Source organism: Scyliorhinus torazame, chromosome 6 (genome assembly GCF_047496885.1).
Source record: "Scyliorhinus torazame isolate Kashiwa2021f chromosome 6, sScyTor2.1, whole genome shotgun sequence".
In the NCBI taxonomy this organism is placed as follows: domain Eukaryota; kingdom Metazoa; phylum Chordata; class Chondrichthyes; order Carcharhiniformes; family Scyliorhinidae; genus Scyliorhinus; species Scyliorhinus torazame.
Window position 1 is genome coordinate 162,298,974 of NC_092712.1, and position 286,538 is coordinate 162,585,511.

At 49.0% G+C, this 286,538-nt stretch overlaps 1 protein-coding gene across 2 annotated transcripts; it reads left to right on the forward strand.

Moving 5' to 3' along the window:
• The first annotated feature begins 23,281 nt into the window (after positions 1-23,281).
• Positions 23,282-224,665, forward strand: LOC140425113 (papilin-like). Of its 2 annotated transcripts, none has more exons than XM_072509027.1 (11): positions 23,282-23,395; positions 46,799-46,972; positions 57,753-57,947; positions 61,405-61,578; positions 109,129-109,314; positions 116,076-116,189; positions 121,583-121,756; positions 140,138-140,311; positions 158,386-158,559; positions 184,704-184,736; positions 224,578-224,665. In XM_072509027.1, exons 1-10 carry the CDS (start codon positions 23,323-23,325, stop codon positions 184,709-184,711), a joined length of 1,446 nt encoding a protein of 481 aa, XP_072365128.1. In that variant the 5' UTR covers positions 23,282-23,322; the 3' UTR covers positions 184,712-184,736; positions 224,578-224,665. The 2 variants fall into 2 exon arrangements, with proteins under 2 accessions (XP_072365128.1, XP_072365126.1); XM_072509025.1 differs by lacking the exon at positions 224,578-224,665 and adding an exon at positions 212,693-214,186.
• The last annotated feature ends 61,873 nt before the right edge of the window (positions 224,666-286,538 follow it).

Sequence of the window (286,538 nt, forward strand, 5' to 3'; positions counted from 1 at the left end):
AGATACACTCCACCCTATACACTTCAGTACTTCAGATACACTTCACCCTACACACTCCAGTACTCCAGACACACTCCACTCTATACACTCCAGTACTCCAGACACACTCCACTCTATACACTCCAGTACTCCAGATACACTCCACCCTATACACTCCAGTACTCCAGACACACTTCACTCTATACACCCCAGTACTCCAGATACACTCCACCCTATACACTCCAGTACTTCAGATAAACTTCACCCTACACACTCCAGTACTCCGGATGCACTCCACCCTGTACACTCCAGTACTCCAGATACACTCCGCCCTATACACATCAGTACTCCAGATACATTTCACCCCACACACTCCAATACTCCAGATACACTCCACCCCACACACTCCGATACTCCAGATACACTCCACCCTATGCACTCCAGTACTCCAGATAGAATCCACCCTATAAATTCCAGTACTCCAGATACACTCCACCCTATGCACGCCAGTACACCAGATACAATCCACCCTATACATTCCAGTACTCCAGATACACTCCACCCTATACACTGCAGTACTCCAGATACACTCCACCCTATACACACCATTACTCCAGATACACTCCACCCTATACACTCCAGTACACCAGACACACTCCACTCTATACACTCCAGTACTCCAGATACACTCCACCCTATACACTCCAATACTCCAGATACACTCCACCCCACACACTCAAATACTCAAGATACACTCCACCCTATACACTCCAGTACTTCAGATAAACTTCACACTACACACTCCAGTACTCCGGATGCACTCCACCCTGTACACTCCAGTACTCCAGATACACTCTACCCTATACACTTCAGTACTCCAGATACATTTCACCCCACACACTCCAATACTCCAGATACACTCCACCCCGCACACTCCAATACTCCAGATACACTCCACCCTATGCACTCCAGTACTCCAGATAGAATCCACCCTATAAATTCCAGTGATCCAGATACACTCCACCCTATGCACTCCAGTACTCCAGATACAATCCACCCTATACACTGCAGTACTCCAGATACACTCCACCCTATACACACCAGTACTCCAGATACAATCCACCCTATACATTCCAGTACTCCAGATACACTCCACCCTATGCACTCCAGTACTCCAGATACAATCCACCCTATACATTCCAGTACTCCAGATACACTCCACCCTATACACTCCAATACTCCAGATACACTCCACCCTATACACTCCAATACTCCAAATACACTCCACCCCACACACTCCTATACTCCAGATACACTCCACCCTATACACTCCAGTACTTCAGATAAACTTCACCCTACACACTCCAGTACTCCGGATGCACTCCACCCTGTACACTCCAGTACTCCAGATACACTCCACACTATACACTTCAGTACTCCAGATACATTTCACCCCACACACTCCAATACTCCAGATACACTCCACCCCACACACTCCAATACTCCAGATACACTCCACCCTATGCACTCCAGTACTCCAGATAGAATCCACCCTATAAATTCCAGTACTCCAGATACACTCCACCCTATACATTCCAGTACTCCAGATACACTCCACCCTATACACTGCAATACTCCAGATACACTCCACCCTATACACACCAGTACTCCAGATACAATCCACCCTATACATTCCAGTACTCCAGATACACTCCACCCTATGCACTCCAGTACTCCAGATACACTCCACCCTATACACACCAGTGCTCCAGATACACTCCACCCTATACATTCCAGTACTCCAGATACACTCCACCTTATACATTCCAGTACTCCAGATACACTCCACCCTATACACACCAGTACTCCTGATACACTCCACCCTATACATTCCAGTAATCCAGATACACGCCACCCTATACATTCCAGTACTCCAGATACATGCCACCCTATACATTCCAGTACTCCAGATACACGCCACCCTATACATTCCAGTACTCCAGATACACTCCACCCTATGCACTCCGGTACTCCAGATACAATCCACCCTATACATTCCAGTACTCCAGATACACACCATCCTATACACTGCAGTACTCCAGATACACTCCACCCTATACACTCCAGTTCTCCAGATACACTCCACCCTATACATTCCAGTACTCCAGATACACTCCACACTATACACTGCAGTACTCCAGATACACTCCACCCTATACACACCAGTGCTCCAGATACACTCCACCCCATGCATTCCAGCACTCCAGATACACTCCACCCTATACATTCCAGTACTCCAGATACACTCCACCCTATACACACCAGTACTCCTGATACACTCCACCCTATACATTCCAGTAATCCAGATACACGCCACCCTATACATTCCAGTACTCCAGATACATGCCACCCTATACATTCCAGTACTCCAGATACATGCCACCCTATACATTCCAGTACTCCAGATACACTCCACTCTCTACACTTGCAACAACACCTTTCTACTTTTACTAATCTACTTTTCATAATCGGCATGCGAGGAAGAAGATTGGAGGGAGACCGCTGGACCTGTGGCCCCTCACCGCAGTGAAAAGAGGGCACTGGACATGGTCAGTACGCTCGGAGAGATCGCAGTCGCCAAGGCAAAGTTCAGTATTAGGTGAGGAACTGAGACCCCACTATGCTGCGGTTCCCATGGCACGTCCCACCTTCCCAACACCAGACACGCACCTCACCCCACACACCCTCTCCACCACCACCATCTCCCCACACCCCCCCCCCCCTCCATCTGCCTCCCCTTCAACCACCCCACCTCTTCCAAGTCCTCCCTAGCTCACAAAGCCATCATGTGTCCTGTCTTGTGTCTTGTAGGAGCTCCTGCCGATGGCACGGGGCCTTCTGGTGGATGACAGTCGTTTGGGGGAGGGGGTTGTTATGGCAGAGGATGGGATGCGGGGACAGTGGGGTGGGGGGTAGGGCTGGGTTGCGGGGGGTGGTGGGGTGCCGGCACCATACGGCCAGTGACAATCTGCAGAACCACGGGCCAAGGTGGGTGGTCAGTGGGGTGCGCAGCAAGATGGTGGTTTATCGGCCGTACAAATGGCGGTCTTCTTTTTAAATAAATTTAGAGTACCCAATTCATTTTTTCTAATTAAGGGCAATTTAGCGTGTTCAATCCACCTACCCTGCACATCTTTGTGTTGTGGGGGCAAAACCCACGCAAACACGGGGAGAATGTGCAAACTCCACACGTAGAGTGATCCAGAGCTGGGATCGAACCTGGGACCTCAGGGCCGTGGGCCAGCAGTGCTAACCACTGCGCCACCGTGCTGCCCCAGAAATGACAGTCTTGACTGGACATCCCGGTCCTGTGGGGGGTCACCCCAACCCACGGCCCATCTCCTGGTCAACCCGTCACCCTCGCTGCCCCTCTCTCTCCGCTAACCCTCACAGGAGCCACCCCAAGCCAGCCCGGCCAGTGTCAGGTCCGGCAGCCCACGGTCGCAACTCTGCATCTCCTCCCTCCTCGCTCTCCATCATCAGCTACGGTGCCTGTTTCCTGATTTTTAAAAGCACAAGTGAACTTCGCGGTCACAAATTCACAAGGGGAGGATCATGGAGGCCCCGGAGAATACCAGGTCAAGCCCACTAATGATATGCAAATGGTGTTTACTGAACGTACAGAGTAGAATGCATTGACGCGACTGTCGAGGCAACAGAAAATTGTGATTTGGCGTGAATGCGGCCATAATTTCAGCGTCAAGGCCGATTCTCTGCCCAATCGCCTTTCCCGAATTTGGCGTCGGCCGTCGGAGAATCCCACCCCTGGGGCGGGATTCTCCGCCCTGCCGCGCCACATTTCTGCACCGACCCGCCGGCGGGATTCTCTGTTACGCCGGCCGTTCAATGGGGTTTCCCATTGTGGGACAGCCCCACACCGTCGGGAAACCCCCGGGCGCCGGCATAATGGAGCATACCGCCGGCGGAGAATCCCGTCCCTGGTCTCTGAGAGTGACTGAGGATATGAGTTATGACAATGTCCTGGGATGTGAGCACACAGCTGAAGGATTCATTTGTGGTGATCACAGAGCAGCAGCGCATTGAGACAGCAATAGTGTTGTTGGAAAATGAAAGCTGAATAATCCCAGGCGGTTTATAGCCCCAATGTGTGCAGTCAATTGCCTTTCTATCAGAATAATTCTCACAATGGCAGCAAATCTCACAGACCTGGTTGCCTGGCTCTCAGTGTCTGTGGAGAATCGCACAAATGCATTGGCTCTTGCGAACAGGACATTGCTGAATTCCATTATGCACTTGTGAGTGTCTGCCTTTGAGATACCAGACATGCCCACTGGAGAGCCCTGGAATATCCCACAGGTGTAGAAATTAAATGTCACAGTAACGTTTAAAATTATCGGCACTGGTCTGTCTCCCAAACCACAAGGAAATCAATTTTCTTGAAAGAGCTACATTAGTATATAATGGAAGATCATGGCATCCGCACCAGACTGTGACATCCCTGATATTTGTAGGTTGTTAAACCACCAGCCGTATAGTTGATAATGCATAAATGCTCGACATTGCATTAGCCCCTGGCTGCTAGTCTCCTGGCTCTGCTAGTGCCACTTGTTGGTATTCTGGCCATTGCTGTGTCTGGTACTGGGACACCCTTGTCTTGTTCCTCTGCAGCTGTGCAAGAGCAAGTGTGAACGTAAGTCATGCAATGATCTGGTCAACACAGTCTTTACGGCCCTTACTTGTGAACTGAGCAGTTTCGAGTAAAGGGAAGCTCTAGGCTTTGCATCAGCAATACCTTGGCCTCACTGTTGTCAACTCCATCCTTGAGGTTCATTCATCCATGAATGTTGAAGTTTGCACAATGACCCTGGAAATGGATACCATCACCCTGCAATTTCCCTCAATCATTATTTACTTAGAAGGAAAACAATAATAAAAACGGCATGAAAGAATATTGGTCCAAACTTTTTTTTAAATTGGATCTGCTTCTTTATTACCCTCCATCCTCACTCATTTACCCTTCCCTTGCCTTTGGGAACTTATGATCCAACCCTCTTTACTTTGACCAGTTGAAACAGATACTCGGTTTCCCCTGGCACAGTGGAACTGTCCTCCATTATCCTCAATCAGCCATTCATCACTGCAACACTCTGTCTACCATCAATGACTTTCTCTCTGTTACCCTAATTATGTTGAATTTGTCTTTTAATGCATATGCATGACAGACAAAGGTATTGAAAAGGAGTTCATAACATTTGTAACCAAGAAACTGAACTCACAATCAATCTACCAACAATTTATTCTGTAGATTTGTTCCGTTGTTGGGAAGCTGACCTACAGGCCCCCGCACAGTGAATTACCTGTGCCCGCCTCACTTCCTATTCCCAGCAGCCTCGCACCTTTCTGCCCCATGTGTGGTCTCACCAAATCCCTGTACAGTTGTAACAAATATTATCAACATTCCTACTCCATCTCTCTTGCAATGAAGGCCAAAATTCCATTTGCCGTCCTTATTACTTGCTGTCCCAGTACGTTCACATTTTGTGATTCATGCACAAGGACACCCAGGCGCCTCTGCAGCATTCTGCAGTCTCTCTCCAGTTAATTAATACTCTGCTGTTACATTCTTCCAGCCAAAGTGGACAACCTTACCTTTTCCCATATTGTACTCCATCTGGCAATTTTGTTGCTGATGCACATAACCTATCTATGTCACTTTGTCTATGTTCCTGCTCACTTTCCCGTCATCAGCAAATCTGTCTGCGAGAAATGTGGTCTCTTTATCAAAGTCATTGTTATAGGTCATAAATATTTGAAGCCCCAGGACTGAGCAATGTGCAACTCTGTTGGTGACATTTGCCAACCTGATAATGACCATTTATCTCAACTCTCTGCTTCCTGTAGTTAACTCGTCCTAAATCCATATAAACATCCCCAACTTGGTATTCTCTTTTCTTACATAATAATTCTTTATGTGGAATCTTATCAAATGTCTTTTGGAAATGTGAATACAATACTAGCTTACCCTTTATCCAATTCGTTTGTCACAACTGTCATGATATTCGAACACACACATCATGATAGACAAACCAACAGACCAATTAGCACACATAACACGACAGCCAATCACAGACAAGGACAGAGACAGTATAAGACAAGAAACACGACACCTGGTGGACAGTCGAACTGGAGACAGGACAAGGACAGGACCTGATTAAAAAGACACTCACTCAGTCACCACGTGCTGAGTACCAAGACAGATCTGTAAATAACAAGTTGGAATAAAACTGCGTTGTACCAATCGCAACCGTGTTGGTTCATCTGTACCTCAGAGCACCCAACACCACATGATACCAGTGAGTGGATCGATACCTGCCACCATACCTCAGTGACAGAGACAACCAGCAATACCCAGGCAAGCTGTATGAGCTCCCGGTTTCGCAGCCGCTCCAGTGCCACGGCGATCTCCGCGAAAACTGGCAGCGATTCCGGCAAACGTTTGAATTCTTCCTGGTGGCAGCCGAACTTAAAGACCTGGCCGATGATGAAAAAATAGAGTTTCTCCTCACCATCGCCAGTGCAAGAGCATAAGAAATCTTTAAAAAATTCAAGTTCTCCAAGGGGCAAAATAGGTACGATTTCCAGGCGGTCCTGGACAAATTCGCCAAATACTGTGAGGAAAACACACTCTAATCGGCAAGGAAAGGTAAGAAAAGCGGCAGTACTCACCTCGAGGCCGAAATCCCGGACCAGAGAGCGATTTGTTGGGTCGAGGTCGGCGGCCATCTTGCTAAAGGGATTACACTAGCGCAGTTGCGCGAGAAGTGCGCAGAACCGGAAGGTTCGTTTGCGCATGCGCGAGACGCCGTGCATGCGCAATCAAGTAAACGGCCATCGGTACAGGAACAGCGATCTGCGCATGTGCAATCGCTTCCTACGTGCTACATCACGCGCGTCATAACGTCAGAGGCCCCAGACCGCACCAATTTAAAGGGGAAACGTCCCAAATCCAATTTAAAGGGGAAACGTCCCAAATCAAAGAAAAAATCTTTTAAAGCTGTAAAACAACCTTCCTTCACCTGGAATGACAGCACAATGCCTCAAATTGAACCAGGAAATGAATTTAACCTCCGAAGAACCCTGCAACAAGCAGTTACCTACGCACAAACCGATGATTCCGACCTCGAATACTTCGATACCGATCTTTACATTTTTTCCGGACCTCGCGAGCCCAATGACAGCTCTGTGGTCCTAGATGGCTACGACCCGGACGAACCTTTCAGGTTGCACATTGGCGACCCCCGCATTGAATCCGACGCAGATGCGGATTCACTTTTCGGATCTGAGGATCTTCAACCCAGCAAAGAACAAAGAACAAAGAAATGTACTGCACAGGAACAGGCCCTTCGGCCCTCCAAGCCCGTGCCGACCATGCTGCCCGACTAAACTACAACCTTCTACACTTCCTGGGTCCGTATCCTTCTATTCCCATCCTATTCATATATTTGTCAAGATGCCCCTTAAATGTCCCTATCGTCCCTGCTTCCACTACCTCCTCCGGTAGCGAGTTCCAGGCACCCACTACCCTCTGCGTAAAAACCTTGCCTCGTACATCTACTCTAAACCTTGCCCCTCTCAGCAGATACGACGTCCCAACTCATCAGTGCAGGATGATGCTGCAGCCTGAAATTAAGAGACAGAAAGCGGTACAAGCCCACAGAGAGCGGCCTGCTGCCACACAGAGCGTGGTCCATGCCCCGCTCAGGGTTCCCGACCCTACGAGGGAAGCAACGCAAGACTCCAATGCGCTGTCCTTGCAGGAACAAGACCATGAGGGTCTAGCAACCTCCTCTGACCAAATAGCGGCAGATGATGCAAGTCTGCCATGCTCACGTAAACAGCAAGAAGGCTATAACAGTCCACCACGCTCCAGTGCACAGCAGGATGACCATGACGGTCTATCATGCTACAATGAAGGGCACAGCGCTGATGACTGTTCAAGCCCAAATGAAGACAAGCCAAAGGAATCGCCTCTTCCAAGCCCGAAGAAAAAAGGATTATGCGCTGACCTTCAGGATCATTATAGCCGAAGAGATATTAATAATGCTGCACAGTCACAGAAGGATGCTGAGGATTTGCTAAAGAAATTACTTGTATGTCTAACTTGCAAGGAGCAGACTGAAAATTGCCATTGTTTTAGTACGGATCGAAAAAATGGACAAGACATTGATCGTCATTTAATGGAAATAACACAACCTGAATCATATCTACAGCAGGGACAACTGTCTCCCTTCAACACAAAACCGCAAAGTCCCAACTTCAGAGACCAGCAGTTAGTCAGTAATGACTCTTCAAACCCTGATGAGAATATTAATCGCATTGAACCTATGCACACTCCACTGATAAATGAGCAGAACATTGGAGCAAGAATCCTGAGGACACCAAGATCGAGTAGCCAGATAAAGCACTTAAAACCCGCAGCAGTTTCAAGTGAACTAATTGTGCTTTCCAGTGATGGTGAAGATGCAGATAAGGTCGACCCGATTATCCATTGTACCACATTAACTCCAGAGATTAAGCATTTATGTCTGGGGAGTAGAATGTGGGCAATTGAGAACAGTAAAAGAGAGACTGTGACTATGCCAGTCCCAGCAAAATCAGATCCAGAGACTATGAAGGCATGTACATTAGAAAAGGATACATATGAAGTAACTGAGAAGAAAATTGAAACGGACTGTTCTTTGGAAACTAGTACAATGACGAAAGAAACATTGGATCCAACATTTGATGCCCTACATACGGGAGAAATTGAGGGAAATGAACAAGGTTCTGTAATGTCTGGGGGAAGATTTAAAATTCCAAAGAAGAAAAGCCCAAATGAAGGACAACGGCAAGACAATGACAGTCCACCCACATGGTTTGCACCACCAGTTGAAAACTCTGACAATTTACCCAACCCTAGTGAACAGCAAGCAGCTACTGAGGATCTACCCACGGTATGTGAAACGAGTGACGACAGCATCCCACTTCCCATGCAAAAGGTGCAAAGTGACAGACCTCAGCTAGTGCGTACAGAGGCACTCGACGATCACGGTGAGACCACTGTTGACTACGGTGACACCACACTACTTCCACCCTCAATTGCGAGAACCTCTCCACTAGTCAATGCATTCCTGCATGTTCCGACTCCAGAAGTGCAGCTTCAAGAAATCTCAGCTGACTCCAGTGATCTGCTAAGACTCCGGACGGGGAGCATCAACAAAAAACAGACCAGACTCCAGAGGGGGAGCAACCAAACGCCGACTCTGATTCACGTAACCCAGACTTTACTCCAGACAGGCAGTGTCGCAACATCAGTGATGGCACGCTCAGGGTGACAGCAGATGCCACAACGACAAGAGATGGATCACGTGACAATCACACTGGGTCAGCAATAACAAGCAGCAACTACAGTCCAAGAGGAATACATTAATTTTCACCACAGCTATGTCCACACATTTGTTCCACACTAACAGTGCGGCCAATGACAGCTCATGCTGGACAAACCCAGTATTCAAGCCTGCAGCAGCCAGCAGTCTATGCAGCATATTCTCAAACAGGCCAGCACTACGGATTGCCCACTAATGGAATCAAGACCGAAGGAGGACTACCGCCAGCGCAATCTGCACTACAGACTGGATGCCTTAGTTACTGCCCAGGATTTGCTGCACCACAGCCTGGCCAGATAGCATATTCCTATCAGATGCAAGGTTCTAGTTTCACACCATCACCAGATATTGATGCGAGCATCAATTCTGTCTCCAAAGCGACATGCTTCAACGCTTCTCAGCAGAATCACCCTTCCAGCGCAGCATGTGGCCAGAACCAGTATGCACAGTCTCATCCGACTTCAACATCTGGCACATCCATGACCTTGAATGATATTGTTGATGGTACCTCTTCAATGTCAACGTCCCATCAGCTACAAGATGCCATCCGACAGCACCACCACAAACATAAAAAGAAAAAGACTCCACCTCGGTCCTGGTACGCATGACGGATGGATCGGTGCGTAGGTGCAATCGGTGAGCCTTTCGCCTACTTCCACGTTCGCAACGGAACCACACACAGGCGCCGTGTCCTCCAATGGTTCCTGATAGTGACTTCGTGGAGCTGCCATATACCATGCCACTTCTGTCGCCACCCGTGGACAGGCTCGCACCTCAGCCGGTGGTTCTCGACCCACCCTTGAGGCAGTCAACCCAAATTCGTCGCCCACCTACTATACTGGACTTATGAGACTGTTCACACGTCCAAGTTTAGCAACTATTGTATTGTAACATGTTACTGTTTTATCGTTCCAGAACTCGTTTGACCGGACCTCACTTCAAAGTTTTTCTTCTTTTGTTATGGTACAACCTCGTTAGCATGCCACACCTGACATCGCCCCATGTATATAGTTACGCCACATGTACATGCTATAAATATCACGCACACACACCTTTAGCTGCACTCAGGACACATTCATATTTATAACCACGTAGGCACATAATCTTGTAAAAAAGGGGGATGTCATGATATTCAAACACACACATCATGATAGACAGACCAACAGACCAATTAGCACACATAACACGACAGCCAATCACAGACAAGGGCAGACACAGTATAAGACAAGAAACACGACACCTGGTGGACAGTCGAGCTGGAGACAGGACAAGGACAGGACCTGATTAAAAAGACACTCACACAGTCACCACGTGCTGAGTACCAAGACAGATCTGTAAATAACAAGTTGGAATAAAACTGCGTTGTACCAATCGCAACCGTGTTGGTTCATCTGTACCTCAGAGCACCCAACACCACAACAACCTCAAGTTAATCTGATAAGTTTGTCAAACAATTTACCTTTCAAAAAATCATGTTGTCTCTGCTTAACTGTAATGTGATTGTTTTGTGTGCCTCAACACTACCTCTTTAAAAATGGTTTCTAGCATCTGCCCAAGGACAGATGTTTGGCTTTCTATCTCCTTCCTTCCTTGAACAGAAGTGTTATATTTGAATATTACTCTCATGCATTAATTCTACCAATGATTTACTCCTTTCACCAATTTACTATGTCCTAAATTTTCCAATACTATTCATCTCCACTGTGTCCTTGGCAACCTGTTCCAATCTTTCACCACTTTCTATATAAAGTAGTTAAATGAAGTTTGATACTCTGTAGTATGAAAGACATGTCTCCTGGTTTCCACAGCTCTTCATGTGAAAAGTGCTTTCTTATTATTCTCCTCATGGCACAAATTATCTAACTCTAGTATTAAATGCATAGCTAATTGTGGTATTATCATAAATATAAGAACTGCAAGGGTTAATGAAATGTCTAGATCAGCCACTGGAGGGAGCTAGAGACACACGTATCCTGGACATTAATGCTCAGCCTTGTGGGATGGGAAGTAAAGGAGTTTGCTAGAGTACAGACCGAAGGAAAGATAGTGTGAGTGAGAGCAGATCCTAGTTTATAATAGTATATGGATTAGTTGTAGGTGAGTGTAGATAATATGTTAATTATCAATTGTGTATTATTTAGGAGTATGTGTCGAATGCAAATTAGTAGTGTTAATAAATTTATAGCTTTGTTCATGTTAAAGCTATTTTGTTGCCTTTGTGAACACTACGCCAACCATCTTGAATTTAGCAACACAAAGAACACCACATGGAACCAGGAGTTTATTTCTACAAGTAAGAAGCAGTTTGATTAGACAAGTTAGCTCTAAGAAGATTGAAGAAAACAATCACGCCACTACACGGATCAGAAAATCCACACAGAAGACAAATCATAAGATGCAGAGACTCAAGAAGCCTGACTACTTCAGGACTTTAGATTTTACTTCAGGTAAACTATGTCAAAATTGAGCATTCTTTAAACAGCTGCTGATGTTTTCCTATCTGCCTCCGTACTAGGAAATGCTTCCGATCAGAGAAAAATAGCACTTATTCTAAATTCGGCTGGAACGCAAGCATTGGAGCTTTATAATTCCTTTGAATTTACTGATGATGAGGATAAAACAAAATATAACAGAGTGCTACAGAAGTTCGACGCACAGAGCAAGAAGCAGGTGAATGAGACCTATGAGCGCTACATGTTCAGGAAAAAGCTGCAGCTAAAAGGGGAGTCGGTAGATTCTTAAATAATAGCGTTAAAGTTAAGAACGCAATTGTGTAACTTTTCCTCCGCTGCCGATTCAATGCTGCGTGCTCACATTGTATTTGGGACAAATGACAAACGTTTGCGTGAGAAAATGCTAAGATGACCGATTTTTCTGCTGGAAGACGCGATTGATATGTGCAAAGCGAATAAACAAGCATCCTCTGAATATGTGGCGTTTGTGGCAAACGAAAAGAGCGCAAAATCGGAAAATGTGGCTGATGCCATTAAGGCTGTGTCGCAGCACAAAAAACTGCGTACAATGGCTGGCAGCCATTTTGATTGTGACGTCACGAGCGAGATGACATGTGCACGCTGTGGCCACGCCCACAGTAAAAAAAAAATTGTCCGGCAAGAGACAAACAATGTTCCAATGCTGCAAGTTCAACCACTTTGCAGCACAATGTCGTTTTGCAACAGCTTCCCTAGTAACCAAATTTTAAAAATCCTACCATGATGAAAGAAGGATCCAAGGTGTTCAGAGTGAAGATAAAAAATCAAGTACCTGTAAGTTTTTCGGGCAACTCAGGCTTTTCTCTGAGCTGGGAGAGGATTGAAATCAAGGAACTGTGAAAGTTGGCCACGTTTGGCTGCAAAACCTGAGGGAATTTATTTGTGTTTATGGGGGTCTGTCAAGGCATGTCCACAAGGGGCATCGATCACTTTTGTAAGGTGGTGGCAGAACCCAGGGAACGGGATGAATTGGGACCGCAGTGGGAAGGGATGTGTAACTCCCAGGGAAGGGATGACTGTAAAAGCTACCGAACTGCTGGTTCAGGTAAAGAGACCCCTGCCCACAGCCCAACCAATCGACCCTCACAACTGTCCGATCACCACCAGGGGGCCTGAGAATGGTTTAGTGTTTGTCCCCACAAAGAAAATGTTGTACCAGGGGGTACATTATGCTGTCGCCTCAGTTGTACTGAATCTAACGGAAGTAAGGTTACCAACTTGGTGCCCTCGTGGGACAGAACTGTTGTATCAGGCGTTGTTGAAGGACATGTTCCAGAAATTCCACAATTTGGATTTTGGGGACATTGATGTGGAGGAATTGTATCGTGGGGAAGGGGAATTTAATGTGGATTCCAGCCGGCAGCGTAGAGGGCTGGTCAATGATGGTTTCACTGCTTTTAATACGGGGACATCTATTGTTAACAGTATGGATACTGTAGAACTGGCCTTGCAAATCAATCAGTTAAAAGGCCAGCTGAGGAAAGTACTGGGTGACGAAAATTCAGTAGTTGGGTGTGGGTTGCACGAAGAAGTGGCAATGACTCTCCATCTAAAAGAAATAATTGCGCAATTGGAAGATCACACGAAAACAATTAATGTGCTGATTAGAGAAGATAGGAACGCATCCGATCAGGCTGCCCAGAATGAAGTGTGTGGGTTGTATGGTGCGTGGTTGGTAGGGGAGGGGAGGAATAACCTGGAGGACCTGAGACAGGGTCAGGTCCCTTCATGGATTAGTAACCAGCACTTAGCAGCGCTGCACCCATTAAACAGCATTTTGAGTCCTTGCCAGCTCCGTGCAGCTTCAGAGGCTTATCCAGTGCCAGTAGATTGTGGAAAATCGAACCACACAATCTTGGGGGTAGTTGTGAGGATCCCAGTCATGGGGAGTTCGGCACAACCAGTACCCTTGTACCGAGTGGAGAATGTGGGGGTCATTTGCGGGGGGGGTGCATATTCGCTATGGGAAGGTCCTGCCTTATGTCATAGTGCGGGAGCAAGCTGTGGCAGGCATTGACCTCTCGGGTTGTCGGAGCCGGGGAGCGCAGGTGATCCTGTGTCCCCAGCACATGGGCACTGAGGCGCGGCCTCAGTGCGGGTTCAGGACTGCTGGGGCAGAACCTATAAATTGCACCACGGAGGCGATGGCAGCGAGCCATGTCCAGCCTCAGGTGGCATATATAGGAAGTGGGACATGCTGTGTAACCACTGGAGCCCAGCAGTATCGACATGGAACACAGCAGTGGTGTCCGATACTGCACAGCAGCTTCTGTTTTAAACCGAAGGCAGAGGTCCATGTGGCACAGCAGCGGATATTACCCATCCCAGAACCCTCCTCAGTCCACCTCTCGGTACACAAAATTGATATTGATTTACAAAAGTATGTGGCCCGGTTTGGATACGATATTCCCCCAGCGAAAGAAGATTTAAAAGTCCTATTGGAAGCAGTAGAATTGTCCCAAAAGCACTTCTTCTCCCTGGAACAAAAGACCCAGGAGATTGATAGTGAGATAGCTAACATCAAAGGTCCCGACTGGTGGAAGCTGGGCTCATGGATTGTAATTCTGGCCTGGATCCGGATAGCTTCCCATTTGTTAGTTGTATGTCAAGTGTTTGTGGTTTTGTATTTGTGTTGCTTCAGTTGCAGGTTCCGAAGAGCGGCAAAACTCCGAAGGGCTTTGAAGAGGACCAGGAACTACACTTAAGACAGAAGAACCGTGGTGTAGTGACAGTAAATCAGTCACGATAGTAATAAAGGGATTCGTTCCCCAATGTGTTTTCCCCAATGCTGTACAGTTAGAATCTGTTTTACATAATGTATATATTTTGGTAATCCCTACGTTTGGGAACCATGGTTGTGATATGTTACGGATGCGGTAACTCTTACGTTTGGGGGGCCGTTGGTTGCACTGATGTTTAATTGTCCTTTTAATGTATCGTTGTTTATCGCTAGAGTTAGGATAAGGGGTAAGTTTAGATTAAGGGAACCCTCTCGGGACATATAGCTTCACGAGTTGTTGAAGGGAGTGCCCACAGTCACCAAGGATGAGAAGTGTTGCCCTCAACGTTTATGTCGATACGGTCCAAGCAAGGTTGGATGTATCGAAGGGGCATCTGTAAGTTTTTCGGGCAACTCAGGCTTTTCTCTGAGCTGGGAGAGGATTGAAATCAAGGAACTGTGAAAGTTGGCCACGTTTGGCTGCAAAACCTGACCAAATCTCCCAGTAGGCTCAGCATGCACTGCGGTGGGTGTGTGTGTGTGTGTGAGAAACCCCAGCCTTTGAATTGGCAAACTGCAAGATGCCAGACAACCACTGATTAGTTCAACCAACAGAACAATGGAGTGAATGATGTCACCAGACTCAACCAGCAGGAGGTCAGAGCACAGAAACTGGACTTCAATACAGGTGCTAACGGCCTTATCTCAGGGTAAGGAGATACTCATTACCATGATGGGGAAGTAAGTTCAGACTCTCCGGAGAAACAAGGAACGGCTGTTAAGAAGTCCTTTTATCTTGCAGATAAAGAGATAGTGGCTTTTGTCATAGGAACTTTGCCTGTTGGAGAGTGGGCGGAGACTGCGGGAGCTTTGAAATCATATTATAAAGTAAGGGGCCAGGACAGCCATTTTTCAGTTCCATCAAGTGGTTCCAGTGACTCAAGTTCAGCAGTTCAGCTAAGTAACTCAAGTTCAGTTGAGCTAACAGTTCAGTTCTAAATGCTCCTGATTCTACGCTCCTGCCGTTTTTGTGTCGACAGTCTGCTGAGAAATCGGACCTTTTAAACTGTGCGTACCTCAAGCAGTTTGCGAAGTTTCCCGAGAGATTCATAGGTGTTGAGAATCTGGGGAAAGGGGGTTTGACTTGTTTATTAATTGTTTTGAAACATTGCTAAACATTTACGTTGTGTCCGTTATAGCAATTTCTTGATAGACATAGTTTTGTTAGAGCTTAAGGTTTTTATTGTATTTTCTTCTGTTTTGGTAATTTTGACCTGGGTTTTGCAATAAACCTCGATTTGCTTGTAATTGGAGTCCGTTTAAATTCTTCAATCTCTCACCAACAATCTCTGACCAAGTCACTTTTAAAATACTCCTCACCCTAATTCTGGGGTTGAAAATCTGGGGTTATCTTGGAACGATTCAAACCCGTTCACTCAGGACAGGCTGCTGGTTAGGTGATAAACAGCAGTGTCCTATTCTCTCTCTTGGGAAAGCTACTCCAGCGAAGTAGGAACCGGGTGGGTGTTTTACCACCGGCAAGAGAGAGAATCACCTGGGCATTGGTGGGGGTCTGGATATCTGTGCGATATAAGCCTCAGGCTTCCGGTTAGGGATAAACGGCAGGCTTGATTCAGTGCTCTCTCCCGCGGAGGTGTCCCAGTGCGGCATCCCCTGGTCTCTGAAGTTTCAGTGCCAGCTGGAGAGAGACACACACAGATATACAAACCCCAGATATCGGCCCAGTAGTGGAGTAAAGCAAGAATGGAACCCACTACATACCTGAACTGAAAATGAAGATTTCTCGCCATACACGCTAAAGGATACTTTCATGATTGAAGCAGTCACGAGGATTAAGTTTCTGGATTGTAAAGACAAACCAATGCAACAGTTCTCAACGATAATTAAACAGTGGACTGTATAATTCAAAATAAATGGCTCAGATATACCATTTAAAATTGATACAGGAGCGGATGCAAATATTCACAGAAACAAATTTAAAACAAGCATATAGGACACCGCGAATACAGAAATCTACTTGTTCGCTGACTGATTACAATGGTAACACTAAAGCCACAAGAGGATACTGCTATCATATTGTTAGAAATGGCGACATCGAAATGCCAATCGACTTTGAGATAGAGGAAGATGATAAGTCATCGCTAATTGGGTGGATGTTTGCAAAACATTAAACCTAGTTGAAAGGGTTCACACAACCAAGACTCCAACTGACCAGCATGAAGAGCCAAGGGAAGACTTAGTTGTTGCAGATACCTTATCCAGAGCTACCACTGATACTGACACATCAGATACAGATATAGTACACATAGTGGAAGCACAAGCCTCATTTATTGCCGAGATGCTACCAGCGGTTGACCGAAAACTATGAATCATCAATGAAGAAACAGCAAAGAATTTGACGCTCCAGAGGGTAATCAAAAACTCAGAGAAGGATGGCCCAACGGATGTTGCTCCGCCTTTTGAAATATCAAAGATGACCTCACAGTAATAGATTGTTTCCTATTCAAAGGAGATAGGATAGTTATTTCTGCGTGCTTCCGACAAGGAATTCTGCAACAGATTCACAAGGGTCATCAGGGTATAGAAAAATGTTTTAGATGGGCAAGGCAATCTGTGTACTGACCTGGAATCAACAGGGGTGTTGATTAACGTGTACAGGAATGCACAATCTGCCAAATCCATCAACCTTTGCAGTGCAAAGAAAGCATGGAAGAAAATAAATCCATGGAGCAAAATTGGTATGGACTTGTTCTACTTTAAAGGTTGTGACAAACTAGTCATCATCAACTATCAACTATCCCGAGGTGATGACGCTGAATGATTTGACAGCAAGATCTGTCATACGTGCAGCAAAATCCATTTTTGTATGCCAGGGGATACCATTAAACGTTGTCTCTGAGAATGGCCCATGTTTCACAAGCTGGGAGTGGACACAGTTTGCAGAAAAGTACAACTTTAATTACATCACATCAAGCTCACTGTATCCTCAATCAAGTGGCAAAGCAGAGAAGGGCGGAGGAATAATCAAAATATTGTTCCATAAAGCAATCGATAACAACAAAGATTTATCTTTGGCATTGTTGATGTAGAGCAACACCACTGTCATCTGGATTAGCACCAGCTCAGATGCTAATGGTGAGAATAATTTGCACCACGTTACCTGAGATAACTATTCCAGATTAGGATAATCAAGAGATACACAATTTATCAGATTAAGAAAACAGAAACAGAAAGAGAACTATGACAGGCAAACAAAACCTCTATCAAAATTGAAAGAAGGAGACTATGTATGTATACAAAATCCTGATGGTGGATGGCAACACATAGCTAAAGTTCTAAGACAAGTTATACCCAGAACGTACTTCGTTCAGACTGAACAAGGTTCTAATTGCAGATGAAACAGAAGAGCCCTGTTGCGGATAAAACATCATGTTATGTCTGAACCTCAAAATGTTATTGATCAAGATAACATCTTCAAGGACATTGACTTTCCTAATCCTTACTTGTCACCTGTACAGCAAGGCAATATGGAAAATCAATTGTATACTTTGAAGACACCACTGAGAAGATCAAAGAATGAAGAAACCACCGAACAGATTAATATTTGTAATGACTGTATAATTATACATTTATCATCAACAAAGTGATCAGCAAACTTCTTTGCAACTGAATGTAAAAAGTGGTAACAAGTTCATGATTAATACTAGCTCATGCAACGTTCAAAGAAAATATCACAAACAAAGTTTACAATAATTTTTCTTTTCCATAGAAAGGGGACGTGGTATGATCATAATTGTAAGAACTGCAAGGGTTAGCGAAATGTCTAGATCAGCCACTATAGGGAGCTAGCATTTCAAGTTGAAAGGCCTTGTGGGGAGAGAAGTGAAGTAGTTAGCTAGAGTACAGACTGAAGAAAAGATAGTGTGAGTGAGAGCAGATCATAGTTTATAATAGTTTAGAGATTAGTTGTAGGTGAGTGTAGATTATATGCAAATGATCAACTGTATTATTTAGGAGTATGTGTCAAATCCAAATTAGTAGTATTAATAAATTTACAACTTTGCTCAAATGAAAGCTATTTTGTGGTCTTTGTGAACACTATGCCAACCAACCTGAATTTAGCAACACAAAGAATACCACATTAACCTTTGAAGATAATATAAGATCAGTAACGGTTAATACATTATCACCTCCACCTCATTGGTGTCAACACTTGCCACTGACCATGTTGTAAGACAAGTGACATCAGATCAGTTATCATACACTTGGCCTGATTTTCAATTCCGCAGACTGCAATGAAAATTAATACTGGACACTAAGTATCACAATTAGCTGATTCATAGAGCCACAGGACTCCTACAGTACAGGTGCGGCTATTCAGCTCAAAGGATCTGCACCGACCTTCCAAAAGAGCACACAACCTAGGCCCACGCCCCCGTCCTCTCCCTGGAATCTACCCTGTACATTCCTGGACACAAAGGGGCAGTTTGGCATGGCCAATCCACCTAACCTGCAATCTTTGCACTGTGGGAGGAAACAGGAGCACCCGGATGAAATCCATGCAGACACAGGAGAAAGTGCAAACTCCACATGGACAGTCAACCAAGGCCAGAATTGAACCCAGGTCCCTGAACTGTGAGACAGCAGTGCTAACCACCATTCTAACATCACTCATTTTGCTGCTCAGCCCCATCTGAGACCAATTTCTATCCCCTTGGATTTAAAGCTATGGAATATAGGGCGGGATTTTCTGACCCCGCACCGGGTCGGAGAATCGCCGGAGGGCCGCGCGAAGCGCGCCACGCTGCCCCGATGCCGGCACGCGATTCTGCACAGAGCGGAGAATCGGCGCCATTGATGCCAGCGAAGTTGGCGCGGCGCCGGTCGTGGGTGGCTCTACGCGGCCGGCGCCACCAATTCTCTGGCCCGTATGGGCTGAGCGGCCGTAAGAAAAGAGCCGAGTCCCACCGGCGCCGTTCTAACCTGCTCTGGGCCGGCGAGACCTCGGCGTGGAAGAGTCAGGTGGCGGCCTTTGGGGGGGATGGGAGGGTCTGACCTCGGTGGGGGGCCTCCGATGTGACCTGGTCCGTGATCGGGGCCCGCCAATCGGCGGGCCAGCCTCTGTGGCTGGGAGCCTCCTTTCCTACGTGCTGGCCCCAGTATTCCTGCGCCATGTTGCGTCGGGGCCGGCGCGTTGAAGGAGGCCACTGCAGGAGGACCTTTAATGAGGCAAGAGAGGAGGGGACCCTGCCCCCGACAATGTCGGAAGCGACAATTTCTTTGATCCTAAAGCGGGACAAGGACCCACTGCAATGTGGATCATACAGGCCGATCTCGCTCCTCAATGTGGATGCAAAGTTGCTGGCAAAAGTGCTGGCCACGAGGATCGAGGACTGTGTCCCAGGGGTAATCCACGAGGACCAGACGGGATTTGTAAAGGGCAGGCAACTAAACAGCAATGTGCGGCGGCTCTTAAACGTGATAATGATGCCATCGGAGGAGGGAGACGCGGAGATAGTGGCAGCTATGGACGCGGAGAAGGCCTTTGACCGAGTAGAGTGGGAGTACCTCTGGGAGGTGCTGCGTAGGTTTGGGTTCGGGGTAGGGTTTATCAATTGGGTTAAGCTCCTTTACAGAGCCCCGGTGGCGAGTGTAGTGACGAACCGGCGGAGGTGGAAGTACTTTCGACTGTACCGAGGGACGAGGCAGGGGTGCCCCCTGTCCCCCCTGTTGTTCGCATTGGCGATCAAACCATTGGCCATGTCATTGAGGGAGTCTAATAAATGGAGGGGGGTGGTCCGAGGGGGAGAAGAGCATCGGGTGTCGCTATATGCGGATGACCTGTTGCTGTACGTGGTGGATCCAATGGAGGAGATGGTGGAGGTCATGCAGACTCTAAGGGAGTTTGGGGAGTTTTCTGGCTATAAGCTCAATGTAGGGAAGAGTGAGCTCTTTGTATTACAGGCGGGGGACCAAGAAAGAGGGATAGGGGACCTACCGCTGAGGAGGGCAGAGGGGAGCTTTCGGTATCTGGGGATCCAGATAGCCAGGAGTTGGGGGACCCTACATAAACTGAATCTGATGAGGTTGGTGGAGCAAATGGAGGAGGATTTCAAAAGATGGGACATGTTACTGCTCTCGCTGGCGGGTAGAGTGCAGTCGGTCAAAATGATGGTCCTTCCGAGGTTTCTGTTTGTGTTTCAGTGCCTTCCCATCGTGATCACTAAGGCCTTTTTTAAGAGAGTAGGCAGGAGTATTATGGGGTTCGTGTGGGCGAATAAGACCCCGAGAGTAAGGCGAGGGTTCCTGGAACGCAGTAGGGACCGAGGAGGGTTGGCGCTGCCAAACCTGGGGAGCTACTACTGGGCAGCAAATGTGGCGATGATCCGCAAGTGGGTTATGGAGGGAGAGGGGGCAGCATGGAAGAGGATGGAGATGGCGTCCTGTAAAGGAACGAGCCTGGGGGCGTTGGTGACGGCACTGCTGCCGCTCTCGCCGACAAAGTATACCACGAGCCCGGTGGTGGCGGCAATGCTAAAGATCTGGGGCCAGTGGAGATGGCACCGGGGTGCAATGGGAGCATCGGTGTGGTCCCCGATCAGGGGTAACCACCGGTTTGTCCCGGGGAAGATGGGCGGGGGTTCCAGAGCTGGCATCGGGCGAGGACTGGAAGAATGGGGGACCTGTTCATCGACGGGACGTTTGCGAGCCTAGGGGCACTGGAGGAGAAGTTCGAGTTACCCCCGAGAAATGCCTTTAGATAAATGCAGGTGAGGGCTTTTGTGAGGCGACAGGTGAGGGAATTCCCATTGCTCCCGGCACAAGAAGTTCAAGATAGGGTGATCTCGGGTGTATGGGTCGGGGAGGGCAAGGTGTCGGAAATACACCAGGAGTTGAAAGAAGAGGGGGAAGCGCTGGTAAAAGAGTTGAAGGGTAAATGGGAGGAGGAGCTGGGGGAGGAGATCAAGGAAGGTCTGTGGACTGATGCCCTAGGTAGGGTTAATTCCTCCTACTCGTGTGCCAGGCTCAGCCTGATACAATTTAAGGTGGTCCACAGAGCGCACTTGATGGGGGCGAGGTTGAGTAGGGTCTTTGGGGTAGAGGACAGATGTGGAAGGTGCTCAGGGAGCCCGGCGAACCATGTCCATATGTTTTGGTCATGCCCGGCACTGGAGGGGTTCTGGAGAGGAGTGGCAGGAGCAATATCTCAGGTGGTGAAAGTCCGGGTCAAACCAAGCTGGGGGATATATTTGGAGTAGTGGACGAACCGGGAGTGCAGGAGGCGAAAGAGGCTGGCATTCTGGCCTTTGCGTTCCTAGTAGCCCGGCGAAGGATCTTGCTAATGTGGAAGGAGGCAAAGCCCCCTAGCCTGGAGGCCTGGATAAATGATATGGCTGGAGAATAAAGTTGGAGAGGATTAAGTTCGCCTTGAGAGGGTCTGCGCAGGGGTTCTACAGGCGGTGGCAACCGTTCCTAGACTATCTCGCGGAGCGTTAGAGGAAGGTCGGTCAGCAGCAGCAACCTTGGGGGGGGGGGACATCCTGGGAGGGGGGGGGCGGGAAAGGGGAGACTGCCTGGGAGGGTGGATGAGCAAGAGATAACATGAAGGGTTGGGGAAACTGGCACGTACGGGTGAGGGCCAGTGTACAAAGCTGTGTAAATATATCATTTTGCCATGTATATATCTTGCTCTGCGTGATTTCTCGGTTTTTTTGTTACGAGGGGGGGGTTATTGTTTGTAAGCGAGAAAAATTGTGTTAAAAAATTTTAATAAATATATTTTTTTTTAAAAGAAGGAGGCCACTGCACATGCGCGCGTTGGCACCTGTGCCACTGCGCATGTCCTCATTGGCGCCGGCGCCACTGCGCATGCCTGGATCCCGCGGCGCACAGTTCGCACCGGGATCGGCAGCTGGAGCGGCGCGGACCACTTCAGCGCCGTGCTGGCCCCCTGTAGGGGCCAGAATTAGTCGTGAGAGCGGCACGTTCACGGCGTCGTAAAACACAACGGCATTTACGGTGGCGTGGACACTCTGCCGCGGGATGGGATAACCCCACCCGTATTTTCTTCCATTACAAAATACTCAAGAACCCATTTGGAGGTCAGCTCTACCAGTGGGTACCCTTTTAGGGTTAGATGCCTTTCTCTTCATAAACCAATACAAACACAGGAACGTTGTGTATTTCTGCAGCCTAATTCACACAACCAATGCAACTGCTTTTCACATGTCCACACTGTTTTTGGTTTGTCCAGCTGTCAAATTATGTGGCAGGGATATTCAAAAATTACTTCAACTTCTAACTGAAATGAATAGACATACTTACGGAGGGTTACATAATAGTACAGAGCAAAAATATCTATTTTGGGCAAATTATTTTACAGTGATATAAAACATGCAACAGGGATATTAAACATTTTGTAAGTTATATGCATCACTGACTGCACTTTATTTTGGTTTGAGAAACTGATAACATAGTTAAGATTGACGCCTTTAGTTTTCCAGTTGGAGTCACATTGGCGCATCTCCGAGTCAGACTAAGCGCAGTGGTTGGAACACCCGCTCTATAAATGTACCAGCTGATTCCGCTGATCCGGAATAGACTGAACTCACGAGTCACAGCGAGAACTCAACAGTGAAACAACTCAACCCACTCTGTCCAAATCATGAAGTTTCAGCTTCTCACTGTGATCTGCAGCATCTTACTGCTGGCTCTGCAGTTTGACATTGTGCAGACAGGTAATAGTTTCAGAATATTCTAACATGTGGAATTTGAGATTATTTTCATTTGTTTTAAATAGCAATGATTGAAACATTTGTCATCCACAGAAAAATACTTCTGAATGGCCTTTGAGGGACAAAGCCAGGACTCAAAGTGACAAGTCTTGGAATTGAATCTCAGCTGGGTTCAACTTTACCACAACCTCCTGTTTAAACAACAGAGATCAGAGGCACAATCGAATGGCCTCGTCACGCCTGACTCGCTGATGCGACGAGGCCGTTAATTCTCACGAGAGGCCTCTCGCGCGATTTGCGACACTCGAGAAGTCACAGTCTGGGTCGCACTCTCACTGGGAGAGATCCATATTTACACAATTAAGTGAGCCTAGGTTCATTTAAATAAATTGGTGCCCAGTTCTCCGAGGCCCGGAACGAACACCCGTGCTTAGGAAGCCTCTCCATGGTGCCGTTTACCACTGGTCCATACAAACGTGGACCAGAAGTAATGGCAGTCGGGGGAGTCTACCAGGCCATTGGAGGCCTCGGTGGTCAGGCTCTGGGCAGGGTGACACCCTGGCACTTCTGGCACCCAGGCACATTGGCACTGCTAGCCTGGCACTTTGGCATTGCCACCTAGAACTGGCAGGGTGTCATGGTGGCACTGCCAGGGATTGGGCTTGGGATGCCCTGTCCTTAAGAGTTGGGGTAAAGGGTGCTCAAGGACCCTCTAAGAGGTCAATTGGAGGGGTCAGGAGGCTGCAGTGGTGAGTCCGAGGGGTTTGAGAGATCGGAGCATCATTTAGAAATGGCGTCCCGGTCTCTTCCTGCACTGATGAGCTGAGCTTGTCAGTGCAGGATGTGAGGTAACTGTGACCTTGTCGGGGGGTTCCTGACTGAGGCCAAAAAAGAAAAGAATGATTTCTGGCTCATTCCTGGCATTGCAGGCACCGAGAAATACTCCACTATACATGCCCAAAGCAGGACTTCGATTTTTTGGTCGTTAAATCATACCTCTGCTGTTTGAGAGCTAGAATTTACTGTCTGATTTGCTGGTAAAGCAACAGAAATGAAAAATGGACAAAAATGTGTTTAAATCATTCCTAGATATGGGTATTGCTGGCAAGCCACAGGATTAATGGCAAGTTGCTACAGCGCATCTTGTATCTAGAACATTGTGCTACCACTGTGCGCTAGTGACCGAGATGGTGGCCTCACATGTGCAAAGGAGAGGTTGTGTGTACAGCAATTAATTAGGAAGACAAATAGAGCATTTGGCTTTATTGCAGAAGGGATTGAGTATGTTGAGTAAACAAGTCTTGCTACAACTCCACAGTCCATTGATGAGCATATACTGAGAGTGGAGTGTGCAGTTTAGCCTTCTTACTTAAGGAGGGATATACTTGCAATGGAAAGAAGCCAGAGAAGGTTCACTCGGTTTATTCCTGGGATGAAATTGTGTTCTCATGAGGAAATGTTGAGAAAGTTGGGCCTACACCAACTGGAGTTTTGAAAAATGAGACCTGGTCTTCTAGAAACACTTAAGATTCTGAGGTGACTTGCCAAGGGAGATGCAGAGTGGATGCCTTTCCTTCTGGGGGAATCGAGCATTGTGGGCACAGTTTAAAAATTAAGGGTTTTCTTTAAAAGATGGAGTTGAGGAGAAATTCCTTTCCTCAGAGGGTCATTAGTCTTTGGAATACTCGTCTACAGACATCAAGTAAGTCATTAAATCTATTCAAGGTTACGTTGGATAGACTTTGATCAACAAGGAGTTAAGGGTGATGTTAAGGGAGGGGTGGGGGCATGGAGGGTTAAGTGAAGGCAGTCAGAAAAGTGGAGTTAAAGCCACAGTCCGATCAGCCATGATCGTATTGAATTTCGGAGCAGGCCCAAGGAGTCGCATGGCCAACTCATGCGTTTATTACTTATGATGTTCTGACAGTACTATAAAGGGTTAATTCTATCAGATCCTGTGTACAGCTTCACAGGAGGTGAGCAGCATCACATGATCTTGCTCTCCTGCTTGTATAACCTCATTGTAAGATATAGCCAGAGTAAAATGTGCTCTAATAAAGTTAGTGTCTTACTTATCTCTGTATTGTCAGTAAATATGCTGTATTAGTCAACAGCCAATACTAAGAGTATTATATGGCGGCAGTGAGTGAAAGAATAATAATGAGCAAGTCTCTGCTATTGCTGGAAATCTTTGAGCAGGTCACAGGCTTCAACCAGGAAGAGTGTTTCTGAATTTCCACTGGGGATTTGCCAGATTACACACTGCATCAGGCCTCGCTGCAAAGGTGAGCAGTGATCTGTCAGTATATTGTTATATGCCATGAGTGACTGTGCAGAATATATCTAGTCAGGATATTGATGATGAAAATTCCATGTCTGAGGAAGTAATCAATGCACTGAAAACCTACTTCATCCTGAGAAAGAGTATAATTTCTGAGCAGGCATTTTTCAATACACCATACCCACGCCAAGGGGAAAGCGTTGATGTATTTATCAACAATTAGTATAGCCTTGCAGAAAACTGTGGATATGGCAACTTGAATGATGAACAAATCAGAGACAGATTTGTCTTTGGAGCGTTGGATGAAGCCTTGGCTGACCACCTGCAATCTTGAAATCTAAACTTAACAAAGACAATCCAACTGATCAGTCAAGCTGAGGTTAGGAAGCAAAACTGATCCATGATTCAAGATGACAGGGAGAACCCGATCTCAAAGGCAATTGACTCAGTAGAGAATGTTAAATTAAGGAACAACTCAACAATCGTAAAATGGCAAAAGAAATAGGAAAAGTGCCTGTGGTGTTCTTTGTGTTGCTTATTTAGGATGGTTGGCATAGTGTTCCACAAAGACCACAGTATAGCTTTTACTTAAACAAAGTTATGATTTTATTTACACTACTAAACTAGTTTCGACACTTAGTCCATTTGGAATGCAGAATTAATCAATAACATCTAACTACACACATCTGCTGACAATCTCACTACTGGTATAAACTATAATCTAATCTTCTCACACTAACTGCTCTTATGACCTTCACTAGCTTTCTCCTGCATACACTCCTCTCCTAAGGTCTAAGGTCTAGCATCACTGCTTTATATAGTAGTACCACATTCCCCTCTAGTGGCTATTCATGGTACTACATTAACCCTTGTAATGCTGATAGTTATGATAATACCATCCCCCCTTCTTTCTAAAAGAAAATCTTATTACAGTGGTAGTGATATTTTCTTTAACCCTGCCATTAAGGGCGTACTGCTGTCTAAATAACTAGTAACTATCACTATCTTATTATCATACAATACCATATTTATGTAATGACAGTTACATCACATAGATGAGTATAGGTTAAGATTACAATCACAAGCTCAGTCTCTCTAGAGGTCATCTTCTTCTGGTCGAACGTCTTAGTGGAATGTTCAAGGCGTTGGATTTCTGTGCCACATCTGCGAGCTGTGTCGGTGCTAAACATGGATCTGGAAAGGCAATGTCCTTGAATATATCATCACGTGGTACAACCTTTTCACGTTGAGCTTGACCCTTGTGCTTGACACGTAGTAATGCTCGTCTGTTTCTCCTCAACAGCGATCCTTGTTCTGTTTGTATTAAGTAGGAACTAGGTGCTACCTGTTTCAGAACTTTCGCAAGATTTTGCTAGCTTCCTTCTGGATTCTGAATTCTCACAAAGTGACCTTCATGGGTTTCCACTTCAGCTATAGGCTTGGTATGTCTATTGTAGACCTCTTGTTGCCTCTTTTTGTGATCGTAATTCTTTCATGTAACTTCTGATTATCAGTTTCTGGACTGATGATTTGTGGTAAAGTGGTCTTTTCCCCATCAACATTTGAGCAGGTGAGCGACCCATCGATAACGGTGTTGCTCGGTATGCTAACAACGCCAATGACAAGTCTTGACCATCTTCACTCGCTTTGCGGAATAACCTCTCAATTATCCCTACTCCTTCCTCTGCTTTCCCGTTCGACTGTGGATAATGTGGACTAGATGTCACATGGTTGAAATTATATTGCTCTGCGAACTGTGTTCACTCCCAGCTCGGGAAACATGGACCATTGTCAGAGACGGTGTTAAGTAGAAAACTATGGTGTGCAAAAATCAATTTTGTTGCCTTTATCACTGATCTGGCAGTCGAAGCTTTCAGCATCATCACCTCAGGAAAGTTGGAGTAATAGTCTGTGACTATCAAGTAATCATGACCCTGGAAATGAAATAGATCCATGCCCACTTTTCTCCATGGACTGGTCACAATTTCCATCTGTTGCATGATTTCTTTGCTCTGTGCAAGCTAATGCACCTGACAAATTGGATATGCTTGAACATACTGATCGATCTCTCTGTTTATTCCTGGGAAATACACCGATTGTCTGGCTTGCCTGTGACACTTTTCAATGCCTTGATGCCCCTCGTGAATCTGCTGCAGAACTCCTAAACGTAATCTGGCAGGTATCACTGTCCTGTCTCCCATTAGCAGGACACCATCAATTGTAATCAGATCATCTCTTATATCTTGAAAAGGTGATTTGCATCTAGCAGGCCATCCTTCTCTGAGGTATTGTTTTACCTTCTGAAGCGTCAAGTCCTTTTCAGTGTCGGCTTTTATGGCCTGTAGTTTGAGATCAGTTACTGGTAGTATCTCAGAAATTAAACAAGCTTGTGATTCCACGATTCGGACTAATTCGGGTTCTGATGTTTCAGCATCAGTAGTTGCCCTGGATAGCGTATTCGCCACAACTAGTTCTTTACCAAGTGTATACACCAGGTTAAAAGTCAAAATCATGCCTCCTGAGCTTCATCACCATGCGTTATAACCGCGGGGACATGTCGTTCAGGTCCTTTCTGATGATGTTCACCATTGGCCTGTAGTCCGCCTCAACAGTAAAATGCATAGGCCATAGACATAGTTGTGGAATTTCGTAATGCCAATGATGAGGCCAATGCAATCTTTCCCAATCTGCGCGTATCTCTGCTCCACCGGAGTCATGGACTGCACCGCATATGCAATTGGTTGCCAGCTCTTGTGGTCGTCCTTTTGTAGGAGAACTGTGCCAATGCCCTGCTCGCTGGTGTCAGTAGGGATCTTTATCTCTCTGTTGGGATCATAGAATGCCAACAGCAGAGCAGTGGTCAGGACTTCCTTCATGTCCTGCCACTCTGCCGCATGAACAGACGTCCATTCGAATGCAACATTCTTCTTGATGAGGTTCCTAAGAGCCTGCATTCGGCTTGAGACTTTAGGAATGAACTTTCCCATGAAGTTCATCACTCCAAGCATTTGCATAATCGCCTTTTTGCCTTCCGGTTTTGGCATATCCCCAATGGCCTTTATTTTGTCTGGGTCTGGTTGTACACCTTCTCGTGAGATAATGTCACCCAATAACTTCACTCTGTGTATACCAAACTGGCATTTAACCCTGTCAAACACCTGTCTGAGCCTGTTAATATGCTGTTCTGGGGTGCTGGACCAGGTGATGATATCATCCACGTAGTCTCTCACCCCTGGAATACCCTCTATGACAGTCTCCATGGCTCGGTGGAATATCTTTGATCCAATACGATGCCAAACGGAAGGCGATTAAAACAGTATCGCCTTAAAGGAGTGTTAAATGTACAGAGCTTGCTGACTGGACCATTCAGTTTGAGCTGCCAAAAGCCTTTGGATGTGTCCAGCTTCGTGAATAGCGAGCATCCCACATTTTGGCCATAACCTCTTCCCTCTTGGGGATCTGGTACTGCTCTCTCATTATGTTGGCATTAAGGTCATTTGGATCAAGCATATCCGAAGGTCTCCGTTGGTCTTTTGTACACAGACCATTGATCTGAGCCAGTCCGCCGGCTGCATGAACTTGGAGATTACATTTTGTTTCTGCATGCGCTCAAGCTCAGCTTTAAGCCTCTCCCGTAACAGAGCCAGCACTCGTCGTGGCGCATGTATTACTGGCTTGACATCCTTCTTCAACTTAATCGACCAGGTGAATGCTAAGGTGTCCATTCCCAAAAAGACATGATCATACTCGTCCAAGAGTTGTGCTATGTCACCCTGGAATGCCTCTGGCACATTGTCAGCCGTATGAATGTGCTTCACCAGATCTAGCTTCTCACAAGCATCAACTCCAATCAATGAATATTTCTCACCCTCTATCACCTCAGAGTCGATGGGTATCTCAATTTTCCCAGTCTTCACGGTGAGACATCATGACCCCTTTGTAGCTATTGTGTTACCAAGTAATCTGTGAGCCTGCAGGTGGACTGTTTTATCAGAGATGTTCTCATTGCTTGCTTTAAAGATCGGTATGTGATAATACTTGTGTGCGCCCCTGTGTCACTCTTAAATGGGATCAATTCTCCATTTATTTCTAATGAGACAGTCCACTCCTCTATTATCTTTGAGAGTTCAATCCAGTAAATCAATCCTAGTGATAGCTTCTATCATGAAAGTATCCGAAAGTGAATATGGTGAGCAATCCTCTCCACCCGCTGTGATTTGGGATTTTTTCTCAGTCAGCACTCTGCACACTTGGGATCCTTCTGCAATCCCTATTGGGATACCGTGGTCAGCACGGTAGCATAGTGGTTAGCACAATTACTTCACAGCTCCAGGGTCCCAGGTTTGATTCCTGACTTGGGACACTGGCTGTGCGGAGTCCTCACGTTCTCCCCGTGTGTGCGTCGGTTCCCTCCGTGTGCACCGGTTTCCTCCCATGGTCCAAAGATGTGCAGGGTAGGTGGATTGGCCATGATAAATGTCCCTTAGTGTCCAAAATTTCCCTTAGTGTTGGGTGGAGTTACTGGGTTATAGGGATAGGGTAAATGTGTGGGCTTGGATAGGGTGTTCTTTTGAAGTGCCGGTGCAGACTCGATGGGACGAATGGTCTCCTTCTGCACTGCAAATTCTATGATTCTATAATGCTGTTTATATTTGGTTACTGGAACAGTTGGTGCTCAACGACACTGTGCAGTGAAATGGTTCAGTCTACCACAATTGGAAAAATGTTTTCCTCTCGCAACACAATTTTTTTTTACTATAGGTGTGTCCACAGCGGTGCACGTAATCACGCTCGTAATGTCACAATCAAAATGGCCACCGGCCGTTGGATGCAGTTTTCTTTACTGCATTAATAGCGTCAGCCACATTTATCGATTTCACACTCTTTTCCTTAGCCATGAATTTGGCATATTAGCTCAATGCCTGTTCGCTGACCATACACATATTTATAGCGTCTTCAATCAACAACACCGATCTTCTTAACATTTTCTCGTGTACCTGTTCACCATTTATTACGAGCAAAACTTTATCTTGCAGCATAGATTCGGAACCTGAGGAAACATTATCGGACTGTGCTCGGAGCTCAAGATCTGTGATGTCTGAATCTACAGACTCTCCTCTGAACTGCAGTCGTTTATTTAACATGTGGCGCTCCTAGATGTTTTGCACAAGTTCTCTAGCACCATGCTGTATTTACTTTTGTCCTCATCTGTACTGAATTCAAATGAATTGAATAACTCCAATGCTTGCGGTCCACCCAAATTCAGCAGTAGAGGTATTTTACGTTGGTCTGATGCATTTCCTGGCACGGAGGCCGAAATAAAGACTGCAAACTGTTGCAGATCTTCTATGAGCTATCTTCATGGCTGCATAGAACATAGAACATACAGTGCAGAAGAAGGCCATTTGGCCCATCGAGTCTGCACCCGACCCACTTAAGCCCTCACTTCCACCCTATCCCTGTAACACAATAACCCCTCCTAACCTTTTTGGACACTAAAGGCAATTTAACATGGCCAATCCACCTAATCTCCCCTTTTTTGGACTGTGGGAGGAAACCGGATCACCCGGAGGAAATCCATGCAGACACGCGGAGAACGTGCAGACTCCGCAGAGCCAGTGAGTGTGTGGTCAGTGGAGTGCTTAAAAACAGCTCCAGCTGGCAGGCTGTTTCACACTAACTCCGACCCCGGCACTTACAGCACCCTCTAGGCCAGGAATTGCTCTCAGAATGCTGGGTTTCTGGTCCATTTGTATATCCTCACTCGCTTCCCAAAAAACATCCCCAACAGAAATGCAAATCACATGCTATTCAGTCCCGGCGGCAAAACGTAAGGACAGGGGGCTGGATTCTCTGCAGCCCCGCGCGCAATCACATTCGGCGTGGGGTCTGCAGAGAATCCAATTTCACGCCAAAATCAGCGGGTTATGCAAAGTGACAACGACTGTATGGATTCCTCCTTCACACCAACTACCGCACCCCAGCCCCTTCCCTCCACCCCACTGACACCGCACAGCGCGCCGGTCCGGCGATTTTCCGGGACCCGAGACTCTAAATTTATATTTTAAAAATAAAACCGTGTCAGAATAAAGGCGTCGTGTACACTGCCTCAGTATCGGGCACAGACGTGCATGATGTGCATCTCATGGTCACACACCAGCTGCACGTTCATCAAGTTGAACCCCTTTCAGTTTGTGCAGAGTAGCCTGTCATTTGGAGATGCTCGGAGTGTGACCTGCATTCTGTCGATCACCTCAGGACCCGGGGCATCTCGCCGATGTCTGCGAACCCCGCTGCCCAGGCATCCTGATCGGCTCTATTATCCACATTGAATTTGATTTGATGCATTGTGCTGAGCGGGCATATAGGGCCTCCATGACGGTGTGGATGCACTTGTGCACCGAGTTCTGCGAGATCCCTGACAGTTCCCCACTCGGTGCCCGGAAGAATCCCATAGTGTAAATGTTCAGAGTGACCGACACCTTGATGGCCACCGGGAGCGAGTGTCCTCCTCACATTCTCCCGCAGTGCCAGGAGCGCATTGATCCGGCAGATATGCTGTATGGTCCCCCTGCTCAGCCGAAGCCTTCAACGTCATGCCCACTCCGGCAGGTCCTCAAATGACAGACACTGTTGGTACACATTGTGGTAATACCAGGTATTGCGGTACCAGAGAGAGGAATAACCATTGGCTAGACCGCGGGGTCTACCATTGGGCAATGTACATAGCCCCGCCCTGAGAGGCGGGGTATAAGAACCAATGCCGTCCCAGCAGCCTTCAAGTCTGTAACTTCGCTGCTGGGTACATTTCTATCTGATTAAAGCTGAATCGATATGACTCCACGTGGACTCAAGCGTATTGATTGCGTATCATACATGAGACCTGATGCGGTGCCTCCTTCCCAACTCCTCTTCGGCCTGTTGGGTGGCCAGCTCTCCATCCTGACCGGCTGCTTCTTGTTCCTCTGGGGCAAGATCCACCGCTGCAGCTTCCTCCCCAAACCGCTCCAGCTTGTAGAACTTCAGTGCATCCCCTGGGGCTATGGCAGCCAGGATGAAGCCATCATTCCTGGGTGGATTCCAATAGCCATTATCTGCAGGGGGTGAATGTCAGATATGTCAGCATGGTGCGTAACCCCGTGCTCAACCAGGTCCATTGGGCTACACGGTGGCTCCGTTCTCCACTTCAGACTTTACCCCCACAAGTCCCTCTCACCACCCCCTCCTTCCCCATCCTCACACCCACCCCTAGTCATTCCCCCTGGCACTCTGCAGCCCTGGCCCCTTTGGTGCCATGCACTGTGGGGGCCTCTGGCCCTGGTGCCCGACCCTGCTGCCAGGGGTACAATTGGCTGGCTATACACATGCCAACGCTATGCTCCAGCACCTCCATCTGGCGCCATCCAGAAGGGATTCCAGTGAGCTATTACTGTGGGTTTGCACTTGAGTGGGCAGCTTGCTGACCTGCCTGTGGGTGGCGGCCAGTTGTGGGGGGGGGGGGGATTCGTTCGGTAGAGGATGGGGTTTGTGTGCGGGGTTGGTGGGGTAGAGGGTGGGGCTGGTGTACGGTGTCAGTGGGGTGGAGGGAAGGGGCTGGGGTGCGGTAGTTGGTGTGAAGGAGGAAGTCGTTGTCACTTTGCATAACCACGGGCCTCACAGGGCAGTCAATGGGCTGCACGGCAAGATGGCTGTCTTGCAGTCTGCAGCAATGGCGGTCCATTCAGGACACCCAGGGCCCGGGGCAGGGCCGGAGAATGGCCGCGACTGGCACGAATCGCGCCACGCCGCCCTGGCTCCGAGACGCAATTCTCAGAGGAGCGGAGAATCGGCACCTTTGGCGCTGGCACGGTCAGCGCGGTGTTGGTCGGGGGCCGTTCTACGGGCCCCCCCGGTAATTCTCCGCCCAGGAATACAAAAAAACCTGAGGCCCCCCCCCCCGCCGCCCCCCCCCCCCCCCCCCCCCCCCCCCCGCGCGGTCCACACCTGGTCTTACTTCCTCATCACGTCAGGACCTCGGCGTGGGAAGATCCGGGGGTGGCCTGTGGGGGGGAAAGGGGGGTTCCGACCCGGGGGAGGCCTCCGCTGTGGCCTGGCCCGCGATCGGGACCCACCGATCGGCGGGCCAGCCTCTCGGGCTGGGGGCCTCCTTTGTTTCGCACTGGCCCTGTAGACATACACCATGTTGCGTCGGGTCCAGCGCGGGGAAGGGAGATACGGCGGATGCACAGAAGTCCCTCTGGTCCCGCTGCACATGCGTGGACCGCGTCGCCCATCTGACGCTGGGATCGGCAGCTGGTGTGGCATGGGTCACTCCAGTGCCATGCTGGCCCCCTGTAGGGGTCAACACTTAGCCTCAGGATCAGAGAATCCCACCACCTGTCCCGGGGATGTCACCCCGACCCCACGACCCATCCCCTGGTCACCCCTCATCTCACCGGGGCGGGCTGATGCCCCACACGCACAGTCAGGAACAGCAGCCCACGGTCGTGGCTCTGCATGTCTTACCTCCTCTCTCACATTCATCAGCCCTGGCACCTGATTCCCGATTTTTAAAGCCACAAGTGAGACTCGCCATCAGTATTTCATCCCGGCAGAGGCGGAGCATCACAGAGGCTGCGGAGAATACCATCTGGCTCACTAATGATATACCAACGGTGTTCACTGTACGTGTGGAGTTGATTGATGATGCAGTCGAGGCACCTGAGCATGACATTCTGTAAGACGCCTGTCACCTGCCACATGCACGGTTCTCCAGCCAATCGCCTTTCCCGATTCTGCCGTCAGCTGATGGAGAAACCCATACTTCGCTTGTGTTGTGAAATTACGTTGCATCTTCCTGTGTGGCTGGCTACAAGGAAACCCCCCAGAAGAGCTGTAGGCCTATCTTGTAGAGTAGTAAGGGCTCAGTGAGGAGCATGGTATCCTCCTGTGGGGAGGTCACGTGGTCATCTCGCGGCCGGGTCAGTGCACCATCTTATAAGATTTGCAGAGTGGACACCTGGGTGTTTCTAAAATGAAAATTCTCGTGAAGAGCTACGTGTGGTGCCAGGTCCCGACAGCGACATCGAGCGAATGGTGCAACACAACAATGTGTGGATTACCAGGAACATCAAAAGATCCATCATCAGCCACTCTCCACCTTTGGGAATTGCCTAAGACACCCCTGGGTGCGCTTGCATGGCAAATCTGCTGGGTCCTTTACGGGGGTCAGTATTTTTGCTCCTTACAGATGCCCACTTAAAGTGGACGGACGTTCACCGAGTATCTTCCACCTCCCCACGAATCATCATGGGCCAAATGCGCCAATCATTCAGCACTGGTGGGATTCCAGAGCACAGCTGGCGGCGAGGTTTCTGCATGTCCACAGGACCAGGGAGGCACTTATCCTCACCCGCTTCTCATAGTACGGGGCTTTGTCCATCATCTCATCCCTTCCCACCCATTCTCCCCCTCAGCAATTCTCTCCCCCCCCCCCCCCCCACCCATTTATCCCTCTTCCACGCCAGTCACCCTGTTCTATGCTCTCAGGGTCTGTGTACCTCCATTCCAGGGTGCTGGCCCTGAGTTGGCACTGTCACTTTGCATAACCGGAGTGAGAGAGATACAGACAGTGAGAATTTGCTAGTTTGGTGCAGTAAGGTAACCAGGAAAGATTGTGCTGTTTATCAGTTAAAAGTGCAGGGTAGTGTCTGGTTGGCTGAAGTTGCCCCTACCATAAACTTAAATTCAACTAATTAATTAATTAGTGATGGCTGGTCAGGTGATGTGCTTGAGCTGCTTGATGTGGGAGCTGGCAGATCCCATTGCGAGCTGCAGCGACCACATCTGCAGTAAGTGTTGGCTGCTCGAAGAGCTCCGGCTCAGAGTTGATGAGCTGGAGTCTGAGCTTCAAACACGGAGGCACATCCGGGAGGGGGAGACTTACCTGGACACTGTGTTTCAGGAGGCAGTCACACCTGTCAGAGTAAGTAGTTTAAATCCTGCTAGTGGCCAGGAACAGCAGGGTGTGACTGCAAGTCAGGCAGGTAAAGGAAACCAGCAGTCAGGAACTCAGGAGCCTCAGCCCTTGACTCTGTCCAACAGGTATGAGGCACGTGCTCCCTGTGTGGATGGCGAACAGGGTTGCAGGAAGGATGAGTCAGCTGACCAAGGCACCATGGTTCAGCAGGCCATTCAAGGGGAGGGAGTAAATAGGCAAGTTGTAGTTGTAGGGGATTCTATTATCAGAGGGATAGATAGTATCCTTTGTGAGCAGGATAAAGAATCCCGCATGGTATGTTGCCTGCCCGGTGCTAGGGTGCGGGACATCTCTGACCGGCTTGAAAGGATACTGGAGAGGGAGGGGGAGGATCCAGTTGTTGTGGTCCATGTCGGTATCAACAACATAGGCAAGTCTAGGAAAGAGACCTGTTTAGAGATTATAAAGAGCTAGGATTCAAATTTAAAAAACAGGTCCTCAAGGGTCATAATCTCCGGATTACTGCCCAAGCCACGTGTAAATTGGCATAGGGAGGCAAGAATAAGGGAAGTTAACACGTGGCTGAAAGAGTGGTGTGGGAATGAGGGGTTCCTTTTCATGGGACACTGGCATCAGTTTTGGGACAGGGGGGACCTATACCGTTGTGATGGTCTCCACCTGAACCGAGCTGGGACCAGTGTTCTGGCGAAAAGAGTAAATAGGGTGGTCAATAGGACTTTAAACTAAAGAGTGAGGGGGAAGGGAAAGTCAGGGAACCAAGAGGTGAAGTAATCAGTGGGAAGCGTAGCTGCTTAGGAATACAAAAAAGCATGAAAAGACAGAACTCAGGAGAGGTTACAATAGTCCCCATCCCACAAAATATGACACAGTGTATGGAAAGGCTCAGTAAACCAAGGTCCACCACACTAAGAAAACAAAAAGGGACAGTCAATAGAGAATTAAAGGTGCTATATTTAAATGCGCGCAGTGTACGGAACAAGGTAGATGAGCTTGTGGCCCAGATTGTGACTGGCAGGTATGATGTGGTAGGCATCACAGAGACATGGTTGCAGGGGGTTCAGGACTGGCATTTAAACATCCAGGGATTCACAACCTATCGAAAAGACAGAGAGGTGGGCAGAGGGGGCAGGGCTGCCTTGTAAATTAGGAATGAAATTAAATCAATAGCACGAAACGATATGGGGTCGGATGATGTGGAGTCTGTGTGGGTAGAGTTGAGGAACCAGAAAGGCAAAAAAACCATAATGGGAGTTATGTACAGGCCTCCTAACAGTGGTCAGGACCAGGGGCACAAGATGCACCACGAAATAGAAAGTGCATGTCAGAAAGGCAAGGTCACAGTGATCATGGGGGACTTTAATATGCAGGTGGACTGGGTAAATAATACTGCCAGTGGACCCAAGGAAAGGGAATTCATTGAATGTTTACAGGAGGGCTTTTTGGAACAGCTTGTGATGGAGCCCACGAGGGAACAGGCCATTCTGGACTTAGTGTTGTAATGAGCCAGACTTGATTAAAGATCTTAAAGTAAGGGAACACTTAGGAGGCAGTGATCACAATATGGTCGAATTCAATCTGCAATTTGAAAGAAAGAAGGTAGAATCAGATGTAAAGGTGTTACAGTTAAATAAAGGTAACTACAGGGGCATGAGGGAGGAACTGAAGATAATCGACTGGGAACAGACCCAAGCCGAATGGCCTCGTCACGCCTGACTCGCTGATGCGACGAGGCCGTTAATTCTCACGAGAGGCCTCTCGCGCGATTTGCGACACTCGAGAAGTCACAGTCTGGGTCGCACTCTCACTGGGAGAGATCCATATTTACACAATTAAGTGAGCCTAGGTTCATTTAAATAAATTGGTGCCCAGTTCTCCGAGGCCCGGAACGAACACCCGTGCTTAGGAAGCCTCTCCATGGTGCCGTTTACCACTGGTCCATACAAACGTGGACCAGAAGTAATGGCAGTCGGGGGAGTCTACCAGGCCATTGGAGGCCTCGGTGGTCAGGCTCTGGGCAGGGTGACACCCTGGCACTTCTGGCACCCAGGCACATTGGCACTGCTAGCCTGGCACTTTGGCATTGCCACCTAGAACTGGCAGGGTGTCATGGTGGCACTGCCAGGGATTGGGCTTGGGATGCCCTGTCCTTAAGAGTTGGGGTAAAGGGTGCTCAAGGACCCTCTAAGAGGTCAATTGGAGGGGTCAGGAGGCTGCAGTGGTGAGTCCGAGGGGTTTGAGAGATCGGAGCATCATTTAGAAATGGCGTCCCGGTCTCTTCCTGCACTGATGAGCTGAGCTTGTCAGTGCAGGATGTGAGGTAACTGTGACCTTGTCGGGGGGTTCCTGACTGAGGCCAAAAAAGAAAAGAATGATTTCTGGCTCATTCCTGGCATTGCAGGCACCGAGAAATACTCCACTATACATGCCCAAAGCAGGACTTCGATTTTTTGGTCGTTAAATCATACCTCTGCTGTTTGAGAGCTAGAATTTACTGTCTGATTTGCTGGTAAAGCAACAGAAATGAAAAATGGACAAAAATGTGTTTAAAGTCCGACCCTAGTGGGAAAGACAGTAGAATAGCAATGGCAGGAGTTTCTGGGAGTAATTGAGGACACAGTACAGAGGTTCATCCCAAAGAAAAGAAAGGTTATCAGAGGGGGGATTAGGCAGCCATGGCTGACAAAGGAAGTTAGGGAATGCATCAAAGCAAAAGAGAAAGCCTATAATGTGGCAAAGAGTAGTGGGAAGTCAGAAGATTGGGAAGGCTACAAAAACAAAAAGAGGATAACAAAGAGAGAGATAAGGAAAAAGAGGATCAAATTTGAAGGTAGGCTAGCCAGTAACATTAGGAATGATACATTAAAAACAAACGGGAGGCAAAAGTTGACATTGGGCCCCTCCAAAATGACGCTGGTCATTTTGTGATGGGAGACAAGGAAATAGCTGAGGAACTGAATAACTAAACTAGAAAGAGTGCAGAAAAGATTTACTAGGATGTTGCCGGGACTTGATGGTTTGAGTTATAAGGAGAGGCTGGATAGACTGGGACTTTTTTCCCTGGAGCGTAGGAGGCTTAGGGGTGATCTTATAGAGGTCTATAAAATAATGAGGGGCATAGATAAGGTAGATAGTCAACATCTTTTCCCAAAGGTCGGGGAGTCTAAAACTAGAGGGCATAGGTTTAAGGTGAGAGGGGAGAGATTCAGAAGGGCCCAGAGGGGCAATTTCTTCACTCAGAGGGTAGTGAGTGTCTGGAATGGGCTGCCAGAGGTAGTAGTAGAGGCGGGTACAATTGTGTCTTTCAAAAAGCATTTAGATGGTTACATGGGTAAGATGGGTATAGAGGGTTATGGGCCAAGTGCGGGCAACTGGGACTAGCTTAATGGTAAAAACTGGGCGGCATGGACTGGTTGGGCCGAAGGACCTGTTTCCATGCTGTAAACTTCTATGATTCTATGATTCTAAGTACTTTGCGTCAGTCTTCACAGTAGAAGACATGAGTAATATCCCAACAATTCCGGAGAGTCAGGGGACAGAGTTGAATATGGTAGCCATCACAAAGGAGAAAGTGCTAGCGAAACTAAGAGGTCTAAAAATTGACAAATCTCCCGGCCCAGATGGGCTACATCCTAGAGTTCTAAAGGAGATAGCTGAAGAAATAGTGGAGGCGTTGGTGATGATGTTTCAACAGTCACTGGAGTCAGGGAAAGTACCAGAGGATTGGAAAATCGCTATTGTAACCCCCCTGTTCAAGAAGGGAACAAGGAAAAAGATGGAAAATTATAGGCCAATTAGCCTAACCTCGGTTGTTGGCAAGATTCTAGAATCCATTGTTAAGGATGAGATTTCTAAATTCTTGGAAGTGCAGGGTCGGATTAGGACAAGTCAGCATGGATTTAGTAAGGGGAGGTCGTGCCTGACAAACCTGTTAGAGTTCTTTGAAGAGATAACAAATAGGTTAGACCAAGGAGAGCCAATGGATGTTATCTATCTTGACTTCCAAAAGGCCTTTGATAAGGTGCCTCACGGGAGACTGCTGAGTAAAATAAGGACCCATGGTATTCGAGGCAAGGTACTAACATGGATTGACGATTGGCTGTCAGGCAGAAGACAGAGAGTTGGGATAAAAGGTTCTTTTTCGGAATGGCAACCGGTGACGAGTGGTGTCCCACAGGGTTCAGTGTTGGGGCCACAGCTGTTCTCTTTATATATTAACGATCTAGATGACGGGACTGAGGGCATTCTGGCTAAGTTGCCGATGATACGAAGATAGGTGGAGGGGCAGGTAGTATGGAGGAGGTGGGGAGGTGTCAGAAAGGTTTAGACAGTTTAGGAGAGTGGTCCAAGAAATGGCTGATGAAATTCAATGTGGGCAAGTGCGAGGTCTTGCACTTTGGAAAAAAGAATAGAGGCGTGGACTATTTTCTAAACGGTGACAAAATTCATAATGCTGAAGTGCAAAGGGACTTGGGAGTACTAGTCCAGGATTCTCTAAAGGTAAACTTGCAGGTTGCGTCCATAATTAAGAAAGCAAATGCAATGTTGTCATTCATCTCAAGAGGCTTGGAATATAAAAGCAGGGATGTACTTCTGAAGCTTTATAAAGCATTAGTTAGGCCCCATTTAGAATACTGTGAGCAATTTTGGGCCCCACACCTCAGGAAGGACATACTGGCACTGGAGCGGGTCCAGCGGAGATTCACACGGATGATCCCAGGAATGGTAGGCCTAACATACGATGAACGTTTGAGGATCCTGGGATTTTATTCATTGGAGTTTAGGAGGTTGAGGGGAGATCTAATAGAAACTTACAAGATAATGAATGGCTTAGATAGGGTGGATGTAGGGAAGTTGTTTCCATTAGCAGGGGAGACTAGGACCCGGGGGCACAGCCTTAGAATAAAAGGGAGTCACTTTAGAACAGAGATGAGGAGAAATTTCTTCAGCCAGAGAGTGGTGGGTCTGTGGAATTCATTGCCACAGAGGGCGGTGGAGGCCGGGACATTGAGTGTCTTTAAGACAGAAGTTGATAAATTCTTGATTTCTCGAGGAATTAAGGGCTATAGAGAGAGAGCGGGTAAATGGAGTTGAAATCAGCCATGATTGAATGGTGGAGTGGACTCGATGAGCCGAATGGCCTTACTTCCACTCCTATGTATTATGGTCTTATGGTCTTATGGTCAGTGGGTCATTATACAAAGCAGGATGGTGATGATAACTCACTGCGAAGTAAGCTCTGCTGTTGCTCTATCTGTGCCATAGTCTGACTTCTGTCTTTTTGCTGACAACTGGCCCTCACCCATAACTTGCCCATGGTATGCCACTGTGGTCGGGGGGCAGGGCTGGGGAAGAGCAGAGGGCAACATAGGGCGGAGGTGCAAGCCGGCCCAAAATGCAGAATAACGTGAAAGAGGTTTCACATGTCTCAGCTGTAACATGTTTAATAGTGACCAATTGAAACCATATCTGTCGGTAGCTACTGATGGTGCCCCCCCCTCCCCCCCACCCTACCCCCCATTGTCCACTCAGTGATCCTTAATCTTCTTAGTCCTCCATGCTCTGCGCAAAGTGAAAGTGTTTCCATTGTGATCGCCACCTGAGCAGTGTTAGCCTGGGTGCCACGCATTGCTAGCACGATCACCTGAGCCTGAAGGCTTTGGGACTCCTCCAATTGGCCTTACAGTCGCTGGAATGTTGCTGACACCCTCTTCTCACTCTCATAGCTCTGGCCTATCATCTGTATCAGCTCGGGGAGTACCTTGGCTGGGCATCTGGTTGTGACCCAGCTGTGTGCTGGGATTCAGTAGACCTCCGACAGCTGTTTCCCTCGGATGTTCCTTCCTCCACCTGATGTGCATCAGCAGCTGTGTGATGCTCACCAGATTGTGCTCCTGTAGCCTATAAACCCTCCAAGATGTGTGAATCTGCACTGCTGGAGGGTGCAGGTGATAACTGTGACACATTGACCATGTTCTTCTCGGAGCTCTCCTCCTAGGTGGTCTCTTGGGTGACAGCGCGGTGGAACGGCTCCGGAATGGCTGGCCGAATCAGATGGTGATCTTGCAAGACAATGGACATGTGCTGAGTGAAATAGGAGGTTGGTTTGGTGGAACAAAGAATACAAGGAACAAAGAACAATACAGCACAGTAACAGGCCTTTCAGTGTGATGTTGTCCGAATTAAGTAATGGCATGCTGGGAAACTGGTCAACTATTCGGTACAATGTAAGAAAAGCTGACCTAGCCATTTCAATGTAACAGACTCCTTTGTAAGAAAAGTTGACCTAGCCATTCCAATATGCCAGACCCCTGTAAGACCAATAAGGCTGACTCCGCTTAGCCTAAAGCATGAATAAGATCAGAGAAGATCAAACTATTCCAAAATGCCTGACCTCTGTAATTTCTGATAAGGCTAACTCATCATGACCCAGGGCGGTATGAATAAGACAAGATAAGGAATGGATGAGTCTCCTCCGACCTTTTAATATTCTATCAAAGGACAGGATAATGGTATGAGGGATGAGGAAAAGAGTCCGAGAAGATCAACAGATCATGCCGGTTTCATGACATTGCTTACATTTCTACTTCCGATCGAATTCCTGACTAAGCTGTAGTCACGCAATCTTGATAATGATAATGTATAAATACTGAAAGTATTTTCTGTAAAAGCGCGGACTTGAGGAGGAATCAGCAGTGGTAGTAACTGCTCTCCGACCTCAAGTTTCAGCCAAAACTACATGCGGTCTTATCGTAAATAAAGACTTGTTATTTTACCATAACAATCTATTGTTGAGTCTTCCTATCACCGTCAAAGAAGCAGGAAAATATTGACTTCTACACGGCCCTCCAAACCTGTACCGGTCATGATATCAACCTTTGCCAAAACGCTCAACACTTCCTTGAGACGTATCCCTCTATACCCATCCTATCCATGTGTTTGTCAAGATGCCTCTTGGACGCCGCTAATTTATCTGCTTCCACAACCTCCCCTGGCAACGCGTTCCTGGCATTCACCACCCTCTGCGTAGAAAAACAAACTTGCACGTCTCCGCTAAACTTTGCCCCACAGACCTTAAATGAATGGCCCCTGGTGACTGACTCCTCCACCCTGGGTAAAGTGCCTGCCCATCCACTCTATCGATGCCCCTCATAATTGTGTAGCCCTCCATCAGGTCACCCCTCGACCTCCGTCTTTCTAACGAAAACAGTCCGAATCTATTCAGCTTCTCCGCATAGCTAACACCCTCCAGACCAGGCAACATTCTGGTAAACCTCTTCTGCACCCTCTAAAAAGCCTCCACGTCCTTCTGGTAGTGTGGCGACCAGAATTGTGCTCAATATTCCAAGTGCGGCCTTACCAAGTTTCTATACAACTATAACATGTCTTGCCAGTTTTTATACTCGATACCCCGTCCAATGAAGGCAAGCATTCCGTGTGCTTTCTTGACTACCTTGTCCACTTGTGTTACCACTGATGCGACCATCAATTCACACGAGACGAAGAGTTGAAGTGAACAGTGGGGTCTGCGGGCCTGTGAGTCTGTGAGTTGGGCCTGCGATTTAGGAGCTTTGGGTCGGGCCAAGCAGACTTTGGCAAAGTGTTCTTTCTTGCCGCAGTCGCGACAGGTTGCGTTCCGAGCCGGGCAACGCTGCCTGAGGTGCTGGTCTGGCTGCAGAAATAGCAGGACAGCTCCCCGGGTTGGGCAGGCAGCCAGGCGGCACAGGCCTGGGGCACCCTCGGGTCGGGTGACCGCGAGGGAATCACGGGGTCAGAGGGGAAAGCATTGAGGCTCTGGAAAGCTACTTCTAAGGAGGTGGCTAGTTTTGCCGTCTCTTCTAGGTCGAGGGTGCCATTTTCGAGCAGGCACTGTCTGACATAGTTGGACCGGACTCCAGCCACATAGGTGTCCCGGATGGTGAGTTCCATATGCTGCGAGGCCGTGACGTCCTTGTAATTGTAGTTTCGAGCAAGTACCCTCAGGTCGCGCAGGTATTCCTCCAGAGATTCCCCGGGACGTTGACGATGAGTGGGGAGGAGATGCCGTGCGAACACTTTGTTCACCGGCCTCATGTAATGTCTTTTCAGGATCGCGACCGCGTCTGCTTACGTTGTCGCTTCCTCGATTAGTACGGAGATTCTGTGACTCACACGGGCGTGGAGGAGACTCAGGTTCTGTGCCTCGGTGATGGCGGGCGAGGAGGAGGAGGCGGCGAGGTAGGCCTCAAAGCAGCGGAGCCAGTGCAAAAAGATTCCCTTGGCTTCAGCTGCCTGTGGGTCGAGTTCCAGTCGATCAGGTTTGAGGGCGGCTTCCATTGCAATATCTTAGCGTATTAAATTAATGCGACCATCGATTCACACAAGACGAAGAGTTGAAGTGAACAGTGGTTTTAATCAGCTAGACCTGTGCCTGCCTGCGACTGCTCTGTGCTGAGTGCCGCCTACAGGCTTACAGGTTTATATACCACCCCCGAGGGGGCGGAGCCCACAAGGGCATCAACATAATACAACACAGTACAGTGGTGAATAGTAACAGCATACGTTCACCACACCCACCTTCTAAGATCTATGGACCTGCGCGCCGAGATCTCTCCAACTTTCAATATTCTTAATATGATATATTTCCCCTCTATGTTAGATCTCCCAAAATGCATTACCTCACATTTGTCCGGATTAAACTCCATTTGCCATTTCTCTGCCCAAGTCTCTCCAACCTATCTATGTTCTGTTGTATCCTCTGACAATCCTCAACACTATCCGCCACTCCACCAACCTTGGTGTCATCCACAAATTTACTAATCAGACCAGCTACATTTTCCTCCAAATCGTTTATGTATACTACAAACAACAGAGGCCCCAGCACCGATCACTGTGGAACTCAACTAGTCACAACCTTCCATTCAGAAAAACACCCTTCTATTGCTACCCTTGGCCTTCTGTGACCGAACCATTTCTGTATCCATTTTATCACCCCACATTTGATCATGTGTGACTTCACCTTTTGTACCAGTCTGCCATGAAGCACCTTGTCAAAGGCTTTACTGAAATCCATGTAAACAACATCAATCATCTTTGTCACCTCCTCAAAAAAATCAATCAAGTTAATGAGGCATGACCCCCCCCGTCACAAAACCATGCTGTCTATCGCTAACGAGTCCATTTGTTTCCAAATGGGTATAAATCCTGTCTCTGAGAATTCTCTCCAATAATTTACCTATTACCGATGAGAGGCTCACCGGCCTTTAGCTTCCAGGATTATCCCTGCTATCTTTCTTAAACAGCGGCACCACATTACCTATTCTCCAGAACTCTGGGATCTCACCTGTAGCCAATGGGATACAAAGATGTCAGTCAAGGCCCCAGCAATATTCTCCCTTGCTTCCCTCAGAATTCTGGGATAAATCCCATCTGGCCCAGGAGACTTATCTAGCTTAATATCTGTTAAAACAGCCAATACCTCCTCCTTTTCGATCTTAACATGATCCAGACTGTCCACACACCCTACCCAAGAATCATCTTCCATCAAGTCCCTTTCTTTGGGACATGAACACTCACTTGAGACAGGTCATCTCGGTGAAGGGGCAGTGGATCCTCACCTCTCTGGCGCAGGCCAATCTTGCTTAGGGTCACTGCTCTCTCCTTGGACAGCCCCGTGATCTCCAGGATCCATTCCTCATAGGAGGTGAGGACTCAGATCTCTGGGACTCCACAATCCCCATCCTTGCCCTTTCTCTCTTATTATGGATTAGGTTATCCTGAGAGGACATTGTGAGCTGCACGATTGATGGGTCAGGGAGGTCCATAGCAGGTGGCATGCATGGGCACTGCACATGGACATGAAAAAGCTTTGCTGGTGGGTGCCAGAGGGTTCTGAGTGACAAGGTTGAAGATCGGATTTTGGGGGTTACGAGGTGTCAGCCAATGGATTGAATGGGGGGGGGGGGGTTTGGGGAAATTAAGGGGTGGCAGGCGGTACTGAAGCCAGGCGGGAGGTGGTAACTTACCTTTGCAGCTTGTTGGAGGTTAATTGTCTTCTTCCTACATTGGACGGCGGTCCTCCTAGTCACACTGCGCACATCCATTGCAGCTGCCACTGCTTCCCATGACGAGGCATTGCTGACTCTGCGGCTGGTTTTACAACCACTTCAGGGGAACAGGAATCCCCGTCTCTCATCGAAGGCATCAAGAAGCCTGATCAGGTCAGCATCGCCACAGAGAAGATTCCATCCTGACCAGAGGGCAACCATCTGGGGGCCTCCGATTTCCTAGATAGTATATCGTGCCCGCAATGGGCGGGATTTAGACCCCGATGTCTCACACGATCCTGTTATATCTCGCGAGACGTGGCAAACTGGGTAGATCCCAGAAGTGGGATCTTCCGGCTTCTAGCGGCCACGCCTTTCCATCTTGCAGGCGCAACACGGCCAATAGATCATGTCCCTCATGCTAATAATTTTGTAGTAACCAGGGCCGGGATTCTCCTCTACCCGGCAGGGCGGGGAGTCCCGGCGGGATGGAGTGGCGTGAACCACTCCGGCGTCAGGCCTCCCCAAAGGTGCGGATCTCCGCACCTTTAGGGGCTAGGCCCGCGCTGGAGTGGTTGCCGTCCCACCGGCTGGCGTGGAAAGCCTTTGGCGCCACGCCAGCCGGGGCCGAAGGGACTCCGTCAGCCGGCGGAAGTCCACGCGCGTCAGGGTCGGCCATCGCGGAGACCTACACGGCCGACGCGTAGTAAAAGAGTGCCCCAACAGCACAGGCCTGCCCACGGATCGGTGGGACCCGATCGTGGGCCAGGCCACCGTGGGGGCACCCCCTGGGGCCAGATCACCCCTCGCCCCCCCCAGGACCCTGGAGCCTGCTCGCGCCACCTGGTCCCACCGGTAAGGGAGGTGGTTTAATTCATGCCGGTGGGACCGGCATTACGGCAGTGGGGCTTCGGCCCATTGCAGGCCGGAGAATTGCCGGGGGGGGGGGCGCCTACTGGCGCGGCGCGATTCCCGCCCCTGCCGAATCTCCGGTGCCAGAGAATTTGGTGGCCGGCGGGGGCGGGGGGGGGGACGCCGAGAATCCCGCCCCAGGTTCTCTGTTCATTAAATCAATTATTATGTTATTCTACAGATATTATATGCAACAATTTGTATTTTCCCAGACAATCCAGCCTGCTCTCTGCCGCGTCAAGTGGGAAGATGTCGGGGAAGTATGATCCGTTTTTATTACAATCAAGACACCCAGGCCTGTCAGCAATTTACATACGGAGGCTGTGGGGGGAATGCAAACAACTTTGAAACTATGTCTGCGTGCCAAACGAATTGCCCACCTGCAGGTCCGTTTCTGTTCCAACATTATTTCCTAGTGAATAATGTACAACTTTTTCGACAGAGCATGTTCATTTGAGAAAAAGAACTTGTGACATGAAGGGTAACTGTTCCTGCTAAGAGAACAAATTATACAATTGCATTTATTCTCGTGCTAAATGGATTTCTGTCAATATGATCTTTCCAGCTTTTAGAAAGACATCTTCAAAACATTTTACAGGTCATTCTGTCGACAAGTTTATATCCAACGACACTGCTTTAATGTTTTGTAAAAGCTGACTTTACATTTTTATTTCTGAATTCACATACCCACGAGGTTTTAAATTTGTAAAATTCCACCCTTTCATTAGGATTTATTCTAAATGGGAACCTGCTTCCAGCCTGTATTGATGTGTCCTCTGATTTTAAAGAGAGAATATTACATTTGCACAATGTGTGAATGATGTTCTATTACTGCCATACAATCAGGCCTGGCAACATTGAGACAGTCTCCAATGTCATCACACCCAACTCAAATATTACAAAAGAGGAGCTGGGCTAAAAGTAGCAGGTCTGTCAGCCTTTCAGCATAGGCCCATCATGTGTTGCTTGAAGAGACTTTACAACATTATGAAATAATTGTGGCAATTTAATTGCCAATTCCCCGTGATTTCTCACTGCCTGTATGATTTGTGGTCACACAGTCTTCACAGGTAGGAGACGATCACGACTGGATCATTGAACGAGCATAATGGTGGTTTAAATGACAGTATCTGAGCAGCACAATGAGGGGTTGGAGGCTGCAGCTGAGACTGCATGAGGAGTGAAGAAATTGTTTCCTCAGCACTCTGAGCAGATCTCTGACATTGAGCCACTGAAGGGTTCAGCTTCAGGAAGGCATTTGGAAGTGAGGCTTCACGCAAGGAGGTTCCAGCACAGGGAAGGCTGAAACAAAAAGAGGTACAGAGACTGTGGGAATAGTGCACTCTGGAGGAGGTTCCTCAAGTGAAGGTGAGGGAAGGAGAATGAGGGAATGGAGAACAGCTGATCAGAGGTAGCAGCAACCAGCTTGCCAACCGCATCCACAGCTGGCGATGCTGAAGGACGAGGAGGCCTCAGTGAGGAGTGTAAACAAGCTGCCCAGGGAGGCAGTTACCCTGAAGGAAGGTTGTACAAGCAGAGCTCAAATTACCTTCAGATGGCAGAGGGCCAGCGTGTAACCTGTGGCACTGAACATCATGGTGTTCTTATACTTCTATCCCTCAGGATCCTTCTAAGGATCAACAGGAGATCTGTGTGTCATATCATGATTATCAGCCTAATATCGTACTGAGATAGTCACAGATCATTGTTCAGTTGTTTGTATAACTTGATAAACTCTACCACTGATGATGACAGCCTGGTCGAGAGATCAAAAGACTTTGGGACCATCATGGATCGCTACGCCATATACCTGGTTTTAACTCGGTATAAGTGGCAGGGTGACCTGGGATTTGTCCACCCTGCCATTCTCCTAGCGGGCAGAGGTTCACCCTCGGCAGCCCAGAAATTGTTGTGGCTGGTGATGACCCACCAAAGAGGTGAACCCTCTGCCCCCAAGTACAGCAACAAGAACTTGGAGAGAATCCTCCAGGTAATGGAAGACTGGTGTGAGGTCCTCTACCCCTACGATGGGAACCAGAGGCCTATCAACCTCACATCGCAGGTTTGAAAGGAGGGCACAACGACCGTGGACCTGTCTGTTCTCCAGTGCAGAAAGAGAATGAGTGTACTCATCTGCTCCAACACCTTCTCTTACACTTACATAGATCTGCCCAACACTCACAGCAGACATCATGCTTAATATCTGCTTTGGCTTAAGTCCTGCTCACAGACCATTCATTTTTCTTTATGCAGGAAAAGATTGTCCACAACAAGAGACAACTCGGACCAAAGGGGGGCGGGGGAGGGAGTGGGGGTTGGGGGGGTGGGGGTGGGGGGGGGGGGGGTGGGGGGGTTGCTGGTGTTCAGACCACTCACCAACTCTGAGGACCAGGCGGTGGAGCAGGCCGGCAAGGACAGAGACCACTTCTGTGCCAAAGGCTCTCAACAAGCCACTGAATCATGTCCCACCCCCGACTCTGTGAGTGCTTTTTAATGTTGGTGCTTTTCCAGCCAGTCTCTAAGTATCTCTTCATTCCATTACAGCCACTAGCAAGGAAAGGCCATAAGAAACCAGCCCATCAGGACCAGCCTTTGGTTCATCTTGGATGATGGGGTCGAGGATGCCCATGAAGAAGACCCATCACTGCATTCGTCTGCACGCTCCCCCAACACAGCGGCACACACCTCAGCAGGACCCAGATTTAGAACCTGCTCGGGGGTTGCCATCTGGTGAACCCATCACAGAAATGGGTCTACAGTAGGTGGAGGAAGGGACAGTCATAGTTTCTGACAGTCTGAGGACTGCTGGAGGCCAATCTCCTGATCAGTGCGAGTCAGATGTGGAGACCTTGAAATCGGTCCTCAGAGATGTTGGCGCACCAAAGGCAATGAGGGTACAGCAGGCAGGGTTATCAGAGGCCATCAGCAGATTAGAACAGAGGATGGAGGAGTCCGTCCACATTCCGTCTGATGTCATGACTGCGGCATGTGAGCTCATTGAGTGACCATTGAAAGGGAGGCAACAGCTGTGGAGACCTTTATCCAAATGTGCTCTCGGGCCTGTACAATATTGTTCTATCCATGAGTGGGATCTATTACGGGCTAGGCAATAGGGTGATGGGGCACCTCAACCTCTCTCCAGGATGCCTTTCTCCTCTAGAAATCATGGAGTGCCGCAGAGGAACAGGAGCCAACTGATCAGGATGGAGAACTGGCTGCCCAACAGGCTGAGGAAGAGGTGCAAGGGAAGCGGCACATGAGGCCTCATGTCTACTGGCTGCGTCTGCCATTTGAGGACCTGTTGGACCGGACATGCCGACAAAGACTCCAGCTGAGCAGGGAGACAGTGGAACTTATCTGCCAGATCATGGTGCACCTGGCACCATGGGGGTATGGGGAGAACACCTGCTTCTGCTGGCCAGCAAGGTGACGGTCGCCCTGAATTTTTACATCACAGGGTCCTTCCACTTGCCGAGCGGTGACTTGTCTGGAACAGGATGTGGAGATGCCATCGTTGGACTGGAGTGGGCACAGTAAGAAGTCTTACAACACCAGGATAAAGTCGAACAGGTTTGTTTTGAATCACTAGCTTTCGGAGCGCAGCTCTTTCCTCAGGTGTCCGGAACATCATACAGCTCGGTGCACAGGTGCATCCATGTCATCACGGAGAAAAGGCATCTCGGCGATGACAGTGAATCCCGCTGCCTGGCCAGCCTGGTGTCATCGGTCCACATTGATTTTGATATATTGTGGTGACCAATACGCCCAGTCACCTCAATATTCAAAATCAATGTGGACCAATGTCACCAGGATGCCAAGGCTGCGGGATTCACTGTCATCGCCGAGATGCCCCAGGTCCAGATCGAAGGGATGCAGGCTGCTCCTCGCTCTCCATCCCCACCGGCTGCCTCTTGTTCATCTGGGGCAGGCTTCCTCTCCAAGCCGCTCCAGATTGTAGAACCTCAGTGCATCCCCTGGGGCTGCGGCAGCCAGGATGAAGGCCACCATTCCTGGATGGATTCCAATAGCCATTGTCTGCAGGGTGTGAATGTCAGACATATTAGCATGGTGTGTACCCCGTGTTCAACCAAGTCCATTGGGCTACACGGTTGCCCCTGTCTGCACTTCAGACCATGTCCCAATCACCCCTCCCCTCCTACCCCATCCCCTCCCCCCCCACTCCCGTCCATTCCCCCTGGCACTCTGCACCACCGGCCCCATTGGTGCCTTACACTGTGGGGAACTCTGACTCTGATGCCCGTCCCTGCTGCCAGAGATACCATTGGCTGGAGCTACCCATGCCAGCAGTATTCTGAATGACCCCCGTCTGGTGCGCTCCTGTCAAGGCTACTGTGGGCTTTGTCCTTGTATGGGCAGCGTGCTGCCCTGCCGGTGGGAGGCAGCCAGTTGTGGGGGGATGTTGGTAGAGTGGGGTGGGGCTGGCGTGCGGTGTTGATAGGGTGGTGGTTAGGAGCTGGGGTGTGGGGGATGGAGTGGTGGGGGAACCCATACGGCCAGTGGCACTCTGCGCAACCACGGGCCTCGGAGAGCGGTAAGAGGGGTGCACAGTAAGATGACAGTCGAGGAGCAGGGGCTGGGGAAGAGCAGAGGGCAACATGGTGTGGGGGTGTAGAACATAGAACATAGAACATAGAAAATACAGCACAGAACAGGCCCTTCGGCCCACGATGTTGTGCCGAACCTTTGTCCCAGATTAATCATAGATTATCATTGAATCTACAGTGCAGAAGGAGGCCATTCGGCCCCCTGAGTCTGCACCAGCTCTTGGAAAGAGCACCCTACCCAAACTCAACACCTCCTCCCAACACCAAGGGCAATTTGGACATTAAGGGCAATTTATCATTGGCCAATTCACCTAACCCGCACATCTTTGGACTGTGGGAGGAAACCGGAGCACCCGGAGGAAACCCACGCAGACACGGGGAGAACGTGCAGACTCCGCACAGACAATGACCCAGGCCGAAATCGAACCTGGGACCATGGATCTGTGAAGCAATTGTGCTATCCACAATGCTACCGTGCTGCCCTTAAGAACAAATAAATCTACACTATATCATTTTCCCGTAATCCATGTACCTATCCAACAGCTGCTTGAAGGTCACTAATGTTTCCGACTCAACTACTTCCACAGGCAGTGCATTCCATGCCCCCACTACTCTCTGGGTAAAGAACCTACCTCTGATATCCCTCCTATATCTTCCACCTTTCACCTTAAATTTATGTCCCCTTGTAATGGTGTGTTCCACCTGGGGAAAAAGTCTCTGACTGTCTACTCTATCTATTCCCCTGATCATCTTATAAACCTCTATCAAGTCGCCCCTCATCCTTCTCCGCTCTAATGAGAAAAGGCCTAGCACCCTCAACCTTTCCTCGTAAGACCTACTCTCCATTCCAGGCAACATCCTGGTAAATCTTCTTTGCACCTTTTCCAGAGCTTCCACATCCTTCCTAAAATGAGGCGACCAGAACTGTACACAGTACTCCAAATGTGGCCTTACCAAAGTTTTGTACAGCTGCATCATCACCTCACGGCTCTTAAATTCAATCCCTCTGTTAATGAACGCGAGCACACCATAGGCCTTCTTCACAGCTCTATCCACTTGAGTGGCAACTTTCAAAGATGTATGAACATAGACCCCAAGGTCTCTCTGCTCCTCCACAATGCCAAGAACTCTACCGTTAACCCTGTATTCCGCATTCATATTTGTCCTTCCAAAATGGACAACCTCACACTTTTCAGGGTTAAACTCCATCTGCCACTTCTCAGCCCAGCTCTGCATCCTATCTATGTCTCTTTGCAGCCGACAACAGCCCTCCTTACTATCCACAACTCCACCAATCTTCGTATCGTCTGCAAATTTACTGACCCACCCTTCAACTCCCTCATCCAAGTCATTAATGAAAATCACAAACAGCAGAGGACCCAGAACTGATCCCTGCGGTACACCACTGGTAACTGGGATCCAGGCTGAATATTTGCCATCCACCACCACTCTCTGACTTCTATCGGTTAGCCAGTTCGTTATCCAACTGGCCAAATTTCCCACTATCCCATGCCTCCTTACTTTGTGCAGAAGCCTACCATGGGGAACTTTCTCAAATGCCTTACTAAAATCCATGTACACTACATCCACTGCTTTACCTTCATCCACATGCTTGGTCACCTCCTCAAAGAATTCAATAAGATTTGTAAGGCAAGACCTACCCCTCACAAATCCGTGCTGACTATCCCTAATCAAGCAGTGTCTTTCCAGATGCTCAGAAATCCTATCCTTCAGTACCCTTTCCATTACTTTGCCTACCACCGAAGTAAGACTAACTGGCCTGTAATTCCCAGGGTTATCCCTAGTTCCTTTTTTGAACAGGGGCACGACATTCGCCACTCTCCAATCCCCTGGTACCACCCCTGTTGACAGTGAGGACGAAAAGATAATTGCCAACGGCTCTGCAATTTCATCTCTTGCTTCCCATAGAATCCTTGGATATATCCCGTCAGGCCCGGGGGACTTGTCTATCCTCAAGTTTTTCAAAATGCCCAACACATCTTCCTTCCTAACAAGTATTTCCTCGAGCTTACCAATCTGTTTCACACTGTCCTCTCCAACAATATCGCCCCTCTCATTTGTAAATACAGAAGAAAAGTACTCATTCAAGACCTCGCCTATCTCTTCAGACTCAATACACAATCTCCCGCTACTGTCCTTGATCGGACCTACCCTCGCTCTAGTCATTCTCATATTTCTCACATATGTGTAAAAGGCCTTGGGGTTTTCCTTGATCCTACCCGCCAAAGATTGTTCATGCCCTCTCTTAGCTCTCCTAATCCCTTTCTTCAGTTCCCTCCTGGCTATCTTGTATCCCTCCAATGCCCTGTCTGAACCTTGTAGGCCGGCCCGAAATGCAGAATAATGTGACAGAGACCTCACATGTCTCAGGTGTAACATGTTTTGTAGTGAACAATTGAAACCCTAACTGTCGCTACTACCGATGGTGCCACACCCCACCCCACCCTACCTCCCAGTGCCCACTCAGTGATCCTTAATCTTCTTAGTCCTCGGTGCTCTGCACAAAGTCTAAGTTTTTTTCCAGGATGCACATCGCAGGTGGAGACAGCCTAATGTTTCCCGCACTCTGTGGCCATTGATGTTGTTGCCGAACATCCTTTGGAGAGCCTGGAGCCGGAGGGTCCCAGCCGAGTTACTGGTGTCACAGGCATCGCCTGCCACCCTGTTCTGCCCTCTAACCTTGACATGCACCGGTGTTAGGAGGGGACAAATCAGAAGAACTGAAGACTGCCATAGGTTCCTTCGAGGCAGGCCTTGGATTGGCCTCCAGCACTTCCTCCTACAAGTGGGTGCCCATAGGGCTTTGTGGGACACAATGGGAGAGAGCTGGAGTAAGCTTCAGAGGCCTCTGAGTCATCTGGCTCTATCAGACCTGGAGGCTCTCCATTTTCTGCACTATTTTCTGACACCCTCAGCGACGGTCCTCAGTAACTGTGTCTGGGGCAAGCCCTCATCGACTGGAATATGATGTTGAGGCCCTCAGCCAAGGTTGTTGCAGACTGAGCCATGACTTGGACACGACAACTCAAGACCTGCATGCCGGAGCGGCATGTGGCGCAGTGGTACCATTGGGACTGCGGCGCTGAGGACACGGGTTCGAAACCCGGCTCTGGGTCACTGTCCATTTGGAGTTTGCACATTCTCCCCATGTCTGCGTGGGTTTCACCCCCACGACCCAAAAATGTGCTGGTTAGGTGGATTGGCCGGTTTAAATTGCCCCTTAATTGGAAAATAAAAATAATTGGCTACTCTACATTTATATTTAAAAAAAGACCTGGATGCCACGCTCCAGGTTTCCCATTGTGATCGCCACCCGAGCAGTGTTAGCCTGGGTGCCACGCATTGCCGGCACCATCCCCTGAGCCTGAAGTCATTGGGACTCCTCCAATCGGCCTTACAGTCGCTGGAATGTCGCTGACACCCCCTTCTCAATCTCATAGCTCTGGCCTATCATCTGTATTACCTCGGGAAGTACCTTGTCCAAAGTCTGGGCATCTGGTTGTGACCCAGCTGTGTGCTGGGATTCAGCAGACCTCCAACAACTGTCTTCCTTGGGTGTTGGATGTTCCTTCCTCCACCTGATGTGCATCAGCAGCTGTGTGATGTTAGACGTTTAGCTGCTGTTGTATAAAGAGTCAAAGGTTCTGCTCCTTTTCTACAAACACCTTTAATTTACTTCAACAGACTCTGTATAAAACTCTATCATCACATCACCTGACACAATGGCCACCTGAAGCCTCTTTAGATATCAGTGTCAATTATTGGATACTAAACATAAATGAGACAACTAATTGGAGTGTCTCTTAACCCATTACTTAACATGTGATGCTCACCAGAATTTTTCCCCGAAGCCCATAACCCTCCAAAATGTGTGAATCTGCACTGCTGAGGGTGCAGTTGATAGCTGTGACACATCGCCGATGTTCTTCTCGGAGCTCTCCTCCGAGGTGGTTTCTTGGTTGGCAGCGCGGTGGAACGACGCCGGAAGCCCTGGCCTCATCAGATGGTGATCCTGCAAGACAATGGACACGTGCTGATTGAAATGGAAAGATTGTTTGGTGGGACATCAACAACTCACTTGAGATAGGTCATCTGGGTGAAGGGGCAGTGGATGCTCACCTCTTTGATGCAGGCCAATCTTGCTGTTGGTCACTGCTCTCTCCTTGGACAACCCCGTGATCTCCAGGAACCATTCCTCATAGGAGGTGAGCCTCAGATTTCTGGGACTCCACGCACCCCACACCCCCAACTTCGCCCTTTCCCTCTTATAATGGAATAGGTTCCCCCGCATGGGGACAAAGAGAGGATATTGTGAGCTGCACGTTTGATGTGCCAGGGAGATCTATAGTAGGTGGCTTATGTGAGCACTACACCTGGACTTGAAAGGACTGTTCTAGTGGGTGCCAGAAAGTTGAAGATATGATGTTGGGGGTTACGAGGTGTCAGTCAGTGGATTGGGGGTGACTGGGAAATTAAGGGGTGGCAGGCGGAACAGATGCCAGGGGGGAAGTGGTAACTTACCTTTGCAGCTTGTTGGAGGTTAATTATCTTCTTCCTACATTGGACGGCCGTCCTCCTGGTCACACTGCAGCTGCCACTGCCTGACTCTGCTGGCTGGTTTTACAATACCCTCAGGGGAACAGGGTTCCCCATCTCTCATTGACGGCATCGAGAAGCCTGATCAGATCGGTATCACCAAAGAGAGAAGCAGATCTGCACACTGTCATGTTTGTGTGTAGACTGGGAGTGAGTGGTGAAGGAGTGTTTATAAATAGCTCCCCTTTGTTTGCAATGAACAACTGAGATGCAAGTTGGGCGAATCAGACAGCGAGGGAGCCAGGAATGGCAAGATTCATTTTTTAATAAGGACACAAGCAGTCCACACTGAGTAAAATACGGAAACATTGTTTTATTTACAAACAATATTTATACTTCCTGGTAGATCCCCCCGGGCTCGTACTCCGTAAAGACCACGGGAAACATAACCATTCCCACCCTGTAGTCTCGTGCAGAATATTACACACGTGGGAGCTCATTTTTGGTACTAACTGCAATCTAACCAAATTGGAATCCCTTGATGAGTGCGTTTATCCAGCCTTTTTCCTGGAGCTCCCAGCACCAAGGAACACCCCGTTATCTCCTTCGAGGCTGCACATATTCCCGTTTCCTGCACTGAGGAGCTCCGCTCGCCAGAACTCCTCAGTGCAGGAAGAGATTGGGAAGCTATTTTTAGATGGCAACCCTAACACTCAACCCACAACCTCCCAAAGCCCCAATTCACCTATAAGGGGGTCCAAAGCCTACCCCCTGCCACCTGCACCCCACACAGGCCCAATCCCCATCATGGGAAAAGTGTCAGCCAGGCACCACCAGCCTTGCAGTGCTCCTGCCAGTGCCACCTGGGCACCTTGTCAGTGCTTGGCTGGCACCCAGGTGGCATTAGCAGGTGCCAAGCTGGCAGTGCAAAGATTCCAAGGTGGCACCTGCAGTTCGAGGATGCAACTCTGCCCAGAGGGCAACCATCTGGGGGCCTGCGATACATAGGGAGACGCCACCAAGTACCATCCATCTGCTCTGCATTTGTGGGGACCAGCACTGAACCGTGCTCGCCCGAGGTCTCCGAGGCAAAGGGGTGAGATTCCAGGCCCTCAGTCGATCCGGCAAATTCATAACAGAGTGAGACTAGTGTCATGTGAGATTACCTTTAAGAAATGGGTGTTTATAAATGGATGTGCATATAAATATCTGCAGTGAGAGTAACTTTAAGAAATGGGTGTTTATTACTGCAGTGATGTCAGAGAGTGGGTGGAGCTGGGCTGTCTGTCAGCTTTTTACTTTTATTTTCGGCTGTTTGCTGCAGGGTGTATTTTAGTTTCGTTTTCAAAGCTGGATAGCTGCAGTCACAGCCAGAAGGTGTATGAATCTCTCTCTGTAATTTAAAGACTGTAAATCGATCCTGGTGATTTAAAACTAATAACAGTAGTGACTTTAACCTGAAGTGCTTCTAGTAAAAGGTGTTTTAAGTCGTATGGATGTTAAAAGGAAAGCTTAAAGGATTACTTAGCGTTGTAGTCTTTGGGGGTTGTATTTGAATTGATGGTTGCTAAGTTGTTCACTGTATGTTTTAAAAAGGTTAACTTGAGTTCATAGAATAAACATAGTTTTGTTTTAAAAAATACTTTTCCATTTCTGCTGTACCACACCTGTAGAGTGGGCCGTGTGCTCCCCATACCACAATCTATTAAAAGTTGTGGGTCAGGTGAACTCCATGATACACTTTGGGGTTCTCTAAACCCTGGCCCATGACACTAATTGTCTCACTCTAATGTGCAGATTTGGCAGATAGTGATCCCGCCTGCAATGGGCGGGATTTAGATCGCGATGTCTCACAAAATCCTGTTATATCTCACGAGATGTTACGAACTGGGTAGATCCCAGAAGAGTGATCTCCCGGATTCTACCGGCCATGCCTTGCCATCTTGCAGGCGTAACACGGCCAATAGATCATGTCCCTCATGTTGATATTTTTGTTATAACCAAGATCTCTGTTCATTAATTCAATTATTATGGAATTCGACAGATGTTACATGCATTTTTCTGGACAATCAAATCTGCTCTCCACCACGTGATGCAGGAAGATGTAGGGCAAGTATTATCCGTTTTTATTACAATCAAACCACCCAGACCTGTCAGCAATTTACATACGGAGGCTGTGGGGGGAATGCAAACAACTTTGAATCTATGTCGGAGTGCCAAAGGAATTGTCCACCTGCATGTAAGTTTCTGTTTCAACATTATTTCTTGGTCAGTAATGTGCACCTTTTGCAACAGGGCATGATAATATGCGAAAAAGAACTTGTGACAGGAATCGTGCAAGTTCCGACTGTGAGAAGAAAATATAAAATTGCCTTTATTCTCGTGCTAAATGGATTTCTGTCAATATGATCTTTCTAGCTTTTAAAAAAAATCTTCAAAATACTTTGCCAGATATTTTCTGTCGACAAGTTTATATCTAACGAGACTGCTTTAATATTTTGTAAAAGCTGACTTTACATTTTTATTTCTGAATTCACAAATCCAAGAGATTTTAAATTTGTAAAATTCCATCCTTTCATTGGGATTTATTCTAAATGGGAACCTGCTTCCAGCTAGCTCCACCTGTATTGATGATGTCCAGATTTTAAAGAGAGAATATTACACTTGCACAATGGGTGAATGACGTTCTATTGCTGCCATACAATCAGGCCTGGCAACATTGAGACAGTCTCCAATGTCATCACACCCAACTCAAATATTACAAAAGAGGAGCTGGATAAATGTAGGAGGTCTGTGTGTCTTTCAGTATAGGCCTATCATGTGTTGTGCTTTTATAATGATATAATACCTTGGGCTTAATTACTGTACAAGGCACAAGGCACCAATCGCTCATAAGGGATATGGTAAACATGTTATGGATTCATTTCTTGAGACTCGGCAATCATGCAGCTAGCTCTTAAAGGGACTTTACAACATTATGAAATAATTGTGGCAATTTCATTGCCAATTCCGTGATTTCTCCTGCCTGTATGACTTGTCGTCAAGTCTCAGTTTCCTGTAGTTAACTCGTCCTATATCCGTACAAACACCCCCAACGCTGTATTCACTCAGGCACAAGTAGGCTTACATTAACACTGCAATGAAGTTACTGTGAAAATTCCCTAGCCGCCACACTCTGGCGCCGGTTCGGGTATATTGAGGGAGAATTCAGAATGTCCAATTCACCTAACAATGTATACCTGTGTCTGGGGCATGCCCCTCATCGACTTGAATATGATGTTGAGGCTCTCAGCCATGGTTGTCGTAGACTGAGCCACGACTTGGTGAACAACACTCAAGAAGCGGAAGCCGTGCTCCAGGTTTTCCATTGTGATCGCCACCCGAGCAGTGGTAGCCTGGGTGCCACGCATTGCCGACACCATCCCCTGAGCCTGAAGGCTTCGGGACTCCTCCAATCGGCCTTACAGTCATTGGAATGTTGCTGACACCCCATTCTGAAACCCACAGCTCTGGCCGGTTATCTGTATCAGCTCGGGAAGTCCCTTGTCCAAAGGCTGGGCATTTGGTTGTGACCCAGCTGTGTGCTGGGATTCAGCAGACCTCCGACAGCTGTCTCCCTCGGATATTCCTGCCTCCACCTGATGTGCATCAGCAGCTGTGTCATACAGCTCACCAGATTCTGCCCCCTGAAGATAAAAGCCCACCAAGATGTGTGAATCTGCACTGCTGGGGGGTGCAGGTGATAGCTGTGACACATCGCCGATGTTCTTCTCGGAGCTCTCCTCCGAGGTGGCCTCTTGGGTGGCTGCGCGGTGGAACGACTCCAGAAGGCCTGATCTCATCAGATGGTGATCCTGCAAGACAATGGACACGTGCTCAGTCAAATGGAAGGATAGTTAGGTGGGACATCAACAACTCACTTGAGACAGGTCATCTGGGTGAAGGGGCAGTGGATCCTCACCTCTCTGGCGCAGGCTAATCTTGCTGTTGGTCACTGCTCTCTCCTTGGACAGCCGCGTGATTTCCAGGACCCATTCCTCATAGGAGGTCAGGACTCGGTTCTCTGGGACTCCACACTCCCCCGCCTTCGCCCTTTCTCTCTTATAATGGACCACATTCTCCTGCGGGGACAAAGAGAGGACATTGTGAGCTGCACGTTTGATGAGTCAGGGAGGTCTATAGCAGTTGACATGTGTGGGCACGGCTCCTGGACATGAAAGGGCTGTGCTGATGGGTGCCAGAGGGTTCTGAGGAACATGCTTGAAGATCTGATGTAAGGGGTTGCGAGGTGTCAGCCAGTGGATTGGGGGGGAGTTGGCGGCTTGGCAAATTGAGGGGTGGAAAGACGGAACTGATGCCAGGGGGGAAGTGGCAACTTACCTTTGCAGCTTGTTGGAGGTTAATTGTCTTCTTCCTACATTGGACGGCCGTCCTCCTGGTCACACTGCCCACACTCATTGCAGCTGCCACTGCTTCCCAGGAGGCATTGCTGACCCTGCGGCTGGTTTTACAACCCCTTCAGGGGAACAGGGTTCCCCATCCCTCATCGACGGCATCGGGAAGCCTGATCAGGTCGGTATCGTCAAAGAGAGAAACAGGTCTGCACGCTGTCATGTTTGTGTGTAGACTTGGAGTGAGTGGTGAGGGAGTGTTTATAAATAGCTGCCCTTTGTTAGCGACGAGCAGCTGAGATGCAATTTGGACGAATCAGACAGCGAGGGAACCAGGGATGGCAATATTCATTTTTTAATAAGGACACGGGGAGTCCACACTAAGTAAAATAAGGAAACATTGTTTTATTTACAAACAATAGGCCAAGGAACACCACGCTTGGGACTGTGTTGCAATTCGCGGCCTCAACGGGGAACTCTCCTTCGAGGCCGCACTTATTTCCGTTTCCTGCACTGAGGAGCTCCGCTCGCCAGAACTCCTCAGTACAGGAAGAGATTGGGACGCTATTTTTAGATAACAACCCTATCTTTCAATCCCCAACCTCCCAAAACTCCAACTCACCTAGAAGGGGGTCCACAGCTTCCCCCCAATCTGCAACCTGCACACTTAGGATACCCCCGGGCTCAATCCCCACCATTATTAAAATGTCAACTAGGCATCACCAGGCTGGCAATGCCCCTGCCAGTGCCAGCTGGACACCTCAACACTGCTTGGCTGGCACACAAGTATCATTAGCAGGGTGCCAGGCGGGCAGTGCCAAGATTCCAAGATGGTACCTGCTGTTCCAGTGTGCCACTCTTCCCAGAGGGCAACCATCTGGGGGTTTCCGATACCTTGGGAGACCCCAACAAGTGCCGTTCCATCTGCTCTGCATTTGTGGGGACCAGCACTGAACGGCACTCGCCCGAGGTCTCAGAGGAAAAGGGATTAGATTTAAGGGACTAGTTGTCTCACTCTAATGTGCAGATTTGGCAAATAGTGATCCCGCCCATATTGGGCGGGGTTTACATTGCGATACTTCACGAGATTCTGTTCTATCTCCCGAGACGTGGCAAACTGGATAGGTCCCAGAATAGGGATCTCCCGGCTTCTACCAGCCATGCCTTGCCAGCTTGTAGGCACAACACGGCCACAAGATCATGCCATTCATGTTATTATTTTTGTAGTAACCAAGATCTCTGTTTATTAAATCAATTATTATGTAAATCTGCAGATGTTACATGCAACGATTTGTATTTTTCTAGGCAATCAAGTCTGCTCTCTGCCACCTGAAGTGGGACAATGTAGGGCAAGTCTCAAGCGTTTTTATTACAATAATGTCACAAAGGTATGTGAGGAATTTACATACGGAGGTTGCAGGGGGAATGAAAACAATTTTATAACTATGTCGGCATGCCAAAGGAATTGCCCATATGTAGGTAAGTTTTTGTTCCAATATTATTTGCTGGTCAATCATATACACCTTTTTCAACAGGGCATGTGAGAATAAGAACCTTTGACAGGAAGGGTGAGAGTTCCTGCTAAGAGAACAAAATATACAATTGCATTTATTCTCGGGCTGAATGGATTTCTATCAATATGATCTTTCCAGCTTTTAGAAAAAATCTTCAAAATATTTTACAGATCATTCTGTCGACAAGTTTATATCCAACGACACTGCTTTAATATTTTGTAAAAGCTGACTTTACATTTTTATTTCTGAATTCACAAAGCCAAGAGACTGTAAATTTGTAAAATTCCATCCTTTCATTGGGGTTTATTCTAAATGGGAACCTGCTTCCTGCTCCATCTGTATTGATGATGTCCAGATTTTAAAGAGAGAATATTACATTTGCACAATGAGTGAATGGCTTTCTACTGCTGCCTTACAATCAGGCCTGGCAACATTGCGACAATTGTCATGGGAGTGTCCCTTTAAGAAATGTTTTTGTCTTATCACATGGCTTCAGTGATACCATTGTGTGGGTGGAGCTGGGCTGTGGCTCTGTGAGTTTTTCTTTTCACTTTGAGTTGGGAGCTGGCTGTGGCTCTGAGTTTTCCTTTCACTTTGAATTTGTACTGGTTTGTGCTGCACAGGTTGAAAGAAGGGTTTCTCTATCTTCATTTTTAAAGCTTTTTCCAGACTGCTTGATAATTTAAAAGAGATAATTGCTTTCTGGAAGGAATTCAAACCTGCTGTTTGGAAAGGAAACAAGAGTATCAATACCAAGTTATATACCAGTAAGATGCCGTGTGCTGGGCCACACCTTTGGAAAGGGGGTTATGGTTTTTACTTGGATCTTGTTATTAAATTGGAACAGTAAAGGAAGGATTCATTCACGGTTATACATAGATTACTGTAGCCGTGTGGGGTATTTATGTTGGTAGTGATAAAAATTCTTGCATGTGTGTGTTTTCAACAAATGTGAACTAAATTTGTAGAATAAAGCTTGTTTTTTTGATTAAAAGCACCTAAAAACTCTGTTGAATAACACCTGAAGGGCAGGCTCTTGTCCTCATCCAAGCCACGTTCAACAAACAATTGTAGGTCAGGTGAACTCCATGATATACTTTCTAAACCTTGGCCTATAACAAATTTGGGGCTCATCCATGATAAAACTCTTTAAAAGTCTTTTGTGATTGGGTTGGCTTCGACAATGGAAAGATAGTGAGGGATGAGCATATTTGTGTTTGTTTTTTAAGTGTTGCTTTCCAGTTTAAATAGTGAGTGTATTTTGGACAATAGCTCTTTCAGAGGCTCAGAGGTTTTGGGGATTGCAGAAGATCACACACAGTAACTTGCAAACAGAGACTAAAAAAGACTTTTAGATTTGGCAAAAACATTACAGTTAAAATTGCCTGACAAAATACGGAAAGAAGAGGTAATTGTGGTGGTAGCTGGGCATTTAAAATTGCCTGAGACACAGTCAGAATCATTGGTAATGGCAAGAATTCAAGTACAGATCAAGCAACTTGAACATAAAAAGAATTAAAGCAGCTTGAAAACAAATTGATGGAAAAAGGAAAGGAGAGAGAAGAAAGGGAAAAAGTAAGAATAGCCCGAGCAGAACAAAAAGAACAAGAGTGAGAGGAAAGGGAAAAAGAACAAATAGCTCTAGCAGAACAAAAAGCAAGAGAAAAGGAGGTGCAGATCAGGGAAAAAGAAATAGAAAGAGACTTTGAACTTCAGAAACTGGCCATGAAACGTGAAAGCCAGTTGAAATTGGAGGATGTAAAGAGAAACGTATAGTTTGAGGATAGTGATGAGGATAATGAGAAAGAGCTTCATAGTCAAAGGCTTGGTGGGGATCTATATAAATATGTCCACGCATTGTCAAGGTTTGACGAGAAGGATGTAGAAGCCTTTTTCATTTCATTTGAGAAGATAGCTAAACAAATGAAATGGCCACAGGACATGTGGGTATTACTGATTCAAACAAAGCTGGTAGGTGGAGCGAGTTAAGTGTTTTCATCACTATCAGAGGAGGTATCTGGGACGTAGGAGAAGGTGAAAAAATCGATCTTAGGTGCATATGAACTAGTGTCTGAAGCCTACAGACAAAGGTTCAGAAATTTAAGGAGAGAACCTGGTCAAACATACATGGGGTTTGAACGGATCAAACAGTAATTTTGATAGGTGGATAAGGGCTAATACCAAATGTATGAAGCTCTTAGAGAAATTATCATTTTGGAGGAGTTTAAAACTTCAGTTCCTGATGTAGTGAGATCTCATGTGGAAGTGCACAGGGTTAAAACTACGAGATTAGCAGCAGAAATGGCAGATGATTATAAATTAGTTCATAAATCAAAGTTTGGTTTCCGACATCAGTTTCAGCCTGTGAGGGATAGAAACTGGGGAAAACAGAAATACTCATGTGGTAAAGGTAAAGGGGATCTGATGGGAGATAATAAGGATAGTGTACCTCAGATTTAAAAAGAAATCATAATTGTAATACAATTTACAGTGCAGAAGGAGGTCAATCAGTCCATCAAGTCTACACCGGCCCTTGGAAAGAGCACCCTACTTAAGCCCCACACCTGCACCCTATTCCCCTTTATGCCCGTAACCCCATGTAACCTTTTTGGATACGAAGGGCAATTTAGAATAGCTAATCCACCTAACCTGAACATCTTTGGACTGTGAGAGGAAAACGGAGAACCCAGAGGAAACTCACGCACACAGAGAGTGACCCAAGCTGGGAATCGAACCGGGGACCCTGGAGCAGTGATGCAACTGTGATAACCACTATGCTGCCATGCTGCCCCACTATGCTACCATGCTGCCCAGGAGGGTGGAAGAGAAATTAAAAATTTCAGATGTTTTTGCTGTGATAAACTAGGCCATGTAAAGTCTCAGTGTTGGGGGTTACAGAAAAGCACTGGGAGGGCTGATATAGTACAACAGGATAAGCCAGTGGGGTTTGTTAAGGTGGTAAAGGAAAGCCCAGTTGAAGTGAAGGAAGTGCAAAAGAATGTGCAGACTGATCAAGAGGTGATTGAGAAGAAGGTGCCAGATCTCTTTAAAGAATTTACTTGTGTGGGTAAAATTTACTCATGTCCACCAGGAGGAGTATGTAAAGAAGTCAGACTTTTAAGAGATATGGGAGCTAGTCAATCTTTGATGGTAAGAGATTAGGAGTTATGTAGTTTAGGAGGAATATTGCCAGAAAAGGTGGAATTCAGGATGAGAAGAATAGTGTTCCATTATATAAGGTGAGGTTGGAAAGTCCAGTGAAGAGTGGTGAAATGGTAATAGGAGCAACAGAGAAACTATCTTGATTTCCGACATCAGTTTAAGCCTGTGAGGGATAGAAATTGGGGAAAACAGAAATACTCATGTGGTAAAGATAAAGGAATATAGTTTATTTTGGGTAATCATATAGCTGGATAGCAGTGGGAGTGATGCCTCCTGTGGTTGATAAGCCAGTGGAAAATCAAACAACTGACTTGTTGAAGGATGAATATCCTGGGATTTTCCCTGATTCTGTAGTAACAAGGTCGCAAAGTCACAGGTTAGGACAAGAGGAGAAATCAAAGAGTGAAGATAAAGTTGAAGCTCAATTATTTTTGATTAGATGGTTGGAAAGAACAAGAACAGGTGGAGGATGAGGCGGATATTTTTAGTTCAGGAAAATTGGCGGAGTTACAACAGAAAGATATAGAAATAAAATGGATGTATCAGAAAGCATACACGGAAGAAGAATCTGAGTGTATACCAGAATGTTATTACCTTACAAATGATGTCTCAATGAGAAGATGGAGACCTTTCTATATGGAGGTAGATGAAAAGTGGGCAGAAGTTCACAAGTGGTATTGCCGGAAGGGCATAGAAAGGAGGTGCTACAAATAGCACATGAGATACCAGCAGGAGATCATTTAGGAGTAAGGAAAACTCAAGCGAAAATACAAAAACATTTTTATTGGCCAGGACTACACATGTAGTTGAATTTTGTTGATCATAGATATCATAGAATTTACAGTGCAGAAGGAGGCCATTCGGCCCATCGAGTCTGCACCGGCTCTTGGAAAGAGCACCCTACCCATGGTCAACACCCCCACCCTATCCCCATAACCCAGTAACCCCACCCAACACTGAGGGCAATTTTGGACACGAAGGGCAATTTATCATGGCCAATCCACCTAACCTGCACATCTTTGGACTGTGGGAGGAAACCGGAGCACCCGGAGGAAACCCACGCTCACATGGGGAGGATATGCAGACTCCACACAGACAGTGACCCAAGCCGGAATCGAACCTGGGACCCTGGAGCTGTGAAGCAATTGTGCTATCCACAAGGCTACCGTGCTCGTCACACATGTCAAGTGTAACGGGCGAGGTGTTTTCAGAACCCCAAAATGTATCATGGAGTTCAACCAACCTCTCCCTTTAATGGATTTGTTGCTTTTCTTAGCACACGGCTTGTTCCCTAGGTGTGGGATTACAATTATGGACACGTGGGTTTTTAAACACAAAACACTGTTTATTCCACAAACTCAACTTAACATCTTAAATAAACATTGGATCTCTTAAAGCCCCTTACTTCAAAGATAACTCAGAAAATATTGCAACAGTAAATAATTCCTCAAAATGTTCCTTTAAACTTCCAAGACACTTAACACCTTTAAACAGAATCACATAGGGTTACAGGCTTTACTATTATGTGTTTAAATCACCCAAATGATATAGAGATAGTCTTTCATGGCAGAGATCCAGCTCACTGCAAACACAGACACTCCCCAAGCTCTTTTCAAACTTGCAGCTCTCTGGAAACACACAGACCCACACAAGCTGCTTTTTAAACTGACCTCAGCTCCACCCACTCATTGACATCACTGTTCTCGTAAAGGTACATTGCTTAAACGTCCATGTCTTAAAGGTACTCTCACATGACACCTCCCCCCAAGAAAAAAAAATAAACCATCAACTTCAAGACAGTTTTATTTTTCACTTTTGCACCATCCACTAAGACATGTACACAGTAAATATACCTTTTTGTTGTAAACAAAAAAGCAGCATGCAAACAGGAATAATAATATAGTCCATTTTCTTTGTTCTTCTTTCTCCAACTGTAATCCTTCTCGATTGACAATCTCTTTGAACAAAGTCTCTGCACGATCCATCCATTCCTCCACTCCTCGGCATTTCTCTTTAGAATCAGATACTTTAGTTCAATCTGACCACAGAGCCACTTGCAATTCTCCATTGGGTACCACAGTTTTCAGGCAGTCAAATGCCTGTTGACAGTCCGCTGTCCATTGAGTTTTTTTACGTTTCTTCAGCAATTCCATGAGTAATCATGCCACAAAACGTATGCACAACTGTTTGATCAAATCCACTCATGCTAAGAAATCGCATTATTTCCGTTTAGCTTGAGGGTATCGGAAACTCCTCAAGGAAAGTGATTTGGGCTTCTCCAAATTCACTTTCAGCTAGGTTCATCATCAAACCCGCCTCCTGAAGTCGATCGAAGAACTTCATACGATGTTTTAAATGTTCTTTCCATGCCTGGAAGTTGTAAATAAAAGCAGATTGTCCCAAATTCTCAATGCAATCCTTCAAACGCGGGATAGGATAAGAGTCGTTTGTGTAACTGCATTAAACTTTTGATAGTCCACACACAACCGTTGGGTACCATCTGGTTTAGGTACCATCACTATGGGTGAGCTCCATTGGCTGCAAACCACTTCAATTATGCCATTTTTAAGCATACTTTCAATCGCTTTGTTAACCTGTGCCAATTTTAAAAGGTTAAGTCTATATGGATGTTGTTTGATAGGAACAGCATTTCCCACATTTACATCAGATATAGCCATTTTAGTACTTCCCAATTTATCTCTACAAACTTGCCCATGTGATATCAATAACTCTTTCAGGTCAATTCGTTTTTCCTCTGGAAGGTAACTTAACAATTCATCCCAATTTTTAAGAACATGCTCATTGTCCAATTTAATTTGAGGTATGTCTGCATTTGGTTCGTCATTTTGAGTTAGAATCATTAAAACCTCAATTTGCTCTCCTTCCCTTTCAAAGTACCTTTTAAGCATATTCACATGACACACTCGGTGAGTCTTCCTTCTATCTGGTGTTTACACCACATAATTCAGCTCACTTAATTTCCTTTCAATCTGATACGGTCTACGAAGCCTAGCTTTTAAAGGCTCCCCTACCACTGGTAACAACACTAAAACTTTATCCGCACTGGCAAAACTACGAACTTTGGATTTCTTGCCCGCAACCCGTTTCATCACGATTTGTGCAACTTTCAAATGTTGTCTAGCCAATTCGCCTGCTTTATTCAATTGTTCCCTAAAATTTGACATGTAATCCAATAGTGTAATTTCTGATTTCTCACCCACCAATTTTTCCTCAATCAATTTAAGTGGTCCTCTTACCTCATGACCAAAAATTAGTTCAAAAGGACTAAATTTGGTAGACTCATTAGGTGCATCCCTAATTGCAAACAATACGAATGGGATTCCTTTATCTCAATCCTCTGGATAATCTTGACAATACGCCCTCAACATTGTCTTTAATGTCTGATGCCACCTTTCTAACGCTACCTGCGATTTTGGATGGTACGCAGTTGATTTAAATTGTTTTATTCCCTAAGGTATCCATAACTTCTTTGAATAACTTAGAAGTAAAATGTGATCCTTGATCCGATTGAATTCCTGTGGGTAGTCCATATCTAGTAAAGAATTTAAGTAACTCCTCCACAATCATTTTAGCTGTAATATTACGTACTGGAATGGCCTCATGAAACCTCGTAGACTCATCCATCATAGTCAAAAGATATTGATTCCCACTTTTTGTTTTAGGAAGCGGTCCTACACAATCAATTAGGACCCTTGTAAAAGGTTCCTCAAATGCTGGAATGGGTATTAAGGGCACTGGTTTTATCACTGCTTGAGGCTTCCGTATCACTTGACATGTATGACATGATTGGCAAAATTTAACTACATCTTTATGTAGTCCAGGCCAATAAAAATGTTTCTGGATTTTAGCTTGAGTTTTCCTTATTCCCAAATGACCTCCCACTGGTACCTCATGTGCAGCTCGCAACACCTCCTTTCTATACCCTACCGGCAATACTACTTGATGAACTTCTGCCCACTTTTCATCTGCCTGCATATGTAGAGGTTTCCATTTTCTCATCAAAACATCACTTTTACGGTAATAACACTCTGGTATACTCTCAGATTCCTCTTACATATATACTGTCTGATATATCCGTTTTATTTCTACATCTTTCTGTTGTAACTCCGCCAATTTTCCTGAACTAAAAATATCCGCCTCATCCTCCACCTGTTCTTGTTCTTTTTCAACCATCTGATCAAAAATCGTTTCTGATAATTGCACTTCAACTTCATCTTCACTCTTTGATTTCTCCTCTTGTCTTAACCTGTGACTTTGCGACCTTGTTACTACACAATCCGGAAAAATCCCAGGATATTTGTCCTTCAACACTTCAGTTGACTGATTTTCCACTGGCTTATCAACCACAGTAGGCATCACTCCCACCTGCTATATCCAGCTATATCATTACCCAAGATAAACTGTATTCCTGGACAAGATAGTTTATCTATTACTCCTACTACCACTTCACCACTCTTCACTGGACATTCCTGCCTTACCTTATATAATTGAATGCTACGCCTCTCACTCTGAATTCCACATATCACCACCTTTTCTGGCAAAATTCTTCCCAAGCTACATAATTCCTCATCTCTTACTATTAAAGATTGACTAGCCCCTGTATCTCTTAAAATTGGGACTTCTTTACCTGCTCCTCCTGATACACATGAGTAAACTTTACCCAGACAAGTAAATTTTTTAAAGACATCTGGCACCTTCTTAACAATTACTTCTTGAACAGGCTGTACAATCGTTTGCACCTCCTTCGCTTCCCTTGGGCTTTCCTTTACCTCTCTAACAAACCTCACTGTCTTATCCCGTTTTATCATATCAGCCTTCCCAGTGCGTTTCTTCAACCACCAACACTGTGACTTTACATGGCCTAGTTTATTACAGTGAAAACATCTGAAACTTTTCATTTCTTTTCCACCCTCCTGGATTTCTTTTTTAATCTGAGGTACACTCTCTTTACTTTCTCCCATCAGATCACCTTTACCTTTACCACTTGAGTATTTCTCATGTCCCCAGTTTCTATCCCTCACCGGCTGAAACTGATGTCGGCAACCAATCTTTGATTTATGAACTAATGCATAATCATCTGCCATTTCCGCTGCTAATCTTGCAGTTTTAACCCTCTGTTATTCCACATGAGTTCTCACTACATCAGAAATTGAATTTTTAAACTCCTCCAAAAGTATAATTTCTCTGAGAGCTTCATACGTTTGGTCTATTTTCAAAGCCCTTATCCACCTATCAAAATTACTCTGTTTGAGCCTTTCAAACTCCCCATGTATGTTTGACCAAATTCTTTCCTTAAATTTCTAATCCTTTGTCTGTAAGCTTCAGGCACTAGCTCATATGCACTTAAGATGGATGTCTTCACCTCCTCATACGTTTCAGATACCTCCCCCGGTAGCGATGCAAACACTTCACTAGCTCTACCTACCAGCTTTGTTTAAATCAGTAATACCCACGTGTCCTGTGGCCATTGCATTTGTTTAGCTACCTTCTCAAATGAAATGAAAAAAGCTTCTACCACCTTCTCGTCAAACCTTGGCAATGCTTAGACATATTTAAATAGATTTTCACCAAGCCTTCAACTATGACGCTCTTTCTCACTATCATCATCACTATCATCCAACTGTACGTTTCCCTGTACGTCTGCAATTTTAACTGATTGTCATGTTTCATGGCCATTTTCTGAAGTTCAAAGTCCCTCTCTTTATTTTTTTCCCTGATCTGTATCTCCCTTTCTTTTTCTTTTTGTTCTGCTAGGGCTATTCTTTCTTTTCTCCTTTCTTCTATCTCCTTTTCTTTTTCCTCTCTCTCTCTTTCTTTTTCCTCGCTCTCACTTGTATTCAAGCCGCTTTAATTCTTTCTGATGTTCCATTTGTTTAATTTGCAACTGGATTTTTGCCATTTCCAATGAGTCAAACTCTATCTCAGGCAACTTTAAATGCTTAAACACCGCCATAATTACCTCATCTTTTTGCATTTTGTCAGGTAATGTTAACTGTAATGTTCTTGCCAAATCTAACAGTCCGTTTTTCGTTTCTGTCCGTAAAGTACTACGTGTGACATTCTCCACCCCCAAAAACATCTGAGCCTCTGAAAGAGCCATTGTTCACAACACTCTCCCCACTTAAACTAAAATACAACACCGGGAAAGCAACAATCCTTCACAGTCTTTAAGTTCACAAAAGCCAATCCAATAGGTAGACTTTTATCCCCCTCGAGCCCCCAATTGTTATGGGCGAGGCATTTTCAGAACCCCAAAATGTATCATGGAGTTCAACCAACCTCTCCCTTTAATAGATTTTTTGCTTTTCTTAGCACACGGCTTGTTCCCTAGGTGTGGGATTACAATTATGGACACGTGGGTTTTTAAACACAAAACACTGTTTATTCCACGAACTCAACTTAACATCTTAAATAAACATTGGATCTCTTAACACCCCTTACTTCAAAGATAACTCAGAAAATATTGCAACAGTAAATAATTCCTCAAAATGTTCCTTCAAACTTCCAAGACACTTAACACCTTTAAACAGAATCACATAGGGTTACAGGCTTTACTATTATGTGTTTAAATCACCCAAATGATATAGAGATAGTCTTTCATGGCAGAGATCCAGCTCACCGCAAACACAGACACTCCCCAAGCTCTTTTCAAACTTGCAGCTCTCTGGAAACACACAGACCCACACAAGCTGCTTTTTAAACTGCAAAACTAAACTGCAAAACAAAACTGCAAAATGGCTGACCTGACCTCAGCTCCATCCACTCTCTGACATCACTGTTTTCTTAAAGGTACATTGCTTAAACATCCATGTCTTAAAGGTACTCTCACATGACACAAGTGATAGAGAAACCTGAAGCGGTGATAGAACCAGCACCCTTAATACCCATTTCAGCATTTGAGGAACCTTTTACAAGGGTCTTAATTGATTGCTTAGGATCGCTTCCTCAAACAAAAAGTGGGAATCAATATCTTTTGACTATAATGGATGTGTCTACTGGAGGCCATTCCAGGGCGCAATATTACAGCTAAAAAGATTGTGGATTAGTTAATTTCTTAACTAGATATGGACTACCCACAGAAATACAATCGGATCCAGGATCAAACTTTACCTCGAGGTTCTTCAAGGAGGTTATGGATAGCTTAGGAGTAAAACAATTTAAATCAACTGCGCACCATCCAGAATCGCAGGGAGCATTCGAAAGGTCGCATCGGACATTAAACACAATGTTGAGTGCTTATTGTCACGATTATCCAGAGGATTCGGATAAAGGAATTCCATTTGTACTGTTTGCAATTAGGGATGCACCTAATGAGTCAACCAAGTTCAGTCCTTTTGAACTAATTTTTGGTCATGAGCTAAGAGGACCACTTAAATTGATTAAGGAGAAATGGTGAGTGAGCAGTCTGAAATTACATTACCGGATTACGTGTCAAATTTTAGAAAATGATTAAACAGAGCAGGTGAACAGAGCAGACAACATTTAAAGGTTCCACAGCATGAGTTGCAACAGGTAGCGGACAAGAAAGCAAAAGTTTGTAGTTTTGCCAGTGTAGATAACGTTTTAGTGTTGTTACCAATGGTAGGTGAACCTTTAAAAGCACAGCTTTGTGGACCTTATCAGATTGAAAGGAAATTAAGTGAGGTGAATTATTTGGTAAGAACGCCAAACCCGAAGGAAAACACACCGAGTGCGTTATGTGAATTTGCTTAAAAGGTATTTTGAAAGGGAAGGAGATCAAAAGGAGGAGGTTTTCGTGATTCTTACTCAAAGTGAAGAACTGAATCCAGATGACTCTGAATTTGACATTCCTCAAATTAAATTGGAAAATGAGGATATTCTTTAAAATCGGGATAAATTATTGAGTTATCTTCCAGAGGAAATACAAACTGACCTGAAAGAGTTATTAATATCACAAGGGCAAGTTTCTGGAAATATGTTGGGAAGTGCTAAAATGGCTATACATGATGTAGATGTGGGAAATGCTGTTCCAATTAAACAACATCCATATAGACTTAACCCTTTAAAATTGGCACAGGTTCAAAAAGAAATTGAAGCTATGCTTCAAAATGGCATAATTGAAGTGGGTTTCAGCCAATGGAGCTCACCCATAGTGGACGGTACCCAACGATTGTGTGTGGACGATAGAAAGGTTAATGCAGTTACAAGAGCAGACTCTTATCCTATCCCACGCCTGGAGGACTGCATTGAAAAAGTGGGACAATCAGCTTTTATCTCCAAATTGGATTTATTTAAAGGTTACTGGCAGGTACCTTTATCTGAAAGGGCGAAGGAGATTTCAGCTTTCGTGACTCCAGATGGTATATCCCAATTCAAAGTTATGCCATTTGGCATGAAAAACGCCCAAGCCACATTTCAATGGTTAACTTACAAAGTCGGTTCAGGATTGCCCAATTGTGCGGTATACATAGATGATCTGGTGATTTTTATTCAGACATGGAAAGAACAATTGAAGCATCTGATGGAGTTATTCGATCGACTTCAGGAAGCAGGTTTAGTGGTAAACCAAGCCAAAAGTGAGTTTGGAAAAGCTCAAGTTACGTTCCTTGGCCGTACAATTGGACATGGACAAATGGTCCCACGGGATGTGAAAACAAAAGTTATTGGGGAGTTTCCAATATCCTCGACATGAAGGGAAATAATGCGATTTCTTGGCATGAGTGGATCTACTGTAAATTTGTGCTGAATTTTAGCAGCGTGGGTGCTCCACTGATGGACTTGCTGAAGAATCGTAGCAAATTTCAGTGGACGGCGGAGTGTCAACAGGCATTTGACGGCCTGAAGGCTGTGTTAACCACTGCTCCTGTGTTGGCCACCCCAAATTACACAAAACCTATCAATGCGAATGTTGTGGGAGTAAGTGCGGTGCTCTTGCAAGAAGATGACGAAGGAATGGAGCAGTCTATTGTGTATTTTTCCAATCACCAGAGGAAGTATTCAACAATTGAAAATGAGACTTTGAGCTTGGTGCTGGCTTTGCAATACTTTACCATTTATGTTATCAGCAATTCGTCTGGAACAATTATATATAATGATCATAATCCATTGATGTTTCTGGAGCGATTCAGGAATAAAAATGACAGACTGTTTCGATGGAGTTTATTGTTGCAGCCATTTAATTTAATAATTGTATGTGTGGCAGAACATGAAAATGTGATAGTCGATGCTTTGTCACGAATGTGATGAAGAGAAGCAGGTTCGATGGTGGAAGAAGAAGAATTAAAATGGACTGTATTATTACCAATGTTTGACTGTTTTGGTTTTGTTTAAAAAATGTATGTTTATTATCAATTGGTATTAATGGACAAATGAAAAGGAAAAAAACGAAAACCATCTTTGAAGCTGATGGTTAATTTTTTTTCTTGGGGGGGGTGCCATGGGAGAGCCCCTTTGAGAAATGTTTTTGTCTTATCACATGGCTTCAGTGATGCCATTGTGTGGGTAGAGCTGGGCTGTGGCTCTGTGAGTTTTTACTTTCACTTTGAGTTGGGAGCTGGCTGTGGCTCTGAGTTTTACTTTCGCTTTGAATTTGGAATGGTTTGTACTGCACAGCTTGAAAGAAGGGTTTCTCTATCTTCATTTTAAAAGCTTTTTTCAGACTGTTTCATAACTTAAAAGAGATAATTGCTTTCTGGAAGGAATTCAAACCTGCTGTTTAGAAAGGAAACAAGAATATTAATACCAAGTATTATACCAAGTATTATATATTAGTCAGCCGGGATCTGTGCTGCTTGCTGGGGGTGCCTCCGCGAGGGCTGAGGGGACTGGTTAAGGGTGGCCAGGGGTTGGCTAGCAGGCAGTATTTGGCAGGTCGGGTCAGTGCACGGCTGGTGCCATGTTGCACGGCGTGACCGCTGCAGGTCATCACTGTGCACATGTGTGGCCACGGACCCAGCCATTCTCCAACCATTTTTGGCGCGGGAGCCAGGAGTTTTACCCAGAGAGGCTGCTAGCCCCTCACTGGTCCAGTCCTGTATTTAGTTAAAGATTATTGGCAGAATTCTCTGTTTATGTGACTATGGGCTGGATTCTCCAGTCCCCGCATTTCTTGCCTACGCACCGTTCGCTGACAGCGGGATTCCCTCTTCCCGCTGCTTGTCAATGGGATTTCCCATTGAAGCTCTCCCACACCACCAGGAAAGTCATGGGTGGGGTGCACTGACAATTGTACCCCCTGCAGATAATGGACATCGGAATTCAACCAGCAATGTTGGACTTCATTCTAGTCATCCCAGCCCTGGGGGGTGCACTGAGGCTGTACATGGTGGAGCTGTTCAAGGGGGAACCTGCAGCAGCTTAGCCTGCCCCAGAGGTACAAGAGCCAGCCAGTCAGGATGGAGAGCCAGCCACCCAACAAGCTGAGGAGGAGGTGCAAGGGAAGTGCCACCTGAGGACTCATGTCTACTGGCAGCGTCTGTCATTTGTGGACCTGTCGGACCGGACATGCCGACAAAGATTCCGGCTGAGCAGGAGGACAGTGGGACATATCTGCCAGATAATGGTGCACCTGGCACCGCGGGGGTATGGGGGAAGGACATCTACTACCGCTGGCCAGCAATGCTTGCCTTCATTGGCCGGAGCAGTGAGTATAAAAATTGGCAATTCATGTTGCAGCTGTATAGAACCTTAGTTAGGCCATACTTGGAGTATAGTGTTCAATTCTGGACGCCACACTACCAGAAGGATGTGGAGGCTTTAGAGAGGGTGCAGAAGAGATTTACCAGAATGTTGCATGGTATGGAGGGCATTAGCTATGACGAGAGGTTGAATAAACTCGGTTTGTTCTCACTGGAACGACAGAGGTTGAGGGGCAACCTGATAGAGGTCTACAAAATTATGAGGGGCATAGACAGAGTGGATAGTCAGAGGCTTTTTCTCAGGGTAGAGGGCTCAATTACTAGGGGGCATAGATTTAAGGTGCAAGGGGCAAGGTTTAGAGGAGAGGTACGAGGCACGTTTTTTTACACAGAGGGTAGTGGGTGCCTGGAACTCGTTGCCAGAAGAGGTGGTGGAAGCAGGGACGATAGTGACATTTAAGGGGCATCTTGACAAATACATGAATAGGATGGGAATGGAGATAAATGACCCTGGAAGTGTTGAAGGTTTTAGTGTAGATGGGCAGCATGGTCAGCGCAGGCTTGGAGGGCCGAAGGGCCTGTTCCTGTGCTGTACTTTGATTTGTTCTTTGTTCTTTATCACAGAGCTCGGTGCACAGGTACATCCATGCCATCACGGAGTCCCTATACACCCAGTCACCACAATATATAGAATTCAATGTGGATAATATAGCCCACCAGGATGCCCAGACAGCAGGATTTGCCGTCATCACCGAGAAGCCCCGTGTTCAGGGGATGATCAACAGGACGCAGGCTGCCCGGCAAGTCCCGTCCCATGACGAAGGCCGATCTTCACAAACCAAAAGGAATTCCACTCGATGAACGTGCAGCTGGTGTGTGACCATGACCTGGGTTTCATGCACCAGTTCAGCCAGAGCTCAGTGCTCTGGTGCGCCATCCCCATCCCTCTCCACCCCATACACCCCTGCCTTTCCGCCTCCCCCCCCCCGCATCCCACCGCACTGCACCATCCCCACCTCCGCTACCCCAAGGTTTCGGTGGGACCAGCTCACATGTCGGTGTCACCAGGTGGGTGGTAGACAGTGCTACCATGGGCAGGAGTCATAGGTTGTCATATGATGCAGAGCAGCAGAGCTCATCACAGAGCGGGTTGTCATCATCTTCCTTCTTGTGGACTAGATCCGTTGTTACTGCTAACCCAGGGCCCGCACCCCTTGTGCGGCAGGTATGTATCAAGGAGGGGGTTGCAAGGGGAGGGAAGCAGCACAGGCAGGGCGTTCATGGGAGGGGGTGGTTGGCCTGGAAGGGTATGGGGGTGGGATGGGGTGTTCATGTCGCTGGCCAGGCACCCTAATCAGTGAACATGGAGGCGATTAGAGCATCTTGTGTGCTTTGGCGCAGGTGCACATGTTGTGTGGCCTCCTGTGCCTGCCGGGCCCCTTGTCCTGCCCACCCTCCCCCTTCCCCACATTCTCCTTGTTTCTGAGGCCTAGCATTCATCCTCCTCCTCCAGCGTCGCCCCTCTGCTGCACATTGTGTGGAGGACACAGCAGGTCACCACAATGTGGGAGACTCCGAGTGCTATACTGAATGACATCTTCAGGATGCCAAAGAACCGCTCGATCTCTCCTTTGCTCATGGCATGGGAGTCAATGGAGCGGGTCTCCGCATCGGTCTGTTGCCTCCGGATGAGCATCATCAGTCACGACCACAGCAAATAACGCCTGTCGCCCAAAAGCCAACTCCTCAGCTGGGGGTGCGCTTCAAAATGCCAGGAATCGTTGACTGTGCCAGGATAAAGCTGTTGTGCACACTGCCCAGGTATCAGGCGCAGGCGTGCATGATGTGCATCTCATGGTCAGCTGCGTGTTCATTGAGTGGAACCCATTTCAGATTGTGCAGAGTGACCTGTCACCTGCAGGTGCTCATACTGTGACATGTATCCCATCAATCATCCCCTGGACCGAGGTTTCGCGGCGATGAAGTCGAAACCCGCTGTGCGGGAATCCTGGTGAGCTCTATCATCCACATTGAATCTGATATATTGTGCTGAGCGGGCATATAGGGCCTCCATGATGGTGTAAGCGCACTTGTGCACTGAGACCTGCGAGATCCCTGACAGGCCCCCACTCAGCGTTCAGAGCGACCGTCACCTTGACGGCCACCGGGAGCGAATGTCCTTCGATGGCGAGGCCACTCTGGCAGGTCCTCAAATGTCAGGCGCTGCCCATTCATGTAAGGCCTGATGTGGCACCTCCTTCCTACCTCCTCTTTGGCCTGTTGGGCGTCCAGCTCTCCATCCTGACTAACTGACTCTTGTTTCTCTGAGGCAGGCTCTACTGCTGCTGCTTCCTCCCCAAGCCCCTCCAGCTTGTTGAACCTCAGTGCATCCCCTGGGGATGCGGCAGCCAGGATGAAGCCACCATTCCTGGATGGATTCCAATAGCCATTGTCTGCAGGGGTTCAATGTCAGACATGTTAGCATGGTACGTAGCCCCGTGTTCTACCAGGTCCATTGGACTACACGGCGGCCGCGGTCTGCACTTCAAACCCTGCCCCCCCATGTCCCCCTCACCCCTCTCCTTTCCCATCCCCACCCCCCCACCCCCGGCCATTCCACCTGGCACTCTGCACACCTGGCCTCATTGGTGCCTTGCACTGTGGGGTCTCTGGCCCTGAGACCGTCCCTGCTGCCAGTGCTACAATTAGCTGGCATTACCTATGCCAGTGGTATGCTCCCCATCACCCGTCTGGCGCCCTCCTTTCGGGGTTCCAGTGGGTTTGCCATTGAGTGGGCAGCGTACCAACCTGTCGGTGGGTGCCAGCCGGTTGTGGGGGGTGAGTTGGTAGGGTAGGGGGTGGTGCTAGTGTGCGGTGTCGGTGAGGTGGAGGGTAGGGGCTGGGGTATGTGGCATGGTATGGTGGGGGAACCCCTATGGTCGTTGTCACTCTGTGCAATCACGGGTCTCGGAGGGAGTCAGTGGGATGCGCAGCAAGATGGCTGCCTTGCAGTCTGTGGCAATGTCGGTCAGTGATGCACACACCGTCCCGGGGGTGTCACCCCGATCTAGTCACCCTCTGTAAACCACTGCTTTTCATCCACATCCACAGTCAGCGGCAGGGACGGCAGCCCACGGTCGCGCCTCTGTATGTATTACCTTCTCTCTCTCCTTCATCAGCCATGGCACCTGATTCCTGATTTTTAAAACCACAAGTGAGCCTCGCCAATGGACTTCATCCCGGCAGAGGCGGAGCATCACAGAGGCTTTGGAGAATACCATCAGGCTCACTAATGATATACCAATGGTGTTTACTGTACGTGTGGAGTAGAATGCATTGATGCTGCTGTCGAGGGACCTGAGCATGACATTTTGTTGCTGGCACCGGCCATGATTTTCCCCTCACGCGCAGTTCTTCAGCCAATTGCCTTTCCTGATTCTGCCGTCAGCCAACAGAGAATCCCATGTTTCGCATGTGTTTGTGAAATTATGTTGCATCTTCCTGTGCGGCTGGCTACAAGGAAAACCCCCAGAAGAGCTGTAGGCCTGAGGTCCGATCAATTTGACTGGAGACGAAGTTGAATCCAAACTGAGGCATTATTAGTATCAGATGTGTGGCCTCCCACAGCAGCTGGCGAAATGGTTGCGAGCTGGAGGCCACGCATATTTATACCCAGCCTCCTGGACGGAGCTAGCATGCAGGGGCCACAGGTGAACCTGTAGTGCAGGTTCTACCGTACAACCTCTAATATCAGAACACAGTGGTTTACCACATTCACCCCTTGTTAAAATTGAGTCCGGCAGGGGTGGTGGATAACTATATACAATTAGAAATTTTAATATTTACAGAGCAGCAAAAAAAATGTCTCTTGGCATCCGGTGGGCCGGTCAGATGTTCAGCTGGTCCGGTGCCTTGATGGTCTTTGAGATCGGCGAAGTGGTGACGGCGATGTTGGCGCTGTCGTGGTCGAAGTTGACTCCGGGAACGTGCCAAAATCCTCTTCATCGACGGGCGTGGGCAGGGGGAGGACGGACGGTCCTGGGGGGGTGATGGGTGTGAAGGGGGAGGGGAGGGTGGTGCCAGGGTGACGGGTGTGGTGTGGGGGTGGAACCTGCTGGTGCCAGGTCCCTGAGGGAGACGGTATCCTGGTGGCCATTGGGGAACGCCACGTAGGCGTACTGTGGGTTTGCGTGGAGTAGATGCACCCTCTCCACCAACGGATCTGCCTTGTGGAGCCGCACATATTTACGGAGAAGCATGGTTCCCGGAGCTGTAAGCCAAGTTGGGAGCGATACCCCGGATGTGGACTTCCTGGGGAAGGCAAAAAGACGTTCATGTGGTGTACTGTTAGTGGCAGTGCAGAGTAATAAGCGAATGGAATGTAGTGCATCAGGGAGGACCTCTTGCCAGCGGGAGGCCGGGAGATTCCTGGACCTCAGGGCCAGCTGGACCATACCGTCCAATTGTCCCTTTCTACCTGTCCGTTTCCCCGGGGGTTGTAGCTAATCATTCTGCTGGAGGCGATACCCCTGCTGAGCAGGAACTGACGTAGCTCATCACTCATGAATGAGGATCCCCTGTCACCGTGGATGAAGGCGGGGAAGCCGAACAGAGTGAAGATAGAATTAAGGGCTTTAATGACGGTGGCAGACGTCATGTCGGGGCATGGGATGGCGAAGGGAAACTGGAAGTATTCATCGATCACACTGAGGAAATATGTGTGTTGATTGGAGGAGGGGAGGGGGGTCTTTGAAATCCACGCTGAGGCGTTCAAAGGGGCGGGAGGCCTTCACCAGGCGCATGCGGTCTGGCCGGTAGAAGTGCGGCTTGCACTCCGCACAGACTTGGCAGTCCCTGGTGATTGTCCTTACATCCTCGACGGAGTAGGGCACATTTTGTGCCTTAATGGAATGGTACAACCGAGTGACGCCTGGGTGACGAAGGCTGTAGTGCCGGGTCCGGTGTCGGTCTACTTGTGCGCTGGCACATGTACCTCGGGATAGGGCATCTGGGGGCTCGTTGATTTTGCCAGGGCGATACTTAATCTCGTAATTATAGGTGGAGAGCTCGATCCTCTACCACATTTTTGATCTTGCCCCACTGTGTGTTGTTGAACATGAAGGCTACTGACCGTTGGTCAGTGAGGAGAGTAAATCTCTTGCCGGCCAGGTAATGCCTCCAATGTCGCACAGCCTCAACGATAGCCTGGGCCTCTTTTTCAACGGACGAGTGCTGAATTTCAGAGGCATGGAGGGTGCGGGAAAAGAATGCCACGGGCCTGCCTGCCTGACTGAGGGTGGCGGCAAGGGCGACGTCCGATGCGTCGCTTTCTACTTGGAAGGGAAGTGTCTAATCTACAGCGTGCATTCCAGCTTTGGCAATATCAGCTCTGGTCCGGGCAAAGGCCTGTTGGGCCTCGGCCATCAGGGGGAAGTGAGTGGGCGGGCCTTGTCCGCATAGTTTGGGACCCACTGCGCGTAATATGAGAAGAATCCCAGGCAACATTTGAGGGCCTTGGGGCAGTGGGGGAGAGGGAGCTCCACGAGGGGGCGCATGCGGTCGGGATCGGGCCTCAGAACTCCGTTCGGGACTACACAGCCGAGGACGGCTAAGCGGTTTGTACGAAACACACATTTCTCCTTGTTATACGTGGGGTTGAGGAGAGTGGCAGTGCGGAGAAATTTAGCAAGGTTGGCGTCGTGGTCCTACTGGTCATGGCCACAGATGGTCAAATTGTCTAGGTACGGAAACGTGGCCCGCAAAACGTACCGGTCGACCATTCGGTCCATCTCCCTTTGGAAGTCCGAAACCCCATTGGTGACGCCGAAGAGAACACTAAGGAAGTGATATAGACGGCCGTCTGCCTCGAAGGCGGTGTATGGCCAGTCCGATTTACGGATGGCGAGCTGGTGGTAGGCGGATTTCAGGTCCACCGTTGAGAAGACCCGGTAATGTGCAATCTGGTTAACCATGTCAGATATGCGTGGGAGGGGATACGCGTCGAGCTGCCTGTACCTGTTGATGGTCTGGCTGTTGCCCACGACCATTCGGTGTTTCTCCCCAGATTTAACTACCACATGAGCTCTCCCGGGGCTGTTGCTGGCCTCGATGATGCCTTCCCGAAGCAACCGCTGTACCTTGGTTCTGACGAAGGCCTTATCCTGGGTGCTGTACCGTCTGCTCCTGGTGGCGACGGGTTTGCAATCTGGAGTTAGATTGGCAAAGAGGGAAGGAGGATCGACCTTTAGGGTCGCGAGGCCGCACACAGTGAGGGGTGGTAAGGGTCTGCCGAATTTAAGGGTCGGGCTCTGGAGGTTGCACTGGAAGTCTAGGCCGAGGATAAGTGCAGTGCAGAGGTTAGGGAGGACGTAGAGGCGAAAACCGTGGAACTCTACGCCTTGGACTGTGAGTGTGACCGTGCAGTACCCCCGGATCACTACGCGATGGGATCCGGAGGCCAGGGAGATTTTTTGTTGGTAGGGTGTACCTTAAGGGAGCAGCACCTTACCGTATTTGGGTGGACAAAGCTCTCGGTGCTCCCGGAGTCCAGTAGGCAGGAGGTCACGTGGCCATTGACTTTCACACTGGTGGATGCGTTGGACAGGTTATGTGGTCGAGACTGGTCGAGTGCCACGGAGGCGAGCCGTGGTTGATCGTCGGGCAGTGAGGCGGCCGTTGAATTGAGATCCTGGAACACTGTTGGTGTCCATGTGCTGCGGGGTGGACAAGATGGCGGCGCCCAGAGATCCTGGGGGTTACAAAATGACGGCGCCCATGGAACGCACGTTGTGGGGGTGGAGCAAGATGGCGGCACCCATGAAATGCACGTGTTGCGCGGAGGAGAAGATGGCGGCGCCCATTGGTCGCACATGGCCTGGGGAGGAGAGGAGGATAGCGGTGCCCATTGTCCGTGACCGGGGGGGTGGGGGCGACCGCGGCCGCTGAGCGCGCCTGGCACACCGCAGCGAAGTGGCCCTTCTCCCCGCAGGCCTTACAAAGGGCAGCGCGGGCCGGGCAGCGTTGGCAGGGGTGTTTTTGCTGGCCGCAAAAGTAGCATCGGGGCCCCCGGGGATCGCTGGCTGGCACGTAGCGCAGGCATATTGGGTTGGTAGTGCCCCCGCTGGGGCGGCTGCGTGTGGGGCCCATGAAGCGTAGGAGGAGTGGGCCGCGCGGTTGGGGGCATAGGACTGTACATTGCGCAGGGCGACCGTCATGGAGAGCGCTAGTGATTTAGTCTCTGCGAGGTCGAGCGTGGCCCCTTCTAGGAGCCGCTGCCTGATAACATCAGACCCAATCCCAGTCACAAAAGCGTCCTGCATAAGTAGATCTGAGTGCTCCTTAGATGTAATGGCCTGGCAGTCACAGTCCCAAACTAGTGGGATCAGGGCCCTCCAGAAGTCCTCGATTGACTCACCAGGTAGTTGAATACGCGTTGCGAGCGCGTGTCTGGCGAAGAGCATGTTCGTCTTCCGTTCATAATTTTCTTTGAGTCGAGTCATGGCATCAGCGTAATTGGGCGTATCCTGGATCAGCGGGAAGACTTTGGAGCTGAGTCTGGATTACAATATCTGGATCTTCTGAGCGTTTGGAATATCTGGATCTTCTGAGGGGTCGGCGCCGCGTTGATATACGCTTCAAAACAAGCTAGCCAGTGCTGGAAGTCCTTTCTGGCATCGCTTGCGTGTGGATCCAGCTGCAGGCGATCTGGTTTAATCCGGAGGTCCATCTTCTGAATCAGATACGAATAAATTGAGGCACGGTCAATTTGACTGGAGACGAAGTTGAATCCAAACTGAGGCTTTATCAGTATCCGATGTGTGGCCTCCACACTAGCTGGCGAAATGGTTGCGAGCTGGAGGTCACGCAAATTTATACCTGGCCTCCTGGGCGGAGCTAGCATGCAGGGGCCACAGGTGAACCTGTAGTGCAGGTTCTACCGTACAACCTCTAATATCAGAACACAGTGGTTTACCACAAGGCCTATCTTGCAGAGCAGTAGGAGCTCAGTCAGGAGCATGGTATCCTCCTGTGGGGAGGTCATGTGGTCAACTCGCGGCCGGGTCAGCTCACGATAACTCCCGGGAGCGTGGCTTCAGGAGCTTCATTCCTGTAGGTCGGCGAAGGGGGGAGGTGGTGTGGAGGCCATGTAGGGGCGGGAGCGCTGTTCGGTGTCAGTTGGGGGTCGGGGGGTAGGTTGGGGCGATGGTAGGGGATCCTGTGGGTGCCAGGTCCCGGGGGGAGACCGTATCCTGTCGGCCATCGGGGTGCTCTTCGTATGCGTACTGGGGGTTGGTGTGAAGGAGCTGGACCCTCTCGACCAGGGGGTCGGACTTCTGGCTCCTTACGTGTTTGCGGAGTAGGACGGGCCCCGGTGTCTGCAGCCAAGATGAAAGTGAGACCCCGAGACCCTAGGGAAAACAAACAGGCGGTCATGAGCGGTCTCATTCGTGGCTGTGCAAAGGAGTGACCTAATGGAGTGGAGCGCATCGGGGAGGACCTCCTGACAGTGGGAAATTGGGAGATTCCTCGACCGTAGGGCCAGGAGGACGGCCTTCCATACCGTCGGGTTCTCCCTCTCCACCTGCCCATTTCTCCGGGGGTTGTAGCTGGTAGTCCTGCTCGAGGCAATGCCCTTACCAAGCAGGTACTGACGCAGTTCGTCGCTCATAAACGAGGAGTCCCGGTCACTGTGGACGTATGTGGGGAAACCGAATAAGGTGAAAATACTATGTAGGGCCTTAATGACGGTGGCCGCGGTCATGTCGGGGCAAGGGATTGCAAAGGGGAAGCGGGAGAACTCGGCAACGACGTTGAGGAAATACGTGTTGCGGTTTGTAGAGGGGAGGGGCCCTTTGAAGTCGGTGCTGAGGCGCTCAAAGGGCTGGGATGCCTTCACCAGGTGGGCCTTATCCGGTCGATAGAAGTGCGGCTTACACTCCGCGCAGATTTGGCAGTCCCTGGTCATGGCCCTGACCTCCTTGGTGGAGTAGGGCAGGTTGCTGGCCTTGATGTAGTGGAGAAGCTGGGTGACCCTCGGGTGGCAGAGGTCGTCGTCGATGGCCCGGAGTCGGTCATCTTGCGTGCAGGCCCATGTGCCGTGGGACAGGGTATCTGGGGCTCGTTTAGCTTCCCAGGACGATACACTATATCGTAATTAAAGGTGGAGAGTTCGATCCTCCACCTCAAGATCTTATCGTTCTTGATCTTGCCCCGCTGTGTATTGTCGAACATGAAGGCTACCGACCGTTGGTCGGTGACGAGGGTAAACCTCCTATCAGCGAGGTAGTGCCTCCAGTGCCGTACAGCTATCACGATGGCTTGAGCTTCTTTTTCGACTGAGGAGTGTCGAATTTCGGAGGCGTTGAGGGTACTGGAGAAAAATGCTACTGGCCTGCCCGCCTGGTTAAGGGTAGCGGCGAGGGCGACCTCTGACGCGTCGCTCTCCACCTGGAAGGGGATGGACTTGTCCACTGCACACATCGCGGCCTTGGCAATATCTGCCTTGGTGCCATTGAAGGCCTGGCGGGCCTCAGCCGTCAGTGGGAAGAGGGTAGCTTTGATTAGTGGGCGGGCTTTGTCCGCCTAGTTGGGGACCCACTGGGCGTAATAGGAAAAGAACCCGAGGCACCTTTTCAGGGCCTTAGGGCAGTGGGGAAGGGGGAGTTGCAGGAGGGGGCGCATACTCCGTTTTCCACAACATAGCCGAGGATGGCGAGCCTGGTTGTGCAGAAAACGCATTTCTCCTTGTTATAAGTGAGGTTGAGGGCTTGGGTGGTTTGGAGAAACTTCTGGAGGTTGGCATTGTGGTCCTGCTGGTTGCGGCCACAGATGGTGACATTGTCCAGATATGGAAAAGTGGCCCGCAGCCCGTACTGGTCCACCACTCGGTCCATTGTTTCTTGGAAGACCGAGACCCCCATTGGTGATGCTGAGGGGGACCCGGAGGAAGTGGAAGAGGCGGCCGTCTGCCTCAAAGGCCGTGTAGTGGCGGTCCTCCGGACGGATTGGGAGCTGGTGGTATGCGGACTTCAGATCCACCGTGGAGAACACCCGATACTGTGCGATCTGATTAACCATGTCCGCTATCCGGCGGAGGGGGAACGCATCGAGGTGCATGTACCGGTTTATGGTTTGGCTGTAGTCTACAAACATCCGTTTCTTATCCCCGGTCTCCAGGGGTTATTACTGGCCTCCTTGACCCCTTCCCACAAGAGTCGCTGGACCTCGGACCTGATAAAAGTCCTGTCCTGGATACTGTACTGCCTGCTCCTGGTGGCGACGGGTTTACAGTCGTTGGTGAGATTTGCAAAGAGCAGGGGAAGGTTGACCTTCAGGGTTGCGAGGCTACATACGGTGAGAGGGGTAGGGGCGCGCCGAACTTCAGGGTCAGGCTCCTGAGGTTGCACTAGAAGTCCAGTCCCAACAGAAGAGGAGCGCAGAGATCGGGGAGTACATATCGCTTAAAGTTTGCGTATTCGGCGCCTTGTATCGTGAGGTTCGCGATAGTGTACCCCCGGATCTGCACTGAGTGCGATCCGGAAATGAGGGAGATTGTTTGAAGTGCGGAGGAGATTTGGAGCGAACAGCGCCTTACTGTGTCTGTGTAGATCCCCAAATTTCTTTCTCTGTCAGTCTGGCCTCAATAAAAGTTGAGATGGATTCGCATATAAAAAGAAGTTATTTATTTAGCTTGCAAGCTTAAATCATCTTACAGAAACGTAAGAGACATCCAGCCTCTTACACCCCAGAAAACGACTGAACTAAAAGACAAAGGGATCTCTGCAAAATCAATTCAAATGGTATCAAGTTTCACATACTCGATGGACATAGGTCAGCCTATGTCCCTCCTGACCTGTTTAATCTATTCTGATTGGCTCACTTCCAATCTCTTTCTCTGGCCCCTATCAATGCAGCATCACTCTCATAGACACACCTCTTCCTGCTTTTTCCATGCGGTCTCAAACCCCTTTGTCCCTAACTGCCAGAATCAAAGTGGCTTATTTCTACATTACATTAACTAGTATCTCTAAAGTAACTATTTTATATCACATTCGTCATTCCCTCCTTTTATCATTCCATGATAACCAAACTATCCAATCCATAGCTACGGTTCCTCATCTAAAAAGATCCGTCGCTGCATTTCCAATTCCTGTCTTAGCCCCCCTTCATCTGCCTCACCCTCATGGATTTTAACAGTTAAAATGTTTTTTTCGGTGATTGGGGCGGTGATCTGATCTAGTGCACCCCGCATTCTACCCATCACACATTTAAGGATGGCCAGGCCCACAAAGATGCAGCCGATAGCTACCACTAGATACATGGCCATATTTATCAACCAGTCCTTCCATCCTCCAAATCCCCAGTTACCCCAAGAGGCAGGATCCTGCATCCCGTCCAAGTGATCCCGTATGCGATCCATAAATTTAGTGATGTTAGCGGTCAAGTCCTGAACCCCCATAATACACTTGCCCTGTACTATGGCGCATACCCCACCCTCATGGGCCAGAAGATAGTCAAGAGCATACCGGTTCTGCATTGCAAACAACCGTAGCTGAGACAACTCCTTAGTTATTGCCCCGAGGGCTCCCAAGGTTTCATTTCCCAAGATGGTAAGGCCGCAAATAAAATAATTCCGATCACTAACAGCCAAGGAACCCCCCACACCTCCCAGTGTCAATATGCTCAGAATGCCCCACCCGGCTGAGTGGCCCCGGTTGGGTGCAAGATCCTGAGGTTTTTTCCAGTTCTCGCAAAATTCAGCAGAGACTGCCCGGCGTGCTAACTGATTATGCAGGTTCCACGCCGAAGGGCAGGGGACTGTGGTAGTTGACTAGAGTCCCTATAGCAATTCGGCGGGGAAATGGGGGTGACAAAACGTTGGTCGCCGTACCATTAAACAAAAAGTAGTATCCTTGTTCCGTGTGGAGACTAGCATCACAATCAGCACATCGGTTGCGTAAGGACCTCCCAGTAGCCCAGTTTATCCAACTTTGAAATGCCCATTCGGGCCGCCCAGCAATGCGAAAAGCCCTAGTCCCAACAGTGATATGAGAGACATTCGCCCAGCCACAGAGGAGCTGGAGGCCGGCGTTCAATGGAACGCAAGTGATGTTGTAACAAACGCATTGGCCAGACGCCTGGGTGATATGGCACCTCCTGTCCGTACAGGTGGGAAACAGACATGTTATATTTGTGTCCACCTCTACCAGCAAACAGCCATATCCTTCACTGCTGAAGCAATTCTCGTACGACCGGGAATCCCTATTGGGAGTGAAGTGGCTAGGTATGTACGCCCTCCACCGTCGCAGCCTATCGTACTGTGAATGGGAATTATCCCGAGGAAGGGGAAGGCAAATAGCCGGTGGTGCTGAATCCGGATCGTAAGGAAGAGTGACTTGCTCGGGCAATGGCTCGGAATGCTGACAATGAACCACCGTTTGGGGAGTGCCCCAAAGCGGTGAAACAGAAAATAACCTAGACACCGCTGCGGGGTTTGGGTAGCAGACAACCCGTCCCTGGCCATACAGACGGTGGTAAATCTGGTAGAAGAGATTCATACTACCCGGGTTTTCCTCAGTTTGGCCTTTAATTATCTTAAGTGTATCTCCCGGTAACCTACGTTCTAGCTGTACTTCCCTTCTCACACGCCCCGTCCTCTCTCTAGTCCCTTTCTCTTTCTCATGGTCTCTTCCTACACTCTTCTGACAGCCTGATGTTACCTTTATTGTACCACTTTTAACACATCCAAAATCAAATTTACATGTATTCCAAAAACAAGGCAATGTCCATATAATGTTCCCTTCCCATCGCCGGGACCGGTGCAGCTGCTTCATGACTCCCGCATTCTCCTTAACTTTGATGACCTTCCATGAGTCGATACCATGTCCTCGTATATGGGGGCAGTGAAGAACATCACCTGTGCATAGGTGATGTATCCTTGTAGATTGGTTGGGGCTACACAGATACATAATATTCCCCTTTTCCATGTCCATCGCCAATAACACGCCAAGCGAAGTGAGGCCAAATATCAGACAGACGATGCGTAGCCACTCCATCATGCTCCACACCTGTAAAATAGCACTGGAGAAGGGAGGCAGGTTAGTATCCGACCTTTTACAGTAGTGGAGGTGGACTCAATTTACAGTGATGTAGGTGGACCCAAGCACTTCGCCCCTCCACTTTAACTGCTGTGGGGGTGGTAAGGAGAACTTGGAAGGGCCCGTCCCATCGCGGCTCCGACCCCTTCCTAGCCCAATTTTTGACCATGACATAACTACCGGGCTGGACTGAAAGTGAGCTAGGTACTGGGGGCAATGGCTGGTGAGCCGCGCGGACCTGGCCATGGAGTTCCTTGAGCACTTGCGTAAGGGCTAGAACATAGGTGGTCATTTCTTCAGTCATCTGATGAAACTGAACCCGTCTGGGAACCTGCAGGCTCCAAGGAGTTCTAAGAGGCCTGCCATAAAGAATCTCGGCGGGAGAGAGCCGGGCTGGTCCCGCAGGTGTAACCCGCAGCTGGAAGAGGGCAATGGGGAGCAACTTAAGCCATGTCAGTCCCGTGTCTGCTCTTAATTTAGCCAATTTAGTTTTGAGTGTCTGATTGTGTCTCTCAACCAACCCGGCTGCCTGCGGTCTGTAAGCACAGTGTAACTGCTGGCGTATGCCCAACTGGGAGCAAAACTCCTTGTTAATTTGTCCAATAAAATGAGGCCCATTATCAGAACTTAACTGAGCTGGTATACCGTACCGGGGAATGATTTCCGTCACCAAGACTTTAACCACAGTAGCAGCTTTATTATCGATAGTCGGATACGCCTCGACCCATCTGCTGAACACATCCACAATGACCAAAACATATTTGTAACATTGACACCTTTCCAACTCAATGTAATCCATTTGGAGCGTCTCAAAGGGACCACTGGGCAACGGGGTTTGCCCCTTCCCACAAGGGATACCTTTTCCGGTGTTATATTGCTGACAAATCAAACACCGATTACTGATACTTTGGGCCAACCCCTGCATTTTAGGGTGCCACCAAGTGTCCAGCAACAAATCACTAGTCCCTCGAGCCCCACAATGAGTTGCAAAGTGTACACATTCAATGACCCATAAAGCCAGCACATCAGACATACAAGTCTGATGTGCAGGCGTGGTCCATAAAGAGGAAACAGAATCATATGTACAACCTAACCGTTTCCACATTTGTTTATCACTCTCAGGAGCGTCCTCCTGTAACCTTATGACGTTTTGGATGGTTGGCATTGGCTTGTCAGAAGCAGATATATTCCTAGTAGATCGTTTAGTCTGACTTAACATTGTAGGCACCATCACTTGCTGAATTTGTGCGGCTGTGCGCGCTGCACGATCTGCTCGTTCATTACCAACGTCAACTGGGGTTGTACCATTCGTGTGGGCAGCGCATTTAATAACGGAAATCTGCACTGGCAGAAGGAGGGCCTGCAGTAGGTCATTAACTAAACCCCGGTTGGATATTTCTGTGCCTGCCGAGGTAAGGAATCCCCTATTCTTCCAGAGTTGTCCGAAGTCATGAACTACCCAGAAAGCATATCGGGAGTCAGTGTAGATATTTACCCGGCGATCTCCCCCAACTATACATGCACGGGTGAGGGCAAAATGTTCGGCTTGTTGTGCTGAGTAAGGGGTCTGGAAAGCTGCCGCTTCTAGAATCAGACCATCCTGATCTATGATTGCATAACCGGACAATCTCCGGCCAGTGGGGCTTACTAATGCACTGCCATCAACATACATAATCATGTCAGGTTGTTCTAACGGAATATCACTCAGATCGTCCCTTATTGTTGTAGTTTCCTGAATCAAGGCTAAACAGTCGTGACCAGGCGCATCCTCATGGACAGGGGGACCGCTAAGAAAACAGGCTGGATTGATAGTGGTACAATATTTAAATGTCAGACGTGGATTGTTCAAAAGGTATATTTCATACCTATTCTGACGAGCTGCGGTAAGATGCTGAGTCTGCAGTTGCCCCAATAGTGCGATTACCGAGTGGGAGCTATACACCGTAATATCCTGTTGTAGAGTGATGTTGGCAGCAGCCTGCAAACTATTGTATATCGCTGCCAAGATCTGGGTGCAAACAGGGTGGCCCAACGCCACTGGGTCGAGTTTGGAAGAGTAATATGCTACGGGCCGGTGCTTGTCCCCATGTTGCTGGGTGAGTACCGCTGTTGAACATCCTTCCAGAACAGTACAGTATATCTGGAATGGTCGGTCGTATAGGGGCCTACCGAGGGCCGGTGCTTGTAGCAAGGCCTGCTTCAGGCAACGGAAGGCCTCGAGTGCCTCGGTGGTGAGAGTAAAGTTTCCCTCTTTACTCGTGTAAGGTGTCAGCAGCTTTGTATAGACAGCGATGTTTGGTATCCACTGCCGACAATAATTCACCATACCCAGCCAATGACGAACCTCCTTGGCTATTGTAGGGGCGGGGAATTGGTATATTGGTTCAATCCTACTGGGGTCGAGACTTCTTTCTGTGGCTGTAAGTAAAACTCCTAAGAACTTAACTTTTCTCTGAGCCACCAAGACCTTTGCTTGTGAAACAACATAACCCAACGAGGATAGGTGGTTCAATAATTGGATCACATCATCCCTATTACTGGGCTCGTCAGGACTTGCCACCAATATGTCATCTACATACTGCACTAGAGTGGAACCATGCTCCAATGTCAAGGCCTGGAGTTGGGTCTGCAAACATCTGGAGAAGAGTGTAGGTGAATTGACGAACCCCTGTGGCAGTCGGGTCCAGGTATACTGCTGGTCATTGTAAGTGAAGGCAAACAAATGTTGACTTTCAGTCGCAAGTGGGAGGGCAAAGAAGGTGTGCTGAAGGTCAATTACGGCGAAGACCCGGGCTTGTGCTGGAATTTGAGCCAGTATGTGGGCAGGGTTAGGGACGAGAGCATGTAACGGCTGTGCGATGGCATTAATTGAACGTAAATCCTGTACTAATCGGTACTGGTCTGGTTTGGCTGGTTTAGGCACAGCAAGTATGGGGGTGTTACATTCTGATTGGCAAGGGACCAAAATACCCTGTTTCAACAGCTCTTGAATTAATTTATCTATTGATGGAGCAGCTTGAGATTTCAGGGGGTATTGCCGAATGGAAGGTAGCTTTGCATGATCCTTAATCATTACCTTGATAGGTGTAACATTTGTCTTTCCGTCTTGTGATGGGTATTCCGCCCAGACCTGTGGATTGACATATTCCAACACATCATGTCCCCTGTGATGCTGCAGTCGAGTGTTAATCGTTTCAGGGACCTCAAAATATTTTATGGTAGTGCCGTCTGGCATGGCTTGAAGTGCGTAGTCTGTTGGATCTGAATGATCCACTGCCCTCCTGACCATTCGTCCCATATCTCTGGCATGGTACTGGTCATGGACCTGACGTGTAATATGAGGGCTTACCGAAGCTGACTGTGGCCATAAATGTGGTGATATTGTAACAAAATCGGCTGTACCTTCTTTTCCCGTGACTGTGGCTGTAACCTTGACTGGCCATTCGGTCTCAAGTAATGGCCGGTATTTGTCCTCCAACTCCCTGTTTCGTCCAGTTCTGTCATAGGCCAGGGTAACGTGATGCAGTGACTGTTCAACATCTAACGTCCACCACTGGGGGGTGATAAAAATATAGCACTGTTGTCTCATCCTCCATGATGTAACCGTTACCCCCTCATCTCCGCATTCTAGCTGTAGCTGGAAGATACACAGTAAATCTCGGGCCAACAAGTTACAGTCCAATCCAGTAGTCACTACAAACTGATGTTCTGCAGACGTATTCTCGTAAGTGACTGTCACAGGTTCAGAAATAGGATACTCACACACCTGTCCTTGGAACCCTGATAATTGCTGCGTGTGGTCGGATATTGGTAATTTAAGTGTTGATTGCACAGAAGACATCGCTGCCCCTGTGTCGATTACAAATGAGTGATGTTGATCTCCTATCTGCAGAGAGATAATAGGTTCCCTGTCGGATTGGAGAGTCCTTATGGCTAAATTAGCTAGTCAATCCTGTGTTGGGAAAGGGTTTTCCTGGGAGAAGTCAGTGTATCTCATCTGTCCTCCCCTTGGTGGGTACCCTCTCCTTTGGGTCGGATAATCTCCTTCTACTGTCTGTCTTTTAAAGGGGCATTCCTGTTGCCAGTGATCTACACGGCCGCAATTAAAACATGCATTGCTCCCTCTATTTCTGCCCCGGCCTCGTCTTCCAGTAGACCAATGGCCCCTCAGAGGGGGCTGCGGTTGTAGAGCTGTTGATTCGTTCGGTGGACCATAAAAATGGGGTGAGGGTCCCTTTGGGTGGGTTTGGTATCCTCCTCTTCGCTGATCCACCCACCCAAAGTCACTATATTGGGGCTCCTGCTGGTAAACTACCATTTCTGCCGCTTGTTGGGGTCACAGATCATCCTTTTTCATTACATACTCAGTCTTAACCTTTGTAACTGAGCCTCCTTCTTGGCCTACACCCTCCTTCCAGTAAAATCTGACTGCCCTTGCCATCTGGGAAGGGTCGTTCTCCGTCCAATTCATGTTATTACATTTCACAGCAGTAACCACAGAAGGTGGTAGGCAATGCATTAACATAGCACAGTATTGAGGGGAATTCTGACCATTTTGATATAGCAAATCGCCTGACTGCCCCCGGTAGATTTCATTAAAACGCTCCAGAAATTCCTCTGGCTCTTCAGTCTTCTTAGGTTTTAGGTCTAAGATAACAGAAAGATTTATGGGCCTTTGAAATGTGCTATTCAACGCATTTAAGATCTGTGTCCTTCTATCGTCGTCTAACGCATAGGCCTGCTGGAGTGCGGCATGACTAGCATAATTCAGGTGGTTAAGATAATTGCGGTACTCTGCTGGGGTTAAAATCTGCTGGACTAGGGCCCAGAGGTCTCTTGAATCAGCTTGATAAATTGAGATAGTAGTTCTCAATGAATCCACGAAGGCAGCAGGAGATTTTTTCCTATCTGGGATTGTAGTCATAATAGCCATCATCTCACTGGGTGTCCATGGGAAGTAAACGTCTATTGTGGGGTTTGCAGCCGCAGTCCCTGGATCGGGGTTTCGCATCTTCCTAATCGGTAACTGTCTCCGAATGTCACCAGGGGGCACTCTAGCTATTTCCCCTGGTTGTTCCAAGACTTCAACGTCTCTCCCTGTCACTAGGGGGAGTTCTTTCTCTTCAACCGAAGTTGTTTCAGCTTTCTTTGTTCCCAACTCTTGTGATTTCTCCTTAGTTTGGGGAGACTTAGGTGATATGCTTAATTGTTTCTGGTGAGCTTCAAGCCCCTCTCTCGCTGTCCGAGATCTTGTCCTAGAGCTAACTAGGCTTGTGGGACAAAGTTCCTTTTGCTCTTTCGGTTGTGAAGTTGGTAAATCAGGACCCACACTATCACCCAAAAGGGCTTGAGTTTCTGGCATATTAGAAATCTGGGGAGCAATGGCTGGGTATATATTATTGTACTCTGGTGGTTCTGGAATGAGCGCAGACCATACTATGGGTGCAGACGGAATTTCTACTGACTTTTCCGACTTATTGAATTTTTCTTCTTCTGACAATTCAAGGCCAGCCATTGAACTACGTAGTTCACCTCTTGTGTGACCCGGGTCCTTCCTGTCTCTATTTGCTCTTTTTTTAAATGCACATTCCTTTTTCAAGATCTGTAATGTTTTTAGGTTACCCTGTTCACTAATTGAAATCCCCATTTTAAGGGCGTTATTCTGCCAGCTGGACAACATAATCTTATCTTTTTCCTCTTGACAATATTGCCTCCATAATCCAATTAATTCTTTAGTTTTCATACCTTGATTTTTTTTCCATATCTGTCCCTGGATTTTCTTAACCATTTCTAGGTCTTTGGTTCCCCCTAGTGACACACCTCTTCCTGCTTTTTCCATGCGGTCTCAAACCCCTTTGTCCCTAACTGCCAGAATCAAAGTGGCTTATTTCTACATTACATTAACTAGTATCTCTAAAGTAACTATTTTATATCACATTCGTCATCTGGGTGAACGAAGCTCCCCGTGCTCCCGGAGTCAAACAGGTAAGGCGTTTCGTGTCCATTGACGCGGGCGGTCATCATGGAGTTCCGGAGGTGCTCTGGGTGTGACATGTCGAGGGTGACCGCGCCGAGTTGCGGGTAGCGGGCATGGTCAGAGGTGGTAGTGTGGTCCCAAGATGGCAGCCCCCATGAGTCCCACATGTCAGGCAGCGAGGAAAATGGCGTACAAGATGGCGGCCCCCATGAGTCGCACATGGCGGGCCATGTGGGAGACGGTGGCCAAGATGGCGGCCCTCGTGAGTGGCACGTGTTGTGCGGAGTCGAAGATGACAGTCCCCACAGACAACACGAGGCGGGTCACGCGTCCGGAGGGGGCGGAGCCGGCAGGCACGCAGCCACGCTGCGGGGTCTGCGGGCCTGTGAGTCTGAGAGTCGGGCCAGTGATTTGGAGGACTTTGACCTGGCCAGGCAAACTTTGGCAAAGTATCCTTCCTTGCCGCAGTCGCTGCAGTTCGCGTTCCGAGCCGGGCAGTGCTGCCTGGGGTGCTGGTGCTGGCCGCAGAAATAGCAGGGTAGCCCTCCGGGTTGGGCGGGCAGCCGCGTGGCAGAGGCCTGGGGTACTCTCTGGTCTGGTGTCCACGACGGGGTCGCGTGATCGGAAGGGAAAGATTAAAGCTTTGAAATGCTACTTCGAGGGAGGTAGCTAGTTTTACCGTCTCTTCTCGGTCAAGGTCGTCCTTCTCGAGCAGGCTCTGGCAGACGTAGTTGGACCGGACGGCGAGTTGCATGTGTTGGGAGGCCGTGACGGCCTTGTAGTTGCAGCTTCACGCGAGGACTTAGAGGTCGCGTAGGTACTCCTCCAGCGATTCCCCGGGGCATTGGCGGCGAGTGGTGAGGAGGTGCCGCGCGTACACTTCGTTCACCAGCCTCACAAATAGGCGCTTCAGCATCACGAGGGCGTCCGCGTATATCGTCGCTTCCTCGAGTTGTACGGAGATTCGATGGCTCACCCGGGCGTGGAGGAGGCTCAGCTTCTGTTCGTCGGGGATGGAGGGCGAGGAGGAGGCGGCGAGGTAGGCCTCGAAACATCGGAGCCAGTGTGAAAAAAACCCTTTGGCTTCCGTGGCCTGTGGGTCGAGTTCCAGTCGGTCAGGTTTGAGGGCTGCTTCCATCGCGATGTTGTCGTTGATTAAATGGATGCGACCATCAATTCACATGAGACGGAGACTCAACTAGAACAGTGCCTGCCTGCAACTGCTCTGCAATGAGAGCCGCCTACAAGGCAGCTGCTCTTTATACCTCCCCTCAAGGGGGTGGAGCCAAGGGCAGAGCCCACAAGGGCACCAACATGATACAATCAGTGTAGTACAGTAGAATGGTCCATAAGTGGAGCCCACATGAGCAACAGCGTGGTACAATGTAGTCCAGTGGTGCACGTCAATTGCGGCGCAGAATGGAGCCATCCGGTAGACGAACCAGGAACGAGCGGGGAGCCACCTGCCGAAGAACCACAGCAGTTGCAGACCAGCCACCCTCCGGAAGATGGATGCGGACGTTGTCATCTGGAGCCAGAGCAGGGAGATCAGCTGCACGGGAGTCATGAGCCGCCTTGTGATGTGCACGAGATAGTTGCATTCGTTGAAGGACCGGAACGTGGTTGAGGTCTGGGAGGTGAATGGACGGCATCGTCATCCTCAGAGTGCGACCCATGAGCAGCTGGGCTGGCGACAGGCCAGTGGACAGTGGGGCCGAGCAGTAGGCCAGCAGGGTGAGGTAGAAGTCGGATCCCGCACCGGCAGCCTTGCAGATGAGCCGTTTGACTATGTGGACGCCCTTCTCCGCTTTGCCGTTGGATTGGGGTATAGGTACTGGATGTCACATGCACAAAGTTGTACCTCCTGGCAAAGTTGGACCATTCCTGGCTTGCCAAGCAGGGGCCATTGTCCGACATCACAGTGAGTGGGATGCCGTGATGAGCAAAGCTTTCCTTACAGGCACGGGTGACTGCAGACGATGTGATGTCGTGCAAACGTACCACCTCCGGGTAGTTTGAAAAATAGTCTACAATCAGAACATAGTCCCTGCCCAGCGCGTGGAACAGGTCGATGCCGACCTTGGACCAAGGGGACGTGACCAACTCATGGGGCTGTAGGGTCTCACGTGGTTAGGCCGGCTGGAACCGCTGACAGGTGGGGCAGTTGAGCACTGTGGTTGCGATGTCGTCATTGATGCCGGGCCAGTACACTGCCTCTCGGGCCCGTCGGTGGCACTTCTCCACGCCAAGATGGCCCTCGTGTAGCTGTTCCAAGACAAGCTGGCGCATGCTGTGCAGGATAACAATGCGGTCCAGCTCCAGGAGGACACCATCGACTACCGCCAGATCATCTCTGATGTTGTAGAACTGCAGGCATTGGCCGTTGAGCCACCCGTCTGTTAGGTGGCGCATGACACGCTGTAGCAGGGGGTCAGCCGCAGTCTCGCAGCGAATGTGGACGAGGCGTTCATCCGTGGCCAGTAGATTGGAGGCCACGAAGGCCACATGGGCGTCAACCTGGCAGACGAATCTCGCTGGGTCACACGGGGTGTTGACTGCCCTGGACAGAGCGTCGGCTATGATCAGGTCATTGCCCGGGGTGTATACGAGCTGAAAGTCGTATCGCCGGAGTTTGAGCAGAATGCGCTGGAGGCGAGGCGTCATGTCGTTCAAGTCTTTCTGTATTATATTGACCAGCGGGCGATGGTCGGTCTCAACGGTGAATTGGGGAAGGCCGTACACATAATCATGAAACATGACGACACCGGTCTAAAGGCCCAGGCACTCCTTTTCTATCTGCGTGTAGCGCTGTTCCGTGGGGGTCATGGCGCGTGATGCATATGCAACGGGGGCCCATGATGAGGCCTCATCGCGTTGCAGGAGGACTGCCCCAATGCCAGATTGGCTAGCATCGGTCGAAATCTTTGTCTCTTTCACTGGATCAAAAAAGGCCAATACCGGGGCCGTGGTGAGTTTGGTTTTAAGTTCTCTCCATTCGCGCTTGTGGGGAGGGAGCCATTGGAAGTCTGTCGTCTTCCTGACCAGGTTCCTGAGAGCTGTGGTATGAGAGGCGAGGTTAGGGATGAACTTCCTGAGGAAGTTGACCATGCCCAGAAATCAGAGGACCGCCTTCTTGTCCTCTGGCTTTTTCAGGGCTGTGATGGCAGCCACCTTGTCCGCATCCGGCCGCACACCCAACTGGGAAATGTGGTCCCCGAGGAACTTGAGTTCCGTCTGGCCGAAGGAGCATTTGGCTCTGTTGAGACGTAGGCCCTGCTCCCGTATGCGTTTGAACACGCGCTGGAGGCGACTGATATGCTCCTGCAGGGTGGTGGACCAAATTATTATGTCGTCGACATAGACGCGAACACCTTCAATGCCTTCCATCATTTGTTCCATGATCCTGTGGAACACTTCTGACGCTGATATGATCCCAAACGGCATCCTGTTGTAACAATATCTGCCAAAAGGGGTGTTAAAGGTACACAGTTTCCTGCCGGATCTGTCTAGTTGAATTTGCCAGAATCCTTTCGAAGCGTCAAGTTTGGTGAAGAGCTTGGCGCGAGCCATCTCACATGTGATCTCTTCGCGCTTGGGGATTGGGTAATGCTCCCTCATTATGTTGCGATTCAGATCCTTTGGATCAATGCAGATTCTGAGCTCGCCGGAAGGCTTTTTTACACACACCATGGAACTGACCCAGTCGGTTGGTTCCGTAACTCTGGAGCTCACCCCTTGGTCTTGGAGGTCCTGCAGCTGCTGCTTGTGGCGGTCCTTGAGGGGTGCTGGGACTCTGCGAGGTGCATACACCACAGGCGTGGCGTTCTGTTTGAGTAGGATCTTGTAAGTATATGGGAGTGTGCCCATGCCTTCGAAGATGTCGCGGTGCTTGTCGATGATGGCGTTGAGTTGCGCCCTGAAGTCAGCATCCTGGAAGGCAGACGTGTCATCAGGAGAGAGAGAGTGAACTCTTTGAACGAGGTTTAGCAGCTTGCACGCCTGTGCGCCAAGCAGAGAGTCCTTCGAGGAGACCACGAGCTCGAAAGGAAGGATGGCTTTTCGTGACTTGTGCGTCACTTTGAGTTGGCATGAGCCGGTAGCAGGAATGATGTTGCCATTGTAGTCCAATAGCTGGCAGGCCGATGGAAGAATGGTTGGTTTGACACGAAGGCTTTGGAAAGCAGACCACGCCATGAGATTGGCGGAGGCACCAGTGTCCAGGCGGAATCGTATTTGGGAACGGTTGACCGTCAGGGTGGCACACCACTCATCGTCTGGATCGATGCTGTATACCGACAGTAGCTGGTGTCTTTGCTTCGGTAACACCCTGTTTTTCGTTACGACACCGACTCGAAAAGGCGCCTTTGTGTCCTAGGTGTCACTGCTGTGTGGGAGGTCAGAATCGGACTCGGTGAGCGTGGGTTGAATTGCCCGAACATTCCTGCGAGGCTGGCTGAAGCGATATGAATTGGAAGGCTGAGCTGCTCGACAGCAGGCAGCATAGTGGCCAAGTCTTCCACATCGTAGGCATTGTCGAGATTTTGTGGGGCATTGCCGCTTTAAATGGGCGGAGCCACAGATGCCGCACGTCGTGACATCAGCACGTTCACTGCACCACTGCGCATGCACAGTGCGGTCATGCGTGGTGCGCGCCTGCGCATTACATTCCTCCACGTCGCCGTCCCCTCGTTTGGTGCGTACAAGCGCGGGAGTCCATGAAAAGCACGCGAAATGGCCGCCCTCATCCAGGCTGAGGCCCTGGAGGTGCTCAATCACTTGGACCCGTTCCGTCTCGTGGGGACCGTTTCAGCCGCTTGTATATGGGAGTACCAACTGGTTGCATTTTCATGCAGGACACAGGTCTCGATGGCGGTCGCTAGGGTGAGTTGCTTTACTTTGAGGAGCTGCTGACGTAGGGGGTCTGACTGAACACCGAAAACGATCTGGTCGCGTATTATGGAGTCGGAGGTGAGCCCATAGCTGCAAGATTGCGCAAGGATGCGGAGGTGCGTCCTTAACCTGCAAACACTGCTGGAACACGTAGCGTTCGAAACTTTCATTCACCTCTGCAATGAGTGTCAAATTTGAGGAGAACCGTCTTGAACTTCGTCTTGTCTTCGTCATCTGCAAAGGTGAGAGAGTTGAAAATGTGGATGGCAAGGTCCCCGGCCGTGGAGAGGAGAAGAGCAATCTTTCTGGTGTCCGAGGCGCCCTCCCTGTCCGTGGCTTCAAGGAAGAGCTGGAATCGCTGTTTGAAAATTTTCCAGTTGGCCCCGAGGTTGCCGTCGATGCGGAGCGGCGGCGGCGGGCTGATGTTGTCCATGTTGCAAGATGACGCAATGCTGGCGGAAGGCAGATCACTAGCAGGTAGGTCTAAGAAGTGCTAGTATGCAACCACACCTGGTATCATGATGTATTGGGTGTTCTGGATCACATACAGGTTACCAACACTTGAAGTAGTGCAACACAGAAGTTGAACTGTGGGTAAATACGATACTTGCTTTAACTAAAGACCTGTGCCTTGTCCTAACCAGTTGATGCACTCAGCACATGGTGAATGTCTGCGTTCCCACTCGAATGAGCGGGAACTCTGATGCCCCCTATCCTTATAGTGCGTGTGCTTTCACTGGTGATTGGCTGCGGTGTTGTGTGTGTTGATTGGTCCCACTGTGTGTCCATCAGTGTGTGTCTGCACCATGATCTTCTGGTGTATATTATGACACCACCCATTTACCCCTCTCCCATGCCGGTCACCCTGTTCCATGCTCTCAGCGTCTGTGTACCTTCATTCCACGGTGCTGGCCCTGAGTTGGCACTGTCAGTGGGTCATTATACAAGGCAATGATACAAGCATGTTAATAACTCACTGTGAAGTAAGCTCTGGTATTCCTCGTTCTGCACCATAGTCTGACTCCTGTCAGTGTGCTGACAACAGGCCCTCATCCATAACTAGCACATGGTATGTGGTTGGGGAGCAGGGGCTGGGCAAGAGCAGAGGGCAACAAGGGGCATAGGTGCAGGCCCGCCTGAAATGCAGAATAACGTAACAAGAAGCTTCACATTTCTCAGGTGTAACATATAACGACTGCCTCCCAGTTCTGCCTGCTTACCTTGAGATGCACCAGTGTAAAGAGGGGGAAAATCAGAAGAACTGAAGACCGCCACAGTTTCCTCAGTGGCAGGCCTCGGATGGCCTCCAGCACTTCCTCCTACATGAGCGTGCCCATAGGGCCCTGAGGGACACCATGGGAGGGAGCAGCAGCTGGTGTAAGCTTCAGAAGCCTCTGAGTCATCTGGCTCTGTCAGACCTGGAGGCTCTCCATTGTCTGCACTATGGTGCTGACACCCTCAGCGATGGTCCTCAGTGACTGTGCCACATTCTGGAGTGCCTTGCATTCTCTACCTGTGCCTCGTTGATTGAAATATGATGTTGTGGCCCTCAGCCATGACTTGGACACCACCACTCAAGACATGGATCCGTGCTCCAGATTTTCCATTGTGATCGCCACCCGAGCAGTGTTAGCCTGGGTGCCACGCACTGCCGGCACCATCCCTGAGCCTGAAGGTTTTGGGACTCCTCCAATCAGCCTTACAGTCACTGAAATGTTGCTGAAATGTCGCTGACACTCCCTTCTCAATCTCACAGCTCTGGCCTATCATCTGTATCAGCTCGGGAAGTACCTTGTCCAAAGGCTGGGCACCTGGTTGTGACCCAGCTGTGTGCTGGGATTCAGCAGACCTCCGGCAGCTGTCTCCCTCAGATGTTCCTTCCTCCACCTGATGTGCATCAGCAGCTGTGTGGTTGTAGCGCACAATGACTTACGAGAGAGACGAGAAGTGATGAAGTCGATTCAGGCTTTATTAAGCGAGACTTGTCCCCAGCAGCTCAGCAACAGAATGAAGCTACGGGGAGAAGCTCGGGTTCTTATACTCCGCCATCAGGGCGGAGCCAGGAGTCGGCAGCCAACCAGGACCCGGGATCTGTCAGCTAATAGCATCATGGCTTCACAGTCCCACATGACCCCTAATACATACCACCACATTCACCTCTTGTTAAAAAGGAACCCGGCGGGGTGGTGGTTCGCATGGTGGTAGGGGTTTACAAGACTGGCCCTGGAAGGAAAATTTCGGACATGTTACTACAGTTTTAGCCCTACACTGGGCTATGTACAAGTTTGTGAAAACTATTTACAATATTAGCAAAACATTTTTTTGTTACAACAACATTCTTGGTGTCACGCGGATTCCATGAGTCGAGCGGGCGGTCTGGTCTTCCTCGTCGATCGCCTCAGCCCTGGTGGTGGTGCAAGTGCTTGTTCAGGCGTTGTCGTCTCCGGGAGCGTTTCGGTGTTTGTTCCTGTTTTAGTCCTGGGCGGGCACGGGAGGAGGACCGATCCCCCCGGGAAGGGGGCGGTCGCGGGGTGCGCCGGTGGCAGGGAGGGGATGATCGGTGTCGGGGGGGTGTGTGTGTTGCCGGCGGGCGCCAGGTCCCACAGGGAGACCGTGTCCTGTCGGCCGTCGGGGTACGCCACGTAGGCGTACTGCGGGTTCGCGTGGAGAAGGTGAACCCTCTCGACCAACGGGTCCGAATTGTGCGCCCGCACATGTTTCCGGAGCAAGATGGGTCCTGGGGCCGCCAGCCAGGTCGGCAGGACGTTTCGGAGGAGGACTTCCTGGGGAAGACAAGGAGGCGTTCATGAGGCGTTTGGTTAGTGGTGGTACACAGCAGCGACCGGATGGAGTGGAGAGCGTCCGGGAGGACCTCCTGCCACCGTGCCGTTCTCCCTCTCTACTTGCCCGGTCACCCGGGGGTTGTAGCTGGTCGTTCTGCTCAAGGCTATGCCCTTGCTGAGCAGGAACTGGCGCAGCTCGTCACTCATGAAGGAGGACCCCCTGTCGCTATGGATATACGCGGGGCAACCGAACAGTGTGAATATGGTGCCAAGGGCTTTAATGACTGTGGCCGCTGTCATGTCGGGGCAGGGGATGGCGAAGGGGAAACGAGAGTACTCGTCCATCACGTTCAGGAAGTATGCGTTGCGGTCAGTGGAGGGGAGGGGCCCTTTGAAATCCAAACTGAGGCGTTCAAAGGGGAGGGAAGCCTTGATCAGGTGCACTCTATCCGGCCTGAAAAAGTGCGGTTTGCACTCTGCGCAGATGTGGCAGTTCCTGGTGACTGTACGGACCTCCTCCACAGAGTAGGGGAGGTTGCGGGACTTTACGAAATGGTAGAATCGAGTGACCCCCAGGTGGCAGAGGTCCTCGTGGAGGGCTTGGAGGCGGTCTATTTGTGCATTGGCACATGTGCCGCGGGATAGGGCATCGGACGGCTCGTTCAGCTTTCCGGGACTGTACAAGATCTCATAGTTGAAGGTGGAGCGCTCGATCCTCCACCTTAAGGTCTTGTCATTTTTAATTTTGCCCCGCTGAGCATTATCGAACATGAAGGCTACCGACCGTTGGTCGGTGAGGAGAGTGAATCTCCTGCTGGCCAGGTAATGCCTCCAATGTCACACAGCTTCCACTATGGCTTGGGCTTCCTTTTCCGCTGAGGAGTGGTGGATTTCTGAGGCGTGGAGGGTCCGGGAGAAAAAGGCCACGGGTCTGCCCGCTTGGTTAAGGGTGGCCGCCAGAGCTACGTTGGATGCGTCGCTCTCGACCTGGAAGGGGAGGGACTCGTGGATGGCACGCATCGTGGCCTTTGCGATATCCGCTTTGATGCGGCTGAAGGCCAGGCGAGCCTCTGTCGACAGGGGGAAGGTAGTGGACTGTATTAGCGGGCGGGCCTTGTCTGCATACTGGGGGACCCACTGGGCGTAATATGAAAAGAACCCCAGTCAACGTTTCAGGGCTTTGGAGCAGTGGGGGAGGGGAAATTCCATAAGGGGGCGCATGCGTTCGGGGTCGGGGCCTATTATCCCATTGCGCACTACGTATCCCAGGATGGCCAACCGGTTTGTGCTAAAAACGCACTTTTCCTCGTTGTATGTGAGGTTCAGGGCGTTAGCGGTCTGGAGGAATTTTTGGAGGTTGGCGTTGTGGTCCTGCTGATCGTGGCCGCAGATGGTTACGTTGTCGAGATACGGGAACGTGGCCTGCAACCCGTGCTGGTCAACCATTCGGTCCATCTCCCGTTGGAAGACCGAGACCCCGTTTGTGACACCAAATGGGACCCTTAGGAAGGGGATAGACGCCCGTCTGCCTCGAAGGCTGTGTACTTGCGGTCACCTGGGCGGATGGGGAGCTGGTGGTAGGTGGACTTGAGGTCCACGGTGGAGAAAACCTTATACTGGGCAATCCGATTGACCATGTCGGATATGCGGGGGAGAGAGTACGCATCTAGCTGGGTGTACCTGTTGATGGTCTGACTATAGCCTACGACCATCCTTTGCTTATCCCCGGTCTTTACAACTACCACCTGGGCTCTCCAGGGACTATTGCTGGCCTGGATTATGCCTTCCTTCAGCAACCGCTGGACTTCAGACCGAATAAATATCCGGTCCTGGGCGCTGTACCGTCTGCTCCTAGTGGCGACGGGTTTGCAATCCGGGGTGAGGTTTGCAAACAAGGACGGCGGTTCAACTTTGAGAGTTGCGAGGCCGCAGATAGTGAGTGGGGGTATTGGGCCGCCGAATTGGAATGTTAGGCTCTGCAGGTTACACTGGAAATCCATTCCCAGTAATGTGGGCGCGCAGAGTTGGGGAAGGACGTAGAGCCTGTAGTTCTTAAACTCCCTCCCTTGCACCGTTAGGTTCGCGATGCAGAACCCTTTGATCTCTACGGAGTTGGATCCTGCAGCTAGGGAAATCTTTTGCGTGCTTGGATGGATGGTCAGAAAACAGCGTCTTACCGTGTCTGGGTGAATAAAACTTTCAGTGCTCCCGGAGTCGATCAGGCATGCCGTCTCGTATCCGTTGACCAGCACCGTTGTTGTCGTCGTCTGGAGCGTTGGGGCCGCGATTGATCCAGTGTCACCGAAGCCAGTCGTGGTAGTAGTGTCGCGGCGTCTTCTTCGGACCCCGTGGAGCCGTCGATGCTGGGGTCCTTTGTTGTCAATCAAGATGGTGGCGTCCATGAATCGCACGCGGCCGGGGGTGGACAAAATGGCCGCCCCCATGGATCGCACGTGGTCGGGGGTGGACAAAATGGCCGCCCCCATGAATAGCTCGTGGCTGGGGGGTCACAAGATGGCGGCGCCCATCCTCCCCTCGTGGTGCCCGGGACCCAAAATGGCGGCACCCGCGGGTCGCACATGGGGCGCTGGGGGGGGTTGGGGAGCGTTTGGGATGTGCTGGGCTTGTTCTTCTCCGGGGATTGAGGCGACCCCCCGGGACCGGCACACTGCCGCGTAATGGCCCTTCTTGCCGCAGCTTTTACAAATAGCTGCGCGGGCCGGGCAGCGCTGCCGGGGGTGTTTCGCTTGTCCGCAGAAATAGCAGCGGGCCCCCCCGGGATGGTCTGGCGCTTTAACCGCGCAAGCTTGTGAGGGGGGGGTTGTCGCGACGGGGGTCCACGGAGCCCAAGGGGCTGCCGCGCGGTCGGGGCCGTAGGCGCGGGTGTTTTGCGAGGCCACATCTAGGGAAGCTGCAAGGGCCCATGCCTCTGAGAGTCCTAGCGAGTCTCTTTCTAAAAGTCTTTGGCGGATTTGGGGAGAGTTCATACCTGCCACAAATGCATCACGAATTAGCATGTCCGTGTGTTCGATCGCATTCACCAGCGGGCAGCTGCAGCCCCGTCCCAAAATTAGCAGCGCGGCGTAGAATTCTTCTAGCGATTCTCCGGGACTTTGCCGTCTCGTCGCGAGTTGGTGTCGCGCGTAGACCTGGTTAACGGGCCGAACGTAGATGCCCTTCAGCAATGCGAGCGCCGTCGGGAAATCCTCTGCGTCTTCTATGAGAGGGTAAATTTCCGGGCTTACCCTCGAATGCAGGACCTGCATTTTGTGTTCTTCTGTGATCCGGCCGGGGGCCATTCGGAGGTAGCCTTCAAAGCATGCTTGCCAGTGTTTAAATACTGCTGCCGGGTTCGCTGCGTGGGGGCTGATCCGCAGGCATTCCGGGGCGATCCGGAGCTCCATAGTCTTTTAAGCTCGCTTAATAAATTGTAGCGCACAATGACTTACGAGAGAGACGAGAAGTGATGAAGTTGATTCAGGCTTTATTAAGCGAGACTTGTCCCCAGCAGCTCAGCAACAGAATGAAGCTGCGGGGAGAAGCTCGGGTTCTTATACTCCGTCTTCAGGGCGGAGCCAGGAGTCGGCAGCCAACCAGGACCCGGGATCTGTTAGCCAATAGCATCACGGCTTCACAGTCCCACATGACCCCTAATACATACCACCACAGTGGTGCTCACCAGATTGTGCCCCCGAGGGCTATAAGCCCACCAAGATGTGTGAATCTGCACTGCTGGAGGGTGCAGGTGATAGCTGCGACACATTGCCGATGTTCTTCTCGGAGCTCTCCTCTGAGGTGGTCACTTGGGTGGCGGTGCAGTGGAACGACTCTGGAAGCCCTGGCCTCATCAGATGGTGATCCTGCAAAACAATGGACACGTGCTGATTGAAATGGAAGGATAGTTTGGTGGGACATCAACAACTCACCTGAGACATGTCATCTGGGTGAAGGGGCAGTGGATCCTCACCTCGCTAGCACAGACCAATCTTGCTGTTAGTCACTGCTCTCTCCTTGCACAGCCCCGTGATCTTCAGGACCCATTCCTCCTCGGAGCTGAGTACTCAGATCTCTGGGACTCCACGCTTCCCTGTCTTTGCCCTTTCCCTCTTATTATGGACTAGATTTTCCTGTGGGAACAAAGAATGGACATTGTGAGCTTCATATTGCTGGGTCAGGGGGGTCCATGGCAGATGGCATTTGTGGGCACTGCAGCTGGACGTGAAAGGGCTGTTCTGGTTGATGCCGGAGGGTCCTGAGGAACAAGCTTGGAGATCGGATGTTGGGGGTTACAGCCAGTGGATTGGGGGTAGGGTTTGGGAAATTGAGGGGTGGCAGGCGGAACTGATTATCATAGAATTTACAGTGCAGAAGGAGGCCATTCGGCCCATTGAGTCTGCACCGGCTCTTGGAAAGAGCACCCTACCCACGGTCAACACCGCCACCCTATCCCCATAACCCCATCCAACACTAAGGGCAATTTTAGAAACTAAGGGCAATTTATCATGGCCAATCCACCTAACCTGCACATCTTTGGACTGTGGGAGGAAACCGGGGCACCCGGAGGAAACCCACGCACACACGGGGAGGATGTGCAGACTCCGCACAGACAGTGACCCAAGCCGGAATCGAACCTGGGACCCTGGAGCTGTGAAGCAATTGTGCTATCCACAAGGCTACCGTGCTGCCCCAACGAAGTTACTGTGAACAGCCCCGAGCCGCCACATTTTGGTGCTTGTTCGGGGAGGCCGGAATTGAACCCGTGCTGCTGGCTTGTTTTGCATTACAAGCCAGCTGTTTAGCCCACTATGCTATAGAATCAGTCCTCCTGGTCACACTTCCCACACTCATTGCAGCTGCCATTGCCTCCCAGGAGGCATTGCTGACCCTGCGGCTGGTTTTATAAAACCCCTCAGGGGATCAAGGTTCCCTATTTCTCATCGACGGCATTGAGAAGCCTGATAAGGTCAGTATCGTCAAAGAGAGAAGCAGGTCTGCACGCTGTCATGTTTGTGTGTAGACTGGGAGTGAGTGGTGAGGGAGTGTTTATAAATAGCTCCCCTTTGTTAGCGACGAGCAGCTGAGAGGTAAGTTAGGCCAATCAAGCAGCGAGGGAGCCAGGAATGGCAAGATTCATATTTTAATAAGGTCTCGGGGAGCCCAGACCGAGTAAAATACGGAAACATTGTTTTATTTACAAACAATATTTTGTCATTTGAGAGTACCTTTAAGAAATGGATGTTTAAGCAATGTACCTTTAAGAAAACAGTGATGTCAGAGAGTGGGTGGAGCTGAGCTCAGTTCAGCCATTTTGAAATTTCAGTTTGAAAAAGAGCTTGGGATGTGTGTCTGTGTTTTGCAGTGAGCTGGATCTGCTGTGATCTCTGCCATGAAAGACTATCTCTGGATCATTTGGGTGATTTAAACTCATAATAGTAAAGCCTTTAACCTGATGTGTTGCTGTTTAAAGGTGTTAAGTCTCATAGATGTTGAACGGGATAACTGAAGGATTCTTTAGTGTTGTAATATTTTCAGGGCTATCTTTGAAGTGAGGGGTGTTAAGGGATCCAATGTTTATTTAAAAGGTTAAGTTGAGTTCATAGAATAAACATTGTTTTGTGTTAAAAACCACGTGTCCATAATTGTAATATCACACCTGGGGAACAAGCCGTGTGCTTCAAAAGCAACAATCCATTAAAGGGAGAGGTTGGTTGAATTCCATGATACATTTTGGGATCCTGAAAACGCCTCACCCATAATAATTTACACTGCCTGGTAGATCCCTCCCGGGTTCCTGCTCTGGTCAGTGCCTTACTGACCAACCATTTATACAGAGGTTAATAGAGATCCCCCGCCCCTGGCTCATAGTCCGCAAGGACCGGGGGAAGTTGATCATTCCCACCCCGTAGTCCCGCACAGAATATTACACATGTGGGAGTTCATTTTTGGCACAAACTGCTGGAGGGAGTTACTCACAAGTAATGGTTCCGATTTCAATTCGGTGCGATCAAACTAAATTGGAATCCCATCACGAGCGCATTTATCTGGGTGTTTCCCGGTGCTCCTAGTGCCAAGCAACACCCCGTTATCTATCGGGACTGTGTTGCAATTCACGGCCTCAGCAGGGAACTCACCTTCGAGGCCACACTTATTCCCATTTCCTGCACTGAGGAGCTCCGATCGCCAGAACTCCTCAGTGCAGGAAGAGATTAGGATGCCATTTTTAGATGTCATCCCTATCCTCAACCCACAACCATCCAAAGCCCCAACTTACCTCTGAGGGGGTCACAGCTTCCCCCCCCCACTGCATCCCACACACGTAGGGCAACCCTGGACCCATCCCCACCACGGCACAAATGTCAGCCAGGAACCAGCAGCCTGGCAGTGCCCCTGCCAGTGCCACCTGGGCACCGTGACAATGTTTGGCTGGCACCGAGGTGGCATTACCAGGGCACCAAGCTGGCAGTGCCAAGATGCCAAGGTAGCACATGCAGTTCCAGGATGCCACCCTGCCGAAGAGGTCAACCTTCTGGGGCCTCCGATTCCTTTGGAGACCCCAACCAGTGCCGTTCCATCTGCTCTGCATTTGTGTGGACCAGCGCTGAACGGTGCTCGCCCGAGGTCTCCGAGGCAAAGGGGTGAGATTCCAGGGCCTCTGTAGATCGGGCAAGTGCATAATAGGGTGAGACCAGTTGTCTCACTCTAATGTGCAGATTTGCCAGATAGTGATCCTGCCCGCAATGGGCGGGATTAGATCGGGATGTCTCACACGATCCTGTTATATCTCGCGAGACGCGGTGAGTTGGGTAGATCCCAGAAGTGGGATCTCCCGGCTTCTACGGGCCATTCCTTGCCATCTTGCAGGCGCAACACGGTCACCAGATCATGCTCCTCATGTTATTATTTTTGTAATAATCAAGATCTCAGTTCTTTAAATCAATTATTATGTAATTCTACAGATGTTACATGCAACAATTTGTATTTATCTAGACGATCAAGCCTGCTCTCTGCCACCTGAAGTGGGAAGATGTAGGGCAAGATTTATCCGTTTTTATTACAATCAAGACACCCAGGCCTGTCAGCAATTTACATACGGAGGCTGTGAGGGGAATGCAAACAACTTTGAAACTATGTCCGCGTGCCAAACGAATTGCCCACCTGCACGTGACAGGAAGGGTGAGATTTTCTGCCAAGAGAACAAAATATAAAATTGCATTTATTCTCGTGCTGAATGGATTTCTATCAATATGATCTTTCCAGCTTTTAGAAAAAAATCGTCAAAATATTTTGCCAGATTTAACGGTACTGCTTTAATATTTTGTAAAAGTTGACTTGACATGTTTATTTCTGAATTCACACACCCAAGAGATTTTAAATTTGTAAAATTCCATCCTTTCATTGGGATTTATTCTAAATGGGAACCCGCTTCCAGCTCAACCTGTATTGATGATGTCCAGATTTTAAAGAGAGAAAATTACATTTGCACAATGGGTGAATAATGTTCCATTGCTGCCATAATATCAGGCCTGGCAACATTGAGACAGTCTCCAATGTCATCACACCCAACTCAAATATTACAAAAGAGGAGCTGGGCTAAAAGTAGCAGGTCTGTCTGTCTTTCAGTATAGGCCTATTATGTGTTGTGTTATTATGTTATAATACCTTGGGCATATTTACTGTGCAAGACACAAGGCACCAATCGCTCATAAGGGATATGGTAAACATGTTGTGAATTAATTTCTTGAGACTCGGCAATCATGCAGTTATCTCTTAAAGGGACTTTCCTTAAAGGGACAAAATTGTGGCAATTCAATTGCCAATTCCCGCGATTTATCGCTGCCTGTATGATTTGTGGTCACACAGTCTTCACAGGTAGGAGACGATCATGTCTGGAACATTGAAGGAACATAATGGTGGTTTAAATGACAGTATCTGAGCAGCACAACGAGGGGTTGGAGGCTGCAGCTGAGACTGCATGAGGAGTGAAGAAAGTGTTTCCACAGCACTCTGAGCAGATCTCTGACATTGAGCCACTGAAGGATTCAGCTTCAGGAAGGCATTTGGAAGTGAGGCTTCACGCAAGGAGGTTCCAGTGCAGGGAAGGCTGAAACAACAAGAGGTACAGAGACTGTGGGAAGGTTCCTCAAGTGAGGGTGAGGGAAGGAGACTGAGGGAGAACAGCTGATCAGAGGTAGCAGCAACCAGCTTGCCAACTGCATATACAGCTGGCAATGCTGAAGGACCAAGAGGACTCAGAGAGGAGATCATGATTATCAGCCCAATATCGTACTGAGACAGTCACATATCATTGTTCAGGTGTGTGTATAACTTGATAAACTCTACCACTGATGATGACAGCCTGGTCGAGAGATCAAAAGGCTTTGGATCCATCATGGATTGCCACGTCAAATCACCAGAGTTTTAACTCAGTATAAGTGGCAGGGTGACCTGGAATTTGTCCACCCTACCATTATCTTGGCGGGCTGAGATTCTGGGTGCCGTATTTAATGACACCCTTATAAACATTCACCCTCTGCAGCCCAGGACTTGTCGTGGCTGGTGAAGACCCCACCAGGGAGGCAAACCTTCTGCCTCCAAGTTCAGCAGCAAGATTCTAAAGAGAGTTGAGAGTGGAGAGAGTGCTACAGGTAATCGGAGACTGGTGGGAGGTCCTCTACTCCTATAATGGGGCTGGAGGTCTACAAACCTCACCACTCAGGTTTGAAAGGAGGTCACAACGACTCAGAAGAGGTCTGCTCTCAATGCAGAAAGAGAATGAGTGTTGTCATCTGCTCCAACAGAGTAAGTCAATCTTCTCCTCACTTCAAACTCGTGCTCTCAAAGGGCCATCAGGCTTTTGCAGGGTTACAGTTCGCAGAAATCTCACACTTTACCACTGGAAAGGGCATCATCATTGATTCTCTCATCACACTTTAACATCTTCATCTCTTGTGATATCCTGCACAAGTCACATTGTCAGCTCTTACACAGATCTGCCCAACACTCACAGCAGACATGCTTAATATCTGCTTTGTCTTATGTCCTGCTCACAGTGTATTTATTTTTCTTCATGCAGGACAATATTTTCTACACCAAGAGACAGTTCAGGCCAAAGCGGGGGTGGGGGGGGGGTGGGGGGGGCATGCTGGAGTTCAGACCACTCACCAACTCTGAGGACCAGGCGGTGGAGCAGGTCGGCAAGGACAGAGACTATTTCTGTGCCAAAGGCTGTCAACAAGCCACTGTGTCATGTCCCACCCCCCGACACTGTGAGTGCTCTTTAATGTTGGTGCTTCTCCAGCCAGTCACTAAGTATCTTGTCCCTACATTACAGCCACTAGCAAGGAAAGGCCATGAGAAACCAGCCCATCAGGCCCAGCCTTCGGTTCATCTTGGATGATGGGGTCGAGGATCCACATGAAGAAGTCACATCACAGCGTTTGTCTGCACGCTCCCCCAACACAGCGACACACACCTCGGCAGGACCTAGTTTTAGAACCTGCTCTGGGGTTGCCATCTGGTAAACACAGCACAGAAATGGGTCCACAGCAGATGTAGGAAGTGACAGTCATGGTCTCTGACAGTCTGAGGACTGCTGGAGGCCAATCTCCTGCTCAATGCAAGTCCGATGAGGAGACCTTGAAATCGGCCCTCAGAGATGATGCAGCACCAAAGGCAGTGAGGGGTGTAGCAGGCAGGGTTAGCAGAGGCTATCAGCAGACTAGAACAAAGGATGGAGGAATCCGTACACATTCCGTCTGATGTCATGACTCCAGCAGGCAAACTCATTGAGTGACCATTGAACGGGAGGCATCAGTTGTGGAGACTTTTATCCAGTGGTTGTGCCAGATGTGCTCTCGGGCCTGTACAACATTGCTCTATCCATGAGTAGGATCCATCATGGGCTAGGCAAGAGAGATATGGTGCACCTCAACCTCTCTACAGGAGCCTTTCCCCTCCAGGAATCAGGGAGAAGGAGCATCAGCTGGAAATCCTGGACTAATCCAAACAGGACTCTCCAACTGCTCCATGTCCCCTCTGCCCATGACCACAGCAACTCCAGCTGCTCCGGTGAAGATGGGTGCACTTTCCCCACGGCAGGAGACTCAAACGGCCAGGCATTTCTCACCTCGACCCACCACAGGGTGCCCTCCAAAGGAACCTCAGGCAACAGGGCATAGCAGTCAACTGGCTGCCTCCACCTCTGTTCCGGGTGTTAGGAATGCATCTCGATGTTCCAGTAGGGTTAGGATTATTAAGAAATGCAGAGAGCACTGATGCACGATCAATGACCACTAAAGCGAGTTGTAATCCAACTGAAGGCTTTAATAAGCTCGATGTTTCCCCCAGCAGCTCAGGTACAGAATGAAGGCTGCTGGGGCGGCACGGGCTCTTATACCCCTCCTAGCAGGGCGGAGCTACCATACATCTTGAGCAATAGCAAGCATACAGTTTCCACCAATGGTGCTCCAGCGTACCAGGTACCGTAATACCTCTACTACCACAAGCACATTGGTGATTTGGGTGTGCACTCACTGTATATAATTGGCACATCTGTAAATATATTTTACTTTTCTGAAAACCTCATCTCGTGAATGGCTCTTCCATCTGATGCAATGCACAAAGGTCATCCAAATGTAACAGATACCTGCTCATCACTCAAATTCCATTGTGTCTAATCTCTTCAGTAAGCCCTTTGCTGTGTTATCTGCCTGATGAAATTGTAATGTAAAGGAGTTTGCAGAGCAAAGGTTCATGCGGGACTGGAGAATAGCACTGCCTACTGCATGATGTACAGAGTCACATGGTAAGAGGCGACGAGGGAACAGGTGGAGGTGATTGAATATCCAATGCACATGACAGGAGCAACAGGATTCCCTCTTCCCGTCGCTTGTCAATGGAATTTCCCATCAAAGTTGCCCCACACACCACCAGGAAACTCTTATGTGGGATGCGCAGACAATTTTACCTGCTGCAGATAATGGACTTCAGTATTCAACCAGGAATGTTGGCCTTCATCCTAGTCGTCGCAGCCATTGGGAATGTACTGAGGATGGAGAGCCGGACGCATAACAGGCTGAGGATGAGGTTCAAGGGAAGTGCCACATGAGGCCTCATGTGTAACAGGCAGCATCTGTCATTCAAGGACCTGTTGGACCGGACATGCCGATGTCGACTCTGGCAGAGCTGGGGGACTGTGAGACATATCTGCCAGATCATGGTGCACTTGGCACCGCGGGGGTATGGGAGCAGACCCACTTCCGCTGGCCAGCAAGGTGATAATTGCCCTGTATATTTACATCACAGGGTCCTTCCACATGCCAAGGGAGGACCTATCTGGAACATCACAGAGCTCGTTGCACAGGTGCATCCATGCCATCATGGAGGCCCAGTACACCCAGTCACCACAATACATCAAATATCAAATCCAATGTGGATAATATAGCCCTCCAGGATGCCAGGCAGCGGGATTCGCCATCAACACCGAGATGCCCTGGGTCGAGGGGATGATCGACGGGATGAATCACCACCCGACAAGCACTGCCCCGTGACAGGCCAGTCTTCACAAAACTCGATGAACAGTGCAGCTATTGTGTGACCATGAGCTGAGCATCTTGCACCATTTCAGCCAGAGCTCACCGCCCTGGTGCATCACCCCCACCCCTCTCCACCCCAAACCCCCCTGCCTCCCCTTAATAATAATCTTTATTGTCACAAATAGGCTTACATTAACACTGCAATTAAGTTATCGTGAAAGTCCGTAGTCGGCACTTTCCGGCGCCTGTTCGGGTACATGGAGGGAGAATTCAGAATGTCCAAATTACTTAACAGCTCGTCTTTCGGGACTTGTGAGATGAAACTGGAGCACTCGGAGGAAATCCACGCAGACACAGGGAGAACGTGCAGACTCTGCACAGACAGTGATCCAGGCCCGGAATCGAACCTGAGAACTTGGTGCAGTGAAGCAACAGATTTAACCATTGTGCTGCCGTGCCACCCACTTTGGACCAGGGGCACACGTTGTGTGGCCTCTTTTCACAAGGCCTAGCATTCATCCTCCTCCTCCAGTGTCGGCGCTCTGCTGCGCAATGTTGGGAAGGACACAGCAGGCCACCACAATGTGGGAGACTCCTAGCGCTATACAGAACCGTATCTTCAGGATGCCGAAGAACCGCTTGATCTCGTCTCTACTCACGGCATGGGTGTTGTTGTAGCGGGTCTCTGCATTGGTCTGTGGCCTCCGGATCGGCATCATCAGCCACGGCCGCAGCTGATAGCCCTTGTCGCCCAGGAGACAACCCCTCAGCTTGGGGTGCACCTTGAAATGTCAGGAACCATTGACTGTGCCAGGATAAAGGCGATGTGCGCACTGCCCAGGCAGACGTGCATCATGTACATCTCATGGTCACACACCAGCTGCACGTTCATCGGGTGGAACCCCTTGCGGTTTGTGCAGAGTGGCCTGTCATCTGCAGGTGCTCGTAGTGTTATATGCATCCCGTCGATCACCCCCTGGACCCGGGCATCTCGACGATGTCGGCCTACCCTACTACCCGGCATCGTGGTGGCTCTATTATCCACATTGAATTTGATATATTGTGCTGAGCGGTCATATAGGGCCTCCATGACGGTGTGGATGCACTTGTGCACCGAGGTGTGCAAGATCGCCTTGACGGCTGGTGGGAACGAGTGTCCTTCGAATTGTCCTCTGCGTGTCTTACCGTCTCTCTCTCCTTCATCAGCCATGGGGCCTGATTCCCGTTTTTTAAAACCACAAGTGAGAGTCGCCATCAGTGATTTATCCTGGCAAAAGGCGGAGCATCACAGCCGCTTCGGAGAATACATCTGGCCCACTAATGATATACCAACAGTGTTTCCTGTACGTGTGGAGTAGAATGCATTGATGCTGCTGTCGAGGCACCTACGCATGACATTCTGTTGGGAGCTTGGCGCCGGCCACAATTTTCCCCTCATGCAGGTTCTCCAGCCAATTGCCTTTCCCGATTCTGCCGTCAGCCGACGGGGAATCCCGTTTCGCACGTGTTTGTGAAATTACGTTGCATCTTCCTGTGTGGCTGGCTACAAGGAAAACCCCCAGAAGAGCTGTAGGCCTATCTTGCAGAGCAGTAGGAGCTCAGTGAGGAGCATGGTATCCTCCTGTGGGGAGGTCACATGGTCAACTCGCGGTCGGGTCAGTGCACCATCTTACACGATTTGCATACAGGACACATGGTTTTTCTGAAATGAATATTCTCATGAAGAGCTACCTTTGGTGACCAGGTGTCAACAGCGACATTGAGCGAATGGTGCAACAATGTGTGGATTACCAGGAACCCAGAAGCTCTTGTTTTGTTTTGCTCTTGACGTAGCATAAGCTGCTTCCTTGATGTGCACTCTGACAAAGGAAGGTTCAGACTTGGAGTAAGCTTTAACACATTTATTAAACTGTTAACGATTCTCCTACTTGGATTCGACTCTCCTGTTAATCCTGCTATAGCTACTCAGACTAACTAACCAGTCTGCTACAATCCACGTGGTGGGTATGATGTGTTCAACCATCCCTGTCTGTACTCACTAAGTGTCTCCACTGGAAAGAGACTGAGCATGTGTGCTGTATCCTTTTATATGGGTTGGTGTAATGCCCCCCTGTGGTAGTGTCACGTCTGGATGTGTCTTGAATGCCCATTGGTCGTGTCCTATCTTACTGACCTATTGGTTGAATGTCTGTGTGTCATGTTGTCTCTGGTGCTCCCTCTAGTGTTTATTTAGTCTTAGTGTTTTTGCATTAACCCCTTGTATATTTACAGTGATGCATATCACCACAGCTACGTCATCAGCCTCTCTCCACCCTTGGGAATGGCCAGGACACCCCTGGGTGCGCTTGCATGTCAAATTTGCTGGGCCCTTTACAGTGTCAGTGTTTCTGCTCCTTATAGATGCCCACTCAAAATGGATGGACGTCCACCGAATATCTTCGACCTCCCCACCAATCACCACGGGAGAATTGCGGCAACCGTTCAGCACGGATGGGATTCCAGAGGAGACTGGCGGTGAGGATCCTGCATGCCCAGAGGACCAGGGAGGCACTTATCCTCACCCGTTTCTCATAGTACTGGGCTTTGTCTATCATCTCACCCCCTTCCCACTCATTCTCCCCCTCACCAATTCTCCCCCCACCCACACCGGTCACCATGTTCCATGCTCTCAGGGTCTGTGTACCTTCATTCCAGGGTGCTGGCCCTGAGTTGGCACTGTCAATGGGCCATTATACAAAGCAGGAAGGTGATGATAACTCACTGTGAAATAAGCTCTGGTGCTCCTCGATCTGTGCCATAGTCTGACTCCTGCCTTTGTGCCGACAACCGGCCCTCACCATAATTTGCACATGGTTTGCCACTGTGGTAGGGGAGCAAGGGCGGGGGACAGAGTGGACAACAAGGTGCCGGGGGGGTGGGGGGGGGGGTTAGTTGAGTGCAGACCGGCCTTAAATGCAGAATAGCATGACAGAGGCTTCACATGTCTCAGCTGTGTAACATGTTTAGTAGTGAACAATTGAAACCCTAACTGTCACCAGCTACCGATGGTGCTCCCCACCCTACCCACTAGTGCCCACTCAGTGATCCTTAATCTTCTTAGTTCTCCGTATTCTGCTACAAAGTCTAAGTGTTTCCCAGGGTGCACATTGGAGCTGGAGGCAGCCTACTGTTTCCCGCAATCTGTGGCACTTGATGCCCTTGGTGGACATTCTTTGGAGAGCCTGGAGCCAGAGGGTCCCAGCTGGGTTACCGGTGTCACAGGCATCGCCTGCCACAGTGTTCTATTGAAACCCTTGAGATGCACTGGTGTTAGGAGGGGTGAAATCAGAAAAACAGGAGACCACCGAAGTTTCCTCGCTGGCAGGCCTCGGATTGGCCTCCAACACATCCTCCCACATGACGGTGTCCGTAGGACCCTGAGGGACACCATGGGAGGGAGCAGCAGCTGGAGTAAGCTTCAGAAGCCTCTGAGTCATCTGGCTCTGTCAGACCTGGAGGCTCTCCATTGTCTGCACTATGGTGCTGACACCCTCAGCGATGGTCCTCAGTGACTGGGCCACGCTCTGGAGTGCCTCGGCAATGTCTACCTGTGTCTGGGGCATACCCCTCATCGACTGGAATATGATGTTGAGGTCCTCAGCAATGGTTGGCGCGGACTGAGCCATGACTTGGACACCACCCAAGGTGCGGATGCCGTGCTCCAGGTTTTCCATTGTGATCGCCACCCTAACAGTGTTAGCCTGGGTGCCTCGCATTGCCAGCACCATCCCCTGAGCCTGAAGGCTTTCGGACTCCTCCAATCATAGAACATAGAACATTACAGCGCAGTACAGGCCCTTCAGCCCTCGGTGTTGCGCCGACCTGTGAAACCATTCTAAAGCCCATCTACACTATTCCCTTATCGTCCATATGTCTATCCAATGACCATTTGAATGCCCTTAGTGTTGGCGAGTCCACTACTGTTGCAGGCAGGGCATTCCACGCCCTTACTACTCTCTGAGTAAAGAACCTACCTCTGACATCTGTCTTATATCTATCTCCCCTCAATTTAAAGCTATGTCCCCTCGTGCTAGACATCACCATCCGAGGAAAAAGGCTCACTGTCCACCCTATCCAATCCTCTGATCATCTTGTATGCCTCAATTAAGTCACCTCTTAACCTTTTTCTCTCTAACGAAAACAGCCTCAGGTCCCTCAGCCTTTCCTCATAAGATCTTCCCTCCATACCAGGCAACATTCTGGTAAATCTCCTCTGCACCCTTTCCAATGCTTCCACATCCTTCCTATAATGCGGCAACCAGAATTGCACACAATACTCCAAATGCGGCCGCACCAGAGTTTTGTACAGCTGCAACATGACCTCATGGCTCCGAAACTCAATTCCTCTACCAATAAAAGCTAACACACTGTACGCCTTCTTAGCAACCCTCTCAACCTGAATGGCAACTTTCAGAGATCTATGTAAATGGACACCGAGATCTCTCTGCTCATCCACACTGCCAAGAATCTTACCATTAGCCCAGTATTCTGGCTTCCTGTTATTCCTTCCAAAATGTATCACCTCACACTTTTCTGCATTAAACTCCATTTGCCACCTCTCAGCCCAGCGCTGCAGCTTATCTATGTCCCTCTGTAACTTGTAACATCCTTCCGCACTGTCCACAACTCCACCGACTTTAGTGTCATCTGCAAATTTACTCACCCATCCTTCTACGCCCTCCTCCAGGACAACAGCAGTGGCCCCAAAACAGATCCTTGTGGTACACTACTAGTAACTGGACTCCAGTCTGAACACATCCCATCAACCACCACCCTTTGTCTTCTTCCAGCTAGCCAATTTCTGATCCAAACTGCTAAATCTCCCTGAATCCCATGCTTCCGTATTTTCTGCAGTAGCCTACCTTGGGGAACCTTCTCAAATGCTTTACTGAAATCCATATACACCACATCAACTGCTTTCCCCTCATCCACCTGTTTGGTCACCTTCTCAAAGAACTCAATAAGGTTTGTGAGGCACGACCGACCCTTCACAAAACCGTGTTGACTATGTCTGATCAAATTATTCCTTTCCAGATGATTATACACCCTATCTCTTATAAACCTTTCCAAGATTTTGCCTACAACAGAAGTAAGGCTCACTGGTCTACAGTTATCAGGGTTGTCTCTACTCCCCTTCTTGAACAAGGGGACAACATTTGCTATCCTCCAGTCTTCTGGCATTATTCCTGTAGACAAAGGTGACTTAAAGATCAAAACCAAAGGCTCAGCAATCTCCTCCCTAGCTTCCCAGAGAATTCTAGGATAAATTCGATCCAGCCCAGGGGACTTATCTATTTTCACACTTTCCAGAATTGTTTACACCTCCTCCTTATGAACCACACAGCCTTACAGTCGCAGGAATGTCAATGACACACCCTTCCGAAATCCACAGCTCTGGCCTATCATCTGTATTAACTCAGGAAGTCCCTTGTCCAAAAGCTGGGCATCTGGTTGTGACCCAGATGTGTGCTGGGATTCAGCAGACCTCCGACAGCTGTCTCCCTCGGATGTTCCTGCCTCCACCTGATGTGCATCAGCAGCTGTGTGATGCTCACCAGATTGTGCTCCCGAAGCCTATAAGCCCACCAAGATGTGTGAATCTGCACTGCTGGGGGTGCAGGTGATAGCTGTGACACATCGACGATGTTCTTCTCGGAGCTCTCCTCCGAGGTGGTCTCTTGGGTGGCTGCGCGGTGGAACGACTCCAGAAGGCCTGGCCTCATCAGATGGTGATCCTGCAAGACAATGGACACGTGCTGATTGAAATGGAAGGATAGTTTGGTGGGACATCAACAACTCACTTGAGACAAATCATCTGGGTGAAGGGATAGTGGATTCTCACCTCTCTGGCACAGGCCAATCTTGCTGTTGGTCACTGTTCTCCTTGGACAACCCCGTGATCGCCAGGACCCATTCCTCATAGGAGGTGAGGACTCAGATCTCTGGGACTCCACGCTCCCCCGTCTTCGCCCTTTCCCTCTTATGATGGACTAGATTCTCCTGCAGGGCCAAAGGGGGGACATTGTGAGCTGCACGTTTGATGGATCAGGGAGGTCTATCGCAGGTGGCATGTGAGGGTACTGCACCTGGACATGAAAGGGCTGTGCTGGTGGGTGCCAGAGGGTTCTGAGAAACAAGCTTGAAGATCGGATGTTGGTGTTGCGAGGTGCCAGTCAGTGAATTGGGGGCAGGGTTTGGGAAATTGAGGGGTGGCAGGCGGAACTGAAGCCAGGAGGGAGGTGGTAACTTACCTTTGCAGCTTGTTGGAGGTTAATTGTCTGCTTCCTACATTGGATGGCGGTCCTCCTGGTCACACTGCCCACACCCAGGAGGCATTGCTGACTCTGCGGATGGTTTTACAATCCCCTCAGGGGAACCGGGTTCCCCATCCCTCATCAACGGCATCGAGAAGTCTGATCAGGTTGGCATCGCCAAAGAGAGAAGCAGGTCTGCACGCTGTCATGTTTGTGTGTAGACTGGGAGTGAGTGGTGAGGGAGTGTTTATAAATAGCTCCCCTTTGTTAGTGACGAGCAGCTGAGATGCAAGTTGGGCGAATCAGACAGCGAAGGAGCCAGGAATGGCAAGATTCATTTTTTAATAAGGACACAGGCAGTCCACACTGAGTAAGATAATGAAACATTGTTTTATTTACAAACAATATTTACATTGCCCGGTAGACCCCTCCCAGGTTCCTGCTCTGGTCAGTGCCTTACTGGCCAACCATTTATACAGAGGTTAATAGAGATCCCCCGCCCCTGGCTCGTACTCCGTAAAGACCATGGGGAAGATAATCATTCCCACCCCGTAGTCCCGTGCGGAATATTACACATGTGGGGGCATTTTTGGCACTAACTACTGGAGGGAGTCACTCACCAGTAATGGTTCCGATTTCAATTCGGTGCGATCTAACCAATTTGGAATCCTGTGCTGAGCGCGTTTATCCGGGTATTTCCCGGTGCTCCTAACGTCAAGCAACACCACGTTATCTATCCGGACTGTGTTGCAATTTGTGGCCTCAGCGGGGAACTCCCCTTTGAGGCCGCACTCATTCCCATTTCCTGCACCGAGGAGGACGCTCACCAGAACTCCTCAGTGCAGGAAGAGATTGGGATGCTATTTTTAGATGGCATCCCTAACACTCAACCCACAACCATCTAAAGACCCAATTCCCCTATGAGGGGGTCTCAGGTTTCCCCCCCCAACCTCCATCCCACACACGCAAGGCACCGCCAGACCAAACTCCATCCACAGGAAAAATGTAAGCAAGGCACCACCAGCCAGGCAGTGCCCCTGCCAGTGCCACCTGGGCATCTTGACAGTGCTTGGCTGGCACCAAGATGGCATTAGCAGGGTGCCAGGCTGGCAGTGCAAAGATGCCATGGTGGCACCTGCATTGCCAAAGAGGTCAATCTGGGGGCCTCCGATTCCTTGGGAGACCCCACCAAGTGCTGTTCCATCTGCTCTGCTTTTTTGTGGACAAGCACTGAACCGTGCTCGCACAAGGTCTCCGAGGCAAAGAGATTAGATTCAGGCCCTCAGTGGATCCGGCAAGTGCATAATAGAGTGAGTCTAGTTGTCTCACTCTGATGTGCAGATTTGCCAGATAATGATCCCACCCGCAATGGGATTTAGATTGCGATGCTTCATAAGATCCTGTTAAGTCTCACAAGATGTGGCGAACTGGTAAATCACAGAAGAGGAATCTCCCGGCTTCTACCAGCCATGCCTTGCCATCTTGCCGGCGCAACACGGCCAATATATCATGCCCCTCATGTTATTATTTTTATAGTAATCAAGATCCCTGTTTATTGAATCAATTATTATGTAATTCTACAGATGTTACATGCAACTATTTGTATTTTTCTAGACAATCTGGCCTGCTCCCTACCACGTGAAGTGGGAAGATGTAGGGCAAGATTTATTCGTTTTTATTACAATAACGCAACAAAGGCCTGTGAGGAATTTACATACGGAGGCTGTGAAGGGAATACGAACAACTTTGTATCTATGTCGGAGTGCCAAAGGAATTGCCCAACTGTAGGTAAGTTTCTGTTCCAACATTTTTTCCTGGTCAATAATGTACAGCTTTTTCAACGGGGAATTTTCATTTGAGAAAAATAACTTGTCACAGGAAAGGTCATGCTAAGAGATCAAAATATAAAATTGCCTTTATTCTCGTGCTAAATGGATTTCTGTCAATATGATCTATCCAGCTCTTAAAAAAAATTTCAAAATATTTTGCCAGATAATCCTGTCGACAAGTATATATGTAAGTTCCGGGTGCGGCGATGACCAGCTAAGTCGCACGTTTCGGCACCTCCCGTTTTAACGGACTTTTGGACTCTTATCGGGAGCCCCAACAGCAATTTTCGAAGGCTAAACCCACTGTGAGGCGACATAGAAGGGAGTCCCCCCGGATGTGAATGGATAGAAGAGATAATAGTGGCCAGATTGCGGAGGATCCTCTGGAGCAGCGGCAATGAAGGGAAGTGAGAAGCAAGATGGCGGCGGAGGAAGGCCAGTTGGTATTGGGCCTGGAGCAGCAGGAGTTCCTCCGGCGATGTGTGGAAGAGCCCAAGAAGGAGGTGCTGGTGCCGATGCTGCAGGCGATTGAGGGGTTAAAGGAGGCGCAGAAGACCCAAGAGATGGAGCTCCGTGGAGTGAAGGCAAAAGCTGCCGAAAATGAGGACGAGATACAGGGCTTGGTGGTGAAGACGGAGACGCACGAGGCACTGCATAAGAGGTGTATGGAGAGACTGGAAGCCCTGGAAAATAGCTCGAGGAGGAAGAACTTAAGAATCTTGGGTCTTCCCGAAGGGGCAGAGGGAGCGGACGTTGGGGCGTATGTGAGCACGATGCTCCATACCTTAATGGGAGCTGAGGCCCCGACGGGCCCCCTGGAAGTGGAGGGAGCGTATCGAGTCCTCGTGAGAAGACCAAAGGCAGGAGAAATACCTCGAGCAATAGTGGTGAGGTTTCACCACTACAAGGACAGGGAGATGGTCCTGAGATGGGCGAAAAAGACACGGAGCAGCAGGTGGGAGAACGCGGTGATCCGCGTGTATCAGGATTGGAGTGCGGAGGTGGCGAGAAGGAGGGCGAGTTTCAATCGGGCCAAGGCGGTGCTCCACAAGAGGAAAGTGAAGTTCGGAATGTTGCAGCCGGCAAGACTGTGGGTTACACACCAGGGTAAACACCACTACTTCGAGACGGCAGAAGAGGCGTGGGCATTTATTGAAGAGGAGAAGTTGGACTAGATTGGAGAAAGAGTGGTTGAAATTAAGTAGTGAGGTGGTGGCAAGGGACTGTGAATCAGATGGGGGAAAATTTTCTTTCCCCTCGAAGGGGGAGGACATGAAGAAATGTGGGCGACGGTGGGGAAGGGGAGGGGGCAGGAGAGAGGGAAGCGCGGGCTTTGTCCCCGCGCTATGGAAATTGTGGCGGGAAAAGGGGGCGCAGGAAGGAGGGGGCCTCACATGATGGGAGGCTAAGGATAAACGGGGGAAGCCGAGGTCAGCCAGAGCTTGCTGACTTCCGGAAGCAATATGGGGGGAGCAACTAAGCTAGAGGGATCTAGCGGGGGGGGGGGGGGGGGGGGGGGGGGGGGGTTAACTGGGTTGCTGCTGCTAAGGGGAAGGGAGAGCTGTTACGGGATGGGGTGGTCGGGACGAGAGGGCGCCGTCGGGGGGATAAGCGGGTGCGTGGGAACCGGGTGAGGAGCTGGTCTAAAAAAGGGGATGGCTAGTCGACAAGGGGGGGGGGGGGGGGGCGGTAAAGAGCCCCCCAACCCAGTTGATCACGTGGAACGTGAGAGGGTTGAATGGGCCGATTAAGAGGGCAAAGGTACTTGCGCACCTAAAGAAGCTAAAGACAGACGTGGTCATGCTTCAGAAGACGCACCTGAAACTGGCGGATCAGGTCAGATTAAGGAAAGGATGGGTGGGACAGGTATTCCACTCGGGCTTGGATGCGAAAAATAGAGGGGTGGCAATCCTGGTGGGGAAACGGGTATTGTTTGAGGCGAAGAACATAGTGTTGGACAGTGGGGGTAGATACGTGATGGTGAGTGGCAGACTGCAAGGTGAGGCGGTGGTGCTGGTGAATGTATATGCCCCGAACTGGGATGACGCAAACTTTATGAAGCGTATGTTGGGGCGCATCCCGGACCTGGAGATGGGAAAGTTGGTAATGGGGGGGGGACTTCAACACGGTGCTGGACCCAGGGCTGGACCGGTCCAGATCTAGGACCGGGAGGAGGCCGGCAGCGGCCAAGGTGCTTAAGGGCTTTATGGAGCAGATGGGAGGAGTGGATCCCTGGAGATTTACTAGGCCAAGGAGTAAAGAGTTTTCCTTCTTCTCCAATGTCCACAAAGTGTACTCCCGGATAAACTTCTTTGTCCTGGGAAGGGCGCTGATCCCGAAGGTGGCAGGAACGGAGTATTCGGCTATAGCCATTTCAGATCATGCCCCACATTGGGTAGATTTGGAAGTAGGAGAGGAAAAGGAACAGCGCCCACTCTGGAGATTAGATATGGGACTGTTGGCGGACGAGGGGGTATGTGTAAGGGTGAGGAGATGTATTGAAAGGTACCTAGAGACTAATGATGACGGAGAGGTCCAGGTGGGAGTGGTCTGGGAGGCGCTGAAGGCGGTGGTTAGAGGGGAGCTGATCTCCATAAGGGCCCATAAGTGGAAACAACAGGGTAAAGAAAGGGAGAGATTGTTGAGGGAGATTTTGAGGGTGGATAGGCAATATGCGGAGGCTCCAGATGAAGGGCTATACAGGGAAAGACAGAGATTGCACACGGACTTTGACTTGTTGACTACGGGTAAGGCGGAGGCACAATGGAGGAAGGCACAGGGAGTGCAGTATGAATATGGAGAGAAGGCGAGCCGGCAGCTGGCCCAACAACTTCGGAAGAGGGGGGCGGCGAGAGAGATCGGAGGGGTTAGAGACGAGGAGGGAAAGATGGAACGGGGAGCCAAGAGGGTGAACGGGGTGTTTAAGGTATTTTACGAGAGGCTATATAAGGCTCAACCCCCGGAAGGGAAAGAGGGAATGATGCGTTTCCTCGACCAGCTGGAGTTCCCGAAGGTTAAGGAACAGGAGATGACAGGACTGGGAGCGCAGATTGAGGTGGAGGAGGTGGTAAAAGGAATTGGGAACATGCAGGCAGGGAAGGCCCCGGGACCGGATGGGTTCCCGGTGGAGTTCTATAGGAAATACGTGGACCTGCTGGCCCCACTTCTGATGAGAACCTTTAATGAGGCTAGGGAAAGGGGGACACTACCCCCGACGATGTCGGAGGCGACGATATCGCTGATCCTGAAAAGATCCTGCAGTGCGGGTCATACAGGCCTATTTCCCTCTTGAACGTAGATGCCAAGCTTCTGGCCAAGGTGATGGCGACGAGGAAAGAGGACTGTATCCCTGGGGTGGTGCATGACGATCAAACGGGGTTTGTTAAAGGGAGGCAATTGAATGCTAATATACGGAGGCTGCTGGGGGTGATGATGATGCCCCCACCGGAGGGAGGCGGAGATAGTGGTGGCGATGGATGCAGAGAAAGCATTTGATAGAGTGGAGTGGGACTACCTGTGGGAAGTACTGAGGAGATTTGGATTTGGAGAGGGGTTCATTAGATGGGTTCAGCTCCTGTACAGGGCCCCGGTGGCAAGTGTGATCATAAATAGGCAACGATCTGACCACTTCCGACTATATAGGGGTACAAGACAGGGATGTCCCCTGTCCCCGTTACTGTTTGCGTTGGCAATTGAGCCATTGGCCATAGCGCTGAGGGGCTCTAGGAAGTGGAGGGGGGTACTTAGAGGAGGAGAAGAGCATCGGGTGTCATTATACACGGATGATTTGTTGTTGTATGTCGCGGACCTAGTGGAGGTGATGCCTGAGATAATGCAGACACTCAGGGAGTTTGGAGAATTTTCAGGATATAAATTGAATACGGGGAAGAGCGAACTGTTTGTGATGCACCCCGGGGAACAGGGCAGGGGAATAGACGATTTACCGTTGAGGAGGGTAACAAGGGATTTCCGGTATTTAGGGATCCAGGTGGCCAAGAACTGGGGAACCTTGCATAAGCTTAACTTGGCACGACTGGTAGAGCAGATGGAAGAGGACTTTAGGAGGTGGGACCACTCTGCCCGCCCCTGTCATTGGCGGGCAGAGTGCAGGCGGTTAAAATGGTGGTCCTTCCGAGGTTTCTTTTCGTGTTCCAGTGCCTCCCTGTACTGATTACAAAGGCCTTTTTTAAGAAGATGGACAAGACTATTATGAGCTTTGTGTGGGCTGGAAAGACCCCAAGAGTAAAGAGGGGGTTCCTGCAGTGCAGTAGGGACAGAGGGGGACTGGCACTGCCGAGTCTAAGTGATTATTATTGGGCCGCCAACATGTCAATGATATGTAAATGGATGAGGGAAGGGGAAGGAGTGGCGTGGAAAAGACTGGAGATGGCGTCCTGTAGGGGAACTAGCCTAAAAGCACTGGCGACGGCGCCGTTCTCCCTGAAAAAATACACCACAAACCCAGTGGTGGTGGCAACTCTGAAAATTTGGGGGCAGTGGAGACGACATAAGGGAGTGACAGGTGCCTCAGTGTGGTCCCCGATAAGGAACAATCATAGGTTCGTCCCGGGAAGGATAGATGGGGGATTTAAATCTTGGCAGCGAGCAGGAATTGGGTAACTGAAGGACTTGTTCTTAGACGGGACGTTCGCGAGTCTGGGAGCACTGACAGAAAAATATGGGCTGCCACCGGGGAATGCATTTCGCTATATGCAAGTGAGGGCATTTGTGAGGCAACAGGTGAGGGAATTTCTGCAGCTCCCGGCGCAAGAGATCCAGGACAGAGTGATTTCGGGGGCATGGGTGGGTGATGGCAGGGTGTCAGATATATATAGGGAAATGAGAGACAAGGGGGAGACGATGGTAGAGGAGCTGAAGGGAAAATGGGAGGAGGAGCTGGGGGAAGAGATTGAGGAGGGGCTGTGGGCAGATGCCCTAAGTAGGGTGAACTCTTCGTCCTCGTGTGCCAGGCTCAGCCTGATACAATTCAAGGTTCTACACAGGGCACATATGACTGGAGCAAGGCTGAGTAGATTTTTTGGAGTGGAAGATAGGTGCGGGAGATGCGCGGGAAGCCCGGCGAACCACACCCACATGTTCTGGTCATGTCCGGTATTGCATGGGTTCTGGGTGGGTGTGGCAAAAGTGATTTCAAAGGTGGTGGGGGTCCGGGTCGAATCAGGCTGGGGGTTGGCTATATTTGGGGTTGCAGATGAGCCGGGAGTGCAGGAGGCGAGAGAGGCCGATGTTTTGGCCTTTGCGTCCCTAGTAGCCCGGCGAAGGATTCTACTTATGTGGAAAGAAGCTAAACCCCAGGGCGTGGAGGCCTGGATAAACGACATGGCAGGGTTCATAAAATTGGAGCGGATAAAGTACGCACTTAGAGGTTCGGCTCAAGGGTTCACCAGGCGGTGGCAACCGTTCCTCGACTATCTCGCAGAGCGATAAGGGAAAATAGGAAAGGTAGCAGCAGCAACCCAGGGGGGAGGGAGGGGGGAGGACTCATTTGGGTCCTCAGGGGCTTTATGTGTGTGTTTATATATTAGTTATTTATATTAGATTTTACGAAGTTACTATTTTAGTTACTATTTCTGTTATTTCTTATTTTGTTGTTGGCAGTTGCCGTTAGTTAGCATATTATTTATTTAAAAACGATCAATGTATATATTATTACAAAGTTGTAAAATGGGAAATTTTTGTTTTTGTTTGATCGAAAAACTTTAATAAAATATATATATATTTTTTAAAAGTATATATGTAACGATACTGCTTTAATATTTTGTAACAGCTGACTTCACATTTTTATTTCTGAATTCACAAATCCAAGAGATTTAAAATTTGTAAAATTCCTTCCTTTCATTGGGATTTATTCTAAATGGGAACCCGCTTCCAGCTCAACCTGTATTGATGTGTCCAGATTTTAAAGAGAGAATATTACATTTGCACAATGGGTGAATGATGTTCCATTGCTGCCATAAAATCAAGCCTGGCAACATTGAGACAGTCTCCAATGTCATCACACCCAACTCAAGTATTACAAAAGAGGAGTTGGGCTAAAAGTAGCAGGTCTGTTTGCCTTTCAGTATAGGCCTATTATGTGTTGTGTTATTATAATGATATAATACCTTGGGTTTAATTACTGTACAAGAAACAAGGCACCAATCGCTCATAAGGGATATGGTTAACATGTTGTTGATTCATTTCTTGAGGCTCAGCAATCATGCAGCTAGCTCTTAAAGGGACTTTACAACATTATGAAATAATTGTGGCAATTCAATTGCCGATTCCCCGTGATTTCTCACTGTCTGTATGATTTGCGGTCACACAATCTTCACAAAGATCAAAGAGCAAAGAACAAAGAAAAATACAGCACAGGAACAGGCCCTTTGGCCCTCCAATCCTGCGTCGATCTCGTGTCTGACCTAGACCAACCGCCTGTATCCTTCTACACCCCGTCTGTTCATGTTCCTATCCAGATAAGTCTTAAAGGTCGCTAACATATCTGCCTCAACCACTTGGCAGTGCATTCCAGGCCACCACCACCCTCCGTGTCAAAAACTTTCCCTGCACATCTCCACTGAACCTGTCCCCCCTAACCTTGAACTTGTGTCCCCTTGTAATTTAAATTCCGCCCTGGGAAAAAGCCTCCAACAGTTCATCCGATCTATAACTCTAATAATTTTATAAACTTCTATCAGGTCACCCCTCAGCCTCTGTGACTCTCAGGAGAGCAATCCCAGTTTATTCAATCTCTCCCCATAGCTAATACCCTCCATACCAGGCAACATCCTGGTAAACTTTTTCTGTACTCTCCAAATCCTCCATGTCGTTCTGGTAGTGTGGTGACCAGAATTAGACACAGTGGGCGACATTCTCCGACCCCCCGCCGGGTCGGAGAATCGCTGGGGGCTGGCGTGAATCCCGCCCCCACCGGTTGCCGAAGTCTCCGGCACCGGATATTCGGCGGGGGCGGGAATCGCGCCGCGCCGGTTGGCAGGCCCCCCCCGCTCGATTCTCCGGCCCGTATGGGCCGAAGTCCCGCCGATAAATTGCCTGTCCCGCCGGCGTAAATTAAATCACCTACCTTACCGGCGGGACAATGCGGCGTGGGCGGGCTCCGGGGTCCTGGGGGGGGCGCGGGGCGATCTGACCCCGGGGGGTGCCCCCACGGTGGCCTGGCCCGCGATCGGGGCCCACCGATCCGCGGGCGGGCCTGTGCCGTGGGGGCACTCTTTCCCTTCCGCCTCCGCCAAGGTCTCCACCATGGCGGAGGTGGAAGAGACTCCCTCCATTGCGCATGCATGGGAAACTGTCAGCGGCCGCTGACTCTCCCGTGCATGCGCCGCCCGGAAATGTCATTTCCGCGCCAGCTGGCGGGGCAACAAAGGCCATTTCCGCCAGCTGGCGGGGCGGAAATTCCTCCGGCGTCGGCCTAGCCCCTCAATGTTGGGGCTCGGCCCCCAAAGATGCGGAGCATTCCGCACCTTTGGGGCGGCGCGATGCCTGTCTGATTGGCGCTGTTTTGGGCGCCAGTCGGCGGACATCGCGCCGTTTCCGGAGAATTTCGCCCAGTATTCCAAATGTGGCCTAACTGACTTTCTATATAACTGCAACATAATTGTCAAGCTTTTATACTCGATACCCCGTCCTATGAAGTCAAGCATGTCATATGCTTTCTTTACCACCATTTCCACCTTTGCTGCCACTTTTAAGGATCTGTTGACCTGCACACCCAGATCTCTCCGAGTCTCTATGCTCCTGATGGTTCTGCCATTTTTTTCTAGCTCCCCCTGAATTAGATCTACCAAAATGCATCACCTAGCATTTGTCCAGGTTAAATTCCATCTGCCATTTCTCTGCCCAATTTTGCAGCCTATCTATATCCTGTTGTACTCTCTGACAATCTTCATCCCTATCCGCAACTCCTGCAATCTTAGTATCATCCGCAAACTTGCTAATCAGACCTATTACGTTTTCTTCCAAGTCATTTATATATATTACAAAGAGCAGAGGTCCCAGTACTGAACCCTGCGGAACACCACTAGTTACAGACTTCCATTCAGAAAAACATCCTTCCACTGCTACCCTCTGTCTTCTATGACCAAGTGAGTTCTGAATCCATCCAGCTAGTTCACCCCTGACCCCATGTGATTTCATCTTTTGCACCAGCCCGCCAGGAGGGACCTTCTCAAACGCTTTACTAAAGTCCATGTAGACAACATCCACAGCCCTTCCCTCATCAACCATTTTTGTCACCGCCGCAAAAAATTCAATTAAACTAGTGAGACATGACCTCCCTCATACAAAACCATGCTGTCTGTCGCTAATAAGACTATTCACTTCCAAATGTGTGTAGATCCTGGGCTGAATTCTCCGGTTGCTGACGCCAAAATCATGTTCGCCGATCGGTCGTAGAATCCAAGTTTCCAACCAAATCGGGGCGGCGCCACTTTCACGATGATCCGTCCCCTCAAAAGCGGCGAACTCTAGGAGTACTTGGCGCCACGTATCGACGGCCTCAGGACGTTGCCTGAGGCCCGCCCCCCGATGCTCCTCCCCCGACCGGCCGAGTTCCTGAAGACGTGGGTCACTCATGGTCTCACCAGTCGGGAACTCGGCATGGCGGCTGCGGACTCAGTCCAGCGTCCCCACAGTTAGGGGCGGGCTAATCCGCAGGCAGGGTGGGACTGTATTAGGGGCTGCGGGCTACAGGATGGTCCGGCGGGCTCGAGCCGGCCAAAGGTAGGGGGCACTATTTTGCGGGCCAGGTCCACGATCAGCCTCCGTATGTAGCACGGTGCGGCCGCTGCAGGCCGCTGCCGTGTGTATGCGCAGCCACGGACCCGGCAATTCTCCGGGGCGTATCAGCACGAATACGTATCGGCCGGGTGCTGTATGCTGCCGTCCTGCTAGCCCCCAGCAAAATGGTGAATCGGTGGCCGTTTTGTACCATTTTTTCACCATTCCAACGCCAGCGTGGACATAGCCCCAGAATCGGAAAGTCTATCCCCCTATCTCTGAGAATTATTTCCAACAATATCACTGTCACTGACGTCAAGCTCAATGGCCTATAATTACTCGGGTTATCCTTGCAACCCTTCTTAAATAATGGTTCAACATTGGCTATCCTCCAATCCTCCAGGATCTCACCTGTCGCCAATGAGGACAAAACGATTTCTGTCAGAAGCCCACCAATTTCATCTCTTGTCTCCTTCAGGAATCTAGGATAGATGCCATCTGGCCCTGGGGATTTGTCTACCTGAATGCTTTTTAACACAGCTCACACTTCCTCTCTCGAAATAACGAACTGTTCTAAAATATTTACACATCCCTCTGAGACACCACTAATCAACATGTTCTTCTCCTTTGTGAATACCGATGCAAAATACTCATTAAGGATCTCATCTACTTCCTTTGGTTCTTCACATAATTTCGCACCTGTATCCTTGAGTGGACCAACTCTTTCTCTAGCTACCCTCTTGTTCTGAATATATGTATAAAATTCCAACCTCAAGAGTGTAGTGCCAAAATTCCACCAGCACATCTCCTGTCCCACCAAGAGCGACAACACTCTTGACCACTGCAACTCAAAGATCAAGGGCATCTACCATTCCATCCCCCAACTGCACTGTGGGAAATCAGACCACAAGACGCTGCTCCTTCTCCCGGCATACAAACAGAAACTCAAGCGGGAGAATCCAGCTACGAAGGTCATGCAGTGCTAGTCCGAGGAAACAGAAGGGCTCTTATATGACTGCTTAGAAACAGTGGACTGGTCCATATTTAAGAACTCAGCGATCAACTGATCGCGAGATTGACTCCCTACAGGGTCCTTCCACAAGCCAAGCGGGGACCTGTCTGGAACATCACAGAGCTCGGTGCACAGGTACATCCATGCCATCACGGAGGCCCTATACACCCAGTCACCACAATATATCAAATTTAATGTGGATAATATAGCCCACCAGGATGCCCAGGCAGTGGGATTCGTCATCATCACGGAGATGCCCCGGGTCCAGGGGATGATCGACAGGATGAAGACCGCCCTATAAGCCCATGACAGGCCGGTCTTCACAAACCAAAAGGAATTCCACTCGATGAACGTGCACCTGGTGTGTGACCATGAGCTGGGCATCATGCACCAGTTCAGCAAGAGCTCAGTGCTCCAGTGCCCAACCCCCACTACTCTCCACCCCATACCCTCTTGCCTCCCCACCCCCTCCCCCCCCCCACCCCTCCACCATCCCACATCCACTACCCCAACTGTTTGGTGGGACCGTGTGATAGAATGGCCAGCTCGCATGCAGGGGTCACCCAAGTGGATGGTGGAAAGTGTTACTGTGGGCAGGAGTCAGACGTCATCATATGATGCAGAGCATCAGAGCTCATTGCAGAGCGGGTTGTCATCATACTCCATCCCATGGACCCGCTGTTACTGCTAAACCAGGGCCCACACCCCTTGTACGGCAGGTATGTATCACGGAGGGGATAGCAAGGGAGGGGGGAGGCAGCAAAGGCAGGGTATTCATGGGAGGGGGTGTCGGCCTGAGGGGGTGTCGGGGTGGGATGTGATGTTTGGGTTTCGCCGACCAGACCACTTAATCGGTGAAAATGGAAGTGATTAGAGCGTCCCGTGGTGCTTTTATAACAATCTTTATTAGTGTCACAAGAAGGCTTACATTAACACTGCAATTAAGTTACTGTGAAAAGCCCCTAGTCGCCACATTCCGGCGCCTGTCCGGGTACATGGAGAGAGAATTCAGAATATCCAAGTTTCCTAACAGCACGTTTTTCGGGACTTGTGGGAGAAAACCGGAGCATCCGGAGGAAACCCCGCAGACATGGGGAGAAAGTGCAGACTCCGCAGAGACAGTGACCCAAGCCGGGAATCGAACCTGGGACCCCATGTCCTGCCCACCCTCCCGTTCCCCCGCATCCTTTTCCTTTCACGAGGCTCAGTATTTGTTTTCCTCCTGCAGTGTTGCCCCTCTGCTGTGTGATGTTGTGGAGGACAAAGGAGGCCACCATGATGTGGGAGATTACGAGCACAATGCTCAACCGCATCTTCAGGATGCCGAAGAACTGCTCGATCTCGTCTTTGCTCACAGCATGGGTGTCGTTGTAACAGTCTCCGCATCAGCCTGTGGCCTCTGGATAGGCATCATCAGCCACGACCGCAGCAGATAACACCTGTCGCCCAAGGCCAACTCCTCAGATGGGGGTGCGCCTCAAAATGCCAGGAACGGTCGACGGTACCAGGATAAAGGCGTTGTGCACACTGCCCAGGTATCGGGCGCAGACGTGCATCATGTGCAACTCATGCTCACACTCCACCTGCACGTTTATCGAGTGGAACCCCTTTCAGCTTGTGTAGAATGGCCTGTCATCTGCAGGAGTCTGTAGTGTGGCCTGCATTCCATCGATCACCCCCTGGGCCCGGGGCATCTCGGTGATGATGGCGAACCCTGCTGCTCGGGCAACCTGGTCGGCTCAATTATCCACATGGAATTTGATATATTGTGCTGAGCAGGCATATAGGGCCTCCATGACGGTGTGGATGCACTTGTGCACCGAGGTCTGCGAGATCCCTGACTGGTCCCCACTTGGCGCCTGGAATGACCCCATGGTGTAAACATTCAGAGCGACCGTCACCTTGACGGCCACTGGGAGCGAGTCTCCTTCGACGGCATGCCCACTCTGGCAGGTCCTCAAAAGACAGACGCTGCGGGTACACGAGACCTGATGCGGTGCCTCCTTCCCACTTCCTCTTCGGCTTGTTGGATGACCAGCTCTCCATCCTCACCGGCTGCCTCTTGTTCCTCTGGGGCAGGCTCCACCGCTGCAGCTTCCTCCCCAAGCCGCTCCAGCTTGTAGAACCTCAGTGCATCCCCTGGGGCTGCGGCAGCCAGGATGAAGGCCGCCATTCCTGGATGGATTCCAATAGCCATTGTCTGCAGGGGGTAAATGTTAGACCTGTTAACGTGGTGCGTACCCCCGTGCTTAACCAGGTCCATTGGGCTACACGGTGGCCCCGGTCTGCACTTCTGTCCCTGCCCCCCATGTCCCCCTCATCCCCTCCTTCCCCAAACCCATACCCACCTCTGGCCATTCCCCCTGGCACTCTGCAACCCTGATCCCGTTGGTGCCATGCATTGTGGGGGCCTCTGGCCCTGATGCCCATCCCTGCTGCCAGGGGTACCATTGGCGGACACTACCTATGCTAGCGGTATGCTCCAGCACCCACGCCTGGTGCCCTCCTGTCGGGGTTCCTGTGGGTTTGCCCTTGAGTGGGCAGCGTGCTGCCCTGGCGGTGGATGGCGGATGGTTGTAGGGGGAAGTTGGTAGGGGAGGGGGTGGGGCTGATGTGCGGGTTGGTGGGGTGGAGGGTAGGGGCTGGGGTGCGGGGGATGTGTGGTGGGGGAACCGCTACGGTCGGTGTCACTCTGCGCAACCACGGGCCTCGCTGGGTAGACAGTGGGGTGTGCTGCAAAATGTCTGCCTTGCAGTCTGTGACAATGGAGGTCCATGCTGGATACCCCAACCCGGAGGTGTCAACCCAACCCCACTGGTCATCCCTTGGTCACCCCCCGTCACACCACTGCTGTTCCATGGGACGGGCAGATGCCCCACCCCTCAGCCTGCAGTCAGCGGCAGGACCGGCAGCCCACGGTCGTGCCTCTGCATGTCTTACCTCCTCTCTCTCCTTCATCAGCCGTGGTGCCTGATTCACGATTTTTAAAACCACAAGTGAGACTCGCCATCGGTGATTTATCCCGGCAGAGGCGGAGCATCACAGAGGCTGTGGAGAATACCATCAGGCTCACTAATGATATGCCATTTACTTTCCGTGTAGAATAGAATGCATTGGTGCTGCTGTTGAGGCACCTACGCATGACATTCTGTAGGATGCCTGGCACAGGCCACGATTTTCCCCTCATGCGCAGTTCTCTGGCCAATCGCCTTTCCCAATACTGCCGTCAGCCGACGGAGAATCCCATGTTTCGCTTTTGCTGTGAAATTACGTTGCATCTTCCTGTGTGGCTGGCTACAAGGAAAACCCCCAGAAGAGCTGGAGGCCTATCTTGCAGAGCAGTAGGAGCTCAGTGAGGAGCATGGTATCCTCCTGTGGGGAGGTCACGTGGTCATCTCGCGGCCGGGTCAGTGCACCATCTTATAAGATTTGCATAGTGGACGCCTGTGTGTTTCTAAAATGAAAATTCTCGTGAAGAGCTACGTGCGGTGGCCAGGTCCCGACAGCGACATCGAGCGAATGGTGCAACAATGTGTGGATACCAGGAACACCAGAAGCCCCCTCATCAGCCTGTCTCCACCCTTGGGAAAGATCAGAACACCCCTGGGTTTGCTTGCATGCCAGATTTGCTATGCCAATTATGGGGTCAGTGTTTCTGCTCCTTATAGATGCCCACTCAAAGTGGACGGACGTTCATCGAATATCTTCTACCGCCCCACGAATCACCATGGGACAATTGCGGCAATCGTTCAACACTGATGGGATGCCAGAGGACAGCTGGCGACGAGGGTTCTGCATGTCCACAGGACCAGGGAGGCACTTATCCTCACCCGCTTCTCATAGGGCGTGTCTTTGTCCATCATCTCACGCCCTTCCCACCCATTCTCCCCCTCATCCATTCTCCCCCTATCCATTTACCCCTCTCCCATGCTGGTCACCATGTTCCATGCTCTCAGGGTCTGTGTACCTTCATTCCAGGGTGCTGGCCCTGAGTTGGCACTGTCAGTGGGTCATTATACAAAGCAGGATGGTGATGATAACTCACTGCAAAGTAAGCTCTGCTGCTGCTCTATCTGTGCCATAGTCTGACTTCTGTCTTTGTGCCGACAACCGGCCCTCACCCATAACTTGCACATGGTATGCCACTGTGGTCAGGGAGCAGGGGCTGGGGAAGAGCAGAGGGCAACATAGGGCGGAGGTTCAGGCCGTCCCGAATTGCAGAATAACGTGACAGAGGTTTCACATTTCGCAGGTGTAGCATGTTTAAAAGTGAACAATTGAAACCCTAACAGTCGCTACTACCGATGGTGCCCCCCCCCCCCCCCCCCCCCCAATACTCAGTGCCCACTCAGTGATCCTTAATCTTCTGAGTCTCCTATTACCTGCCGCAAAGTGTAAGTGTTTCCCCAGGATGCACATGGGAGCTGGAGGCAGCCTTCTGTTTCCCGCACTCTGTGAGCTTTGACGCCCTTGGTGGACATCCTTTGGAGAGCCTGGAGCCAGAGGGTCCCAGCCGAGTTACTGGTGTCAGGGATCGCCTGCTACCCTGTTCTTCCTTGAGATGCACCAGTGTAAGGAGGGGGGAAATCAGAAGAACTGGAGACCGCCATAGTTTCCTCGGTTGCAGGCCTCGGATTGGCCTCCAGCACTTCCTATAGCATGAGGGTGCCCGTAGGGCCCTGAGGGACACCATGGGAGGGAGCATCAGCTGGGGTAAGCTTCAGAGGTCCCTGATCATCTGGCTCTATCAGTCCTGGAGGCTCTCCACTGTCTGCACTATGGTGCTGACACCCTCAGTGATGGTCCTCAGTGACTGGGCCACGCTCTGGAGTGCCTTGGCATTCTCTACCTGTGTCTGGGGCATGCTCCTTATCGACTGGAATATCACAAAATTTACAGTACAGAAGGAGGCCATTCTGCCCATTGAGTCTGCAGTAGCCCTTGGAAAGAGTACCCTACTCAAGCCCACGCCTCCATCCTATGCCCGTAACCCCATCCTTTCGACACTAAGGGAAATTTGCATGACCAATCCACCTAACCTGCACATCTTTGGACTGTGGGAGGAAACCGGAGCACCCGGAGGAAACCCGCACAGACACGGGGATAACATGCAGACTCCGCACAGACAGTGCCCCAAGCCGGAAATCGAACCTGGGACCCTGGAGCTGTGAAGCAACGGTGCTAACCACTGTGTTACCGTGCTGCCCGATTATGATGTTGAGGCCCTCGGCCATGGTTGTCGCAGATTGATCCTCTAATCGGCCTTACAGTCACTGGAATGTCACTGACACTGCCTTCTCAAACTCATAGCTCTGGCCTATCATCTGCACCAGCTCGGGAAGTACCTTGTCCAAAGGCTGGGCATCTGGTTGTGACCCAGCTGTGTGCTGGGATTCAGCAGACCTCCGACAGCTGTCTCCCTCGGATGTTCCTGCCTCCATTTGATGTGCATCAGCAGCTGTGTGATGCTCACCAGATTGTGCCCCCGAAGCCTATAGGCCCACCAAGATGTGTGAATCTGCACTGCTGGAGGGTGCAGGTGATAGCTGTGACACATCGACGATGTTCTTCTCGGAGCTCTCCTCCGTGGTGGTCTCTTGGGTGGCAGCGCGGTGGAACGACTCCGAAAGCCCTGGCCTCATCAGATGGTGATCCTGCAAGACAATGGACACGTGCTGATTGAAATGGAAGGATAGTTTGGTGGGGCATCAACAACTCACCTGAGACAGATCATCTGGGTGAAGGGGCAGTGGATCCTCACCTCTCTGGCACAGGCCAGTCTTGCTGTTGGTCACTGCTCTCTCCTTGGACAACCCCGTGATCTCCAGGAACCATTCCTCATAGGAGGTGAGGACTTGGATCTCTGGAACTCCACCCCCACCTCCCCCGTCTTCGCCCTTTCCCTCTTATTATGGACTAGGTTCTCCTGTGGGGACAAGGAGAGGAAATTGTGAGCTGCACGTTTGATCAGTCAGGGAGTTCTATTGCAGGTGGCATGTGTGGGCACTGCACCTGGACATGAAAGGGCTGTGCTGGTGGCTGCCAGAGGGTCCTGAGAAACAAGCTTGAAGATCGGATGTTGGGGTTGCGAGGTGTCAGTCAGTGAATTGGGGGGAGGGTTTGGGAAATTGAGGGATGGCAGGCGGAACTAATGCCAGAAGGGAGGTGGTAACTTACCTTTGCAGCTTGTTGGAGGTTAATTGTCTTCTTCCTACATTGGACTGCGGTCCTCCTGGTCAAATTGCCCACACCCATTGCAGCTGCCACTGCCTCCCAGGAGGCATTGCTGACCCTGTGGAGCCAGTTAAAATGGCAAACTCCCGATTTAGAATGGCCAACCCCAATTTAAAATGGCGAACGGAAAAGGCTGATGGGAAAATCAGCCAACAGGACTAAAAACAAGCAGCTGCAGGTAAAACTGTGTATTCGCCTCTGGGAAGGCCAGACAGAATTGATACCTGCAGCCATCAGCATCACAACACACCAGCCACCTGAACATTAATTAGCAATCCCCGGGAACAATGTGCAACAAATTAGACACACAAAGCCAACCCAGACTTTTCGGCGCCAGCAGGAGCCTACACAAAGAGAGGTGAACGACCACCCCAAAACCACCCATCAATCAAGGAATCGCTCCAGCATTGGAGAATATCGAACCAAGTGATTGGGACGAAGTCCAATCACTTGGAACCAGGTACAGGGTCCGCCCCAAAAGGTGGGAAGCCCTGGGGACTATAAGAATAGAGTCCAAGTTCAAATCGACCCTTCTTCTCTCTCTCCATCCTTCCGCACCCTTCGAGACCCTTCTGCAACAGCCGCTAAAATCGTATGTCTTACTTCAACGCTCGCTATGAGATAGGCTCTCCTGGCTATCGACCTGTACCAGCTTTGAATCCTGCAGGCTCAGAACCCATACGAAAGGCCATTCGTTTCCCTGACCTGGTGAGCCATTTGCAAAGTTAAGTATTGGCCTGTTAGTTATAGGAAGTAGCTTAGAAGTAGAATTAATGTATAAGTATTGATTACTGTATATAATAAATGTGCGTTGATTTAACTCTTACCAAGCGGTGTGTTGGATTATTGATCATTACTCAGACTTGAACCACGTGGCGGTATCAGAAAGATACCTGGCGACTCAAGAGAAAAGGTGATAGAACAATGGCAATTAAACTAAGGCTAAAACGAGCAACACCTGCGTCTGGTTTTACAACTCCTTCAGGGGAACAGGGTTCACCATCCCTCATCGATGGCATTGAGAAGCCTAATCAGGTCGGCATCGCCAAAGAGAGAAGCAGGTCTGCACGCTGTCATGTTTGTGTGTAGACTGGGAGTGAGTGGTGAGGGAGTGCTCGTAAATATCTCTCCTTTGTTAGTGACGAGCAGCTGAGATGCATGTTGGGCAAATCAGACAGCGAGGGAGCCATTCATTTTTTAATAAGGACACAAGGTGCCCACACCGAGTAAAATAAGGAAACTGGCCAACAATTTATACAGAGGTTAATAGAGATCCCCCACCCCTGGCTCATACTCCGTAAGGACCACAGGAAGATAATCATTCCCACCCCGTAGTCCCATGCGGAATATTACAAATGTGGGGGCTCATTTTTGGCACTAACTACTGGAGGGAGTTCACACACCAGTAACGGTTTTGATTTTAATTCGTTGCGATCTAACCAATTTGGAATCTCTTGATGAGCGCGTTTATCCGGGTATTTCCCGGTGTTCCTAGTGCCAAGCAACAACACGTTATCTATCGGGTCTGTGTTGCAATTTGCAGCCACAGCGGGGAACTCCCCTTCAAGGCCGCACTTATTCCCATTTCCTGCACTGAGGAGCACCGCTCGCCAGAATTCCTCAATGCAGGAAGAGATTGGGATGCTATTTTTCGATGGCATCCCTAACACTCAACCCACAACCATCCAAAGCCCCAATGGACCTATGAGAGGGTCTCAGCTTCCCCCATCACCTGCATCCGACACAATCCTAATCACCACCACGGGGTTAATATTAGCCAGGCACCACCAGCCTGGCAGTGCCCCTCCCAGTGCCACCTGGGCACCTTGACAGTGCTTGGCTGGCACCCAGGTGGCATTAGCAGAGTGCCAGGCTGGCAGTGCCAAGGTGTCACCTGCAGTCCCAGGGTGCCAGCCTGCCGAAGAGGTCAACCATCTGGGAGCCTCTGTTCCTTTGGGTGACCCAGACAAGTGACGTTCCATCTGTTCTGCACTTGTGGGGAACAGTACTGAACGGCGCTCGCCCGAGGTCTCCGAGGCATTAGAGTGAGACCAGTTGTCTCACTCTAATGTACAGATTTGCCAGATAGTGATCCTGCCTGTAATGGGTAGGATTTTAGATCGGCATGTCTCACGCGAACCTGCGATATCTCGCGAGACGCAGTGAGCTGGGTAGATCCCAGAATTGGGATCTCCCAGGTTCTACCGGCCGTTCCTTGTCACCTTGCAGGCACAACACAGCCTATAAATCATGACCCTCATGTTATTATTTTTGTAGTAACCAAGATCTTTGTTTATCAAATCAATTATTATGTAATTCTACAAATGTTACATGCAACATTTTGTATTTTTCTAGACGATCACATCTGCTCTCTGCCACCTGAAGTGGGAACATGTAGGGCAAGAATTATCCGTTATTATTACAATAACGCCACAAAGGCCTGTGAGGAATTTACATATGGAGGCTGTGGCGGGAATGCAAACAATTTTGAAACTAGTTCGGAGTGCCAAACAAATTGCCCACCTGCAGGTAGGTTTCTGTTCCAACATTATTTCCTGGTCAGTAATATACAGCTTTTTCAACAGGGCATGTTCACTTGAGAAAAAGAACTTGTGACAGGAAGGGTAAGAGTTCCTGCAGAGAGATCAAAATATAAAATTGGATTTATTCTCGTGCTAAATGGATTTCTGCCATTATGATCTTTCCAGCTCGTAAAAAAAATCTTCAAAATATTTTGCCAGATCATTCTGTCGACAAGTTTATATCTAACGTGACTGCTTTAATATTTTGTAAAAGCTGACTTTACATTTTTATTTCTGAATTCACAAATCCAAGAGATTTTAAATTTGTAAAATTCCATCCTTTCATTGGGATTTAATCTAAATTTAAAACTGCTTTCAGCTCCACCTGTATTGATGATGTCCATATTTTAAAGAGAGAATATTACATTTGCACAATGGGTGAATGATGTTCTATTGCTGCCATAAAATCAGGCCTGGCAACATTGAGACAGACTTCTATGTCATCACACTCTCCTGAAATATTACAAAAGAGGAGCTGGGCTAAAAGTAGCAGGTCTGTCTGCCTCTCAGTATAGGCCTATTATGTGTTATGTTATTATAATGATATAATATCTTGGACTGAATTACTGGACAAGACACAAGGCACCAATCGCTCATAAGGGATGTGGTAAAGATATTGTGGATTCATTTCTTGAGGCTCAGCAATCATGCAGCTATCTCTTAAAGGGACGTTATAACATTATGAAATAATTGTGTCAATTCAATCGCCAATTCCCCGTGATTTCTCGCTGCCTGTATGATTTGTGGTCACAAAGTCTTTACAAAGAACAACGAACAATACAGCACAGGAACAGGCCCTTTGGCCCTTCAAGCCTGAACCGATTATGATCCTATCTAGACCTATCACCTGTCTCTTTCTATACCCCGTCTGATCATGTGCCGATCCAGATAAGTCTTAAAGGTCGCTAACGTATATCCCTAAACCACCTAACTTGGCAGTGCATTGCTGGCCACCACCACCCTCTGTGTAAAAAACTTTCCCCGCCCATCTACACTGAACCTGTCCCCCCCTCACCTTGAACTTGTATTTTCTTGTAATTTTGAATTCTGCCCTGCGGAAAAGCCTCCAACTATTCACCCTATCTATACCTCTAATAATTTTATAAACTTCCATCAGGTCGCCCCTCAGCCTCTGTGACTCTCATGAGAGCAATCCCAGTTTATTCAATCTCTCCTCATAGCTAATACCCTCCACACCAGGCAACATCCTGGTAAACCTTTTCTGTACTATCTCCAAAACCTCCATGTCCTTCTGGTAGTGTGGTGACCAGAATTGGACACAGTATTCCAAATGTGGCATAACCAACGTTCTATATAACTGTAACATAACTTTTGAGTTTTTATACTCGATACCCCATCCTATGAAGGCAAGCATGCCATACGATTCTTTACCACCATTTCCACCTGTGCTGCCACTTTTAAGGATCTGTGGACCTGCACACCCAGATCTCTCTGTGTCTCTATGCTCCTGATGGTTCTGCCGTTCATTTTCTAGCTCCCACCTGAATTGGATCTACCAAAATGCATCACCTCGCATTTGTCCGGGTTAAATTCTATCTGTCATTTCTCTTCCGAATTTTGCAGCCTATCTATATCCTGTTGTATTCTCTGACAATCTTCATCACTATCTGCAACTCCTGCAATCTTAGTATCATCCGCAAACTTGCTAATCAGACCTGCTAATTTTTCTTCCAAGTCATTTATATACATTAAAAAGGGCAGAGGTCCCAGTACTGATCCTTGCAGAACACCACTAGTTACAGACCTCCATTCAAAAAAACACTCTTCCACTGCTACCCTCTGACGTCTATAGCCAAGCCAGTTCTGAATCCATCCAGATAGTTCACCCCTTATCAAATGCTTTACTAAAGTCCATGTAGATAACATCCACAGCACTTCCCTCGAAAATCATTTTTGTCTCCTCCTCAAAAAGCTCAATTAAATTAGTGAGACATGGCCTCCCTCATACAAAACCATGCTGTCTGTCATTAATAAGACCATTCACTTCCAAACGTGCATAGATCGAGGGTTGGAATTTCAGATTTGGAGACTGTCTCCACGCTGATGTGGGAACGGTGGCGTTTTGGAAAATTGGCGCAAAATGGCCACCGTTTCACTGGGGGCTAGCAGGAAGGCAGCGTAGAACACCCGGCTCTAGCTGCCGATTCAGCCTGTAGAATTGCCAGGTCCGTGGCCACGCATGCGCACGGTGGCGGCCTGCAGCGGCCGCGCCGTGCTTTATGGTGGATGCCGCTCGCGGGCCCGGGCCTTGAAATAGTCCCCACCTTCGGCGCCAACCGCGCCCCAGATTGCCCCACTACAGTGTCCCCTGTCCCGAATAATGGGCCCCCTATCCACGGATCGTCCCTCCCCCGACTGTGGCGGCGCTGAACTGAGTCCGCAGCTGCCCCGCTGAGTTCCCAACGGGTGAGGCCACGCCTTTGGAAACTCGGCCGGTCGGGGGCGGAGCAGTGAGGTACATGACTCAGGCAATGTCCTGAGGCCATGGATACGTGGGCGGCATACTCGGCTTTGAAGGGAGTGGAACATCGCGAAAGCGACATCGCCTCCGAATCTGCAGGGAATTTGGATTTTCCGGCCGGTCACTGAAGGCGATTTCAGTGTCTGCAACCAGAGAATTCAGCCCCCAATTTTTGAGAATCTTTTCCAACAATTTCACTATCACTGACGTCAAGCTCACTGGCCTATAATTACCAGGGTTATCCTTGCAACCGTTCTTAAATAACGGTAAAACATTGGCTATCCTCCAATCCTCTGGGATCTCACCTGTGGCCAATGAGGACACAACGATTTCTGTTGTGGACCACCGATTTCATCTCCTGTCTCCCTCACGAATCTCGGATAAATGCCATCTGACCCTGGGGATTTATCTACCTTAATGTTTTTTGATGCTCCCTTGTAATAATGACTTGTTTACACATCCCTCTGAGACACCACCAATCAACGTGCCCTTCTCCTTTGTGAATACCGATGCAAAATACTCATTAAGTATCTTACCTACTTAGAATTTAAAATTTACAGTGCAGAAGGAGGCCATTCGGCCCATCGAGTCTGCACCGGCTCTTGGAAAGAGCAATCAAGGTCCACACCTCCACCCTATCCCCATAACCCAGCAACCCCACCCAACACTATGGGCAATTTTGGACACTAAGGGCAATTTAGCATGGCCAATCCACCTAACCTGCACATCTTTGGACTGTGGGAGGAAACCGGAGCACCTGGAGGAAACCCACGCACACATGGGGAGGACGTGCAGACTCCGCACAGACAGTGACCCAAGCCGGAATCGAACCTGGGACCCTGGCGCTGTGAAGCAATTGTGCTGTCCACAATGCTACCGTGCTGCCCAACTTCCTTTGGTTCTACACACGATTTTCCTCCTTTGTCCTTGAGTGGACCAACTCTTTCTCTAGCTACACTCTTGTTCCTAATATACATACAAAATGCCTTGGGATTCTCCTTAATCCTGTCTGCCAAGGACATCTCATGACCCCTGTTTGCCCTCCTAACTCCCTGCTTGAGCTCTTTTCTACTTTCTATGTATTCCTCAAGTGCTTTATCTGTTTTTAGTTGTCTGTACCTCGAGTATGCATCTTTTTTCTTTTTCACAAGGTTCTGAATTTCTCTGATCATCCACAGTTCCTGAATCCAACCTTTCCTGTCCTTCCTTTTTACCGGGACATGCCTGTCCTGCACTCCCAACTGCTCCTGAAAAGACTCCCATATGCTAAATGTGAATTTACCCTTCAACAGCCTCTCCCAAATATCAGTCTCCAAATCCTGCCTAATCTGGTTGTAGTTAGCCTGCCCCCAATTTAGCACCTTAACCCTTGGACAACACACGCCCTTTTCCATGAGTATCCAAAAGCTCACGGAATAGTGGTCACTGTTCGCCACATGTTCTCCCACTGCAACTTTGATGACCTGGCCGGGATCATTCCTAGCATTAGGTCCAATATAGCCCCTCTCTAGTCCGACTATCCACATATTGTTCCAAGAAACCTTCTTGGACACACATAACAAATTCCTCACCATCAACACCCCTAGCCTAACAGATTTCGAATCAATATGAGGAAAATTATAGTCTCCCACTACAACAACCCGTTTATTTCTACATCTATCCAGAATCTGCTTGCATATCTGTTCTTCAACTTCCCGTGGGCCGTTGGGAGACCTGTAGTACACCCGCATCATAGTGACTGCCCACTTCCTGTTTCTGAGTTCGACCCACAGTGCCTCGTTACTTGATTTTCCATGGTGTCCTCCTTCTGCACAGCTATAATATGTTCCCTAACCAGTATTGCAACTCATCCATTTCTTTTACCTCCTTCCCTGCCTCACCTAAAACACCTATATCCTGGAATATTTAGCTGCCAGTCCTGTCCAATTTTTATCCAAGTCTCCGTTACAGCAACCATGTCCAAGTTCCACGCACAAATCAAGGCATTAAGTTGATCTGCCTGACTTGTTATACTCTGCATTCAAGCAGATACACTCAAGACCTCCAGGCCCACTGAGTTCGATCCCCCCACCAGCCTGCCCTTCCTCTTAGCCAGCCTGGCCCTGGTACCATGCTCATCCTCAGGCTCTACACTTGCTTGCTTACTGTTCTGATTCCCATGCCCCTGCCAAATTGGTTTAAACCCACCCGAACCATACAAGCAAATTCCCAGCATGGATATTGGTGCCTCTCCAGTTCAGGTGTAACCTGTCCTTGTACAGGCCCCACCTTCCCTGGAAGACATCCCAGTGATCCAAAAATCTGCAGCTCTCCCTCCCAGTAATCCTGAGATTACTACCCTCGAGGTCCTGCTTTTTAATCTTCTACCTAACTCCCTAAATTGCCATTCAGGACCTCGCTACTCTTATTCTATGTCATTCGTGCCAATGACCTCTGCCGATTTCCCTCCCATTTTAGAGTGTTTTGCATCCGCTCAGAGACATCCAGGACCCTGGCACCAGGGAGCAAACTACCATCCTGGAATCCTTTTAGCGACTACAGAAACACCTATCTGTGCCCCTGACTATTGAATCCCCTACCACTATCACTTTGCTATGCTTTGTATCCCCCTCTGTCTGTGCAGCAAAGCTATTCATGGTGCTTCTGCTCTGGCCACTGATGCTGCTGTCCTCTGATGGACTTTCCCCCTCATCAGTACCCAAAACAGCATACTTGTTAGATAGGGGGACAGCCATAGCGGACCCTGGCACTCTTTGCCGACCCCGTCTTTCGGTCACCCATCTATCTTCCTGTAACCTTGGGTGTGACCACATCTCTGAAGCTATTATCATTCAGCTAATTGTGTGCTCCTCAGTGCTTCCAGCTACTGCTCTAACTGATCCATGCGTTCGGAGAGCTTTTGCAACTGACTGCACTTACCACAGATATAGTCCTCAGGGATAATTGAAGTGTCCATGATGCCCCACATCGCATAGGAGTAGGGCAATACCCCACCAATGGACAACTCTCTCCCTCTTTTGGTTGGTAACTTAAAAACTAAATACTAAGTACAGGCAGGAGACGATCACGACAGGATCATTGAAGGAGCATAATGGTGGTTTAAATGACAGTATCTGAGCAGCACAACGAGGGGTTGGAGGCTGCAGCAGAGACTGCATGAGGAGTGAAGAAAGTGTTTCCACAGCACTCTGAGCAAATCTCTGATATTGAGCCACTGAAGGGTTCAGCTTAAGGGAGGCATTTTAAAGGGAGGCTCCACGCAAGGAGGTTCCAGCGCAGGGAAGGCTGAAACAAAAAGAGGTACAGAGACTGTGGGAATAGTGCACTCTGGAGGAGGTTCCTCAAGTGAAGGTGAGGGAAGGAGAATGAGGGAGTGGAGAACAGCTGATCAGAGGTAGCAGCAACCAGCTTGCCAGCTGCATACCACAGCTGGCGATGCTGAAGGACGAGGAGGCCTCAGAAAGGAGTGTAAGCAGAGCTGCCCAGGGAGACAGTTACCCTGAAGGAAGGTTTGTACAAGCAGAGCTCAAATTACCTTCAGATGGCAAAGAGCCAGGGTTGTAGCCTGTGGCACTGAACATCATGGTGTTCTTATACTTCTATCCCTCAGGATCCTTCTAAGGATCAACAGGAGATCTGTGTGGCATATCATGATTATCAGCCCAATATGGCATGGAATGCCAAGCCAAAACACCAGAGTTTTAACTCGGTCTAAGTGGCAGGGTGGCCTGGGAATTGTCTGCCCTGCCATTGTCTTAGCGGGCTGAGATTCTGGGAGCCGTATTTAAAGACGCCCACATAAACATTCACCCTCTGCAGATCTCACATTTTACCACTAGAAAGGGCATCACCATTGATTCTCCCATCACACTATAACACCTTCAGCTCTTGTGATATCCCACACAAGTCACATTGTCAGCTCTTACATAGATCTGCCCAACACTCACAGCAGACATCATGCTTAATATCTGCTTTGGCAGATGTTCTGCTCACAGTCTATTCATTTTTCGTTATGCAAGACAAGATTGTCCAGAATGAGACAGCTCAGGCCAAAGGGGGTGTGTGGGTGGTGGGAGTGGGGGAGGGGGGGGGGGGGTGGATGCTGGAGTTCAGACCACTCACTCACATTGAGGACCAGGCGGGGGAGCAAGCCGGCGAGGACAGAGACCACTTCTGTGCCAAAGGCTCGCAACAAGCCACTGAATCATGTCCCACCCCCAGACACTGAGTGCTTTTTAATATCGGTGCTTCTCCAGCCCTCACTAAGTATCTCTTCATTCCATTACAGCCACTAGCAAGGAAAGGCCATAAGAAACCAGCCCATCAGGACCAGCCTTTAGTTCACCTTGGATGATGGGGTCGAGGATGCCAATGAAGAAGATCCATCACTGTGTTCATCTGCACGCTCCCCCAATACAGCGACACACACCTCAGCAGGACCTAGATTTAGAACCTGCTCGGGGGTTGCCATCTAGTGAACCCAGCACAGAAATGGGTCGACAGCAGATGGAGGAAGTGACACTCATAGTTTCTGACAGTCTGAGGACTGTTGGAGGCCAATCTCCTGATCAGTGCAAGTCCGATGTGGAGACCTTGAAATCGGTCCTCAGAGATGTTGGCGCACCAAAGGCAATGAGGGTACGGCAGGCAGGGTTATCAGAGGCCATCAGCAGATTAGAACAGAGGATGGAAAAATCCGTCCACATTCTGTCTGATCTCATCACTCTGGCTTGTGAGCTCATTGTTTGACCATTGAAAGCGAGGCATCAGCTGTAGAGACTTTTGTCCAGTAGTTGTGTCAGTTGTGCCAGATATGCTCTCGGGCCTGTACAATATTGCTCTATCCATGAGAAAGATTCATCACTGGCTAAGCAGTAGTGGGGTGGGGCAACTCAACCTCTCTCCAGGAGCCTTTCTCCTCTTGGACTCAGGGAGGGTCCCTCAGGCACTCACAGGGAGAAGGAGCATCAGCTGGAAATCCTGCGCTAATCCAAACAGGACTCTCCAACTGCTCCATGTCCCCTCTGCCCATGACCACAGCAACTCCAGCTGCTCCGGCGAAGGTGGGTGCACTTTCCCCAGAGCAGGAGACTCAAACGGCCAGGCATTTCTCACCTCGACCCTCCAGAGGGTGCCCTCCAAAGGCAACAGGGCATAGCAGTCAACTGGCTGCCTCCACCTCTGTTCCGGATGTTAGGAATGCACCTCGATGTTCCAGTCGGTTTAGGAATATTAAGAAATGCAGAGACCACATTGGTGACTTGGGTGTTCAGTCACTGTAAATAATTGGCTGATTCAGTTGTAATGTAAAGGAGTTTGCAGAGCAAGGTTTCATGTGGGACTGCAGAATAGCACTGCCCACTGCATGATGAACAGAGCCACATGGTAAGCGATAATGAGGAAACAGGTAGAGGTGAGTAAATATCTAATATGCATGACAGGAGCAGCAGGATTCCCTCTTCCTGCCGCTTGTCAATGAGATTTCCCATTGAAGCTCCCACACACATAACCAGGAAACTTGTGTATGGGATGCACTGACAATTTTACTCCCTGCAGACAATGGACTTCGGAATTCAACCAGGAATGTTGGCCTTCATCCTAGTCATCGTAGCCATTAGGTCTGCAGTGAGGATGTAGAGCTGGCCGCCCAACAGGCTGAGGATGAGGTTCAGGGGAAGCGCTACATGAGGCCTTATGTGTACTGGCAGCATCTGTCATTCGAGGATATGTTGGACCGGACATGCCGATGACGACTCTGGCAGAGCAGGGGGACAGTGTGACACATTTGCCAGATCATGGGCACCCTGGCATGCAGGCGTATGGGGAGGACACCCACTGCAGCTGACCAGCAAGGTGACGGTCAGCCTGAATTTTTACATCACAGGGTCCTTCCACACGCCGAGCGGTGACCTGTCTGGAATATCACAGAGCTCGGTGCACAGGAGCATGCATGCCATCACGGAGGCCCAGTACACCCAGTCACCACAATATATCAAATTTAATGTGGCTAATATAGCCCAGCAGGATGCCCAGGCAGTGAGATTCGCTGTCATCACCGTGAAGCCCCGGGCCCGGGGGATGATCAACGGGATGCAGGTCACTTGACAAGCACCGGCCCATGACAGGCGGGTCTCTACAAACCGAAAGGAATTCCACTCGATGAACGTGCAACTGTTGTGTGTGACCATGAGCTGGGCCTCATGCACCAGGGCTCACCGCCCCGGTGCCGCACCCCCACCCCTCTCCACCCCATACCCCTCTGCCTCCCGACCCTCTCCCCCCACCATCCCCACCCCCGCTACCCCAATAGTTCAGTGGGGCATGTCATGGAATGGCCAGCTCACATGCAGGGGTCATCCCGGTGGGTGGTGGAAAGTGCTACCGGGCAGGAGTCAGACGTTGTCATACGATGCAGAGCCCCAGAACTCATCACAGAGCAGGTTGTCATCATCTTCCATCCCATGGATCAGATCTGCTGTCACTGCAAACCCAGGGCACGCACCCCTTGTGTGGCAGGTATGTATAACAGAGGGGATTGCAAGGGAGGGGGAGGCAGCACAGGCAGGGTGTTCATGGGAGGGGGTTGTCGGCCTGAGTGGGTGTCGGGGTGGGATGTGCCGCAGACCAGGCCCCCTAATCGGTGAACATGGCGGCGATTAGAGCGTCACTGTGCTTTTATAATAATCTTTATTGTCACAAGTAGGCTTACATTAACACCGCAATGAGGTTACCATGAAAAGCCCCTGGTCGCCACATTCCGGCGCCTGTTCGGGTACACAGAGGGAAAATTCAGAATGTCCAAAGTACATAACACCACATCATTCTGGTCTGTGGGAGGAAATTGGAGCACACGGAGGAAACCCACGCAGACACGGGGAGAACGTGCAGGCTCCGCACACACGGTGACCCAGCCGGGAATCGAACCTGGGAGCTTGGCGCAGTGAAGCAACAGTGTTAACCACTGTGTTACTGTGCCACGTGCTTTGGCCCAGGGGCCTCCTGTACCTGCCTGTGCCCATCTTCCCCTCCCCCACATCCTCTTTGTTTCAAGAGGCCTGAAGTTCATCCTCCTCCTCCAATGTCATCTCTCTGCTGCGCGATATTGTGGAACCGCATCTTCAGGATGCCGAAGAACTGCTCGATCTCGCCTTTCCTCACGGCATGGGTGTCGTTGTAGCGGGTCTCCGCATCTGTATGTGGCTCTGGATAGGCGTCATCAGCCACAACCGCAGCAGATAACCCCTGTCGCCCAAGAGCCAACCCCTCAGCTTCAGTTGCCTCTGAGTCATCTGGCTCTGTCAGTCCTGGAGGCTCTCCATTGTCTGCACTATGGTGCTGACACCCTCAGCGACGGTCCTCAGTGACTGGGCCACGCTCTGGAGTGCCCAGACAATGTCAACATGTGTCTGGGGCACGCCCCTCATTGACTAGAATATGATGTTGAGGCCCTCAGCCATGGTTGTCGCAAACTGAGCCATGACTTGGACACCACCACCCAAGACACGGATGCCATGCTCCAGGTTTTCCATTGTGATCACCACCCGAGCAGTGTTAGCCTGGGTGTCACGCAATTCCGGCACCATCCCCTGTTCCTCAAGGATTCGGGACTCCTCCAATCGGCCTTACAGTCACTGGAATGTCGCTGACACCCCCTCTCAATCTCTGCTCTGGCCTATCATCTGTATCGGCTCAGGAAGTAACTTGTCCAAAGGCTGGGCATCTGTTTGTGACCCAGCTGTGTGCTGGGATTCAGCAGACCTCCAACAGCTGTTTCCCTCGGATGTTCCTGCCTCCACCTGATGTGCATCAGCAGTTGTGTGATGCTGACCAAATTGTGCCCCCGAAGCCTATAAGCCCACCAAGATGTGTGTATCTGCACTGCTGAGGGTGCAGGTGATACCTGTGATGCATTGCCGATGTTCTTCTCGGAGCTCTCCTCCAAGGTGGTCTCTTGGGTGGCAGCGCGTGGAACGACTCCAGAAGGCCTGGCCTCATCAGATGATGATCCTGCAAAACAATGGACACGTGCTGATTGAAATGGAAGGACAGTTTGGTGGGACATCAACAACTCACTTGTGCCAGGTCATCTGGGTGAAGGGGCAGTGGATCCTCACCTCTCTGGCACAGGCCAATCTTGCTGGTGGTCACTGCTCTCTCCTTGGACAACCCCGTGATCTCCAGGACTCATTCCTCATAGGAGGTGAAGACTCAGATCTCTGGGACTCCACGATCCCCGTCTTCGCCCTTTCCCTCATACTATGGACTAGATTCTTCTGCGGGGGACAAAGAGAGGACATTGTGAGCTGCACGTTTGATGGGCCAGGGAGGTCTAAAGCAGGTGGCATGTGTGGGCACTGCACTTGGACATGAAATGGCTGTGCTGTTAGGTGCCAGAGGGATCTGAGGAACAAACTTGAAGATCAGAGTTTGGGGGTTACAAAGTGTCAGCCAATGGACTGGGGGGCGTGGTTGGGAAATTGAGGGGTGATTGGCAAAACTGGTGCCAAGAGGGAGCTGGTAACGTATCTTTGCAGCTCGTTGGAGGTTAATTGTTTTCTTCCTACATTGGACGGTGGTCTTCCTGGTCACACTGCCCACACTCATTGGAGCTGCCACTGCCACCCAGGAGGCATTGCTGACCCTGCGGCTGGTTTTACAATCCCCTCAGTGGAACAGGAATCCCCATCTCTCATCGACAGCATTGGGAAGTCTGATCAGGTCGGCATCGCCAAAGAGAGAAGCAGGTCTGCACGCTGTCATGTTTGTGTGTAGACTGGGAGTGAGTGGTGAGGGAGTGTTTATAAATAGCTGCCCCTTGTTAGTGATGAGCAGCTGAGATGCAAGTTGGGCGAATCAGACAGCGAGGGAACCAGGAATGGCAAGATTCATTTTTTAATAAGGACACAGGCAGTCCACACTGAGTAAGATAATGAAACATTGTTTTATTTACAAACGATATTTACACTGCCCGGTGTCGTGTTGGGTGTTCTGGTCTACAAACAGGTCAACACGGCTGGAGATGGTGTAACTCTATTTTACTAACAACTCAACTGTAATAACATACTGTAAGCTTGGGTACGTGCATTACCAGCTTATCTGTGGACCCTGTCCTATCACTATCTAGGTGAGGCACTCAGCACATGGTGAATGTCTGAGAGGCAGGCTGTGAGCTCTGTGCTCTGAGCTGGCTGCTGCTAGAATGAGCGGGAAGTCTGGTGTCTCCTCTCTTTATAGTGTGTGTGCTCTCACTGGTGATTGGCTGCGATGTTGTGTATGCTGGTTGGTCCTACTGTATGTCCATCAGTGTGTCAGTGTGTGTGTGATTGCACCATGAGATGCTGATGTATATCATGACATCCCCCCCTTTTTGCAAAGAATATGTGCCTACATGAGAATAAATAAAGTGTAGTGAGTGTGTCTGATCATGTCTGTGCATTATTTACATCAATATGTACATGTGGCTATACTATATACACCGGAAGGTGCCAGGTGCAGAGGAAAACTATGTTACACCAAGAACGAAACAAATGCTATTAACAAATGATGAAAAACTCTTAAACAGTACGGCAGAACAAGTCAGTGAGTCCAATAGTGCAAGGTTTATAAATCAAGCGGTGGGTGACGAATTCGGGTTGACCGCCTCAAGGGTGGTTCAGGATCCACCGGCTGAGGAATGGGCCTGGCCACAGCCGAGTGAGGAGGCGGCAGGGTATCCGGAAGCTCAATAAAGTCCATGTCAGGGACAACAGGAGGGCGTGGCACCGGTGCAGAATTTCGTAGCGAGCGTGGAACCAGACGAAGGGCACACCGATTGTGGCGGTGAATGGAGCCATCAGGCAAACAAACCAGAAACGAGCGGGGAACCACCTGTCTAAGAACCTCAGCGGTTGCCGACCAGCCATCCTCCGGAAGATGTATGTGGACAGGATCTCCAGGCACCAGGGCAGGAAGATCAGTCGCCCGAGTATCATGAGCCGCCTTGTGTTGCTCACGCTCTTGTTGCATCCGCCGAAGTACCGGAGCATGGTCGAGGTCTGGGACGTGAATGGATGGCACAGTGGTTCTGAGGGTGTAACCCATAAGCAGTTGGGCCGGCGATAGGCCCGTGGACAGTGGGGCCGAGCGATAGGCCAGCAAGGCGAGGCAGAAGTCAGATCCTGCATCAGCAGCCTTGCAGAGGAGCCTTTTTACAATGTGGACGCCCTTCTCTGCTTTGCCATTTGACTGAGGGTGCAGGGGACTGGACGTCACATGTGCAAAGTTGTATGCACTAGCGAAGGAAGACCATTCCTGACTCGCGAAGCAGGGGCCATTGACATCACGGTGAGCGGAATGCAGTGGCGAGCAAAGGTCTCCTTACAAGCCCGGATAACAGCCGATGACGTGGTGTCGTGCAGGCGTATGACCTCAGGATAGCTGGAAAAGTAGTCGATGATGATGATTTAGTCCCTGCCGAGCGCATGGAACAGGTCCCCCTTCGACCAGGGGGACGTGACCAACTCATGGGGCTGAAGGGTCTCACGTGGTTGTGCCGGCTGGAACCGCTGACAGGTGGGGCAATTGAGCACAGTGTTGGCAATGTCCTCATTTATTCCCGGCCAGTATACAGCCTCTTGGGCCCTCCGTCGGCACTTCTCAACGCCGAGATGGCCTTCGTGCAGCTGTTCTAAGATAAGCCGGTGCATGCTGTGTGGGATAACAATGCGGTCCTGCTTCGGGAGGACACCATCCACGACTGCCAAGTCGTCCCGAATGTTGTAAAACTGTGGGCATTGTCCCTTGAGCCACCCATCCGTCATGTGGTGCATCACACGTTACAGAAGGGGGTCAGCCGCAGTCTCACGGTGAATGTGGGCAAGGCGTTCGTCAGTGGCCGTCAGATTGGCAGAAGTGAAGGCTACATGTGCGTCGACTTGGCAAACAAACCCCTCTGGGTCGGACGGAGTGTCGACTGCCCTGGACAGAGCGTCTGTTATGATCAGGTCCTTACCCGGGGTGTATACAAGTTGGAAGCCGTACCTCCGGAGTTTGAGCAGAATGCGCAGGAGGCGAGGGGTCATGTCATAAAGGTCCTTTTGGATGATGCCAACCAGCGGGCGATGGTCGGTCTCCACAGTGAACTGGGGAAGGCCATACACATAGTCGTGGAACTTGTCAACGCCAGTCAACAGGCCTAGGCACTCCTTCTCAATATGCTGCTCTGCGGGGGTCATGGCACGTGATGCTTAGGCGACAGGGGCCCATGATGAGGCGTCATCTTGTTGCAGGAGGACCGCCCCAATGCCGGATTGGCTGGCATCAGTCGAGATCTTTATCTCCCTTGCAGGATTGAAGAACGCCAGTCCCGGGGTGGTGGTAAGCTTGACCTTGAGCTCCTCCCATTCACGCTGGTGGGTGGGAAGCCACTGGAATTCAATTGTCTTCCTGACAAGGTGCCGGAGAGCTGTGGTGTGGGAAGCGAGGTTAGGGATGAATTTTCCCAGGAAGTTGACCATTCCTAGAAAGCGTAGCACCGCCTTCTTGTCTGTCGGCTTCTGCATAGCCGTGATGGCTGCCACCGCATCCGGCCGCAAACCCAACCGGGAGATGTGGTCCCCCAAGAACTTGAGCTCGGTTTAGCCAAAAGAACATTTGGCTCTGATAAGGCGCAGGCCCTGGTCCCGTATCCATTGAAAGACGCATTGGAGGCGACTGATATGCTCCTGCAGTGTGGCAGACCAAATAATATCATCCACATAGACGCGCACGCCTTCGATGCCCTCCATCATCTGTTCCATGATGCGATGTAAAACTTCAGAGGCCGATATGATACCAAATGGCATCCTATTGTTGCAGTATCTGCCAAATGGAGAGTTGAAGGTACACAGCTTCCTGCGGGACTGATCCAATTGAATCTGCCAGAAGCCCTTTGAGGCATCAAACTTGGTGAATATTTTTGCCCGAGCCATCTCGCACGTGATCTCCTCACGTTTGGGTATAGGGTAATGTTCCCTCATTATATTGCGATTTAAGTCTTTCGGCTCAATACAGATCCGGATCTCGCGGAAGGCTTCTTGATGCACACCATGGAGCTGACCCATGCAGTTGGCTCCGACACCCGGGAAAGCACTCCTTGGTCCTGAAGGTCCTGCAGCTGCTGCTTGAGGCAGTCCTTGCTGGGACTCTGCGAGGACACCCTTGAGGGTGCTGGGACTCTGCGAGGTGCATGAACTACCGGGGTGGCATCCTGTTTGAGCAGGATTTTGTATGTGTAGGGCAGTGTACCAATGCACACAAAAGCATCCTGGTTGTGAGAGAGGATTGAGTTTAGTTGCGCCCTGAATTCCGCATCTTGGAAGTCAGACGTGCCTTCTGGAGAGAGAGTGTACTCGCTGAATGAGGTGGAGGAGTTTGCACGCCTGTGCGCCTAGCAGAGAGTCCTTTGAAGAGCCCACGATCTCGAAGGGTAGGAAGGATTTATGCGAGTTGTGCGTCACTTCGAGTTGGCACGACCCCGTGGTGGGAATGACGTTGCCATTATAGTCGACCAGTTGACAGATGGATGGAAGAATTGCTGGTTTGACCCTCAGGGTTTGAAATGCTGACCATGCGAGGAGATTTGCGGAAGCACCAGTGTCCAGGCGGAATGTGATCTGGGATCGGTTGACCGTCAGGGTGGCACACCACTTGTCGTCCGGATCAACTCTGTGCACCGACAGCGGCTGGTGCGTTCGACTCAGGGACAGCTTGTTATTGTTGATGACATCAATGCGGAAAGGCGCCCTGTCCTCAGTGTCACTGGTCTGCATGATGTCAGGATCGGACTCGGTGAAGGTTTGTTGGATTGCCCGAACATTCCTGCGAGGCTGGTTAAATCATTGCGAGTTGGCAGGCTGAGGTGCTCGACAGCAGGCAGCATAGTGGCCAAGCCTGGCACAGCGTAGGCATTGTCGCGCTTTGGCCGGACATTGCCGCTTTAAATGGGCGGAGCCACAGTTGCCGCACGTCATGATGTCAGTGCGTTTGTTGCGCCACCGCGCATGCGCTGTGCGGTCTTGCGTAGTGTGCGCCTGCGCATCGCGTTCCTCTGCGTCAACGTCCCCTCTTTTGGTGCGTACAAGCGTGGGAGGCCTCGGAAAGTGCGCAAAATGGCCGCCCTCCTCCGGGCCGCAGGCCGGGAGGTACTCGATCGTCTGGACCCGCTCCGCCTCGTGGAGCCCCTGCCGCGCCGTTTCAGCTGCCTGGATGTGTGAGCACCGGCTGCTGGCGTTCTCATGCAGGACACAGGTCTCGATGGCCGTCGCTAGGGTGAGTTGCTTGATTTTAAGGAGCTGCTGGCGCAAGGTGTCCGACATGACCCCGAAAACTATCTGGTCGCGTATCATGGAGTCAGAGGTGGGCCCATAGCCGCAGGACTGCGCGAGAATGCGGAGGTGCGTTAAATAAGACTGGAAAGGCTCGTCCTTACCCTGCAGCCACTGCTGGAACAGGTTGTTCTCCATGCTGCAGGATGGCGGATTGTTGATAAGTTGCAGGTAGGTCTCACAGGGCTAGTATGCGTCCACTCCTGGAACCATGTCGTGTTGGGTGTTCTGGTCTACAAACAGGTCAACACGGCTGGAGATGGTGTAACTCTATTTTATTAACAACTCAACTGTAATAACATACTGTAAGCTTGGGTACGTGCATTACCAGCTTACCTGTGGACCCTGTCCTATCACTATCTAGGTGAGGCACTCAGCACATGGTGAATGTCTGAGAGGCAGGCTGTGAGCTCTGTGTTCTGAGCTGGCTGCTGCTAGAATGAGCGGGAAGTCTGGTGTCTCCTCTCTTTATAGTGTGTGTGCTCTCACTGGTGATTGGCTGTGATGTGTATGCTGGTTGGTCCTACTGTATGTCCATCAGTATGTCAGTGTGTGTGTGATTGCACCATGATATGCTGATGTATATCATGACACCCGGTAGATCCCTCCCGGATTCCTGCTCTGGTCAGTGTCTTGCATTTCTACAGAGGTTAATAGAGATCCCCCGCCCCTGGCTCGTACTCCGTAAGGACCATGGGGAAGATAATCATTCCCACCCCGTAGTCCTGTGCGGAACATTACACATATGGGAGTTCATTTTTGGCACAAACTGCTGGAGGGAGTAATGGTTCCGATTTCAATTCCGTGCGATCTGTCATAATATCCACTCATGTATATAATGAGATGCAGACAGGCAGTGATTGACACACAGGATAACCAATGAACACACACGACACATAACAACCAATCACCAGACACTATAAAGCACACAGGGCATTAAGACTCTCTTCTCTACAGGACACAGCTACTGAGATAGTAAGAGTGCACAAGCCAGTGAGCACTATCACCATGAGATAGAGTTAGTCTGGTCAAGCCAGTAGGAGGTTATCAGTTAAATTGATAGAGTGTCAACTCACAGCAGACTATGTACAGCAATCAGGAAGTTCAATAAAACAGTGTTGGACCATCTCCTGTGTCAGAAGCCTGTTTCTAGTTTCACTGCATCCAGTTGCAGTCAACATTGAACCAACTTACTTAACACATCACTAACCAAATTGTAATCCCGTGAAGAGCGTGTTTATCCGGGTGCTTCCCGGAGCTCCCAGCGACAAGGAACACCCCCCTATCTTTCAGGACTGTGTTGCAATTTGCGGCCGCAGAGGGGAACTCCTACTCGAGGCCGCACTCATTCCCATTTCCTGCAGTGAGGAGCTCCGCTCGCCAGAACTCCTCAGTGCAGGAAAAGATTGGGTTGCTATTTTTAGATGGCATCCCTAACACTCAACTCACAAATATCCAAAGCTGCAATTCACCCCTGAGGGAGTCCACTGCTCCGTCCCCACCTCCAACAGCATGCCACACACATAGGGCACCCATGGACCCAATTCCCGCCTCGGAGAAAATGTGAGTCAGGCACCACCAGCCTGGCAGTGCCCCTGCCATGCCACCTGGGCACCTTGACAGTGCTTGGCTGGCGCCCAGGTGGCATTAGCAGGATGTCGGGCTGGCAGTGCCAAGATACCAAAGTGGCACCTGCAGTTCCAGGATGCCACCCTTCCCAGAGGTCAACCACCTGGGTGCCACCGATTCCTTTGGGAGACGCTACCAAGTGCCATTCCATCTGCTCTGCATTTGTGAGGAACAGCACTGAACGGCGCTCGCCCGAGGTCTCCGAGGCAAAGGGGTGAGATTCCAGGCCCTCAGTAGATCTGCCAAGTGCATAATAGAGTGAGACTAGTTGTCTCACTCTCATGTGCAGATTTTCCAGATAGTGATCCCGCCCGCAATGGGCGGGATTTAGATTGCGATGCTTCATGAGATCCTGTTATATCTCGCGGAACGTGGCGAACTGGGTAGATCCCAGAATAGAGATCTCCCGGCTTCTACCGTCCATGCCTTGCCATCTTGCAGGCGCAACACGGCCACCAGATCATGTCCCTCATGTTATGATTTTTGTAGTAACCAAGATCTCTGTTTATTCAATCAATTATTATGTAATTCTCCAGATGTTACATGCAACTATTTTTATTTTACTAGACGATAAAGTCTGCTCTCTACCACGTGAAGTAGGAAAATGTAAGGAAAGTATTATCCGTTTTTATCACAATCAAGACACCAAGGCCTGTGAGCAATTTACATACGGAGGCTGTGGGGGGAATCCAAACAACTTTGTATCTGTGTCGGAGTGCCAAACGAATTGCCCACCTGCAGGTACGTTTCTGTTCCAACATTATTTCCTGGTCAGTAATGTACAGCTTTTTCAACATGGCATGTTCATTTGAGAAAAATAACTTGTGACAAGAAGGGTGAGAGTTTCTGCGAAGAGAACAAAATATAAAATTGCCTTTATTCTCGTGCTAAATGGATTTCTCTCAATATGAGCTTTCCAGCTTTTGAAATAAAATCTTCAAAATATTTTGCCAGATGATTCTGTCAACAAGTTTATATGTAACGATGCTGCTTTAATATTTTGTAAAAGCTGACTTTACATTTTTATTTCTGAATTCACATACCCAAGAGATTTTAAATTTGTAAAATTCCATCCTTTCATTGGCATTTATTTTAAAGGGAACCTGCTTCCAGCTCCACCTGTATTGATGATGTCCAGATTTTAAAGAGAGAATATTACATTTGCACAATGTGTGAATGACGTGCTTTTGCTGACAACATTAACCCTAATGAACCACTCCAGCCCCGACCTGTTTAGTGGTTTAGTGTTCATGTGAACCATCCCCATTGTACCACACTAATGGGACCCCAGTCTATAATCTGCAGTGTGGGTGCAGCCCCTTCCAGTAAGACATGGCAAAATTCTCCCAAAACGGCGCAATGTCAGCTGGCGGAAACGGCCTTTGTTGCCCCGCCAGCTGACGTGGAAATGACATCCCCGGACGGCGCATGCGCAGGAGCGTCAGCGGCCGCTGACAGTTTCCCACGCATGCGCAGTGGAGGGAGTCTCTTCCACTTCCGCCATGGTGGAGACTGTGGCGGAGGCGGAAGGGAAAGAGTGCCCCCACGGCACAGGCCCGCCCGCGGATCGGTGGGCCCCGATCACGGGCCAGGCCACCGTGGGGGCACCCCCCGGGGCCAGATCGCCCCACGCCACCCCCCAGGACCCCGGAGCCCGCCCACGCCGCCTTGTCCCGCCGTTCAAAAGGTGGTTTAATCCACGCCGGCGGGACAGGCAATTTCTCGGCGGGACTTCGGCCCATCCGGGCCGGAGAATCGAGCGGGGAGGGCCCGCCAACCGGCGCGGCCCGATTCCCGCCCCCGCCGAATATCAAGTGCCGGAGACTTCGGCAACCGGCGGGGGCGGGATTCACGGCAGCCCCCGGCGATTCTCCAACCCGGCGGGGGGTCGGAGAATGACGCCTATGATCCTGTACTCACAAGCACCTCTCCATGAACCATGAGTTACCATCCCTCTCCTTAACTTTGAACTATTTTAAGGGCCAACAAATTAAACTAAATCATCAAACTGAGGGACAAATTAAAACTGGCCGTTCCTTAAAGTTGCATTCCAGGGACACCCAGCCATGGCTGAAGCTACTTAAGAGGGGCAGACAGTCCGGTTGGACGGCCCCCTCAGTCGACCGCTGCCTGGACCTGTTAAGGACAGGTTTCTCCAGGCCCGGTTGCAGGTTTCGCCTTGATTGTGATCTCTTCTGGATTCCAACTAATTAAATCAAATTAAACAAACTGAGGGACAAAATAAAAGGGACTGCCCCTTAAAGGGGCACTTCCCTTAACAAAAACAAAGAGCCACTGAAACTTAAAAACATTGGGTGCGATTCTCCCAAAAGAAAACAAAGTCCCCTCGCGAGCGCTTTAGTCACAGGCTTCCCGGCGCTCACAGTGCCGAGAAACACACGGCTATTCATTGCGACTCGCGTTGGACAAGGGGCCTGAATGGGGAATGCATGTCTAAGGCCGCACAAAGCCCCGTTTTGCACAGTGGGGATCTCTGCTCGCCGGAACTCCCCAGTGTAGCGAGAGATCAAGACTCCATTTGAAAATGGTGCCTGATTTCTGAGGCCCCAAAACGATCCCCAATCTCTCCCAGCCTGTACACAGTATGGGAAAGTCCCCGGGCTCCTCTACCCGGGCACCCTCCCCCCAGATCCCCTCAACACCTACGTTGGATATCCCCAGCCCAATCGCACGTGCACAACAAACTAAAGGATGGCACCTTGGCAGTGCCAACCTGGCACCATGGCAGTGCCAATGCCAACTGGCAGTGCCACATGGACATTTTTGCACTGCCAGAGTGCCAGGCTGGCAGTGCCAAGATGACCAAGTGGCACTGTCAGGCTTCTAAGCTTGCACCAGCAGTGTCGGGGCAGCACCCACCCAAAGGGAATGCAGCTGGGGGCTGATGATCTCCTGGAAGACCCCATGAGTGCCGTTCCATCTGGTCCTCATTTGTGGGGACCAATGCTGAACTGCGCTTGCCGGAGGTTGCTGATTCCCAAAGCCACAGGTACTTTGGGAATCTGCACATTAGAGTGAGGCTTACTGCCTTGCTATAAAATGCAGATTTGCCAAAACGTGATCCCGCCCACAATGGTATGGTCCATAAGAACATAAGAACTAGGAGCAGGGGTAGGCCATCTGGCCCCTCGAGCCTGCTCCGCCATTCAATGAGATCATGGCTGATCCTTTGTGGACTCAGCTCCACTTTCCTGCCTGAACACCATAATCCTTTATTCTTTTATTCCTCAAAAAACTATCTATCTTTATCTTGAAAACATTTAATGAAGGAGCCTCAACTGCTTCACTGGGCAGGGAATTTCATAGATTCACAACTCTTTGAGTGAAGAAGTTCCTCCTCAACTCTGTCCTAAATCTACTTCCCCTTATTTTGAGGCTATGCTCCCTAGTTCTGCTTTCACCCGCCAGTTGAAACAACCTCCCCGCATCTATCCTGTCTATTACCTTCATAATTTTATATGTTTCTATAAGATCCCCCTGCATCCTTCTAAATTCCAATGAGTACAATCCCAGTCTACTCAACCTCTCCTCGTAATCCAACGTCCTCAACTCTGGGATTAAACGAGTGAATCTCTTCTTGTCATGTGAGAATACCTTTAAGAAATGGGTGTTTATCAGTGATGTCAGAGTGTGGGTTGAGCTGGGCTGTCTGTCTGCTTTTATTTCGCTTTGGGCTGTCTGCTACAGGGTGTGTTTAGTTTTGTTTTAGATTTGGAGAAGCTGCAGTCACAGCAAGATGTGTATGAATCTCTGCAAGCTTATGGATGTCCATTTGGTGATTTCAAAGTGGTAACTGCTCTCAGTAGAGAAGTTAAACCTGATGTCTTTCTGTAAAAAGGGTTATTTTTGTCTCATGGATGTTGCAAGAAACGATTAAGAGTTACTTATAGAGTACAGTATTCTTTGGAGGATTTATTGGTGTTCATAATTGTGAAGATGTTTACTGTGGGTTTATAAAGTGTTAATTGGTTTCATAAAGAAACATTGTTTTAATTTAAAAGTACTGTACATCTCTGTTACATCACACCTAGAAAGTAGGCCCATGTGCTCCTCATAACCACAATCTATTAAAAGTTGTGCATCAGGTGAACTCCAATATACACTTTGGGGTTCTCTAAACCCTGGCCCATAACAGATTGGAGGCTCGTCCGGGATAAAAGTCTATCTAGTGGATTGGCTTAGTGAACTTAAAGACAGTGAGGAGTGAGCATATTGTGTTTGCTTTTCAGGTGTGGTATTCCAGTTTAAGTAGGGAGTGTGTTGTGGACAATGGTTCTTTCAGAGGCTCTGAAGTTGTTGGGGGCGGAGACGGTCACGCCTAGTACCGTACGGACAGAGACTAAAAACAGCCTTTTAGATTTGGCAAAAAAATTGCTGTGAACATTACCAGACAGAATGCAAAAAGATGAGGTACTTACGGCGCTCGCTGAGCATTTAAAATTGCCCGAGATACAATCTGACTCATTGGAAATGGCAAAGATCCAGTTGCAGATTAAGCAACTTGAACATGAAAAAGAATTAAAGCAGCTTGAATACACAATGAGAGAAAAAGAAAGAGAAAGGGAGATACAGATCAGGGAAAAAGAAAAGGAGAGAGAAGAAAGAGAAAAAGAAAGAATAGACCTTGAAGAACAAAAAGAAAGAAAAAAGGAGATACAGATCAGGGAAAAAGAAAAGGAGAGAGAAGAAAGAGAAAAAGAAAGAATAGCCCGAGCAAAACAAAAAGAAAGAGAAAGGGAAAAAGAGAGAGAGGAAAGGGAAAATGAGAGAGAGGAAAGGGAAAAAGAGAGAGAGGAAAGGGAAAAGAGAGAGAGCTTGAACTTCAGAAAATGGCCATGAAACATGAGTCAGTTAAAATTGGCGGATGGAAAGAAAAACATACGGTCTGAGGAGAGTGATGAGGACAATGAGCTTGAGCGTCATAGTCGAAGTCTTGGTGGGAATCTATTTAAATATGTCCATGCAGTGCCAAGGTTTGATGAGAAGGAGGCAGAAACCTTTTTCATTTCATTTGAGAAGGTAGGTAAACAAATGAAATGGCCACAGGACATGTGGCTATTACTGATTCAAACAAAGTTGGGAGGTAGAGCTAGTGAAGTGTTTGTATCACTACCTGAGGAGGTATCTGGGAGGGAGGAGGTGAAAAATTCCATCTTGGGTGCATATGAACTAGTGCCTGAAGCCTACAAACAAAGGTTTAGAACTTTCAGGAAAGAACCTGGTCAAACATACATGGAGTTTGAAAGTATCAAACAAGGTAATTTTGATAGGTAGATAAGGGCTTTGAAAATAGACCAAACGTATGAAGCTCTCAGAGAAATTATACTTTTGGAGGAGTCTAAAAATTCAATTCCTGATGTAGTGAGAACTCATGTGGAAGAACAGAGGGTTAAAACTGTGAGGATAGCAGCAGAAATGGCAGATGTTTATGAATTAGTTCATAAATCAAAGCTTGGTTTCCAACATCAGTTTCAGCCTGTGAGGGATAGAAACTGGGGACATGAGAAATACTCAAGTGGTAGAGGCAAAGTTGATCTGATGGGAGATAATAAGGAGAGTGTACCTGAGATTAAAAAATAAATCCAGGAGGCTGGAAAAGAAATTAAAAGTTTCAAATGTTTTCACTGTAATAAACTAGGCCATGTAAAGTCACAGTGTTGGTGGTTGAATAAAAGCACTGGGAAGGCTGATGTGGTAAAACAGGATAAGACAGTGGGGTTTGTTAAAGTGGTGAAGGAAAGCCCAAGGGAAGCGAAGGAGGTGCAAAAGATTGTGCAGCCTGAACAAGAGGTGATTGATAAGAAGGTGACGGATCTCTTTAAAGAATTTACTTGTGTGGGTAAAGTTTACTCATGTGTATCAGAAGGGGCAGGTAAAGAAGTCACAATTTTAAGAGATACGGGAGCTAGTCAATCTTTAATGATAAGAAATGCGGAGTTATGTAGTTTGGGAAGAATGTTGCCCGAAAAGGTGGTAATATGTGTAATTCAGGGTGAGAAGAGTAGTGTTCCATTATGTAAGGTGAAGAGTGGTGAAGTGGCAGTAGGAGTAATGATGAAACTATCTTGTCCAGGAATACAGTTGATCTTGGGTAATGATATAGCTGGATCGCAGGTGGGAGTGATGCCTACTGTGGTTGCTAAGCCAATGGAAAATCAGATAACTGCAGTGTTGAAGGACAAATATCCTGGTTTTTTTTCCGGATTGTGCAGTAACAAGGTCGCAAAGTCACAGGTTAAAACAAATGGATAAATCAGAGAGTGAAGATAAAGGTGAAGTGCAATTATCAGAAACGATTTGTGATCAGATGGTTGGAAAAGAACAGGTGGAGAATGAGGCAGATATTTTTAGTTCAGGAAAATTGGCGGAGTTACAGCAGAAAGATATAGAAATAAAATGGATGTATCAGAAAGCATACATGGAAGAGGGATCTGAGTGTAAGCCGGGCTGTTATTACCGTAAAGATTATGTCTTGATGAGGAAATGGAGACCTTTACATCTGCAGGCAGATGAAAAGTGGGCAGAAGTTCATCAATTAGTATTGCCGGTAGGGTATAGAAAGAAGGTGTTGCGAGTAGCACATGAGGTACCAGTGGGAGGTCATTTGGGAGTAAGAAAAACTCAAGCTCAAAGTTATTCAAAGAAGTTATGGATAGCTTAGGAATAAAACAATTTAAATCAACTGCGTACCATCCAGAATCGCAGGGAGCGTTAGAAAGGTGGCATCAGACATTAAAGACAATGTTGAGGGCTTATTGTCAAGATTATCCAGAGGATTGGGATAAAGGAATTCTATTCGTACTGTTTACAATTAGGGATGCACGTAATGAGTCAACCAAATTCAGTCTTTTTGAACTAATCTTTGGTCATGAGGTAAGAGAACCCCTTAAATTGATTGAGGAAAAATTGGTGAGTGAGAAATCGGAACTGACATTATTGGATTACGTATCAAGTTTTAGGGAACGATTAAATAGAGCAGGTGAATTGGCTAGACAACATTTACCTTCCAGAGGAAAACAAACTGATCTGAAAGAGTTATTGATATCACAGGGCAAGTTTGTGGAGATAAGTTGGGAAGTACTAAAATGGCTATACATGATGGAGATGTGGGAAATGCTGTTCTAATCAAACAACATCCATATCGACGCAACGCTTTAAAATTGGCACAGGTTAACAAAGAGATTGAGAGTATGCTTAAAAATTGCATAATTGAAGTGGGTTGCAGCCAATGGAGCTCACCCATAGTGATGGTACCTAAACCAGAAGGTACCCAATGGTTGTGTGTGGACTATCGAAAGGTGAATGCAGTTACAAGAACGGACTCTTCTCCTATCCCACATTTGGAGGATTGCATTGAGAAAGTGAAACAATCAGCTTTTATTTTCAAAGTGGATTTACTTAAAGGTTACTGGCAGTTACTTTTATCCGAAAGGATAAAGGAGATTTCAGCTTTTGTGACTCCAGATGGTATATACCAATTCAGAGTTATGCCATTTGGTATGAAAAAAGCCCCAGCCACATTTCAACGGTTAGCTAACAAAGTTGTTTCAGGATTACCCAATTGTGTGGTATACATCGACGATCTGGTCATTTTCAGCCAGACCTGGGAAGAACATTTAAAACATCTGATGGAGTTATTCGATCGACTTCAGGAGGCGGGTTTGGTGGTAAGCCTAGCCAAAAGTGAATTTGGAGAAGCCCAAGTCACTTTCCTTGGCCATACTATCGGACAGGGTCGAATGGTCCAACGGGATGTGAAAACAAAAGTTATTGGGGAGTTTCCATACCCTCAACACAAAGGGAAATAATGTGATTTCTTGGTATGAGTGGATTTGATCGAACATTTATGCCAAATATTTGTAGCATGGTTGCTCCACTGATGGACTTGCTGAAGAAACATCGAAAATTTCAGTGGACAGCGGAGTTTCAACAGGCATTTGACTGCCTGATAGCCATGATAACAAATGCCCCTGCGTTGGAGAATTACAAAGGGCTCTGTGATCAGATTGAACTAAAGTATCTGACTTTGAAGAGAAATGCCGAGGCGTAAAGAAATGGATGGATCGTGCAGTGACCTTCTTGTTCAAGGAGACTGTCAATCGAGAAGGATTCCAGTTGGAGGAAGAAGAACAAAAATGGACTATGTTGTTATTAAATGTTTGTGTGTTTTGTTTTGTTAAAACAAAATGTATATTCATTGACCATATTTCTTAAAGGAAAATGAAAAGGTGAAAAATGAAGTTGATGGTTTATTTTGTTTCTTTGGGGAAGGTGTCATGTGAGAATACCTTTAAGAAATGGGTGTTTATCAGTGATGTCAGAATGTGGGTGGAGCTGGGCTGTCTGTCTGCTTTTACTTTCACTTTGGGCTGTCTGCTACAGGGTGTGTTTAGTTTCGTTTTAGACTTGGAGAAGCTGCAGTCACAGCAAGATGTGTATGAATCTCTGCAAGCTAAAGAATGTTTATTTGGTGATTTCAACGTGGTAACTGCTCTCAGTACAGAAGTTAAACCTGATGTCTTTCCGTAAAAAGGGTTCTTTTTTGTCTTATGGATGTTGCAAGGAATGATTAAGAGTTACTTGGAGAGTACTGTATTGTCTGGGGGATTTATTGGTGTTCATAGTTGTGAAGATGTTTACTTTGGGTTTATAAAGTGTTAATTGGTTTCATAAATAAACATTGCTTTAATGTAAAGTACTGTACATCTCTGTTGCTTCACACCGAGAAAGTAGGCCCGTATACTCCCCATAACCACAATCTATTAAAAGTTGTGGGTCAGATGAACGCTATGATACACTTTGGGGTTCTCTAAACCCTGGCCCATAACACTCTGCACACCCTCCAGCGCCAGTACGTCCTTACTCAGGTAAGGAGACTGAAACTGAACACAATACTCCAGGTGTGGCCCCACTAACATCTTATACAGTTGCAGCATAACCTCCCTAGTCTTAAACTCCATCCCTCTAGCAATGAAGGACAAAATTCCATTTACCTTCTTAATCACCTGTTGCACCTGTAAACCAACTTTTTGCAACTCGTGCACTAGGACATCTAGGTCCCTCAGCACAGCAGCATGTTTTAATATTTTATCATTTAAATAATAATGCCTTTTGCTGTTATTCCTACCAAAATAGATAACCTGAAATTTGTCAACATTGTATTCCATCTGCCAGACTCTAGCCCATTCACTTAGCCTATCCAAATCCCTCTGCAGACTTCCAGTATCCTCTGTACCTTTGGCTTTACCACTCATCTTCGTGTTGTCTGCAAACTTGGACACATTGCACTTGGTCCCCAACTCCAAATCATCCAAATCATGTAAATTGTGAACAGTTGTGGGCTCACACTGATCCCTGAGGGACACCACTAGCTACTGATTGTCAACCAGAGAAACAGCTATTAATCCCCATTCTTTGCTTTCTGTTAATTAACCAATCCTCTATCCATGCTACTACTTTACCCTTAATGCCATGCACCATTATCTTATGCAGCAACCATTTGTATCGCACCTTGTCAAAGGCTTTCTGGAAATCCAGATATACCACATTCATTGGCTCCCCGTTGTCTACCGCACTGGTAATGTCCTCAAAAATTTCCATTGAATTAGTAAGGTTGAATTAGTCCTGCCCTTTGTGAACCCATGCTGCATCTGTCCGATGGGACAATTTCCATCCAGGTGCTTCGCTATTTCTTCCTTGATGATAGATTCCAGCATCTTCCCTACTACCGAAGTTAAGCTAACTGGCCTATAATTACCCGCTTTATGCCTACCTCCTTTTTTAAACAGTAGTGTCATATTTGCTCATTTCCAATCCACCGGGACCACCCCAGAGTCTAGTGAATTTTGGTAAATTATCACAAGTGCATTTTCAATTTCCCTAGCCATATCTTTTAGTACCCAGGGATGCATTCCATCAGGGCCAGTAGACCTGTCTACCTTTAGCCCCATTAGCTTGCCCATCACTACCTCCTTAGTGATGACAAGGACATGTCACTGGCATGTCATTTGTGTCTTCCACTGTGACGACCGACCCAAAAACCTGTTCAGCACCTCAGCCATTTTCTTATCTCCCATTATTAAATCTCCCTTCTCAACCTCTAAAGGACCAATATTTACCTTAGCTCCTCTTTTTTGTTTTAATGTATTTGTAGAAACTTTTACGATCTGTTTTTATATTCTGAGCAAGTTTACACTCATAATCTATCTTACTCTTCTTTAAAGCTTTTTTAGTAGCTTTCTGTTGCCCCCTAAAGATTTACCAATCCTCTAGTCTCCCACTAACCTTTGCCACTTTGTATGCTTTTTCCCTAAATTTGATACTCTCCCTTATATCCTTAGATATCCACGGTCTATTTTCCCTCTTTCTACCGTCCTTTGTTTTTGTTGGTATAAACATTTGCTGAGCACTGTGAAAAATCGCTTGGAAGGTTCTCCACTGTTCCTCAACTGTTTCACAATAAAGTCTTTTCTCACAGTCTACCTTAGCCAGCTCATCTCTCATCCCATTGTAATCTCCTTTGTTTAAGCACAAAACACAAGTGTTTAATTTCACCTTCTCACCCTTCATCTTATAATATTTTAAATTCCACCATATTGTGATCGCTCCTTCCAAGAGGATCCCGAACTATGAGATCATTAACCAATTCAGTCTCATTACACAGGGCCAGATCTAGGATTGCTTGTTCCCTCCTAAGTTCCATTACATACTGTTCTATTAAACTATCATGGATACATTCTATAAACTCCTCCTCAAGGCTGCCTTGACCAACCTGGTTAAACCAATCGACAGGTAGATCAAAATCCCCACATCACAATGTCTCGCGAGATCGCATTGGATCTTGTGTGGCATGGCAATCTGGGAAAATCTGGGGAAGCAGGGTCTCCTGGTTTTCAACGGCCATGCTGCGCCACGATGAGCTGCTTTTCTGAAACTGCGTGGCCATTGGATCACGCCTATCAAATTAAAAGATGATTAAAGGGAGATGATAAAGCATCTCAGACTCTGCGGTGCCCACCAGGCGTGGAAGGTCTTGATTGTGCCAGTGGACACCGCATGGTCACCCTTCAGGGACACCCAGCCGCAAATGAAGCTGTGGAAGAGGGGCAAACAATCAGACGGGACGGCCCCCTCGATCGCTCGACCTGGACCTGTTAATAACGAGTTTTGCCAGTCCCAGGAGCAGGATTCTCCTCGACTTTGAGAATGTGGACAGCTGACATTGTTAAGGTTTAACTCCTGAGGGACAATTAGTTTGACGAGCATGAATCTCAGGAATGTTAAAGGACACAATTACTTTCTGCATGAGGGATAGGTAAGACCAATAGGCATCCTTCTTACTCAGACTGCATCATACCGAGATGTCATTGCTGTCAGGTCTTTACATTTAAGACGTCTGGACAGCCACTCAAATAAGTTTTAATGATTGACACTGCCTCCGTCCTCCCTTCCTCCCTATCCCAGCAGGACATTGTGTTGTTTTCCCATTCGGGTCTGAACCACTCAGTTGCTTAGGCCCACCTCCTTCAGCCTTATCACACCCTTTACCCACCTCAATGGTCCTGCACCCACATATCCCCATGCCAATAACAGCTGACTAACTAAAAGCTAATTAAACGTTACTAACAACGCAGGCAGCAGACCGACACAGTGCTCTCAATACTTTCTGAACTACACAGACTGCAGACAGACACACTGTTCTAAAACATGTTTAAACAACATAGGCAGCAGGTTTCAGTGCAACATACACCAGCCACGACCCCCATCCTGAGCCCCTCTACCCACCTAACATCCTTAAACTGTCCCCCATTTGTGCAGTGATATGCATAAGCAATTATACATGTAAATATGTTTGACCTCCGACCACTGGGTGGCAGGCAAGTTATACAATGTGACATTGCAACCTAGGGGATGTCTGTAGAAGACGCTGACATGCTTAGTTGTGCTTGTGATTGTTCCAGTTTGTTATGATTAGTTTCCAACACACAGCTTGGTATGCAATAATAAATTTGACTAGTCTTGAACTAAATGTTCTATGACGCACTGACTCAATCATTATCCATGCACTAGACCATAACATGGTACCAGATCGACAAACTGAAGATCTGGGGCGGGATTCTCTGCAATCGGCGCGATGTCCGCCGACCGGCGCCAAAAACGGCGCGAATCAGTCCGGCATCGCGCCGCCCCAAAGGTGCGGAATCCTCTGCATCTTGAGGGGCCGAGCTCTAACCTTGAGGGGCTAGGCCCGCGCCGGACTGATTTCCACCCCGCCAGCTGGCGGGAAAGGCCTTTGGTGCCCCGTCAGCTGGCGCAAAACTGACTTTGCCGTGCGGCGCATGCGCGGGAGCGTCAGCGGCCGCTCACGGCATCCCCGCGCATGCGCAGTGGAGGGGGTCTCTTCCGCCTCCGCCATAGTGGAGAACATGGCGAAGGCGGAAGGAAAAGAGTGCCCCCACGGCACAGGCCCGCCCGCGGATCGGTGGGCCCCCCCAAGGCCTCGGAGCCTGCCCGCGCCGCCTTGTCCCGCCAGTAAGAGAGGTGGTTTGATTCTCGCTGGCGGGACAGGCATTCCAGCAGCGGGACTTCGGCCCATCGCGGCCGGAGAATCGCCGGGGGGTCCCGCCAACCGGCGCGGCGCGATTCCCACCCCTGCCAAATATCCGGTGCCTGTGAATTCGGCAACCGGCGGGGGCAGAATCCCGCCCCTGAAGTGTGAACATTTGAAAGACACTGGGCTGGATTCTCCCAAAATGGGACTATATCCCCACACCGTGTAAAAATGCTGGAGTTTGAGTCCACGCATGTGATTGGCAGCGGCCTCAAGCGGACACGCCGAGCTCCATGGCGGACTCGGACCGCGAAGGCAGACACAGAAGTTAGAGCCCCCCCCCCAATCGGCCGCGCGCCCGAGCATCGGACCCCGTGAATCAAACCCCCGGTCACCTATAAGGCCCCCTCCGGTGTCCGATCTCCTTGCCCCCCACCAGGGCGCCCGCGGATTGAACTAGCATCCCGACCGGCAATAGCAAGTTAGTTCCACGCCGTCAGGAACTCGGCCGGTCGGGAGCAGAGAATCGCTGGGCTGGCCTCAGTCAATGGGCCCCCTGCCATGCGGCGTACTCCGTGATCATGTCAATTTTCGGGTCCCGGAGAATCGCCGGACCGGTGCCGGGCCCGATTTCAGCGTGAGATTGGACTCGTTGCTCCCACACCGAACGCAATTTTGGCGCAGGGCTGCGGATAATCCAGCCCACAAGCTTCAAATTCAGAAACGGTGCTACAAACAAAACAAAACAGGGGACATCGAAAGAAATTGCGCAGAACGCTGAACTGGTAACAGAAGAAGTTGGAAAGTTTGAAAACGCCTCAGTATCTTCGACGAACTGGTAATGTAGATGGCAATTGGCGCGCATTTGAGCAACAGTTCACATTGTATGTGGCAGCCTTAGGATTACAAGCGCAGCCTGATGGATGAAAAATAGTGTCATTGCAACTGTAGCAGGTCCCCAGGAGATAGAGATTTACAACACATGTGTTTTTGAACAGGAGGAAGATAGTGAAAGCTTCGATGCCATCAATAAGAGGTTCGATGAGCATTGTACTCCGAAAAAGAACAAAACTGTCAAGCGGTACATATTTGGAAAGTGCATGCAGATGACGGGCGAATCCTTTGATAGCTTCCTTACTGACCTCAAGTTGAAAGCACAAACACAGGCTGCATAAATTAAATCTGGCCCGACTAGTCGACCAAATGAAGGACGATTTTCGTAAATGGGACGTGCTTCCGTTGTCACTGGGAAGGGGCAGACTGTGAAGATGACAGTCCTCCCGAGATTCCAGTTTGTATTTCAGTGACTCCCCATCTTTATGACTCCCCATCTTTATTCCGCGGTCCTTTTTTAAACAGGTCAACAAAGTGATCACTGGCAATGCCTCGGTGGGCAAGAACCAGCGAGTAAGGAAGGTAATGCTTGAGCAGAATCGGGGAGAGGGCGAGCTGGCGCTGCCAAATTTTAGGAACTATTACTGGGCGGCGAATATAGCCATGATTAGGAAGTGGGTGGTGGGGGGAGGGTCGGCATGGGAGCATATGGAGGTGGCTTCATGCAAGGGCACCAGTTTGGGGGCGTTGGTAACTGTGCCGCTACCGTTCCCGCCGGCATGGTACTCCATCAGCCCCATGGTGGTGGTGGTCCTGAGAGTTTGGGGGCAATGGAGGATACATGTGGAAGCAGATGGAGCATCGGTTTGGTCTCCAATCTGTAATAATCACCAGTTTGCCCCAGGAAGTATGGATGGGGGGTTCTGGAGATGGCAGAGAGCAGGGATTGAGAAGATGGGGGATATGTTTATAGAGGTGAACTTTCCGAGTTTGTGGACGCTGGAGAAGAAGTTTGGATTGGCGAGGGGAAACAAATTCAGGTATCTGCAGGTGCGAGACTTCCTGCATAGACAGGTTTCAACCTTCCCGCTCCTACCACCAAAGGGGATTCAGGTCAGGGTAGTTCCTAGAGGGTGGGTAGGAGAAGGGAGCATCTCTGATATTTACAAGGAACTTATGGGGTCAGAGGTGATGCAGACTGAGGAGCCGAAGTACAAGTGGGAGGAGAAGCTGGGAGGAGAGATAGAGGATGGTCTATGGGGGGACGCGTTGAATAGAATCAACGCATCCACAACATGTGCCAGGCTCAGCCTGATACAATTCAAGGTCATTCATCGGGCTCACATAACAGTGGCCCGGATGAGAAGATTATTTGGGGTGGAAGACAGGTGTGCAAAGTGTGCGGGAGGGCCAGAGAACCATGTCCACATGTTCTGGACATGTCCGAAGCTTAGGGGATTTGGGCAGGGGTTTGCAGATGTCATGTCCATGGTGTTAAAAACAAGGGTGGCGCTGAGTCCAGAGGTGGCGATTTTCGGGATGTCGGAAGATCCAGGAATCCAGGAGGAGAAAGAGGCTGACGTTCTGGCCTTTGCTTCCCTGGTAGCCCAGAGACGGAATCTACTAGCTTGGAGGGACTCAAAGCCCCCAAAGTCGGATACCTGGCTATCTGACATGGCTAGCTTTCTCTGACTGGAGAAAATTAAGTTTCCCATGAGAGGGTCACTGTTAGGGTTCGCCCGGAGCTGGCAACAGTTCGCCGACTTCTTTGTGGAAAATGAATCGTCAGCAGAAGGGGGGGGGGGGGTTAATTTAGCTTAGAGTAGGGGGTTAATAAAGGTGGGACCTGTAAGGGAGGAATTCGGCTTTTGCACTGTGTTTATAGGTTCATGTACATTGTTTATTTTGTTGTTGTAAAACCAAAAATACCTCAATAAAATGTTTACAAAAAAAAAAGAAAGCACAAATATGTAACTTTGCGACATTAAAATCCTCGATGATTCGAGATCAGATTCTCTTCGGAATTAATAATGATAAGGTGCGTGAACATCTCTTACGTTCAGTTAGAAGATGCAATTAAAATTTACCATGCGAGTGAATTAGCTGCACAGCATATAAACACAAAGAATGCACGGAATCTTGATGCGAAAAACGGAAACAATGCAGATACCATTGATATTGTGATGCACTCAAAAGTAAAACGTGGTCTCAGCAGCAGTGGCTTTTTTAAACGCTTGCCAGAAGCACCCATTACATGTAAACGATGTGGAAACAGGCACCTACCAAGGCAATGTCCAGCATATGGAAAAAGTTGCACGAAGTGCAAAGGCAAAAAAACAGTTTGGCAAACAATATTTTACAAACAAGAAAGTTAATCTCAAAAAAGTCTATCAATACTATTGATGATATTAACTTAGAGGGCATATATTTCACCGATGTAGTCTCGAATGAAGACAGAGCCAGCGAAGCCAAACAGAGTAAAATGTCGCCTATAGAAACAAAAAGTTAGAAAAATGATATTGCAACGGGAACAAAGGATAACTGGAAAGTTTTGTTGTTCATAAATAAATAAATCGACTTCCGGTGGCGGCAATGAGTGAGTGAGCCGCACATTCGGGGACTCTCACTCCGGCGGGATTTGAGGACCTGGTTCCCCGGTTTTGCGGGACTACGGAGCGCTGGAAAGAGGGCCACGGAGGTGCTGAGGAACGGGCAGAGCTGCATGGAACTGCGGGAGAGCAGAAAGCAGCGCAAACGGGAGAGGAAGGGACAAAGACAAGGTGCAGGGAAAGCTGACCCGGGAGCAAAGATGGCGGACCTGCGGACCTCGGACCCAGCGATCCAGCAGGTGCTGGAAAACATGCTGCAGGTGATAAAAAGCAGTTTTGAATCGTTGAAGTGGGATAACTTGGACCCACTTCAGAAGTCAGTGGATCAATTGAACCAGAGGTTGGATGCCCAGGACGAAAAAGTTAAGGAGCTGGGAGAGGCGGTGGAGGAGCAGGCGGACACGCAGACGATGGCTGCGCTAGAAGTCGATGGGTTGAAGGAGAGACAGAGAAGACTGCTGGACAGAGTAGAGGAGCTGGAAAATAGAGCCCGTAGACAAAATCTGAGGATCATCGGCCTCCCGGAGGGTGCGGAGGGAGCTGATGCCACACCGTTCGTGGCGGACCTGTTGATGCAGCTGATGGGGGCTGAAGCCTGTCCGCGACCACCGGAGCTGGAGGGGGCACACAGAGTACAGGTGAGGCAGATGCGTCTGGGGGGTCCCCCCCATCCGATGGTGATTAGATTCCACAGGTTTGTGGAGAAGGAGCGGGTGTTGCAGTGTGCAAAGAGCGCTAAGAGCTGCACGTGGAATAACAATGTCCTTCGCATTTACCAGGACCTAAGCCAGGAGGTGGCCAGGCGGCGAGCAGCCTTTAAACAAGTTGAGGAGGTGTTGTTCAAAAAGCACGTGAAGTTTTGTCTGCTCTTCCCGGCCTGTCTTTGGGTTACGCATCAGGGCCAACACACTACTTCTCTGAGCCCGAAGAAGCGATGGACTTTGTGAGGGATCAGGGGCTGGTCTCGAAAAAAGGTCCCACAGACGCAAGCTAGGGTCCGAGAATTACTGGTTGAAGGGATGCTTACTGTGCCTGGACTGTGCCTGGAAGGTGCCTTGTGTATTTTTTTGTGGGCAGTTTTTTGCCTGTGGGGGATGTGGAGGGAGGGAGAGTATCCCCCCCCCCCCCCCCCCCCTGGAATGGTCTTTTTCCTTGTATTGCGGTGTTATATATTTATTTTATGTTCTTTTTGGTGCTCAGAAAGGGATGTGGGTTAACACTTTTCTGTGTACACCGCTGGAACTGTATTGTACCTGGAGCAGCCTCGCGTTGCTGTTTGATGTTTACATCTTGTTTGATCTTTCCCATCTAAGTGAGACTGCTCCAGTGGGTCGGAGTGGGGGATGGTGTGCTGGGGAGTGGGGAGATGAGGTCGGGGAAACAATGAGAGTGAGACAAGGGGGTGCCGGAGCGATGAGTCACCGGGCTAGCAGATTGGCTAGTCAAGGGAGTCAGGTGGGGGGAGAATACTGCCAGTGAATGGCAGGGGTGGGGTTATCGGGGGATGTTGCTAGGGGGCGGGGGGGTGGGGGTGGGGGGGAGTTATTTTATTGACGTGGGGGGGATCTGAAGTAGGGAATGGAAAGGAGGTCGGGGGTGGAGGCAGCCAAGAGGCGAGCCAGGGATGGCACGGCGCATGGGCCGGGGGCAGGCCCATGCTGACCGGCGGGGTGGGGAGTTGTGCCCCCCAACCAGGCTGATCACCTGGAATGTCAGGGGACTAAATGGGCCAGTTAAAAGGGCACGTGTTCGCGCATTTGCGGACTCACGGCGAACGTAATAATGTTGCAGGAGACACATCTGAAAGTGTCTGACCAGACTAGGCTAAGGAGGGGCTGGATCAGCCAGGTCTTCCACTCAGACTTGGATTCTAAGTCCAGGGGGGTAGCAATTATGATCAATAAGCGGGTTCCATGTGAGGCGGAGGGTGTAGTCGCAGATGGCGGGGGCAGATTCCTTATGGTAAGGGGCAAGCTGGAGGGGAGAAGAGTGGTGCTGGTGAACATATATGCGCCGAACTGGGACGACGTTGACTTTATCAAAAGAGTGCTGGGGAAGATACCGGACCTAGACTCACGTAAGTTGATAATGGGGGGGGGGGACTTTAATACGGTCCTTGACCCGGGGTTGGACCGGTCATGTCCCAGAACGGGCAAACTCCCAGCAATGGCAAGGGAGCTGAAAGGGTTCATGGAGCAAATGGGGGCTGTGGACCCATGGAGAGCCAGGCAGCCGACGGGAAGGGGCTACTCGTTTTATTTGCATGTTCATAAAGTAGATTCTAGGATTGATTTTTTAATCTTGAGCAGGGACTGTGTAGGGGAGGTAAAGAATACGGAATACTCGGCAATCACTATCTCGGACCATGCCCCGCACTGGAGGACCTGCGGGTCCGGGGGGGGGGGGCGGGGATTACCAACGCCTGCAATGGAGGTTAGACGTAGGACTGTTGTCGGAGGAGGGGATATGTGAGAGACTTCGGAAGCGTATGCAACATTACTTGCAGGTGAACGATACGGTGGAGGTTTCAGCAGCGACCCTGTGGGAGGCGCTGAAGGCAGTAGTGAGGGGGGAGCTGATCTCAATTCGGGCTCACAGGATCGGGGCGGACAGAGCAGAAATGGACAGATTGGTTTGGGAAATTTACCGGATAGACGAGAAGCATGCGGGGTCCCCGGGGGAGGACCTACTCAGGGAGAGACGGAGATTGCAGGCGGAACTGGGGGTGCTAGCCATGAGTAGGGCCGTGGAACAACTTAGGAAGGCGAGGGGAGTCGTGTATGAGCATGGGGAGAAGGCCAGCAGATTGCTGGCGCAGCAACTCAGGAAGAGGGAGGCGACAAGCGAAATAATTAGAGTGGTTGATGGGGAGGGGAGCAGAGTGGAGGATCCGGCAGGACTGAATAAGTTATTTTGGGACTTCTATAGTAAGCTGTACACTTCAGAACCCCCGGAAGAGCTGTAGGAGATGATAAGGTTCCTGGATGGACTAACCTTCCCAAAAGTAGGCAGGGGGCTCGTGGACAGGCTGGGGGCCCCGATTAGAGCAGAGGAGGTATTGGGGGGCCTAAAGGCCATGCAGTCGGGGAAAGCCCCGGGACCGGATAGATACCCAGTAGAGTTTTACAAGATGTTCTCGGAGATAGTGGGACCGGTCCTGACAAGAGTTTTTAATGAGGCAAGGGACAGAGGGACCCTGCCACCGACGATGTCGCAAGCCACCATCTCGCTGATACTAAAGCGGGACAAGGACCCGGAATCCTGCGGGTCATACAGGCCAATCTCCCTGATCAATGTGGATGCCAATTCCTGGCCAAGGTCCTGGTGATTAGAGTTGAGGACTGCGTACCGGAGGTGATTGGGGACGATCAGACAGGGTTTGTGAAAGGCAGGCAGCTGACAGCTAACTTGAGAAGATTGCTTAATGTGATCATGATGCCCCCGATGGGCAAGGAGGTGGAGGTAGTGGTGGCAATGGACGCTGAGAAGACCTTCGACAGGGTGGAGTGGGGCTATTTGTGGGAGGTGCTTGGACGGTTTGGGTTCGGGGAGGGACTGGTTAATTGGGTCAGACTATTGTACCAGGCCCCAAAAGCTAGCGTTAGGATGAACAGGGTAATGTCAGATTATTTCAGACTACACCGCGGGACCAGACAGGGGTGCCACTCTCCCCGTTGCTGTTCGCGCTGGCCATAGAGCCATTGGCGATGGCATTGAGAGCTACAAAGGGGTGGAAGGGAATGACTAGGTGGGGGGGGGGGGGGGGGGGGGGGGGGGAGGGGGGGGGCATAGGGTCTCTCTCTATGCGGACGACCTGCTCCTGTACGTGTCGGATCCACTGACCGGGATGGAAAATATACTGGAAACATTGAGGAAGTTCGGTCGGTTTTCAGAGTACAAGTTAAATATGGCCAAGAGTGAGATGTTTGTGGTGCAGGCAAGGGGCCAGGAGAATAGACTGAAGGAGCTGCCATTTAGGCTGGTTGGGGAAAGTTTCCGGTACTTGGGGATACAGGTGGCACGAGACTGGGGCAGGCTGCATAAGTTAAATTTGACTAGAGTGGTGGAACAAATGAAGAGGGAGTTTCGGAGATGGGATGCACTCCCGCTGTCACTGGCGGGGAGGGTGCAGACTGTAAAGATGACAATCCTCCCTAGATTTCTGTTCATCTTCCAGTGCCTCCTGATCTTTATCCCACAGTCCTTCTTCAAAAGGACTGGCAAAATCATCATGAACTTTGTCTGGGCGGGAAAATCCCCGCGGGTGAAGAAGGCGATGCATGAAAGGAGTCGCAGCGAGGGGGGACTGGCATTGCCGCGTTTGATCAACTACTACTGGGCGGCTAACATAGCCATGATAAGGAAGTGGATGGTGGGTACGGGGTCTATCTGGGAGCGAGTGGAGGCGGCTTCGTGCAGGGGTACCAGTTTGGCAGCCCCGGTCACGGCTCCCCTACTGCTGTCGCCGGCCAGGAACTCCACCAGCCCAGTAGTGGGGGCGGCCCTGCGGATATGGGGCTAGTAGAGGAGGCATGTGGGAGGGGTGGGTGCGTCTGTTTGGGCTCCAATATGTGACAACCATCGATTCGCCCCCGGGAACATGGATGGAGGGTTTCGAACATGGCAGCGGGTGGGGGTGGGGAGGGTGGGCGATATGTTCCTGGAGGGGAGCTTTGCGAGTTTGAGGGGCTTGGAGGAGAAATTTGGGCTGGTAAGGGGAAATGACTTTAGGTACTTACAGATGCGGGACTTTGTACGCAGACAGGTCCCATCCTTCCCACGCCTTCCGCCAATAGGGATCCAGGATAGAATAGTCTCTAGAGGAGAAGGAGGAGAGGGTAGAGTCTCGGATATCTACAAGGTGCTTATGAAGGGGGAAGAATCCCAGACAGAGGAACTGAAACTCAAATGGGAGGAGGAGCTCGGAGGGGAAATGGAGGATGGGCTGTGGGCGGAAGCTCTGAGTAGGGTAAATTCAACCGCAACATGTGCCAGGCTCGGCCTGATTCAATTTAAGGTCGTTCCCCGGGCCCACATGACGGTAGCTCGGAGGAGCAAATTCTTTGGGGTAGAGGACAAGTGTGCTAGATGTGCTGGAGGACCAGCGAACCATGTTCACATGTTTTGGGCATGTCCTAAGCTTAGGGGGTACTGGGAGGGATTTGCAGGGGTCATGTCCCGGGTGCTGAAAACAAGGATGGTGATGAGTCCAGAGGTGGCGATTTTCAGGGTTTCGGAAGACCTGGGAGTTCAGGGGCAGAAAGAGACAGATGTTCTGGCCTTTGCTTCCCTAATAGCCCGGCTGCGAATACTGCTGGCATGGAGGGACTCAAAACCTCCGAAGACCGAACTATGGCTTTCGGACATGTCAAGTTTCTGGGTATGGAAAAAATTAAGTTTGCCTTGAGGGGATCTGTACTCGGGCTCGCCCGAAGGTGGCAACCATTCATCGACTTCTTCGCGGGAGAGTGAACATCAGCAGGGGGGGGGGGGGGGGGGGGAGGGGGAGAGGAAAAGGGGGGGGAGATTAGGGTAGAGTAGGAGGGATAAATAGGCGGGTAGTGTCTAGGGGAGAGGAGCGGGCATGTGCAGTATGGTTTGATTGAAGTAGTGGTTTTATATTGATGGTTTTATATTGATGTTTGCACATTTCTGTTAGCTGTAACTGTTTACAATGCCAAAAAAATACCTCAATAAAATTGTTTGTTAAAAAAAAAAATCACAAATGTTAAACTAATCACAGGAGCGAGAGCGAATCTTATCAGCCTCAGCGATATTGACGCTATTAGAATAAAACCCAAAATATTAAACAAGCCAGTCTTGTTGAAGGACTATAATGGTCAAACAATTGACACATTAGGCATGTGTGAACTCGAAGTCCAGGTAAAAGATAAAGTTCACAAAGTCAAATTTTCCATATTAACTAAAGAGCGTGAGTCGCTGCTCGGTGTTGAATCTTGTGAAGCACTAGAACTGGTAAAAAGAGTGCATCACAATGACTGTGCACTGAGCATACACAATGTGTCGGTGGGTTCCATTGTGCAGGCTTTTCCAGAAGTTTTTCAGGGTTTTGCTATTTTGCCTTTCACCTAGAAGATTCAACTCAAGACTGATGCTCAACCAGTGCTCCATGCTCCAAGAAGAGTTCCTGCACCATTATGTGACCGTCTTAAAGAGGAATTGGACAGAATGACACGTCTTGGTGTGATCAAAAAGATCGAAGAGCCAGCAGATTGGTGTATTAAGAAACAAAATAATGATCTCAGGATATACATTGATCCTAAAGTCCTCAATGCAAACATAAAAAGGGAGAGGAATTCAGAAGTGAGATGTCAGGTGTGACGTATTTCATTGAACTTGATGTTTCACAGGGAATCTGGCAACTCAAGTACGTTCAATATTCCGTTTGGTAGATATTGCTTTCTTGTATGCCCTTTGGCATAATCTCAGCATCAGAAATCTTCCGCAGAGCAATGGAACATCACAGTTGCAGGCATTCAGGGTGTTTGGGTATATGTCAATGACATCATCATTTGGGGTTCCACAAAGGGGAACACAATGAAAGTATTGCAGAATGTCAAGAAAAATGGTGATGTCTCAACAAGACAAAACGTCAATTTGCTGTGAAGGAAATAATATTTTAGGAGACAGGTTGTCTGCTCAATGAATAAAGCCTGATGACATGAAAATACAAGCCATTATGAATATGCCTCCGCCAACAGACCAAAAGGGAGTACTCGGCATGTTTCATTTTATTGATAAATTTATTCCAAACCTGGCAGCAAAGACAGCATGTCCTAGAGAAGTTAAAAAAAAGTGAAATCTTCACTTGACCAGACAAACATGAACAAGAGTGGATCACATTGAAAACAACTCTAACAACAACTCCAGTTCTAACATTTTTTCGAATCAACCAAGAACACCAAAATTTCGACAGATGCATCGAAGGATGGTTAAGGTGCAGTTTTGCTGCAAGCGGAAAATGGTAGTGAATGGAAACCAGTAGCATATGCATTCAGACCAGTGACCAAGTCTGAGTGTCGCTAAGCTTAAACTGAAAATGAATTTCTAGGATTCGTCAATGGATTAGAGAAATTCCACAGTTACGTGTATGGCCTACCTACTTTGCTTGTACAGACAGGCCATAGTCAAGAAAAACTTCAGTGAAATGTCACCTTGCATACAAAGGATGATGATGAAACTTCAGAGGTAGGACTTTGAATTGATCTATACCCCGGGCAAGCACATTGTAGTAGTCGATGCACTATCCAGAGCTACAGCAGCACTGGATGACAATTCCATGGGACAGAATGTGCAAGTGCATGTGGGTATAATCACAGAGACACTACCAGTGTCAATGCAAATTCAAAACTGATTGTTGCAGAAACGAAAAAAGATGATGGTCTGCAAATGGTGATACATAAATTCAACAATGGATGGCCGAAAGGTTCATGCTCCAAGTATCATGATATACGATCAGAGCTAAGTGCAGTAAATGGTTTGTTACTAAGACAACAGAGAATCGTTATTCCGCAGTCTCTGCGCAAAGAAATACTGCAAAAGATTCATGAGGGTCACCTTGGAATCGAGAAATGCAAGAGAAGAGCGCGAGATGTGGTATATTGGCCAGGAATAAATAAAGATATACAGATAACAGTGGAAAAGTGTACCACTTGTCAAGGATACCAATATCGACAAGCAAAGCAACCAATCGATGAATCAATGGGTGAAATTGTGTTAGTTCCTTGGCAAAAGGTGGCGACAAACCTATTCTACCTTGAAGGTGAAGAATATTTGCTAATAGTCAACTACTGTTCAAACTATCCTGAAGTGGCACAGTTGTCAAGCTCATCAGCCAATTGTGTTATTATGCACAAGAAAGCAATATTTGCACGTCATGGCATTCCTCAGGTCGTCATGAGTGACAATAATCAGTGTTTCAATTGTAAACAATGGAAGGCATTTGCCCAGCAGTATGACTTCAAACATGGAACATCAAGTCCATTATATCCTCAGTCAGATGGAAAGACAGAAAAAGGTGTGCAGATAGTTGAACAACTACTGAAAAAATCCATGGACAGTCAAGATGATCCATACCTAGCATTGCTCAGATATCGAGCATCACCTTTGCGTAGTGGTTTGTCGCCATCAGAACTGTTGATGAGTCGAAAGCTAACTCTGCCATGCTATAACAAACAGCAAGTGTTATGACAAGATAAGAGGCAGGTTTCTCCAATCCTGCGTCCGCAGGATCCATCTGGTCTTACGACCAGAAAGTCGGCGCCTCCCCTGCATGGATCCTCTGTCCGGTGGGGGGGGCTTGCAGATGTGCAGCGTAACGCTCTGGCTTTACCTGCAGATACGGCCGCAGAATGGCGCATGCGGATGGCGGTGGACGGCGGTGGCCTCGCTATGCAACATGGCGCCGGCCACGCGCGGACCCGGCCTGCCAAATACTGCCCCCTGTAACCAGCCTCGACACCCCCGGACCACCTCCCACCAGTCCCCCCCCAGCCCCCGCCAAAACCCCCTCTGCCAGCGGACGACTCCCTCCCCCCGCCTGTGGCGACGCTGGACTCAGTCCGCAACTGCCATGCAAGGTCCCCAAACAGTGTGAGCACACGTGTCCCACACCATCGGGGACTCGGCCCATCGGGGGGGAGCATCGGGGTAGGGCCTCAGGTGACGTTTTGAGGCTGTCCATAAGGCGTTTGGCATATTCCCTGAGTACGCCATTTTTGAGGGGGCAGAGCATCGCAAAAATGGCATGGCACCCGATTCCGGCATAAACAGGGATTCTCTGGCCGATCGCCGAACGCCGTTTTGGCATCGGCGATCAGAGACTCCCACCCCAGGAATCAGCTGCAATATCAAAAGAAGTAGCAGAAGAGTTACCATGACAAGTCAACCAGGGCTCTGAAACCTTAAAATCTGAATAATGTAGTGAGGGTGGATGATTCTGATGGTTGGTGAAAATGTGCAACAGTATTACAGGAAATAGATCCGCGATCTTACACTGTAATCACAGAGCAAGGTCAGGCACTGCAGAGAAACAGAAGAGCACTCCTGAAAGTTAAGCAATCTGTTGCTCAATTGCAAGCAGACGATGTCTATGAAAACTTGTATTCTTCAAAACCAACACAACCAGAGGAGAAATCATAGAATTTACAGTGCAGAAGGAGGCCATTCAGCCCATCGAGTCTGCACCGGCCCTTGGAAAGAGCACCCTACCTAAGCCCACATCTCCACCCTATCCCCTTAACCTAGTAACCCCACTTAACATTTTTCAGATTTAACAGATGGCCAATCCATCTAACCTGCACATCTTTGGACTGTGTGATGAAACTGGAGCACCCGCAGGAAAGACATGCAGACACGGGGAGAAAGTGCAAACTCCGCACAGACAGTGATGCAAGCTGGAAATCGAACCTTGGACCACTTGCTATTGTGTCGCCCGCCCAGCAGATAAGATCAATGTGCCTTACATTGGTAGCACAGTGGTTAGCACTGTTACTTCACAGCACCAGGATCCCAGCATCGATTCCCACTTGGGTCACTATCAATGCGGAGTCTGCACATTCACCCCGCACCTGCGTGGGTTTTCTCCGGGTGTTCCGGTTTCCTCCCACAAGTCCCGAAAGCCGCGCTTGTTAGGTGTATTGGACATTCTGAATTCTCCCTCTGTGTCTCCAAACAAGAACTGGAGTGTGCCAACTGGGAGATTTTCACAGTAACTTCATTGCAGTGTTAATGTAAGCCTACTTGTGACAATAATAAACATTATTATTATGTAAATATGTTTGACCTACAACCACTAGGTGGCAGGCAAGCCATATCATGTGCACTGTAACCTGTGGGAAGTCTGTGGAAGAAATATTCGTGGTTAGTTTTGTTTGTGATTGTTCCAATTGGTTAGTATTAGTTTCCAACACACAGCTTGTTATACAATAATAAATACACCTTGTCTGGAACTAGATGTTCTTTGGTGCACTGACTCAATCATTGTCCATGCACTAGAATATTACACTCTTGAGCTGGTAGTGGCTCGGTCTCCTTGGACTCCCAGGTACTAGGTGGAGAGAGGTGCTCACCTCCTTCCTCCCTCTCAAAGGTCATGATGTCTGGTTCCTGTTTTTAAAAACCAGTAGTAATTCGTGCCTGAGAGACATCATGCTTGGTGGGTGGGAAGATGCACTGAGATCTGAAGATTCCACTTTAACCTCACTAAGTACATTATGGGCTCGATTCTTCGGTTTCAAAATTAAGTGCTCCTGTCAGGGGAGAATCAGGACTGTATCTCACTGGCAATAGGAGAGTTACAGAGGTGGAATTCTCTTACCTTTACTGTGATAAATTATTTATAGCTGCGAGCACGACGGTGTCCCTGCATTGACTGATCTCGAGCTGACAATTTAAATATTTGCTCATTAGTTTATTTTCTTTCATTAGTACTCGAAAAGAGTATAAAGTGAGTTAGTTGGATGTTGGGTTCATAGTTTGGAGGCTGAATTCTATAATGCTGTATCTTGTGAATAAATGTGCCACTCAAGGAAAAGATGTGTGTCTTTTTTTCTACATTATCTGGCTTGGATCTATTTAATTAGATGAGTGTGAGGCTGATAGAATTGGTGGGTGTGTAAGGGGGAAGTGGCTGTTAGGTGTGAGCCCCATGTACTGTGAAGTGTTGCTGAGTGAGTGATGGAGGTGTGTTGCATTGAGCAGAGTGGAGATTGGTGTTTGAACAGAGATTGCAGCATGATTAATATCCCTGTTAACTTTGGTCCTTCTAACACCTGACTAACTGTTAATTCATAAATGTTTTAACTGATCGATGTAAATCAATCTGTATCACTTCTTCTTTCCTTTCCCAGGAACGTGATTAAACAGTGGTGACAACTAACAAGGTAAGCACATCTTACCAAGAACCTCTTAGCTGTGTTATTATACGAACTGTAACCTTGGAGGGGATTTTTGTTATCAGGTCAAAGTCAGTTTGTTTGCATTGCTGTAAGTCCCAGTGGAATCTCGAGCACTAATAATATTAAATTTTATGGTCGAAGCTAACATGTATCTTAACTTCACCGGCAAGCTCAGGTAGACATAAAGATAAAACCACTTGTAGCAGTGAAAAATTCTGTGCAACCAGAAAAATGCCCCAAGATCTTTCACAGGAGTGTGTCAAAATAATTGAATGACAAATCAGGAGAAATTTTCAGGAGTACTTTGAGATGGATTTTAACAGATTAACATGGAAATTTTCAGAACAAGAAACCTCAGTGGTTGAGACACAGCTGCCAATGATGGGGTAAATATGCTGGAAATGCACAAGAGTCAAGGGTCAGGAATGGAGGACTCACAGTTGGTATAGGCTGGTTGCTGGTTAGGATTGGAAGAGATTACAGAGATGGAGAGGGATGAGGTTGCGAAGGGATTTCAAGATAATTTTGAATTTGAGGCATATGGGACAGGAGCTAATCCAGGTAATTGGAGGTGAGGGGAGATTAAATCTCCCTGGATACAATCCCCAGTTGGCCTCATTCAAACCAGAGCTAATTGTAATGATATGTATATAGTCAGGTTAGTGATTATTACATCTCTGTGTAATTCAAACACTAGAGGGCACCACCACTTCTCTGTATATAATTCAGACCCTGAGGGAATTCGAGGTAGTCAGTGAAGGAGAAAGCATGATAACAGCATTAAGAGATGAGTTCACACGAGGTTAAATCATAGTATAGTTAGTGACAATTTAGATTATTGACTACTGTTAGACAGATGCAATTTCATTATTATCTTTAGCTCAGTAGAGTGTGCGGACTTCATTTAATTAATAGTTTCACAATAAATTAGTTTTGTTTCAATCTTATGATTGGTGGATTCTTTGTCATCAACACATCGGATCATTTTGGAAGAAAAGACAAAGAACACAACATATTACCTCCAAGGGTAATATAACAGTAATTAATAGCTTCATTCTTTCCACAGCAGTGTTCATCTGATTTTTTTATATGATTGGTTACTGTGTGATTAATGTACACAACCTATCCAGAGAATGCAATATGAAGCTATTGTTTTAGCTTTAAAGCTTCAGGTCTTCCCATTCCTGATACATGAAAGGATACAGCTTTGATGAAGAGTCATCCAGATTTGAAACATTAGCTCCATTTTCTCACCACAGATGATGTCAGACCTGCTGAGATTTTCCAGCATTTCCTGTTTGTGTTTCAGATTCAAGCATCCGCATAATTTGCTTTTATTTCCATCAACTCTGAACCTGATCAGATTCTATGTGCTGGAGTTGCTCCCATCTCCTGAATATACGATTAATTTCCAGGCTGACAATGATCTCTGAAGGATATTTAGATGTGGGAAATCTTTCTATCCATTCAGTGAAGCGGCTTTAACCACAAGAATATATTTATTCACTTTTGCATATTTGATCACATGGCCAAACCAGTCCAACTATGTAATCCGACCAAAAGTCGACTTCCTGTGCTGTAAAGGGTCATTTGAATGTGGGTCTCCATGTCTTGGAACATGTGGGGCCAACACAGTTCACTCGGGGCAGCATGGTGGTGCAGAGGGTTAGCACTGGGGCCTCACGGCGCCGAGGTCCCAAGTTCGATCCCGGCTCTGAGTCATTATCCATATGGAGTTTGCACATTCTCCCCGTGTTTGCGTGGGTTTTGCCCCCACAACCCAAAGATGTGCAGGCTAGGTGGATTGGCCATGCCAAATTGCCCCTTAATTGGAAAAAATGAATTGGGTACTCTAAATTTATTTTTTTTAAACCCAGTTCACTTAGAAACTCAGAAATTCCATTGGCCTGTCCATGCGGTCTGTTTATAGTGGAAGCACTGTAATATTACATTCCCATGGCACATGGAAACTGATTCATTTTCTAAAATATTTTGAATCTGAAACTGTCTTTTACTTTCAACATTATGTGTAATTCCTAATTGACTTTAGATCTTCTGCATATGTTAGGACAGAACACGGGCTGCAACCTTCCCAAGTGATCCTGATCACACCATCAAAGATCCCAAAACAAAATCTCACCATACAAACTGCTACTTTGGCCTCTCGTGAGATTTCGCAGCTATTACGGGATTTGTGCCCATGGCTAGCACAGATGCTAAATTGCAGCCAGGGTGTGGAATCTGAATTGCATTTTACTTACTTTCTTGTTTCTTTTGTGAGTTTCAATGAATTCCACATCAGGAATATCTTGACCTACGAAAACAAAATATCCCTGAGATGTGCCTTGTTTTGCTTCTTTTAACCATCACTTCCAGAAATATGTTGAACCTGAAATCTTATGTGGTTCCTCTTAAATCACCAATTTTATTTCTTTCTTTAGCATCATAGATACATTCTTTATATAACCAGAGGTTCTGAGTAATCTTTATCATTCCTCCAATAATCCTTCATTTAATATTCCTGGAGTAAATTGCCTTTTCAGTGTTATCTCTGCCCTGTTAATGATGTTCCCTTTTGATGGTCCCATCGGCATCAGCCTTCAATAGTACCAGAGTTCCAACAAACCATTAGATGCAGCATTAGAATTTACATGTACCACATTTTGAGTTGTACCAGCAGAATATATTTCCTCTGGATAACCACTTCCCTTGATTCGTCGCCTATGGACAATATTCCAAAAATGTTTACTGGTCCAGAAATCCTGAGACATTTATACTTCTCCTCACTTCCATGCGATAGAACATTACACTCTGGAGCTGGCAGCGGCTCTGTCTCCTTGGACTCCCAGGTACTAGGTGGAGAGAGGTGCTCACCTCCTTCCTCCCTCTCAAAGGTCATGATGTCTGGTTCCTGTTTTTAAAAACCAGTAGTAATTCGTGCCTGAGAGACATCATGCTTGGTGGGTGGGAAGAGGCACTGAGATCTGAAGATTCCACTTTAACCTCACTAAGTACATTATGGGCGCGATTCTTCGGTTTCAAAATTAAGTCACTGAAGGTATTTATTGTATAATTAATAACCTGATCTTCGGGATAGAATTCTGCCGACAATTCTGGCGATTATATTCATGTACATCCTGTCTCAAAATAGGTTTCCTTAATGACTTGCTAAACAAGGATTTTTTAAAAATTATTTTCAGGCATCAATCTGTTCACTTCCCCAAATCCCAGATGCAGCTTTCCTTATGAACAAAAACCCAAAATACTGCAGGTGATGGAAATCTGAAACAAAAATCGAAATTGTTGGAGATACTGAGCAGGTCAGGCAGCATCTATCGAGAGAGCACAAGACAGTCAATGGTTCTGACATGTGATCCTTCATCAGAACCCAATCATCAGATAATTTTTGTTCTCTTTATAGATGCTGTCTGACTTGTCTCCACCATTTTTGTTTTAGTGGTTTATTGCAAATTTCAATGGTTTCTGCACGCTGCTCTGTGAAATGCTTAAAGTAATTGCACAAACCCAGGAAACTCCTTTTTTATTTCATGCTGATCGGTATCTGCAAATGTAGAATAACCGGAACATGACTGGTCTGACTCTAATCTTAACCTCATGTTGCTGCCTCCCTAATAACCTTTCACCCCTTAAGAATCTATATAGCTCTGCTTTAAAAATATTCAAAGATTTTGCTTCCGCTGCTTTTTGAGGAAGTGAGTCCCAGAGACTCATAACCGTAAGGGTGTGATTCAGCGGATGTTGAACGGCTTGTTTATCGGGGTGTCTCTCTGTGCCTGCAGGGCTGAGAAAGACCCCGCTACTCAAAGGCACCTTGCCATTTTTTTTGGCCTGGCAAGGAACTCCCTGTCAAGGCCACTCTTTAAGTAATTTCTACTCGCAGAAGACTACTCGCGGATCGGGGCACCATTTTTAAAGGCAGCCCCGATCTTTTGATCCACTCAGCTCCCACACCGTAGCTTTCAGACGCCCACCACCTCATCCAATGTCCCTCTTCCAGGGTCGTCAAGCCCCCCCCACCCCACCTCTTATAGACAAGGTCCCCAAGGGCCAAACCCTGACATGGGTAACCTGGAACCTTGGCATTGCCAGCCTGCCAATGTTGCAGTACCCCTGCCAGCCAGGCCATGCCACCTGGGAACCTTTGCAGTGCCAAGGTACCAGACTGGCAGTGCCAGTGTGCCCAGGTGCCAGCCGTAGTGCCAAGGTACTACCCTGCCCAGTGCTGACCAGCCGTGGGCATCAACTCCCTACTGACACGCCCCAGGTGCCATCACAACTGGCTTACGACTTTGTGAACCAGTATTAAACAGTGCCTGGTTCAGGCCTAACTGGGATGGCTGGTCACTCTCGGGCTCCAGGTGAATTGGGTGAGCGCATATTTAAATAAGCTTAATGGCCCATTTAAATATGCACACCTGGATCTCGCACAGCGAGAGCGAGATCCAGATCGCGACGCCTCGTGGGATTATGCTTAATACCGTGAGATGTTTTGAGCATCGCAAATCCTGCAGGATGCCTCTTGTGTGATTCAACAGCCTTGTCTTGACACCAAGTTGGGCGCGACGAAGCCGCTGAATTGCGCACTAAATATTTCTCATCGTTACTATCTTAAATGAGTGACCAATTATTTTTAAACAGTGAACCCTATTCTAGATTCTCCCACAAGAGCAAATATCCTCTGAGCAGCATGATGGCACAGTGGTTAGAACTGCTGCCTACGGTGCCGAGGACCCATGTTCGATCCTGGCCCCGGGTCACTATCTATGTGGAGCTTGCACATTCTCCCCGTGTTTGTTGTTTGTGTTGGTTTTGTCCCTCAAAGATGTACAGGGTAGGTGGATTGGCCACGCCAAATTACCCCTTAATTGGGAAAAATGAATTGGGTACTCAATTTATTTCGCAAAAAAGAGTAAATATCCTCTCTACGTCCACCCTGCCAATACTGTTATGGGCGAGGTGTTTTCAGAACCCCAAAATGTATCATGGAGTTCAACCAACCTCCCCCTATTATTTTTTTTAAATCTTTTTATTGGCATTTCTCATATTTAGAAACAGTTGTATATAAACAAATCACATTTTTCTCGCCTGAGCTAATTTCCTTTATTATACAGACGTTTAGTTTGTCCTTCATTTAACTGACCCTACATGCCTTTCATTGCCCTCTGGATCGGTCTATGGTTCCTCCCCCTTCCCCGATCGCCAGCTGAGCAGGATTCTGCGGTGTGCGATTAGGGAAGCGAAAGCAAGGGTGTTGGCCCCCTTTCCCATGTGTAGCTCTGGCTGCTCCGATACCACGAAGGTTGCCACTATTGGGCATGGCTTCACCCTCACCCTCACAACCCTGGACATTGCCTCGGAGAAGGCTGTCCAGAACCCAGCAAGCTTGGGGCAAGCCCAAAACATGTGGGTGTGGTTGGCGGGCCCCTCTGGCACCACTCACATTTGTCCTCCACCGCCGGGAAGAACCTGCTCATTCGGGTTCTGGTCAGGTGCGCTCTGTGCACCACTTTGAGCCTCATTAGGCTTAGCCTTGCGCAGGAGGAGGTGAGGTACTTCGCTCCAGAGTCCCCACCCTACCTCTGTCCCCAGTTCGTCCTCCCATTTTTGTCTGATCTCGTCCAGTGGAGTCTGGGCTCTGTCCAGTAGCTGTCCGTATATTTTCCCACAAAAGCCCCCCCCCCCCCCCCCCCCCCCCCGCTTCTCGTTGCTTGTGCCTATCAGGTCCTCTAGTAGTGTGGTTTCTGGGGCCCCAGGGTACCACACTTTGCGGAGGAAGTGTTTTATTTGGAGGTGTCTCATTTCCTGTCCTTTTTCTAGCCTCCACTTCCTCGGCAGTTCAGCTAGTGTCACCAGTCTGTGCCCTACGTAGAAGTCCCCGACCATCAATGTGCCCCCGTCCCGCCTCCATCTTTTGAAGGTGGTATCTAGCATGGCTGGGGGGAATCTGTGATTGCCGCAGATGGGGGCCATGGGGGACATTTTAGTTATCCTGAAGTGTTGTCTGAGCTGGTTCCATGTTCTCAGCATGGCCGCTACCACTGGGCTTGTTGCATATCTTGTTGAAGGGGATGGCAGTGCTGCTGTAGCCAGGGCCCGGAGGGTCGTTCCTTTACAGGATGCCTCCTCCATTTGTACCCAATCTGTGTCAGGTTCCTGTACCCATCCACTCACTCTTTCTGCCGTTGCTGCCCAGTGGTAGTATTGTAGGTTTGGTAAGGCCAAGGCCCCTTTGATATTCCTTCTTTGCAGTGTCTGTTTTGGAATTCTTGGGTTCTTACCCCCCCCCCCCCCCCACACACACACACAAACGCCATGATTAGACGGTCTAGTTTTGGATAAAGGATGAAGATCGGAATGGATCTAAACAGGAAGAGTTTGGCAGTACATTCATCTTGATCGTCTGCACTCTCCCCGCCAGGGAGAGTGGGAGTGAGCCCCACCTTTGAAGGTCTTTGAAGGTCTCTTCTTACTTCCTCCACCAGGCTGGTCAGGTTCCACTTGTGGATCTGTGTCCAGTCTCTGGCTATCTGGATCCCCAGGTAGCAGAATCTGTTCTGGGCTGTTTTGAACGGGAGCTCCTCCAGCTTTCTCCCTCCCCCGTTTAAATTCACTGGGAATGCCTCGCTTTTGCCCAGGTTAAGTTTGTAGCCCGAGAAGGTTCCAAACTCTTTCAGCATTTGCAGTATTGCCTTCAGTCCCTCCTGTGGCTTCAAGACATAGAGGAGCAGGTCATCTGCATAGAGTGAGACTCTGTGCTCTCTGTCTCCTCTCCGGATTCTCTTTCAGCTTTACGCGTCCCGCAGGGCTATCGCCAGGGGTTCGATGGCTAGCGCGAACAAGAGTGGGGACAGGGGGAAGCCCTGTCTTGTTCCTCTCTGCAGCTGGAAGTATTTAGAGCTGGTGGTGTTTGTTCGGACGCTCGCTTTGGGAGCGTTATACAGGAGCCTCACCCAGGCGGTGAACCCCGCTCCTAGCCCAAACCGTTCCAGTACCTCGAGGAGATATTTCCATTCGACTCTGTCGAAGGCCTTTTCTGCGTCCAGGGAGACGATCGCCTCTGGTGTTCTCTCCCCAGAGGGGGTCATTATTACGTTCAGCAGCCGCCTGATGTTCGCTGTGAGCTGCCTACCCTTGACAAAGCCCGTTTGGTCCTCTGCGACCACCTCTGGTACACAGCCCTCCAGCCTTTTGGCCAGGACCTTTGCGAGTATTTTCACATCCACGTTCAGCAGTGAAATGGGTCTGTATGATCCGCATTCCGTCAGGTCTTTATCTTTTTGGGGTATCAGTGAAATTGTGGCCTGCGCTAGCATTGGGGGCAGGGTGCCCCTTGCCAGTGAGTCCGTGAACATGTCCCTTAGGTATGGGGTTAGGACTGGTGCAAATTTTTTGTAGAAGCCCGCCGGGAACCCGTTGGGTCCCGTGCCTTCCCCGCTTTCATGGAGCTGGTGCTCTCCATGATTTCACCCAGGTCTATTGGTGCTTCCAGCTCCGCCCGTCTGTCTTCCCCCACAACTGGTAGTTCCAGTCCGTCTAGGAACTATTTCATCCCTGCGTCCCCGTCGTGGGGCTCGGAGGCGTACAGTCCCCGGTAGAAGGTCTCAAATGCCTGATTGACCTCCTTTGGTTCTGTTACCAGTCTGCCTCTGCTATCCTTTACCTGCACTATTTCCCTTGTGTCTGCCTGCTTTCTCAGCTGGTGAGCCAATAGGCGGCCAGCCTTGTCTCCGTGTTCGTAGAAGGTCCCCCGTGTCTGACGGAGTTGGTACACTGCTTTCCTAGTGGATAGCAGGTTAAAGTCCATTTGCAGCTTTTTTCCCTCTGCCAGCAGCTCTACGGTCGGGGCCTCGGAGTATTTTCTGTCGACTTCCAGGATGGAGTCCACCAGTTGTTGCCTGGCCACCCTCTCTTCCCTATCTCTGCTTGCCTTGTAGGCTATGATCTCTCCTCTAATCACGGCCTTCAGTGCCTCCCAGAACATGGAGGGTGAGACCTCCCCGTTTTGGTTGTTACTAACGTAGTTGCCTATGGCCCGCGATGTTTTCTGGCAGAAGGCCTTTTCGGCCAGGAGCTCCATGTCCAGCCTCCATGTGGGACGCTGGGCACGGCCTGTCTCCAACCTCACATCCATATAGTGTGGAGCGTGGTCAGAGATAACGATCATGGAGTACTCCGTTCCCGTGATCCCTGGAAGCACCGATTTCCCCACTGCAAAGAAGTCGATACGGGTGTATACCTTGTGTACTTGTGAGAAGTATGAAAATTCCTTCTCTCCCGGGTGCAAGAACCTCCATGGGTCCACAGCCCCCATCTGCTCCATAAATGCTCCTAGATCCCTCGCCATGCCAGTCTTTTTCCCTGCTCTGGGGTTTGATCGGTCGATCAGTGGGCCCTGTACACAGTTGAAGTCGCCCCCCATGATCAGTCGGTGTGTGTCAAGGTCGGAGATTTCTGCCCTGGTCTCCTTTATGAATTCTGTGCCGTCCCAGTTGGGAGCGTACACATTTACCAGTACGACCGGTGCCCCTTCCAGGACACCGCTGACCATGACGTACCGTCCCCCTGGGTCCATAACTGTCTTGGTTTCCGTAAACCTCGTCCTCTTACTAATTAATATTGCTACTCCCCTAGCCTTCGTCCCGTAGCATGAGTGGTATGTCTGTCCCACCCAGCCCTTTCTTACCAGCAGTCGGTCCTTCTCCCTCAGGTGCGTCTCTTGTAGGTAGATTATGTCTGCTTTTAGGCTTCTTAGGTGGGTAGATCTTTTGGCCGGGCCATTGAGACCCCTTACGTTCCAGGTAACAATCCTGTTGGGGGGGTTTTAACCCCCTGGTCCTGCGGGGTCACCCATACATACCTGGTGGACGCGCCCCTGCCCTCCAGGGTTTCCCTTCGTTAGGGGGCCATACAAAATGGCCACGGTCACCGCTCTCACCAAGAAGTCGAGCCCCAGGGCTCCGGGGTTTCCATTTGTCCTGGGGGCACCCACCATGGCCGCCAGCTGTGTGTACGCCACGTGGCTGCACCCGTGCACTCCAGGGTCTCCCTTCACCCTGAAGCCCTCCCGCGTGGCTGTTTGTGGCACCATCTTGGTTCCTCGCCCTGCTCCATGCCCGTCGAGGCCTGTGTTCGTGCTGCTTATCGACCTCACCCTTCCCTTTGCTTCTCTTTTGTTCTGCGCTCTCCCCCCCTACTCTTCTCCACCCTCTTAGTCCCTGTTCCTCTGACACCACCCCCCCCCCCCCCCGTGTCCTTTCCCCCCTTCTCTTTGTGCCAGGCGCTCCCTCTCCCCTGAGAAGCACGCCGCGTTAGCCCTCCTCGCTAGCACGGTGGCCCCCCTCCCAGCACTTGCCCTGCTCTGGTCCAGTTTTACCTTCCTTTTGCTCGCCCTTGTCTCACCCTCCTGTCCGCCTTTTTCACCCTCATTCACCTTGCTTCGCTCCCCCCCATTGCATTGAGAGATGGAACGAGCCCGGGAACGAGATAGCACAGTCCCGCACAGTGCACCAAACACGTGTGTACAGTTCGGGATCGTACTGTCTCTGTTTGCGGTCTGCCCTCCACTCTTTGTTCCGATTCTTCCTTTCTTTTCCATCCCCGCCGCTTTCTGATGGCCGTTGTGGCTGTCCCTCCCCCAGTTTGTTCGCTCTAACAAACTCCTCCGCTGCCGCTGGGGTGTTAAAAAACAGTTCCTTCCCCTCAAATGTTACCCAGAGTTTGGCCGGGAATAGCATCCCAAACTTTTGTAGAGTGCTGATTTGGCCCTTGTAATGAACGGTTACTGTATTACTGTATCCTTATCATCATGTAAGGTGATGTCCCCTTTAAGACCGGGCTTGGAACCCTTGGGGACTCCGCCTCCGCCCACCTGGGAGTCGTATATAAGGGGCCGCCTTGTGGGCGGCACCCAGTTAGCCCCCGTCTCGGCACCAGGCTAGTTCTTAACTTATTAAAGCCTTCTTTACCGTTTACTCTCTAAGCGTCGTTATTGATGGTACAACAATTTAATAAGCTTAACTACATCAGGATGGACGCAGGCCTAAAACCAGAGAAGCTCAACCTGGAAGCACGGACACCGGAGGCAAAATAAATTTTTTAATACTGGCTCCGATGTTTCACGGCCTACCTGGACTCCTCAGAGACTCCCATCCTGGGGCCACGCAAGCTGCGCCCACTCCACGCCCGGGTGAGTCACAGAATCTCCGCCACGCTCGAAAAGGCGACTACTTATGAAGAGGAGGTCGAGTTACTCCGCAAGCAGTTCGTCACACCCATCAACGACGTACATGCCAGGCACCTGCTCTCTACCTGCCGGCTAAGCTTGGGGGAAATCGCTAGATAAATTGGTTGAAAAACTCACCGTGCTTGGCAGGGACTGTGACCATCAGGATGTGACAGGGGAAACTCATATGAACCTGCACATCAGAGACGTGTTCGTGTCCAGCATCCGCTCGACCTACGTCCGGCAGCGGCTACTCGAAAATGGGGCAAAAGACCTCCAAGACACGCTAACGCTCGCTGGCGGTAGCCCAACATAATTTGGGCACATACCCCGCGGACTCTGCGAGCCCCCCTCGGACTTCCTCAGACTCAGCCACGTTATGGGCCTGCACCGCGCGGCGACCCGCTCATCCTGGGGGCACACCGTGCTACTTCGCAGGTTGGGACTGCATCCACGCCCACGCTGCCCAGCCCGCTTCGCTATCTGCAGCGACTGTGGGAAGAAGGGCCATTTTGTGAGGGTCTGCCTGGCCAGGCCCAGGGGCCAGAAAAACAAAGAACAGCCAGCCCAAAAATCAGGCTCTCAGGCCCGGAGGCCTCGCAATGCGGCTGCGCACTGACCCGACATGCCGGCTTCTGACGTGTCATCCGCCTCATGCGAATCATGGGAGCGGCCATCTTGTCGGCGGCCATCTTCTCGACCCAACACGTGCGACCGACGGCGGCGGCCATTTTACGAGTCCGACTCGGCTGAGGACTCAGACTACCCGCGAGTGGGAGCGATCACCCTCGACCAAACTCGGCCAAAACATCTGCAGAACTCGATGATAAAGGTCCAAGTCAACGGGCGCGACACTTTATGCCTCTTCGACTCCGGGAGCACGGAGAGCTTTAATCATCCAGAAATGGTAAGGCCCAGCTCCTTGCACACCCATCCCGTGTCCCAAACCTTAGCCCTCGCATCCGGGTCCCACTCTGTACAAATCAAGGGGTACTGTATCGCGGATCTCACGATCCAGGGCGCCAAATACACCCGTTTCAAACTTTATATCCTCCCGCAGCTCTGCGCCCCCCGACCTCCAGGACTGAATTTCCAGTGCAGCCACCGAAGCCTGACACTGAAGTTCAGCGGACCCTTGCCCCCCCCCATCACGGTATGCTGCCTTGCGCCACTGAAAGTCGCACCCCCCTCTCTATTCACGAACCTCACTCCCTACTGTAAGCTCGTCGCCACCAGGAGCCGGCGGTACAGTGCCCAAGACATGACATTTATCAAGTCAGAGGTCCAGCGTTTACTGGGAGAGGGGGTCATCGAGATTGGCAACAGCCCCTGGAAAGCACAAGTGGTGGTAGTCCGGTCCGGGGATAAGAAACGGATGGTCATGGATTATAGCCAGACCATAAACCGCTTCACGCAGCTCAATGCGTACCCCCTCCCTTGCATAGCAGAAATGGTAAATCGGATCGCCCAATACCAAGTATTTTCCACGGTTGATCTCAAATCCGCCTACCACCAGCGCCCCATCCGACCGAAAGACTGCCCCTATGCTGCCTTCGAAGCAGCCGGCCGGTTCTTCCACTTCCTCAGGGTCCCCTTCGGCGTCGCAAATGGGGTCTCCGTCTTCCAAAGGGCGATGGACCAAATGGTGGACCAGTACGGTTTGCGGGCTACATACCCGTACTTGGACAATGTCACCATCTGCGGCCTTGACCAGCAGGACCATGACGCAAACCTCAAAGTTCCTCCAGACCGCCCGAGCCCTCAACCTGACTTATAACGAGGAAAAATGTGTTTTCCACACTACCCGGCTAGCCATCCTCGACTATGTCGTGGAAAACGGAGTCCTAGGTCCCGACCCCGACCGCATGCACCCCCTAAAGGAACTCCCCCTTCCCTGCAGCCTCAAGGCCCTCAAACAGTGCTTGGGGCTCTTTTCCTATTACGCCCAGTGGGTCCCCCAATATGTGGACAAAGCCCGCCCACTCATAAAGACCACGATATTTCCCCCATCGGTGGAGGCTCGATTGGCCTTCAACCGCATCAAGGCCAATATCACCAAGGCCGCCATGCACGCGGTGGACAAAACTATCCCCTTCCAGGTAGAGAGCGATGCGTCAGACATCGCCCTGGCTGCTACCCTCAACCAGGCAGGCAGACCAGTAGCGTTCTTCTCCCAAACCCTCACCGCCTCCGAGATTCGGCACTCGAGAATGAGGCACAAGCCATTGTGGAGGCTGTACGGCACTGGAGGCACTACCTAGCCGGTAGGAGGTTCACCCTCGTCACCGACCAATGGGCGGTCTCCTTTATATTCGGCTACGCACAACGGGGCAAAATAAAAGACGATAACATTTTGAGGTGGAGGATTGAACTCTCCACCTACGCGTACGATATCAAGTATTGTCCAGGGGAGCTCAACGAGCCCCCAGATGCCCTGTCCCGCGACACGTGCGCCAATGCGCAGGAGGACCGCCTGCAAGCCATCCACGATGACCTCTGCCACCCGGGGGTTACCCGGCTTGCCCACTTTATCAAGTCCTTACTCAACCGAGGAGGTCAAGGCCATGACCAGGGCCTGCCAGATCTGTGCAGAGTGTAAACCGCACTTCTACCGGCCAGACAAGGCTCGGCTCGTGAAGGCCTTGGGGCCCTTTGAGCGACTAAGCGTGGACTTCAAGGGCCCCCTCCGTCCACCAACCGCAATGCCTACTTCCTCACCGTTATCAATGAGTTCTCCTGATTCCCAATCCCCATTCCCTGCCCCAACATGACCTCTGCCACCCTGATAAAGGCACTGCACAGCATCTTCACCCTGTTCGGCTTCCCCGCTTATATCCACAGCGACCGGGGTACATCGTTCATGAGCGATGAACTGCGTCAGTATCTGTTCAGCAAAGGCATCGCCTGAGCAGGACGACCAGTTATAACCCACGGGGAAATGGGCAGGTGGAGAGGGAGAACGCGACAGTTTGGAAGGCTGTCCTTCTAGCCCTACGGTCGAGAAGTCTCCCAACCACCCTCTGGCAGGAGGTCCTACCCGACGCCATACACTACATTAGTTCGCTCCACGAATGAGACCCCTCACAACCGATTGTTTATCTTCCCCAGGAAGTCTACCTCCGGGGTCTCACTTCCACCTTGGCTGACGGCTCCGGGACCTGTTCTTCTCCGGAGGCACAAAGGGAGCCATAAAACGGACCTCCTGGTCGAGAAAGTCCGATTACTATACGCAAACCCCAGTTACGCCTACGTCGAGTACCCCGACGGCAGGCAAGATACGGTTTCCCTCCGGGATCTGGCACCCGCTGGTTCCCCCACTACAGACTCCTCCTCCCTCGCAGCTCCCCTGCAGGATCCGGCACCCACTACAACACACCCCCCTCCCGGCCCCACTCCCCGTTGGTGGGCACCTACCACGCGCGCCCCCTAGCACCCCCCCTCTACACACCCCGCCGGCGCCGCTACCCCCAGCCCCAACTAATTCCCCTGCGCCCCGATCCCCTATCCCGACCCGGATCAAGGCTCCGACCACCGTGCTCCCGGACGTACCCTCAACTAAGATGCCCGGGACCGCCACACCACCGCCCGAGCTGACAAGGTCGATAAGGGCGATCAGGCCGCCGAGATGAATGGACTTATGATGGCGCTTCACCCCTGCCGGACATTTTTTAAAAACAGGGGGTGAATGTGATGAACGGTTACTGTTTTACTGTACCCTTATCAACATGTAAGGTGATGTTACCTTTAAGACCTGGCTTAGAACCCTGGGGGTCTCCGCCTCTGGCTCTGCCCACCTGGGAGTCATTTATAAGGGGCCGCCTTGTGGGCAGCACCCAGTTAGTACCCGTCTCGGCACCAGGCTAGTTCTTAGCTTATTAAAGCCTTCTTTACCGTTTACTCTCTAAGCGTCGTTATTGAGGGTACAACAGCCCTGTTGAATTCAGCCCTTCTTTTGGCTAGGTTCGCCCCAATATTCTGGTACAACCTTATGGTCTTCCCTTCCCATGTGCTCGCTTTCATCTGCCGGGCCCACTTTAGGATTTTTTTCCCTGGCTTGGAACCTGTGCAGCTTCACGATAATCACTCTGGGCTGCTCCCCGGCTTTGGGCCTGGGTCAGAGCGACCTGTGCGCCCTGTCGATTTCTCGGGGGCTTGGAAACTTCTCCGTTCCCACTAGCTTGCCCAGCATTTGGGTGACGTAGCCTGTTGGGTCTCTGCCCTCCATCCCCTCTGGTAGACACACAATTTTAACATTCTGCCGTCTGGACCTATTTTCCTGGTCCCTCTTAGGCTACCCTGGGTCGTTACCAGCCTTTTCATCTCGGTTTTCTGAGTTACCATCCTGTCGCTCTGGTCCGAGGCAGCCCTCTCCAACTCCTGAATAGTTTTCTCCTGCACCTCCACCTTCCTTTACAGGCCGTTGATGGTTCGCTGCATTTTTTCTGTTGTCTCCGCCAGCATCTCCTTCATCATTGTGTGGAGCTCCCTCCTGAGTGCTTCCCTCATGGTGTTTATCTCTGTTTTTATCTCCTCCTTTATGGCGTTTATTTCCGTTTTCAGCACGCTTCTCCATTCCTCCCCCTGTGCGGTGGGGGGGGGGGGGGATGGTCGCCGCGTCCTGTTCCTGCTCCGCTGTTCGGCTGGCCAGCTTTTCCGCTTCCTGATCCTGATTCGCCTGAACCTCCACCTCGCCCCGTGGGGTCGTCTGCCTGCACGCCCGCAGCTCCTGCTTTTTTCCTTCGCCTTCGCTGCTGTTCCTTCTTCCATCTCGCGTCCCCCCAATTTATTATTTGCAGGCATATTTCTGTCTGTGCCTTTTCTTTTTTTCCTGGGTTTTGGTGCGAAAAAGAAATTCTTTTTTTTGTTCCCCCCAAAGAAAAAAAAAAGGGGGAGGGGGCTTCTCCTTTTAAAAACGATTTTTTTTTTATAAAAAGGGATTTGTTTTTTGAAAGTTTTTTTCCCTTTAAAAAAGTTTTTTTTTTTTTTTAAATTTGCAGGAGAGGAACAAGGAAGGTTGAATTTAAAAAATCTTATTTTGTTCTTGTGATCCTCTCCATGCTCCGACTTTCAGGCCGTTTCTGAGCGATCCCCACTCCTCCTCCACGTGCAGCTCACCGGGACCAGTCTCTCCTTTTCAACCACCCTCCCCTTTAATGGATTGTTGCTTTTGAAGCACACGGCTTGTTCCCCAGGTGTGGTATTATAATTATGGACACTTGGTTTTTATAAACAAAACAATGTTTATTCCATGAACTCAAATTAACCTTTTAAATAAACATTGGATCTCTTAACACCTCTTACTTCAAAGATAACCCCGAAAATAACACAACACTAAATAATCCCTCAAAATGTTCCTTCAAACATCCCAAAAGACTTCACCTTCACAAAAACAGCAACGTAAGGTTATAGTTAACATATATTTTCTGTTGGATGGGAAAGATATAGCAGCCTGCAGTCCCAGCACGTTTTCATGCAGCACACAGCCCGACACAGGCACTTCTCAAAATGCTTTCTCAGGACTGGCTTTTTCCTTTCAAACAGCTCTCAGCAAAACAAACAGACACTCCTAGCTTTCTCCTCAAACTGGCTTTCTCCTTTCAAGCATCTCACAGCAAACCAGCCAGACACCTTTTAGCTGCTCTCTCCCAAAACTGAAACTAAAAAACTTCAAAATGGCTGATATGAAGACCAGCTCCACCCACACTCTGACATCACTGCATTTCATAAAGATACATTGCTTAAACATCCATTTCTTAAAGGCACTCTCACATGACACCACCCACCAAGAAAAAAAAACCAATCAACTTCAAGATGGTTTCATTTTTCACTTTTGCACCATCCACTAAGAAATGCACAGTAAAATACATTTTCGTTTGACAAAAAAAAACAACACATGCAAACAGGTATAATAATATAGTCCATCTTTCCCGTTCTTCTTCCTCCAACCGAAATCCTTCTCGATTGACAGTCTCTTTGAGCAAGAAAGTCTCTGCACGATCCATCCATTCCTTTACTCCTCGGAATTTCTCTTTAGAATCAGATACTTTAGTTCAATCTGACCACAGACCCCCTTATAATTCTCCAATACAGGAACATTGATTACCACAGCTTTCAGGCAGTCAAATCCCTGTTGAAAGTCCGCTGTCCATTGAAATTTTTGACGTTTCTTCAGCAAGTCCATCAGTGGAGTAATCATGCTGCAAAACCTTTGCACAAATGTTCGATCAAATCCACTCATGCTAAGAAATCGCATTTTTTTGTCTTGAGGGTATCGGAAACTCCTCAAGGAAAGTGATTTGGGCTTCTCCAAATTCACTTACGGCTAGGTTCATCACCAAACCCGCCGCCTGAAGTTGATCGAAGAAGAACACCATACGATGTTTAAAATGTTCTTTCCATGTCTGGAAGTTGAAAATAAAAGTAGATTGTCCCAATTTCTCAATGCAATCCTTCAAACGTGGGAATGCAGTTCTTGTAACTGCATTCACCTTCCGATAGTCCACACACAACCGTTAGGTACCGTCTGGTTTAGGTACCATCACTATGGGTGAGCTCCATTGGCTGCAACCCACTTCAATTATGCCATTTTTAAGCATACTCTCAATCTCTCCATTAACCTGTGCCAATTTTAAAGGATTAAGTCTATATGGATGTTGTTTGTTAGGAACAGCATTTCCCACATCTACATCATGTATAGCCATTTTAGTACTTCCCAATTTATCTCTACAAACTTGCCCATGTGATAGCAATAACTCTTTCAGGTCAGTTCGTTTTTCCTCTGGAAGGTAACTTAACAATTCATCCCAATTTTTAAGAACATCCTCATTTTCCAATTTAATTTGAGGTATGTCAAATTCACAGTCACCTGGATTTGGTTTGTCACTTTGAGTTAGAATCATTAAAACCTCCTTTTTCTCTCCTTCCCTTTCAAAGTACCTTTTAAGCATAGTTGCATGACACACTCGGTGAGTCTTACTTCTATCTGGTGTTTTTACCACATAATTCGCCTCACTTAATTTCCTTTCAATCTGATACGGTCCACAAAACCTAGCTTTTAAAGGCTCTCCTACCACTGGTAAAAACACTAAAACTTTATCCCCACTGGCAAAACTACGAACTTTGGATTTCTTGTCCGCTACCCGTTTCATCACACTTTGTGCAACTTTCAAATGTTGTCTAGCCAATTCACCTGCTCTATTTAATCATTCCCTAAAGTTGACACATAATCCAATAATGTAATTTCCGATTTCTCACCCACCAATTTTTCCTCAATCAATTTAAGTGGTCCTCTTACCTCATGACCAAAAATTAGTTCAAAAGGGCTAAATTTGGTAGACTCATTAGGTGCATCCCTATTTGCAAACAGTACGAATGGGATTCCTTTATCCCAATCCTCTGGATAATCTTGACAATACGCCCTCAACATTGTCTTTAATGTCTGATGCCACCTTTCTAACGCTCCCTGCGATTCTGGATGGTACGCAGTTGATTTAAATTGTTTTATTCCCAAGCTATCCATAACTTCTTTGAATAACTTTGAAGTAAAATTTGATCCTTGATCCGATTGAGTTTCTGTGGGTAGTCCATATCTAGTAAAGAATTTAAGTAACTCCTCCACAATCCTTTTAGCTGTAATATTACGTACTGGAATGGCCTCTGGAAACCTCGTAGACACATCCATTATAGTCAAAAGATATTGATTCCCACTTTTTGTTTTAGGAAGTGGTCCTACACAATCAATTAGGACCTTTGTAAAAGGTTCCTCAAATGCGGGAATGGGTATTAAGGGTGCTGGTTTTATCACTGCTTGAGGTTTCCCTATCACTTGACATGTGTGACATGATTGACAAAATTTAACTACATCTTTATGTAGTCCAGGCCAATAAAATGTTTCTGGATTTTCGCTTGACTTTTCCTTATTCCCAAATGACCTATGTAGCCATCTGGGATGGCCACGTCCCGATTACAAAATGGACACTCGCAATGAATGCAGGGAAAATTGGACAATACTAAAAAACAAGCAGGTGCAAGCTCTGTCTGTTGATTAGAACCTTAAGCTCTCAGACAGGACAGAAACTGCCCAACAATCTACATACATTTCTCAATATCTTTTGACTATAATGGATGTGTCTACGAGGTTTCCAGAGGCCATTCCAGTACGTAATATTACAGCTAAAAGCCATCTCCGGGGACAAAAGGGAAACATTTAGATACACAATGTTAAGGCAGACACCCCGGTGCCAGAAGAGACTAAAACAAAGCAGACCAACAGTCACCTAGGACATGCCCAGCGATCAGGGAACCACCCCTCAATTGGAGGAAGATTGATACGAATGATTGGGGAAAGACCCAATTACTGAGGCCAAGTTCAAGGCCCGCCCAAAAGCGCACGAAGCCCTTTTTAGTATAAAAGGTATTCCCCAAGGGAGAATCTTCTCCTTTGGCTTTGGCTCTCAGCGAAGAGAGAGACCACCCTAGCAGCTACACCAGACCAAGTAAGTTCCAAATCAACGCACGCTATGAGATAGACGCTCCTAGTTGCTATCCTGTAAACAGCTCAACCCAGTAGCCTCAGAACCGAGCAACGCCCATTGTTCCTCTGACTGAGTGGGCACCCGAAGCTAAGTATAGGCTTTAGTAATAGTGTAGTTTAGTTTGTAGAGTTTATGCATGAGTAGATTTGACTGAGCATTGCTTTTGAACTTACTAACTGGTGTATCGAGTCATTGATCAGTATTCGGTTCTGAACCTAGTGGCGGTGTCGAAAGATACCTGGCGACTCTTGAGCAAACGTAATTAAACAGAGCCAAATTAAGAAACAGCCAAAGTTAGCAACATTTACTGGCGACATCTGACGGGACTCGACCTAGAAGTGGCCTAACACCCAAAATTTGAATTGAGAATCCAATTGGAAACAGAAAAACCACAAGGGTAAGAACAGTACTAATCAAGCCTCTGTGATTCGGAAGTGTGTTAATGCACGCGTACTAACAGGAATATAAGGTAAACCTGAGAGATTTTGTTGCGTAAAACTGTTGGGAGTTTTGTAGGCCGGAAATTAGCGGAAGCTGTACCCATGTTTACATCACCACTTTATCAGCAGTTGCAGCAAGGGACAGAGAGGTGGATGATGCCAAGTGGGCACATCAGTCTTGTCTCGTGCATTTGAACAGTTTTCAGACGCAATTTAAGGCTACCAGGACAAGCAACATGTGGTCTTGGTAAGACAAGAAACAGAACAGCAAGTTGAGAAATTGCAGAAACAGTGCAATGATTTAAAAGCAGCCCTACGAGCACTCCATACTTCCACAATGGAACAAAGGCAGAGCTCTGTTGACCACGCAAAGTGCCGGAAGCAAATCGCAGAATTGCAATCTCTGCTTTCCGTTCAAAATGGATTTCAAAGTACATTCGGACTCCAATTAGATCAAGAAAACGGCCCCAATTGGCAGGAATTGAACGAGACTGCCCATAGATACGTACATGGGACATGTACACTGGAAAAACCCCAGGAAAGGAAAGCGCCCCAACCCCCAAAGGAACAGGCAGAACACCCCCCCCCCCCCATGAACCCTGTAACCACACACTGCAGGGCCGCAGGAGAAGGAGAAGCAGACTTCCTTTACACAACCCCATTAACCGTGACCAAATTACGGGACGCGTGTGGAAAAATTACACCGTGCCTTCCCACTTCAGACCCCCACCAAATTTTCGCGAAAGTCAAACAACAGCCAACCATGTACGGCCTGGATGAGAAGGAGCAAGTGAAGCTCACAGTTTTAAGCCTCGACCCTTCAGTCGCGGCAGCCCTTCCCGACCCACAGAATGTAGGAGGAGGCACACTCCAAGAGATGCACACAGCGATCCTTGATGCGATCGGCTTTAACAGAGGAGACCACATAGAAGGCCTAAATAAGTGTTGGCAAAAGAAGACAGAGCACTCCACAGCTTTTGCTGGCCGTTTGTGGATTCACTTCACTGCAGTTTTTGGAGAGTTCGCCCGCGCCCATTTGTCCCCAGATAATATGGCCAAATGGGCCCGAATTCTAGTCTCCCACGCCACAGAAGCAGGACGAAAAGCTCGCGCAAATTATGACCCCTCAGATGAGGCCCACAATGAAAAATGGGTTTTGAAGAGATTGTCCCGCGCTTGGGAGCAATCAATTGCAGGCAAAACCGCATTTATAACACCCGATGAAGAGCAGGCAGAGATGAACCCAGCTAAAGCACACCAGAACTCCGCATGGGTAAATGAGGGCAGGAACAGCCAACCCCAGCCCAAGCTCAGGAATGTTACAACTGTGGACCGCTAGGACACTTTGCACGAGAGTGCAACGCGCCCCAGAAGCAGCAGAGAAACCAACAGACAGGCACCCTAAACAGGAATAGGGCAAAGCTGATTCATAGCGTTAGCGCCTGTTCAGAGAATGCAGACATGAACGGCACCGACTGACGATGTTTGAGCTCCCCAACTTGGGTCTGCGACACCCTTTGGGACAAGTCCGGTAGACCGTTAGTAGCAGGCAAAGTCGGGGGACAACCCGTAGAATTTCTTTGGGACACAGGCGGGTCCCGCACCACACTCAATTCCTCCACGATGTTCCAGCGAGACACGTGGCCCACAACAGACACCATCACACTCAGCGGTTTTACAGGCCATTTACAACACATCACAGCCCCTGTAGCAATACAGATAGGTAACATCACAACTAAGCACCCCGTAGTTTTAGTTGATCTGCCCCAGACAGCAGAACATATCCTTGGGATCGATTTCATGAGCTCCCATAACCTTTCTTTCGACCCAGTTAACAAGTGTGTTTGGAAAATGGCAAAGGCAGCACGAGCCCCCACCACGCTCACAGTAAGAGAGTATGTAAACAGGATTAGCTCAGTAGGAGACTTCTGGTTCGACCCTCAAGCCATTAGTGCAGACAAGCAGGTTAGGGCAGTCCTGCAGGAACATAAAGCAGCATTTGCACAGCACAAGCACGACTGTGGCAGTTTGACTGGCTTTGTGAACATTACAGATCCCGACCCTAAACGCCAGAAGCAGTACGGATTTCCGCAGGAAGCAGAGGGTGAAATCTCCAAAGTAATAGAGAGTTTGATGGATCAAGGCGTACTCAGATCAGTGGCCTCCACAAACAATGCACCAATTTGGCCCATCAGGAAACCGGATGGATCATGGCGACTGACCATTGATTACCGGGAACTGAACAAAGTAACTCCAGCAGCAGCCCCCACCGTAGCCATGAGTCCCGAGACCATGGTCAAACAGGGACTCCAGTCAAAATGTTGTTTTTTTGGATATTAGTAATGGCTTTTGGTCCATTCCATTGATTAAAGCGTGCCAGTACTAATTCGCCTTTACATTCCAAGGGCAACAGTACACATGGACATGCCTTCCACAAGGCTTCCACAACTCCCCCTCCATTTTCCACCGACAGCTGGCAAATGGTTTCGCAAAATTTTCCCGCCCTGATTGTCTGGTCCAGTATGCAGACGACTTGTTACGACAGACAGACACAAAGGGGGAGCACATTTTGCTTCTCGCCGAACTCTTAACACTCCTAAAATAAATTGGTTGTAAGGTCAACCCCAAGAAGGCCCAGATTTTGAAAGAAAAAGCGATTTACTTAGGAACAGTGATCACTCATGGTAAACGCGAGATCGAGCAAAAGAGAATTGACTTGATCCTCAAATTGCCCCTTCCCCACAATGTCTCAGCCCTCCAGTCATTTTTAGGACTGGTTGGCTACTGCCGAAACCATATTGATGGTTTCGCCACTTAAGCAGCGCCCCTATCCGACCTTCTCAAGAAGCAGGCACCTTGGGAATGGCTTCTGTGGCGATGTGCATCAATGTAAATACATGTAGGCTAGGTAGACACGCGAGGGAGCACCAGTGACATCACACACACACACACTGAACCAATAGATCAAGTAGATAGGACACGACCAATAGACATTCACGATACACAAGGAGGTGACACGACCACAGGGGGGCATTACACCAACCCATATATAAAGGACACCACACACATGATCTGCCTCTTTCCAGTGGAGACAGTCAGTGAGAACAGACACAGGGTTGATTCAATACTACACCCACCACGTGGATTGCAGCAACTGGTTAGTCAATCTGGGTAGCTATAGTAGGATTAACAGCCGTGTCGAACCAGAGTAATAGAACTGTAAATAGTTTAATAAACGTGTTGAAGTTATCTCCACGTCTGAACCTTCCTTTGTCAAGTGCACCACAAGGAAGCCGCTTATGTTACACCTACAACATAACAAATCAGCTTCCGCAGCATACAGATGCCGTGGACACTTTAAAAAGAGCACTCAGCACAGATCCACTTTCCCCTTACGCAATCGAAGTTGCAAGCACCGACCGAACCCTTTCGGCCGTGCTCCTCAAGGAACGCCATAACCAATTACCCCCCCGCAGCATACGCCTCACGCATGTTAGACCCTGTAGAGCAAGGATTTTCTGCCTGTGAAAGGCACCTGCTCGCAATTTTTTGGGCAGTACAATACTTCGCCTACATTACAGGACTCAACCCCATCACCATCCTCACAGAACACACACCGACACAGCTATTGTTAGATGGCCGACTTAAAAATGGCACAGTCAGCTAAATCCATGCAGCCCGTTGGACCCTTCTTTTGCAGGGATGGGAAATCAAGGTAAAGAGAACCAAAACCCACACCTTCCTTGCCGATAATTTGCAGTATGCAGGCACCCCTCATGAATGAGATCATCACCACTAAACAGAACACAGGCCCATTTATTCCCCAAACACCCCCCAGGAAAACAGGTCGTACACCCCAGAGACCCCAGCCCACAGACACGTGCGCACCCCTGAGGATTTATGTGGATGGCTCCTCCACATTGTTACATGGAAAGAGAATTACCGGGTGCGGTATATAGGTAGAGGACGCGTAGGTACACGCCCTAGATGAAATTTCATTAAAGTTGCCAGGACACTTAGGCTCGCAGGCAGCAGAGCTGGCAGCGATTGCATATATTGTCGACCACCGAGACTCATTCCCGACCCCAGCAGACATCTATTCAGACAGCTTGTATGTCTGCAATAGTTTGATAGAGTTCCTACCACTCTCGGAAACAAGAGGATTTGTTTCCGCGGACGGTAAACCCCTACCCTCAGCCCCATTACTCCGCCATATCTTATAGACAGCGAAGGATAGGAAATACGGAATAATTAAGGTTCACAGTCATCACCGTTCTTCCCCCCCTGGTAACGTTAAAGCAGACGCCCTAGCGAAGGCAGACTACAGCATGGTTATTTTTGGAACCCCCCCAAAAGCACCCCAGTACACGCAGTTCAGGTCTCACAGACCAACATTCAGGATTTAGCGAAGGCCCAGAAAGAGGACGAGAAACTCAGCGAAGTTTTAAAGGGAACCTTCCCAGCCCCATATGATAAATACAAAAACGCAATAACCACACATGACGGTGTGATTTTAAAGGATGGCATTTATATAGTTCCCAGCCAGGAACCAGATCATTTGTCAGTTCCATGACAATCATGGACACCAAGGAATTGAACCCACCCTAGCCCACCTCAGACCGCTTTGTTGGTGGCCTGATTTAAAAACCGATGTAACGCACTACATTGAGAATTGCTTAATCTGTGCCCAGAACAATCCGGACAGATATGCTAAAAAGGCTCAACTTAGTCATATCCGCCCCGTTAATGGACCCTGGACAAATCTCCAGATAGATTATATAGGACCCCTAACCACGTGCAGAAATGGTTACATGTATGTGTTGGTGGTCATAGACACCTTCACAAAATGGGTGGAAGCATTTCCATCGCGAACTAATACGGCCAAGACAACGGCTAAAATATTAGCACAACACATCTTTACAAGATGGGGCCTCCCTCGCAGTATAGAGTCCGATCAAGGCTCCCATTTCACCGGACGTGTAATGAAAAACGTCCTCACGATTTTCGGCATTAGACAAAAGTTCCATATCGCATACCGCCCCCAGTCAAGTGGTATTGTAGAATGAATGAATAGGACATTGAAAGCCACACTCAGGAAAATGGTACAGCAGAATAATAGCACCTGGGATTCAGTACTCCCATTTGCTTTAATGTTTTTAAGAAACACGGTATCCACGTCCACAGGTTACACCCCCCACACCCTCATGACCGGACGCCCCATGAAAGGCACTGAGTATTTATTAGGACTGGATTTGGCCAGCCCCGCAGTTACAGCCCTCACGCATGAAAATGCGGTTAAACATCTGATACAAAACATAAAGGCAGCCCAACTCACAGCAGCAGTGAGACTTGGAATGAGGAAGAAACAGAGCAAGGCTTGTTTCGACAAAACAGTACACGCCATTTAGTTTACAGTAGGGCAACAAGTTATAAGAACATAAGAACATAAGAACTAGAAGCAGGAGTAGGCCATCTGGCCCCTCGCGCCTGCTCCACCATTCAATGAGATCATGACTGATCTTTTGTGCACTCATCTCCACTTTCCGGCCCGAAAACCATAACCCTTAATCCCTTTATTCTTCAAAAAACTATCTATCTTTATCTTAAAAACATTTAATGAAGGAGCTTCACTGGGCAAGGAATTCCATAGATTCACAACCCTTTGGGTGAAGAAGTTCCTCCTAAACTCAGTCCTAAATCTACTTCCCCTTTGAGGTTGTGCCCCCTAGTTCTGCTTTCACCCGCCAGTGGAAACAACCTGCCCGCATCCATCCTATCTATTCCCTTCATAATTTTATATGTTTCTATAAGATCCCCCCTCATCCTTCTAAATTCCAACGAGTACAGTCCTAGTCTACTCAACCTCACCTCGTAATCCAACCCCTTCAGCTCTGGGATTAACCTAGTGAATCTCCACTGCACACCCTCCAGTGCCAGCACGTCCTTTCTCAAGTAAGGAGACCAAAACTGAACACAATCCTCCAGGTGTGGCCTCACTAACACCTTATACAATTGCAACATAACCTCCCTAGTCTTAAACTCCATCCCTCTAGCAATGAAGGACAAAATTCCATTTGCCTTCTTAATCACCTGTTGCACCTGTAAACCAACTTTCTGCGACTCATGCACAAGCACACCCAGGTCTCTCTGCACAGCAGCACGTTTTAATATTTTATCATTTAAATAATAATCCCTTTTGCTGTTATTCCTACCAAAATGGATAACCTCACATTTGTCAACATTGTATTCCATCTGCCAGACCCTAGCCCATTCACTTAGCCTATCCAAATCCCTCTGCAGACTTCCAGTATCCTCTGCACTTTTTGCTTTACTACTTATTTTAGTGTCGTCTGCAAACTTGGACACATTGCCCTTGGTCCCCAACTCCAAATCATCTATGTAAATTGTGAACAGTTGTGGGCCCAACACTGATCCCTGAGGGACACCACTAGCAACTGATTGCCAACCAGAGAAACACCCATTAATCCCCACTCTTTGCTTTCTATTAATTAACCAATCCTGCATCCATGCTACTACTTTCCCCTTAATGTCATGCATCTTTATCTTATGCAGCAACCTTTTGTGTGGCACCTTGTCAAAGACTTTCTGGAAATCCAGATATACCACATCCATTGGCTCCCTGTTATCTACCACACTGGTAATGTCCTCAAAAAATTCCATTAAATTAGTTAGGCACGACCTGCCCTTTATGAACCCATGCTGTGTCTGCCCAATGGGACAATTTCCATCCAGATGCCTCGCTATTTCTTCCTTGATGTTAGATTCCAGCATCTTCCCTACTATCAAAGTTAAGCTCACTAGCCTATAATTACCCGCTTTCTGCCTACCTCCTTTTTTAAACAGTGGTGTCACGTTTGCTAATTTCCAATCCGCCGGGAGCACCCCAGAGTCTAGTGAATTTTGGTAAATTATCACTAGTGCATTTGCAATTTCCCTAGCCATCTCTTTTAGCACTCTGGGATGCATTCCATCAGGGCCAGGAGACTTGTCTACCTTTAGCCCATTAGCTTGCCCATCACTCTCTCCTTGTTGATAACAATCGTCTCAAGGTCCTCACCTGTCATAGCCTAATTTCTATCAGTCACTGGCATGTTATTTGTGTCTTCCACTGTGAAGACCAACCCAAAAAACCTGTTCAGTTCCTCAGCCATTTCCTCATCTCCCATTATTAAATCTCCCTTCTCATCCTCTAAAGGACCAATATTTAACTTAGCCACTCTTTTTTGTTTTTTCTGCTTTCCCTTTACAACCCGAGTTCATTCCTCTCCCCAAAATTTTCCGGACCGTACTCCATTTCGGACAAAGTCAGCCCCTCAGTATACAAAAAAACCTATCCCAATGGTAAGTCTGCGTGGTTTCATATAAACCAGCTCAAGGCTTAAGGCTCACAGAATAACCACACACACCACATCCTGCTCGCAGCAGCAGATGAGCACGCCCCGCCCACAGATGTCGTATTCCCACCCTCCCCCACCCAGTCCAGCCCGTCCTCCGACATGATTTCAACTCCGCCCCCAGAGGCACGACTCCACCTCTCCCTTCCCTCAACCAGCAGCGACAGCGAAAGTGATAGCGATCACGTTGACGATAGCTGCAGCACACCACGTTATGACTATACCCCTGTACGAGGCCCCACTCCCAGCGAATCCGAGCATGATTCTACTGACCCATTTGAGATCACTTATATCAAAGCCCCTGACCCAGACCCACCGCCCGACCATTACGGATTGAAGCATAGTAGCTCCAACCTCGACACACGATTCTGGCACCGAGACAATTCACTCAGGCTCACCCGGAATGATGAGATGGACCCCAATTCGCCCCAAGCATCTTTAGCACGGTTACTACAGTCAAGAGTTTGGCAGCTGGGAGAAGATGATGACTTAGAGTCTGACTCCCACCAAACAAATCCCTTTGCGACCCTGTTCGCTATTGAGCAGTGAGGTGTCCAGATGATGGTAAAAAGGAACCGATGGAGAGATACGGTGTCCTTTCTGATGGAACCTGCACCATGTTTGTTGAATGTTTGTTCGTTAGTCTTAACGTTAACTGTTGTTCGTAAACTCGAAAGTTTTCATGTCACCACTCCTGGCTGTTAATGGAACTAGTTTGTCCGCAGAAACCTGTTCATGAAACAAGTTTGTCCCCAGACAATAGTTCAGAGGAACTAGTTTGTCGACAGAACACGACCCATAGTTACTCTCCTAATTCAAGAGGCAGCCCCCCACGCCGACCACATTCTTACCCGTTCTTGCCGGTTGCTCAGACAGTGGAGAAACGGCATTGGTCCCCGCCCTGCCTGAGGACCCACCCTCTGGTCAGCTACGCTCGGGTAGAGCACAAAAAGCATTGATCACCGTCCTACCCGGGGATTCCACCCATTTCTTACCCGCCGCGGCCCATACGCACCCCATTTTGGCTCATTACGTTCGAAATTCTTTTGTTTGGTTTTGGCAATCCTTGGGTTGCTTCCCTATGCTATTTACATCCTCAAACACTGGGATGGTAAATCACACAGGCTGCGAGACGGCTCACAGTACGGCAGTATTTTCTTAGATGTCTAGTCCAAATATTCGGTTTTTTAAAAAATGAGGAGTCACAGATGGTGACCAATTAGGAAGGGAAATTGGCAATAAAGGACAGACAGACAGACATACGAGATCTTAAGCAAGCTAATAACAGAAATTATGCTTGTGTTCACAGAACTCCGGAAACCCAGGAACCCTAGAGGAAGACAAAGAAGTAGACCGACAAAGATGAAGACAGCCTTTATGTTCACATGGATCTTAGCCGGATCCCTTCAGTTGCGCACGGACACCACCCCCCTGACCCCTACCACACAAACCGTAAATGATTCCCACCCCTGCAATACACGGAACTCCGAGATAACTAGCCCAGCGACAGCTATAAATACCCCGACCTGGTGTGATACGTTTATCACTGGGTACTCACTCTCATATGTAGTTGAAGCACTCTTAGTGCTGGCGATACTTTGCAGTGTCGTGCAAACGTTTAGAGTTAGAAAATGGCGAAAGAGAGCACATCACTCTCGCACCCCGGTATACAGGTTTAGGTCCCCCATTTTCGGATTTCACCAGACCCCCGAACCCATTGGGACGGATTAAAATGCATTCTTTATGTATTCTGTGGAATAAAGAGATGTAAACCTCCGTGCCCGACTGCCAGGCCAGATAAACTTTGTGCTGGTATTTTGTGCAGGTTTAAGATGTACAGATTATTTTTGGATTGTTTGTATTTTTGGATTGTTTGAATGAGGATAGTTTATTGAGAATAGTTAGAGGTTCCAGCTTTTATTTTTCTGTAATGCATGTATTAATGACATAACGCCCCATAGAGTTTTATGATAATGAAAGTATTTAAAATGGTTTAGGTAAAATTGTGTTGCATAGGATAGGACAGTGTAGAGCCTAAGTATGTGTGTCCCGTTTGGTCAGAGGATGAAGACGACGTAGTAGTGTGATCCTTCATGCTTCGCGTTGAGGATCACAAGGAGGGTGTGTAGCCATCTGGGATGGCCACGTCCCGATTACAAAATGGACACTCGCAAAGAATGCAGGGAAAATTGGACAATACTAAGAATCAAACAGATGCAAGCTCTGTCTGTTGATTAGAACCTTAAGCTCTCAGGCAGGACAGAAACTGCCCAACAATCTACATACTAATGAGCCATCTCCGGGGACAAAAGGGAAACATTTAGATTCACGATGTTAAGGCAGACACCCCGGCGCCAGAAAAGACTAAAACAAAGCAGACCAACAGTCACCTAGGACACGCCCAGCGATCCGGGAACCACCCCTCTATTGGAGGAAGATCGATATGAATGATTGGGGAAAGACCCAATTAGTTGAGGCCAAGTTTAAGGCCCGCCCAAAAGTGCGCAAAGCCCTTTTTAATATAAAGGATTTTCCCCAAGGGAGAATCTTCTCCTTTGGCTTTGGCTCTCAGCGAAGAGAGAGACCAGCCTAGCAGCTGCATCAGACCAAGTAAGTTCCCAGCCAACGCCGCTATGAGATAGACACTCCTAGTTGCTATCCTGTAAACAGCTCAACCCAGCAGCCTCAGAACCGAGCAACGGCCATTGTTCCTCTGACTGAGTGGGCACCCGAAGCAAAATACAGGCTTTAGTAATAGTGGTTTGTAGAGTTTGTGCATGAGTAGATTTGACTGTGTAAATAAATGAGCATTGCTTTTGAACTTACTAACTGGTGTATCGAGTCATTGATCAGTATTTGGTGCTGAACCTTGTGGCGGTGTCGAAGGATACCTGGCGACTCTTGAGCAAACATAATTAAACGGAGCCAAATTAAGAAACAGACAAAGTTAGCAACACCTCCCACTGGTACCTCATGTGCAACTCGCAACACCTCTTTTCTATACCCTACCGGCAATACTACTTGATGAACTTCTGTCCACTTTTCATCCGCCTGCATATGTACAGGTCTCCATTTTCTCATCAAGACATCACTTTTATGGTAATAACACTCTGGTATACTCTCAGATTTCTCTTCCGTATACGCTTTCTGATATATCCATTTTATTTCTACATCTTTCTGTTGTATCTCCGCCAATTTTCCTGAACTAAAAATATCCGCCTCATCCTCCACCTGTTCTTGTTCTTTTTCAACCATCTGATCAAAAATAGTTTCTGATATTTGCACTTCAACTTCATCTTCACTCTTTGATGTCTCCTCTTGTCTTAACCTGTGACTTTGCGACCTTGTTACTACACAATCCGGAAAAATCCCAGGATATTCACCCTTCAGTTGTCTGATTTTCCACTGGCTTATCAACCACAGTAGGCATCACACCCACCTGCGATCCAGCTATATCATTACCCAAGATAAACTGTATTCCTGGACAAGATAGTTTATCGATTACTCCTACTACCACTTCACCGCTCTTCATTGGACTTTCCAACCTTACCTTATATAATGGAACGCTACTCTTCTCACCCTGAATTCCACATATCACCACCTTTCCGGGCAACATTCTTCCCAAACTACATAATTCCTCATCTCTTACCATTAAAGATTGACTAGCCCCTGTATCTCTTAAAATTGTGACTTCTTTCCCGGCTCCTCCTGATACACATGAGTAAACTTTACCCATACAAGTAAATTCTTTAAAGACATCTGGCACCTTCTTAACAATTACTTCTTGATCAGGCTGTACAATCGTTTGCACCTCCTTCGCTTCCCTTGGGCTTTCCTTTACCACTCTAACAAATCCCACTGTCGTATCCTGTTTTACCACATCAGCCTTCCCAGTGCTTTTATTCAACCACCAACACTGTAACTTTACATGGCCTAGTTTATTACAATGAAAACATCTGAAACTTTTCATTTCTTTTCCACCCTCCAGGATTTTTTTTAAATCTGAGGTACACTCTCATTATTGTCTCCCATCAGATCACCTTTACCATTACCACCTGAGTATTTCTCATGTCCCCAGTTTCTATCCCTCACCAGCTGAAACTGATGTCGGAAACCAATCTTTGATTTATGAACTAATTCATAATCATCTGCCATTTCTGCTGCTAATCTCACAGTTTTAACCCTCTGTTCTTCCACATGAGTTCTCACTACAACAGGAATTGAATTTTTAAACTCCTCCAAAAGTATAATTTCTGAGAGCTTCATACGTTTGGTCTATTTTCAAAGCCCTTATCCACCCATCAAAATTACTCTGTTTGAGCCTTTCAAACTCCCCATGTATGTTTGACCAAATTCTTTCCTTACATTTCTAATCCTTTGTCTGTAAACTTCAGGCACTAGCTCATATGCACTTAAGATGGATGTCTTCACGTCCTCATACGTTCCAGATACCTCCTCCGGTTGTGATGCAATCACTTCACTCGCCCTACCTACCAGCTTTGTTTAAATCAGTAATACCCACGTGTCTTGTGGCCATTGCATTTGTTTAGCTACCTTCTCAAATGAAATGAAAAAAGCTTCTACCTCCTTCTCGTCAAACCTTGGCAATGCTTGGGCATATTTAAATAGGTACCCACCACGTCTCCGGCTATGACGCTCTGTCTCATTATCCTCATCCATCTCCTCCAACTGTCCCTTTGTGTCTGCCAATTTTAACTGATTTTCATGTTTCGAGCCATTTTCCGAAGTTCAAACTCTCTCTCTTTTTCCCTTTCCTCTCTATCTCTTTGTTTCTTTCTTCTCTCTCCTTTTCTTTTTCCTCTCTGTCTCTATCTCTTTCTTTTTCTCTCATTGCATATTCAAGCCGCTTATATCTTTTTCATGTTCAAGTTGCTTTAATTCTTTTTCATGTTCAAATCGCTTAATCGGCAACTGGAGCTTTGCCATATCTAATGAGTCAGAATGTGTCACAGGCAAACGTAAATGCACAGATAAGTACCTCATCTTTTCGTATTTTGCGAGGCAGTGTTAACTGCAATGCTTTTGCCAAACCTAACAGTCTGTTTTTACTCTCTGTCCATAAGGTATCACGTGTTATCGTGTCCACCCCCAAAAACTTCTGAGCCTCCGAAAGAGCCATTGTTCACAACACTCTCCCCACTTAAACTAAAATACCAGACCGAAAAAGCAACACTCCTTCACTGTCTTTAAGTTCACAAAAGTCAATCCAATAGATAGGCTTTTATCCGGACGAGCCCCCATTTGTTATGGGAGAGGTGTTTTCAGAACCCCAAAATGTATCATGGAGTTCAACCAACCGTCCCCTTTAATGGATTGTTGCTTTTGAAGCACACGACTTGTTCCCCAGGTGTGGTATTATAATTATGGACATGTGGTTTTTATAAACAAAACAATGTGTATTCCATGAACTCAAATTCACCTTTTAAATAAACATTGGATCTCTTAACACCCCTTACTTCAAAGATAACCCCAAAAATAATACAACACTAAATAAACCCTCAAAATGTTCCTTCAAACATCCCAAAAGACTTCACCTTCACAAAAAAAGTAACACCAGGTTACAGTTAGCATATATCTTCTGTTGGATGGGCAAGATATATCAGCCTGCAGACCCAGCACGTTTTCATGCAGCACACAGCCAACACAGCAACGTCTCAAAATGCTTTCTCAGGACTGGCTTTTTCCTTTCAAGCAGCTCTCAACAAAACACACAGACACTCCCAGCTTTCTCCTTAAACTGGCTTTCTCCTTTCAAGCATCTCATAGCAAACCAGCCAGACACCTTTTAGCTGCTCTCCCCCAAAACTGAAACTAAAAAACTTCAATACGGCTGATCTGAAGCCCAGCTCCACCCACACTCTGACATCACTGCATTTCATAAAGATACATTGCTTAAACATCCATTTCTTAAAGGCACTCTCACATGACAATACCCCTCAGGATCGTAATGATTTCAAACAAGTTTCCGCCGATTCTTCTAAACTCTTGTGGATACAAACCTAACATCTCCAATGTTTTCTCAGAAGAAACCCACCTATTCCTTGTATTAGTCAAATAAGTCTTCTTTGAATTGCTCCTGGTGCATTTTCATCTTTCCTTAAATTTGAAAACCATACTTTACAAGTATGGTCTCACCAATGTCCTGTACAATTGAAGGACAAACATCCCTACCTTTGCAATCAATTCCCCTCACAATAAACAATAACATTGTATTAGCTTTCCGAATTACTTGCTGTACCTGTATACCATCCTTTAGTGATTTATGCATGAAGGCAGTCATTTTGAAACTAAGGGTCGCGACCTGTGGTTGGGTCATGGGCAGGTGTCGGGAGGGTTGCAGAGCAATCGGTAGCCACTTTCCAATCGTGGGAAGAAGTGCCCAATGGCCACGATCGGCTTTGAAGAATGCCAGTCATCCCTCACACGTGTGTCCACTCAACTGGATCCAGCAGTGAGTGTCATAATATTCAAACACACACATCATGATAGACACACCAACAGACAAATCAGAACACACAACACCACAACCAATCACAGAAAGATATAAAAGCACAAACACGACACCTGGTGGTCAGTATTAGCTGGAGACACGGACAAGGACAGACCTGCTACACGACACACTCAGGGAGACAGCACGTGCAGAGTATCCAGAACGAACTGTATACAAGAGTTAAAATAAAATAGAGTTGTACCACATACAACTGTGTTGGCTCATCTGTGCACCAGAGCACCCAACACCACATGGTACAGGAGTGGATCGATACCTGCCGGCATACCTCAGTGTACACAGACAACCAGCAGTGCCCAGGCAAAATGACAGAGCTCCCGGTTCCGCAGCCGCTCCAGTGCCACGGCGATCTCCACGAAAACTGGCGGCGATTCCGGCAAGTGTTCGAATTGTTCCTGGTGGCAGCTGAACTCCAAGACCTGGATGATAATGAAAAAATTGAATTTCTCCTCACCATCGCCGGTGCAAGGGCAAGAGAAATATTCACAAGGTTCAGGTTCTTCAGGAGGCAGCAAAGGTACGATTACCAGGCAGTCCTGGACAAATTCTTCAAGTACTGTGAAGAAAACGCAATCCAATCGGCAAGTAAAGGTAAGAAAAGTGGCAGTACTCACCTCGTGGCCGGGATCCCGGAGCCCGAATTCCCAGAGGCCGAAATCCCGGGCCTGAGAGAGGGCTGGGTCGAGGTCGGCGGCCATCTTACTAAAGGTATCACGCTAGCACAGTTGCGCGAGCAGTGCGCAGAACCGGAAGTTTCGTTTGCGCATGCGCGAGATGCTGCGCATGCGCAGTCAAGAAAACGGCCATCGGTAAAGGAACAGCGATCTGAGCATGCGCAGTCACTTCCTACGTGCTACATACCGAGCGTCAGGATGTCAGATGCCCCAGACCGCACCAATTTAAAGGGGAAACGTCCCAAATCCAATTTAAAAGGGAAACGTCCCAAATCAAAAAAACAAAAATCTGTTAAAGCTGTAAAACAACCTTCCCTCACCTGGAATGACAGCACATTGCCGCAAATTGACCCAGGAGATGAATTTGACCTCCGAAGAACCCTCCGACAAGCAGTTACCTACGCACAAGCCGATGATTCCGATCTCGAATACTTCGATGACGATCTTTACAGTGTTTCCGGACCTCGCGTGCCCAATGATAGCTCCGTGGTCCTATACGACTATGACTCGGACGAACCTTTCGTGTTGCACATTGGCGGCCCCCACATTGAATCGGACGCAGATGCGGATTCATTTTTCGGATTTGAAGATCTTCAACCCAGCAGATATGACGTCCCAACTTATCAGTGCCGGATGATGCTGCAGCCTGACATTAACAGACAGGGAGTGGTGCAAGCCCACAGAGAGCGGCCTGCTGCCACACAGAGCATGGTCCACGTCCCGCTCAGCGTTCCCGACTCTATGAAAGAAGACATGCAAGACTCCAGAGCGCAGTCCTTGCATGAACAAGAAGTGACTCCAGAGTCACAAGCCTCCACAGCGAGCTTGTTGACAGACTCCACGATAGAAGGAACGCAAGACTCCAGAGCGCAGTCCTTGCGTGAACAAGAAGTGACTCCAGAGTCACAAGCCTCCACAGCAAGCTCGTGGAAACACTCCACAATTGCAGAAACGCAAGACTCCAGAGCGCAGTCCTTGCACGAACAAGAAGTGACTCCAGTGTCACAAGCCTCCACAGCAAGCTCGTGGACAGACTCCACAAATGCAGAAACGCAAGACTCCAGAGCGCAGTCCTTGCACGAACAAGAAGTGACTCCAGTGTCACAAGCCTCCACAGAGAGCTCGTGGACAGCCTCCACGATAGAAGAAACGCTTGACTCCGATGCGCAGTCCTTGCAGGAACAAGACCATGAGGGTCTAGCAACCTCTCCTGACCAACCAGCGGCAGACGATGCAAGTCTGCCATGCTCACGTGAACAGCGCGAAGGCTATGACAGCCTACCATGCTCCACTGCACAGCAGCATGACCATGACGGTCTCTCATGCTACAATGAAGGGCACAGCGCTGATGACTGTTCAAGCCCAACTGAAGACAAGCCAAAGGAATCTCCTCTTCCAAGCCCGAAGGAAAAAGCTTCATGCGCTGACCTTCAGAATCATTGTAGCCGAACAGAGATTAATAATGCTGCACGGTCACAGAAGGACACTGAGGATTTGCTAAAGAAATTACCTATATGTTTAACCACACTAACCCCAGTGATTAAGCAGTTATGTATGGGGAGTATAATGTGGGCAATTGAGAACAGTAAAAGAGAGACTGTGACCATGCCAGTCCCAGCAAAATCAGACCCAGAGACCATGAAGGCATGTACATTAGACAAAGATATATATGAGGTACCTGAGAAGAAAAGTGAAACGGAATGTTCTTTGGAAAATAGTACAATGTCGATAGAAACATTGGATCCTATATTCGAGACCATACATATGGGAGAATTTGGGTGTAATAAACAAGGTTCTGCAATGTCTGGGGGAAGATTTAAAATTCCAAAGAAGAAAAGCCCAAATGAAGGACAACGGCAAGACAATGACAGCCCACCGACATGGTGTGCACCACCAGATGAAAACTCTGACAATTTACCCAACCCTAGTGAGCAGCAAGCTGCTAATGAGGATCTATCCACGGGATGTGAGACGAGTGACGACAGCATCCCACTTCCCATGCAAAAGGTGCAAGGTGACAGACCTCGCCTAGTGCGTACCGAGGCACTCGACGATCACGGTGGGACCACTGACGACTGCGGTGGCGGCGCACCGCTTCCACCCTCGATGGCTCGAGCCTCTCCACTGGTCGGTGCATTCCTGCATGTTCCGACTCCAGAAGTGCAGCTTCAGGGAATCTCGGCTGCCTCCAGTGAACCTGTTGGGACTCCAGATGGGGAGCAGCCAAGCGCCGGGTGACGGCGGATGCCACGGCGACAGGGAATGGATCGCATGGCAGTCCCACTGGGTCGGCAGTGGCGACCAGCACCGGCGGTCCAAGACGGACACACCAATTCGCGCCATCGCCAGACGTTGATGCGAGCAACAATTCTCTCTCCAAGGCGACATGCTTCGACGTTTCTCTGCGGAGTCGCCCTTCCAGCACAGCAGGTGGCCGGAACCAGCGTGCACGGTCTCGGCCAACTTCCACATCTGGCACAGTCATCGCCTTGCATGATATTAGTGATGGTGCTTCTTCGATGGCAACGACCCATCGGCTACAAGATGCCGTCCACCACAAACATAAAAAGAAAAAAGACTCCACCTTGTTCCTGGCTTGCAGGGCGGATGGATTGGGGCGTAGGCACAATCAGCGAGCTTTGCGCTGCCTTCCACGCTCGCAACTGAACCGTACGCACACGCCGGATCCTCCACTGGTTCCCAAGGATGACTTCGTGGAGATGCCACGGATCATGCCCCTTCCATCGCCACCCGTGACCAGGCCACAGCAGCTAAAATCCTCCCCATGCAGAGCTAAGGCTGTTTCTGGGACCTTGCCACTTGTCAAATCCAGGGCAAACTTTATTGAAGCAGACAAGTATTTTCTCCCTTTTGAGTTGGCATGCCAGTCGAAATGTCCCCGCATAGTCAGCACATCATCTGACTGTTTACAGAAATTAATTGATAGAATTATAGAGACAATATGTGGTTGTTCTCAAGGACCACAAACCGACGAAGGTGTTCAGTTGCAGATAATTAAGGCCTTACTAACTACAGTAACATCTCAGCACATAGAAATACACGAAGGAACTGTGTTACAGGCTGTTAGAACGCGCTACAATATACACCTGGCCAGCAAAAAAACTTAGTAAACCAAACCACAGCCAAGGCAACACTAACAAAGATGTTGAATGTTATATTTGCACGAATGAAAAACCAAGCACTGCACGAAGTACAACAAATGGAAAAGTAGAGACTTCGGCAACAGCATCACCTCCAACAGTCCAAGGTGAACCAGTGTGAACCCAAATCTCCACAGCTGAACCGGCTTGAGGACCAGCCTATTCTTGAGGCGGTCACCCATTAGACTGGATTTATAACGCTGTTCATACGTTCAAAAAAGTCAAACACTTCTGTATTATAACCTGTTGTTGTTTATCGTTCCAGATATCGTCTGATCAGACCACTGTTCAAGTTTTTTTTTTTTTTCTCGCATTCATGTTTTGTTATGGTACAACCTTATTATTGTGACGCACCCGACATCGCCCCATGTAAATAGTTATGTCATATACACACGCTGTACACAACACACACACACACTCTTAGATGCACTCACGACACGATCATATTTATAACCACGTCGGCACATATCTTTGTAAAAAGGGGGGATGTCATGATATTCAAACACACACATCATGATAGACACACCAACAGACAAATCAGAACACACAACACCACAACCAATCACAGAAAGATATAAAAGCACAAACACGACACCTGGTGGTCAGTATTAGCTGGAGACACGGACAAGGACAGACCTGCTACACGACACACTCAGGGAGACAGCACGTGCAGAGTATCCAGAACGAACTGTATATAAGAGTTAAAATAAAATAGAGTTGTACCACATACAACTGTGTTGGCTCATCTGTGCACCAGAGCACCCAACACCACAGTGAGCAGGGCTCCAGCCCAGCAGGCCAGACTGCCTACTCCAGACGTCAGAATGTTGTCCCAGGGTCAGATTTTTAAATAAATTGATGGGAGTCTTCCTCCCAGAAGCAGCGGCAAAGAGCACAACACGCACCCGTACACTGACATCTCGTGCCCTGGGCGCAAAGTCACGGACGAGAGATTCCTCCATTTTGTAGCCACCAGCAAGTAAGCAACAGGGCTGTGAGGAAAATCTGAAGATGGATAATTCTGTAATGAAGGAAGAGAGCGTCAGAGTCACGAACAGGCCAGGATCTCACAATTGAATCGGCCGGAGGGAACTTCTCAGTCGAGTCCACAGCAGGCCAAAGCAGTGCCGGTGTGAGCTGTATCCAAAGCTCCAGGGCTTCTGGTGAACAAGCAATTAAAAAGAAACTGAAATTGGGAACAAAGCAGTATAAAGATGATTTATGGAGGTATGGCCTTAATAATTTTGCCATTGCAAATCAGGATGCAAAGCCCATGTGTGTTATATGCAGGGAAGTACTGGCAAATGAAAGTTTAAAACCCTCAAAATATCAAAGGCATTTGAAGAATAAGCATGGTGAGCGAGGACAAATCTGTTGATTTTTTCAAAGGATGCAGTGAGAACTTAAATTGTCAGCTGAAGTACTTTGCAGAAATGTATCACTGAATGACTAAGCAAGTGAGGACCAAGCAGGCGCATCTGTTGCACTAAAGGTAAGCAATAATGGTGTGTCATGAAGGTCAGCCAGCATCGGTTGCTAAGGTCAGCCGGCATGTGTTGCGAAGGCTGGAGGGCATGGGTCGCGAAGGTCAGACTGTGAGGGTCGCGAAGGTCAGACTGTGTGGGTCGTGAAAGTCAGCATGGAAGGTGACCGGTTAAAGTGGGTCCTAGGAAAAAAAAGTTTGAAAAACACTGCACTAGGACACAGAGATCCCCCCTCCTCCCTGCAATCTCTCATCATTGAGACAGTAAGTTTCTTTTTTATTCCTGTTGCAAAAATGGACAATTTCGCATTTTCCCACATTATACTCCATGTGCCAGATTTTTGCCCAATCACTTAACCTATTTATATCCCTTTGTAGCCTCCTTACGTCCTCTTCATAATTTGTTTTCCTACCTATCCTCATGTGATCAACAAATATAACAACCACATCTTTAGTCTCTTCATCCAATTCAGTTATATAAATTGAAAAAGGTTGAAGCCCCAGCTCTGATCCCTGTGGTTCACCACTTGTTACACCCCACCAACCAGAAGATTACGCATTTATACCAACTCTGTTTCCTGTTAGCTAGACAATATTCTATCCATGCCAATATGTTATCCCGTACACATGAGCTTTTATTTTTGACAATAACCTTTGCTATGGCACCTGAGAAAATGTCTTCTGGAAATATAAGTACAGTACATCCACCAGTTCCCTTTAAACACAACGCATGTGACTCCTTCAAAGAACTCCAATAAATTGGATAAACATGACTTCCTTTTCACAAAACCAGGTTGGCTCTATCGGATTGGTTTGAATCTTTCCAAGTGCCCGGTCACATTTTTAATGACAGCTTCTCACATTTTCCCGATGAAACATATTAGTTTAACTGGCCTATAATTTCCTGTTTTCTGTCTCCCTCCCTTTTGAATAAACGCTTGAGACAATGTACATCAAGGAGAAAATAACTGACAGTTGTGACTGTTGTGATAAACGAAGCAGTCTTGCGCGGTGAGTTTCCTCCTTATTACTGTCTGCTGAAACCTTCTTCCCTGATTATTAATCTGCCAGAGAGACACCTATTTAAATACATCCCAGAAGATGTGTGTGCTGGAGCTTGTTTGGACTTGGATCCTTCTTGAATAACGTTGAAATCAAAAGACTAAAATGGAATATGCTTTATTGTGAGTGCATTTTTTGTTGAAAAATATCCTTATGCATTATGAGAGAATATTTGAAAGTCAACTCCACATTAAAAAATCCCTAACTCAGGACTGTTGGATATAAGGACTGTACAAAGCACTGCCTCATATTTATTTCCAAGACATGTTGTTTCCGCTTTGGCAGGTGACGTGAAAACAATGAAAATCAAGGAAGTTCCTGCTGCACCAGAGAAAACGATTATTGAAATACAATCAAAGAAAACAGTTCTTAAAAAATTCAGTGATGAAAATTAGATTATTCTTAGTAAGAAGTTCTTGAGTTCCTACATTTTTAATCTTGATCAAAATCTCCCCTGCCGTGATTTCTTTCTGTTCATTTAAGTGTAAAACTCCGGAATTATTTATTCCTCTATTAATTACTTCTTAAATTTGAAAACCCCAGTAATTTACCTCCTGTACTGTATTTGAATGGTGCTACCCTCTACTTTGGGCTACCTGTGACTGTCAGTGCCACAACGAGGACATAAAGCTTCAGCACCATTTGTGCGCAGAGTTACATAGGGGAACCTGAGCTCTGAGTTAAATGGAAAATATTTTCAAAAGGAAACCATTGCTGTTTCTGATTGGTAAAATTACAATGTTGCTTTGAATGGTTCGACTCCCTTTAAATCCTATCGCTTTTTAAGGGTGACTGATCTATTTTAACACATTTTAGAATCAGGGAAATCTGATAAGTGAAGCATAAATTTCAAAGATGTTGCCCTGGTAGAAGATATTATGTTACAAACTGTGATAAAAACTATATAATCATTTATGTTCCAATGCATTAAAAAAATAAATTGATTGAATTGCAAATGATGCGTGTGAATGGATTTATATCTGCAGATTATATGACATTTCTGAACCTTTTACACAGAAATGTTTATAACCCTACATGACAGTTTCGTCATTTGGTGAAGTGTTTTCAATGATTTCACAGGGGCTCCAATGTAGGCCTTAGGCACGACTCAACCACCGCGTCACGCCCAGCTCGGAGCCGGCTCTGACAATGAATAGCGGGTGAAGCCCAAATCGGCCTTCACGCCAGACGCAATACCTTGTACGAATTACATGCCTTGCTGTGCCAGGCCTGATCTGAATCTCACCCTCGTTGGGCGAGATCCAGATAATCATATTAAAATGAGCTATTAGGCTCACTTCAATATTTATGGTCGGCTTAACACCATATTCACCTGCCTCCCGGGAGGCCTCCACCAGGTGGTGATTAGTATTGGTTTCCACAAGTATGGACCAGACATGATGACAACACGGGGGGGGGTTCTCAGAGGCCATTGGAGCGGTCGGGGACAGGGCAGGAATGTACCCTCGCACTCCCCCTTACACCAGCCACCCTAGCAGTGCAAACCAGGCACCCTGGCAATGCCAACCTGGCACTGCCAGGGTGTCGAGTTGGCACTGCCTTTGTGCCAATCTAGCAGTGCCAGGGCAGCAGGCTGGCAGTGCCAAGGTGCCATTTTGGCACTGCCAAGTTTCAGGGCCTGGGGGGGCATGCCTAAGACATTTGAGTAAGGTGAAGGTATGAAGGGGCCACAAAAACGTTGGGGGTGAAGGGTGTGGGTCCTAAAATGGGGAGTCCTGGATATGGGGGTGTAAGGAACCCTCAATCTCACTTAGAGATCGGGTCAGCCTTTCAAAATGGTGCCCGATTTCGGAGGAACTGGTCTTTCTGGCGAGTTCAGATTCCCATTGCCGGGAAAATTTCAAAGCGTGGCCATGACCGTGGAGGAACCTCTCATGGCTCCCCAAAATATGTCTAAGCGCTATTGAATAGCAGTCTCCATCTTGACGTTGCAGCCAGCACAAAACACCCTGTCAAACAGGCCTGAAATGACACTTTGACATTTTTCCATTGAATCATGCCCATTGCTTCCTATGAACTGCAGGTTGTATTTTACTTGGTAATCTGCGATTCAATGAGTTGCACAATCAGAGGATTAAAAGCTATTTATAGAACATAGAACATACAGTGCAGAAGGAGGCCATTTGGCCCATCGAGTCTGCACCGACCCACTTAAGCCCTCACTTCCACCCTATCCCCATAACCCAATAATCCCTCCTAACCTTTTTGGACATTAAGGGCAATTTAGCATGGCCAATCCACCTAACCTGCACGTCTTTGGACTGTGGGAGGAAACCGGAGCACCCGGAGGAAACCCACGCAGACACGGGGAGAACGTGCAGACTCCACACAAACAGTGACCCAGCGAGGAATTGAACCTGGGACCCTGGCGCTGTGAAGCCACAATGCTATCCACTGTGCTACCGTGCTGCCCGGTGTGTGGTATTTGGTGTGAGCTGCTCTCTAGATTATGAATGTTTCAATATAGTCATGAGTCAGTTTAGGATGGTGTACATTGGCCACAATCCCAATTTTACAACAGCATATTTATTGGCAAGTAAAAATAATATATAAAAATAATAATAGATAACAATAACAAACATAAAAATAATGGCTCCAATACTAAAAGCACAGTATAGAACATAAAATTACATGTTTAAGAAATAGGTAACTTATCTTTAATATGAAAACACCAGAAGAAACATGAAAAAACTTTGAGAGTTTTGTCTTCTCACATCACCATTGACATCAGCATATCATTTATGTCAGGAATTCAATGTAAGGCTTCCAACTGACCTCACTTTAAACTATAGAATTGGAAGAAATTGTTTGAATCCATTTAATTCCTTTGAAATATTGAATGCTGAGAGAATCAGTAAAAGTAGTTGAAATTATTATATTTGAAGGATGTGCAGCTCCATCTGCAAGAAAACAGGTTGCCATGGAGACTATGCTTGTGGTCAATGGTGTTGACCCCCTTACAAACAAGCTGAACCAAAATGGTTTGGCATCAGTGGTTTCAAAATAATTTATCAAAATAACAGTGAAGATTTTTTGAATCCCATGAGAATAACTGCCCATGAGGCACCAAAAGGCAATATTCAGTGCAAAAGACTGAACCGATATAGAGTGTAGTTCATCTGCAAAGAGGACTGCACCAACTGTGGAGCATAACCCCTGCAGATATGTAGTGGATGCCAGGTCTGTTTTTTTAATATTTTAAATAAAAAGTCAAAATGATCTATATGACTAACGTACTCATGCGTTCTCGAGTTTAGTTCAAAAAATACTTTCATCAGCCATCCCACTGTGTTTGTTGTACTTGTTCCGAGTTGTACGATTTCCTCAGAAGTAAACGGAATTTAGTTGCAAGAATAACAAACGTCACCACAATCTTGATATTAAGAATTCTCTTTTGATAGTGAGAGAAATCAAGGGCACGATTTCATGGAAAAGTTTCTATGTGTGGTAGTGACTAGGGATAGCCGCAAGCTTCCCACCGCTGGGCCTGGTGAGTTTTGATGCACATCAGGTGGTGGCAGGAACCCCCAGGCGAGACACTAGTCGTAGATCTGCCGAATCCCTAGACCCAGCTGGGTCCCAGTTAGATTCTGAGCCTTTGGACCTAGTTTAGCTGGAGCTGATGCAGTCGCTAGATTCAGAGGCGGGGTATCAGCGTCCCTCCAGTAGGTCCATAGCCAATTGAAGGAGTCCCAGATGTGGTATTATCATAACTATCAGAATTACAAGGGTTAATGTGGTACTATGAATAGCCCAGAGGGAGCTGCAGATACAACTATATAAAGCAGTGATGCTGGACCTTAGGGGAGGAGTGTATGCAGGAGACAGCTAGTGAAAATCATAAGAGCAGTTAGTGTGAGAAGGTTAGATTATAGTTTATACCAGTTAGTGAGATTAGCAGTAGGTGAGTGTAGTTAGATGTTATTGATCAATTCTGTATTCTAAAAGGACTAAGTGTCGAAAACCCAGTTTAGTAGTGTAAATAAAATCATATAGCTTTGTTTAAGTAAAAGCTATACTGTGGTCTTTGTGGAACACTACGCCAACCATCCTGAATAAGCAACACAAAGAAGACCACAATGTTCCTTGAAAGAAACAGTAATTTGATTAGTGTAGAATAGCATTGGAGATTGAAGAAAGCAATCCAGAAGCAACAACTCAGAAAAAATCTACGGTAAAGACTGATCAGAAGATAGAAAGTCTCAAGAAGCCTGACCACTTCAAGACACACAGTAACCTATGCCAGAACTGGGCTTTCTTTAAGCAACAGTTTGAAGACTTTATTTCTTCCTCCACACTATAAAATCAGACCAACGTAAGTTAGCTCTCCTACTAAATTTGATTGGACCGCAAGCATTGGAGTTATTCAATTTGTTTCAACTCAGTACAGATGAGGACAAAAGTACATACAGCATGGTGCTACAGAGATGTTTGTTGTGAAAAAATTCTATGAGCGCTACATGTTAAACAAATGGCTGCAGATCAGAGTAGAGTCTGTAGATTCAGGCATCACAGATCTTAAGCTCCACGTGCAGTCCGGTGATTTTGCATCAGGCTCCGAGTCTATGCTGCGAGATAAAGTTGTGTTCGGAATCAACGGAGAAAATTTTGAAAAAACCGGTGTAGTCAATTGAAGACGCTATAAATATGTGCAAGGCCAGCGAACAGGCATTGAGCGAATATGCCGAATTTGTGGCTAAGGAAAAAGGCACAAAATCGATAAATGTGGCTGACACCATTAATGCTGTGTTGCAGCAAAGAAAACTGCGGCCAATGGCCAGTGGCCATTCTGATTGTGACGTCACAAGCGTGAAGACATGCACATGCTGTGGACACACAAACAAATTGTCCGGCGAGAAGAAACATTGTTCCAATTGTGGTAGAACATAGAGCATAGAACATAGAAAAATACAGCACAGAACAGACCCTTCGGCCCACAATGTTGTGCCGAACCTTTGTCCTAGATTAATCATAGATTATCATAGAATCTACAGTGCAGAAGGAGGCCATTCGGCCCATTGAGTCTGCACCAGCTCTTGGAAAGAGCACCCTACCCAAAGACTGAACCACTTCGCAGCACAGTGTCATTTAGCACCAACTATTCCAGTAACCAGATTTAAACAGCATTATAGTAATCCAAAGCGTGCAAAAAGTGTTGAGAAAAAATCCAAAATCATAGAGGAATAAGAGAGGATTTCATAGAATTTACAGTGCAGAAGAAGGCCATTCGGCCCATCGAGTCTACACCGGCTCTTGGAAAGAGCACCCCACCTAAGGTCAACAGCTCCACCCTATCCCCATTACCCAGTAACCCCACCCAACACTAAGGGCAATTTTGGACACTAATGGCAATTTATCATGGCCAATCCACCTAACCAGCACATCTTTGGACTGTGGGAGGAAACCAGAGCACCCGGAGGAAACCCACGCACACACGGGGAGGATGTGCAGACTCCGCACAGATAGTGACCCAAGCCGGAATCGAACCTGGGACCCTGGAGCTGTGAAGCAATTGTGCTATCCACAATGCTACCGTGCTGCCCAGGATTGCTCACCGTATTCACTTTCAGATACCTTCATGATAGAAGCCATTGCTAAAATTGATTTATTGAATTGAGAAAAAGGACCAGTAAATGCACTCTCAATGATAATAAAGGAGTGGACTGTGTCACTTGAAATAAATGGTGAATTGAAAACATTCAAGATTGACACAGGAGCGCACGCAAATATTATCACATTCCGATCCTTAAAGCAAGCAGAAAGTCTCTGATAAAGCATTTCACCTGTGAGCTCACAGATTACAATGGTACACGATAGCTACAAGAGGGTCATGCTGTCTCATGAAGAATGGGAAAACAGAGATAACAATTGACTTCAAGCTGACAGAGGGTGAGAACTCATCACTGATTGGTGTTGCTGCTTGTGAAAGATTGCAGCTAGTGGAATGGATTCACTCAACCAGTACTTCAGATGACACAGATGGAGAGTCCAGGGAATACTTAGGTGATGTGAATTACCTCTCCAGAGCTGGTACTGATGGTGCACCATCAGGAAATAAAGCTACTACTGATGCTGAAACATCAGAAAACAGGGAAACTGCTGATGCTGAAACATCAGAAAGCATAGCTACTACTGATGTTAAAACATCAGGAAACAGGGCAACTGCTGATGCTGAAACATCAGAAAGCATAGCTACTACTGATGTTAAAACATCAGGAAACAGGGCAACTGCTGATGCTGAAACAACAGAACCCGAGTTAGTCCAAATAGTGGAATTGCAAGCTTGTTTAGTTTCTGAGATACTACCAGTATCTGATCGTAAACTACAGACCATAAAAGCTGAAACTGAAAAGGGCTTTACGCTCCAGAAGGTAAAACAATACCTCAGAGAAGGATGGCCTGCTGGATGCAAATCACTCTTTCAAGATATAAGAGATGATCTGACTACAATTGATGGTGTCCTGCTAAAGGGAGACAGGATAGTGATATCTGCCAGTTTACATCTAGGAGTTCTGCAGCAGATTCACGAGGGTCATCAAGGCATTGGAAAGTGTCATAGCCAGCCAGACAATCGGTGTATTGGCCGGGAATAAACAGAGAGATTGATCAGTATATTCAAGCATATCCAATTTGTCAGATGTATCAGATTGCACAGGGCAAAGAAACCAGTCAACAGATGGAAATTGTGACCAGTCCATGGAGCAAAGTGGGCATAGATCTATTTCATTTCCAGGGTCATGACTACTACTCCAACTTTCCAGAGGTGATGATGCTGAAAGATCCGACTGCCAGATCAGGTGATAAAGGTAACAACATTTTGCACACCATGGTATTCCACTGAACGCTGTCTCTGACAATGGCCCATGTTTCTCGCGTTGGGAGTGGACACAGTTTGCAGAGCAACATAATTTCAACCACGTGATACCAAGCCCACTTTATCCATAGTCTAATGGGAAAGCAGAGAAAGGAGTAGGGATAATTAAGAGATTATTCTGCAAGGCGAGTGAAGATGGTAGAGACGTGTCATTAGCGTTGTTAGCATACCGAGCAACACCGTTATCGATAGGTCTCTCACCTGCTCAAATGTTGATGTGGAGATGACTATGAACCACTTTACCACAAATCATCAGCCCAGAAACTGATAACAAGAAGATAAGTGAAAGAATTATGAAGACAAAAAAGAAGCAACAAGAGGTCTACAATAGACATACCAAGCCTCTAGCTCAGTTTTAAGAAGGGGACTTGGCAAGCATTCAAAATGCAGAAGGTGGCTGGCTAAATCTTGCTAACATTCTGAAACAGGTAGCACCTAGGTTCTACTTAGTAGAAACAGAACAAGGATCACTGTTCAGGAGAAACAGACAAGCAGTACTTTGTGTCAAGCGCAAGGTTCAATGGCAATGTGAAAAAGTTGTTCCACGTGACAACATATTCATGGACATTGCCCTTCCAAATCCAAGTTCAGCACTAACACCACTAGAAGATGGGATAGAGCAATCCAAAGCCTTGAACACTCCACTGAGATGTTCTACTAGAAGAAGCCGACCTCTAGAGAGACTGAGCTTGTGATTGTAAATTTAACCTATATTCATCTAAGTCATATAACTGTCATTACAAAAAATACTGTATTGTATGATAACAAGATAGTGATAGTTACTTGTTATTTAGAGAGCAATACGCCTACAAGGTCAAGTTAAAAGAACATATCACAACTACTGTAATAATATTTTATTTCACAAAGGGGGATGTGGTATTATCATAACTATCAGCATTACATGGGTTAATGTGACACCATGAATAGCCACTAGATGGAGCTGCAGATACTATTAGATAAAGCAGTGATGCTAGGCCTTAGGAGAAGAGTGTATGCAGGAGATAGCTCGTGAAGGTCATAAGAGCAGTTAGTGTGAGGTTAGATTATAGCATATACCAGTTAGTGAAATTAGCAGCAGGTGAGTGTAGCTAGATGTTATTGATCAATTTTGTATTCTAAAAGGACTAAGTGTCAAAACCCAGTTTTGTAGTGTAAATAAAATCATAGCTTTCTTTCGCAAAAGGGATACTGTGGTCTTTGTGGAACACTATGTCAACCATCCTAAATAAGCAACACAAAGAACACCACATCAGTAACTACAGGTGCAGGAGACAGTGCCAGCAATTCGTGGCACCAGGGCCAACACTGCTAGGGTGACGATCGCAGTGGAGAGCTTGGTGCACTACGTCGGCAACATGTGTGGAAATGTCCAAGCCATGGCTCAATCAGTAACGGCCATGGCTGAGGGCCTCAACAGCATTTCCTAGTCATTGAGAGGACATGAATCAGTGCAAGATGGACCTTGAGACGATGTGGGGCATGTCCCAGTCTCTAGTGGACTTGCCGAGGGCCTCCAGAGCACTTCTCGCTCACTAGGGAAAGTCTCCCAGTCCCATGAGGGCATAGCTGATGCACTGAGGGACCTAAGACCATAAGATTTAGGAGCACAATTAGGCCATTTGGCCCATCGACTCCACTCTGCAATTCATGGCTGATACATTTCTTATCCCCCCTTCTCCTGCCTTCTTCCCATAACCCCTGATCCCCCTATTAATCAAGAACCTATCTGTCTCTAACTTAAAGACACTCAGTGACTTGGCCTCCACAGCCTTCTGCAACAATGAGTTCCACACATTTGCCACCCTCTGGCTGAAGAAACTTCTCCTTATCTCAGTTTTAAAGAATCATCCCTTCAGTCTGCAGCTGTGCCCTCAGGTTCTAGTCTCTCCTTTTGGAAACATCTTCTCCACATCCACTATTTAGGCATCTCAGAATTCTGTAAGTTCCAATGGAATCCCATCTCATTCTTTGAAACTCCATCGAGTACAGACCCAGAGTCTTCAACCGCTCCTCATATGACAAGTCCTTCATTCCAGGGGATAATTTTTCTGAACCTCGTCCGGACCCTTTCCAAGGCCAGCACATCCTTTCTTAGATACGGGGCCCAAAACTGCACACAATATTCCCGATGGGGTATGACCAGAGTTTTATATAGCCTCAACAGTGCATCCATGCTCTTGTATTCTAGCCCTCTCGACATGAATGCTAACATTGTATTTGCCTTGCTTACTGTTGACTGAACCTGCATGTTAACCTTAAGAAAATCTGGAACTAGGACTCCTAAGTCCCCTTGTGCTTCTGATTTCCCATAGAAAATAATCTATACCTCTGTTCTTCTTAATAAAGTGCATAACCTCACACTTTTCCACATTGTATTCCATCTGCCACTTTTTTGCCCACTCCCCTCGCCTATCCACGTCGTTCTGCAGTTTCCCTGATACCTCAACAAAACCTGTCTCTCTACATATCATTGTATCATCTGCAAAAGTAGTAATAATGCCCTCAGCTTATTCTTCGAGATCGTTAATGTATATCGTGAATAGCTGTGGTCCCAACACTGACCTCTGTGCGACACCACTAGTCACCAGCTGCAATTCTGAAAACGATCCATTTATCCCCACTCTCTGCCTCTGCCAGTCAGCTAATCCATTATCCATGCCAATACCTTGCTGCGAATACCATGGGCTCTTATCCAGTCTCAAGTGTCCCAATCTCAGGTTGACATAGCCGAGGCACTGCAGAGCATGCCCCGGTCGCAGGTGGGCATTGCCCGGGTGCTCCAGAGCAGGTCCAGTCACCGAGGAACATCGGCGAGGGTGTCGATACTGTGCTGCAGACATTGGGAAGCCAGAAAGGCTGGCAGAGCCAGATGTCGTAGGGACATCCGGGGCTTGATCCAGCTGCCCCGCAATTCAGGGTTAACCTCAGGTCCCACAGGAACCAACTGGGAGGAGGTGTCGCTGGGTGCCAACCTATGGAGTGGCCACCGGGGCCACCTGCTCCCCCGAGACCCACCTCACCGACAACGACATGTCTCGAAGTCAGCACCAGGAGCAGGGCAACACAGTGGGGCATGTACCGCCGGCATGTGCGCCAGGGCCCTGTGGCCCCAGAGCCTCCAGAGGATTCCCATCAGGGGCATCAAAGGCCATGGGATGCTTCAGGCAGAAGGCTGCATCCACCTCTGATGTGCATCCTGGGGAGACGCAACGATAGAGCACAGAAGATTAAACAGGTTGAAGATCACAGAGAGGGCACGGGAGGGGGTGGGGAGAGGCTAAGGGGGGATTGGGTATGTTGTGTAGGGTGGGAGGAGGCTGGCATCATCAGGGGAATGGGGCAGTTGGGGACACAGCTTTGTTAATTTATAAAAATCGTTGACCTCAACCAACATGACACCTCTGCTACTTTCCTCCGCAATGTGGGTAGGGCACCAATCCCATGTCCAACCTCAACAGATGTCTTGGATGCCTTTTCCGAGTCCAAACCCCCCACTCCACCCCGGCACACGATGTGAAGGTGATGGGTGTGAGTGAGCACTCAGCAGACAGGCAGGGATCAGACTATGATATGGAATGATAAGCACCGGCGCTCAGTCTCAGCTAGTCCTCCCCCTGCCCTCGACAGTAACCCGCTGACAGTGCCGACACAGTCCCACCACCCTGGAGTGATGTTACACACACCCTGGGAGGGTGTGGAATGACAAGGGGGTGGGAGGGTGAATAGAGCTGGGGAATGGGGGGGGGGGGGGGGGGAAGAGGAGCTGAAGGATAGGAGGAAATTGGGTGGGAACTGGGGTGGGGGTGGTTTTGCAGAGGGGGAATGACGGATGAGGCCACGTCTTATGTGAAGCGGGCAAGGATGAGTTCCTCCCTGACCCTCCGGTCTTGCTGTACCCTCTCCGCTCCTGCCTGTCGTCCATCCTCCAGCTGGTCCTCCCGATGCTCATCCTCCAACCCCTCCTGGTCCGGTGGCTCCTTCTCCTCGTCCTCCTCCACAGGTGTGGCCACAAATAATGCCCCCCCTCCCACCTTCCACCTCCAGCAACTTGCCAGTTTGTGGAGGACACAGCAGACCACCACAAACCAGGCGACCCTCTGGGCGGTGCACTGCAGGGCACCACCTGTGTGGTTGAGGCATCGGAAACCCATCTTGAGGAGTCCGATGCACCGCTCAAATGACAGCCCAGGTGGCCGCATGCGTCTTGTTGTATCGGGTCACCGCATTGGTCACCGACCTACATCCTGGCGTCATTAGCCAGGTCCTCAGCGCGTACCGTTTATCCCCAAGAGCCAACCGGCCATCCTGGTCCTCAAAGAGGCCGGGAATGTCTGACTGCCCCAGAATGTCGCTGTCATGTGCACTACTCCCTGGGAAGTGTGCAAACATATGCATGATCTTCAAGGTTGCACACGAGCTGGAAGATCAGGAAATGGAACCCCTTCCTGTTAATGAAGGGCACGGTGAGGGAAAGACAACATGCGTGCCATCTATTAACCCCTGGGCCTGAGGCATCCCGTCGATGGAGAGAATCCTGCTGCCTGGGAATCCTGTTGGGCCTGGTCCATGTCAAATTTTATATTCTTCGCTGCCCGGACAAACAGGGCATCCATGACCTCACAGATACACTTCTGGATTATTGCTTGTGATGTGCCACACAAGTCCTCACTTGAGCCTTGGAATGATCTTGAGGTATAGACGTTCAGGGCTGCGGTGACCTTTGCAGCCACCGGGAGCAGGTATCCTCACCTTGTTGAGGCAGAGTCTTCTGCGGCACATGCTGTCCATTATCTTTTCGAAAGACCAGTGATACCTGTACACCTTGGGCCGTCGCGGGCCTCCCTTCGGGATCCCTCCCTGGCCTGATTGTCGGCCGGATCCTCAGAGTGTGGGGTGGGGAAGGGCCCCTGCACATGGGCCGCCATCTCGAGTCTCTGCTGACCCTGCTGCCACCATGTTCTCCTGTGTCTGGCCACATTGCCTTCCAGCAACACCATGAGGGCAGCTTCCTCAGGGTCTATGATTTCATCCATCTCGGGTAATATCTGTATGGAATTGGAGATGGTGAGACTGACAAACAGCGGTGACTTCCATCCTGGGACCCTCCAGTCCACCGTTTGTTCCCAGCCCCCACCCGGCACGTGAGGGACCCTGCTCACCAGACCCCACAATCCTGTACCCCAGATACCCACATGAAACATTACCTGGACAGGGTACTGTAGTGATAGAACTGTAGTGGTAGAACCCTCAAGGGTATTGAAAGTCAGAGAGATCTAGGAGTACAGGTCCACAGGTCACTGAAAGGGGCAACACAGGTGGAGAAGGTAGTCAAGAAGGCATACGGCATGCTTGCCTTCATTGGCCGGGGCATTGAGTATAAGAATTGGCAAGTCATGTTGCAGTATAGTGTTCAATTCTGGTCGCCACACTATCAGAAGGATGTGGAGGCTTTAGAGAGGGTGCAGACGAGATTTACCAGAATGTTGCCTGGTATGGAGGGCATTAGCTATGAGGAGCGGTTGAATAAACTCGGTTTGTTCTCACTGGAACGACGGAGGTTGAGGGGCGACCTGATAGAGGTCTACAAAATTAGGAGGGGCATAGACAGAGTGGATAGTCAGAGGCTTTTCCCCAGGGTAGAGGGGTCAATTACTAGGGGGCATAGGATTAAGGTGAGAGGGGCAAGGTTTACAGTAGATGTACGAGGCAAGTTTTTTACACAGAGGGTAGTGGGTGCCTGGAACTCGCTACCAGAGGAGGTGGTGGAATCAGGGACGATAGTGACATTTAAGGGGCATCTTGACAAATACATGAATAGGATGGGAATAGAGGGATACGGACCCAGGAAGTCTAGTTTAGTCGGGCAGCATGGTCGGCACGGGCTTGGAGGGCCGAATGGCCTGTTCCTGTGCTGTACATTTCTTTGTTCTTTGATCTGTACATCTGTACATACATCTGCACATACATCAGGGACTACAGACTGATGTAACAGCCACAGCATCACTAGAGGGCAGCATCAGAGACGGGTAAACAGGGTCCAGCCCAAGGGAGGATCCGCCTCTTTCAGAAGCAGAGGGCTAGTGAGCAGCAGCAGACAGAGACAGCTCAGCATAGGCAGTTTACCTTAGCTTCACTGGTCATACCCCTTGACTGTATTATATCTAGTTAAGCTCTGGAAACAGAACAAACCCATTGAATAAAGAATGTGTGTTAACTGAAAGTCTACAATCTTTGTTCAGACTTAGAGAATAACATATGTACCGGTCCGTTCCCTGGTGCATACACCCACCCTCTGGTTGTGGAGATGTCCTGCTGTTGGGGCCCAGCCCCTTGTTGTTCAGATGTTGTGCACTGTGTCCCATGGTGTTGCCTTCCACAGTGTTCTGGTGCAGTGGCGAGGCATCACGGTCTGATTGGAATCATAGACAATACTCACGGAGATCCACGATTGTGCGTGAGAGGATAGAGATCGGCGGGGCCAAAAATTGGTTACATGCCGATGTGAAGTTCCTGCGGCATCTTCTGTTGGTTCCCGCTATAATGGGTTGCGAAACCTCTAGAATATGAGGCTCACCTCTGTAGATATCGGTGCACACAGCCTTCCGATGTAATGGGTAGAGGTCCATGTGGGGTATGGACACTTCACAAGTGATGGGCACAGTGGAGGAGGGTCAGAATGTCCACCACCACAACAATTGGATCCAGGATTATTGAAGGAGGCTAGAGAATAGCAGGAGGTAGCTCTTCTTTCACATCATGAGGCTTGGGGTAAATTGCAGGAATACAAACAATGAGCGAGGGAGCGTCGAACTTGGTCCTAACATCCCAGTTTTATGGCAAGGAGGAAAATTAAAAGGAGCATCAGTTCTGTCTGGGATGGGTATGAGGCAGTGTGGGAGGATTGCTATGCTGAGCTATTGGGCCCCTTCTTAGGATGCACTGTCACTTGTTTGTTCCACCACACTGGATAGTATCGAGTCAGTTACAAAGGAAAGAGCTCTCAGTGCCCAGGAAGCAACTGAAAGCCAATCATTTCCTTTAGCACTGTTAAAAAGATAGACAGAACTCAATAGCTCCACAGTAAAGACTCAAAATTGACAGAGTAAAAGGTGGGAATGCAGCCTTGGAGGGTAAAGGTGATAATGAAGGGGGCACCAGTGCATCATATCTACCATCCCATCAATGAAGGGCAGTCGTAGGTTCACAATGAATGTCATTTATCACTGGCCAAACAGCTTCCACTCATTGACCACGTGCAACTAAAAGGTCATTGGTATGCCACTTAAAGGAATGGAGAACAGAGCTACTTTGGTTCAATTCACACTTATCCTTATCACACCCTGCACCCCCCCCCCCCCCCACCCATCCCCCCCATCCCCATAGGGTTTTAGGTGTCAAATCTCTGGAATGGCATTTTGATTACCTCAAAATGCGTGCTGGCATCTCAGGAGCAAGGCTGCATCGAGCACAATATAACTAAGGCAGCCAAAGCTGTAGGACAGGTTTCAAAATCAGAGCTTCATGTTCTGCACTCTTTAATCATTGTTGTTTTCAATGTTTCATTTCAGAGAGAAGTCAAAAGGATTGATGGATCCAGAGCTCAATGCTGCATTTCTCAATGTCCTCATTCAATGGAGGAGGTGAAAGAGAGAGACCAGAGCATCAACAGAAGGGTGAGGAGGAGAGACCCAACAGTGGAGGTGACTCGCCAGAACAAGGATTTATGGTCAAAGAGTATCCTACTTACAAATAAGTGAGAGGCAGTGTTGGGCACACCAGTGCTTGTCTGACATCTCGTACATCACATATGCTACCCGTTTCGGGAAGGCCTGACGTCAAGTGGGGTTGGAGGATTTCCCCTGCCAGTGGCTCTGAAGGTGACGGCAGTACTCAATTTCTTTGTCTCTGGGTCTTTTCAGGGTTCAATAAGTGACCTGTGCGGTATCTCAGTGCACAACACATTGTTGCATGAAGGAGGTCATCACTGCCCTTTACAGGACATTATGTCCGGTCTGCTCTGGACAAAGGTAGCCAGGCTGAAAGATTAACTGGCTTTGCAGCTATCTCAGGCTTCCCAAGAGTGCAGGGTGCAATAGATTACACCCAGGTAGCTATGCGGGTTCCCTGGCTACAGCCCTAATGTTTATAAACCATTTATAAAGGACTACCAGTGCATCAATGTGCAACTGATTGTGGAGGAGCCAGAACACGGCTGTTTGGGGATAAGAGGTGTCCCATTTAAACTCTAGCTAATGCCTCCTCTGCGTCACTCTCAAAATCAGGCTGAGTAAACGTACAACATTGCTCACAGCTCCACACACTCCCTTATAAAAAAGACCATATAACTTCTGAAGATGCACTTCAGATGCTTGGGCCGTTCTGGTGACTCTCTGCAATATGCTCTGGAGAGAGTTTCCCACATGATTGCAGTGTGCTGTGACCTTCACAATCTGGCTCTGCAAAGAGATGGATCCTTACCCGAGGGTGAACTAGAGGAGGATGAGAACTCATTGGAAGTTGAAGAGGTGGGGATCCTGGGAGCCGAGGGGCCAGCTGAGGGACATTGTGAACACATTGATGCCATGGAGGATAGAGCACAGTAACACCAGGTTAAAGTCCAACAGGTTTGTTTCAAATCAATAGCTTTCGGAGCACAGCTCCTTCCTCAGGTGAATGAAGAAGTATGTTCCAGAAACATTTATACAAAGTCAAAGATGCAAAACAATGCTTTGAATGTGAGCATTTGCAGGTAATTAAGTCTTTGCAGATCCAGAGATAGTGATAACCCCAGGTTAAAGAGGTGTGAATTGTCTCAAGCCTGGACAGTTGGTAGGATTTCGCAAGCCCAGGCCAGATGGTGGGGGGTGAATGTAATGCGACATGAATCCAAGGTCCCTGTTGAGGCCGTACTCATGTGTGCGGAACTTAGCTATAAGTTTCTGGAGGGTAGAATCATAGAATTTACAGTACAGAAGGAGGCCATTTGGCCCATTGAGTCTGCACCATCCCTTGGAAAGAGCACCCCACTTAAGCCCAGCCTCCACCCTAACCCTGTAACCCAGCAACCCCACCTAACCTTTTTCTGGGGACATTAAGGGCAATTTAGCATGGCCAATCCATCTAACCTGCACATCTTTGGACTGTAGGAGGAAACCGGAGCACCCCGAGGAAACCCACGCAAACACGGGGAGAACGTGCAGACTCCACACAGACAGTGACCCAAGCTGGGAATCGAACCTGGGGGTCCCATGATCTGTAGCTGTGAAGCAACAGTTCTGCCCACTGTGCTACAGTGCTGCCCACAAGGTTAAATCACCACAAAATTATTAGTAAGTAAATCAAGATTAATTTCCCCATTATAGCCTTTTGCTTTCTAGTATTTCAGTTTAAAGAATTTAAAAGTTTGGCAAGTCACGTTCTGAAGCATCAACATCCCCCCATCCCCAATTCTCCACAGACGTTGCCCAAACTGCCAAATGTTTCCAGCCTGTGTCTTATCTGTCTCTTGGCAGAATTTAAGCTGGTCTGGTCACCCACATCAATGATATCGGTGTCTCAGGCAGGGGGGACGTTAAATCACAAGCAGACACCACTGCCGGGATTCCCCAAAATCCCGGCAAAGTGTTGACGCCAGCGTAAACACCAGAGTGTTTCACACCGGCATCAACCGGCCTCTTGGCCCAGCGATTCAGTGGCCCACAGGGGGCCAGCACGGCACCGGAGTGCTACACGCAGCTCCGGCCTCGGTACATGGCCCTGCACTGCCGGCGCGGGTCCGAGCATGCGTGTGGTGGTCATTTCCACGCCGGCACATGTCCGCGATGGCCAACTCCATGCCGTTTCCGTGCTGGTGCCTCGCTACATGGCGTAGCGACACAGCGGCCCAGTGCGGAAGAAGGTAGGCACCCCCCCCCTGGATCGTGCGCGCTTCCCAATCGGTAGCCCCCAATCGCAGGCCTGGCCATCGTGGAGGAGTCTGATACCCCCGCCCTCCTACCAGGACGGCCAGCGCGGCCGCGGGTCCGAGCTCCCGCCGGGTGGAACCAGGTTGGAACCACGCCGGCAGAACTCGGCGAGAATTGGCCGGTCGATCGCGGAGAATCGCCACGGGGGCCGTCGCGACTGGCACTGATTCTGCAGTCGCCGAAGAATCGCGTCCCGGCGTCGGAACGTGCGACAGGAATTTCTGGCATGGGCTCGGTGAATCCCGGCCCAAGTGAGTAGTCCCTGTTTTAAGGGCACTGGGAGCTGGCCACTAACACCAGCTGGCAGGTGCGTTTAATTGGGGGGTTAAATGCTTGCTTCCCATCGATATGCTGCAGCAGAACACCAGGTGGATCAGTCACCACAGCGCCAATGATAACCAGCACTGTGAGTGTGTTGTGTGACTGACTCTAACCGGCTGCAGGGCTGCCTGCTCACTGGATGTTGTTGTGCTGCCGGCCGAGAGACATCAAACAATAAATTGCGTGCGTTCACGATAAACGTGCAGCGGATGCCCGAGGATCCGCTCTCCCTTCCCGTGGCAGTGCACTCCGCTCTCCCCCTCCGACTCGGTCACTTACCGCTCTCTCACCCGGACCTCTGAGGAAGGAAGATTTGGGAGACCTGCCCATGATACTTTAATTGCTGTCATGTTCCAGGGATAGTAAAGTTCAGTGAGGTCATCTGGAAACATCTCCTCCATCCCTCAAAGCCATTCCCTGTCATCTCTGCGGACAGCCGAACGATCACTGAGAGAATGAGCTCTGCATTCACACCTGTGCATTCTGGCCTCGTGACTCACCCGAGCATGAGCTCAGCTTTGTTCAGCATTGCCCTGCTAATGTACCCACTTAAAATGCCTGAGTAATGACAGCAATGTGAGACAAGGCTTGACACTTTCACCTAATGTTTCAAGCATTGCCACAGCTCAGATGAGGACCTGCTGAGGGATCTCATCCTAAAGCACGTGCCTTGGATTTGAGCACTAACACTGAGGAGACCCAGGTGCCACCAGAGTGTTATTGCTGACCAGGTGTCCTCATTCCTTCTGTCCCTTCCGGAAGATGGGTTTGAAATAGATCTATGGTACATTATAACAGATTCATAAACAGCTTTTTCCCCGCTGTTACCAGCCTCCTGAATAACCTTCTTATGGACTGAACTGATTTCTCCACGCATCTTCTCTATTGTTGTGGCGCTATACTCTGTATGATTTACCCGATGTCTATGTCCATGTATTTACACTGTGTATTTATCATATGTCCTATGTTTTTCATGTATGGAATTGTACCTCGTTGCACATGACAATAAATCTAAATCTAAATTCAGTAAAAACAATCCAAGTTTATCCAACCTCTTCTCATAGCTAATACCCTCCAGACCAGGCAACATCATGGTAAACCTCTTCTGTACCCTTTCCAAAACATCCACATCCTTCTGGCAATGTGGCAACCAGATTTGTACATAATATTCCAAATGTGGCCTAACTAAGGTTCTGTACAGCTGCAACATGACTTGCCAATTTTTATACGCAAAGCCCCGACTGATGAAGGCAAGCATGCTGTATGCCTTCTTGACTACCTTATCCACCTTGTTGCCCCTTTCAGTGATCTGTAGACCTGTACGCCCAGATCTCTCTGCCTGTCAATACTCTTAAGGGTTCTGCCATTTATTGTATAATTTCCATCTTTGTTAGTCCTTCCAAAGTGCATTTCTCACATTTCTCCAGATTAAACTGCATCTGCTATTTCTCCACGCAAGTCTCCAACCGATCTAAATCCTGCTGTATCCTCTGACAATCCTCTTCACTGTCCGCAATTCCACCAATCTTTGTGTTGTCTGCAAACTTACTAATCAGACCAGCTACATTTTTCTCCAAATCATTTATGTATACTACGAAATGCACTGATCCCTGTGGAACACAACTAGTCACACACCTCCAATCAGAAAAGCACCCTTCCACCACCACCACTACCCTCTGTCCTCTATGACCAAGTGAGTTCTGTATCCATCGTGCCAGCTCATGTCTGATCCCGTGTGACTTCACCTTTTGTACCAGTCTGCCATGCCAAAGACTTTACTAAAGTCCATGTAGACAACATCCACTGCCCTATCTTCATCAATCATATTCATCACCTCCTCAGAAAACTCGATCAAGTTCGTGAAATATGACCTCCCCTTCACAAAACCATGCTACCTATCGTTAAAAGGTTCACTTGTTTCCAAATGTGAGTAATTCCTGTCCCTAAGAATCTTTTCAAATAATTTCCCTCCCACTGACATAAGGCTCACCAGCCTATAATTTCCTGGATTATCCCTGCTATCCTTCTTAAACAAAGGAACAGTATTGGCTATTCTCCAATCCTCTGGGACTTCATCAGGAAGAAACAAGTAAAGATAGTCCAGTAGTCAATCAGCCTGTGAGGAGAGGACAGGCTTGAACTGAATGAAAGTGATAGGACCAATGCTCATCTCAGCCTGCACCAATCACAGATAGGGATCTTATTTGATTTTCCTTCCCTCTATCCAATGAATGTAGATGTTTTGCCTGGCTAACTGCAGTGGCTGAGAAGTACGCCCAGACATCACACAGCATCACACAACTCTGCTTTTGTTGTGCAATTTTCTTAACAGTTGGGCAGTTTTTAGAGAGCTCAGCTCACCATTTAAAAAAAAACTAAATGGCTTTATCCAAAAAGATTGACAACTTCAAACTTTGTGCAATGAACCCAACAGCAACAATAAAAATCAGAAGATTCATTTAGGTTTTTCCAATTATTGTTCCAGCTTTCTCAGGCATAGTATTACAGAACCAAATGGCTGCCAGAGAATGCTATTGATTTACTCGTTACTTTAACAACCAAATATGCTTTAGCAGGTAAGAATTGTCAAATTGCATTAGAGAAGGTCTTCTTCTGCTAGTGCTTTTATTTTGTTTTATTTAATGCAGGTAGGGTGTTGATGGAAGTGAAGGTAGATGATGTGTTGGGTGTTCTGGATCACATACAGGTCAGCAACACTTGAAATAGTGCAACAATATTTTATTGAATCATTAACTGTTTAAATTTACTTAGATTATGGGTTAATATGACACTAGCTTTAACGAAAGACCTTTGCCTTGTCCTAATCAGTCGATGCACTCAGCACATGGTGAATGTCTGTGTTGCAGGCTGTGAGCTCTGTCCTCCTAGCTAGCTGCAACTCGAATGAGCGGGAACTCTGATGCCCCCTGTCTTTATAGTGCATGTGCTCTCACTGGTGATTGTCTGCGGTGTTGTGTATGTTGATTGGTCCCACTGTGTGTCCATCAGTGTATGTCTGCGCCATGATATACTGGTGTATATTATGACATCCCCCCTTTTATAAAAAATATACCTGCGTGGCAATAAATAGTGTATGGTGAATGTTCCTGACTACGTGTGTGTGAAATAGTTACAGGACTATGTACATAAAAACTAAGCTATTTACATGGGAAGGTGCCTGGTGCAGAAAAACAGTTTGTCACAAGAATAACGAGATGAACACTATATACAAACCACTTGAATGATTAAATGGAAGAACAGAACAAATCAGAAAGTCCATAAGTCCACAAAGTTCACAAATTAAGTCTCTGAGGTGGGCGACGAATTCTGGTTGACCGCCTCAAGGGTGGGTCGGGAGCCGTCGGCTGAGGAGTGGGCTGGACTGCGTCAGAGTGAGGAAGTTGCAGAGTGACAGGAATCTCTGCATAGTCCAGTCAGGGTCAACAGGAGGGCGTGGCAATGGTGGAGGATCACGTTGCGTGCGCGGAACGAGACGAAGGGCACGTCAATTGCGGCCAATTGCACGTCAATTGTGGCAAAATGGAGCCATCCGGTAGACAAACCAGGAACGAGCGGGGGGCCACCTGCTGAAGAACCACAGCAGTTGCAGACCAGCCACCATCCGGAAGATGGATACGGACGTTGTCATCTGAAGCCAGAGCAGGGAGATCAGCTGCATGGGAGTCATGAGCCGCCTTGTGCTGTGCACGAGACAGTTGCATTCGTTGAAGGACCGGAACGTGGTCGAGGTCTGGGACATGAATGGACGGCACTGTCGTCCTCAGTGTGCGACGCTTGAGCAGCTGGGCTGGCGACAGGCCAGTGGACAGTGGGGCCGAGCGATAGGCCAGCAGGGCGAGGTAGAAATCGGACCCAGCATCGGCAGCCTTGCAGAGGAGCCGTTTGACTATGTGGACGCCCTTCTCCGCTTTGCCGTTGGATTGGGGGTACAGGGGACTGGATGTCACATGCACAAAGTTGTACCTCCTGGCAAAGTTGACCATTCCTGGCTTGCGAAGCAGGGGCCATTGTCCGACATCACAGTGAGTGGGATGCCATGTCGAGCAAAGGTGTCCTTACAGGCACGGATGACTGCAGACGATGTGCTGTCATGTAAACGTACCACCTCCGGGTAGTTGAAAAATAGTCTACAATCAGGACATAGTCCCTGCCCAGCGCGTGGAACAGGTCGATGCCGACCTTGGACCAAGGGGACGTGACCAACTCATGGGGCTGTAGGGTCTCACGTGATTGGGCCGGCTGGAACCGCTGACAGGTGGGGCAGTTGAGCACTGTGTTGGCGATGTCGTCATTGATGCTGGGCCAGTGCACTGCCTCTCGGGCCCGTCGGCGGCACTTCTCCACGCCAAGATGGTCCTCGTGCAGCTGTTCCAAGACGAGCTGACGCATGCTGTGCGGGATGACAATACTGTCCAGTTTCAGGAGAACACCATCGACTACCGCCAGATCATCTCTGATGTTGTAGAACTGCGGGCATTGGCCCTTGAGCCACCTGTCTGTTAGGTGGCGCATGACACGCTGTAGCAAAGGGTCAGCCGCTGTCTCGCGGCGAATTTGGACGAGGCGTTCATCCGTGGCAGGTAGATTGGAGGCCACGAAGGCCACATGGGCATCAACCTGGCAGACGAATCCCGCTGGGTCACACGGAGTGTTGACTGCCCTGGAGAGAGCGTCGACGATGATTAGGTCTTTGCCCGGGGTGTATACCAGCTGGATGTTGTAACGCCGGAGCTTGAGCAGAATACGCTGGAGGCGAGGCGTCATGTCGTTCAAGCCTTTCTGTATTATATTGACTAGCGGGCGATGGTCGGTCTCAACGGTGAATTGGGGAAGGCCGTACACATAATCATGAAACTTGACGACACCGGTCAACAGGCCCAGGCACTCCTTTTCTATCTGCGCGTAACGCTGTTCGGTGGGGGTCATGTCGTGCGACGCATATGCAAAGGGGCCCATGATGAGGCCTCATCGCGTTGCAGGAGCACTGCCCCAATGCCAGATTGGCTGGCATCCTGTTGTAACAATATCTGCCAAAGGGGGTGTTAAAGGTACACAGTTTCCTGCTGGATTTGTCGAGCTGTATTTGCCAGAATCCTTTTGAGGCGTCAAGTTTGGTGAAGAGCTTGGCGCGAGCCATCTCGCATTTGATCTCTTCGTGCTTGGGAATTGGATAATGCTCCCTCATGATATTGCGATTCAGATCCTTGGGATCAATGCAAATTCTCAGCTCGCCGGAATGCTTTTTTACGCACACCATGGAACTCACCCAGTCGGTTGGTTCCGTAACTCTGGAGATCACTCCTTGGTCTTGGAGGTCCTGCAGCTGCTGCTTGAGGCGGTCCTTGAGGGGTGCTGGGACTCTGCGAGGTGCATGCACCACAGGCGTGGCGTTCTGTTTGAGTAGGATCTTGTAAGTATATGGGAGCGTGCCCATGCCTTCGAAGACGTTGCGGTGCTGGTCGATGATGGCGTCGAGTTGCGCCCTGAAGTCAGCGTCCTGGAAGGTGGGCGTGGCATCAGGAGAGAGAGAGTGAACTCTTTGAACGAGGTTCAACAGCTTGCACGCCTGTGCGCTGCTTGGAGAGTCCTTCGAGGAGCCCACGATCTCAAAAGGAAGGATGGCTTTCCGTGACTTGTGCGTCACTTCAAGTTGGCACGAGCCGGAAGCAGGAATGATGTTGCCATTGTAGTCCAATAGCTGGCAGGCCGATGGAAGGATGGCTGGTTTGACACAAAGGCTTTGGAAAGCAGACCACACCATGAGATTGGCGGAGGCACCAGTGTCCAGGCAGAATCGTATTTGGGACCGGATGACCGGCAGGGTGGCACACCACTCATCGTCTGGATCGATGCTGTATACCGACGGCGGCTGGTGTCTTTGCTTCGGGGACAGCCTGTTTTACGTTACGACACCGACTCGAAAAGGTGCCTTCGGGTCCTCGGTGTCACTGCTGTGTGGGAGGTCCGCATCGGACTCGGTGACCGTGGGTTGAATTGCCCGAACATTCCTGCGAGGCTGACTGAAGCGGTGTGAGTTGGAAGGCTGAGCTGCGCGACAGCAGGCAGCATAGTGGCCAAGTCTTCCACATCGTAGACATTGTCGAGATTTTGCGGGGCATTGCCGCTTTAAATGGATGGAGCCACAGTGCCACACGTCGTGACGTCAGCACGTTCGCTGCGCCACCGCGCATGCACTGTGCGGTCGTGGGTGGTCCGCGCCTGTGCATTACGTTCCTCAACATCGCCGTTCCCTCGTTTGGTGCGTACAAGCACGGGAGTCTGCGAAAAGCGCGCGAAATGGCCGCCCTCATCCAGGCTGAGGCCCTGGAGGTGCTCAATCACTTGGACCCGTTCCGCCTTGTGGGGACCTTGCTTGTATGTGGGAATACCGCCTCGTGGCGCTTTCATGTAAGACACAGGTCTCAATGGCGGTCGCTAGGGTGAGTTGCTTTACTTTGAGGATCTGGTCACGTATCATGGAGTTGGAGGTGGGCCCATAGCTGCAAGATTGCGCAAGGATGCGGAGGTGCATAAGAAAGGATTGGAAAGGTTCATCCTTACCCTGCAAACGCTGCTGGAACACGTCGCGTTAGAAACTTTCATTCACCTCTACGCTGCAGTGAGTGTCAAACTTGAGGAGGACCGTCTTGACCTTCGTCTTGTCTTCATCATCTGCAAAGGCGAGAGAGTTGAAAATGTGGATGGCATGGTCCCCGTCCATGGAGAGGAGAAGAGCAATATTTCTGGTGTCTGAGGCACCCTCCCTTTCTGTGGCTTTGAGGAAGAGCTGGAAGCGCTGTTTGAAAATCTTCCAGTTGGCCCCGAGGTTACCGGCGATGCGGAGCGGCGGCGGCGGGCTGATGTTGTCCATATCGCAGGATGACGGAATGCTGGCGGAAGACAGATCACTTGCAGGTAGGTCTAAGAAGGGCTAGTATCCCACCACCCCTGGTATCATGATGTGTTGGGTGTTCTGGATCACATGCAGGTCACCAACACTTGAAATAGTGCAACACTATTTTATTGAATCAGTAACTGTTTAAACATACTCAGACTGTGGGTTAATACGATACTAGTTTTAACTAAAGACCTTTGCCTTTCCTAACCAGTCGATGCACTCAGCACATGGTGAATGTCTCTGTTGCAGGCTATGAGCTCTGTCCTCCTAGCTAGCTGCAACTCGAATGAGCGGGAACTCTGATACCCCCTATCTTTATAGTGCGTGTGCTCTCACTGGTGATTGGCTGCGGTGTTGTGTGTGTTGATTGGTCCCACTGTGTGTCCATCAGTGTGTGTCTGCACCATGATATACTGTTGTGTATTATGACAGTAGATATTATTCCATTCTTTCAATTCTGAAATATGGCATCATTCTCCTTTGCAGGTGGTCTGACATCTATCACACTCATTGAGATCTGGAATGCATGGCCAGATAGCAGATTCAATATTAATATTCAAAGAGAACTGGATAAGTAGTGGAAAAGGAAAAAATAAAGCACTACTGGTAAGTTATCCAAAATTTATCTGCCTGAAAACCAAAATTGTCCGAAAACTGGGCATTCTTTTATTCGGAAACGTGGGTGCTGTCCCCAGAAGAGAGTAATCAAGGAGGTCGTTCTCTGACTCATTGCAGAATCAGCCAGGACATTTAGTGCTTCATTTGATAAAGACCATTAATACACAAGCCTAGGTGCAATTCACAGTCAATGCTAAATCAGGGCATCTTCAAAGTCTTTACTCCAGGTATAAGAATGATACAATTAGTCCAAGGAAGCCTAACTATAGAACATAAATTCAGCCATTTCTCTTCCACTATTCGTGTCCTGGTATGCAAAGATCTACATTTGCAGGGATTTCCTTTTGAAAAATGAATTGAATACTTCTGTGGTGAGAAGCAAATATCTGATCATGTGATTTTCATGTCAGGAGTATATGAAGAGTCAGTGCTAATAGCCTTTTCACAAAACAAATGTAAATACAATGGGCTGGATTCACCGTTTTTGAGCCTAAGTGCGGAGGATCTGTGACGTTTTACGTCTAAAAGATCGTCGGTGCCCCTTCACTGATCTTATGACCGGTGAGGGGCTAGCAGCCATACCACGTAAACCCCCCCCCAGCTCCCACGATAAAAACGGCTGGAGAGTGGTCGAGTCCATGGCCGTGCATGTGCACAGCGACGACCTGCAGCGGTCGCGCCGTAAAATATGGCGCCGACCGAGCGTGGACCCGACCTGCCAGATAGTGACCCCTGACCACTCTCTGGCCACCCCTCACCAGTCTCCCCAGCCCTAGCAGAATCCCCCCCAGCCAGCAGCACAGCTCCCGCCTGACTGTGGCGGTGCTGGACACAGTCCGCTGAGACCACACATCAACCGTGCGGTCGGGAACTCGGCCCATCGGGGTTGGAGCTATGAGGGAGGGCTTCAGATGACGCGCCACCGCCATTCCAACGGCGATCACCGTGCGACACGATGACACCATTTCGGGGGGGGCGGAGGATACAAAACCTTCATCAAACAGGCGCCGCCTCCGATTTCAGAGTCAAAAGTGATTCTCCGCCCGGTCGCCAATTATGGAATCGACTTCGGGAAACGATGAATCCCACCCAATTTCTTTCCACCTATTTCAAACTTTGTTCAATGAACTATCTGACAGTGCATCAGGAAATTTCTCCAAGTATGGACATAACACCTGACGTATGACAGATTTTTTTTTTTTCATTTAAAAAAATAAATTTAGAGTACCTAATTCATTTTTTCCAATTAAGGGGCAATTTAATGTGGCCAATCCACCTAGCCTGCACATTTTTGGATTGTGGGGCCAAAACCCACACAAACATGGGGAATATGTGCAAACTCCACACAGACAGTGACCCAGAGCCGGGATCGAACCTCAACGTCGTGAGGTAGTAGTGCTAACCACTGCACCACCGCGCTGCCCCTTATTTACGGCAGATATGAGAAGACGCCATCATAAGATACCTTGCGGTGCCTGTGAGGAGAGTTGACAAGGACTGAGATTTGTTTTGACAATATCTGTATGAGGCCTCAAAAGATTGGTATGGAGCCAGAAATTTTACTTAAAGAGACCCTGCTTCCTGGACTCAGCTCTGCAACCATATTGGAATACTCACCACTGAAGATGGGACAAAGGGCCAGAATGGACTGACTGACCAGCCTTCCCACTCTTAAGGTTACTCTGCGACTTATAACGTACCAAGCGGGGTGGTAATTTATGCACCAATTTAGGGTGCTTTCCTGGATCAGACTAAATTGCGATTATTCAGTTTAGAGAGCTCTTGTGAAACAGACCAATCTGGGATTATTGTTTTTACTTTAAAAAAATCTGCCTTTCTTCTTTTCTTCTGAAATACAGAAAGTTATCTTGATTTTTTATTCATTTTCTTTTTTATATGATCAATTATAATTGTCTGATTGTTCTAACAGCTCAATATTCAATAAAATAGCTGTTTTAACACATCGCTTGTCATAGTCTCACATTCCTGCTATCCCAGGGTATGACTGAATTTAAGCGAGTGAGGGGCTCAGATGCGACTCTCTACATCTTCCACATTTTTATCCTTAAACCCTGGCATTTTAACCAAACTTTTGGTCACAGCTTTTTCCTCCTTATGTTGCTCAATGCCATATTTTCATTTATAATGCTCCTGTGAAGCACCTTGAGACGTTTTGTAACCTTGAAGCAGCAATGTTTGTCAGCTGTAGCTCAGTTGGTAGCACTCTCATCTGTGAGTGTCATGGTTTTAAGTTTGAGTACCACTTCAAGATTCAAGCACAGAAATCAAGTTTGTCACACCAGTTTGTGGTATTGATGGAGTACTGCACTAAACCAAGTTTACATCTGCCGATTCCAGTGGATCTCATGGCATTGTTCCAAAGAAGAGCAGGGAGTTATTCCCGGTGTGCTAGCAGATAGCCATCCTTCCATCAACATCACAATAAACAGATCATCTGGTCATTATCGCACTTATGTTTGCGGAAGATTGTACAAAGTTCCTGCTGTGTTTTCTACATTACAACATATCTGCCGTAAGTAAGGGGCAGCACGGTGGTGCAGTGGTTAGCACTACTACCTCACGACGTTGAGGTTCGATCCCGGCTCTGGGTCACTGCACTTCAAAAGGTACTTCCTCGACTGTAAAGAACTTTGAGACATCCAGGGCGGGATTCTCTGTTGGCCGTCACCGAAATGGCAAAATGCGATTGGGCGGAGAATCAGTTTGGATGCCAAAATCCTGATGGGCACCTATTTGACGACAAATCGCAATTCTTCTTCACCTTGACAGTGGCGTCAATCTGTACCAGAATGCACGCACAGTGAACACTGTTTGCGTATTACTAGCGGCCCCGACCCGGTATTCTCCGAGATTTCTGCGATTCTCCTCCTCCTCCGACTGGCCGAATTCTCGACGGCGCGGTTCACTTGTGCTTTTAAAAATCATGAAACCGGCATTGTGGCTGATGAGTGAGAAAGAGGAGATAGGACACAGAGAGGAGCGACTGTGGGCTATGAGCCGGACACTGGCTGGGCTGTCCCGGGTGGGATAGGGCACTGCCAGAGTCAGGTGAGCAGCAGGGTGATGGGGGATGCCATGCAGGCCAAGTGGCTGGGGTGGCCCCACATGGGACTGGGGCGGTGCCAAGTCACAGACCGCAATTACCAGGCCTGCAGGGTAGCCATCATGCTGCGCACTCCACTGACCAACCACCTTGGCCCCTGGTTCTTCAGAGTGACACCGGCCGAATAGATGCCCCAACCCCTCCAACCCTGCACCCCACCGTCCACCACCCACCCGCCCCCACCCAACTAGCCGCTCTCACCAACAGCCGACCCAGGGCAAAATCTACAGTTGCCCATAAGAGGGCAGCAGTGCATACACCTGGCGCGACAGTGCCAGCCAACAGTACTCCTGCCAAGGCCAGAGGCCCCCACAGTGCCAGCTACCAATGGGGCCAGGAGTGCGGGGATGGGGTTGGGGACATGCTGGGGCAGAGGCCGCAGTGCCAACGGGGCCACCATGTAGCTCGTTGGACCTGGTTGTGTTATATTACTGAATTGTAATATAAATATTACTCTTTTGTCTTGCCGAGTTGTATTGAATTCTGATGATAAATAGTTGAAGTCTTCCAGATGATGACAAATTATTTATTGAGTAATATAATAATATACTTGTGAGTTCTTTCACTTTAATAATTTGACTAGTAAGACAAATAAGTAAGTTTAGATTAAGCTAACAATTATGATAATACACTACACTCTGATCTGCTCACGTCTTCACTCGAGCTGTTCTCCATATACACTAACTAAATAAAGAGCGGGAAACTCCTTATATAGCTCCTGTTAGTGTTGCCATTTAGTGATCATCTGTCTGTACTTACTTTACATCAACTGAACATGTATTAATATATACAGAGATCACTACAGTTGAGCACGAGGGTATGCACCATGGTAACATGTCGGCCTTTCACCCGTTGTAGACAATGGATATTGGAATTCAACCAGCAATGTTGGCCTTCCTGCTAGTCGCCGCAGCCCTGGGTGATGCACTGCAGCTGGTGTTGCTTGAAGAGGAGGAAGCTGCAGCAGGGGCGCGTGCAGCAGTGGAGAATGCAGGAGCAGAAAATACCACAAGAGGACAGGTGACAGCAGCCCAGAATGGAGACCGAGCCGTCAACAGGACGAGGAGGAAGAGGTAGAGGTGCCAAGGAGGTGCCGCATGAGGCCTTGTGTGGGCTGCACATGCCGTCAAAGACTCTGGCTGAGCAGAGAGACAGTGCGACATATCTACCAGATGATGGCACATCTGGCACCGGGGGGGGGTATGGAGAGGACACCCGCCGTCAAGGCAGCGGTCGCCCTGAACTTCTACACAATGGGTTTCTTCCAGGAGTGGGGACCTGTGCGGGATCTCACCCAGACCTTGATGCATAGATGTATCTGTGGCATCACAGAGGCTCTATATGCTCAGGTGGCTCAATCGACCCATTTCAAAGTGGATCGGCTGTCCACTAGGCTGCCCGGGATGCGGGGTTCGCCACCATCACCAGGATGCCCCAGGTCCATGGGGTGGTCGACAGGATGCATGGCCCCTACGAGCACCAGCAGATGACCGGCCGCTCTATACAAACTGAAAGGGGTACCACTCTATGACTGTGCAGCTGATATATGACCGTCAGCTGGGCATCATTCACCTCTGCAACTGGGCAATGTGTAGCACACTCGATGACTCCTGATGCGCACCCCTAAACCCCTCCCACCCCCCCACCCCACCGGGGGAGCTGGCTCCTGGGTGACAGGGGTTATCTTCTGCGGTCATGGCTGATGACACCTATCCGGAGGCCACAGACCGACGTGGAGACATGTTACAACTACGCCCATGCGGTGACCAGGGATGTGATCGAGCTGTTCTTCAGCCTCCTGAAGAGAGTGGGTCCCCAGTATGATGCTGCGAGGGTCGCGCGCATCATGCTGGCCTGCTGTGTCCTTCAAAACATCACGCAGCAGAGGGGCGACATGCTGGAGGAGGAATGTCAGGCCTCATCCAATGAGGAGAATGCAGGGGGCGAAGGTGGACAGGACATGGAGCCCTGGCAGGCACGGAAGGTCACACGCCGTGTCCGTCAGGGCCAACGCGCATGGGGTGCTCTGATCGCCGCCAGGTTCACCAACTAGAGGGGTGGGGGTTGGTGAAGGGGGGTACTGGCCAGGGACACATGAACAGCATCCCACTCCCACACACCCTCACTTCACCCCCTGGCCCATCACTGCCTGCCCACGGTAGCACTTTCCATCAACCACCCGGGTGATCCCTGCATGCGATCATGGTCCCATTAGATCCCTAGGGTGATGGTTGTGGGGACGGTCGGGGGGGGGGGGGTTGGAGCCCAGGCCATCCACAGTGTCTGCACATTTCCCCCCACCATCATCCGTCCCATCCCCCGCCACCTCCCCCAGGCCAGCCCAGGCGAGCGCACCCCTTACACCCATCAGACAGAGCACCGAGACAGGTCGTAACAATGGAACAGATGTTTAATGGGAACAAATATTTACAGATTTGAACCCTAGCCTCCTATAACTAAACTATACCCTGCACCCGTGCCAACTTTACTGGTGTCTAACATCCTGGCCTTACCAGCCCTAATGCTACGTGTAAGTGGATCCCCAGATGGTACAGCAGGAGTGGAGGTGGCCTGCTGTGATTTGCGACCTGGGTCCCCTTTGGCGGGTGTCTTCTGGGGTCACCGGGCCTGTATGGGCCCAGCTGCCTCTCGGGTATCCCGGGTGGCGTGGTGCCCCAACGTTCTGCCCTCTGCACACCGGATGCACCGTGGACAGGAGGGGGACGAATTTGAGGTGCTACGGTGTTCTGGCACCTCCCCTACGGGTGTCACTGTGTAAGGTTTTCGGGCAATCCGGCCCTTTTTGGACTGCCCAGGAATAAAACCCAGAGACTGTAAGCTGGACACTTGTCAGCCAAAAGAACGTAACCAGATTTCCCAGCAGGCTTGGTCCGCTGAGCTGAGTAGGGGCATAGGTATTTACAAACCACCCCCAGGAGCTACAAGGAAGAAGGAGCCAGACAACTAGATAAGATTAAAACACAGACAAAGGGGCACGGGAATACACAGGGGGCCTGCCTGCAAGCAGGACAATGGGATGGTCATAGCCCCATGTAGATGTAAATGACTTGGCCTCCACCAGAGCAGAATCCAATCAACACCCCATCAACATAGCAGCGATCTCCGGAGCAGATGGAAGACTTTGAAAATCTTCACAAGGGAGCTCAACCTCATTATCTCAAAAAGCAGACTGGGGGCGGACCTAGGGGAGGTACTCCCATCTTGACAGGTCTGACCGGCTCAAAGGGGGCAGGACCAGCGGGAACTTTGAACCTTATGGATTCAATGCAAAAGGGGCTGGCCGAACACAGGAAACAGCCAGGTAAAACGGATATAAAAGGGGCTGTGTTTCGATTGAGGGTCTCTTGGCTTGACCTCTCCACCTTTGACTTGACCTCCTGCAGCCTGTGACTGTAAGTACCCTGCAGCAGCTTGCGAAACTCCCTTGACTTTGATAGTGGTTGCGGCTTTGGGGAAGGGGACTTGATTTGTGTTTTGTGCCATTGCTAAAATTGTGTAACAATAAGATTTTACGTTGTGTCCGTTATAGTACTTCTTGAATAGACTTAGTTTGTGTTAGAGTTTAAGATTTTATTATAATTTCTTCTGTTTGATGATTTTGACCTGGGTTTTGCAATAAACCTCGATTTGCTGATAATTGGAGTCGTTTCAATTCTTCAATCTCTCACCAGCGATCTCTGACCAAGTCATTGTTAAGATATTCCTCACCTTAATTCCGGGGTCGAGAATCTAGGGTCATCTTGAACGATTCGAACCCGTTCACTCAGGACAGGCTGCTGGTTAGGTAATAAACAGCAGTGTCCTATTCTCTCTCTTGGGAAAGCTACTCCAGCGAAGTAGGAACCGGGTGGGTGTTGCACCACCGGCAAGAGAGAGAATCACCTGGGCATTGGTGGGGGTCTGGATATCTGTGTGATATAAGCCTCAGGCTTCCGGTTAGGGATAAATGGCAGGCTTGATTCAGTGCTCTCTCCCGCGGAGGTGTCCCAGTGCGGCATCCCCTGGCCTCTGAAGTTTCAGTGCCAGCTGGAGAGAGACACACACAGATACTCAAACCCCAGATATCGGCCCAGTAGTGGAGTAGCAGAGATGGAACCCTCTACAACTGGCACAGGCCCCACCACCTCCTCCTCCCTCGGGTGACTGCACCATCTCTCTCAGGGACTGGGCCATCTCCCTCTCTGTCTGCGCCATGTCGGCCAGCGTCTGGGCAATGCCGTTGACATTCCAATCCATGGCCTGCTGTGACTGGGCAATGCCCCAGTAGCACCACTGCAATGTCCAGGTTGGTCTGGACCATGTCCATGGTTGCCTGTGAGGTGGCAAACCTGTCCGAGGCCTCAGCCAGCGCCTGCACAGAATGCCCAGGCCTTTGACTTTTTTTTTTGTATACATTTAGAGTACCGAATTCATTTTTTCCAATTAAGGGGCAATTTAGCATGGCCAATCCACCTACCCTGCACATCTTTGGGTTGTGACGGTGAAACCCACGCAAACATGGGGAGAATGTGTATACTTCACATGGACAGTGACCCAGAGACGGGATCGAACCTGGGACCTCGGTGCCGCGAGGCAGCAGCGTTAACCACTGCACCACCGTGCTGCCCCCAGGCCTTTGACTTGCCACGACCGTTATCCCCAATGCCTCCCTTGTGGTGTTGGCCTGGGTGGCACGCACTGCCGGGACCACCTCCTACTGCTGCACGCAGTTGGACTCCTCCAACTACACCTCCAGGTCCTGGATGCTCATCGACAACCCATCATGTAGTCCCTAGCTCTGCAACTACATCTCCACTATAGATGGGACTGTCCGTTCCAGACACCCGAAACCCACGGCAGTTAGTTCCTCGGGTCGGCCTTCCCTCCGATCGTCTGCCCGCTCGGGTGTTCCTACCTATACCTGCTGTACCTGGTCAACTGTGTGGTTGCACCAAATAATGTCCCAGGAGCTCTTCACTAAAGTGTCCAACCGAGGTGACTGTCTCTGGGATGGTGGAGGGTGTTGGCGACAGCTGTGACGGAAAATTACTGTCATCCTCTGACCCGAGCTCCGGGGTTTCCTGAGTTTTGGGCAGAAGGCTGGTGTCCGAGCTGCTCTCATCGCCGCTTGGCTCACAGGGGGGATCCGGTTGTGGCATTGGCTGGGGGCGGGGGTCAACAGACGGATCCAGCAGGTCTTGCAAGACACAAGACAAGGCGCATGATTAGACCATGGGCCAGGAGGGTGGGAGTGAGGGTGGACGTGGGGGTGGTGTAGGGTACGGGTGGTGTGGGGGTGAGGCTAGTGTTGTGGGGGGGGGGTGTTGACACTTGTGTCATGAGGAACTGCAACTTCCTCACCCGCATCCGAACTTCACCTCCGCGACCTCCCGGTCCTCTGGGCCTCCAACCACGTCCAGGACCCTCTGCTCTGCCATGGTGAGGGGATGCCGGTCCAGCGGTCATCCTCCTGTCATCTCCCGCTCCCGGTGATTGTGCGCGGCTTTCTCCTCCGGGGGGAGTGAGGGGGAGAAACAGAAAACAACAGTGTTAAACAACTGATGGCATCAGTGGCCAGGGCTCCTGTCCATGGCGGCCGGTATGGGCATAGGGTGGGGGTTCGGTCGCCCTCCAGGTGGGGGGAGGTAGAGTTATGGGTATGTGGGACAGGGGTTGTGTAAGGGGCACAATGCTGCCTATTCACCCTGGCCGCACTGAGGAAGTCATGCAGTTTGTTTCTGCACTGCTGGCCGGCCTGGACTACGTTGCCCACGGTGCTGACCGCCTCTGCCACCTGCGCCCAGGCACGACAAGGGGCGACGGCTGGCAGATTCCTGTCTGGGCTGGGGTACCGGGTAATCCTCCACTCATCCATGGCGTCCAGTACGGCCTCCAGCTCTGCGTCTGTGAAACATGGGGCTGCCGCGCCTCACTGCCATCTTGTTGGCTGGGATGGTGTGTGTGGGGAGTGAAGTGTGGATATGCAGCTGCAGCCTTTCAGCCTCCTGAGTGGCAATCGCGAAACCGGTGAATCCGGCACCGATACTCATCAGAACCGATTGTGTTCCACGTGGCACCGGTGCTAGCCACTTAACAATAGCTGAATCAGTCCAAGTGTGGTGCCAGTTTTGCTGTCTTGAAAGTCCATGGATTCTAATTGGCATCAACACTTCATCTCAGAAATGGAGAATCCCGCCACCAGTGTCTCATGCTATGTAAACACAAATCTTTCTCTCTCTTTACATTTAAGTTGCTGTGGGAATCAGTTAGTTCATTGGTTGGCTGGTTTGTAATGTTGGAGTGACACCAACAGCGTGGGTTCAATTCGCCCACCGGCTGAGGTTATTCATGAACACCCCACCTTCTCAACCTTGGCCCTCACCTGAGATGTGAGGGCCTCAGGTTGAATCACCAACTGTCAGCTCTGGGACTGTAGCAGCATTTACGAGTCATTGGTGTTGCATGATTATATGATGCTGGCTTGTGTCTGGAACACAGTAATTAAATATTTACCCTGCAGTTGTTATTTTCTGTTAATCAGTTAACGTGAATCGGCTCTGTTATCTGCAGTGGACATTTGGTGCATAAGATATTCCTCTCAGCTTAAGTTATAACAGTGACATCAAAAAAACGTCTTCAACTTCGAGCTAATTACGGGTGACTTAAAGTCATGAAGGAAGTTGTGTAAATACAATTTGGTTCTTTTTTCCTAACTTTCTTTTACTTGTGAGATTAGCTTTAAAAACCAGCCAGGATTGCTGGCCGAGAGGCATGGGTGCGACCCAATGTGCCACAAGTGTCCTACTAATTATACCAAAATCTTCAAAACCACTTCTCTGGCTATTAAGAAGCTGCTTTAAGTTATGAAACAAGTTATATAAATGCAAGGTTGTTTTCTAACCAAGCCCAGTGTGATAGATGTACATTCCCTTTGAGCAGCCAGATCAAAAATACCATTGGTCCTGGGTACCAAATAATTTGGGGCACATTCTCCATCCTCTGCATACCTCCCAACATGTATGACAAAATTTGTAAAGAATAGAATCTCAGAAAGACTACTTCCTATATTTAGAATTGACGGTTTGCAGCTCTCCTGTCATAGAGTTTACTCGCATTATCTCCACGCATTGTTTACCTAGGGAAAAACCAGCACACTAACATTAACATGTTTCCTTTAAATTGAGGGAATAGAAAATTGTGTCTTACTGTTGTTTCATTGTCACATCACTGTGGCCCCACAGCAGTTTTCATTCGAGGAATGGTAAGGTTTGACCCAAGGATTGGGAAACAGGTATAAATCACAGGTGTGAGTGAACCAATTGCACAGCGTACCCACTTTACTTTTCAATTTTCTCCCAGGTTGTACACTTACAGCAATTTCTAAAAGATTGTAGGGCCCCTCATTTATCTGTGTCTTCAGAATGGGATCATCGCCCAAGCTCCTTCATTTGCTGCCACAGGGTTCAATGTGCAAAATGTTTCAGCAATCGCCACCAAGTCTCTAGTGATTTCTACAGCACAAAATGATCACCAATTCCGCGTGAATTGGCAGTATCATTCAGACTTTTATGAACTGGTGTGAGAAATGATAAACTGGCACACTAGTACAGTAGGATTTTCATACCTGGGATTAGGACTGAGGCACTATGGTGAGAACAGTTTGAAGGAGATATTGGAAGTATTTTATGCTATCATTGGGACCTTGTTTAAAATTTTCAGTATGAATTTAATAAGTTTTATTTGATGGAAAACCATGGAGCTGGATTTTACGGTACCCTGCCAAGTTGGGGTGGGGAGGTGAGGTGGCAGTGACAGTGATGGGGGAGGGGTACAGTGATGGGGGTGGGTGGTACTGAAGGGAGGGAGACAGTGATGGGGGCAGTAATGAGGGGAGGGGCTTATAAATCCAAGCGCATGATCTTCTTCTCATCTCCCACCCACCATTTGTCTGAAGTTTTATACAGGACAGCAGGCCCACTCATCTTGGGCCTATTGAGGCCTTTATGGAGCCAATTAATGGCCAATTAAGGGCTTCATCATCTTCCATCACTATTTTACCCGTGGAGTCCCAGGCCAAGTGGCCAGTCTGGCAGCCACAGTTGTCAAGCTGGTTTAGGGTCAGTGGGGGGAGAGGGGAGGGGAGGGTGGAGTTGGGGGAGTGGGGTGGGGGGGGGGGCACGGTGGCAGCTTCCTTTCTGTGCTCATCATGGATACTCCGTCCCCAAGGATCACACTTCCCCCATCATCCTCCAGTCCCCTGACCTCTCAAATGTAGGCTCTCATCCTATTGTCAGGACCAGCCTGATCCCAGTGGAGGGTTGCTTCCAGGTACAGAGTCTTCAAAAATTTAAAATAAATCTTCAGGACATTATTGCGTGCAATCCTGGAGAAAAAATATCAGGACATGAAAAATATTTTTTGTATCTCTTTCTTTGCACATTTCTCTTTATCTTAAAATTATCAAAAGTGGGAAAGAAAGGCTGTTCTTATGACAATCAAGCATCATACAATTGGGTAATGAGTCTTTTTGCTGGAGTAACAAGGCAGTGCATCACAAAGATGGATGTTTTGGCCAACTAATGGCTGGAACATGGGGGCGAGTCATATGATGAAACCTCCAGGAACACATGAAATCACATTTGGCAACCATGCCTCAGAGAAATTCCACCACTTCCTTCAGTGTCTGTCTCCAGCAACATCTCCAACAGGGACTGCCTGTTGTCCAGCACTGGCCACTGTTCCCACCTGGTATGGCTGCCACTACAGAGGTGCCAGCCATCCAATTGGCCGGCAGCTCCCTGTGGGGCGTAAATGTTGTCTCCAGTCTATTAACAGCCAATTGGCTGTTAAATAACTGGGGTTGAAGTCAGTCGTTCCTTGGGTGCACTCCACACTACATTTTTAGTGAGGGTTGGGTGGTTAGTGTGTGTCAGGGGCCTCAGTGCCCCCACAGAATTCAGCTCATGAACAGTTTGGGTCTGATTTTATGATAAAGGTTTCTGCCCTTTGAAAACAGATGATTTTTTTTTTGTATTTTGGGGGGATATTGTGTTATTCTGTAAAGAGAGCTTATATCTTTGTCTCTGTGTGCAAATGATTTAATTAAGTTGAAAAAAGATTAACGGAGACCTTTTGACTGGAAGATGTTGCTAACTTTGCCTTAGTTTAATTGCTCTGTTTTATCACCTTTGCTCTTGAGTCGCCAGGTATCTTTCTGATACCGCCACGTGATCAATAATCCAATACACCGCTTAGTAAGATTTAAATCAAAGCACATTTATTACACACAGCAACCACTACTCATGTATAGATTCTACGTCTAAGCTACTTCTACGACTAACATGCCAATACTTAACTTGGAACTGGCCCACCAGGTCAGGGAAACAAATGGCCTTTCGTTCGGGTTCTGAGCCTGCGGGATTCGAAGTTGGTACAGATTGGTAGCTAGGAGCGCATATCTCGTAGCGAGCGTTGAAGTAAGACTTACTAGATATCAACGATGGCTGGAGCGGTCACTGTCAAGGGTTGGTTCGCGTTGCTGAGTGCCAAAGAGTCTGGTTTGGCTTTACGTTTCTAAATGTTGCTCATTGTTCCCGGGGATTGCTCATTAATTTGCAGATGGCTGGTGTTTTGTTATGCTGATGGTTGCCGGTATCGATCTTGTCTGGCCTTTCCAGAGGTAAATACACACTCAACCTGCAGCTGCTCGTTTGTGTCCTGTTGGCTGACTTTCCCATCAGCCTTTGCCGTTCGCCATTTTAAATCGGGAGTTAGCCATTCTAAATCGGGAGTTAGCCATTTTAACTGGCTACAAAGAGTTGTAGGAAAAGGAATAAAGGTGTGAGATGTATTCATTTATAAGGAGACTTTCATGGTCAAGTGGTTTAAAGTAAGTAGGCTAGGTTTAGAAAAGTGCATTCGGAGAAACCTAGGAATCTGTTGTTTTCAGCTGTTAAATTTAAAGGGGGAATAAAAAGGCTTTTATAACTTCGAATGTTTCATAAGTAAACAATGGCAGGTTACTAAATTTTATTTGTCCCAAAAGTAGAGGCCATAGGAAAACATGAAAGACATTTATATTTTGGAAAAGTTAAGTTCAGAGAAGTGCTGAGGAAATGGAATCATTGATGAAAGATAAAAAGGATATTGAGGGAGAGATGTTGTGAGTTTAATGGATGTCTGTGTGAGGAAGAGCTGCTGGAAACAGCTCTGGGCTGGGGGAACTGTTTGAATCAACCATCCAGACAAGACAAAACTTCTTTGCAGCTTTGTTCTGAAGTTTTGGATTTCCACAGCAGAGTGGCGGTGACTTTAAGAGGTCATGCGGTATGCCTTAATAAATCTAGAGCAAAGAGCCGGGAGTGCAGGAGGCGAGAGAGGCTGATGTTTTGGCCTTTGTGTCCCTAGTAGCCCGGCGAAGGATATTGCTTATGTGGAAGGAAGCCAAACCCCTGGGCGTGGAGACCTGGATAAATGACATGGCAGGGTTTATAAAACTAGAACGGATAAAGTTTGTGCTAAGGGGTTCGGCTCAAGGGTTCAATAGGCGGTGGCAACCGTTCATTGACTACCTCGCAGAACGATAAAGGAAATGGGAAGGTAACAGCAGCAACCCAGGGGGGGAGGGGGGAGGGGGGGGAGGGCTCGGGTGGGTCCTCAGGGGTGGTTTTTGTATAGATATTTGTACTTGGTTATGTATATTGGATTGTTTGATTTTATTATCTGGAGAGTTATTATTTTTGTTATGGCAGTTGCCATTTAGTTTATATATTATTTATTTACTTGTTAAAACGGTCACTGTTATTTATATTGTTTTATTGTTGTAAAAAGGGAAAACCTTTGTATTGTTTTGTTTGGCCGAAAAATTTGAATAAAATATATATTTTTTTAAATAAATAAATCTAGAGCAGCTTTGCCTTGGAGTCATATTACTGGATTTTTATGGTTAAACATCTATAAAGGATCATTGTCTTAAGGGTGTTTACTTATGAGACTGATCAAGTAGCGAGTCTTTCTGGCGCAATATTTTTTAAGACCAATTTTAATTGTGTAACTGTAATCTTATGGGTTATGTTTTATTCTATTTTATTCTTGTTAATAAACCTTCTACTTTTAATTTAAGATCCAAAAATTGTTCCTCGATTTCGTGCTGCTGAGACCCTGACATTGTCTTCTTGTTTTCAGAATACAAAAAACGGGTAGGCACATTAGTCAAAGTTCCCTCTGGGATTTGTTTCCTTAGGAATTAACATCTGCTATTATTACAACACGCTGGGCTAGGGCACGGTCGATTCCAGCCCCCTTTTGACCCGGAGTCGCAAAACAATTGAACCCAGTTTCCTCCAGGTGCTTCAGTTTCCTCCCACAGTCCAAAGATGTGCAGGTTATGTGGATTAGCCATGCTAAATTGCCCTTAGTGTCCAAAATTGCCCTTAGTGCCCAAAGATGGGCAGTTTAGGTGGGGTTATAGGGTTAGGGGGAACGCGCAGGGGAATGGGCCTAGGTAGGGTGCTCTTTCAGAGGGTTGGTGCAGATTCAATGGACTAAATGTCCTCCTTCAGCACTGTAGGAATTCTATGATTATAACCAATAGTTCTTAGAAAAATACCCAAAGTCTTTGGTCCTCGGCTGCCCAATCATTACAGTCATCAGGTTTGTAAATGTAAACACAACTACTTTTAAGTAATAACACAAACTATAATGAAATATGCAGCAAATCCAATTGGTTAACACTCGCCTAATTCCTAATTCCTCACTTTAACTTGCTCCCACCCCTACACAAACACTCAGGACAAACAAACACAGAGTAGAAGAGGGGGTGAAAATAGTAAGTAAAAGAAAAAAAAGAGTCTTTGTTTCAGATGGTTTCTTTAGCACACTGTCCCTAAAACCAGGATTTCAGGACAAAATTTCTGCTTTCCAGTCTATAATGGTTTTCACAGGAGATTCATACAGGTCTCTGCTGTTTCCAAAATTGGGCTGCTCATAGCATTTCTGGAGAAAACATAAGTGAGAGAGAGTGTGTCCAGCTTCAACTCTGCTTTCCTTCGGTCCCTGCAAATCATCCCACTCAGGCAGGATCCAATCACCACCAGTTACTGGGCAGAATAAGGGGCGGGATTCACCGACCCCGCGCCAGGTCGGAGAATCGGCAGGGGGTGGCGGGGATCGCGCCTCGCCGGTCAGGGGCCGTTGGCAGCAGCCCCCCCCCGGCAATTCTCCGGTCCCCGATGGGCCGAGCGGCCACCCATTTTCGGCCAGTCCCGCCGGCATGAATTAGACAAGGCCCATACCGGTGGGACCTGTCTTGGAGGGTGGTTAACGGAGCCCTCGGGGGGGTGCGGGGGGATGCGACCCGGTGGGGGGGGGGTGGCCTGGCCCGCAATCAGGGGCCACCGATCTGCGGGTGGGCCTGTGCCGTGGTGGCACTCTTTCCCTCCACGCCAGCCTCTGTAAGGCTCCGCGATGGCCGGCGCGGAGAAGAAACCCCCTGCACATGCGCAGGAACCGCACCAGCGGTTCTGCGCATGCGACAACTTGCGCCGGCCAGCAGAGGCCCTTTGGCGCCGGTTGGCGCGGCGCCAACCCCTCCAGCACCGGCCTAGCCCCCGGAAGTGCGAAGGATTACGCAACATCCGGGCCGCCCGACGCTGGACTGGTTAACGCCGCTCTTTGGCACCATTACGGGCCGCCCTGCCAATTCCGGGAGAATCCCGGCCAAGATGATTTGGCCAATTTATTTGCCACCAGCCAACCAATCAAACCAAGTCCCATTCCATCTCTTGCATGCCACAGAGTCTGAATGTTTCTGTCCAAAGCTAGCAAAGTGTTCTCTTTTGTAACTTTTGAATTCCTCGTTTCCTCTGCTCAACTTAAAGACACATGTCCATTAAGCATCCTTGGATCAAAACTAATAACAGCAAAAAATAAAGAAAGGGGACAAAAGAGAATCAACAGAAAGGACCCTTACACGATATACATAATAGCCTGGCCAAATTCTCACAATAGGAACCATAATAGGAGGCGGTGGCATAGTGGTATAGTGACTGGACTAGTAAGCCAGTTTACCAAGAATCATGCTCTCGGGACCCAGGTTTAAATCCCACCACTGCAAATGGTGAAATTTGAATTCAATACAAAATCTGGAATTTAAAAAGTCCAATGATGACCATGAAACCATTGTCAATTGCCATAAAAACCCATCTGGTTTTCTAGGGCAGCACAGTAGCACAAGTGGCTCGCACTGTGACTTCACAGCGCCAGGGTCCCAGGTTCGATTCCTCGCTGGGTCACTGCCTGTGCGGAATCTGCACGTTCTCCCTGTGTCTGCGTGGGTTTCCTCCGGGTGCCCCGGTTTACTCCCACAGTCCAAAGACGTGCAGGTTAGGTGGGTTGGCCATGAAAAATTGCCCTTAGTGGCCAAAAATGTTAGAAGGGATTATTGGGTTACGGGTGGAAGTGAGGGCTTAAGTGCAGACTCGATGGGCTCGTTCTGCACTCTATGTTCTAATGTCCTTTAGGGAACGAAATCTGCCATCCTGACCTGGTCTGGCCTACATGTGACTCCAGATCCACAGTAACGTGGTTGACTCTTAACTGCCCCCTCAAGGGCAATTTGGGATAGACAATAAATGCTGGCACAGTCAGCGACGTCCACATCCCATGAACGAATTAAAAAAAAACACTAGCATCCTTCACCATGATGAGCATAAAAATTACCCCTAAAAATCAGTCCAGGACTATCGGAGACAAATATAGATGTTTCACTTGATCTGCCAAATGCTTCTCCCCTCCTTTGCATGGTGTATTTATGTCAAATGTAGTAATGTTTAGGTAAATTCGTTAATTGCAAAATTAATAGAAATGTTAATTAGAAAAATATAGTTCCACTGAGGAAACCTTATAAAAGGAAATATTCAGTAAAGACATCATGTGCTAAAATGTTATCAGAGCAATCATCAACTACCAATACAAAAGTTATTTACCGAGGCCGGGATTTTGCAATCCCGTTCGCATCGAGTGTGAATAAATGCAGGAGGCCCAAATTGTGCTTTACATCGGGAGAACGTCCAGTTGCAATTGCCCCACCTCCTATCAGTGAAGAGAGTAGTTCCACCACGCTACATTGGGAGCCTTATTTTAATACATTTGCATCTCTTTGTCAGGAGTCCTCACAGCCATCATCCCTCCACACGCAAAAGCCTTCCCATCCTGGCATGATGTCATATCAACACCGTTTGTGACAGCTTTTTAAAAACGGGAACCTGGCGAACCCACTCCAAGCGGAGTTTGGAGTTGAATACGCAGCCGGCTACAGCGTACCACTCAATCACAGAGAAGAGAGGGCTCTGGTAAGGGTGAGCGGGAACTGGCGAAGGGTCTCAGGGTGATGGGGAGGTGAACCACGTTCAGGGGGATGAATTGATGAATGAGTGAGCGCTGAGGGACGATGAACCAGTGAAGGGGTGAGGGGGTTTGAAGGTTTTGAACTGGCGTAGGGCTCGGGGTGGCGGTGGCTGGTGAACCGGCTAAAGGAATCATATTCAGGGGCGTGAACCGGCAAGGGGTGAGCAATGAGGGCGATGAACCAGTGAAGGGGTGAGGGGGTTTGACGGTTTTGGAATGGCGAAGGGGCGAGAAGTGAGGGGGATGAACAATTGAAGGGGGGCAGCGGCAGAGGAGGGTGCCAGTAGAGGGGGCTGTTGGTGGTGGGGTCCAGCAACAGAGGGGGCAGTGTCAGAGGGGGCAGCAGAGGAGGGACTAGCAGAGGCAGCAGCACCATAAGGGCCAATGAACCAGGACAGAAAGCTGGAGATACTGGGGCTGAAGGCACAGTGGCTGCAGAGCAATGGAGCCCAGAAAAGGAACAAAGGCCTGAAGCCGGAAAGGGAAAGAGGTGGGACCAAAGTGGGGCTGGAGTCAGAGCAAGAAGGGGAAAAAAGCCAAGTTTTAAACTGACCCTCCTGAGGCTGTATTCTTCTGCTGTTGGGATTCGGCCTTCTTGGAAGGCCCAGACCCTGCAAAGGGAAGCTGAGGCTAGTGCTTTGGTTGGGTGGCCAGTTATGTCAGGCTGAAAGATCCACTCATATGTGGGGGTGGGGTGGGGTGGAGGGGTGGGTAGCCTGTGCGTTAATTACTGACCATAAGACCTGTGGTAATACCAGGTATTGCAGTACCTGAGAGGTGAATGACCATTGGCTAGACCTAGGGGTCTACCATTGGCTAATGTACATAGCCCCGCCCTGAGAGGCGGGGTATAAGAACCGATGCCGTCCCAGCAGCCTTCACTTTCTGTATCATCGCTGCTGGGTACAGTTCTAGCTGATTAAAGTTGATTAGATATGACTCCTCTTTGTCTCGAGAGTATTGATTGTGCATCAATTTAATCAGCTAGTACTTTTGAAGGCTGGATCTCCGCCACAAGCCGGCGTGCCTTCAGCTCAGCCCCCATGCAGACAACTCAGCTGCTATTTTTAAGCATTGGCTGGCGTGTTTTGAGAGCTACCTCGACACGGCTGCCGACACCCCCACGGAAAGGCAGAAGATACACCTCCTACGCTCGCGGGTCAGCCCGGCGATCTACCCCCTGATCGAAGGGGCGGCGAACTATGCTGCAGCTATGGAGCTGCTAGAAGGACATTACATCCGTCCACTGAACCAGGTCTATGCCCGTCACCTGCTGGCAACGAGACGGCAGAGCCCAGATGAGACACTGGAAGACTTCTACCAGGCACTGATAGTGCTGGGCCAAAACTGCGGCTGCCCAGCAGTGACGGGGAACGAGCACACGGAACGTTTAATTCGGGACGCTTTCGTGGCAGGTATGGCTTCCCCCGACATCCGCCGAAGGCTCCTTGAAATGGACACACTGGGCCTTACTGAGGCACGGGCCTTGGCAGGGTCCATGGACGTTGCGTACAAGAATGCACTTGCTTATGCCCCCGCTTGCACGGCGCCCCCCTCGGCTGCGTGACACCCCGCCGCGACAGCCCCCCAGACTTACCCGCTAACCCCGTAGGCCTGCGCGGCAAGACAGCCCGCTACCGCCGCAGGCCAACGCTGCTTCTTCTGCGGCCAGGCGAATCACCCGCCCCTCCCCCCTGCCCACTTTTCGCCCCAACAGCGCTGCCTAGGGGTGACAAAGCTGCCTGGGAGGAAGACACCACGTTCCCGGAGGCACAACCGCCGGGGCCCCCACCAGGATCGTCGCCGAAACTCAGACGCTCCAGAATGACGACCAGGCCACCCGATCGTCTGATTGCTGCATCATAGACTCTTCTTCCGTTATCCTCGACATCACGGTACATCCATACCTGGTCCTACCATGCAAAAAGGCGACAGTAATAGCTGGCCATCACCTCGCTGGGTTCTTTTTTAACAGGGGGTGAATGTGGTAATACCAGGTATTGCAGTACCTGAGAGGTGAATGACTATTGGCTAGACCTAGGGGTCTACCATTGGCTAATGTACATAGCCCCGCCCTGAGAGGCGGGGTATAAGAACCGATGCCATCCCAGCAGCCTTCACTTTCTGTATCATCGCTGCTGGGTACAGTTCTAGCTGATTAAAGCCGATTAGATATGACTCCTCTTTGTCTCGCGAGTATTGATTGTGCATCAAGACCATAAGACATGGGAGACGAATTAGGCTACTTTGCCCATCGAATCTGTTCTGCCATTCAATCATGGCTGATATTTTTCTCATCTCCATTCACCTGCCTTTTCTCCGTAACCCTTGATCCCTTTATTCATCAAGAAGCTTGGCAAGGTCAAGTGTAATGGTAAGGCATTATTGACTGGGACTCACTTAGTGCCAGGGGCTTAGACGGGGCAGAGTTTGTAAGGAGCATCCAGGAGGGCTTCTTAAAACAATATGTAAACAGTCCAACTAGGGAAGGGGCGGTACTGGACCTGGTATTGGGGAATGAGCCCGGCCAGGTGGTAGATGTTTCAGTAGGGGAGCATTTCGGTAACAGTGACCACAATTCAGTAAGTTTTAAAGTACTGGTGGACAAGGATAAGAGTGGTCCGAGGATGAATGTGCTAAATTGGGGGAAGGCTAATTATAACAATATTAGGCGGGAACTGAAGAACATAGATTGGGGGCGGATGTTTGAGGGCAAATCAACATCTGACATGTGGGAGGCTTTCAAGTGTCAGTTGAAAGGAATACAGGACAGGCATGTTCCTGTGAGGAAGAAAGATAAATACGGCAATTTTCGGGAACCTTGGATGACGAGTGATATTGTAGGCCTCGTCAAAAAGAAAAAGGAGGCATTTGTCAGGGCTAAAAGGCTGGGAACAGACGAAGCCTGTGTGGCATATAAGGAAAGTAGGAAGGAACTTAAGCAAGGAGTCAGGAGGGCTAGAAGGGGTCATGAAAAGGCATTGGCAAATAGGGTTAAGGAAAATCCCAAGGCTTTTTACACTTACATAAAAAGCAAGAGGGTAGCCAGGGAAAGGGTTGGCCCACTGAAGGATAGGCAAGGGAATCTATGTGTGGAGCCAGAGGAAATGGGCGAGGTACTAAATGATTACTTTGCATCAGTATTCACCAAAGAGAAGGAATTGGTAGATGTTGAGTCTGGAGAAGGGGGTGTAGATAGCCTGGGTCACATTGTGATCCAAAAAGACGAGGTGTTGGGTGTCTTAAAAAATATTAAGGTAGATAAGTCCCCAGGGCCGGATGGGATCTACCCCAGAATACTGAAGGAGGCTGGAGAGGAAATTGCTGAGGCCTTGACAGAAATCTTTGGATCCTCGCTGTCTTCAGGGGATGTCCCGGAGGACTGGAGAATAGCCAATGTTGTTCCTCTGTTTAAGAAGGGTGGCAGGGATAATCCCGGGAACTACAGGCCGGTGAGCCTTACTTCAGTGGTAGGGAAATTACTGGAGAGAATTCTTCGAGACAGGATCTACTCCCATTTGGAAGCAAATGGACGTATTAGTGAGAGGCAGCACGGTTTTGTGAAGGGGAGGTCGTGTCTCACTAACTTGATAGAGTTTTTCGAGGAGGTCACTAAGATGATTGATGCAGGTAGGGCAGTAGATGTTGTCTATATGGACTTCAGTAAGGCCTTTGACAAGGTCCCTCATGGTAGACTAGTACAAAAGGTGAAGTCACACGGGATCAGGGGTGAACTGGCAAGGTGGATACAGAACTGGCTAGGCCATAGAAGGCAGAGGGTAGCAATGGAGGGATGCTTTTCTAATTGGAGGGCTGTGACCAGTGGTGTTCCACAGGGATCAGTGCTGGGACCTTTGCTCTTTGTAGTATATATAAATGATTTGGAGGAAAATGTAACTGGTCTGATTAGTAAGTTTGCAGACGACACAAAGGTTGGTGGAATTGCGGATAGCGATGAGGACTGTCTGAGGATACAGCAGGATTTAGATTGTCTGGAGACTTGGGCGGAGAGATGGCAGATGGAGTTTAACCTGGACAAATGTGAGGTAATGCATTTTGGAAGGGCTAATGCAGGTAGGGAATATACAGTGAATGGTAGAACCCTCAAGAGTATTGAAAGTCAAAGAGATCTAGGAGTACAGGTCCACAGATCACTGAAAGGGGCTACACAGGTGGAGAAGGTAGTCAAGAAGGCATACGGCATGCTTGCCTTCATTGGCCGGGGCATTGAGTATAAGAATTGGCAAGTCATGTTGCAGCTGTATAGAACTTTGTTAGGCCACACTTGGAGTATAGTGTTCAATTCTGGTCGCCACACTACCAGAAGGATGTGGAGGCTTTAGAGAGGGTGCAGAAGAGATTTACCAGAATGTTGCCTGGTATGGAGGGCATAAGCTATGAGGAGCGATTGAATAAACTCGGTTTGTTCTCACTGGAACGAAGGAGGTTGAGGGGCGACCTGATAGAGGTATACAAAATTATGAGGGGCATAGACAGAGTGGATAGTCAGAGGCTTTTCCCCAGGGTAGAGGGGTCAATTACTAGGGGGCATAGGTTTAAGGTGAGAGGGGCAAAGTTTAGAGTAGATGTACGAGGCAAGTTTTTTTACGCAGAGGGTAGTGGGTGCCTGGAACTCACTACCGGAGGAGGTAGTGGAGGCAGGGACGATAGGGACATTTAAGGGGCATCTGGACAAATATATGAATAGGATGGGAATAGAAGGATACGGACCCAGGAAGTGTAGAAGATTGTAGTTTAGTCGGGCAGTATGGTCGGCACGGGCTTGGAGGGCCGAAGGGCCTGTTCCTGTGCTGTACATTTCTTTGTTCTTTGTTCTTGTTCTTTGCATGTTAGCAATGAACATTCAATGAGATCTTTCAGCTACAAGTCAATTAACATTCACTCAGTCTGGCAGCTAAGTTAATTATGCCCACTAACTGACCACTGATGTGCGTGAGGTTGTTGCTCAGCACTTAACCTTTGGCACACTAACCGCCTAATTCAGTGACTGCTATGGTTTCTCTGCAGCACTGGCCGAATGAGCAAGCACATACAGCCCCTTTGATGGTGAGCAAGGGCACACAATCTAGGCAGAGCGCACCGATCCATCAGATGAATGCTGATGTGTCTTTATAGGTGCACCCCATTGACCAGATTCTGCGCAAGGCTTTGGAGTGAAGCTTGTGAAAATGTCTACACCTTACTAGAGTGCTCAGGATACAGTTGAATAGAAAATATTTTGATTATTAAACAATCAACAGTAACAAAGATTGGAAAATCAACTATGTTAAATTCCTTATATCACACTTACCATTGAACAACAAGGAAACATCACCGTTCCATATTTGTACCAATATGTCCGCTCATTTCACAAAAAAACCCAAACACATTGTATCACCCCTCACAGGTTCCTCAACAGAAACAGGAGAAACCTGAGAATATGTTATCATGGACAGAACTTTGTCGTCAAAATTATCTGTCCATCAATGTGTGACTTGTTCCATGTATCAGTGCCATTCTCCGTCCAGGAGCCGTTGCTGTGCAGGCCCTCTGACACGGCCCAATCTTACCGGAACCAAATCCTGGCATCCATATATTCCACTGTAGCTCAAGGTGCAGTTGAACATCCTTGACTTCCAGCGTGTTTAACCCACCGTGACGTGTCAGTTACGTGCAGCACTCACCACACCAGCAACTAAAGCATTAGCAGTCTGCAAAAGCATTTCTTCAACGACGTCATCAGATGACCCATTTGGAACAATGTCGCGCACCAGGTCCCGAAGCGTCTTCTTGCTTCAAACTGGATTGCCTTCTGGACTCAAACATCCCCCTGAGCCCGGTGTTCCAGGACCCAGGTATCTTAGAAAAAATTTCCCTTCTTTCCGGCCATAGAAAAAGAAGGAAACAGCAACAGCAGCCTCCGGGCATCTGCAGCCGTCAGCAGGAGCAAGCAGCAAACACAACCTGCAGCTGTGAAGTGCTCTCAGCTATAGCCACTCGGCCACTCTTATCCATTCTGGGAGCTAATGAAAGACAGGTCCTCAATGTGATGGCCTGCAAATTAGTCACTGGCCATTAAGATGCAGCTAACAAAGGTTTTGGGCAAGGGGTGAACCTTTGGATGCAAAAACAAACTGTTAATTCTCTCTCTTACTATTTGCACTGATTAGTGCACGAGAGATATGGAGCTTGTGAAACTGACTATCATTCTTCTGGTGCATTGCGAGAAGAGAAGAAAAGGGTACCTGGCTCTCCAGATGCAGCAGCAGACCCCTGAGGAAGGGGTGGCAGGACCTGCACTGCTGCCACAGGATAGATCCCCTCAGAGATGCCAGGAATATGGTGGCTCACTTCTATAAACGTCTGCAGGAGTTGGCACCAATGGTACTTGAAGGGCATCCACTGTCTGTGTCTTTGAAAATCACAGCCATCCTCAGGTTTTACGCGACTGGCTCCTTCCAAGGCCCACCTGTCAGCTTTGCAGCATCTCGTAATCCACTGCTCATAAGTGCATCAAGGAGGTGATGGGTGCACTCACCACTATGGCAAACAACTATGTCAACTTCGACCTGGGTCAGGTTAGCCAAGAGACAAGAGCCAGGATTTTGCCTACATTGCAGACTTTCCACAGGTGCAGGGTGCCATCGACTGCATTCACATGGCTCTCTAATCTCCATCATGAAACGTGGTTCATCAACCACAAGGGCTTCCATCCCTAAACGTCCAGCTGGTTTGCGACCACAAGAAGCACATCTCCAGTTGTGTGCTCAGTTCCTGGCGAGCGAACATGAATCCTACATCCTGAGTTGCTCTCAGATCCCCAACGTTTTTGAGGGTCCACAGCGGCTACAGGGTTGGCTCCTCAGGGACAAGGTATACCCATATGCACATACGTGGCCGCTGACATCTGTGTGGAGGCCACAAAGTGCAGCTGAGACCAGATACAATGAGGCTCATGCTGCTACTCACAATCTGATGGAGCAGACAATCGGGATGCACTCCATATGCCTATCCAATAACCGCTTGAAAGTTCCTAAAGTGTCCGACTCCATTACCATAGCTGGGAGTGCATTCCACGCCCCAACCACTCTCTGAGTAAAGAACCTACCTCTGACATCCCTCCTATATCTTCCACCTTGAACCTTATAGTTATGCCCCCTTGTAACAGCTACATCCACCCGAGGAAAAAGTCGCTGAACGTCCACTTTATCTATCCCTCTCATCATCTTATACACCTCAGCTAAGTCACCTCTTATCCTCCCAATGAGAAAAGCCCTAGCTCCCTCAACCTTTCCTCATAAGACCTACCATCCAATCCAGGCAGCATCCTGGTAAATCTCCTTTGCACCCTTTCCAATGCTTGCACATCCTTCCTATAATGAGGTGACCAGAACTGCACACAATACTCCAATTGTGGTCTAACCAAGGTCTTGTGCAGTTGCAGCATAACCTCACGGCTCTTAACTCAATCCCCCTGCTAATAAATGCTCATTCACTATAGGCTTTCTTCACGGCTCTATCCACTTGGGTGGCAACTTTCAGAGATCTATGGACATGAACTCCGAGATCTCTCTGCTCCTCCACATTTTTCAGAACCCTGCCGTTAACCCTGTAATCCACATTCAAATTTGTCCAACCAAAACAAATCACCTCACACTTATCAGGGTTAAACTCCATCTTCCACTTTTCAGCCCAGCTCTGCATCCTATCAATGTCTCTTTGCAGCCTACAACAGCCCTCCACATTATCCACTACCCAACAATCTTGGTGTCATCAGCAAATTTACTGACCCACCCTTCAACTCCATCATCTAAGTCATTGATAAAAATCACAAATAGCAGAGGACCCAGCACTGATCCCTGTGGTACACCACTAGTGACTGGGCTCCAGGATGAAAATTTACCATCTATCACCACCCTCTGTCTTCTATGTGATAGCCAGTTACTGATCCAATCGGCCAAATTTCCCTCTGTGCCATGCCTCCTTACTTTCTGCATGAGCCGACCATGGGGCACCTTGTCAAACGCCTTACTAAAATCCATGTATATGACATCAACTGCTCTACCTTCATCTATGTACTTAGTTACCTCCTCAAAGAATACAATCAAACTTGTGAGGCAAGACATACCCCTCACAAATCCGTGCTGACTATCCTGGATTAAGCTGTATCTTTCCAAATGATCATAAATCCTATCCCTCAGGACCCTTTCCAATAATTTTATCTATGACCGAAGTGAGACTAACCGGCCTATAATTCCCAGGGTTATACCTATTCTCTTTCTTGAACAAGGGGACAACATTCGCCTCTCTCCAGCCTTCTGGCACTATTCCTGTAGATAGTGAGGACATAAAGATCAAAGCCAAAGGCTCTGCAATCTCATCCCTCACTTTCCAAAGGATCCTAGGATATATTCCATCAGGCCCAGGGGACTTATCTATCCTCAGGCTTCTCAAAATTTCTAACACATCTTCCTTCCGAATATCTACCTCCTCCAGCCTACCAGCCTGTATCGTACTATCCTCCTCAACAACATGGCCCCTCTCCTTTGTGAACACTGAAGAAAAGTATTCATTTATGGCCTCTCCTATATCTTCAGACTCCATGCACATGTTCCCACTACCGTCCTTGACCGGCCCTAACTTCACCTTGGTCATTCTTTTATTCCTCACATAAGTATAAAAAGCCTTGGGGTTTTCCTTGATCCTACCCACCAAGAACTTCTCATGCCCCCTCCTAGCTCTCCTAAGCCCTTTCTTGAGCTCCTTCCTAGCTATCTTGTATCCCTCAAGTGCCCTAACTGAACCTTGTTTTCTCACCTTTACATAAGCCTCCTTCTTCCTCTTGACAAGACATTCAACCACTTTTGTAAACCATGGTTCCCTCACTTGACCATTTCCTCCCTGCCTGACAGGGACATACATATCAAGGACACGCAGTATTTGCTCCTTGAACAAGCTCCACATCTCAACTGTGCCTATCCCTGACAATTCCTGTTTCCATCTTCATCATCATAGAATTTACAGTGCAGAAGGAGGCCATTCGGCCCATCGAGTCTGCACCGGCTCTTGGAAAGAGCACCCTACCCACGGTCAACACCGCCACCCTATCCCCATAACCCCACCCAACACTAAGGGCAATTTTGGAAACTAAGGGCAATTTATCATGGCCAATCCACCTAACCTGCACATCTTTGGACTGTGGGAGGAAACCGGGGCACCCGGAGGAAACCCACGCACACACGGGGAGGATGTGCAGACTCCGCACAGACAGTGACCCAAGCCGGAATCGAACCTGGGACCCTGGAGCTGTGAAGCAATTGTGCTATCCACAAGGCTACCGTGCTGCCCCAATTCTTATGCTCCCCAATTCTTGCCTAATTGCATCGTAATTACCCTTCCCCCAGTTATAAACCTTGCCCTGCCGTATGTTCCTGTCGCTCTCCATTGCTGTAGTGAAAGTCACCGAATTGTGGTCACTATCTCCAAAGTGCTCTCCCACAACCAAATCTAACACTTGGCCTGGTTCATTACCCAGTACCAAACCCAATGTGGCCCACCCTTTGTCGGTCTATCCACATATCGTGTGAGGAAACCCACCTGCACACACTGGATAAAAACAGCCCCATCCATAAAACTATTCGAATTATAGTAGTTCCAATCAATATTTGGAAAGTTAAAGTCACCCATGACAACTACCCTGTGACTACCGCACCTATCCAAAATCTGCATTGCAATCTTTTCCTCCACATCTCTGTTACTGTTTGGGGGCCTATAGAAAACTCCTGACAAAGTGACCGCTCCTTTCCTATTTCTAACTTCAGCCCACACAACCTCAGTAGAGAGATCCTCCTCAAACTGCCTTTCTGCAGCCATTATACTATCCTTGATTAACAATGCTACACCTCCACTTCTTTTACCACCTTCCCTAATCTTACGGAAACACCTAAACCCCGGAACCTCCAACAACCATTCCTGCCTCTGTTCTATCCACATCTCCGTAATGGCCACAACATCGGAGTCCCAGGTACCAATCCATGCGTCAAGCTCACCAACCTTATTCCTGATGCTCATCGCATTGAAGTAGACACACTGCAAACCACCTTCATGCCTGCAGGTCCACTCTTGTGACTTTGGTACCTTCCTCAGTACCGCACTACCCTCAACTTCCTGAACTCCAGCAACGCTATCTCCTGGACTACAAATCAGGGGCGAGATTCTCCGACCCCCCGCTGGGTCGGAGAATCGCCGGGGGCTGGCGTGAATCCCGCCCCCGCCGGTTGCCGAATTCTCCGGCACCGGATATTCGGCGGGGGCGGGAATCGCGCGACGCCGGTTGGCGGCCCTCCCCCCCCGCCCCGCCCCCCCCCGCGATTCTCCGGCCCGGATGGGCCGAAGTCCCGCTGCTAGAATGCCTGTCCCGCCGGCGTAGATTAAACCACCTACCTTACCGGCGGGACAAGGCAGCGCGGGCGGGCTCCGGGGTCCTGGGGGGGAGGCGCGGGGCGATCTGGCCCCGGGGGTGCCCCCACGGTGGCCTGGCCCGTGATCGGGGCCCACCGATCCGTGGGCGGGCCTGTGCCGTGGGGCACTCTTTTCCTTCCGCATTCGCCATGGTCTCCACCATGGCGGAGGCGGAAGAGACTCCCTCCACAGTGCATGCGCGGGGATGCCGTGAGCGGCCGCTGACGCTCCTGCGCATGCGCCGCCCGGCAATGTCATTTCCGTGCCAGCTGGTGGGGCACCAAAGGTCTTTTCCGCCAGCTGGCGTGGCGGAAATTAGTCCGGCGCCGACCTAGCCCCTTAAGGTTGGGGCTCGGCCCCCCAAGATGCGGAGGATTCCGCACCTTTGGGGCAGCGCGATGCCCGACTGATTTGCGTCGCTTTGGGCGCCGGTCGGCGGGCATCGCGCCGATACCGGAGAATTTCGCCCCAGTTTCCCATCCCCCTGCCAAATTAGTTTAAACCCCCACGAAGAGCTGTAGCAAATTCCCTCCCAGGATATTGTTGCCCCTCTGGTTCAGGTGTAACCCGTCCTGTTTGTACCAGTCCCACCTTCCCCAGAATGTGCTCCAATTATCCAAGTAACTGAAACCCTCCCTCCTACACCATCCCTGCAGCCACATGTTTAACTGCACTCTCTCCCTGTTTCTCACCTCGCGTGGCACTGGCAGCAAACCAGAGATGACAACACAGTCTGTCCTGGCTCTCAGCTTCCACCCTAGCTCCCTGAATTCCTGTTTTACACCCCCGTCCCTTTTCCTACCTATGTTGTTGGTACCGATGTGTACCACGACTTGTGGCTGCTCCCCCTCCCCCTTAAGGATCCTGAAACACCATCAGAGACGTCACAGACCTTGGCACCCGGGGGGCAAGCATGGCTTTTGCTTCAGATCGATTCCGGACACGACCTGGCAGCCACGAAGCTGCAATACTCTGTAAGACAGTATGTTCTAAATAAATATTAGGGGCGGGATTCTCTGACCCTCCGCACCGGAATCACGCCCGGTGGGGGGGTGGAGAATAGCCGTTCACGCCGGAATTTTCCGCGATTCTCCACGGACCCGCCAGTCCCACACGCGCGATCGACGGGGCGCTGGTCGGGGGCCGTTGGAACAGGACCCCGCGCACATTCTCAGCGGTCGACCGGCTGAACTCCCGCCAGCGTGGTTTACATGTGGTACCACCCAGCGGGAGCTGGGACCCGCGGTCGCAGGGGCGGTCCTGGTGGGGGGGCGGGGGGAATCTGACTCTAGGGGGGGGGCCTCAGCGGTGGCCAGGCCCGCGATTTGGGGCCACCGATCGGCGGGCCATCGCGATCTGGGAGGAACCTACCTTACTCCGCGCGGGGCCCACTGTGTGGCTCCGCCATGTCTGCGGCGCCCGCACCGAGGTGGGCCGCCGCGCGCATGCGCGGACCCGCTTGCGGCCGCATGGTCTGGACAGCAGGGCCCCGTCGGCAGCCAGAGCCGCGGGTTGCACGCCGGGGCCCGGTTAGCCCCCTGGAAAATGGAGAATCACCCCAGACTTTCGAGGAAAAAGTCCGGAGTGATTCTCGCCTGTTTTCCGGCAGGCATGGGGACTTAGTCCCCAAAAGGGAGAATCCCGGCCAAGTTGTTTCATACCCAGCTTGTGAACCAAAGTTATTATTGGAATATGTGCAGAGAGCACAAATTAACAATGTCTGTGTTGAGCGATGGTAACCTTGAATATTGTGGAGGCAGCCTGTTGTCTTCCACAACCTTTTGTCTGTAATAACCTTGACAGGCATCCTCTGGATAACGGAGACCTAGAGGGTTCCAGCCTGCTTTTGGGGTCTTGCTATGTGGCAGTGACAATCTCCTCGGCCTGTGGAGCTGGAGCTGAAGCGATCGCTGAAAGACAGGATTCGGCCAGGCAGGACATTGCCGGGGTCACCTGGGTGTTTGGCTCGGACTGTGCACCAGCTTCTTCTGCTCCCTAAGGAACGCTCTGTCAGGGGAGGTGGTCGTTGTAGCTACAATAGCAACATTTAAGAGGCATCTTGACAAATACGTGAATAGGGTGGGAACAGAGGGATATGGATGCTAGACGTGCAGAAGGTTTTAGTTCACTAATAATAAACTTTATTAGTGTCACAAGTAGGCTGACATTAACGCAGCAATGGTGTTACTATGAAAAGCCCCTAGTCACCACTCTCTGGTGCCTGTTTGGGTAACAGAGGGAGAATTCATAATGTCCAATTCACCTAACAAGCACGTCTTTCAGGACTTGTGGGAGGAAACTGGAGCACCCGGAGGAAACCCACACAGACAGGGGGAGAACATGCCCCAGGGGGGAGAGGGTCCTGCCTGATGGCAATGTCAGGGGTAAGTGAGTTGGGAGTTCCATGGGGGTGTTCTACTTTTATTTCTTTGAATTGTGACGCTGTGGGACCCACCCCTTAACTTTTCTTTCACTCAGTTCCTAAAAATGCAGACGAGGATGCCGTCCTTGGGGTCGACGGCTTCCACCCCATTTTTCCCGCTTGTTGCACCACCCTGCAAAAAAGTAGAAATTTTCATCCCACATTTCCACTGCTCTTCATATGATAAAGTGTGCCTAATGACTCTCCTAATATCTTAAATGACCTTGCTCTAATCTTAAATGTAAGATTTGACAATGGCATGTATTGCTTGTTATTTGATATCTACCAATATTGACACAATTAGCACCTAAGCCTCATTGGAGTAGGCATTTGTCTCTGACTATGGTACAAGACAAGAGGCATCAGTTGCTTGATATTCAATTCAATAGACAACAATGGAGCGAAATATTGGGCACTGAGTATAACACTGATCCAACAGCACTCATTTCATGTATTGTCCCACTTGAGACCCATTTTTAACAGCCAATGTTTAAACCTATCAAATATTGATCCCTCAATTAAAATACCCAACCCAAGAATCTATTCTTAATCACCACTACCTATGGAAATCTTCCCTTTAGTGTATTGTGAATTTTTATAAAATCCACGACAAACCCGGGAATCATACTTATTTTCACGGCATAATTCTCGTGACCTATGCAACCAGTTGTTTGAAAACAAAATGCAACTACTCGTTCCCACATTTCTCATTGTTTTGGACTTGTACTGTTGCTAAGTTATATGACATGGTTATTTATTAAATGCATAAATCTGAGGCCAAGAAATGCTGCCACACTTAACGGGCATAATTTAATGGCTGTGCTGCACTTAAGCGAGAGCGCGGCAAACCCGTTAAATCATGGGAGAGGCCAAAAATGTGAACCTGGCAGAAGGGCTGCTGTGGGGATCCGAGGAGATGAGTGGGGATCCTTTGATCATAGGCAACGAGGTCAGGGCACTGGAGTTGCTGCCACGGTGCTCAGTGGGGCTGGAGAGCCCCCGTGTCCAACCTCTGTCAGGGTGAGCTGCCATCGGTGTGGGGGGGGGGGGGGTTGCAGAGCAGGGGGATTGGCCACCCATGGGCTTGGTGGGCAGAGGAGGGGGAGAGGGCTGTCTCAGCGACCAGAACTCCATCATGCCAACCCATGACCCAGGGGCTGGTTTAGCACAGTGGGCTAAATAGCTGGCTTGTAATGCAGAACAATGCCAGCAGCACGGGTTCAATTCCTGTACCGGCCTCCCTGAACAGGCGCCAGAATGTGGCGACTAGGGGCTTTTCACAGTAACTTCATTGAAGCCTACTTTGACAATAAGCGATTATTATATTATGTGGTCTTGTTCGGGGGCAACCCCAACCCGCCGGCTCCACCGACCACCCATAACCCCCACTGACCGCGGAGGCCTCTGGCCGTATGGCTGAAGGCTATAGCGAATTGGGAATTGGCAATCGTGAGCACTCCATACATCCCAAGTGATTTCCCGTGGGTAGGTGTACCATGTAGCATGTGGTGTTATTGTTTAGCATCCGAATCAGAGCGTGATGCCTGGACACTGTGCCTGAACACTGCAGGAGGCAACACCTAGGACCCAGTGGCCAACATCCGAACACCCGTGGGGCTGAGCCCTGGCACCGGGGGCATAGGAACATAGGAATTAGGAGCAGAAGTAGACAATTCAGCCCATTGAGCCTGCTCCGCCATTCAATCAGATCGTGGCTGATATCTTCCAGGTCTCAAATCCATCTCTCTACCTGTTCCCCATATCCCTTCAACCCATGTTCACTGTCTGTATGGAATTTTTACATTCTCCCCAAGTCTGTGTGGGTTTCACCCCCATAACTCAAAGATGTGCAGGGTAGGTGGATTGGCCACAATAAATTGCCCCATAATTGGAAAAACAATAATTAGGTACTCTAAATTTATTTTTTAAAGGTTTTTACCAGAAATATATATCTCCCTCCACCGCACTATGGGGCACTATGGGGCAGCGTGCTCCAAACATTCACCACCCTCTGCGAGAAGTAGTACCTCCTCATCTCTGTTTTAAATCTACCCGGTGGGAATCTCTGTTTCTGAGACCTGTTTCGCCGCCAACGCAGAATTTGTGGACTTTCACGATGGCAAAACTGACGCCGCCCCGGACCAATTCTGTTACCGTTGTGGGGCTAGCACCGTCGCCACATGGAGAACAATTGATTCTAATAAGAAATGGTGTGGATTTGCCGGTTTTGCGATTGACACTCAGGAGGCTGACAAGCTGCAGCCGCATACACACACTTCACTCCCCACACACACCATCCCAGGCAACAAGGTGGCAGCGAGGAGCGCAGCACCAGGGTTCATGGACGCCAAGCTGGAGACCCTCCTGGATGGCGTGGAGGAGAGGAGGGTGACTTGTACCCAGCCCAGGAAGGAGGCTGCCAGCTGCAGGCATTCACCATGCCTGCGTGCAGGTGGCAGAGGTGGTCAGCACCGTGGGCAACATAGTCCAGACCAGCCAGCAGTGCAGAAAAAAACTGCACAACCTCCTCAGGGTGACCAGGGTGAATAGATAGCATTGTGCCCCTGTCACCAACCTCCATCTCACACACTCATAACCCTACCGCCCCCCCCAAAACCAAATGATGGCCGAACCCCCCACCCTATCCCACATGCCGGTACCCATATCTGCCGCCATGGCCGGGTACCTGGACACTGCGACCAGCTGCCCACTCCCTGGATTGCATAAGTCGGACTGTCCAACGCTGTCTTCTTCTGTTCCCCCCTGCCAGCCCCGGAGAGGGCCACGCACAACCGCCGGGAGCGGGAGAAGAGAGGGATGGGACTGCCAGACCTGTGGCCCCTCACCATGGCAGAGCAGAGGGCCCTGAACTTGGATCGGTGGTCCAGAGGAAAAGGAGGTTGCCGAGGTGGAGTCCGGCTGGAGCGAGGAAGTGGGACCCCGCTTAATTGCAGTTCCCCATGACAGGTGTGTCCACCCTACCCCCAAAACCATCCCCACACACCACCCTCACCCCACACCACCCTAATCGCAGCAGGCCGCCTCCACTCCTGCTGTACTGTCTGGAGAATCACCAAGGCATGGGTGCAAGGCACAGTTTAGTTATAGGGGCTCGAGACAAATCTGTGAATATTTGTTCACATTAAACACCTGTTACCATTGTTACAACCTGCCTCAATCCTCTGTCAGATGGGTGTGAGGGATGGGCTGGCCTGGACTGGCCAGGTGGTGGGAGGTGCAGGGGGAAATGGGGGCGGTGGGGGGTCGGAATAGGCAGACTTTGTGGGTAGGCTGGGCTCCCTATCAGTACGGATGCCCCTGTGCACCGAGCTCTGTGAGATCCCAGGCAGGTCCCCACTTGGCACCTGGAAGGACCCCGTCATGCAAAGGTTCAAGGCGACAATCACCTTGACGGCTACCGGGAGTGTGTGTGTAGCCCATGCCCTCGCCGTGCCAGGTGCGCCATGATCTGGCAGATATGTCGCACTGTTTCCCTACTCAGTTGGAGTCTTCGACAGCATACCCGGTCCAGCAGGTCCTTGAATGACAGGGGATGTCTGTACACATGAGGTCTCATGTAGCGCCTCCTTGGCACCTCCTCCTCGGCCTTTTGGGTGCCTCACTCCCTATCCCGAGCAGCTGCCACCTGTCCCTCTGCGGCACGCTACACTGCTGCATGTTCCGCTGCTGCAGTTTCCTCCTCCTCGAGCATTTTCAGCTCATACAGTCGCAGGGCATCCCCCAGGACTGCGGCGACTGGCAGGAAGGCCACCATTCCTGGCTGAATTGTCAAACGCCTTCTGGAAGACTAGCTATACTACACCCACAGGTTCTCCATTGTCCACCTTGCTGGTTACATCCTAAAAGAACTCATGCAAGTTTATCAAGCATGACTTATCCTTAATAAAACCATGCTGACAATGGTGGATTGAGCTTTGTCTTCCCAAATATTCAGTCATCTCCTCCTTAATGATTGATTCCAGCAGCTTTCCCGCCACAGAGGTCAAGTTAACCGGTCTATAGTTTCCTTCTTTTTGTCTCTCTCTCTTTTTGATTAGGGGAGTTACATTAGCGTGTCTCCAATCCACCGGGACCATTCCACAATCCAGAGAATTTTGAAATATTATAACCAATGCATCCACAATCTCTGCAGCCATCTTCTTTAATACTCTAGGGTGCAGGCCATCAGGTCCCAGAGACTTACACGCCTTTAATCCTATTAGTTTATTCAATACCGTCTCCCTAGTGTTGGAATAAGTTCCTCTGCATTAGCTACAGTTCCTGGAAAAGTGTTAGTATCCTCTACCATGAAGACAGAGGCAAAATATTGATTCAGTGCCTCTGCCATCTCTGTGCTTCCCATTATTAACTTACCAGTATCGCCCTCTAAAGGGCCAACATTTACTTTAGCTATTTTCTTCCTCTTTATATACTTATAGAAGCTCGTGGTGTCAGTTTTATGTTTTGTCAATTTTCCTTTCATAGTTCATCTTAGCTTTTTGATTCTATTTTCAGTAGCTTTTGTCTAACCCCTAAAGTTCTCCCAATCTTCCAGTTTGCCACTAGCTTTTGCAGTATGGAATGCCCTAGTTTTTGCCTTGATGTCCTACTTGACTTCCTTGTTTAACCATGGAATGTTTTCTCCCTTTTACAATTCCTCTTCCACTGAGGAATATACTTTAATTGAGAGGTATTTAATATCTCCCTGAACATCCGTCATTATACCGCATTTGTCCTACCCTCAATTATTTGTGCCCAGTCTACTTGGCCAACTCTTTCCTCAGGCCTGTATAATTACCTCTGTCAGTACTAAAACTCTAGTGTGGCATTCGATCCACCCTCGCACAATCTGAATTTGAAATTCTAGCATGCTGTGATCACTCCTTCCAAGAGGATCATTAACGAAAGACACTTTATCAACCCTTCCTCATTACATAATACTAAATTGAAAATAGCCTACTCCCTGGTTGGCTCCATAACATCTCCGCATTCAGAAGGTGGGTTTGTGCACCGTGGAAGGGACCAGCGTCCGGTGCAAGTATCATTAAATTTCGGGTGTCTGGGGAACAATGTCTGGGGTCCGGTGAGCAGGAGCCCCCACTGCGGCCAGGAGTGTAAGGTCAAGATGTGGTAGCGGGAGCAATGGGGGGGACTGGAGTGTCCCATGGTGGGAGACACAGCTGGTTGTCAGTACCGCACCCTCTCCCAATTCCTTACAGATATTACACGGGATGGATAATATCTTGCACCCTGTGAAAGCTGCCCTAGTGGTGCTGCTGGCAGGCCAGGCGGGCAGACGGTGGAGAAGATGACAGCAGCAGCATCGACAGAGGCACAACATGGTGGCCCATGTGCAGAGCCCCATCCCACATCCTGCAGACCCAGCCACCCAACAGGCCAGGGAGGGACCCAGAGGCCCACGACAAACCAAGGTATACAGATGTCCCTGGTCTTTCGACAACTGATGGAAGGCGTGTGCTGCAGGAGGCTCTACCTCAACAAGGGGACATTGCAGCACCTGTGCCATGTCCTCACGGACTTGGCACCATGTTGGGGAGGAGGAGACCCACTCCCCGTGGCCGTCAAGGTCACCGCAGCCCTGAACTTCTATGCCTCAGGATGATTCCAGGACTTGAGCACTCACTGCAGTCCACTGCGGTCACCACCCTAGCAATGTGACCTCGGTGATGTGCATTGCCGGCACCATCTCCTGCACCCATAGCCACTGTCACTCCTCCAATCTCCCTCCCTAACAGCACAGTGGGTGTACCTACACCTCAAGGACTGCAGCAGTTCCACTTGGCAACTCACCACCACCTTCTGAAAGGCAACGAGGGATTGGCAATGAATGCTGGCCTGACCAGCAACGCCCACATCCCGTAAATAAATTAAAAATAAAATCAGCTTCAGGCCTGCTGGTCGGTCACTGACACCCGCTCTGAATCTCACCGCCGCACCCTAGCACCTGTATCAGCTCCGGGTAAACCAGCATCTGACAGACCCAGCTCAGTCCTGGGATCCAACAGACCTCCGACTGCTGACTCGCCTGGGTTTTCCTGCCTCCATCTGATGTGCATCAGCAACTGTGTGGTGCTGCTCACCAGAATGTGCCCCAGAAGCCTGTCCAACACCGCTGCCCACCGATGAGTGTGTCTCTGCGCTGCTTGGCTTCCTCGAAGCTTTCCTCCGAGGTGTTCCCATGGGAGTTTGGGGGGGGGTAGTGTGGGGGAAACTACTCCGGATGGACCGGCACCATCGCATGAGGATCCTGCTGGGGATTAGACATATGCTCAGTGGGGGGGATGGGCCATTATGTATAGCATTAACAACTCATGTGTGACAGGTCAGCTGGATGTCGGCTGATGGACCCTCACCTCTGCGCCGTATGCAAACCTCGATGTTGGTGACAGATCTGTCCTCGGCTACCCCTGTGACCTCCAGTGCCCGTTCCTTGTCGGGGTTGAGGACTCTGATGTCCGGCACCACGCCGCCCATCTGGGCCCTCTCCCTTCTGTTGTGAGCTAATTTCTCCTGCGGGGACACAGAGGGGGCATCGTTACCTGGAGGCATGGTTCAGCATGAGAGTGGGAGGGGGCCCGAGGGGGTGGGGGGGTTTTCAGGGGGGGAAATGGGCTCGTATTTTGGGGGGAATGGGTGCTGGCGAGGGATGGGGAGTGGGGGGTGCGTAGGGATGGGGGGGTGGGGAGGTCTTGGGGGGGGGCGGGGGCTGGCACTGCTGGACATGGTTGGGCCGGGGGACGGAACATTGCTGGATGGGAGCGGTGCCAGGCACACTCTCATGGGGTTGGGGTCGGGGGTCCAGTGCCAATCCATGCGGCCCGGTGCAGGTCGTTAATCTTCTTACGGCACTGGGTACCGGTCCTCCTGCTCATGCACCCTGAGCTAACTGCCACTGCCACTTCCTCCCAGGCAGCGCTGGCTGCCCTGTGGCTGACCCTCCAAGACCCTCGAGGGAACAGGCTATCCCATCTGGCCTCGACCACATTCAATAATCTGCCCAGGTTGGCAGTCCCGAATCGTGTGGCTGGTTGTCTCGGCAACATGGCTGCAAGCTGAGTAGGGTTGGCTGTGACGGAGTAGTTTAGGTGTTGCTC

Coding starts and splice junctions, on each gene's coding strand:
- LOC140425113 (XM_072509027.1), top strand. CDS start 23,323: ATGAAGTTTCAGCTTCTCACTGTGATCTGCAGCATCTTACTGCTGGCT. Junction 57,948..61,404: donor AAGGAATTGTCCACCTGCAT/GTAAGTTTCTGT, acceptor GTATTTTTCTAG/GCAATCAAGTCTGCTCTCTG. Junction 116,190..121,582: donor GATTCCAGAGGAGACTGGCG/GTGAGGATCCTG, acceptor GTATTTTTCTAG/ACAATCTGGCCTGCTCCCTA.